The sequence below is a fragment of the Anomaloglossus baeobatrachus genome, chromosome 4 (assembly GCF_048569485.1).
Source record: "Anomaloglossus baeobatrachus isolate aAnoBae1 chromosome 4, aAnoBae1.hap1, whole genome shotgun sequence".
NCBI classification, from domain to species: domain Eukaryota; kingdom Metazoa; phylum Chordata; class Amphibia; order Anura; family Aromobatidae; genus Anomaloglossus; species Anomaloglossus baeobatrachus.
The window spans coordinates 532,614,413-532,864,791 of record NC_134356.1 but is presented as its reverse complement, the minus strand read 5'-3'; the positions used below and the strand labels follow the sequence as shown (position 1 = coordinate 532,864,791).

At 48.3% G+C, this 250,379-nt stretch overlaps 1 protein-coding gene across 1 annotated transcript; it reads right to left on the bottom strand.

Moving 5' to 3' along the window:
- Window positions 1-55,564: 55,564 nt before the first annotated feature.
- On the bottom strand, window positions 55,565-236,590 carry TICRR (TOPBP1 interacting checkpoint and replication regulator). Its single transcript, XM_075345941.1, has 22 exons — window positions 235,886-236,590; window positions 225,391-225,613; window positions 198,797-199,026; window positions 190,292-190,526; window positions 163,377-163,506; window positions 153,374-153,507; window positions 151,800-151,985; window positions 145,330-145,481; window positions 145,157-145,254; window positions 144,984-145,077; window positions 130,077-130,156; window positions 126,030-126,263; window positions 125,850-125,934; window positions 123,939-124,020; window positions 123,606-123,746; window positions 103,417-103,507; window positions 91,101-91,153; window positions 78,562-78,699; window positions 78,350-78,480; window positions 76,060-78,115; window positions 75,831-75,950; window positions 55,565-56,171 (listed from the first exon to the last, which is right to left on the bottom strand). Exons 1-22 carry the CDS (start codon window positions 236,519-236,521, stop codon window positions 56,032-56,034), a joined length of 5,469 nt encoding a protein of 1,822 aa, XP_075202056.1. The 5' UTR covers window positions 236,522-236,590; the 3' UTR covers window positions 55,565-56,031.
- Between the last annotated feature and the right edge of the window lie 13,789 nt (window positions 236,591-250,379).

The window sequence follows — 250,379 nt, the reverse complement described above, 5'->3', positions numbered from 1 at the left end:
CTTGCTACTGCTTTTTGTCACATTGACTTGCTGTTTATTTCCATTGGACAATCTTCTGAAAAACATGGGAAGGAATAAAAGGGATCTGGCAGATACTGTGGGATTCATCCACTACTGGAGGCCGAACAACAGGAGATGGACAAGGACAGCCCCGTGCAGTTGGGATTGACTGCTGTTGCTGTTTGGACTGGAGACTTGTTAAAGTTACATCCACATTTGAAACCATTTTTGACAGTGATATCTTAAAAAAAAAATAATCAACTTTGCCAAAATTCTTTATTCAAAATTCCATACCATTTGTATATGATAGCTTCTATATACAGTAGATGTATGTCTCCATAGTAAAAGCCATGTGTAGCCTGATCCCTTGGTATGTTAGTGAGTGGTGAACCAAATAGAATATTTTTAATGAACACTATTCACAGTGTTGTTTCATTTATCACTATTACAACAAGAAACATTTTGTGACGGAGCACAAAGCCTTAAACATTTAGTTGTAATTAAACTAAATTTTCTATTTAAAGGGAATCTGTCAGTTAGCTTTTGCTCTGTAATCTGAGGGCAGCATGAGGTAGAGACTGAAACACTGATTTCAGGGATATGTCACTTATTATGCTGTGCACTGTTGTTTCTATGCAATGAGTGTTTTATCAGCAGGAGATCAGCACTGCTGGACTAGCTGCCCACGTGCATCCTAGTCCTGCCTCGCCCCCAGCAGTAATTAGCACCATACTGTCAATATACAGGGTTCACAGAAAGCTGCTAATCAGGGGTGTGGGTGGGGTTAGGTTTCTGCGCTCTGCTACATGTTACATATAAAAATACTGATTGTGTCACAACTGTTGCACCCAGTAAACAAAGTGATCCATTGTTGGAATCAAAGTCTCTTTTCCTACATTATGCTGCTTTCAAATAGTAAAATCCTGGTGACAGATTCCTTTTAATGTCTCCACGCCTGTTCATTTACCAAGAAAATAACTAAGTGTATCAACTACTCTGTAAATCACAAGCCACTATCCAAAATTGATGTCTAGCCCAGATTAAATGGTATCTGTCACCATTTTTTCTATCTAAACTAAGAGAAAAACCAAAGAAATCAGCTAGACCATGAGTTGGTATACATACAACATATAGAAGCGTGTTTAATCCCTTCACCGTTTTTTGGTCTTTTTCCGTGACTCGTAGTGTTTTCATTTTTTGGGATCTATGACTCAGTGATAGTTTATTTTTTTGTGTTTCAAGCTGATGTTTTTAATGATACTATTTTTGTGCATATGCTACATTTTAATCACCTGTTATTGCATTTTGCACAAAATTTATTGCGACCAAACAATGTAATTTTGGCATTTGGAATTTTTTTGCCGCTATGCTGTTTACGGCTCAGATTAATTGATTTTATATTTTGATAGATCGGGCATTTCTGCGATACCAAATGTGTGTATATTTTTTAACCCTTTAATTTTCAATGAGGTGAATGGGGGGATGATTTGAACTTAAGTTTTTTTTACATTTCTTAAAACTTTTTTTTTTTTAATTTCACTACTAGTCCCCCTAGGGGATTATAAGAATCAGCAGTCTGATCGCTTGTGCATTTTTGTTGATCACAGCTGTGATCACCAGAAATACTTATCTCTTGTAACTGGCTGCCATGGCAACCATCGGCTCACAGTGATCACATCACAGCACCGCTGATGAGGCTGGGTAAGTGAAGATTTACTGCAATGGAGATTTAAATTGCAATATCACATTTTGAGAGACACACGTCAGCTGTTCAAATCAGATGACATGTGCGCTGCTTGCTGCAGCTGCAGGTGATTACAGTATGACCTCTTAGGATGTACCAGTATGGCCTGCGGTCGTTAAGGGGTTAACCTGTGGAGATTTAACAGACAAAACCTAAGATAGAAACAAAATGAGCATATAGAAGAGAGCAATCACTGGAGAGGGACATAATGGTCAAAAAATAGAAGGAACAAGGTGACGAGGAAGACAAGCAATCTGATGGATTAATAATACTATCAAGAAAATGGCGAAAAAAACCCTGACTTATCAAGGGTGCAGAAGATCAAACTTCCTACAGAGCATTCATACATAAAGGCGCCATGGCTTGAGATCATTCTGTAGTACAATAATAATACTATCCTGCAGTAAGAAAATAGTAATAGTACATATAAATTACATAGGGTACATTGTAGACACTGTTTTTGATTACAAACAAAAACATAAAAGCCATCCCACTGTTAAAAGGTGTTCCCCAATCAGGACGGTCCTGTTGTCAATATCATCAGAGATGGTGCTGTTGGCAGGAGTGTTTCTGGGCTCCCTCTGGTGGCTAGTGCTGGTAGTGAGTCTGATTCTGTATCTGTCCCTCAGACAGGTGTTGGAGATGATTGCTGTTTCAGGAAGCCTATGGAGTCCAGCCTGGGGGAATTTAGGAAGGCAGTCTCTGTTTAATCTTTGCCGGTGATAATTATTTCTGCTCCATGTGAAGATGTCCTGAATTTTGTTCTCCAGCCTTTAGGCTTTTGCCTTTCCCTTTAGGTTTTTGTTTTGCCTTTTTTTGTGCCTTTTTGGACTCTCCAGGGATAATTTCTATAGCATTTTTTGTTCCTTTGCATCGGTTTTGTTTTCATGTCATCCTGAGTCTGCAGTTATGCCTGATAAGTATTTTGTTTTCTTAGTCTGGGCTTGGTTAAAGGCTGAATTTGCACTGGAGGGCATTTCTGCTTAATCTATGTCTTTTTCTAAATCAGTGTTTGAGAATATTCCCTTTTTGTTTCTTGCTAGTGAATTAATGCTCTTCCTGCACTTCTTTTGGAAGATGATTTATTCCCAGCAAGAAAGGTTGTTTTTACTCCCTGTTAGATCAGTAGTTTTGTATTTTTGTATCTCATATGCTTTTTTTTAGTTAAGATCTTTTCTATTTTATTTGCATTTTCAATTTAATTTTATTTGCACAAGAGTTCCTGATATAGTGGGAGGAAAGATTTTGTGATCTTTAAGGGAATTTTTGATTATCAGTTGTTGGTATTATTCAGGGTTTTTACTGGCTGCAACCAGCAATCTATCCTATACTTTGTATCTAGCTAGCAGGACCTCACTTTGCTTAACTCTATATCTACCATCTCTGTGTTGTTTTTTTTTCTGACATCATCGTCATTATGTTTGGGGCTTTGACTTTCCTTTGGGGCTGATCAGAGGCAAGTCAGGATTCCTGATTCCATCTTTGAGGTTAGTTAGCTCTCCGGCGGTGACAATGCGTCTAGGTTTGTTAGGAATGCTCCACCACTACTTCTAGTTGTGTTTGTGTAAGCAGTGGATTGCAGCCAGCTACGTTTCCAACTACTCTTGTGTATTATCTTCAACCTTTTTTATATGATTTTTGCAAGATCTTTTGTGGTCTCCTGACCATAACACGGTCTTATCCTTTATTATTAAAACCTCACTTTGTGCCAACCGACCTCAATGTAGATGGGGCAGAGCAGGAACCGGTCCAGACTGTTCAGACATTTGCTCCTGGGAAGCTATATAAATGAAATGACTGGCTCAAAACGTTAGGTCATGCCTCTATTTGGTTTTGCTGCTGCTCCCTGTAATTTGCACAAAGAAATGACCCAGATTAAGGGGTACTTTACATGCTGCGACATCGCTGCCGATATATCGTTGGGGTCACATCGTTAATGACGCACATCCGGTGCCGGTAGCGAAATCGCAGCGTGTAACACTAATGAGTGACGATCAACGATCGCAAAATTGTTCCAAAACGGTGATCGTTGACACGTCGTTCCTTTCCTTAATATCGCTGCTGCCACCGGTACGATGTTGTTCCTGCGGCAGCACTCATCACTATGTGTGACACCGCGGTAGCGACGAACATCTCCTTACCTCCGTCCACCGGAAAAGGAGGAAGAAAGGAGGTGGGCGGCATGTTCCGGCCGCTCATCTCCTCCTCTCCTTTTCTATTGGGCGGCGGTTCAGTGACGCTGCTGTGACGCTGAACGAACCGCCCCCTTAGAAAGGAGGCGGTTCGCCGGTCACAGCAACGTTGCAGAGCAGGTATGTGCGTGTGACGCTGCCGTAGCGATAATGTTCTCTACGGCAGGGATCACCACATATCGGCCGTACGACGGGGGCGGGTGCTATCGCGCTCGACATCGCCAGCAAATGCTAGCGATGTTGCAGCGTGTAAAGTACCCCTAAAAGTTAACATACAACACTGTGTCCATTTAACAGACAAAACAGTCATATCCTCTAGTATTAAAACCTCATTGTGTCAACTGACTTCAATGTAGATGGGGCAGAACAGGACCGGGGCTCGATTAGTTGAGACACCTGTCCATGGGAAGCTATATAAATGAAATGCCAGCTCAAAAAGGGGCCCATGCCCCTGTTTGTACAAACTCGAAGAAATAGTAGAAGAATAGTAGAAAAAGTAGAAGAAACAGTAAGACCAAAGAAATAAGTACGTTGGTATACATGCAACACATAGGAACATGTTCACACTGTGGCCATTTTACAGAGAAAACCTGTGGCCCCCCATTTTTGACCCAGACATTGAATTTATATAGCTTCCCAAGGGCAGATGTCAGGCCCTGGTCTTGCACTGCACCCATCTTCATTGAGGTAGGTTGACACAATGTGAGGTTTTAATACTAGAGGATAGGATTGTCCCAATTGCAGTACACCTTGATCGGATGGCTTTTACGCTTTTTTAAGCAAAAACAGTGTTTGCTAAGTGTCCTATGTTATTTATATGTACTGTACTGTTTATGCACTATTACTACTGAAGGGTATATGCTCATTATGTTTCTATCTTAGGTTTTGTCACAGTGTGAACATGCCCAACTAATTGTTGTATACTCAATATTCTAACACACGCAATATAAATAGTTGGAAAGATGATCTATTACAGCATATGGCCTGGTGATGTCTCACGCCCTGGAGTGTCACGTAAGGAACTGGATTGTGAGCTCATCTCTTATTTTTGTCTTTGTGGTGATAAGAAAATAAAATCCATCTAGTTGTTAATTTATCCAAATACAATAAATAACTGTTTCATAGTCATTAGTCACCGTGTTTGTTGTATCACTATTAACAGTTCATTAGCAAAGCATGTAAAGAAACATTACCACATACTTTTATACATTGGGCCTAAGGACCACTTTCTCTGGCCTTGTTTTCCCAAAAAGAAATTCTCTTCTATTCATTTTCTGTAAATAACCCTGTTTCATTAGAAGCTTCATTCAAGGGGAACAAAAGATACTTCTATATGATGAATTCCAGACTCCTCACTTGTATCTGTTCTCTTATTACGAAGATCCGGGAGACTTCAACTAATTGGCACCGAGGTAATGCTTCTCTTTATATTCCAAAGAAAAACAGAACAATGCTTTTGCATAATAAAACCATCAAAAATCTAAAAAAAATTTAAACATGAGTTTTCTAGTATTATAGTATCTATATATCCATCCGTCCTTCTATCTATCTATGAGAGGCAAATGTAACAACCTTAAAAATATAGTTACACTAATATGACCCCCATATTCTCACCCCTCTGGATACTTCCTAGTTACTCATTAAACGAGATGTGCAGCTTAATAAAAAAATAGAGCAATGTTGCTTATACTTTGTCTCCATCGGTCCTTGTTTACAGACCTACAGCTGTGACATCCAGCCTGTAACATGACTGCTGCGGGCAGTCACTGGGGTAATAAGCCTTGTGCTGTCTACCTCACCACTGTGGCAGAGCTGAGTCATTGGCTGCAGCAGTTGCATTTATAAAAATGGACAAACTACTTTAAATGGGAAAGATATAAAGGATTTTTGTTTTAACACTACAAGTAAATCAGAATTTCACAATAAACTGTACGTAGTGGACTACCTTCAAAAGGGTTCCATCATCAATGCAAGGTATTACATTGAACATTTGGACCAATTGAAGGCAGCTCTGAGGGCCAAAAGGCACGGCAAGCTGTCCAAAGGAATCTTGTTCCTGCAAGACAACGCCTCCGCTCACACTGCACAAGTGACCATGGCAAAACTGGCATTGGAGTTGGGCTTCCAGCTGGTTGACCATCCATCTTCTTTACGAGATCTAGTTCCCTCCGACTATCATCTGTTTACAAACCTGAAGAAACACCTGAAGGGTACCTAATGTCACACCATTTTTGATTAGAATTTTGTTCCTCTCACTGAGAACATTCAATAATTTTTCAACTGGCTAACACGGTACCAAAACCTTTTCACTTGTAACCATTTTTGATGCCATGGCTGTTACGGATGCTTGGTTTGAGGCACAACCGAAATCCTTCTATTTGCTAGGCTAACAAAACTTGGAATACCGATGTAAGAAGTGTGTTGACATCAGTGGAGAGTATGTAGAATTAATGTAAAGGTTCATCATCCTTTCTCGTTTCTTTCTGGGTAAAGCCAAAGACTTATCATCAGCCCTCGTATTACTGATGTACATATTTGTCTTCTACTTGACCACATTAGTATAAATGGACGTGACTTTTTGCGTCATTCTTAGTAATAAACAAGTGTCATTACATAAAATATAATATCCGCTCCCAGAATCCGCTCCACCCCCTAGCTATCTCTGCCATGTTTCCTGTCTTCTGACGAGGAACAGAGCTTGCATTGTGCCCGCTGTGTGGAAAGTAGGGTAGTCCCAGCCTGACTGGCTCTTTTGTTTTTGAGCTTACTAGTGTGATTCATTTACAAAGAAGACTTGGAATTCTGATGTATCAGAAATCCATTGTTCTAACTCATTTGCTGGTATAATTATGAGATTGACAGGATGAGTTCAGATCTCACCTCTGAGAAATGGAGTAATTGGTCCATTATTTCCATGTGTCCTGGAGAAAAAAATAATCAGGATGTAACATAGGTCTGTTTTGTTAATGTTATTGTGGGCAAGTCATGGGAAATAAATGATACAGTAAATAGTTCTAACAGAGCAGCTCTGGACAGAAGATGTGGTGGAGACGCATAAGGCTGGAATCTCATATACACTTTTCAATTACAGTAAAGGAATAAAATTAAGATACATAATGAAAAGACTTTTCCTCTCCTACCTTCTGGATACAAATCTGCGTTTGGCTTAAAAAATTACCTGTGGATGTCCATCCATAGGGTATGTTCACATAGGGCAGGCTTGCTGTGCAATGTCCATCTGGATTCTGGGACAGTATGTAGCTGTAGGCTATAGCTTCCCAAATATATCAGGATGAATTAAATAAAGGTAGAGCTATATAACGATTAGACTAATGGTGTAATAATGCAAAAAAATCAGTACTACTACACTTGCATGAGTGAGGGTTAAAGTAGTGGATATTAAAGGGGTAGTCCCATCTCCAAGATCCTATCCCAATATGTAGTAGGTGTAATGATAATAATATTAGCAAATACCTCCAATTAGAAATGTAATATAGTTCTCCTGATATAACATGTCTCTTACCTCATGTGAGGGGCAATAAAGAAGCTTAAATATCAACGGTTAGGAAGACTAGCAACTAATTGTCACTATACATTGCTCACAAAAAGTTAGGGATATTTGGTTTTTGGGTCAAATTTATGGAAAACAAAGTTCACGCCACAGTGACATTTTATCCTGAAAGTAGGGCAGTTAAGTAGAAGCATGCAATGGTGATTTCTTCATTTCAAACATATTTATTGAATCAAAAGCCAACAACAGTGGTGGATATACCCCCAAAATGTAAATGTTTCAATAGCTTATCATGTGGCCTTGAGCATCAATTACAGCTTGACAACGACGCCTTGTGCTGTTCACAAGTGGAGTTACTGTCTGCTGAGGCATGGCATCCCACTCTTCTTGAAGGGTGGTCCTCAGATCATTCTAGGGTACAGAGATACGAACCTCTACAGGGCGACTCAGCTGATCTCATAGGTTTTCTATGGGATTCAGGTCTGGAGAAAGTGCAGGCCGCTCCATTTGAGGTACCCCAGTCTCCAGCAGCTATTCCCTAATGATGCAAACTCAATGAGCTGGCAAATTGTCATCCATGAAGATGAAATTATCCCTGTTTTGTTCATGCAGAGGCACAATAACTGGATTGATTATGCTAATCAAGTAGTAGGTGCTTATCATTGTATCATTCACAAACTGTAGGGGAGTTCTGTATTGACTAGTAGCACTCAACCACACTGTAACAACACCAAAGGCTCATCTGGTGACAACAGTTACTGATTCATAGTGCTCTACTTGACTTCCCCAACATCGTTGGCAGCCTTCATTTTTCCCCAGCGTGAATCGACTTTCATCAGTGAACGACACTGAGACTCACTGGTTCCTCATCCAGTGTAGATGCTCCCTGGCCCATGCAAGATGATGACACCTGTTCCTGCAGGTCATCTAGCTTGCAGGCCACGCTGATGTTAATGATTTTGAATAGTCTGACAAGACACTTTGGTGCCTTTCATCTCCCTTAAATGTGCCTGTAGTTGTATTGCATTCATCATCCAGTTCCTCAGGGCATTGTTCACAATGAAGCTGTCTTCAGTGTGGGATGTGGCCAAAGTATGTCTACTTGTATGCCTCTCTGTGACTCTTCCAGTCTCTTTGTATCTCTGTTGCAACCTGCTGATGACACTCTTAGCTCAGTGGCAACTTCCATCTGAGAACATGCTGCTTGAAGCCTCGCAATGCCGAGATACTGTTGATCAATTGTTAGGTGTCGTCTTGGTCTCATGATGTCTCCACAGGATCAGTGATAACTTACTTATTGTAAATCTGGGGTTCAAACCGGTGATCTCTGTTGGTTGGTCGGTTTCCTTCTTGGTTTGACCACAGCCTGTTTTGTGTTGGTCCAACTGCTGAAGGATCTCTTTCTGTCTTATGCTCTGTTTTTCTGTTTCACTTCTAGTCTTGTGTGCACTTTTTCGCTTGGTTTGCCAAACACATTTTGGGAGTGGCTATTTATACTCACTACTCTTGTGCCTCAATGCTGGCTATATTGCTAGATGGATGGTTGTCTGTAATCCTAGCTTCTCAGTTAAGGTTTTCTTACTGAGACAGTGCTATTCACTCCAGTATGTTTGTGTGAATCCTGTTATGATCCGGTAACCATGGAAGATTACAAAAAAAATCCCATTAGTAGAAAAACACCAAGAAAAACAAGAGTAGTTGGAACCTGAGCTGACTGCAATCCCCTGTCAAACCACACTAGAAGTAGCCATGGAGAGTTCCTAAACACCTAGACACCACGTCAATTTTCTGCACTCCAAAGAGACATTTTGATCCCTTAACGTACAATGAATTTTCCTTAAGTATCTGAAAAACTTTCCGAACCTGCTGAACATGAGCATCCCAATCATCAGAAAAAAATCTAAATATCATCCAAATAGACAATCAGAAATTTGCCAATTAGGTCATGAAAAATATAATTCATGAATGACTGAAAGACGGAGGGGGCATTAGTGAGCCCAAAAGGCATCACTAGGTACTCAAAATGCCCCTCAGGGGTATTAAAGGCCGTCTTCTATTCATCACCCTACTTAATTCGAATGAGATTGTACACTCCCCTAAGATGAAGTTTCGTAAACAACTTAGCTCCCTTTACTCTGGAAAACAGGTCTGACATCAAGGGTAATGGATACTCATATTTAACAGTGATTTTATTAAGGAGGCTATAGTCAATACAAGGTCTCAATGACCCATCCTTCTTGGACACAAAGAAAAAAACGGCACCAATAGGTGACGAGGATGGTCTAATATGACCTTTCTAAAATGACTCCTTAATATAGGTTCTCATAGCATCATGTTCGGGAACAGATAGATTGAAGATCCGTCCCTTAGGAAGTTTGCAACCTGGCACTAATTCAATGTGGCACGATCATACTCCCTGGGGGGGGGGGGCAATGAATCAGAACCAGTCTCATTAAACACGTCAAGAAAATCTGACAAATATTCAGGTACATCATGTGGCGGAGGGGAAATAGACAACACAGAGAGATTATTATAAACATATTGATAACCCCGAATAACCACAGACAGGGATCTCCAATCTAGAACTGGATTGGGGGTTTGCAACCAAGGGAATCCCAGTACCAAAATATCGTGCAAGTTGTGTAATACTAAAGTTGTATAATCCTCCTGATGAACTAGCGCAACCTTCATAGTTACTTGGGTCCAAAACTGGGGTTTATTTTCAACTAATGGAGTAGCATCAATGCCCCTTAAAGGAATAGGAGTTTGTAAAGGTACCATAGGAAAACCACAATTCTTAGCAAACCCAAAATCCATCAACTTCAGGGCGGTCCCTGAATCAAGAAAGGCCATAGCCGAAAACAAGGATAAAGAGCAAATCAAAGAGACAGACAAAAGCAATTTAGGTTGCACAATCCCCACAGCAAAAGAACAAAAAATCTTTTTTCCCTATCACACTGCATAGGCTCTGAAAACTGTTCTGCAAGCAATACATCAGCACGCATCGTTTTGCGCTCGCGTAAACGCCTATCAATTTGTATAGCTAAAGTCATAGAGGCATCGAGACCAGAAGAAATAGGAAATTCCACCATAACATCCTTCACTGCATCCACGAGACCCTTACGAAAAAGTGCATCATCATTCCATTTGAATAGGACCAAATAGAAAAAAGAAAAAAAAAAATTCCAGCGTCTTCCAGAAGATAAAATGACAATTCTTTATTCATATAAAAATCTTCTTACCATCAAATAAAATAGTACATGGAGACATGAGGACAGAGGAGCTCTTTCCTACGCGCAATCACAATTAATTTTCTTTTGATGGGAAATTTTTTTTACAAAAATGCAGCGTTAGCATGGGAGGGAAATTCTCTCCCTCCCTTGCTAACATTGTGGTTGCCATTTTTGAGGAGCTTTATATTTTTGATGATGACAATAATTTTTCTGACAATATTATTTTTTATACACGTTACATAGATGATTTATTGTTTATTTGGAAAGGAGATGTAAATACAGCACACTCCTTTATTAATCATCTCAATCAAAATTCCTTCAATCTTAAATTTACTTTTCACATACATCCGGTTTTTATTAATTATCTAGATGTAACGTTGATTGGCAACCATAATAAAATTGACATTCTCCCTTATCACAAGGAAACTGATTCCAATTCAATACTATTAGCCAGTTCTTGCCATCCTCCACATACAGTAAAAAAATATTCCTGTTGGGGAGTTGATAAGACTGAAGCGGAATTGCTCCAGATCTGATCTCCTCCCATATGAAACTAACAAAGCTTTAGCCAAGTTAAAAGATAGGGGATACCCTGACTGGAGTTTAAACAGAGCCCAAAAAATAGTAAATCAAATTGACAGATCTGATCTTTTTAAAAATCACCACAAAAATAAATACAAAACCAACAATCAGGTGACCTTCACTACTAGTTTCTCCCCACAATTTCGTGATATTGTAAAAATAATACAAAAACATCTTCCCATTCTTTCACAGGATGATTTACTGAATCATATCCTTGAAAAAAATAAAATTAATTTTGTGGCCAAGAGAGCGCCCAGTTTAGCCAACATTTTGTCACCTAGTCTTGTAATTAGTAACAATGGTTCAGGTGGTTATCTTGTACCGGGTTTTATAGATGTGGACACAATTTCTGCATTTCCTGCAAACATGTCAGGAGGTGCAGGTCTTTCACTTCCACACACACGGGTATATCTTACAGCATTAGGGATTATATTAATCGTAATACCCCTAATGTTGTATATTTAGCTGAATGTACCCTGTGTTTAATTCAATATGTGGGTTGCACGAGTTGTCCTTTAAAGCAACGGATACGCAGACATATGTCTGACACATTAAATCCTTCTGCAGTGAATGTTTCAGCAGTCTCCAGGCACTTTATTACGGCCCACAATAGGTGCCTGGATTCTCTCACATTCGCTGGCATTGAAAAGGTCTATAAACCTGTCAGGGGAGGGGACCACCGCAGAAAGATTCTCAACAGAGAGTCTTTTTGGATATATAAATTAGGTACTAGAATACCGCATGGTATGAACAAGAGGAGAGATTTGATCATGCAGTATTCATAGCGATCTCTCTCCCCATTACCAATCTTGAGTTTTTCCTGTTTCCTATGAATGGAGGGTTTCTGAAGCTATTAACTCTTTAGTGGGAGCCCTCCATTACTTTGCACAGAGAAAGTCTGCAGAATTTTTTTTTATATATATATATATATATATATATATATATATATATATATATAAATTAGGCACTAGAATACTGCATGGTATGAACAAGAGGAGAGATTGGAACATGCAGCATTCATAGCGATCTCTCTCCCCATTACCATGCTAATCTTAAGAGCTCCCCCTGACTCCAGGTGTTTGAAAGGATATTTTTTTATTTTTTTTTTCCTGCGTTAATTTTATATCGCAGATGCGATTTTCACTGTTTGTATATATTAATATAACAACATAAAATACTTTTTCATGTCTTGCGCTAATATATTATTGCCTTCTTTAGCACCAAGAGTTTGTTTTTAACTGTATTGCATGTTTTTTCTTATTCTTATTATTTGTTTTGATCTGTTTGTACTTACACACAGGGGGAGAGAACTATTTCTCTTCTTGTGTATTGGTCTCTGTATTTTCAAAAAAATCTTTTCCTTTTTTCCTTGTTTTCTTGTATTGTTTTAAATCCAATGCTGCTCATACCAAATGTGATGGGTGTGTTCTATGTAATTGAACCATCTGTTTTTCGATGTGCATTGCATTTAAATATTTGCTTAGAGACCTTTTTACGCATTCCATGATTAAGCCCTCTACAGGGTGAAACGCGTAGGTAAGAGCTCCTCTGTCCTCATGTCTCCATGTACTATTTTATTTGATGGTAAGAAGATTTTTATATGAATAAAGAATTGTCATTTTATCTTCTGGAAGACGCTGGAAATTTTTTTTTCTATTTGCCTCTGTGATCACACACCCAGGCCAGGGTGTTTCCGTGTGTCGGGGGTGAGATCTGGGAGTGAAGAGGGGTGAGCTGAAAATCCTTATTTTCTGCATTTGAATAGGACCGCCCACTTTTTGAATTTCTGACAAAAAATTTCAGCAGAATCCTGACCTTGGATCAAAGCCAGCAAGGCCTTCTCTGTTTGTTTAATAACATTGGGTTTATCATACAACAATGTCAGGGCCTGAAAAAAGGAATCCACATTAGCAAGTATCGGATCATCAGGAGCCAATAAAAAGGCCCAGTCCTGAGGGTCACCGCGCAACAAAGAGATGACAATCTTAACATGCTGCACGGGACTCCCTGAGGACTTAGGGTACCTTCACACTTAGCGATGCAGCAGCGATCCGACCAGCGATCTGACCTGGTCAGGATCGCTGCTGCATCGCTACATGGTCGCTGGTGAGCTGTCAAACAGGCAGATCTCACCAGCGACCAGTGAACAGCCCCCAGCCAGCAGCGACGTGCAAGCGACGCTGCGCTTGCACGGAGCCGCCGTCTGGAAGCTGCGGAGACTGGTAACTAAGGTAAACATCGGGTATGGTTACCCGATGTTTACATTAGTTACCAGTGTGAGCAGGGAGCAGGGAGCCGCGCACACTGAGCGCTGGCTCCTTGCTCTCCTAGCTACAGTACACATCGGGTTAATTAACCCGATGTGTAATGCAGCTACATGTGCAGAGAGCAGGGAGCCGCGCACACTGCTTAGCGCTGGCTCCTTGCTCTCCTAGCTGCTGTACACATCGGGTTAATTAACCCGATGTGTACAGCAGCTACATGTGCAGAGAGCCGGAGCCGGCAGCACAGGCAGCGTGAGAGCTGCAGAGGCTGGTAACTAAGGTAAATATCGGGTAACCACCTTGGTTACCCGATGTTTATCTTGGATACAGCTTACCTCAGCTGTCAGACGCCGGCTCCTGCTCCCTGCTTGCTTCATTTGTCGCTCTCTTGCTGTCACACACAGCGATCTGTGTGTCACAGCAGGAGAGCGGCTTTGAAGAAAACGAACCAGGGCTGTGTGTAACGAGCAGCGATCTCGCAGCAGGGGCCAGATCGCTGCTCATTGTCACACACAGCGAGATCGCTAATGAGGTCACTGCTGCGTCACAAAAAGCGTGACTCAGCAGCGATCTCGGCAGCGAGCTCGCTGTGTGTGAAGCACCCCTTAGGTTTTAAGGCAAAAAACAATTTACAATTATTTTTAGAGTTCAAGAATTTAGACCTATCCCCCGAGAACAATTCAGGAACAGGAATTTTAGGTTCTCAACAGGAGTCTGTCTAAGATAAGCTGATATTGCCTGAACCTCAGAGGAGAGATGCTCAACACCCTCAACCAACTGTTTAGTATCCATCTCACAGAAGATCTTCCACGGAACCCAAGGAATAAGAGGAAAAATATATAGCGATAAAAAAAATATTTTCCCTTCCTTTGAGCACCTTTTTTTTGTAGGCCGGTGATACTGTTATGATCTGGTAACCATGGAAGATTACAAAAAAATCCCATTAGTAGAAAAACACCAAGAAAAACAAGAATAGTTGGAACCTGAGCTGACCGCAATCCCCTAACTATCAGACCACACTAGAAGTAGCCGTCGAGTGTTCCTAAACACCTAGATGCCACGTCACAGCCGGAGAAACTAGCTACACCTCACAGATAGAAATGAGGAAATCTACCTTGCCTCAGAGATGTCCCCAAAGGAATAGCCAGCCCCCGACATATAGAGATTACGGTGATGTAGGAAAACACGATATACAGATAGGAAAAATAGATTTAGCAAAGGCAAGGTCACTGGGAAAAACAGACACAGAAAAAGACTTGGGTGTATGGGTGGATGGTAAACTTCACTTTAGTGGACAGTGTCAGGCAACTGCTGCCAGGGCTAATAAAATAATGGGATGTATTAAAAGAGGTATAAGTGTTCATGAAAAAAATATAGTTCTACCTCTGTACAAGTCACTAGTGCGACCGCACTTAGAATACTGTGTACAATTCTGGTCACCGATATATAAGAAGGACATAGCTGAACTGGAGAGGGTGCAGAGAAGAGCCACCAAGATTATTAGAGGAATGGGTAAGCTGCAATACCAAGACAGGTTATTAAACTTGGGGTTATTTAGTTTGGAAAAACGAAGGCTTAGGGGGGATCTAATCACAATGTATAAATATATGAGGGGACAGTACAGAGACCTTTCCAAAGATCTATTTAAACCTAGGCCTGCGACTGGAACACGGGGGCATCCGCTACGTCTTGAGGAAAGAAGGTTTAATCATAATCACAGACGAGGATTCTTTACTGTACGAGCAGTGAGACTATGGAACTCTCTGCCGCATGATGTTGTAATGCGTGATTCACTACTAACATTTAAGCAGAGCCTGGACGCCTTTCTTGAAAAATTTAATATTACCAGTTATGTATATTAGATTTTATGACAGGGTATTGATCCAGGAAACTAGTCTGATTGCCGGATGTGGAGTCAGGAAGGAAATTTTTTCCCCAGTTGAACTTGTTTGCCACATTGGGGTTTTTTTTGCCTTCCTCTGGATCAACATGTTAGGCTACGGGTTGAACTAGATGGACTTAGAGTCTCCCTTCAACCTTAAAAACTATGATACTATGAAGGTCCGACTACCTAGATACAAAGGAAAGAAAAGGAAACTGTTTGTGGTCAGTACAAACCCTGCAGAAAAGTACTAATCTCCTGATAGTAAAAATGGCCCTGGAGGTCACACGACCTCACCCTCACTATATCAGGTACTCTTGTAAATAATGGAAGGAACAAAATACCCAAAAAAAACACAAAAATACAAAAGTGCAAATAATCAAGTTTGACAGGGAGAATCTCCCTTTTCTTGCAGAAGAGCTAGCAAAGGGGGAACTCCCATGCTCACCAAATTAGAAAAGCAAATCTTCACCTGCAAAAAAACAGATTCCAAACAAAATGAAAAGAAAAACAAACACCCTTAGGTGTAAACCAGGAAGCAAAGCAAAAGCTTGCAAACTTATCTACAGAGCTTTTGCACAGGAAGACAGGGGAGACAGAACTCCAATCCAGGTTGAGAGATTGAGGAAATTTCAACTATCACTGGCACCAGCAAGGCAAAAAGTGCTCTCCTATATACAACAGGCTTGTCTGCAATAGGGCTTCCTTAATTTCCAATTAACGCCGACACCTGTCTGAGTCACAGACTCCGCTTCACTACCATTCCTGGCCACCAGAGGGAGCTCCAAAACAGCACCCACACAGATGACATTCACAACAGAATCCCTTCCCAGTTATCCCGTATTTTGTTTCATTTAAGTTTGGGAGGGTTTTCACATATTCTGTTATTCTTTCTTGTTTCTTGTATTCCATCAATCCTGTACAACTGTGTTTGCACATCCCTAGCCCTGTGTCTCATCCTCTGCTTGTGTGCTCTTCATTTATGTTTATTGTTGTTTTTGTGTTACACTTGGTTTACAGCTTACGTGCAGATAAGGATACTCAGGATCAGCCGTCAACAAGTGGGGGTGCTATTATGTGATCTTATAGTCTAAATCTCTACTGTCAGGCAGGGACAAATCAGGATCAGTTTAGGGCAAGTACTTGACCTGTGGATTTCTGGTTTTACATCTCCCCTTGAGCTGGGTTTACACACTGCAACATCGCAAAGGACATCGCTGTAACGTCACCGGTTTTGTGACGTAACAGCGACCTCCCTAAGTCTCTGCTAAGTCGCTGGTGAGCAGTCAAACAGGCAAACCTGGCCAACAACGCAACAGCGATCCGGACCTGCAGAACGACCTAGCTGGTTGTTGGGGACGTTGATAAGCAGCCTTTTGAAAGGGAAGTTGCTAACAAAGTCACTGCAAAGTCTTTCACACACTGAAACTTTCCAGCGATGCTTGCTGCACAGCGGGAAACAAAGGACCTAGGAATGGTCCTGAACGATTTGTAACGATTACAACTTCACAGCAGGGGCCGGGTCGCTGATAGGTTTCACACACTGCAACATCGCAAACAACATCGCTATTGCGTCACAAAACCGGTGACGTTACAGCGATGTCGTTTGAGATGTTGCAGTGTGTAAACCCAGCTTTGTTTGTCTATCTCAGTGAGAGTGTTAGTGTTCAGTCTTAATACTTATCAGTAGGTGTTCCAGGGGTGCATCTCTGTAATCTAGATCAATCCTACAAATGAGGCTCTGACGTGCCCCACTTAAATGGAGAAATAAACATGCATGTGTGCAACTACTTAATTTATTGCCTATGGGACCACTTTTACCAGTAGCACCATAAAAATATAACGAAATTATGCCACATTTCCTGTTTGAATGAATTGTTATACGACATTAAAGAAATGTCTGCTTTTATTTTTTTCCAGAAATAGCCATTCTTGTATCCAAGGGTTGTGTGTGGTATTTAAGCTCGGTTCTATTCAAATGAATAGGACTCAATCTCATACTGCCCCTTAACCTTGTCAAAATTAGGGTAACTCATTCCAGCAGAAGTTTCTACAATGCGTCGAAAAAGTATATTCCGTGAACTTTTCCACATTTTTTCACATTACATCCACAAAAGTAAAAGTATTTTATTGAGATTTTATGTGATATATCAACACAAACTTGCAACTATTTGTGAGGCCAACACTATGTAGAAAATATTTGTGAAGTGTAAAGGAAATTAGAGTTTTCTAAATTTAAAAAAAAAATGTAAATCTTAAAATTGTGATGTGCATTTGTACTCAGCCCTCTGTATTCTCGTACCTCTAAATAAAATCTTGAGTGACAAATTGCCTCCAAAAGTCACCAAATTAGTAAATTGAGTGCACCTGTATGTAACTAAGGGGTACTTTGCACGCTGCGACATCGCTACTGCGATATCGTCGGGTTCAAATCAAAAGTGACGCACATCCGGCGCCGGTAACAACGTCGCAATGTGTAAAGCCTAGATGCGCCGATAAACGATCGCAAAACCGTCGAAAATCGGTGATCTGTGTAGCGTCTGTCATTTTCATAATGTCGCACCAATAGGAGATACGATGTTGTTCCTCGTTCCTGCAGCAGCACACATCGCTGTGTGTGAAGCCGCAGGAGCGAGGAACATCTCCTTACCTGCCTCCACTGGCAATGCGGAAGGAAGGAGGTGGGCGGGATGTTTACGTCCCGCTCATTTCCGCCCCTCTGCTTCTATTGGCAGCCTGCCGTGTGACGTCGCTATGACGCCGCACGACCCGCCCCCTTAGGAAGGAGGCGGGTCGCCGGCCAGAGTGACATCGCAGGGCAGGTAAGTACGTGTGAAGCTGCCGTAGCGATAATGTTCACTACGGCAGCTATCACAAGATGTGCATGTGCGACGTGGGCGGGAGTGCAGGGAGCCAGCGCTAAGCGGTGTGCGCTGGTAACCAAGGTAAATATCGGGTTAGTTACCCAATATTTACCTTAGTTACCAGGTGCAGCATCGCTTCCACGCATGCTGCTGGCTGGGGGCTGGTCACTGGCTGCTGGTGAGATCTGCCTGTTTGACAGCTCACCAGCAACCCGTGTAGCGACGCTCCAGCGATACCTGCCAGGTCAGGTTGCTGGTGAGATCGCTGGAGCGTGACTGTGTGACATCTCACCAGCGACCTCCTAGCAACTTACCAGTGATCCCTATCAGGTTGTATAATTGTTGGGATCGCTGGTAAGTTGTTTAGTGTGCCGGTACCTTTAGTCTCAGTATGACTACAACTGTTTTATGAAGGCCACAGAAGTTTGTTTGAGAACAATAGGGATAATACAGCACAATGAAAACCAAGGAACACATTAGAAAGGTCACTGATAAAGTTGTGCAGAAGTTTAAAGCAGAGTTAGGTTATAAAAATAGCCAGAGCAATGAACACCTCATTGAGTATTGTTCAATTCATCACCCAAAAAGGAGTATGTCGCTACTGTAAACCTACCAAGACATAGCTGTCCACCTAAACTGACATCCCAAACAAAGAGAGTACTAACTGGAGAAACAGCCAAGAATAAAGAACTCTGGAGGAGCTGAAGATATCCACAGCTAAGGTGGGAGAATCTGTCCACAGGACAACTATTGGTTGTATACTCCACAAATCTGGCTTTTATGGAAGAGTGGTAAGAAGAAAGGTATTTTGAAAGCAAGCTTTAAGAAGTCCCATTTGCAGTTTGTAAAAAGCCATAGAGGATACAGCAACAACTGTGGAAGAAGGTTGCACATCACACATGCAGTCAGATGAGAGCAAAGTAGAACTTTTTGGGCTATATGCAAAACGCAATGTGGGGCGTAAACCTAACACTGCACAACATTGTCAAAACACCATCCCCACCGTCAAATATGGTGGTGGCAGCATCATGCTGTCTGGAGGCTTTTCTTCAGCTGGGACATAGTTACATAGTTACATAGTTACTTAGGTTGAAAAAAGACCTAGGTCCATCTAGTTCAACCTTCCTCCACCAGTTCTACATTTAGTCACTAAGTCATTTATAACCAACAATGTTTTGTGTACTGAGGAAATCATCCAGCCCTTTTTTAAAAGCTGTTATAGTATCTGCCATTACTACCTCTTGTGGTAGGGCAATCCACAGTCTGACTGCTCTAACTGTAAAGAACCCTTTCCTATTTAGGTGTCGGAATCGCTTTTCTTCCACTCGCAGTGAGTGCCCCCTGGTCCTTAGTATTGTTTTCGGAAGAAATAAGTTATGTGCCAGTCCTTTATATTGACCACACATGTATTTATACATATAAATGAGATCTCCTCTGAGACGTCTTTTTTCTAAGCTAAACATATCTAACTTTTTCAATCTGCCATCATATGGGAAGCCTTCCATTCCTTGTAATAGTCTAGTTGCCCGCCTTTGAACTGACTCTAACTTCTGAATGTCCTTTTTAAAATGTGGAGCCCAAAACTGGATCCCGTATTCCAGATGTGGCCTTACAAGTGATTTATAGAGGGGTAACAATACGTTGGGATCACGGGATCTAATCTCTCTTTTTATACACCCTAAAATCTTGTTTGCTTTAGCAGCTGCTGCTTGACATTGAGTGCTGCTGCTCAGCTTATTTGTAATGAGAATACCCAAGTCCTTCTCCTGTTCTGTAGTCCCGAGTTTACTTCCATTTAATGTATACGCAGCTATAGGATTACTCCGTCCTAGGTGCATTACTTTACATTTATCAACATTAAATCTCATTTGCCAAGTATCTGCCCATTCTGACATCTTATCCAGATCTTTTTGTAATATTGTACTATCCAGATCAGTTTTTAATATCCTACATAGTTTGGTGTCATCGGCAAAGACATGGAAGCAGGCCAGTGTTGATGGAAAGATGAATGGAGCTGTAGGTTCACCTTCCAGCGGGACAACGATCAAAAACATACTGCCCAAGATACAATACAATGGTTTAGAGCAAAGCATATTCATGTGTGTGTGAATGGCCCAGTCATCAAAAAATGTGGAAAAGTCTACGGGTATGAATTCTTTTTCAAAGCACTGTATATGTAAATATTTGTTTAGACTCCTAGTTACCTACTTTGGAGCTGTATAGTTGTACATACAGTATGTACTATAACTGCCAGTGTACAGGAGCCTGTGCCAATAGCCTATATTATTTTTTTTTTTAGAATTGTATTTCCATGTGTTTGAGCAGTGATGTATATTCTTTACTTCCAGAATGGAGTTAGATACACAATGTTATGCAGCGAGTCTATAGCTTAGCTTCCCACTGGTGGGAGTGTCACTTACTAGACGCCAATTTTTACAGACATTATCCCTCACTGTCCCCATTGGGGCTCACAATTTAAATTCCCTACAGTGAAGGAACTAATTATTTGATCCCTTACTGATTTTACAAGTTTTCCCATTGACAAAGACACAAACATTCTATAATTTTAAGGATAGGTTAATTTTAACAGTGAGAGGTAGAATATCCAAAATAAAATCCAGAAACACTTAATACTTGATGGCAAAGCCAGCAGTCAGACATTTTTTGTAGTTGATGATCAGGTTTGCACACGTCAGGAGGAATTTTGGTCCACTCCTCTTTGCAGATCATCTCTAAAGCATGGTGCCCCAGATCGATGTCGATTGTCAGTCATTTTGTATTTCGTCCATTTTCTTACTAAGAGACAGTTGTCTCCTTCTCACTCAGTATCTTACTCATGGTTTTGTAGCTCATTCTAGCCTTGTGCAGGTCTATGATCTTGTCCATGACACCCTTAGAAAGCGCTTTGGTCTTGCCCATGTTGTAGAGGTTAGAGTCTAAAGCGGGCTTTACAAGCTGCAATATCGGTACCGATATCGCTAGCGTGGGTACCCGCCCCCATCTGTTGTGCGACACGGGCAAATTGCTGCCCGTGGCGCACAACATCGCCCAGACCCATCACATGTACTTACCTGCCTAGCGACGTCGCTGTGGCCGGCGATCCGCCTCCTTTCTAAGGGGGTGGTTCGTTCAGCGTCACAGCAGCGTCACTGAACCGCCGCCCAATAGAAGCGGAGGGGCGGAGATGAGCGGGAAGTAACATCCCGCCCACCTCCTTCCTTCCGCATAGCGGCCGGGAGGCAGGTAAGGAGAGCTTCCTCGTTCCTGCGGCGTCACACGTAGCGATGTGTGCTGCCGCAGGAACGAGGAACAACTTCGTTACTTGTGCACTAACAATAATTTAGAATGGACCCCCATGTCACCGATGAGCGATTTTGTACGCTTTTGTGACGATGCAAAATTGCTCATCGGTGTCACACGCAAGAACATCGCTAATGCGGCCGGATGTGCGTCACAAATTCCGTGACCCCAACGACGCCGCATTAGCGATGTCGTAGCGAGTAAAGGCCCCGTTACACATAGGGATAAATCTTTGGCAGATCTGTGGTTGCAGTGAAATCATGGACATATTGTTGCATTTGTACACAGCAACAAACCTGGCACTGATTGTCCACAATTTCACTGCAACCACAGATCTGCCGCAGATTTATCTCTGTGTGTGACAGGGCCTTAAAGCCCCCTTAACTGATCAATTGAGTCTGTGGACAGGAGTCTTTTATACAGGTGATGATTTAAGACAGCTATCTTTAATGCAGGTAAGGAGTTGAGTAGAAGTGTCTAAGTGGTTTGTAGGAGCCAGAATTCTTAATGGTTGGCAAAGGATCAAATACTAATTTCTCTCTGCAAGATGCAAATAAATTTGTTTTCTGGATTTTATTTTTGATATTCTATCTCGCACTGTTAACATTAACCCACCCTTAATACTATAGACTGTTCATGTCTTTGTCAGTGAGCAAACTTACAAAATCAGCAAGGGATCAAATAATTATTTCCTTCACTGTATCAGTATGTCTTTGGAGAGTGGGGGAGGAAACTGGGGAACCCGGAGGAAACCCACAAACATGGGGAGCACAAACAAACTCCTTGCAGATGTTGTCCTTGAGGGGGGGATTGTTTGAACCCAGGACCCCAGGACTACAAGACTGCAGCGCTATTAAAAAGAAACCCCAAGCTCCTTAGACACTCTGTAAATCAGCTCTGTTAATAAAAGGTCCCTCTTGTTCACCAGAATTAACCTTTGTTTCTTTTCGTGTAAGTAGTTTATGGAAAACTGTTACCCAAGAAACATGTGAGCTTTAAATCAGAGGCAGGTGAATGCTGCGTAATGTACTTAACCCTGTACTGAGTGTGATGTTACATCACACCAAGCAGCATTTACCTCCGCAGGGGCCCTATTACATTATATTGTTGCAGTCTACTGACACCAAGGTCTATAGAAAACATCCTATAACAGATCTCAAGTATAATGTTACATGGCCACTGAAGTGTCAAATAACTTTGTATAAATCAATAGAATTAATAAATGTAAGAAAATGTTAAATCTCTTATTTAAAAATATTCTTCTTTCTTCCCTTATGAGCCACTTCTCCTCCTCCTCCCTGACACTACTCAGAAAAATCTTAAATTCTGTCATGCTCAAAACAACACAAAATACTAGAACACTGAGGTATCAGATTACAGCTGTCTACTGGAACCTAGGTAAAGGTAAATGTGGAAGAGGAGGAAGAAGGAGCCCAGTGAGAGGCAGAGAGACAGAGATTGTGTTGCTGCTTTCTAGTAAGCTGCACTGCTAGTACTACTACATAATATCTTCTATGCTGCTGGAATCTCTGAATATACTGTATAATGAATGCAGACAGACATGCAGGATCTTATGACTGTGGGTGCAGAGTATGGGAGACATCGTAGCAGTTGCTCTCCTCCTACTAGCTCAGAGACAACTGAAAATTAGATCTATAATCTACATAAATCAGGTCATTTAATAGCCAGAAATAGTGTTATTCCTCCTGTACATGTGAAGCCCCGCTAGTATGTGTCGGTGCAGTACCTTCAGGGACTCCACGTGGATGGGACAGTCTGGTCACAGGTAGGGAACCTTATTTTAGGATTGTCGTGACGCCACTCTCAGTATTGCGGTCAGCGGGGACCGCCACTGCAGATTAAGGGATGCCTGGGGCTGATGGTGGGTGCAGTCAGTATATTAGCCCCCTGAGAGTGAGGCAAGCCCCAGGCCCCGGTGTATGTGTGTGGGACCACAGGTCGCAGAATGACTCAAACACAGTCCAAGAAGTCTTTCAACGTGTTTACTCACTGTTTGGAGGTCACGGTGAGATGCCCGGGCGACACTGTGATAACCAGGTTGAACCAGGAATTCCAGGAGGCCGTTCTGAGGGTAGCTGTCCGCTCGCCCTCCTTGCACTCTTTCTGTTTTAGGAGGATCCTTTGCTTGAAGCGTGGTAGGACCCCTCCAGGGAAGCTGTTACCACCCTGCTCCCCTCTCTCTGGCTCGTCTGCCGGCAGCGTGGCCTTGGTGGGATGACTTCTGGCCCTGTCCCCTTATGGGCCTGGTGATTGCTGCTTGGCTCAAGCTCTGTGTAGTCGTGGTGAGGGCATGAAGTACCCCCTCCACCTGTAGGTTAAGCAGCTCTGGATGATCTGCTGCCTGTACTGGGGATCTAGTTCCCCTTGTGTGCTCGGATACCGGGATCTCCGTACTCAGCCACCCTTCTCTCTGGATGATTTTCAGGCCGACCCACGGTACTCCTTTCTCCCCCGCTTTCAGCTACTGCACTCCTCAGGACCTGTCTCACACTCTAGAGCTCCTCTGCCCTGCTTCCTCACACTTCAACTTCTTCCTCCAGACTCCCCTCTTCCTCTCTCTCTCTGCCCTGCTTCCTAGCAACCAGCCCCTGAACACACCCCCAGCTGGGAATTGAAAGTTAACTCCTTCTGGCTACCCAAGGGTCCCCTCTGGTAATGTGGGAGGCCTGGTCACTATATGTTTGTGTGTGCACCTCATCCTGGCCTTTGGAGATTACCTGGAAGCATTGCTCCCGCATGGGTGCAATACTCTGTGGTGCCTGACCGGGTCAGGGGCGCCACATTCCCCCTTAGTTATCATCAGCACGTCCTCGGGCTGCAAAGACAAGAGAACGAAAAAAAGGTAATTACAAACTTTTCCCACACAGGGGCAATTATTTACATTTAAACATGCCAGGTACCATTCCACTACCAACCACCCACATGTCCGAACCCCACCCAAAAACCTCCAGGAGGTAGGTCGCCGGTCCTTTTGGTGACCAGGGCTGGGCCATCACATTCCCCAGACCTTTCCTCCAATCTTCCTCTCCTGAGGAGAGTGGTGTAAGGTAGGCCCCATAAACAGGCGTACCCGCTTCCGAGTGTTGGAGGGCAGGCCCCATAAACAGGCGTGCCCCCTTGTTGGTGCAGAGCCATGCCCCTCAACAGGCAGACTCTGGGGTTGATACCAAGGAGGCAACTTTTTTACAATGCAAAGTTTGTGGTTAAAGCCAGTTCATAACCAGTGGTCTAACATTTTTTTTTAAAATGCACGTGAACTAGTGTAAAGAAAACATTTTAAAGAGGTCTCACAATAGTCCTTGTGGGCACATTTCACTTAAACGTTACTTAACTGTAAACAGGTGAAACATTACATTTTATACCGTCACTTTGAACTAAACTGTACTTTCTCTATAGCGTAATGGGAGCTGACCAAAGTTGCTGCGGGTTGATCTACGCAGTACTATACTGTCATCTGTCTGAGGTTGTGTCCTCCCACCCGATGTATGTGTCTCGATGTGAATAATAGGTGTACTGGGTATTGATACCAGTGCATGGTCTTCTGCTTCAGCTACATTTGGCTCTTCCAAGTTCTGAACAGGTTCTTCTGGGTCTCTTACTTCTCTAGATTGAGGGAATGTAATAACCGGAATAACTACTGCTCCATTGTATTGAGGCCAACTTGCTGGAAAATCTCCAAGTACAGTATGGATCATCTTTTCTTTTGGTTCTTGAACTGGCAAAGGGTTGGGAATTTCTTCAGGGATTCTTAGTTGTTCAGGACATTTCTTTAAGCGATCTCTAGAAACGACAGCTGTTGTTTTTCCTCCATCTTTGCTGATAAGGCATGTCTTTTCACTGCTAAGCGTCGATGGTAACACAGTATAGGGTTCTTCTTCCCAGTGATTGTCAAGTTTATGACGTCTTCTCTTTCTCTTGAGAACTATATCTCCTGGCATCAAAGGAACAGCAGGTGCTTTTCGATTGTAGGCCTTTTCTTGTTTCTCACGCTGCTGAGTCAGGCTTCGCTCCACACACTCTTGTACTTTCTTGTATTGGGCTTGGCGGTTGGAATCCCAATCAGCACCTTGTTGATGGTCTTCAGGGGTCTCAACTCCCATTTCCAGATCTACTGGCAATCTCCCTGGTCTGGCCCTCATCAGGTATGCCGGTGTGCAGTTCGTGGAACTCACAGGGATGTTGTTATACATGTCCACTAGATCGGGCAGTTTTTCCGGCCACTGATTTCGTTCTTCTAGTGGGAGCGTCTTCAGAAGGTCGAGAATGATGTGGTTCATCTTCTCACACATGCCATTGGTCTGAGGATGGTAAGGCGTAGTACGGATCTTCTGGCAGCCGTATAGGTTACAAAACTCCTTAAACACTTCAGCTTCAAAGGCTGGTCCTTGGTCAGTGAGCACTTGATCTGGATAGCCATGTGGTCGACAGAAGTGTGTCTGGAAAGCTTTGGCTGCAGTTTGACCTGTCAAGTCCTTGACTGGTACTACCACCAGGAATCTGGAGTAGTGGTCAACCATAGTGAGAGCGTAGTTGTAGCCTTGTCTGCTGGGTGCCAACTTTACATGGTCCAGGGCCACGATCTCCAGGGGCCGTTTAGTTTGGATTGGCTGGAGTGGTGCTCTCTGGCTGTGCTGGTCTTTTCTTCTAAGATTGCAGGGCCCGCAGTTTCGACACCACTTCTCTAGGGCAGATCTCATGCCCACCCAGTAGAATCTTACTTTAAGTAGGGCCTCCAGTTTCTTCCAACCAAAGTGGCCTGCACCATTGTGATAGGCTTCTAGCACCATCCTCGTATCCTTCTGTGGTACAATCACTTGCCACACCTTCTCATGCGTCCTCGGGTCAATGATGCTCCTGTAAAGTTTGTCTTGATAGATGAATAATCGACCCCTCTCCTTCCATAGGTACTGTGCCTCAGGTGGGGCTCCTTTGTCAAGGCTGGCGCCCGGCTGGCTGATCAGTTTCTTTACCAAGCCTACCGCTGGATCATTTTCCTGGGTCTCCTTCCAGTTGTAGTGAGGTAGTGGGTTCAGGGTCACCTCTTGGCGGTTGGCACGCGACTGCCGACACTGTTTTGCTCCATGGCGATGGAACGCTGGCAGCTCAATCTCTTCAAGATCATCTACATCTTCACCCTCGTCTGCTAGGTGAGGCATCCTGGACAGAGCATCTGCGTTGCCGTTCTTGCGGCCAGCTCGATACTTGACAGTAAAGTCATAATTCGCCAGTCGGGCTACCCAACGCTGCTCCATGGCACCCAATTTAGCAGTATCCAAGTGGGTCAGGGGGTTGTTGTCCGTGAAGACAGTGAATTTGGTGGCTGCCAGGTAGTGCTTGAACCGCTCTGTGATAGCCCATACCATGGCCAGGAACTCTAGCTTGAATGAGCTATAATTCTCCGGGTTTCTTTCAGTAGGCCTGAGCTTCCTGCTGGCGTAAGCAATCACACGCTCTTTGCCTCCCTGCACCTGTGAAAGCACTGCTCCCAGTCCCACATTACTGGCATCTGTGTACAGTACGAATGGCAGACCGTAGTCAGGGTAGGCTAGGATCTCTTCACCCGTCAAGGCCCCTTTCATTTGTCTGAAGGAGTGTTCTTCTGCTTCTCCCCAGTGAAATGGCGGGCCAGAGATCTTTCCTCTCTTCTTTGGGTGGCCTACCAGGAGCTCTTGCAAAGGCGCTGCCATTTTCGTGTAGCCCTTGATGAACCTTCTGTAGTAACCTACCAAGCCAAGGAACTGACGTACCTCCCGGACGGTAGTAGGTGTGGGCCATTCCTGGATGACTGTGACCTTCTCTGGGTCCGGTGCTACTCCTTCTGCACTGACCACGTGACCTAGGTACTGGACCTTTGGCTTCAGTAAATGGCACTTGGATGGTTTCAGCTTCATTCCATATCGGGATAGTGCTTCAAAGACTTCAGCCAGGTGTTTCAGGTGGTCCTCGTAGGTCTTGGAGTACACGATGACATCATCCAGGTAGAGCAGGACGGTTTCAAAGTTGAGGTGCCCTAGGCAGCATTCCATAAGCCTCTGGAAGGTCCCGGGGGCATTGCAGAGTCCAAATGGCATGCTGTTGAACTCACAGAGGCCCATTGGGGTGGTGAAGGCCGTCTTCTCCCGATCTTCTTCTGCTACAGATACTTGCCAGTAGCCACTAGTAAGATCTAGGGTAGAAAAGTAGTTAGAGGCTTTCAAGGCAGCGAGGGATTCCTCTATCCTTGGCAAAGGGTAGGCATCCTTGTGTGTTATCTGATTTATCCGTCTGTAATCCACACACATCCTCATCGTGCCATCCTTCTTTCTTACCAGGACCAGGGGAGCCGCCCAGGGGCTACAACTGTCCCTTATGACGCCTGCCTCCTTCATGTCTTTCAGCATGTCCTTTGTGCGCTGGTAATGGGCTGGTGGAATAGGCCTATGTCTTTCCTTAATGGGAGGATGACTGCCTGTGGGTATGTGATGTTGCACCCCTTTGATCCTACCAAAGTCTAGTGGGTTCTTACTAAAGACCTGCTCGTATTCCTGCACGACCCTGTAAACCCCATGTTTCTGGTAGACGGGTGTAGAGTCAGTCCCCACGTGTAGTTTCTGGCACCAGTCCTCTAACTGCTTTTGGGAGGTCTCATCCTCTGTTGAGTCAGCTTGTGTCAGGGGACCTACAGGTGTTATGGCGTCATCTGAGCATGTAAACAGTTTGGCTATGGTAGCGTACCTTGGTAGTCTGGCTTCCTCCTCCCCACAGTTCAACACTCGTACAGGCACTCGTCCCTTGTGTACATCAACTACCCCCCTGGCTGTCAGAATCGTGGGCCAGTGGTCTGAATGAGTGGGCTCTAGTACAGCCTGGTAATCTTGTCCTCTGAGACCTACCGCTGCTCTACACCACATCATCATTTCACTCCGTGGGGGTATCACAATGGGGTTTGCATCCATCACCCGTACACTACCAATCTCACCGCCAGCCTGTTTTACCTGTTGCTTCCTCAGAATGATTCGGATCTCCTTTTGCAAGGCTCTTTGCGACCTGCCCTCAGCACCTTCAACAATCTGGTGAAGCAACAACAACACTTCCTCTAGGCAATTTTCTATGACATTAGTGCCTAAAATCATTTGCGGGTTCCTTTCTCTAATATCAGTGTCCACAACAATCAGTCCTTGTCCCTTCATTTCCTGCCTTCCCACCTTTATGGTTACCTCTTTGACCCCGATCTGGTCTATAGGTTGTCCGTTGGCAGCATAGATGGTGAGGGAGGGGTCCGGTGGTCGGAGATCGTCGTCCGACCAAAACCTCCGATAAAGGACATACGGGATCGTGGTGACCTGAGAGCCGGTGTCCAATAACGCCGGGGTAGGGATCCCGTCCAGGACGATGGACAGGACAGGACGTCCACCCACGTACTGATCACAGCAGCGACTTGGGCCTGATCTTCTTAATCCTGAGGACTGGCCCCCGGCCCCAGGTTTGGCTCGTTTAAAGGACAGGCCCTTGCATAGTGTCCTGCCTCCTGGCAACGACGACAGATGGGTTGTCCAGATGAGTCATAGCGATCACTGCTCCTGCCTCGGGTTGGGGGACCTCTTCTCCTCCGCATCCAAGGGACGTCCTCTGGGTTGTCAGCTAGCAGGATCCGATGAGGGACTTTGGTCTCTGAGGGCAACTGCATTGCTTTCAGGATTTGTGCGACGTCCTTAGTGAGCTGTTGCACCTGGGAGGATAGTGTATTTATGGACTCTGCTGGCGTGTTGAGTCCTTTTGCAGTTACCAGGGCCTGCGAGGAGGATTCCGCTCCTGCAGCCGTGGAACTGGCAGGCCATGCTGGTGCGACGGGGCCTGTGTCCACAGGAGGTTGGAGTGCTTTCACTGCCCTGTCTTTCAGAATGGCAAAGTCCACGTCAGGGTGTTCCAGGGACCACAGCTTCATCTGCTTCCCATCCTCAGGAGAGCGCAGGCCCCGCAAGAATTGTTCCTTCATCATCCGGTTTCCTTCCTGATCACTGACAGGGTCCACCAGCTTGAGAGCCCGTAGTGCAGCCTGCAGCCTGAGGGCATAGTCTCTTATACTATCTTGGGGCTTCTGACGGCAGTTATAGAAGTCCGTCCTCAGCTCTCCCTCTGTGCGGTGTTCAAAAGCAGCTGCTAGTCTGGCAAAGATGGTCTCAACAGAGCCCCGGTCATCATTGGTCCAGGACTCAGCTTCCAATTCTGCTGCCTCAGTCAATTGTCCCAGCACCACAGCGGCCCTCTGCTTACCAGTCATCGCGTGCATGTCTAGCAGGGTGCTGATCTTCTTCTTAAACCCGGTCAGCGTGTCTATTTTACCGGCGTATTGGGGCAGCCATTGCGCTCCTGGGACATACAGCAAGGAAACTGGCATTATGGGGGAGATTTCAGCCGGCGCGGCTGCGACCGCGGCACCGGCACCAGGCGCTGCTGCGTCCAGCGCGACGGGGGCTGGCATCGCTTGGGCTGCGTCGCCCTGACCAGGGGCATTACCTCCTGCAGCGTCCATTTTTCTTCAAAAATCTCCGCGCCCCCTTTCCACTTCCTGGGTCAGAACGCTCTCCGAATTGTGGGGATTCTGGGGCGGCCACACCTCTTCGTGGGCGGTGCTCTTCTCCCTCGCGCGGGCTGCAGCGCGCGCTTTTGAAGATGGCAATATGGCGGCGGTTCAATTTTTGCGGTCGGACCTCTGAGGCACACGGTCACCTGTCTGAACAGGTCTAGTCCTTATCCTGTTCGTGACGCCAGAAGTTGTGAAGCCCCGCTAGTATGTGTCGGTGCAGTACCTTCAGGGACTCCACGTGGATGGGACAGTCTGGTCACAGGTAGGGAACCTTATTTTAGGATTGTCGTGACGCCACTCTCAGTATTGCGGTCAGCGGGGACCGCCACTGCAGATTAAGGGATGCCTGGGGCTGATGGTGGGTGCAGTCAGTATATTAGCCCCCTGAGAGTGAGGCAAGCCCCAGGCCCCGGTGTATGTGTGTGGGACCACAGGTCGCAGAATGACTCAAACACAGTCCAAGAAGTCTTTCAACGTGTTTACTCACTGTTTGGAGGTCACGGTGAGATGCCCGGGCGACACTGTGATAACCAGGTTGAACCAGGAATTCCAGGAGGCCGTTCTGAGGGTAGCTGTCCGCTCGCCCTCCTTGCACTCTTTCTGTTTTAGGAGGATCCTTTGCTTGAAGCGTGGTAGGACCCCTCCAGGGAAGCTGTTACCACCCTGCTCCCCTCTCTCTGGCTCGTCTGCCGGCAGCGTGGCCTTGGTGGGATGGCTTCTGGCCCTGTCCCCTTATGGGCCTGGTGATTGCTGCTTGGCTCAAGCTCTGTGTAGTCGTGGTGAGGGCATGAAGTACCCCCTCCACCTGTAGGTTAAGCAGCTCTGGATGATCTGCTGCCTGTACTGGGGATCTAGTTCCCCTTGTGTGCTCGGATACCGGGATCTCCGTACTCAGCCACCCTTCTCTCTGGATGATTTTCAGGCCGACCCACGGTACTCCTTTCTCCCCCGCTTTCAGCTACTGCACTCCTCAGGACCTGTCTCACACTCTAGAGCTCCTCTGCCCTGCTTCCTCACACTTCAACTTCTTCCTCCAGACTCCCCTCTTCCTCTCTCTCTCTGCCCTGCTTCCTAGCAACCAGCCCCTGAACACACCCCCAGCTGGGAATTGAAAGTTAACTCCTTCTGGCTACCCAAGGGTCCCCTCTGGTAATGTGGGAGGCCTGGTCACTATATGTTTGTGTGTGCACCTCATCCTGGCCTTTGGAGATTACCTGGAAGCATTGCTCCCGCATGGGTGCAATACTCTGTGGTGCCTGACCGGGTCAGGGGCGCCACATACACACGCCAACTTATTCTCACGAATGATGTGAAATGACAGGTATATTTTTTATTTTGGACTCTACAGAGCTAACAACTAAAATGAATAATTTTAGTAGTTACCTTCTATGGGGTAGAGGGACCCTTGTGCCTCCTCAAGCTCCAAGTTCAGGTATGACAACAAACCACTATCCTGCTATGGTTACTCTTAAAGGCATATTTGTAGAAAAGAACATACATTTTAGGCTTCATTCAGATGTCCGTGTTTCATATACATGTTCTATCGTGTTTCCCCGAGAATAAGAGCTCCCTCGAAAATAGGCCCTAGCAGGGTTTTTCAGCCTTTTTGGAGTATGCTTATAAAGTAAGCTCTACTCCAAATAAGCCCTAGTTGCATACCATAATATAATAGCATACTGAAATTGGGCCCGGACAGCCCTTTCAGGATATATAACTTTTATTGGTGTACATTGCCCTGTTGTGTTGCTGCAAGTCCTGGAAGTTTATAGTCACATGCCAGATACTTAATGAAAAATGGAAAAATGATATTCACCCCTTACCCCACCTCTCTGTGCTAACATCAGTGATTGGAACATGTGGTAATGGAAATGAGTCTTCACCCCCTTCCTCCGCCCATAATCCCACCCACTCCTATGTGATGACATGATGATTGGAAAGTGAATATTCACTCCCTTCCTCTGCCTATATTCATTTATTTTATTCACATATAGTGCCATTAATACCACAGTGCTCTACAGATGTGGTAATCACTGTACCCATTGGGGCTCATAATTTAAATTCCCTATCGCTATTTCTTTTGGAATTTGGGAGGAAACCAGAAATCCTGAGGAAACCTACACCTACACAAACACAGGGAGAACAAACTCCTTACAGATGTTGTCCTTGGTGGGATTTGAACCCAGGACCTACGCTGCTAACCACTGAGCCACCGTACTCCTGCCAACCCCTCTGTGTCGGCATCAGTGATTCAGCCACACTACTATTATTACTGCCTTAGGATCACATCGCAATACTTGGACTGGCCGGGTCTCTCCTGACTTAAGCGTGTCAGCGTTCAGTTGCACGCTCAGGTCAGGAGATCCGCCGGCCAGAATGAAGACTGCGATGTGCTCCTTGGGCAGTAATACAGCAGTCTGACTGAATCACTGACACCAGGAACAGAGGGCGGGATTATGGGCGGGGGAAAGAGGCAATTATTCATTTGTCATTAACAAACATTCAAATAACTGATTCTGGCACAGAGGGGTGGGTTGGATTATGAGTGGGGAAAAGGGGGGAATATGCCATTAACACACGTTCCAATCACTGACGCCAATAAAAAATATAAGACATCCCCTGAAAAAAAGCCCCAGCCAAAAATAATATAAGACTCTGCTTTATTTTCAGACAAACAAGGCATCTGTTTTTTATTTTTCACGGATACAACATATAGCCATTATAATATATTATAATATTCACATGTTTATGTTTTGCTACGGATGAAAAGGGCCAATAAAAGTCTATGGGTTCGGGAAAAACAAAGACAGCACACAGGTACCTTTCTTTGTGTACGTGAAATATACATGGTCTGATTGAGGCATTAATATTATTCAGCATAATAATTGCTCATGTCTCCCCAGTTCTCTGCAGTGTGTATAGTGTGATGTGTATTATTTATGTCATATATCGATATTTGTATATAGGGTATGTGGTTTTAAATACTACTTCTACCGCAACGCTATATAAAGTGATACTCATGTCAATAGTAGGATTAATGTAATGCTTCCTATCATGCAGCATGATCTGTACCTGAAAGAAAAAAAAAAAGATTAATCCGAAATAGCGCATTAGATACAATATGTTAAAAACTTGTCATGAATCAGATATAATGTTTACTTCAGCCCATGAAGCTGTGGACATTCAAATTAAATATGTAAATACTCCGTTCATGCAAACATTGTGGAACAGGCAGGCTTCCAACAAAATGATCTGCTTATTCAGGGACAACAGCCGGCAGCGTCAAGTAATTAAAGGGCAAAGTCAGGAATCTTATTCTGTAATTTCACAGAGATTTGAAAACAAAATGGACCATTGAGCAGCACAGAGCGGCTTTGTTTCTTGTCTGCTCCTCTGGGATTTGTCTGCTTTTGTTCAGGCCTCCCTCGTCTATTTGCTTAACCTCTGAAGGAGTGACACAGATCAGGGCCTCAGCAGGAATACATTGCAGAAATCAATGATTGGACAATGAAAATTTAGAGAAGCTTTCAAGATGCACTGAAGATTGGGTACACAACAGGAGATATCACAAATATGTCAACATATCCATACGAGTGCAGTATTGAGGAGGTATGGACAGGGGTGATTAAAGAGTGGCAAGGGCCGCACTGCCCATCCACCAGACTCTGCTCCTGCCTAGCCAGGCTGTCTTATTTACACAGTTCACCCATGCCAGTCCTCACAGACCAATCCTGCCTCTTTCACTCCTGGGCACCAGCATAATTTCTTGTGCCCAGCCTTAGTATCCAACCCTGCTTCTGTCTACCTCAGGATAATATTACTTTGCAGCTGACTATTCAAATTGTCTCTCCAGGACAGGAGACAAACTCTAGCGCAGCGCCACCTATTGGAAGTAGCTTCCTACTTCCAATAGGTGGCGCTGCGCTAGAGTTTGTCTCCTGTCCTGGAGAGAAAATTTGAATATTTTGCAGAGGGGCATGGCAGCGTCCCCTCACTGGCAGTCAGACTGGCTTGCAAAGTCTCCATAAGGAGAATAGTGTTCCCCCGTGGTTTGCAGCTGACAGAACACCAATATTGTTGGGAGTGTCAAAATTACAAGTTTAACGTGAACACACAAATCCCTATAAAGTCACTTTTATTAATCAGTAATTATTTAAAACGGCCCAGGTGATTCACCCACACACTTAGGGTACCTTCACACTTTAGCGATGCAGCAGCGATCCGACCAGCGATCTGACCTGGTCAGGATCGCTGCTGCATCGCTACATGGTCGCTGGTGAGCTTTCAAACAGGCAGATCTCACCAGCGACCAGTGACCAGCCCCCAGCCAGCAGCGACGTGCAAGCGACGCTGCGCTTGCACGGAGCTGGCGTCTGGAAGCTGCGGACACTGGTAGCTAAGGTAAACATCGGGTATGGTTACCCGATGTTTACCTTAGTTACCAGCTCACACCGCTTAACTTAGCGTGTGCAGGGAGCAGGAGCCGGCACTGGCAGCGTGAGAGCTGCGGAGGCTGGTAACGAAGGTAAATATCGGGTAACCACCTTGGTTACCCGATGTTTACCTTGGTTACAGCTTACCGCAGGCTGTCAGACGCCGGCTCCTGCTCCCTGCACATTCAGGATTGTTGCTCTCTCGCTGTCACACACAGCGATGTGTGCTTATCAGCGGGAGAGCAACAATAAAAAAATGAACCAGCACTGTGAGTAACGAGCAGCGATCTCACAGCAGGGGCCAGATCGCTGCTCAGTGTCACATACAGCGAGATCGCTAATGAGGTCACAAAAACCGTGACTCAGCAGCGATCTCGCTGTGTGTGAAGTACCCCTTAAACAGCAAAGGGAAGTTCCATATTAAACAGAGGGATCATCCAAAGAACAATATTTTGTTCTGGATGATTAGGCAGAGGTCAGATTACACTGGAGAAATCTCCTTTCAACAACAATATGGGTCAAATTGTGGAAAAATTATACTCAATACCTTCCTACAATGACCCTACTAAATACCTAATACTGACCCCTACCTGCCAACGGAGGGTATGACACCGTAACTTGTCTGGGCGCCCCCGTTCCTCGTCGGCTAACCCTCACTTACCCTTCACTTAACCTACCAATCTACCATAGGAGATCAAAGATATGCACCCAATGCACATATATTGATAATTATACAATTGATAGCTCATGGTCTATCGGCTCTGATTTCACATTAGTGTCAGATAATTGTACCCTAATTAAATAGTGCAAAGCTCCCAACCAATTGTATCAGTAAATCATCCACAAAATTTTTTTTTATAGAATTAATAAGGGATGCTAACTGGTGCCTAAACAATGCCCCTTAATTAGATTATGCCAGGCACCTTGCCCAATACATCAAACAATCACCCTCAATGTTATTACACTTATTTGGGGAAACAAACTGGTGCTGAATCAATGCACCTTAAATTGATAGTGCCAGGCAACTGACCAGATGTATCGGGGAAGTCACCGTTTTAAACTTATTGGGGGATACAGATACAAATCATAACCTTAATTACTAGCCGTGACCACTCTATTTCACATGTAAACATCACACATTAGGTGCATATAACATAGTGGTGCAATGCCAGTTCCACATCCTTGCCCCAATGGACAATTATAGATGCCATTAGAAAAATAAATTACTTCCCTTAAGTTGGTGCAGTCTGCACTGCCTCGACGCGTTTCCCCGCCCTAAATTTCGGATCATCAGGAGGCCTGGGAAAAAGGGAATGACAACCACTTCTGATGCTCAGATGTCTTCTATGGTAGTAGATCACAAAATATTGTTCTTTGGATGATCCCTCTGTTTAATATGGAACTTCCCTTTGCTATTTAAGTGTGTGGGTGAATCACCTGGGCAGTTTTAAATAATTATTGATTAATATTACCTTGACAAAGGCTCATAAATGAGCCGAAAAGTTGGCAACTGATGGTATTGACTTTTTGCAGAGACAAATTACAAAAAAATAAAAAAAAACGGGTATCAAACAGTTTTGTGGTGTCTGGCTGTAGAAGGTTGCAGCATTTGGCTACACAAACTGCTCCCTGACATTCTATTCTTTGTTGTGACGAGACCTGGAGGGGAGATGTTATAGGCTTAGAGAGCCACCTAATTTGCACTGTAAAATAATTGGAGAACATCATAATACTGTACTTACAGGTCATTCAGGTAGTGAAGCAACCTTGGACCTCCTTTTTCATCATTTTTGGTAGCCGGGGTTGCATAAAGATGTGGTTGACTCTGTATCTGCTTGCAGTATTTGAGAATATTCCAAGGTAATGCATACTCATCCATCTGGATCTCTTTTGACATTGGCTATTCCTAGTAGACCATGGACACATTTATCCATGGCTTTAATTTCTGACCTACCTTTGTCTGTAAGAAAGACTGTGGTTTTAGTGGTTGTGGATAGGTTCAGTAAGATGGTACATTTCATCAATTTACTGGCACTTCCAAATGCCAAGACTATAGCTCAGGTGTTCATCAATGAGATTGTGAAGCTTCATGGAGTTCCTTCCCATGTGGTCTCAGATTGGGCAATCCAGTTTGTTTCCAAACTGAGGGTGCAGTTGTTTTTTTCTTCTGCCTTCTATCCTCAGTCAAATGGTCATACCGAGCGCATAAATCAAAATTTGGAAACTTACCTTAGGTGTTTTGTCTTCGACAACCAGGAGACTGGAGATCTTACCTGAATTTGCTATAAATAATTCGTCACCAGGAGTCTTCTGTCAGGTCACCTTACTTTGGTGCATATGGGCTTCATTCGCAATTTGGTACCTTTAATAATACAGGGGCTTCAAGAGTTCCTGCAGAGGAGTGTTATGCTTCCTCACTCTTCTATATGGCAAGGGGTTCAGAGTAATTTGAAGCTGATAAGAAATGCCTGCCAGGTTTGGACCGAACTGTGAATAAGTATGTATCGTTGTCTAAGTTGTTAGTTCCTTCCTGGAAGCTGAAACTTCGGTATATTGGTCCCTATAAAGTAATCATCTTTATTAACCCAGGAACATTTTGTCTGAAGTCTCAGGCTCTTAGGTTCCACAATGTGTTCCAGAGATCTCTGCTCAAGAAGTATGGGGTACTCTTGGAATCGTTCTCCTTGCCGCTGGCCCCAATCATGGTTAATGGTAATTTAGAGTTTCAAATAGCAAAGAGTCTCATTTTCTGCTTCATTTCCAGCAATACTTGGTGCACTGGAGAGGTTAGGCTATGTGCCCACGTTGCGTTCTATTATGCAGCATGTAAGTTACTGCATGTGCGTCTCAGAACGCAGCCGAAAAGCTGCGTTCTGAGACGCATTGTAACTGCAGAATTCCTGATGAATTCATGCGTTCTGGATGCTTCCAGAAAGCACATCTTTGACAGTACGGTCCCACTCAGGTCTGCAGCATCCCCATAGACTTGCAGCAGAGCAGAGTAGGACCGCACTGTCAAAAAGAGCATGGCTGGCTGCGAGACACTGCCGCACGATCAGAATGAACTCAGATGAATTTCACCCAGCTTCATTGAAATTGCGTGGCTCTGTGCGTGTGCCGCGGCTTGATTTGCGATCACAGGTGAAGGACTCACCGGAGACCGCAAATCAGGTTACCCGCGGCCAGCTCGAGCCCTCCCCCTGAGACCTGTGGCCGCGGGTAACCTGAGTGACGTCTCCGCTGACCGTGCGACTCACTTCAGTTTCTGCGTGGAGCTGACAGGTGTGGCAGTGGTCTACGGCCACTCTTGTCAGCTTCATGTAGCAGAGCTGGATGCGTCATGGGACCTCGTGAGGATTACGCCGGACCTGGAGGGGGGTTTGGGGATTTTAATAAAGTGGTGAAAGAGGGTGTTTTTTTGTCTTTTATTTCAAATAAAGTTTTTTTTTGGGTGTATGCGTTTATTTACTTTCACTTACAGGTTAATCAGACGCCTGCAATGATTAACCTAGGACTTAGTGGCAGCTATGGGCTGCCATTAACTCCTTATTACCCAGATTTCCACTGCACCAGGGCAATTCTGGATGAGCCGGGTAGAGTCCCGGGACTATCGCATCTAATCGATGTGGCAATTCCACGTGGCTGCTGGCTGATATTTTTAGGCTGGGGGTCTCCCCATAACGTGGGGCTCCCCATCCTGAGAATACCAACCTTCAGCCGTGTGGCTTTATCTTGGCTTGTATCAAAATTGGGGGCACTGCACATCATTTTTTTTTTAATTTATTTATTTTACTGCACTACATAGACCCACCCACTGGCGGCTGTGATTGGTTGCATTGAGACAGCTGTCACTCAGCATGGGGGCGTGTCTGACTGCAACCAATTATAGGCGCCGGTGGGTGGGGAAAGCAGGGAATACCAGATTGAATAATGAGCGGCCGGCATTTTCAAAAGCAGGAGAAGCCGCTACAGTGTGACAGCCGTGCAGCACCGCGCCAGTGTTCGGTCAGTGATCGGTGAGTATGAGAGAGGGGGGAGAGGGATAGACAGACAGGGAGAGGGATAGACCGACAGGGAGACAGAGAGACCGACATTGCAACCACAACGCACAAAAGAAGTGACATGTTGCTTTTTAGAACGCGTCTTGACAGCAGCCAAAACGCTGCATTCTAAAACGCAACGTGCGCATGGTTTATGCACAATCTTCATAAATTGTGCTGGGGACGCAGGACCCATGCAGTTACGCTGCAGTGCAATACGCAGCGTAACTGCACGCAAATACGCAACGTGGGCAGATAGCCTTATAGTTCAGGGGAAAGGATGTAGGTCAGAGCATTGAATATGAATGCCACAAGGCTGGTTCCTTCATTTCATACTATCCATCCAGAAAAGCCTAGTCCGGAGACCACTTATAGAAGGGGGGGGGGGGGGGGGAGTGTCACGGTTAACAGAGTTTTGTGGTATCTGGCTGTAGAAGGTTGCAGCATTTGGCTTCAAAAACTGCTCCCTGATATTCTACTCTTCCTGCTGTGGTGTAAATAGCATCCTATGTATCTTCCCTGCTTGGGATTTATCCCCTTCCATTTAGGACTCTGTGGATATCCTCACTTTTCAGTTGCTACTCATCACTTCCCCTGATGTATTTACATACTCACAATTTTCCTGGGTGTTTGCTGGTGATAGGGTTATACTCCTATACAGGCGTTCGATGTAAGCAGTCGGCTTGCAATCATCTGAAGCAACATTGCTTTTGTTGCGGTTTCTCTCCATGAGTCTTCTTGTAGATGTTATTTGTTCACCACCCCCCATTTGTGCTGATTGACAGATCAGTTAACTTTTTCTGCAACCGTCAATACGCAGTACACCACAGAGCAATAAAAAGCAATTGGTGCAAAATTATTTTAGCCACAATTACATATATTTAAGAAACAACCAAAAGGGGGACAACCTCAAAGAAAATATGTCCCATTGGAAAAATGCTATTTACCTGCAGATATTGGGTTAATCTGCAATTATATTGCGATAACATGCTGTCCGATTGTCTTGCTGAATGTGCAGTGCCTGGGAGAAAATTAACTTATTTCCTACCAGGAGCTGTGGTGTGCATGTAGCGGCTACAGTCACTGCTCCTAAGCACGCTGCAGCACTTTTGTTTTTTTCCATCACTTCTTCCAAGAGCAATCATTTTTTTTTGCAATAGGCATAGCCATAAAAAGGCTTGTTATTTGTTAACGAGTTGACAGTTTAAATGACCCCGTTCATTTCACCATGTAAGGGAAAAATGGGGAAAAAAAAAATTAACTGGGCAGATAGGTGAAAAAACTAAATTTTATTATTTTTTAGCTTCTGTTTTTATGGCATTAATTGTGCAGTAAAAATTACCTGGTATCATGATTTTCCAGATCGGTACAATTACTGCAAAACTAAAGTTATACAGTTTGTATATTACTATTTTTATAAAATTTTGAACTTTGGGGAAAAAAGAAAAAAAAAGGTTGACTCGAGTTACCAATTTCTAAGTCTCATTTTTATTACTTCCAGTGTTGTAGTTCTCTGAAATTAATGGGAACTTTTTTTATGACAATTTTAGGCTATTCTTTTGTATCTTCATGGTCCATGTAGTGCCAACTTGACAATGGATGCAATTCAAAAATAGGTAATCAGATAAAGATAAAATAATCTTACACATTTAATTTTTATTAAAGAGATATAAAGATATATTGGATTTATCCTCTGAAGAGTATGGATCTTAGAATAACTTGTATACGTTAAGAGCAAAAATATCAAAATGTAAAAATGAATAAGCCATCCAACATATAGCCACACTGCCCCCTAGTGGCATACAGAATATCTGCAGTTTTAAAGTAACAAGACTGCAATTCATGGCACCTACAGTGGTTAATCTAGGAAAAATGTATGTAATATATCAAAAAAAAAAATGCATGGATTAAGAACAGAGCAATCTTTCAGAAGAGACTATAGAGGATTTTTCAGGACTGGCAGCCTGGCTCCAAAAGGAAACCCCAACTATGTTTCAAATTGCTTGGCATCTCTGACCTGGAACAGTCAATGCAAATTTTGGATACAGAATTTCTGAAATGGTCTTGGCTAAATAAGTGTGTATTTCTCCGCACAACGTACGTCTGTAACACTGGTTCTTAATGTATGCAAAGAGAAAAGTGTGATAGATGGAACCGTTCCAATCCACAAAGATGAATTCATACCTGAACTAGACCACAGAGCACTTCAAGCCTCCTATAAAATATTTGGCCAACGGACTTATGAAAGCGCTTTTACAAGGCCGGACTATTGCTCCCATTACCAGAGTTTCAGATGTGACCTGTACATTTATATCAAACCCAAAGATGATATTTGCTGGAATTAAACATCAGACAAATGTGTAAAACTTGCAATTAATGCAAACACTGCACACGATTACGTCTCTTGTGCTATTCGATAGGGCAAAGTGAAGACAAAATATACAGAATTCTAAGCACTTCAGTGCTAGACCGTTTCCTCCTATAGGCTCCAGCTGTACAAACAGCAGCATCGCTTTACAGCTCCATGGGGTGATGTAAAATCTATGGACACTTCCAGTTAAAGAGCTGTAAAAAAAAATAAATTACAAAATATTTTCTTTAATGAGGTATTAAATGGGTTATCCAGGATTAGAAAATAAGGTAAGTAACACTGTTATGAGGGGTATCCCAATATTTTAAAAAAAAAAATAAAAAAAATAAGAAAAGCTTCAGGATTTAATTAAAGATCAAAAACATAAAATGACGCAAGCACAAGACACATGGACAAACAAAGATACAAAAAAAAATCTTTACTAGTACATAGAACATTGGATAATTGCAGAGCATCCCATTATGGTAATAGGTAACCGGTCTGGAACAGCTGAGTGTGCAAAATACTACAACGGTCAAATAACACTGATCGTAGATACAGTATATACAGGGCAAATACCAAGCAGATTACAGTAATACCTTGACTTACGAGTTTAACTTGTTCTGTGCCCGAACTCTTAACTCAATTTGCTCCTATGTCAAATTAAATTTCCCCATTAAAATTAAATGCTATTAATCCATTCCAGCACCTACTTATGACTCCCAATCTGGTACATGGCCCCCATCCTGGTATATATTATCCCCATCCTGGTACATAGCCCGCATCCTGGTATTTATGATCCCCCATCACGCCGTACACTTAAAATTTTTTTTTTATTATACTTACTCTCCATCCGGTCCTCCGTGCAGTCAGGTGATCAGTGTGGCGCTCACACGAACAGCTGATGCGCTCACACATGCTGATCAGCTGCCTGCATAAGATGACGACGTGCTACAGGGGATCAGAGGAACGGTGCGTATAAGCTACTAGTACCTCACATTTCTGCTCGCATCATGAAGCAAAAAAGATACAGAGCGACGGATTGTATCCTGAATAATTCATAACTTGGTGCACTCTTAAATCAAGATATTTCTGTGTATTATATTAGGGTTGTTTGCAACTAGGCACTCTCTTAAAGAAGCAATCTAAGGTTTTTATTAATTAGTGATGGGTGGACCTGGACTGTAAAATTCCGGACCCGGCGGAATTCAAAGGTACCAGAATGCCGAGCCCAGAGTTCTCATGGAATTCCGAGTATTGATCCGGAACTCAGTAATACAAAAAAAAAAAAAAATGAAAAATAAAAAAAAAACAAATAATAAAGCAAGCTGGCTGTACTTACAGTCTCCATTGTGGCTGTAAATGCTTCCTGGCCGTTGATTCACTGCCAAGGCCGCTCATTACCCTCATTGAATATAATAATAATTTTATTCATTTATATAGTGCTATTAATTCCATAGTGCTTTACATACATTGGCAATGCACTACTTCCCCCGCCCACCGGCATCTGTGATCAGTTGCAGTCACACGCGCCCCCATATTGAGTGACAATGTGACTGCAACCAATCACAGATTGTCTACGGGTCACTATCCTACAGTAAAAATAAAAAAAAATTAGCGTAGGGACCCATCATATTATAATACCCAGCACAGGTAAAGCATACGGGTACAGGCTGCAGCCCCCCAGCACTTATCTTGGCTATGTATCAAAATAGGAGGAACCGCATGCAGCTTTTTAACCACTTAACGACCGCAGGCAGTAAAATTACGTCCTATGCTGTCATAGTGTAATCCCCACCGGCTGCGGATCCTCGCACGTCAGCTGATTTGTACAGCTGACATGTGTGCCTCGCAGGCTTGAGTGGATCCGCTATCCACCCGTGCCTGTTAACCCTTTAGATGGTGTTGACAAAATGTGACAGCACCATTTTAATGCCGATCGCGGTAAATCTTGATTCACCCAGCTCCATCGGCGGTGCAGTGACGTGATCACTGTGAGCCGATGGTTGTCATGGTAGTACAGGGACATGTGATGACTCCTGTAGCTTGCATGAGTCACTACTAACTTCTTGTTTTACTCAGCTGAGTGCAGCCAGTGACAGGAGGTATTTCTAATGATCACATCTGTGTAGAAATGCACAAGCTATTAAACTGCTGACTCTTATAGTCCCCTAGAGCAGGGGTGGGGAACCTCCGGCCCGCGGCCCGCCATAACCTTTTGTGCGGCCCCTAGGCAGATTCCCAGGGGTGGCAGTGCTCCGGCCACCGGCGTGGTCTTACCGGCCGCCGGCCCTTTAAATCTTCACATGCGCTGCTTGCGCGCACCAATGAGCTCTTTCGCTGGACTCAGTACTTTGTGGGCAGGTTTAGCGCTCTGCGCTTCCGTCCCACAGCAGCTTCACCGTTTCCAGCATTGTGTCCCCTGCTCTCCATCCCTTCTCCGGTGCAGCGTGCCCCAATCAGTGCGTTGTGCACCGCGCTCCCTGGCGCTGTGTGCTATCCGCTATCCGGTGCAGCTCCCAGTGCTGTGTGCCACCTGCTATCCGGTGCAGCGTGCCCCCATCAGTGCTGTTTGCCACCCGCTATCCGATGCAGCGTGCCCCCATCAGTGCTGTGTACAGCTCCCAGTGCAGTGTGCTGCCTGCTCCCTGGCGCTATGTGCAGCCCGCTCTCTGCCCCTTCTCCGGTGCAGCGTGCCCCCTGCAATGCTGTGTGCAGTGATGTGGATTACCCCCACTGTTGGATTGGTACGCAGCACTGGAGAGAACACAAGTGCTGTTTACCCCCTTAGTGACGACTGTGCTCTGCAAGTGCTGTCCGTGCCCCCCAGTCTCCTAGTGATGTCTGTGTGCTCCCCCTTAGTGATGTCTATGTGCTTCCCCCTTAGTGATGCCTCTGTGCTTCCCCCTTAGTGATGCCTCTGTGCTTCCCCCTTAGTGATGCCTCTGTGCTTCCCCCTTAGTGATGCCTCTGTGCTTCCCCCTTAGTGATGCCTCTGTGCTTCCCCCTTAGTGATGTCTGTGTGCCGCCTCCTTAGTGATGTCCGTTTGCCCCCCAAGTGATGCCTGTGCCCTTTTAATGATGTCCATGCCCCCCTAGTGTTCTGTACCGCCCTAGTGATGTGTTTGCCCCCCCAGTGCCGTCTGTGCCCCACAGCAATGCTTATGCCTCCCTGTGACCTAGAAATAACAGAGTGGTAGAGCAGGGTATTTCCAAGCCGCACCAATGACCACCAGATCATGAAGATTTGAAGATTAATGTAGCTTTATTTGTGCACTGGTCAACACGTTTCGGGAGACTCTGCCTGACTGTCCTGAGGAAGGGAGCAAAGAACATTAAAGAGATTTAATGTTCTTTGCCTGACTGTCCTGAGGAAGGGAGCAGAGTCTCCCGAAACGCGTTGACCAGTGCACAAATAAAGCTACATTAATCTTCAAATCTTCATGATCTGGTAGTCATTGGCGTGGCTTGGAAATACCCTGCTCTACCACTCTGTTATCTGCCGATATCTGCCGATTTGGGGACCGCTGCCGTGACTCGGAGTTACTTACATGCTGTCATAGGAGTTGTGACTTTCACAACCGAAATAGGTGAGTTTGACCACCCCTCTTCATCCCCCCCTTCCTACTGGGGTAAGACCCTATTGCGCTCTTTTTCCACAGTTTTTTTCTTGTGATCTAGTAATGTGTGTTCCCCAGCCCCTCTTGTCATGTATATGCCCCCAGCATCTCCTGTTATGTATATGCTCCCAGCCCCTCCTGTCATGGATATGCTCCAGCGTATCCTGTGATGTGTATGCCCCAACCCCTCCTTGGATATATACATCACACACTGGGGTATATACATCACATTGGAGATGCTGGGGCCGTACATATCACAGCAGGGGCTGGGCGCATATACATCAAAGGAGAGGCTGAAAGCATATACATCACAGGAGGGGGCTGGGGGCATATACATGTCCCCAGCCCCTCGTGTGATGTATGTGCGCCCAGTGTCTCCTGTGATGTAGGTGATGTATATACAGCAGTCCCAGCGTTTCCTATGTGATCTATATGCCAACAGCCCCTTCAGTGATGCATGTGTCTCCTGTGATTTATATACACCAGCCCCTGTGTCTGTTGTGTGATGTACATAGTCTACCAATCTTATCACAAAGAGTTGCCTGCGCTCCCAACCGTGAAAACCTGGAAAAGAGCGAAGCAACATAAGTATCACCGAACATCACAGCTGCACAAAAGTGAAGCAGCTCCGGCCACCACAATAAGGGTGAGTTAACTGACCAAATATAGTTGGTTCATTTTCACATTGATAATTTTGTGCGGCCCCCGAAGGTTGGCAGAAATTTCCAAATGTCCCTCTAGGGCAGGGGTGGGGAACCTTTTTACTGCTGGGGGCCAAGTAAAAATAATAATACAAGAAAAAACAAACCTAAAAGTTCTAATCACTCCCCATTCCCCCCATTGAAAATTAAAGGGTTAAAATTTTTTTACACATTTGGTATCGCTGCGTTCAGAATTGCCCTGTCAAAATATAAAAAAAAATGAATCAGATCGGTAAACTGTAGCGGCAAAAAAAAATTAAAACACCAAAATTGTTTTTTGGTCGCCACAAATTTTGTGCAAAATGCAATGACAGGTGACCAAACCGTAGCATCTACGCAAAAATTATACCATTAAAAATGTCAGCTCAAGACACAAAAAATAAGCAGTTACTAAGCCACAGATCCCGAATAATTAGAACGCTATGGGTCGCGGAAAATGGCGTAAAAAGTGCGTCACTTTTTTTGGACAAACTTCTGATTTTTTTTAACCCCTTAGATAAAAGTAAATCTATACATGTTTGGGGTCTGCGAACTCGTACCAACCTGGGGCATCACATGTACACAGTTTTACCATATAGTGAACACTGAATAAAATCTCAAAAATAATCATGCAATCGCACTTTTTTGGCAATTTTTCCGCACTGAACCTTTTTGCCATTTTACAGTACACTATATAGTAAAATGTATGGTTTAATTTAAAAGTATAACTCGCCCTGCGAAAAACATCCATAATATGGCAAGATTGACGGGCAAATAAAATTATGGCTCTCTGAAGAAGTGGAGCAAAAAAGAAACCCCCGAAAATCTGAAAAATAGTCTGGGGTGAAGGTTAAAAATTATTTAAATACAAAAACAAAACAACAGTGTGCGGTCCCCCCTCACAATTTTGATACCTAGCCCGACAGCTGGTATTCTCAGGCTGAGGAAACCTATGGTTATTGGGCCCCCCCAACCTAAAAATAGCAGCCTGCAGCCACCCAAAATTGCTGCATCCATTAGATGCGACAATCCCAGCACTTTACCTGGCTCTTCACGATTTCCCTGATGCCATAGCAATCGGGGTAATAAGGGGTTAATCGCAGCCCATAGCTGCCACTAAGCCCTAGATTACTAATGGAGGCCTCTATATGTCTAGAGCTACAGAATATGAAAAATTTGGTGGAAGGTCCACTAAAGGAAATTGTCACCAGGCTTTTGTTGTATAACATCTTTCTGTAGATCTCTATAAAGGTTTCTATAGCCGGTACAGTATTTACTGTACAAACCACAAACTGGAACACTCAGCTGAAATTCATATTCTTGTATCTTTTAATGTGGTTTCTCTTTATACCTCCCCATTCAATTAAAATCAATTAGCTCATTATCTGACTTTTGGGTGCTGACCCCATGTTTGGTGTTTTAACATACAAGAAGTGATAGCCTTTCAAAATTTGCACTAATTTTCCAGACAAGACAAAGATTCTATATACATATGAGTTTAAACCTTCATGTCCGAAAAAGCCTGAAAATTGTCTTCATTTGAACTAGTTAATGTTGTAGCTTAAAGGGGTATTCCCATCTCCAAGATCCTATCCCCATATGTAGTAGATGTAATAATAATAATAAAATAATAATAAGTCATAAATATTATATTAGCCAATACCACCAATTAGAAATGTAGTATAGTTCTGATTCACTCTGTCACTTACCTCATATTCAGGGCTTTACAGTAGCTTAGATATCAAGGATTACGATGACTAGCAACTAATTGTCACTATACACTGCTCCAAAAAGTTAGAGACATTTGGCTTTCAAGTGTAATTTATGGAAACTATATATTGGGATAGGATCTTTGAGATAAGAATAACCCTTTAACTCCTTGTTCTTTATATTAAGGCCCCGTCACACTAAGCAACATCGCTAGCAACATCGCTGCTAACGAACAACTTTTGTGACGTTGCTAGCGATGTTGCTGTGACATCCAGCAACAACCTGGCCCCTGCTGTGAGGTCGTTGGTTGTTGCTGAATGTCCTGGGCCATTTTTTAGTTGTTGCTGTCCCGCTGTGAAGCACAGATCGCTGTGTGTGACAGCGAGACAGCAACAACTAAATGTGCAGGCAGCAGGAGCCGACTTCTGCAGAGGCTGGTAACCAATGTAAACATCGGGTAACCAAGAAGCCCTGTCCTTGGTTACCCGATATTTACCTTTGATACCAGCCTCCCCCGCTCTCACTGCCTGTGCTGCCGGCTCCTGCTCTGTGCACATGTAGCTAGCTGCAGGACACATCGGGTTAATTAACCTGATGTGTGCTGTAAGTAGGAGAGCAGGGAGCCAGCGCTAAGCATTGTGCGCTGCTCCCTGCTCTGTGCACATTTAGCTGCAGCACACATCAGGTAATTAACCCCATGTGTGCTGTAGCTAGGAGAGCAAGGAGCCAGCGCTCAGTGTGCGCTGCTCCCTGCTCTCTGCACGTGTAGCTGGTCACTGGTTGCTGGTGAGCTCACCAGCAACTCGTGTAGCCACGCTCCAGCGATCCCTGCCAGGTCAGGTTGCTGGTGGGATCGCTGGAGCGTCGCAGTGTGACAGCTCACCAGCAACCTCCTAGCAACTTACCAGCGATCCCTATCGTTGTTGGGATCGCTGGTAAGTTGCTTAGTGTGACGGTACCTTTACAGTTTAACCCCCTTCATGACCTAGGACATATATATACATCCTATGTTGACGGTAATCCCTGCACGTCTGCTATTCTGAAAAGCAGACATGTGCAGCTAACTGGCGCGAGTGGATCAGAGATCCACCTGCACCCTTTAACCCCGTAGATCACACTGTCAGAGTCTGACAACACTATCTAATGCACTCCAGCGAGGATCTCGCTGTTCCGCACTGCTATAGGAAGCTCCGTGATGTGATCATGGGGCGCCAATGGTTTGCCCTAACAGCGCAGGGTCAGATTATGATCGCTGTTATGACCCAGTTCCTGTGAATGCTGGCACTCATAGGAACAAAGCAATTCGATCAACCCGTGCAATCATAAAGTCCCTTAACCCCTTCAGCCCCCGGGCACTTTCCGTTTTTGTTTTTTGCTCCCCTTCTTCTGAGAGGCGTAATATTTTTATTTTTCCATCAATCTTGCCATATGAGGGCTTGTTTTTTGCGGGACGAGTTGTACTTTTAAATGAAACCATAAGTTTTACCATATAGTGTACTGGAAAACGGCAAAAAAATACAAAGTGCGGAAAAATTGCAAAAAAAGTGTGATCGTACAATAGTTTTTGGGATATTTTATTCACTGTGTTCACTATATGGTAAAACTGAGGTATCTATGTGATGCCTCAGGTCGGTGCGAGTTTGTAGACACCAAACATGTATAGGTTTACTTGTATCTAAGGGGTTAAAAAAAATTCACAAGTTTGTCCAATAAAAGTGGCGCACGTTTTGCGCCATTTTCCGAAACACGTAGCATTCTTATTTTTAAGGATCTATGGCTCAGTGATGGCTTATTTTTTGCGTCTCGAGCTGACGTTTATAATGGTACCATTTTTGCGCAGATGCTACGTTTTGATCGCCTGTTATTGCATTTTGCGTAAAACTTGCGGCGACCAAAAAACGTAATTTTGGCGTTTGGAATTTTTTTGCGACTACGCCGTTTACCAATCAGATTAATTGATTTTATATTTTGATAGATCGGGCATTTCTGAACGCGGCGATACCAAATGTGTATATTTATTTATTTTTTAACCCTTTAATTTTTAATGGGGGGAAAGGGGGGTGATTTGAACATTTAGGTTTTTTGTTTTTTTTTTATTTTTTAAAACTTTTTTTTTTACTTTTTTTTTATTTTACTAGTCCCCCTAGGGGGCTATAGCGATCAGCAATCCGATTGCTGATCGCTATCTGCTGATCACAGCTATACCGCTGTAATCAGCAGATTCAGTCACTTTGGTTTTCCCTCTGCTCTCGGCCGAGGGAAAATGAAAGTGAAACATCGTAGCAGCAGGCGTCATCACATGACCCTGTGCTACGATGGCAACCACCGATAGTCACGTGATAACACACGTGACTTCCGGTGGGGGCGGCGGTGAGTAACAAACATGGCCGCGCGCATTTAAATCTTGCTGCCAGACTTTGGCAGCAATATTTAAGGGGTTAATGGCCGCGGGTGGAAGCGATTCCACCCGCGGCTAGCAGGCACACATGTCAGCTGTTGAAAACAGCTGATATGTGTGCCGATCCACGCCGCCTGCCCGCGGCAGGGGGCAGGGCTTAACGGGACACGATCCTGGACGGATACATCCGTCCAGGGTCGTGAAGGGGTTAAGGGTACTAGTTTAAAAAAAATAAAAAAAAAAAAGTAAAAGAAAGGGTTTTCAAAAAAGTATAAAAAAAAATACACCCTTAGAGAACAGTAAAACTAAAAATGACCTGGGGAATCAAAATGGCAGGTTAGTGAAATTGTACAATTACGCTTTTTTTTTGGCAGTTTTACCGCACTTGGATATTCCCCCCCGTTATTCAGTACAATACAGGGCAGATTAAATGGGGTTTTTCAAAAGTACACCCCTTCCTTCAAAAAACAAGCCCTCAGGGAAAAATAAAAAAAGTTATGCCTCTTGAAAGAGGAGAAAGAAAAAAGTCACGGGGGGTGAAGGAGTTACCGTATTTTTCGCTTTATAAGACGCACCTGATAAGATGCACCCTTAAATTTGGTGAAGGAATAGAGATTTTTTTTAATAAATGGGGTCAGTCTTATAATGCCAGTGTCCGTCAAACAAGTCATATAGGGTATATGTCCCTCATAGCCCCCCCATCCTAAAATTAGCCCCCTTAATCTGGATATGGCCACCTTATATTGAATATACCCCCTTGTGCTGGCACACGTCCCCCAGTGATGCCACATGTCCCCTATGGCTGGCACACGGCCCCCTATTGCTGCACATGGCCCACTGTGGCTGGCACACGGCCCACTGTGGCTGGCACACGGCCCACTGTGGCTGGCACACGACCCCCTATTGCTGCACACTGCCCCCTGTGGCTGGCACACGGCCCCCTGTGGCTGGCACACGGCCCCCTGTGGCTGGCACACGGCCCCCTGTGGCTGGCACACGGCCCCCTGTGGCTGGCACACATCATATACATACACACACACCCCCCGTATATTCGGATTATAAGACGCACCCCCTACTTTCCCCCAAAATTTGGGGGAACAAAAGTGAGTCTTATAAAGCGAAAAATATGGTAATTGGATTCCTATTATTGGTCTTCTGTCATGTATAGTTTATTCTACCACAATTCAGCATCTTGTCTGATGCTGCCATTTTGAGCCACTTTGTTTCTGTACCATTTTCATGCTGGTGTAACCTGTGCCAATTGCCTCAGCCCTCAATATTCACCCCAATAGGTGTTCATAAGTAGAACCATAAATTGATCTATACTATAGCTGTGTGACCAGAAGTGGTCTGCTCTTTGTTAATAAAATGCTAACTCCTAATTGTGACGACATGGACACTCACTGCCTAGCATGGGTTAACTTTCCTAAAATTCAGCCAGACATGAAGACAGTTTATAGATGGTGGATAATCCCTCATTGTTCTACAAGACTCTTGTTGACTCATGTAATTGCCTTGGCTAATGAAGGCCAGACACCCAGATAAATCAATTATGCAAACTTCCCATTGTATTACTAAGTGAATTGCTAGATGTGACGTAACTTACCTGTCTCACCCTTGTCTCTGGATATTTGAATATGGCTTGAAATCTAGCCAAAAAGAGCCCAGTCTTTTCCACCAATCATTAAGACCCCAATGGTCTGAATGGAGAGCTCAGGGGTATAAGAAGGAGGACTGTCCATTGCCCAGGTAGACTCTTGCTACATGCTACCAATCTAGGACCTGCGGATCCGATTGGCAAGCCATAACCAAACCTGGATTCTAATACTATATGGACTTCAACATCGAATGCAAGGATTCGGCTTTGATATCAAGGACTACATAAGGAAGGAATCCAGCTTGGGACAACCCAGTCATCTGACTACAGACTTTGCGGACCTCAGCCAGCTTCCTAAATCTGGCGTTATTCGATTCTCAATGGGTGCCCGCCGAAAGCGGGGTGCTGCTGGATTGGAGTAAGTAGCCCTGGAAACTGAGGCACGGACATTCTAATCCCTGGTGAGCCAGTGGAAGGGCGAGACTCTGTTGCCTGTTACATTTGTGTTTTGCTGGTTATGTGCTATGTGCCGTTAATTGTTTGGAGATCCAATAAAGTCTTAGGCTATGTGCCCACGCGGAAAATGCGCTGATTTTGCCGCGGATTTCTCGCGGAAAAGCAGCGGATTTCCCGAAAATCTGCAGCTCAGGCACTTCCCAGCCATTTCTATGGCATTTTGAAAATGCTGTGCCCACGCTGCGAATTTTTCAGCAGCGGATTTCGTGCGGATTTTGATCCGGAAAAATCTGCAACATGTCAATTATTGTTGCGGATTTTATTCCGGATTTTTGCTTTAAAATGGGGGAAAAAAAAAAAAATCCGCACCTAAATCCGCGGCAATTCCGCACCTTTGAAAAGGTGCGGATTTTGAGGGAAAGCTGCGGATTTTTGTGCAGAAAAATCCGCAGCTACATTCTCCCGTGGACACATAGCTTAAATATTGTTATTCCCTCACCCTGTGTTGTCTGAGCAGTGTTCCGCCCACTGTTAGAGGTCGGGCGTTCAGTTGGGATGAGCCCTGGACCATGCTGTCTTTCTAAAGGCAGCCGGCCCAGTGGACGAGAGCACCCACTGACCCGTGTCTCTACACTAATTTTCTTTTCCTCTTTCCATTCTTGTGGTATTTATAACCAAGTCATTATTGAATTTCATAACAATGAATTTTCATTTATTTTAAGTCATCTCAATTTGTTTTCTCGCTCACATTTTTAGTGCTATCCACTTTCAGATGTTCTTAGTTATGAGAATTTTTTTAAAGTTTATTAGGATCATTAAAATTTCTTCTTTTCCCTTACTTTGATAGTTTTTTTCCCTCCACATTCTGTTAAAAATTTTCAGATATCATGGTTTTTTGTTCTTTCAAGAAATAAATTCAATCCTTCAATCACGGGTTCTATCCCTCTTTCGTTTCTCAGAACTCATTCTTGTCTCTGTTTTTCCCCTTTCACTCACGTCTTCCTCAGTAGCTTAATGGTATAATGGCGTGAGTTTGTTCAGAGCAAATTCTAATCTATTTTCTTTTCTCTTCCTTTATAGTAGTTTATACAAAAAAAAAAAAAAGTTTTTTTTAATTTCGTTGACAGACTTTTCCGACAACACTGATTTACATGGGTTATATTCATTTAATGTAGGGCGCTCTATATAGGCAATCAGCAGGTACCATCAGCGTGGCGTCATGGCCTTTTTTTGATCCTTTGCTCAGTATTGAGTAGAAGCACCCTTTTGAGCTAGTAGAGCCATGCCTCTTCTTGGGAATGATGCAACAAGTTTTTCACACTGGGATTTGGGGATCCTCTGCTATTCTTCCTTGCAGATCCTCTCCAGTTCTGTCAGGATGGATGGTGAATGTTGGTGGACAGACATTTTCAGGTCTCTCCAGAGATGCTCAATTGGGTTTAGGTCAGGACTGGGCCAGTTAAGAATGGTCACAGTTGTTCTGAAGCCAATCCTTTGTTATTTTAGCTGTTTGCTTAGAGCAGGGTTCCCCAACTCCAGTCCTCGAGGGCCGCCAACAGTGCATGTTTTCAGGATTTCCTTAGCATTGCATGGGTGTTGGAATCATCAACTGTGCAGGTGGTTAAATTATCACATGGGCAATACTAAGGAAATCCTGAAAACATGCACTGTTGGCGGCCCTTGAGGACTGGAATTGGGGACCCATGGCTTAGAGTCATTGTCTTGTATTGTCTTGTTGGAAGGTGAGCTTTTGGCCAAGTCTGAGGAGCATTGCAGTCTGGAAGAGGTTTTCTTTCAGGATATCTCTGTACTTGGCCGCATTCATCTTTCCTTCAATTTCAACCAGTCATCTTGTCCCTGCAGCTGAAAAACACCCTCATAGCAGATTGCTGCCACGTTTCATTGTTGGGATTGTACTGTGCAGGTGATGAGCAGTGCCCGATTTTCTCCACACATACTGCTTAGAATTATCACCAAAAAGTCCTATTTTCGTCTCGTTATCCCAGAGAATCTTATTTCTCATAGTCTGGGAGTCCTTCATGTGTTTTTTTTTTTGCAAACTCTATGCAGGCTTTCATGTCTTGCACTGAGGAGAGGCTTCCGTCGGGCCACTCTGCCATAAAGGCTCGATTGGTGAAGGGCTGCAGTGATAGTTGACACTGTGGAACTTTTTCCCCATCTCCCTACTGTATCTCTGGAGCTCAGCCACAGTGATCTTGGGGTTCTTCTTTATGTCTCTTAAGGCCCCGTCACACTAAGCAACATCGCTAGCAACATCGCTGGTAACGAACAACTTTTGTGACGTTGCTAGCGATGTTGCTGTGTGTGACATCCAGCAACAACCTGGCCCCTGCTGTGAGGTCGTTGGTTGTTGCTGAATGTCCTGGGCCATTTTTTAGTTGTTGCTGTCCTGCTGTGAAGCACAGATCGCTGTGTGTGACAGCGAGACAGCAACAACTAATGTGCAGTGAGCAGGGAGCCAGCTTCTGCTGAGGCTGGTAACTAATGTAAACATCGGGTAACCAAGAAGCCCTGTCCTTGGTTACCCGATATTTACCTTTGATACCAGCCTCCTCCGCTCTCACTGCCTGTGCTGCCGGCTCCTGCTCTGTGCACAGATAGCTGCAGCACACATCAGGCAATTAACCCGATGTGTGCTGTAACTAGGAGACTGGGGGCTGGTCACTGGTTGCTGGTGAGCTCACCAGCAACTCGTGTAGCCACGCTCCAGCGATCCCTGCCAGGTCAGGTTGCTGGTGGGATCGCTGGAGCGTCGCAGTGTGACAGCTCACCAGCAACCTCCTAGCAACTTACCAGCGATCCCTATCGTTGTTGGGATCGCTGGTAAGTTGCTTAGTGTGACTGGACCTTTACTAAGGCTCTTCTCCCACAAATGCTCAGTTTGGCTGGGCGGCCAGGTTTAGGTGGAGTTCTGGTGGTCCCAAACTTCTTCCATTTAAGGATCATGGAGGCCACTGTGCTCTTAGGAACCTTGAATACAGCAGAAATTCTTTTGTAACCTTAGCCAGATCTGTGCCTTGCCACAATTATGTCTCTGAGCTCCTTTGGTAGTTCCTTTGACCTCATGATTCTCATTTGGTTTGACATGAACTGTGAGGTCTTATACAGACAGGTGTGTGCCTTTGCAAATCAAGTCCTATCAGTTTAAACACAGCTGAACTCCAATTAAGGAGTAGAACCATCTCAAAGAGGATCACAAGGAAATGGACAGCATGTGACTTAAATATGAGTGAGCAAAGTGTCTGAATACTTATGACCATGTGATATTTCAGTTTTTTTAATAAAATTTGCAAAAATTTCTACTTTTGTTTTTTTTTTCTGACAAGATGGGGTGCAGAGTGTAACTTAATGGGAAATTTTTTTTTCAGTTGCACTGCAGTCATTCAATAAATTCAAAAAAGCTAAAGGGGTTTGATTACTTTCCTAACCCACGCTGTATATAATATACACAAACACATATATAATATACACACACATATATCTATATATATCTATATATATCTATATATATCTATATATATCTATATATATCTATATATATATCTATCTCTTGCTTTGTGATCTGTGTAAACTAAACATGGTGGCCCCGACGAAACGTGAATTTCCAGGATTTGTGGTCATTCAATCACAGTGCGGATTTTAATAATTTTTTTTAATTTCAGGGGGTGCAGCAGCCTTTTTCACGCTCTGCAAATGGTTGCGTTTTAGCCAGGTGAGCAAGCCTTTTCTTTCGATTCACCACACAGTTAAGACCCTATTGCGCTATTGTCTCTGCTGCATTTAGAGAAAAGTGCCTGCAGCTCTAGTTATTTCATTGTTCATCCACTTAACAGGCATCATTGTCCCCATTGGGGCTCAATCTATATTCGCTATCAGTATGTCTTTGGAGTGTGGAAAGAAATCTCATTATCTAGAGGAAACCCTCACAATCTCAGGGAAATATACAAACTTTTTGCAGATGTTGACCTTCGTGGGATTTGCACCCAGTGCAGCAAAGCAACACTAGTAACCATTGAGCTGCTCAGCTTTAGAAAATCACTATTTTTCCATATTTATTCATGACACAAGGATAATTGAAATGATAGTTTATTGCAAAAGTACCTTATTAAAAATATTTCCATCCCAAAGGGTATTGTTACCATATTAATACTGCTTTATACAAAATCGACAGATTTGACAAAACACGCACAACAAAAAAATCCACATATATACATAAATACAGTTCACATATGTACAAAAGCTCATATCCTCTGTAGTTTAAAAACAAAATAAAAAAATAAGTGTTATACAGAAGACAAAGAAACCTCTGCAAAAAGGAGGGTGTTATTCCTGAGCATTAAAGTGTATTCTGTATGATGACCGGCCACGTGCCATTAACTTCCAGTGAGTTTGAGCTTCATATACGTGGTCCTATGAGTGATCATCTGGTCAGCAGCCATTTCATATTCAAGGCCAACCCAATTTTCTCTTCCAACCTTTGAAGTCCCCCAGTTTAACATTTGATTCCCACTAAAACGATTTACTATAAAGATTTAGTGGTAAAACAAACAAACATGCAAATGAACGCATGTCAAGTTATGAGCTTTTTCCGTATATACGTTCGGCTTATGGGACGCTTTGCAGATACTTGGCTGAAAGGAAAGTTTTCTATGTTGACAGCGTGAGGGTCTGGTGTTTTAACTTCTGGGGTACTATTTTGGGATTCACAATCTGCAAAAATAAAACAAAATGCGATAAAGAATTGTAATTAGATAAGCAGGAAAGACAAAACAAAGTGTGATAAAATGCAGAGAAAAAAAAAGAAGAGGTATTCCCATAGTGTTTGAAGGTTCCCCAAACCCTAATCCTAAATCCTGGTACTCCTGAGAAGCCAAGCCACTCACAGGTCATAAGTGACCCATATTAACACCATATACTGCAATACAGGGAGATTGCATTTACAGAACAAGCGATCAAATGATCAGAGGTTCAAGCCCCTTGAATGGTCTAAAGAGTAAAAGTAAAGAAAATAAAAATGGTTTTAAAAATTTGAAATCATCCCATTTTCCCCAATATAAATAAAAAAAAATTGCACATCTGGTATTGTTGAATCTGTAAAAGCCCAACCAAGAGCTTAACGTAATTAACGGAAAGTTAACGCTAAAAAATGAAAATTCACAAGGAAGCCAATATTGATGTTTTTCAGTCATTGCATCTTTCTCAAAAAATGCATTGAAAACATTCTCTAAAATATCAGTAAAATAGTCAGCTCACCACAAAAAAAGGACCCCTCATAGCCCCATTGAGTCAAAATTTGTATTAAAAAAAAAAAAAAAAAAATTAAAATTTTCATAACTGGTTAAAGAAAAATCACTAAAGTAAAGAAAAAAAATATATACCGTATTTTTTGGACTAAATGTTGTGGGAAAGTGGAGGGTGCATCTTATAATCTGTATGTAGGGCTGCGGGGAAATGAGGGTGCTGCGGTGGAGCGGGTCATCGGCGGCACAAGCAGGCTGTAGCAGCGCCTGCCGTGACCACGTGGGCCCGCTCATTTCATATGCATGCATCCTCCCGCCCATCACCTCTCAGCGCTGAAGCCGGCGCTGACAGGTGGGCGGGATGATGGGCGGGGGTGCACACATAGTAAACAGCCGGCCCGCGTGATCACCCCTGGTAACTACAGCCAGGAGTGATCATGTACAGCTGTCTTCACTGCCCCCTGCGCATAATCATCAGCGCGGGGGGCAGTGAATAAGTACAGTATACTCACCGGTCGTTCCCTGCAGCATCGCGATGTCCTCCTGCCTGTCGGCCCGCTGATCTGTGTAGAGAGCGGTAAGCACACTGATGATGTCATCCCTGTGCACATCGCTCTCCACACACCGCAGCGGCCGCAGACAGGACATCGCGATGCTGCAGGGGAACTGCTCCACACAGGTCAGCGGCACTGCTGCTGACACAGAGGAAGATGATTGATGCTGCATGGAGTGAGGAAAGGGGAGTATAAAAGTTTATTTTTTTCTGTGCCATAGGATACAGGCCATATACCAGGATGGGGGTATATGAGCAGGATGGGGGCTATACCAGGATGAGGGACATATATACAAGGATGGGATCATATACAAGGCAGGAGGATCATTACCAGGATGGGGTACCTTAGTAGAGAATTTGGGGACAGACCACCATAACAGTGTCAGCAGCAGATCCTCGCCCCATAACAGTGTCATGACCACATTTTTTGCTTAAAATTTAATTTCCTATTTTCCTCCTCTAAAACCAGGGTGCGTCTTATAGCAGGGCTGTGGAGTCGGTAAACCAAACCTTCGACTCAGACTCCTCAATTTCTCTTGCACCGACTCAGACTCCTACATATATTGCTTATAGTTAGGTGAAAAATTTATTGTAATACATGAACATGTGTATGTGAACATCAGACATTTAATAATTTTTATGATACAATAATCAAGATATTTGGATAGAACATGAAATATATTTATTGGAATACAACTTTAGAACACAAACTGTAATAAATTGTAAATATGTAATACACTATGTAATATACAGTAGATTACATATTGTATCGTGTGTGTGTATATATATATATATATTGTATTACATATTTACAATTTATTAATTTGTGTTCTAAAGTTGTATTCCAATAAATATATTTTATGTTCTATCTAAATATCTTTATTATTGTATCATAAAAATAATTAAATGTCTACTGTTCACATTGTACTACAATACATACACCGAAAAATCACTAGGGATTGAAGAAGTTAAATGTGAGGGTCCCGAAGCAAAGGCCATGCTAGAAATTGGGAAGAGGTGGGCAAAGCGCCAGAATTGGAGCCATTGACTCTAATGGACATGTTGCGGGTTGCCATTTTCAGGCTGGGAAGGGCCAAATTATCATGGCCCCTGCCACTCTGATAATACCAGCCTCCAGCTTTCTGCTTTACTTTGGCTGGTTATTAAAAGTAGGGCAGAGCCCACATTGTTTTTTTAAAAAAAATTATTTAAATGGAAAAAAAAAGGCATTAGATCCCCTCTATTTTGATAACCAGCCAAAGTAATACTGACAGCTGAGGATTACAGTCCATAGCTGCTGCTTTACCCGTGCTGATTATCAAAAATAAGCACTTTTTTTTATTCATATATTTCCTTCCTGTGTTTGTAGGGCAATCACCCCCCCATATTCCTTCCTTTTGCAGCCCCCTGGTGTGGCGCCCCTGACCTGGTCAGGCACCACTGAGTACTGCACCCATGCTGGGACAGTGCTTCCAGGTAATTCCAAAGGCCAGAAAGGGGTGTGTGCGCACAGACACATAGCAACCAGGTCTCCAACACCATTAGATGGGACCCTTGGGTAGCCTCTGAAAGAGGCTAGCCTTCAATTCTTGTCAAGGGGTGTAGTGGAGGGGCTGGAAGCCTTGGTTGCAGAGGCTGTCAAGAAAGTAGGAGGAGCGAGCCAGTCTGGGAGCAGTGAGTGTGGTTGCTAGGAGAGGCAGACACTGTCACTCTAGTCAGACCCTGCACGTGAAGTAGCCGTTAGCGGGGGAGAACGGTCGCCAGAGAGTCAGTCAGAAAGACACCTGAAGAGAGGCAGTCGAGTACGGGGACTGCTGGTGACTAGGAACGCACAGGGAACAGGTCCCCAAAGTAGACGTCCATTTATTGATCTGCTAAACCTGTCGGTGAGGGGACTGGAGGTACCTCACCAACGAACTAGAGTCCGAGCCTCAGCAGCAACAGGGGGACCCATAAGGAGACAGAGCCAGAAGCCATCTCACCTGGTCCACGCTGCCGGCAAACGGGCCAAAAAGGGGAGAAAAGGCAGTAGCGACTTCCCTGGATGAATCCCACCGTACTTCAAGTCAGGCGTTATCCGAAACAAGAAGTGCTAGGAAGGAGAGTTAACGGTTACCCTTAGACCGGTCTAAAGGATACCTGGTTTCTCCTGGTTTAATCTCAGCATCGCCCGGGTACCAATCAAAACATCTAACAGTGAGTAAAGAAGGGAATTTTGTTTACTTACCGTAAATTCCTTTTCTTCTAGCTCCTATTGGGAGACCCAGACAATTGGGTGTATAGCTTCTGCCTCCGGAGGCCACACAAAGTATTACACTTTAAAAAGTGTAACCCCTCCCCTCTGCCTATACACCCTCCCGTGCATCACGGGCTCCTCAGTTTTGGTGCAAAAGCAGGAAGGAGGAAACTTATAAATTGGTCTAAGGTAAATTCAATCCGAAGGATGTTCGGAGAACTGAAAACCATGAACCAAAAGAACAATTCAACATGAACAACATGTGTAAACAAAAGAACAAACAGCCCGAAGGGAACAGGGGCGGGTGCTGGGTCTCCCAATAGGAGCTAGAAGAAAAGGAATTTACAGTAAGTAAACAAAATTCCCTTCTTCTTTGTCGCTCCATTGGGAGACCCAGACAATTGGGACGTCCAAAAGCAGTCCCTGGGTGGGTAAAAGAATACCCCGATAAAAAGAGCCGACAACGGCCCCCTCTTACAGGTGGGCAACTGCCGCCTGAAGGACTCGCCTACCTAGACTGGCATCTGCCGAAGCATAGGTATGCACCTGATAGTGTTTCGTGAAAGTGTGCAGACTAGACCAGGTAGCCGCCTGACACACCTGCTGAGCCGTAGCCCGGTGCCGCAATGCCCAGGACGCACCTACGGCTCTGGTAGAATGAGCTTTCAGCCCTGAAGGAATCGGAAGCCCAGAAGAACGGTAGGCTTCAAAAATCGGTTCCTTGATCCACCGAGCCAAGGTTGACTTGGAAGCCTGCGACCCCTTACGCTGGCCAGCGACAAGGACAAAGAGCGCATCAGAACGGCGCAGTGGTGCCGTGCGAGACACGTAGAGCCGGAGTGCTCTCACTAGATCTAACAAGTGCAAATCCTTTTCACATTGGTGAACTGGATGAGGGCACAATGATGGTAAGGAGATATCCTGATTGAGATGAAAAGGGGATACCACCTTAGGGAGAAATTCCGGGACCGGACGCAGAACCACCTTATCCTGGTGAAAAACCAGGAAGGGGGCTTTGCATGACAGCGCTGCAAGCTCTGACACTCTTCGGAGTGATGTAACTGCCACTAGAAATGCCACCTTCTGCGAAAGACGTGATAGAGAGACATCCCGCAGCGGCTCGAAAGGTGGTTTCTGAAGAGCCCTTAGAACCCTGTTAAGATCCCAGGGTTCCAGTGGCCGCTTGTAAGGTGGGACTATGTGGCAAACTCCCTGCAGGAACGTGCGAACCTGCGGAAGCCTGGTTAGACGCTTTTGAAAAAACACGGAAAGCGCCGATACTTGTCCCTTGAGAGAGCCGAGAGACAAACCCTTGTCCATTCCGGATTGAAGGAAGGAAAGAAAAGTGGGTAAGGCAAACGGCCAGGGGGTAAAACCCCGATCAGAGCACCAGGATAAGAAAATCCTCCAAGCCCTGTGATAGATCTTGGCGGACGTTGGTTTCCTGGCCTGTCTCATAGTGGCGATGACATCTTGAGATAACCCTGAAGACGCTAGGAGCCAGGACTCAATGGCCACACAGTCAGGTTGAGGGCCGCAGAATTCAGATGGAAAAATGGCCCTTGAGACAGCAAGTCTGGTCGGTCTGGGAGTGCCCACGGTTGACCCACCGTGAGGTGCCACAGATCCGGGTACCACGACCTCCTCGGCCAGTCTGGAGCGACGAGGATGGCGCGGCGGCAGTCGGACCTGATCTTGCGTAACACTCTGGGCAGCATTGCCAGAGGAGGAAATACATAAGGCAGTCGAAACTGCGACCAATCCTGAACTAATGCGTCCGCTGCCAGAGCTCTGTGATCCTGAGACCGTGCCATGAATGCCGGGACTTTGTTGTTGTGCCGAGACGCCATGAGATCGACGTCCGGCGTTCCCCAGCGGCAACAGATCTCTTGAAACACGTCCGGGTGAAGAGACCATTCCCCTGCGTCCATGCCCTGGCGACTGAGAAAGTCTGCTTCCCAGTTTTCTACGCCCGGGATGTGAACTACGGAGATGGTGGAGGCCGTGGCCTCCGCCCACAGCAGAATCCGCCGAACTTCTTGGAAGGCTTGACGACTGCGAGTGCCGCCCTGGTGGTTGATGTACGCGACCGCAGTGGCGTTGTCCGACTGTATGCGGATCTGCCTGCCCTCCAGCCACCGATGAAACGCCTTTAGGGCTAGATACACTGCCCTTATCTCCAGAACATTGATCTGAAGGGAGGACTCTGTCGGAGTCCAGGTTCCCTGAGCCCTGTGGTGGAGAAAAACCGCTCCCCACCCTGACAGACTCGCGTCCGTCGTGACCACAGCCCAGGATGGGGGCAGGAAGGATTTTCCCTTCGACAGAGAAGTGGGAAGAAGCCACCACTGAAGAGAGGTTTTGGCTGCCAGAGAAAGAGAGACGTTCCTGTCCCATTTGTGGAGAATGTCCCATTGGAGTGGACGCAGATGAAACTGCGCAAAGGGGACTGCCTCCATTGCTGCCACCATCTTCCCTAGGAAGTGCATGAGGCGCCTCAAGGGGTGTGACTGGGCCCGAAGGAGAGAGTGCACCCCTGTTTGCAGCGAACGCTGTTTGTCCAGCGGTAGCTTGACTATCGCTGAGAGAGTATGAAACTCCATCCCGAGGTAAGTCAGTGATTGGGTTGGAGTCAATTTTGACTTTGGGAAATTGATGATCCACCCGAACCTCTGGAGAGTCTCCAGAGCCACGGTCAGGCTGTGTTGACATGCCACCCGGGAGGGTGCCTTGACTAGGAGATCGTCTAAGTAAGGAATCACCGAGTGGCCCTGAGAGTGTAGGACCGCCACAACGGATGCCATGACCTTGGTGAAGACCCGTGGGGCTGTCGCCAGGCCGAAAGGCAGTGCCACAAACTGAAGGTGTTCGTCCCCAATGGCGAAACGCAGGAAGCGTTGATGCTCTGGTGCGATCGGCACATGGAGATAAGCATCCTTGATGTCGATTGATGCTAGGAAGTCTCCTTGGGACATCGAAGCGATGAGAGCGGAGGGATTCCATGCGAAACAGTCTGGTTCTCACATGTCTGTTGAGCAATTTGAGGTCCAAAACGGGACGGAATGATCCGTCCTTTATTGGCACCACGAACAAGTTGGGAGTAAAAACCGCGACCACGTTCCTGAAGGGGAACGGGGATCACAACTCCTTCTGTCTTCAGAGTGTCCACCGCCTGAGCAAGTGCATCGGCTCGCTCGGGGGGCGGAGATGTCCTGAAGAAACGAGTCGGAGGAGGAGAGCTGAACTCTATCCTGTAACCGTGAGACAGAATGTCTCTCACCCATCGGTCTTGGACATGTGGCCACCAGGCGTCGCCAAAGCGGGAGAGCCTGCCACCGACCGAGGATGCGGTTTGGTGAGGCCGAAAGTCATGAGGACGTGACTTAGACCGCCATGTAGAAGAGTTCCTCTGGCTCTTCTGTGGCCTGTTGGATGAGGAGGATTGGGATCTGGCTGAGGGCCGAAAGGACCGAAACCTCGCTTGGATTTTCCGTTGCTGAGGTCTGTTCGGTTTGGACTGGGGCAAGGACGAGTCCTTTCCCTTGGATTGCTTAATAATTTCATCCAATTGCTCGCCAAACAATCGGTCACCAGAAAAAGGCAAACCGGTCAAGAACTTCTTGGAAGCAGAGTCTGCCTTCCATTCGCGTAGCCACATGGCCCTGCGGACTGCCACCGAATTGGCGGATGCTACTGCTGTACGGCTAGCAGAGTCCAGGACGGCATTCATGGCGTAGGATGAAAATACCGACGCCTGAGAAGTCAAAGACGCTACTTGCGGAGCAGAGGTACGTGTGACCGCATTAATCTCAGCCAGACAAGCTGAGATAGCTTGGAGTGCCCACACGGCTGCAAAGGCCGGAGCAAAAGACGCGCCTGTGGCTTCATAGATGGATTTCATTAGGAGCTCTATCTGCCTGTCAGTGGCATCCTTGAGCGATGAAGCGTCAGCCACTGATACTACGGATCTAGCCGCCAGTCTAGAGACTGGAGGATCCACCTTGGGACATTGAGCCCAACCCTTAACTACGTCAGGGGGGAAGGGGTAACGTGTGTCATTAAGGCGCTTAGTAAAGCGCTTGTCCGGAAAAGCTCTGTGCTTCTGGACAGCATCTCTGAAGTTAGAGTGATCGAAAAAAGCACTCCGTGTACGTTTGGGAAACCTAAACTGGTGTTTCTCCTGCTGTGAAGCAGACTCCTCTACAGGTGGAGTTGGGGGGAGAAAGATCCAGCACCTGGTTGATGGACGCTATAAGGTCATTTACTATGGCGTCCCCTTCAGGTGTATCAAGATTGAGAGCAACATCAGGGTCAGAGCCCTGAGCTGCGACCTCCGCTTCATCCTCCAGAGATTCCTCAAGCTGAGACCCCGAGCAGCGTAAAGAAGTCGGGGAAGATTCCCAGCGAGCCCGCTTAGCCGGTCTGGGACTGCGGTCTGTGCCGGAGTCCTCCACGTGATACCTGGAGGCCACCCCGGGAGCACGCTGCGGCGCAGACCGAGAGGGGCCTGGGGGCGATGATCCCGCAGTGCCCGGGGCCTGTGTAAGGGCCGGTCTGGACTGCAAGGCTTCTAGTATCTTAGCAGACCATTTGTCCATAGACTGAGCCATGGATTGTGAAAGTGACTCAGAGTTTCTCAGCTAAAACTGCAAACTCTGTCCCTGCCACCTGGACAGGGGAAGCCGGCGGTTCTACCTGGGCCGAGGGTCCCAGCAGTGCCCGAGGCTCCGGCTGAGCGAGTGCCACAGGGCCCGAGCATTGCTCACAGTGAGGGTAGGTGGAACCTGCAGGTAGCATAGCCGCACAAGAGGTACAGGTTGCAAAATAACCCTGTGTCTTGGCACACTTGCTCCTTGTGAACGACATGCTGTGGTCTCCAAAGAGAGTGATCACTGAGGGTATATAGCCAAAAGCTAAACAATGCGGCTGAACCGAGAAAATGTATACAAATATAATATATATATATATATATATATATATATATATATATATATATATATATATATATATATATATATATATATATATATATATATATATATATATATATATATATATATATATATATATATATACACACTTCGGCACCCTAGGGGGACCAGCACCGGGTGACCGGTGTGGCTTACCGACCGCTCAAGCGGTGTGTGTCCACCAGATTCCCTGCCTTGGGTCTCCCAGAGCTGCAGCCAGAAGTCCTCCACCGGCAGAATGTGTTTAAAACATGGCTGCCGGCTTAGGGGAGGAGGGAGCCGTGGGCGTGACTAACAAAGTGCGGGAATCTGGTGCCCCAGAGTGATTAGTGAGGGGGGAGGAGGACACCTAAAGTGTGCTCCAGCCCTCACTGTCGACGTCAGGCCGACCGTCCCGCCCTTACCCCTGACTGGCAGGCCCGGGGGCGGGAGTTTAAGGCACTAGGCCGCAAAAGCCGGGGACTAAATTTAATACCGCGGCCAGCAAACAGGCACGTTCGGCGCGATAGTCCCGGTCGTCATACAAATACAGCAGCCACTGCAGCGTCTGAGACCAAAGTGCTCCATGCACCGTCCCCAAGGGGACACAGAGTACCTTTAGATGCAGGGCCTGTCCCTGACGATACCAAGTCTCCTGTCCGTCAGAATCCCACAGGGGCTGCGGAGGGAGCCCGGTCCCAGTGCATGGATGACCGGTTAAGATCCCACTTCTCCCAGAGCCTCTAAGGGATGGGGAAGGAAAACGGCATGTGGCTCCAGCCTTTGTACCCGCAATGGGTACCTCAACCTTAACAGCACCGCCGACTCAGTGGGGTGAGAAGGGAGCATGCCGGGAGCCCTGTTAGGGGCCCTCTTTTCTTCCATCCGATACAATCAGCAGCTGCTGCTGACTAAAATGGGAGCTCGAGTGAATGTGTGCCTCCTTCAACACAAAGCATAAAACTGAGGAGCCCGTGATGCACGGGAGGGTGTATAGGCAGAGGGGAGGGGTTACACTTTTTAAAGTGTAATACTTTGTGTGGCCTCCGGAGGCAGAAGCTATACACCCAATCGTCTGGGTCTCCCAATGGAGCGACAAAGAAAACAAGTTGAAAGACTTTTCGGACTGAGACTGAGTTATTCTGGGACTACTTGTTCTACACAGCCGAGCCCCTGGGGCCAGCCTCACTCACGGGAGGCCACACCAGCCGACTGCAGACTCCATCAGCCCCAGACGCTTGTTAAACCTGCAGTGGCGATCACCCATAACCCTGACCGCAAACCGTGAGTGGCGTCATGACTCCTATATAAATAAACCTGACATACCTGTAGCCAGATATACCCAAAGTGAAGACCCTGTGGTGTCCCTGGGGCGACCGCTGCAGGTGGGTGACACACTAGCCCTTACAACGACTATTTTGCAGCTATTTTATAGCACACAAGTTTGTGTCCCTATTGACTTATATGGGGGTTCGGCGTCCGGGATCAAGTTCGGATCCTGAACTGAATTTTTATTAAAATCCAGCAGAACCCAACAGACCCAAACTTCCATGGGCCACTCCTCTACTACTGAATATGCAGATACCCCATATATGCTGGAAAACTATTGTTTGATTTTACGACAGGGCTTGGAAGGGAAGGAGCACCATTTGACTTTTAGAGTGCAAAATTGTCTGGAGTCATGGACGCCATGTTGCGCTCACTCTAAACAAGTAATACGATTTAGGAAACAAGACTCCTCAAGGAAATCATACACATGTTTGGTGAGCACCTTAAACCCCCAGGTGCTTTACAGACTTTGATAACATTTTTCCATGAATATGGGGGAAAAAAAAAAAATAAAAATCACAAAAATGTTTCCTTAACCCCAAAGCATCTTTTATTTTTTACAAGGGTAACAGGAGAAAATGCACCATATAAATTGTTTTGCAATTTCTCGAGCACGCCAATACCCCATATGTGGTAGAAAACTTCTTTTGAGGCACAGTGCAAAGTGATTAAGTGAAGGAGCACCATATTTGAATTCATTTAGTTGGAATGGTTTGAGTGTGCCATGTCACAAAGTCCCTGAGGTGCCAGAAGTGCAGAAATGTCCCAAAAAGGTGAATTCAACAAGGGATGCAGTGATCATATTTGACATCACAGGTGTCTCACAAAATGTTATACTATTGGACGGTGAAGAAAAATACCCCACATCTATACAGTACTGTTTGGCTGCACCATAGCGCTCGAGAAGGAAGGAGCGCCATTTGACTTGGAACACAGATTTTCCTAGAATAGTTTGCAGACTCCATTTGCAGAGCCCCCCAGGTGCCAGAAAAGCAGAAACCTCTAGTGACCAAATTTTGGAAATTACAGCCCTCTGGGAGTTTATCTACTTGTGTAGTGAGAATTTAGTGTCTGGAAAACACAATTAACAATGGCAAATAAGCCCTTATAGTGCTTGTACATTGTGCCCTACTCGTGCTTCTAAGACAAATCCAGTAAATTAAGTAGGCTTCCTCACTAAAACAATGACAAAAATGTGGATGTTAACAGTGGTTTAGGCACAATATGGGGCTCAGAAGGGAGGTGGGGCATTTAAATTTGGGAGCGCAGATTTTTCTGGATTTCTTTTTGGGGGAGCCATAGCACTTCAGAGCCTTTGTGCTACCAGTAAAGTGGAAACCCCTATATTTCCGTTAACAGGTGACAGACCCAAGTGTGGACTTGTGTTTTAGAGTGTGTTAAGTTGAATGGTATTTGGTGGCAATTTGGGGTACAGAACATTTTGGTTCAGTTCACCTTTATCCTCCTTTAGGGCTCATTCAGGCAAGAGTTAAGTTTGTCCTGGTCAGTTCCTCTTTTTGAGGACCTACTGACAAGCCCAATGTGTTTTTTATAGGATCGGATGGCACACGGAAGCACTTCCGTGTGCCATCAGTTCCTACAAAAAATACATCATAGCTCATATGTCCGTTCCGTTATGGATTCTATTCTGTTATATTGACCGTGACTCAATATAAGTCAAGGGGCCCACAAAAGCCCCGGAAGCACATCCATGTGGCGCCCCTGCAGTCTGTGTCCCCACTCCCGCGTCAGCCCCGCAACTGCTCGTACTCCAGTGTGTCAGCATCTGCTTGCACTGCAATGTGAGCAGCAGTGAGTATGACGACTGGAGGTTAGCGCAGATCACTACCTGCTGTGATGATCTCCGCTGAACTCTTGTCGTCAGTGCTAGTCACTGAGTTCCATGGCCGTAGCGATCTCCCCTTAAGTCTCGCGGGAGCCCATGACGTCACCGCTAATCACAGTCTCGGGCCACCCATGAGACTTGCGGTGAGATCGCAGTGGTCATTGAACTCTGTGATGAGCGCTGATGTCATGAGATAATCTGAGTTCAATACCAAAAGGTAATGATCTGAGCTAACCTCATGATGTCTGTGCTCGTTCTGCCCTGCGATGACCTGGCCTGACCTAATGTTAGCTCAGGTCACTGCACTACTCTCCCAGCCAATGATTCTGTTCTTCATTGACTGGAACAGTGACTACGGTATGGATTGTTGTGGGACCCCCTTATTGGATTACAGCGGACGCAGATTTGTGTTTTCTTTCCAATAAATTGGTGAAAGAGGGAATGTGTTGGGAAGTGTTTTTTCAAATAAAAATTTGTCGTCTTTTTTTAATTTTATTATTGACTGGGTTAGTGATGTCGGGTATCTGATAGGATTGTGATGTCACGGCATCTAAGGCTTGATGTCAGGTGACATTACACAGCAGGTATCTACCCCATATTTTACCCAGTTTGCCACTGCACCAGGGACACAGGATGAGCTGGGACTAAGCGCCAGTATTGGCGCATCTAATGGATGTGCCACTTCTGGGGTCTGCTATTTTTAGGCTGGTGAGGGTCCAATAACTGTGGACCTCCCTAGTCTGAGAATAGCAGACCACAGCTGTCTGCTTTACCTTGGCTGGTGATCCAATTTGGGGGGACCCCACATTTTTTGTTTTAAATTATTTCGTTTAATATAACAGCATAGGGAAACCTCTGTTTTGGATTACCAGTCAAGGTGAAGCTGCCAGCTGCAGTCTGCTTCACCCTAGCTGGCTACAAAAAATAGGGGAAGACTCCACTTTTATTTATTTTTTGGCTAAGTACAAGGCTAAACATCCTTTAGTGCCATATGAAAGGCACTAAATAGTGCAATGTTACTAAATGCAAGGGAGTGGGACATTATACATGTCTTTTTCATCTCTCACTCTATCTTTCTAGATTTTGACTATGTAATCCTTTTTTTTCCGATCTGCAAAAAAAAAAAACAAAAACCTGGAAGGCACATTGATAACAAACGGACCATATACGGAACGGATACGGAGGTGACAGATGAATCCGTGGAAAAACAGGACCGCCTATAGAAAAAGAGAATTTTGTTACTTACCGTAAATTCTTTTTCTTATAGTTCCGACATGGGAGACCCAGACCATGGGTGTATAGCTTCTGCCTCCGGAGGACACACAAAGTACTACACTCAAACGTGTAGCTCCTCCCTCCTAGCATATACACCCCCTGGTAGCCAGTCCTAGCCAGTTTAGTGCAAAAGCTGAAGGAGGACATCCACCCACAAGTAGAGACAGAGAAAAACCCGGAACAACCGGCACCTCTGTCTACAACAACAGCCGGTGATAACACACGGAACAAGAAACCTGCCGACAGGCAACAGGGAGGGTGCTGGGTCTCCCATGTCGGAACTATAAGAAAAAGAATTTACGGTAAGTAACAAAATTCTCTTTTTCTTCATCGTTCCTTATGGGAGACCCAGACCATGGGACGTTCTAAAGCAGTCCATGGGTGGGCATAAACAGAAAACTGACAAGTAGGTGAAACCTAACTTCACAAATGGGCGACAGCCGCCTGAAGGATGCGTCTGCCCAAGCTCGCATCTGCCGAAGCAAGAGCATGCACTTCGAAAAGGTATGCAGACTAGTCCAAGTGGCAGTCTGACAGACCTGCTGAGCCGTAGCCTGGGCCTGAAAGCCTAAGAGGGACCGACAGCTCTGATCAAATGTGCCTTGATCCCCGGCGGGAGAGGCACTTGAGTACACTGGTAGGTATCGGAAAAAGGCCGACCTAAACCAACGAGCCAGGGTCGGCTTAAATGCCGAGAGGCCCTTACGCTGACCAGCGGTCAGCACAAAGGAGAGGTGCACCGCCTAAGAACCGCGGTGCGAGTCACATAGATCCGGAGCGCCCGCACCAGATCCAGAGTATGCAACGCCCTTTCAAAGCGACGAACAGGAGCCGGACAAAAGGAAGGCAGGAAAAATGCCCCGGTTAAGGTGGAAGCAGCAACCGCCTTAGGGAGAAAGTCCGGAGTCGGACGGAGAACCACCTTGTCTAGGTGAAGGAGGACTCCGAAGAGAGTGCGGCCACAACAGAGACTCCCTTGAGGGAAGTTATGGCCACTAGAAAGACCACTTTCTGTGAAAGACTAAACAAAGAAACCTCCCTAAGAGGCTCAAAGGGGGGTTTCCGGAAACCGTGAGGACCGAATTAAGGTCCCAGGGCTCCAAAGGCCGCCGGTAAGGTGGAATAATGTGAGATGCGCCCTGCATGAAGGAGCGCACCTGGACCAGCCAGGCGATACGCCGCTGGCACAACGCTGACAGAGCCGAGACCTGTCCCTTAAGGGAATTGAGGGATAGTCCTAGCTGCAGACCGGACTGTAGAAGGGACAGGAGGGTCGGCAAGGCCAAAAAGGCCAAAGGATACTTCCGAGCTCGAGTCATAGTGGAGATGACTTCAGGAGGGATACCAGAAGTCGTCAAGATCCAGGACTCAAACGCCACGCCGTCAATCTGAGAGCCGCAGGTTCTCGCGGAAAGACGGTCCTCGTGAGAGAAGGTCTGGACAGTCCGGGAGATGCTATGGCATCTCTACGGACAGAGGGAGCAGGTCAGGGTACCAAGCTTGCCTGGGTCAGTCTGGAGTAATGAGAATGACCCGACGGCCCTCCTTTCTGATCTTGCGCAGGACTCTGGGCAAGAACTAGAGAGTGAAACACGTAAGACAGACGAAGCTGGGACCAAACTTGAACCAGTGCGTCTGCCGCAAAAAAACCTGAGGATCGTGGAGCCACGGTTTGACGGCTGAGACAATCTGCCTCCCAGTTTCCCACGTCTGAGATGTGGGCTGCGGATATGGTGGACTAGGAGTCCCCCGTCCACTGAAGAATGCGATGAACCTCCAACATTGTCAGGCGGCTGAGTGTCCCGCCCTGGAGGTTGATGTAGGCAAACGCTGTAGCGTTGTCTGACTGGACTCGAATGTGCCTGGCCGCCAACAGATGGCGAAAGGCTTAGAGAGCTAGAAACACAGCTCTGATTTCCAGCACGTTGATCCAGAGGGCTAATTCGGACAGAGTCCAAGTGCCCTGCGCTCCATGGTGGAGATGTACTGCTCCCCAGCCGGATAGACTAGCATCTTGGTGAGGATCACCCGGGACGGAGCCAGGAAGGAGCGTCTCAGACAGAGGGGGCGAATCCACCACTGAAACGAGCCCCTCCACCCCGTGGAAGGAGGAAGTCCGCTTGTTCCAACAGCGGAAAATATCCAGCCGCAGAGGACGCAGATGGAACTAGGCAAGGGAATCGCTTCCATTGACACCACCATCTGATCCAGCACCTGTATTAGGTGCCTGATGGAACGACGTCGACCGCCAGCGGGGGGACTGCTGTTTGACTAAAGGCAGCTTCACAAGTGCCGACAGAGTCTCGAATTGCGACCCTGGGAATATGAACTTCCGGGTCGAAGTCAGAGTGGACTTGGACAGAATGACAAACCACCCGAATTGGTTAGAGTGGCGAAAGTGAGCGAGGCACTCCGCTAACATTTTGCACTGGATGAAGCCCAAACTAGAAGGCTGTCCAGGACAAAAGGATCACTGCCAACCCCTAGAGGTGCAGGACCGCAATCACAGCTGCCCCGCCCTTGAGAATACTCGAGGGGCCGTGGCTAACCCCAAGGGAAGAGCCACGAATTGGACCACTCTGAATGCAAAACGTAGCCAAGGCTGGTGTGAAACTGCGATTGGCACATGCAGATAGGCATCTCTGATGTCGATGGATGCTAGGGAATCTCCTTGGGTCATTGATTGACCGCAGAGACTCCATGCGACAATGCCGCACCTGAACATGCTTGAGATCCAGGACGGAAGGCATCGGTACTAGGAATAGATTTAAGCAGAAATCTCAGAACCGTTCCCAGTCGGGAACCGGTACAATTACTCCAGTGGCCTGCAAGAATGCCACAGCCTGTGAGAAGGCGCGGCCTTGGAGCAGGGGGGAGTTGCAGAAAAAATCTGTTTGGCGGGCTGGATAGAATTCTATCCTGTAGCCGTGGGAGATGGTATCTCGCACCCAATGATCGGAGACATGTTAAAAACATACGTCGCTAAAGTGGGAATGCCTGCCACCGACCAAGGACGTTGCTGGCGTGGCCAGATAGCCAGGAGGAGGCTGACTTAGTGGCAGCATGTCCTGCGGTCTTCTCGTGCGCCATTTGGATTTACGATCCTTGGCTGAGCCAGTGGACGAGGCCGATGGCTTAGAGAACGATCAGATGGAGGAACGAAAAGAACGAAACCTCGACTGATTCGTGTCCTGGACAGGTTTCCCGGTTTAGGTTTGTGGCATGGAAGAACTCTTCCCGCCAAGAGCTTTCTTAATAATTTCATCCAGTTGTTCCCGAATAGTCTGGTCCCAGCAAAAGGGAGCCCAGCAAGGAACTTCTTTAGAAGCATCCGCCCTCCAGTTCCAAAGCCACAGGAGCTTGCGGATAGCGAGGAAATTAGCCGAGGCCACCGCAGTGCGGTGAGAGTCTCCAGCATGGCAGACATGGCATAGGATGAAAAGACTGAAGTCTGGAAGTTAAGGCAACCATTTCGGGCAAAGAGTCCCTGTGAGGGAATGCATCTCCTCCAGAGAAGCAGAGATGGCTTTGAGAACCGCACTGCTGCTGCAAGAGCTGGGGAGAACGAGGCCCTTGCCGCCATACAGATTTGGCCAGAAGGACAACCTGGCGGACAGCAAAGCTGTAAGTGAGGAGCCATCAGCCACTGATACAACGGTCCGGGCTGAGTGTCTAAACACCAGAGGGACCACCTTTGGTGAATGAGCCCGCTCCTTGACCACCTCTGGTGGAAAGGGAAAACTGCCATCAGAACCACGCTTTGGGAAGCGTTTGCCAGAGCAGACCCTGGGCTTGGACACAGTGGCCTGAAAACTGGAGTGGTTAAGGAACACACTCATTGTTCTCTTAGGCAAGGTAAACTGGTGCCTTTTTGCCAGAGAGGGTTGTTCCTCTGATACTGGCGGATTGAGGTCCAGTACAGAATTAATGTACAGTGGGATAGGGGGGTGCGGTGGGCACACTTGGTGTGTAGAGAGGAGCATATATGTGTTGTGCTTCTCTGGTCCCCCAGTTCAGTGGGTTTTTTATTGAGAATGGGGGCCTGCTGTCAGCCACTGATACAACTATCCGGGCTGAAATACTAGACACCGGAGGGACCACCCTTGGTGAATGAGCCCACTCCTTGACCACCTGTGGTGGAAGGGAGAAACAGTCATCAGAACCACGCTTTGGGAGCGTCTGTCAGGACAGGCTCTGGGCTTGGTCTAATGGGCGGAAAACTGGAGTGGTTAAGGAACACACTCCTTGTTCTCTGTAAGGTATACTGATGCCTTTCTGCCAGAGGGGGATACTCCCCTGATACAGGCGGATTGAGGTCCAGTACAAATATAATGGACGCAATCAAATCATTAGCATCTGCATCACCCTTGGACAGATCAATGGCACATTAAGTAGCGTCCGAGCCCCCAGAAAAGACATCCTCCTTGTCCCGTGAGTCAGCTCGTGAATCAGAGCTGCGGGACGGGGAGGACAGGGGACCCTGCGTCTCCATTTTAGGAGGACGGGGACTAAGACCAGAGGAAGAGTCCTCTGAGAGCTTGCTGAGCAAGCCGGAGCAGCAGAAGCGCCCTGAAGGGGGCTAATGCATGCTCAGCACCACCAGAGCAGCTGGAGGGACCACTGATGAGCCTCCAGGCTGGGGGATCACTATGTTTATGTGCTCAGTACAAGTCTACATGCAGTGCATATTAAGAACAGTCTTGCAGCCTTGCTCTGATGTGAGACATGCTGCAGAAGTGGGGGCTCTGTGAGGGAATGCATCTCCAGAATGACCCCCAACAGAGAATATAAATAGAGAAAATAAGCAGCTGCACAACTGGAGGTTGTGGCTTGCCAGACCGTTTAATAAACATTTCTGTGCTCTCCAGTCCCCCAGCCCAGGCCCCCATTTGTCACAATGTGGGATCTCTGTGCCTATGTAGACATTGAGAACGCTGAGAAAATGGCGACCGGAGCGAGGAGAGGGGGCAGGGCCTCCTCTGAGAGCGGGCAAATGATGTAGACAGGGGAGGGAATCTCTCCTCAGTGAGGAGTATCCGTTCCCTGTGCTGCACAGCCGCTGGGCGGAGCCACACTGTCCCTCTGCATAACTAATATGCAGGGGCAGTGAAACCGAAACTAGGCCTCAGGCGAAGCCGGGGCCTAGATTTAAACATGCGGCCAGCGTGCAGGCACCATCGGCGCGGTTCTCCAGTGAAAACTGGAGAACCGGCCGGAAATGTTACCACAGACATATAACACACTCCCCCCAATAAATGAAGTACAAGGGACCCCTGGAAAGACCACTTTCAGTGGTAAAGACGTCTCAATACTTAGCTTTAGAGACGCAGGGCCATGTCCCTGGGGGGGGGGTTAAACGCTCCATCCGGCAGGATCCTGAACAGGGCTGCGGATGGAGACCGATCTCCTGCAAAGCAGTGAGAACCGTGTCGGCTCCCACTTCAAGCCAGAGCCCCAGGGGGTGGTGAAGGAGCGCGGCATGTGAAGGCTCCAGCCTTGTAAAATCAACCTTAACAGCACCGCCGACACAGTGGGGTGAGAAGGGACATGCCAGGAGTCCAGACTGGACCCGCTTTTCTTCCAAATCTTTGAAATCCAAAAAATCAAAATCAAAAATCAGAGAATGCGTGTGTGTGTGTGATCCTCCTGAACACAAAGCATTGAAACTGGCTAGGACTGGCTACCAGGGGGTGTATATGCTAGGAGGGAGGAGCTACACGTTTGAGTGTAGTACTTTGTGTGTCCTCCGGAGGCAGAAGCTATACACCCATGGTCTGGGTCTCCCATAAGGAACGATGAAGAAACACCTGATTCAAGCGAAACCTTAGATGGATCCATTCACTAATGAGGCAGCAGAGTTAATCCAGACTCCATTTGGCCACTGTTCAGTAGTGTCACTATTCAAAAGGGGCACAAAACAGTTGACCACTTTTTGGACGCCTAAAAAGAAATGCAAAAATATATACCCTGCCAAGCCACAGGCCAGATGGGAGTTCAAAGTGACTGTCACTGCCTCATTACAATGAATTTTACGTTGGGAATTTTGTCTGAATCACGGTTTTCAGATATTTACACGTAAGCATGCAGCATATAGTGCAGGATAAATGTGAGCCGCACCTGTGATCTTTGGGAGGCAGGATGAACAAAACAACAGCAGTTGAAGAATTGGATAAATTACGGTGAGAGCCGGGACTCTGCTGTCATGCAAGCCGAGCTACCGGCAGTGATTGCGTGGGCACAGCTCCTGTACCTGCACGATTGTCAGGATGTACCAGAACGTCCAAGCTCAGGAAGTTCCCACCAAAAAGGACGTCCCGGGGCATCCAGGATCGTAACGGGTTTAAGCAACTTTAATGTATCCATAAAGTGCCGATTACAGACTAATCTGGCAAAAAAGAAAAATCCAAAAATCAAATTTTTTTCTGCTGAAGTAAAAAAAAAAAAAAAAAAAAAAAGAAAAAACAAAAACAAAAAGTGGATCTTAAAACACCTCAAAACGTCAGTCATAATATTAAGCCTCAGACGCGTCAATTCTCTTGCACGTGAAAAAAAAAAAAAAAAGGTCTGTTGTCCCCAAGTGTTTTGAATTGAGTTTTCATAAATGATTTACCACTGATTAATATGTATGTTAAAAAATTAACTGCACAAGTTCTCCTATTCTTTGCATTGTTAAATGGTGGACCCATAGATTTGTATGAGATAGTTTGATCTGTGACACGGATCAGAGATGGACAGGACAATCCACAAAAAAAACAAAACAAAACACTGACCGCTTCATAGACTATAATGGGTATATGGTATGGTATAATGGGTGATCTACCTGCGAAAAACACCTACAAAGAACCAATGGGTTTCACAGATGCTCGACTGAGGCTTAAATGAGATCTGATACACCAGGCTCATCTCAGAGTGCACCAGCCATGTATATGGGAATCGCTCACCTAGCTTCTTTCTCTTGGATGAAGGCGTTTTGCCCTTAAACAGCATTGGCGACTGTGTTAGGGCCAAGAGACCACTTGAAGACAATGAATTCCGCACTACCTGTTTAGGTGATGTGAAAGCTGAAAAATAGAAACAAAATGAAATTAACTGTAATTTTGTGCATATATATATTATATATATATTTATTTTTATTAGTTGAGAGTGCATGGCGATAGAGTGATACTGTACCCGAAATACTGAAGACATCATCTTCACAAGAACTTTGCTGTGACAGGCTCATATCGGATGATGGCACATACTCTTCGGTGTCTTCACAGGCAGCACCCACTGTACAGGATCGCTTAAAATTGTGTTTGTCTTTTGTGGGCGACATGACATCAAATCTCCGTTTTCTGGATTTGAATGACATGGCCTCAGTATCTGTTCTACCTTTCCATTCTAAAACCGGGGACTGCTCGAGAAGTCTGGAAACCCCATCCACTAGGAGATCTCCCAAGGGGGAGGCCTTGTTAACTTCATGTTCCTGACTGCTTTCCTCTCCGGATGGAGCACTGCATACATAATCCTGATTCTTCTCTTGCCTGAGTGGATGCAACTTGACAGCAAATGCTTTTTTCTTCCTGGGCCAATTATTAATGACATCACTGCCATTTTTATCCTTGTACTTTGGTGATGGAGTCCATGGGCTTACAGCTTCAGTCTGTGAAGGAGAAGCAGTACTGGAGGAGCTCCTTTTTGGTGTATAAGTGTGGCAGATTAATGTCTGCAGTCCACTTTTTCCAGGCGTATTGTGGGAAGATCTTAGGCAAGGGGAGGAACATGCAGATTCCAACTTCATAGCATGCTTGTTACACCACATCTCCCCAAAAGGGCTTTCATTTCCTTTTTTACTTTGAAGTCTATTTGGAGTTTTTGGTAAAGTACTCATATCAACAGTAGGATTGGAGTCTGTCCTTTTAAATCGCAGCTTGGGTAATCCAGATGCTTGCATCTCAAGTTCAACTTCATAAATTGGAGGAGGGTTGAGTTTCTTCTGACTTTTTGGAGTAGAGAATTTTGCAGGAATTTGTGGGGTCCCAAGACGTGCTGCTGCCTCCCTCTGTCTTCTATCCACAGTACATCGCAGTCCATACGGTGACGTACAAGTTACATCTTCCTCACCCTTCGGAGTCGTTGGCAAGTGTTTCATTAAAACCGCATCAGACGATTTTCTCTTGATTAAAACTTTCATCTTCAAGTCACCGCTTTCCGTTGGCACAATCTTTGCTTCAGTTATATCAATACTTTCATCTGTTTGAGAGGTATTGTTATAAGACTCTGTGCTCTCGGAGGTCTCCAAAGAGGACATATCTAGCCTTTCACACAAAACAATGGCTTCACCTTTGCAATTCGGCGACAGCATTTTGTGTATAGAAGAGCTGCTTATATTTGGAGACAAGACCGTGGCAGTATCATACACTTTTTCAAAAATGGCTGTAGAAAGTGATTCTGGTTTCTCTTGACCTCCATTTGCTTCCTTAAGGGGTTTACTGGGTTTTGAGTCCAAACTCTCCGGAGCACAACTAGGTTTCACATCATTAAGGATAGATTTCCTGGGAGTTTTTAGTGTTGGTTCACAAGGGGTCATAGACTGAATGCCTGCAGTTTTTCTGGGGGAGAACGTTACCTTTTTAGGAGTACGTTCCACTGCAAAAGCTAACATGTCTGCACTATTTTTTACTTGTTTTTTTGGTGTGGGTGTTTCAGACACCTTTTGTGGGGTTTTAAGTAAGTACCTCGATGGTGTAACACACTGCATGCTTGTCATCAGTGACCTGGGAGATTTCCTGGGTGTGCAAGACGAGTGTGTTACCTTTGCCGGTGTGTTAGTGCTTCCGCTCGGAGGAGTTTTCTGTGGACTTCTGAAAACTTGATCCTGAGATACATCTGCTCCCTCCTTCTGAGGTGTAAACGACTGCTTTACAGATTTTAACGGTGAAATCATTCTAATCGTTGGTGAGCCACTACAGCAAGGTGTAGTCTGGGCTAAACGTTCGCTTCTTCTTTCAGCAGATTTAGAAGGGGTCTTTTCCTCTATTTTAGATGGTGAGAAAAACACTCCCAAGTTTTTAGCAGCACTTCTTTTTTCCACTGACATTTTGGAAGGAGTTTTAGGTGTGCACACTGGTGTGCGTGGTGTTCGGGGAGATCTTCGTAGCAATCTGCTAGTTTCATTCGGATGCTCACAACTTGGAAGGGATTTCTGTCTTTTGCTTGGAGTAAACATCTGAGTCTTTTCTAATATCTATAAAAACAATAAAATGTAAGTAGTTGTTTGCAGCAACATTACAAATTGTGAAACGTAAAAACTTGAATATTTTGGCTAATAACTAGGTCAGCTCTTGAAATCTAATCTTGACCACTCATGACCTGGTGTTCTGATGAATTTGACAATGGTGTATATCTCGCTCTGCCTACTATGCTTTATATTTTAGCAAACCATCATAAATCAGTTGTTTATATTTATAGAAAATTCTACCTCATTGCTACTAGGAACGGTTTCATCTAACAGTTTTCTTCTTGCTCGGCGTGTTGGCGGACTAGCGAGCCCATAAACTTCTCCAAACAGCAAACGTTTAGGAGTTTTAGCCTCCGGCTGAGCTGTGCTGTCTTAAAATAAAATATTGCATCCATAAACTATGCATTTAATCAAAAGCACCCTCTTCCCCCCCAAGTTTCCAAGATACTGACTTCCACTGTGCGTTGGCTGAGTGGCAGAGTCGACTCTCTCCAGATTACGGGATTTTGGCTGCGACGCATAAAAAGAAGAAGAGTTTCTCCTTGTAAATGTCAATTGCTTAATACGAGGGCTTCTCCGTACTTCGAGACCTGACGGAAAAAAAAAATTAAACAAAAAACGGATTTTTGTGTACTCACCGTAAAATAGTTTTCTCTTAGCCATCATTGGGGGACACAGGACCATGGGTGTTATGCTGCCTATCCATAGGAGGACACTAAGTAGATGCAAAATGCATAAGCTCCTACTCTGCAGTATACACCCCCTGGCCGGGCCAGGCAACCTCAGTTTTAGTACACAAGAAGTAGGAGAAAAAAAAATAGTAGAAACTTATCTCAACGGAGGAACATGAGAAAAGAAGAGTCATAACCAAATAAGGTACTGAGAGAACCAAGGCCCAACAGGGCAACAGGGTGGGTGCTGTGTCCCCCAATGATGGCTAAGAGAAAACGATTTTACGGTGAGTACACAAAAATCCGTTTTTCTCTGACGCCTCATTGGGGGACACAGGACCATGGGACGTCCTAAGCAGTCCATGGGTAGGAAAAAATAGAAGACAACACAACCCAAGGACTAGGAACCAGTCCCAGACAGCCTGGAGCGCCTACTGAGAGAGGTGCTCTACTGCCGTTTGCAGAATTTACCTACCCAGATTTGGCTCAGCTGAAACCTGGGTATGGACTCTCTAATGCTTTGAAAACGTATGTAGGCTAGACCAGGTCGCAACCTTACACACCTGTTCCACTGAAGCCTGATATAAGCTGCTTTGCTGCGGGTGCCCCCCTGCCGATTGATATAGGCTACAGCTGTCGCATTGTCCGATTGGACTCAAATCTGACGACCCGCTAGCAGAGGGCAGAACGCCCTGAGCTCTAGGATGATCGCGCAGATTTCCAGGATGTTTATGGGTAGGGGAGACTCCTGGGGCGTCCAACGTCCTTGAGCAGTGTGGTGCCGGTACACTGCACCCCAGCCTAGGAGGCTAGCGTCCGTGGTCAGGACCAGCCAGTTCACTGGGAGAAAAGATCTCCCCTTCGATAGGGATGAGGGCCAAAGCCACCAGCGGAGTGTATACCTGACTGAAGGCGTCAGGTGAAGATGTTTGTCCAGGGAGAAGGGGCTCTTGTCCCTGGCAGCTAGAAGGGCTAGCTGCAGTGGGCGGAGGTGCAGTTGAGCAAAAGGTACTGCCTCCATAGCCGCCACCGTCCTGCCGAGCACCTTCATGCTGAATCGAATGGAGCGAGACGGAGGACGTAGAAGGCAGCGTACCGCTCGTTGAAGAGCGAACGCATTGTCCTGAGGGAGAAGGATCAAGCCCAGACGGGTGTCCAGGGACATGCCCACGAAGGTGATGGATCGTGCTGGGACCGTGGATGATTTGTCTAGATTCAGTAACCACCCCATACGGGAGATGGTGTCCACGGTGATCTGTACGCTGGTTGAGCAGTCGCGGAAGGAGGGGGCCTTGATGAGGAGGTCGTCCATGTAAGGGAGAACGACTACTCCTCTGGCGTGAAGGACGCTCATGGCGGCCGCCATGACTTTGGTGAAGACCCTTGGTGCGGTGGAAAGGCCGAAGGGTAGAGCTACGAATTGAAAATGGTAGTCCTGAACTGCGAAGCGGAGGAACTTTTGGTGATCTGGAGCGATGGGTATGTGCAGGTACGCGTCCTTGATATCTATGGAAGCGAGGAATTCCCCTCAGACTATGGATGCAATAATGGACCTTAGGGACTCCATTCTGAATCTCCGTACGTGCACATGTTTGTTCAGGTGTTTGAGGTCCAGGATGGGTCGAACTGACCCATCCTTTTTGGGGACCACAAAGAGGTTGGAAAAACCCCCCCCTGAACTTCTCGTCGTCCGGGACGGGTATTATCACTCCTGCTGTTTGGAGCGAGTGGATTGCTGAGAAAAAGGGCCTTGCGTCGTTTGAGTCTTTGGGGGGTTTGAGAGAAGGAACCGACTCGGGGGTCTGGTCCGAAATTCTATGTGGTAACCGGAAGACACAAGGTCTTGCACCCATTTGTCGTCTGAGGCGGCAGCCCAGATGTGTTGAAAGAGCCGCAGTCGACCTCCTACAATGAGTGTCTTCAGGGGCGCCAAAGGAGTCATGAGGGGGGAGAACGTCGTGGACGAGTCTCCCTAGTCCTGGACTGTTTCAGTCTAGGCTGCCATGAAGAAGTGGGTTTCGGGGAGAGCTGAGAAGGTCGGTCCCTGCGTAGTCAGCAGTTAGTGGCGGGGGCAGAGCGGGATGTCGACCACCCAAATGAGTTCCGAAAGGAGCGGAACGAGGACCGTGGACGTCTGGCGAAGGTCGTCCTGAACTTCAGCTGGGGAAGGGAGGTACTTTTTCCTCTCGTGGCGTCAGAAGAAGGGAATTTTGTATACTTACCGTAAATTCCTTTTCTTCTAGCTCCAATTGGGAGACCCAGACAATTGGGTGTATAGCTACTGCCTCCGGAGGCCACACAAAGTATTACACTCAAAAGTGTAAGGCCCCTCCCCTTCTGGCTATACACCCCCAGTGGGATCACTGGCTCACCAGTTTAGTGCAAAAGCAAGAAGGAGGAAAGCCAATAACTGGTTTAAAGACCAATTCAATCCGAAGAAACATCGGAGAACTGCAACCATTCACATGAACAACATGTGTACCGAAAAAAAACCCTAAGAAAACAGGGCGGGCGCTGGGTCTCCCAATTGGAGCTAGAAGAAAAGGAATTTACGGTAAGTATACAAAATTCCCTTCTTCTTTGTCGCTCCATTGGGAGACCCAGACAATTGGGATGTCCAAAAGCAGTCCCTGGGTGGGTAAAAGAATACCTCGTGTTAGGGCTGTCAAATAGCCCTTTCGTACAGGTGGGCAACCGCCGCCTGAAGGACTTGTCTACCTAGGCTGGCGTCTGCCAAAGCGTAGGTATGCACCTGATAATGCTTGGTAAAAGTGTGCAGACTCGACCAGGTAGGTGCCTGGCACACCTGCTGAGCCGTAGCCTGGTGCCGTAATGCCCAGGACTCACCCACGGCTCTGGTAGAATGGGCATTCAGCCCTGAGGGAACCGGGAGCCTAGCAGAACGGTAGGTTTCAAGAATTGGTTCCTTGATCCACCGAGTCAGGGTGGATTTGGAAGCTTGCGACCCATTACGCTGACCAGCGACAAGGACAAAGAGTGCATCCGAGCGGCACAGGAGCGCCGTGCGGGAATGTAGATCCTGAGTGCTCTCACCAGATCCAACAGATGCAAATTCTTTTCAAATTGATGGACTGGATGAGGACACAAAGAAGGTAAGGTGATATCTTGATTGAGATGAAAGTGGGATACCACCTTAGGGAGAAAGTCCGGAATCGGACGCCGAACCCCCTTGTCCTGGTGAAGACCAGGAATGGAGATTTGCATGACAGCGCTGCTAGCTCGGACACTCTCTGAAGAGACGTGACCGCTACTAGAAGGCCACTTTCTGTGAAATACGGAAAGGGAAACAACTTTCAAAAACTCGAAAGGCGGCTTCAAGAGAGTCATTAGAACCTTGTTCAGACTCCAGAGCCCTAATGGCCGCTTGTACGGAGTGATGAGAAGACAAACTCCCTGCAGGAACGGGCATACCTGCGGAAGTCGGCTAGGCGTTTCTGAAAAAATACAGATAGCGCTGAGGCTTGTCCTTTAAGGGAGCTGAGCGACCAACTATTTTCCAACCAAGATTGTAGGAAGGAAGGAAAAATAGGCGACGCAAATGGCCAGGGAGAAAACTCCTTGAGCAGAGCACCAAGATAAGAATATCTTCCACGATCTGTGGTAGATCTTGGCGGACGTTGGCTTCTTGGCCTGCGTCATGGTGACAACCACTCCTGAGATAATCCTGAAGACGCTAGGATCCAGGACTCAATGGCTACACCGTCATGTTCAGGGCCGCAGAGTTCAGATGGAAAAAAGGGCCCTTGAAACAGCAAGTCTGGTCGGTCTGGTAGTGGCCACGGTTGGCCTACCGTGAGGTACCACAGATCCGGGAACCCCGACCTCCTCGGCCAATCTGCGACCAATGTTGAACTGAGGCGTCCGCCGCCAGAGCTCGATGATCGTGAGACTGTGCTATGAAGCCGGAACAAAGTTGTTGTGCCGTGACGCCATTATGTCGACGTCCGGCATCCCGCAGCGGCGACAGATCTCCTGAAACCCGTCCGGGTGAAGAAACCAGTCCCCTGCGTCCATACCCTGGCGACTGAGGAAGTCTGCTTCCTAGTTTACCACGCCTGGGATGTGAACTGCGGATATGGTGGATGCCGTGTCTTCTACCCACGTTAGAATCCGCCGGACTTCCTGGAAGGCTTGCCGGCTGCGTGTTCTTCCGTGGAGGTTGATGTATGCCACCGCTGTGGAGATATCCGACTGAATTCGGATGTGCTTGCTTTTCAGCCACTGCTGGAAGGCTTGTAGGACAAGATACACTGCTCTGATTTCCAGAACATTGAGCTGAAGGGTGGACTCTTGCTGAATCCACGTACCTTGAGCCCTGTGGCGGAGAAAAAACTGCTCCCCACTGATAGACTCGTGCCTGTCGTAACTACCGCCCCGGATGGGGGTAGGAAGGACCTTTTTTCTGACCATGAGGTGGGAAGAAGCCACCACCGTAGAGATTCTTTGGCCGCCTGAGAGGGGGAGACGTCTCTGTCGATGGGCGTCGACTTCCCGTCTCATTGGCGGGGAATGTCCCATTGTAGTGGACGCAGATGAAACTGCGCGAAAGGGACTGCCGCCATTGCTATCATCTTACGTGAGAAGTGCATGAGGCGTCTCAATGTGTGCGACTGATCCTAAGGAGAGATTGCAGCCTTGTCTGTAGTGAACGCTGTTTGTCTAGCGGAAGCTTCACTATCGCTGAGAGAGTATGAAACTCCATGCCTAGATATGTTAGTGATTGGCCCGGGGTCGGATCTGACTTTGAAAAGTTGATGATCCACCCGAAAACTCTGGAGAGTCTCCAGCGCAACGTTCGGCTGTGTTGGCATGTTCCTTAAGAGGGTGCCTTGACAAGTAGATCTCCCAAACACGGGATCACAGAGTGACCTTGAGATTGCAGGACTGGTACTACTGCTGGCATGACCTTAGCGAAGACCCGTGGGGCTATCGCCAGCCAGAAGGCAGGGTTACGAACTGAAGGTGTTCGCGTCTTATAACAAAGCGTAGAAACGCTGGAGCTCTGGATCAATCGGCACGTGGGGATAAGCATCCTTGACGTCTATCGATGTTAGGAAATTTCCTTGAAACATTGAGGCGCTGACGGAGCGGGGGATTACATCCGGAACCGCCTGGTGTTCACGAGCTGGTGGAGCCGTGTTAGATCCAGAACGGGACGGAAATACTCGTCCTTTCTTGGCATCGCAAATAATTCGGAGTAAAAACCGTGACCTTGTTCCTGAAGAGGAACGGGGGTCACCACTCGTTGTGCCTTTAGAGTGCCCACCGCCTGCAGAAGAGCGTCGGCTCAATCGGGAGGTGGAGAAGTTCTGAAGAATTGAGTTGGAGGACGAGAACTGAACTCTATCCTGTACCCGTGAGACAGAATGTCTCTCACCCAACGGTCTTTGACCTGTGACAGCGAAATATCGCCAAGGCGGGAGAGCCTGCTACCGACCGAGGATGCGGAGAGAGGAGGCCGCAAGTCATGAGGAAGCCTCTTGGAAGTGGGTTTTCAGGCTGTCTTTTTTGGGCGTGACTGATCCCGCCAAGAAACTGAGCACCTCTGATCCTTTTGAGTCCTCTTTGGACGAGGAGAAATGGGACCTGCCCGAGCCTTGAAAAACCGAAAACCCCGACTGTCCCTTGGTATGTTGGGGTTTGTTTTGTCTGGGCTGAGGTAAGGAAGAATCCTTACTCTTGAACTGTTGAATGATTACATCTCCCGCACACTAAACAGTCGGTCAGCAGAACAAGGCAAACTGGTTAAGCCCTTTTTTGGAAGCAGAATCTGCCTTCCATTCAGTTAACACCCAGGCCCTGCGTAAAACCACGGAGTGAGCGGACGCCACTGCCGTACGGGTCGTAGAGTCCAGGACAGCATTAATCGCATAAGACGCAAATGCAGACATTTGAGCGGTTAAGGATGACACTTGCGGAACAGATGTACGTGTGACCGTGTCCATCTGTGTAAGACAAGCTGAAGTAGCTTGGGGTGCCTCTACGGCTGCGAATGCTGGAGCTAACAGCGCTCCGATAGCCTCATAGATGGATTTCGACCAGAGATCCCTCTGTCAGTCAGTGGCATCTTTAAGTGCAGCCCCATCTTCCACTGCAACTATGGATCTAGCTGCAAGCTGGAGATTGGAGGATGCCCCTTGGGACACTGGATCCAGCCATTGCCCACGTCAGGGGGTAGGGATAACGTGTATCCTCAGCCGTTTGGGGAAGCGCTTAACTGGATAAGCGTGGTGTTCCTGGACTGCCTGTGTAAAGTCAGGGTGGTCAAGGAAAGTATTATTATTATTATTATTATTATTTATTATTATAGCGCCATTTATTCCATGGCGCTTTACAAGTGAAAGAGGGTATACGTACAACAATCATTAACAGTACAAGACAGACTGGTATAGGAGGAGAGAGGACCCTGCCCGCGAGGGCTCACAGTCTACAGGGAATGGGTGATGGTACAATAGGTGAGGACAGAGCTGGTTGCGCAGTGGTCTACTGGGCTGAGGGCTATTGTAGGTTGTAGGCTTGTTGGAAGAGGTGGGTCTTGAGGTTCCTCTTGAAGCTTGGGATACGTGAATGGAATTTCTCCTGCTATGAAGCTGACTCTTCCACTGGAGGAGCTGGGGGAGAAATAACTAACATTCTATTGATGGACGCTATGAGATTATTGACTATGGCGTCACCATCAGGTGTATCCAGATTGAGAGCGGTCTCAGGATTAGATCTTGAGCAGCTATCTCCGCCACATCACACAGAGAGTCCGCTTGCTGGGACCCTGACTAGTGTGATGAAGTCGATGGCCGCTCATAGTGAGCCTCTCAGACTATCTGGGACTGTCGTCCGTGTCAGAGCCGTCACTCTGGGAAGCACATGACCCCTCGGAGCTCAAAGTTGTTCCCACTGAGGAGGACCATGGATAATGTGAACAGTGGCCATGGATTTGAGAGACATGTCTGGACTGCAAGGCTTCTAGTATCATAGCCATAGTCTCAAAATCTGTCAGTAAATACTGCAGGCACCGTCCCCATGTCCTGGACGGTTAGCAGAGACTCCGTAGTATACAATGGGGGTCTATGTACACTGCCGGCCATATAGCCATACATGCTGTACCGGCTGCATAGAAAACATGTGCTTCTGCACCTCTGTTTTACACAGACAATATGCTGTTATGTCCTCCGCACAATCAAGGAGGGTATATACAAAAATGCAGCTAAACAGTGCAATGCATAGTGAATAAACATATATGTATATGTGCACTGCGGCACTAGTGGAGTCAGCCCCACAGGTGCTGCTTAACGCCTGGTCACAGCGGTTGTGTGACTATCCGAATCCCTGCCAGGGATTCCTAAACTTGTCTCTTCTGTCGCTACAGAAAACACTGACAAGAATGGCTGCCGGCGTCCTGTGCAGAGGAAGAAGCCGTGGGCGTGCCTGAGAAAGTGCGGGAATCCGGCTTCACAGTGTACACAGTGAGAGGGGTGGAGTATGCAAAGCATACTCCAGCTCTCAGCGCTGCCGGTTTCACCGTGCATCCAGTGAGAGGGGTGAGTATGCAAAGCATACTCCAGCTCTCAGCGCTGCCGTGCTGTGCAGCGTTACGCCCCTACCCTGACTGGCAGGTCTGTGGGCGGAAACGAAGTGCGACTAGGCCGCGCAAGCCGGGGACTCGAGTTGATAAGCGCGGCCGGCATATAAGCCTTGGTCGGCGCGGAAGTCCCCGGCGCACCACAAGTCCCAGCCGCGCCCGAAATAAAAATGGCAACGGCGGTTAGCGCGGTAGTCCCCTAATACACTAACACACCCAGCAAGCTGTAGTGTGCGATGGCACTAGTGCGGGCAGCGCCGCCGTCCCTGGCGCACTAACACACCCAGCAATGCTGCCGTGTGTCTGCGCGGTCCCCACAGGGACACAGAGTACCTTAACGTAGCAGGGCCATGTCCCTGAGGATACTCCGCTCCATGTCCAGCAGGATCTCCGGGTCTGTGGATGGAGCCCGGTCTCAGTGCCTGGAGACCGGTAAGATCCCACTTCACCAGAGCCCTTCAGGGGGATGGGGAAGGAAAACAGCATGTGGGCTCCAGCCTCCGTACCCGCAATGGGTACCTCAACCTTAACAAACACCCGACAAGAGTGGGGTGAGAAGGGAGCATGCTGGGGGCCCTTTAGTATGGGCTCTCTTTTCTTCCATCCGATATAGTCAGCAGCTACTGCTGACTAAACAGTGGAGCTATGCGTGGATGTCTGACCTCCTTCGCACAAAGCACAAAACTGGTGAGCCAGTGATCCCACTGGGGGTGTATAGCCAGAAGGGGAGGGGCCTTACACTTTTGAGTGTAATACTTTGTGTGGCCTCCGGAGGCAGTAGCTATACACCCAATTGTCTGGGTCTCCCAATGGAGCGACAAAGAAATGAGCTTGTCCAGACGTTCGCCAAAAAAAATCGGTCTGGAAAAAAGGGAAGGCCCGTGAGAGACTTCTTGGAAGCAGAGTCCGCTCGCCATTGTCTGAGCCAGAGAGCTCTACGGATGGCTATGGTATATTTGAGGTGGCAAAAGCTGCGCAGGTAGCAGCATCAATGGAGGCCTGCATGAGGTACTCCGCCGCAGCGGCAATTTGAGCTGTTACCTCTGACGGTATGAGGGAACTGGGATTCCTCAAGCGAAGTGTTAAGGGATTCTGCCCAGACAGAGATCACCTTTGGGACCCACACAGAGGCAAAGGAGGGCGAGAGGGAAAAACCCGCAGCCTCAAAAGGCAGAGCGGGTGAGGTGCTCCACCTGTCTGTCTGGTCCTTGATGGAGGAACCATCGGGTAAAGACAGGAGCGTTTTTGTGGCAAGGCGGGAGACCGGTGGGGGTCGACCGAGGGTGGATCGGCCCAGCCCTTAGGGGCAGGTGAGGCAAAAGGGTACCGGGACTCCATGAGTTTACGGTTACCGAAGCGAATGTCAGGCTTCTCCCTTTTCTTTGTGAGGATATCCTGAAACTCTGGGTGATCAGCGAAAACCTTTTGGGGTTTCCTTGCCCTCTTAAAGGAGACCGCATGGTCAGTGGTAGTGGATGGGGGATCCTCCACATGCAGAGTTTGGTTGATTGCTGCTATAAGGGAGTCTATTGCAGTTTGATCATTTGGGGAGGATGAAACCAAGGAATCATCATGGTACAAACAGCATTCTCCCACCTCCAGCTCTTCAGAAGCCGTGGAGCGTGCGGGAGAGCCTGCCCTGTGTGCTCCCGAGGGAGAGCCATGGGGGCCATGAGAGAGTGCTGGAGACACCCGGCCGTGTGCTCTTTTCCTTATCCCTGCAACCGGTGAAGCATGGGCCCGGATTACCTCAGAAGAATTCTCCATAGGGGTATCCTCAGGCTGCGTTCCGTCCAGGGACCCAGAAGGGTGTGGAGGACGACATTGCATAGCCAGCACCAGGTTCTGTGACAGTTTTTCCATGGATTGGGACAGAAACTGTGCCCATTCCGGTGAGCTGAGAGCCCTAGGCTCTGGGCTGACGGTTGCGGCGGGGGGGGGGTCTTGGGCTATAGGGGCACAGGAGTCATGGAGAGAAGAGGTGTGCTTACGTGGTAGCTCAGCGTGGCAGGCAGTGCAGGCTGAATAATAGACTATGTGAGCCTTAGCACTCTTAGTACCCTTAGAATTCTGCATGTTCCTAATAGGAGTATGCCCGGAAGGGGAGCAATGACATGCAGAGCTACAAGTGAAGCAGTGGGAAGCAAGGAATTGTATTTGCATCCCTCACCAGAATCAGCCGATGGCCCTGCGTCCTCAGGAAAAAGTCTCTGTGGAGATCTTCGCGCGTTTTCGGGGTGCGGGGGGGAGGGGCTTAGCGCTAAAAGAGCGCCAAGAAGAAGTCAGTGTGCCCCCCTGCTGTCAGCAGTAAAAAACGCCGGGAAGGGAGCCTCTGAGACAGTTTTTCTCCCCCTCCAGTCAGCACACAGCTGCCAGTAGATTATCTCTGCAGGATTCCCTGCAATCAGCAAGGGACTTTCCCCTCCTCCAGCCAGCACGCAGCTATGGTGGGAATAAAGACTGTAAAATCAGCAGTCCTGGGAGCCTTCCCTGCACCGTCTTTCTCGATTTGTCTGGGAAACCAGTCAGGGAGGGGGGGATCTCACCTTAACACTGCCTCAGTCCAGGCAGTGGAAATAGCAGAGTCAGCCTACTGTGTCCGGCCACACAGGTGCAATGTATCAACTCAGAGACTGCAAAGAGGGGCTGAGGAATTGTGCCTCTGCCCTGGGCTCTGGAAAATCGGTGTCTGTGGGACCCGTCGTCCAGTAAAAGGCAGCCCAGGATCCAGTGTCGCAGGAGGGGGTACGTGGAGGCAACACTCAGTGTTCCCGCCCGTTGATGGTATTGGGAGATCGGTCACTAAGGGAAACAGTCGCCCTCAAAAAATAACAAAACCTTGAAAGGATGTGCCTACTACAGACACTAAGCTAAAACTGAGGTTGCCTGGCCCGGCCAGGGGGTGTATACTGCAGAGGAGGAGCTAATGCTTTTTGCATCTACTTAGTGTCCTCCTATGGATAGGCAGCATAACACCCATGGTCCTGTGTCCCCCAATGAGGCGTCAGAGGAAAATTAACTATTTAAAATTATATTTATAGTAAAATATATATAGTGGAACCTTGGCTAACGAGCATAGTCCATTCTGGGAGTGTGCTTGTAAACAAAGTAGCTCGTCTAGCAAAGCAAGATTTCCCATAGGAAATAATGCAAGCTCAGACAATTCGTTCCACTACTTGTTCATTGTCCCATCCTGGTCCCCTATTGTGCCATGCCATTCCACAGACACACACACACACACAGACGGACACACAGACAGACGGACACACAGACAGACGGACACACAGACAGACGGACACACAGACAGACGGACACACAGACAGACGGACACACAGACAGACGGACACGCAGACAGACGGACACACAGACAGACGGACACACAGACAGACGGACACACAGACAGACGGACACACAGACAGACGGACACACAGACAGACGGACACACAGACAGACGGACACACAGACAGACGGACACACAGACAGACGGACACACAGACAGACGGACACACAGACAGACGGACACACAGACAGACGGACACACAGACAGACGGACACACAGACAGACGGACACAGACAGACGGACACACAGACAGACGGACACACAGACAGACGGACACACAGACAGACGGACACACAGACAGACGGACACACAGACAGACGGACACACAGACAGACGGACACACAGACAGACGGACACACAGACAGACGGACACACAGACAGACGGACACACAGACAGACGGACACACAGACAGACGGACACACAGACAGACACACACAGACAGACGGACACACAGACAGACGGACACACAGACAGACGGACACAGACAGACAGATGGACACACACTATGCTCACCTTACCTTCCTTTGCCAGCCTCCTGGTTCTTATAGTTCGCTGGTACAGGATGTGTATCGGGTAACCATCACGACCAATGCCCCGATGCTTCCGCTGCCAGAGCGCTGATGTCAAAGGAAGAAGACACTTGCCTCTGATTGGCCAGCGCGCTGCCTTTTAGTAGCGACCGACAGCGGAAGTTCCTCCAACGTCGCGATGGTTACCCGATACACATCCCGTATCGGCGAACTACAAGAATCATGAGGCCAACGATGGAACGGAAGGCAAGGTGAGCATAATGTGTGTGTGTTTGTGCGGCGTGCAAGAGCGGGTCAGAGCGTGGTTAAAGTACGGAACCGGAAGTGTGTGCGGTGAGTATTTTGCTCATACGGCAAAGCATTGCTCGTAAACTGAGTTACAAATTTACAGCAAGCTTTGCTCGTATAGCGTAAAGCTCTCAAACCGGGTTACTCGTAAACCGAGGTTCCACTGTGTATATATGTGTGTTTGTGTAATATAATTTTATATATATATAATTATAATACATTATATATATATATATATATATATATATATACACATATATATATATATATATACACATATATATATATATTAAGCTTAACCTCTCCATTATACATATTTTGTTAACATACTGTATTTTCCATATTCTCAATTTCTTATTTGATATTTAAATAAACAAACGAAACATATAAGTGACAAATCACACAAGTGTGCTGATGGGGTTCACTAGCTTACATAAATGGATTTTAGTATTACGGCTCCAGATAAGTGCTGAAAGTAAAGGAAGCAATAGCTAAGTATTCATTGTAATGGACGTGCAGATGTCAACAATGGTATTGCAATACTGCAGATGGAAGAAGTGTTACCTCTTTCTGGAGATTCCTCAACAATACTTATGTTTGAGGGAGATTCGCTGCATCTGAAAAAGCAAGGAGTAATAATCATAATCAAGTATAAAATGGAAGTCTGCTTAGATGCAAAGTAGAAACTAAATAGCTTATATCACTCTTCTGAGAAGGCTTTCTACAAGAGTTTGGAGTGAGACTGTTGGAGTTTTCACCTATTCATCCAGAAGAGAATTTGTGGGAGGACCTGGCAAACAAACGCTGTTCTAGCTCATCTCAAAAGTGTTTGATGGGGTTGAGGTCAGGGCTTAGAATTTGGTGAGGAAGAAATTGTCTGAACAACAAGTCATGTCGTTATGGACCTTGCTTTGTGCCCTGGGGGCACAGTTAAGCTGCACAGAAAAGGCTCTTCCCCAAACTGTTCCCACAAAGTAGAAAGTGGAAACAGACATTGTCTAAAATGTCTTGGTATGCTTAAGCATTAAAGTGATATTCTCACAATCACATTCATTTTCACAAAGTACAATAAATGCACACTTCTCATTAATGGATGTTGTCCTGGCATAAGTATTTGTTAACCTATCAATAGAAGAGGTTCGACAGCAAAAGATAAGTGGATTTTTTGTTCTGGGGCAGCCAACTATAAACATCTCCTATGGAGCTAGTCCACGTCAGCTACTGCATTAAACTTGTATTTAAGAGAAGAGGTGCTGTACAGCAATAGCGGACAGTGGCAGGCAGATATTGAATGGAGATACGCGCAGCTCCTGTACTTTTGCACAGAAGCTGCACTACAGTAGTATGCATCATCTATCATGTTATCTACATGGCACACATTTTGATCGGCCTCCTGATGTACCTTAGGGGAAACGCGTCGAGGCAGGGCCTCCTACGCATGGCATCAGAACGATGATTTTCTTTAATAAACGACTACCTTGAATTTATCTACCCATCTAGTAGCATTTCTTGCACTTTGTTAGGCACAAGCACTTTTTCTCACTTAATTTTGTTATGGTGAGTTAGGGCAGATAAAGAACAGTCAATGGAGAGTGGGGGCGCCAATTCGCACTTATTGGGGTGCAGGCTTTCGCAGATAGGTAGTGCACAAGAGGGAGGTTTTATTGTAGGGTGTCATCTTTAATTCCCTCCTTGCACTAGCGTTTTAAGTGTATGGTGTATATTTTGTGTCCTGTTTAATTCACCCCTCCTTGCATTAGCGCTTTATATGTATGGTGTATATTTTTTGTGTCTTGCTTTAATCTAAATAATAAAATTTTATAGTTTTAAAAGGGTAGTTTATGTTTAAAGTACTGCACTACAGTAGCCAGAAGCGAATGATACACTTTAAATTAAGCTGCAGTTAGAAACATCATTCAAAGGGGAAACATCCGGCCAGAGGTCGGCAGATCGGTGAGGGCACCGGGAGTGGGATTGCCACCAATCTGCTACTGATGACCTAACCTATAGATATAGTCCTGACCTCCTCTTTAACCCTTTCACGACCGGCCGATTTTTCGCTTTCCGTTTTTTTTCGCCATTCTTCTTTTGAGACGTAACTTTTTTATTTTTCAGTCAATATGGTCATGTGAGGGCTTATTTTTTGCGGAATGAGTTGTACTTTAAAATGAAACCATGAGATTTAACATAATAGTGTACTGGAAAAGGGCAAAATAATTCCAAATGCGGAAAAATTGGAAAAGAAGGGAATTTTGTTTACTTACCGTAAATTCCTTTTCTTCTAGCTCCTATTGGGAGACCCAGACAATTGGGTGTATAGCTTCTGCCTCCGGAGGCCACACAAAGTATTACACTTTAAAAAGTGTAACCCCTCCCCTCTGCCTATACACCCTCCCGTGGATCACGGGCTCCTCAGTTTTGGTGCAAAAGCAGGAAGGAGAAGACTTATGAATTGGTCTAGGGTAAATTCAATCCGAAGGATGTTCGGAGAACTGAACCATGAACCAAAAGAACAATTCAACATGAACAACATGTGTACACAAAAGAACAACCAGCCCGAAGGGAAACAGGGGCGGGTGCTGGGTCTCCCAATAGGAGCTAGAAGAAAAGGAATTTACGGTAAGTAAACAAAATTCCCTTCTTCTTTGTCGCTCCATTGGGAGACCCAGACAATTGGGACGTCCAAAATCAGTCCCTGGGTGGGTAAAAGAATACCTCAATAAAAAGAGCCGAAACGGCCCTCCTCTTACAGGTGGGCAACCGCCGCCTGAAGGACTCGCCTACCTAGACTGGCGTCTGCCGAAGCATAGGTATGCACTTGATAGTGTTTCGTGAAAGTGTGCAGACTACACCACGTCGCTGCCTGACACACCTGCTGAGCCGTAGCCCGATGCCGCAATGCCCAGGACGCACCCACGGCTCTGGTAGAATGGGCTTTCAGCCCTGAAGGAAGCGGAAGCCCAGAAGAGCGGTAGGCTTCGAGAATCGGTTCCTTGATCCACCGAGCCAAGGTTGACTTGGAAGCCTGCGAACCCTTACGCTGGCCAGCGACAAGGACAAAGAGCGCATCTGAACGACGCAGGGGCGCCGTGCGAGACACGTAGAACCGGAGTGCTCTCACCAGATCCAAAGAGTGCAAATCCTTTTCACATTGGTGAATTTGATTAGGGCAAAATGAAGGTAAGGAGATATCCTGATTGAGATGAAAAGGAGATACCACCTTAGGGAGAAATTCCGGAACCGGACGCAGAACCACCTTATCCTGGTGAAACACCAGGAAGGGGGCTTTGAATGATAGCGCTGCAAGCTCAGACACTCTCCGGAGTGATGTAACTGCCACTAGAAAGGCCACCTTCTGCGAAAGACGTGATAAAGAGACATCCCGCAGCGGCTCGAAAGGTGGTTTCTGAAGAGCCGTCAGGACCCTGTTAAGATCCCAGGGTTCCAGCGGACGCTTGTAAGGTGGGACTATGTGGCAAACTCCCTGCAGGAACGTGCGGACCTGCGGAAGCCTGGCTAGACGCTTTTGAAAAAATACGGAGAGCGCCGATACTTGGCCCTTGAGAGAGCCGAGTGACAAACCCTTGACCATTCCGGATTGGAGGAATGAAAGAAGAGTGGGCAAGGCAAACGGCCATGGAGAGAAACCGTTATCAGAGCACCAGGATAAGATTTGCCAAGACCTGTAATAGATCTTGGCGGACGTTGGCTTCCTGGCTTGTCATGGTGGCAATGACATCCTGAGATAACCCTGAAGACGCTAGGAGCCAGGACTCAATGGCCACACAGTCAGGTTGAGGGCAACAGAATTCAGATGGAAAACTGAGGAGCCCGTGATCCACGGGAGGGTGTATAGGCAGAGGGGAGGGGTTACACTTTTTAAAGTGTAATACTTTGTGTGGCCTCCGGAGGCAGAAGCTATACACCCAATTGTCTGGGTCTCCCAATGGAGCGACAAAGAAAAGTATGATAGCACTATTGTTTTTGAGATATTTTATTCACTATGTTCACTATATGGTAAAACTGATAAGTGGGTGTGATGCCTGAGGTCAGTGCAAGTTCGTAGACAACAAACATGTATAGATTTACATTTATATAAGGGGTAAAAAAAAAAAAAAAAAAATTCACAAGTTTGTCCAAAAAAAGTGGCCCACGTTTTACGCCTTATTCCGTGACCCGTAGCGTTCTTATTTTTCGGTATCTATGGATCAGTGACTGCTTATTTTTTGCGTCTCAGGCTGCCGTTTTTAACTTTACCATTTTTGAGAAGATGCTACGTTTTGATCGCCTGTTACTGCATTTTGCGCAAAGAAGGGAATTTTGTTTACTTACCGTAAATTCCTTTTCTTCTAGCTCCAATTGGGAGACCCAGACAATTGGGTGTATAGCTACTGCCTCCGGAGGCCGCACAAAGTACTACACTTAAAAGTGTAAGGCCCCTCCCCTTCTGGCTATACACCCCCCCGTGGGAGCACGGGTCCCTCAGTTTTAGTGCAAAAGCAAGAAGGAGGAAAGCCAATAACTGTTTCAAAAACAAATTCAATCCGATAAACAATATCGGAGAACGTAACTTATCAACATGAACAACATGTGCACCCGAAAAACAAATACCCTAAGAAAAAACAGGGCGGGTGCTGGGTCTCCCAATTGGAGCTAGAAGAAAAGGAATTTACGGTAAGTAAACAAAATTCCCTTCTTTTTCGCTCCTAATTGGGAGACCCAGACAATTGGGACGTCCAAAAGCAGTCCCTGGGTGGGTAAAAGAATACCTCGTGATCGGGCTGTCAGGCAGCCCTTTCTTACAGGTGGGCCACCGCCGCCTGCAGGACTTGTCTACCTAGGCTGGCATCCGCCGAAGCGTAGGTATGCACCTGATAATGCTTGGTAAAAGTGTGCAGACTCGACCAGGTAGCCGCCTGGCACACCTGCTGAGCCGTAGCCTGATGCCGTAATGCCCAGGACGCACCCACGGCTCTGGTAGAATGGGCCTTCAGTCCAGAAGGAGTCGGGAGCCCAGCAGAACGGTAGGCGTGAAGAATTGGTTCCTTGATCCACCGCGCAAGGGTGGATTTGGAAGCTTGCGACCCTTTATGCTGACCAGCGACCAGGATAAAGAGTGCATCCGAACGGCGCAGAGGCGCCGTGCGGGAGATGTAGATCCTGAGTGCTCTCACCAGGTCCAACAGATGCAAACCCTTTTCAAATTGGTGAACTGGATGCGGACACAAAGATGGTAAAGTGATATCCTGATTGAGATGAAAGGAAGATACCACCTTGGGAAGAAACTCTGGAATTGGACGCAGTACTACCTTGTCTTGGTGAAACACCAGGAAGGGAGATTTGCAAGATAACGCCGCCAGCTCTGACACTCTCCGAAGAGACGTGACCGCCACCAGAAAAGCCACTTTCTGTGAAAGCCGAGAAAAGGAAATCTCCTTCATAGGCTCGAAAGGTGGCTTCTGGAGAGCAATCAGAACCTTGTTCAGATCCCAGGGTTCCAATGGCCGCTTGTAAGGGGGAACGATATGACAAACCCCTTGCAGGAACGTGCGTACCTTAGGAAGTCGCGCCAGGCGCTTCTGAAAGAATACGGATAGCGCAGAGACTTGTCCTTTAAGGGAGCTAAGCGACAAACCTTTTTCCAACCCAGACTGCAGGAAGGAAAGAAAAATAGGCAATGCAAATGGCCAGGGAGAAACTCCCTGAGCAGAGCACCAAGATAAGAATATCTTCCACGTTCTGTGGTAGATCTTGGCGGAGGATGGTTTCCTAGCCTGTCTCATGGTGGCAACAACATCATGAGATAAACCTGAGGTCCCTAGGATCCAGGACTCAATGGCCACACAGTCAGGTTCAGGGCCGCAGAATTCAGATGGAAAAACGGCCCTTGAGACAGCAAGTCTGGACGGCCTGGTAGCGCCCACGGTTGTCCTACCGTGAGATGCCACAGATCCGGGTACCACGACCTCCTTGGCCAGTCTGGAGCGACGAGAATGGCGCAACGGCAGTCGGACCTGATTTTGCGGAGCACTCTGGGCAACAATGCCAGAGGTGGGAACACATAAGGTAGTCGGAACTGCGACCAATCCTGAACTAAGGCGTCTGCCGCCAGAGCTCGGTGATCGTGAGACCGTGCCATGAAAACCGGGACCTTGTTGTTGTGCCGTGACGCCATCAGGTCGACGTCCGGCATCCCCCAGCGGCGACAGATCACCTGAAACACGTCCGGGTGAAGGGACCATTCCCCTGCGTCCATGCCCTGGCGACTGAGAAAGTCTGCTTCCCAGTTTTCCACGCCTGGGATGTGAACTGCGGATATGGTGGATGCTGTGTTTTCCACCCACGTCAGAATCCGCCGGACTTCTTGAAAGGCTTGCCGACTGCGTGTTCCCCCTTGGTGGTTGATGTACGCCACCGCTGTGGAATTGTCCGACTGAATCCGGATCTGCTTGCCCTCCAGCCACTGTTGGAAGGCTCGCAGAGCAAGATAGACTGCTCTGATTTCCAGAACATTGATCTGAAGGGTGGACTCTCTCTGAGTCCACGTACCCTGAGCCCTGTGGTGAAGAAACACTGCTCCCCACCCTGATAGGCTCGCATCTGTCGTGACCACCGCCCAGGATGGGGGTAGGAACGACTTTCCTTTTGACAATGAGGTGGGAAGAAGCCACCATCGGAGAGAGTTCTTGGCTGCCTGAGAGAGGGAGACATCCCTGTCGAGGGACGTCGACTTCCCGTCCCATTGGCGGAGAATGTCCCATTGTAGAGGGCGCAGATGAAACTGCGCGAAAAGGACTGCTTCCATTGCTGCCACCATCTTCCCTAGGAAATGCATGAGGCGCCTCAAGGAGTGGGACTGGTTCTGCAGGAGAGATTGCACCCGTCTGCAGAGAGCACTGCTTGTCCAGTGGAAGCTTCACTATCGCTGAGAGAGTATGAAACTCCATGCCAAGATATGTTAGTGATTGGGTCGGGGTTAGATTTGACTTTGAAAAGTTGATAATCCACCCGAAACTCTGGAGAGTCTTCAGTGCCACGTCCAGACTGTGTTGGCATGCCTCTTGAGAGGGTGCCTTTATAAGTAGATCGTCCAAATACGGGATCACGGAGTGACCCTGCGAGTGCAGGACAGCTACTACTGCTGCCATGACCTTGGTGAAGACCCGAGGGGCTGTTGCCAGCCCGAAAGGTAACGCTACGAACTGCAGGTGTTCGCTTTCTATAACGAAGCGTAGAAAACGCTGATGCTCTGGCGCAATCGGCACGTGAAGATAAGCATCTTTGATGTCTATTGATGCTAAGAAATCTCCTTGAGACATTGAGGCTATGACGGAGCGTAGAGATTCCATCCGGAACCTCCTGGTTTTTACGTGTTTGTTGAGCAACTTTAGATCCAGGACGGGCCGAAAGGACCCGTCCTTCTTTGGCACCACAAACAGATTGGAGTAAAAACCGTGACCTTGTTCCTGAAGAGGAACGGAAGTCACCACTCCTTCCGCCTTTAGAGCGGCCACCGCCTGCAGCAGAGCATCGGCTCGGTCGGGCGGTGGGGAAGTTCTGAAGAAACGAGTTGGAGGACGAGAGCTGAACTCTATCCTGTACCCGTGAGACAGAATGTCCTTCACCCAACGGTCTTTGACCTGTGACAGCCAAATGTCGCCAAAGCGGGAGAGCCTGCCACCGACCGAGGATGCGGAGAGAGGAGGCTGAAAGTCATGAGGAAGCCGTCTTGGTAACGGTTCTTCCTGCTGTCTTTTTTGGGCGTGACTGAGTCCGCCAAGAATCTGAGCCTCTCTGATCCTTTTGAGTCCTTTTGGACGAGGAGAATTGGGACCTGCCTGAGCCTCGAAAGGACCGAAAACCAGACTGACCCCTCCTTTGTTGGGGCTTGTTTTGTCTGTGTTGAGGTAAAGATGAATCTTTACCCTTGGAGTGTTTAATGATTTCATCCAAACGCTCCCCAAACAATCGGTCGCGAGAAAAAGGCAAACTGGTTAAGCACTTCTTGGAAGCAGAATCTGCCTTCCATTCTCTCAACCACAGGGCTCTGCGCAAAACCACGGAGTTGGCTGACGCCACCGCCGTACGGCTCGTAGAGTCCAGGACAGCATTAATCGCGTAAGACGCGAATGCAGACATTTGAGAGGTCAATGGTGCCACCTGCGGGGCAGATGTACATGTGACCGAGTCGACTTGTATAAGCCCAGCTGAAATGGCTTGGAGTGCCCATACGGCTGCAAAAGCTGGCGCCAACGACGCTCCAATAGCTTCATAGATGGATTTCAGCCAGAGCTCCATCTGCCTGTCAGTGGCATCTTTAAGTGCCGCTCCATCTTCTACTGCAACTAAAGATCTAGCTGCAAGCCTGGAGATTGGAGGGTCCACCTTGGGACACTGGGTCCAACCCTTGACCACGTCAGGGGGAAAAGGATAGCGTGTATCTTTAAGCCGTTTAGAAAACCGCTTCTCAGGATAAGCGTGGTGTTTCTGGATTGCATCTCTAAAGTCAGAGTGGTCCAGAAAAGTGCTTAATTTACGCTTGGGATATCTGAAATGGAATTTCTCCTGCTGTGAAGCTGCCTCCTCCGCAGGAAGAGCTGGCGGGGAAATATCTAACATCCTATTGATGGACGCTATAAGATCATTCACTATGGCGTCACCATCCGGTGTATCCAGATTGAGAGCGGTCCCAGGATCAGAATCTTGATCAGTTACATCCGCCTCATCACCCATAGATTCGTCCCGCTGGGATCCTGACCAGTGAGACGAAGTTGAGGGCCCCTCATAACGGGCCCGCTTAGGTTGTCTGGGACTGTTGTCTGAGTCAGAATCGTCACCCTGGGGTGCATGTGACACCCCCGGAGCTTGGAAGTGTTCCAGCTGAGGGGGACCAGGGAGCAATGATGCCACAGTGTCCATGATCTGAGATACTGGTCTAGACTGCAATGTTTCAAGAATCTTTGACATGGTCATAGACAATCTGTCAGCAAAAGCTGCAAACTCCGTTCCTGTCACCTGGACAGCATTCACAGGTGGTACACTCTGGGTCACGTCCAGCAGAGGCCCCGGCTGTGCAAGTTGCACAGGGGCCGAGCACTGCACACAATGGGGGTCAGTGGAACCTGCCGGTAGAGCAGCCCCACATGCGGTACAGGCAGCATATAATGTCTGTGCCTTGGCACCCTTGCGTTTTGCGGACGACATGCTGTTGCCTCCTTGTAATCTAGGAGGGTATATAGCCGAGAATCACCAGCGACCGTACAGTACAAAGTATTTGCAAACACAAAATACTCAGTATACAAACGGCACAAGTGGGGGTGAGCCCTTGAGGGCTGCTTACCGCCCGCTGAACAGCGGGTATGAGGCCGTAGAATCCCGTGTCTGGGTCTCCCCGTCTCCCCTCTGCAGCTCAGCGTGCAGGCAGGAATGGCTGCCGGCGTTCAGTGAAGAGGGGCGGACCGTGGGCGTGCCACAAACAAAGTGCGGGAAACTGCGTCCTACTGTGCCTGGTGTGAGGGCTGGAGTATGTAAAAAAAGACTCCAGCCCTCAGCGCTGATGCTCTGTACAGCGTCCCGCCCTCCTCCTGACTGGCAGGTGCGGAGGCGGGAACGAACGAACTAGGCCGCAAAAGCCGGGGACTGTAGTAATAAGCGCGGCCGTGATATATGCACGGTCAGCGCGGAAGTCCCCGGCGCACCACAAGTCCCAGCCGCGTCGCAGTCCCAGCGGCCGGCGCGACAGTTCTCCCTGAGTCTACCCACTCAGCTAAGCTGAAGTGAGGAAATGGCACAAGCGCAGCAGCGCTGTTGTCCCCGGCGCACTAACACACCCAGCAATGCTGCGGCGTGCGCGCGTATGCACGGGGACACAGAGTACCTTGACGGAGCAGGGCCATGTCCCTGACGATACTCAGCTCCATATCCAGCGGCTTCTCCAGGGGCTGTGGATGGAGCACGGTCTCAGTGCCTGGAGACCGGTAAAATCCCACTTCGCCCAGAGCCCTAATGGGGATGGGGAAGGAATCAGCATGTGGGCTCCAGCCTCCGTACCCGCAATGGGTACCTCAACCTTAACAAGCACCACCGACAGAAAGTGGGGTGAGAAGGGAGCATGCTGGGGGCCCTGTATGGGCCCTCTTTTCTTCCATCCGACATAGTCAGCAGCTGCTGCTGACTAAATAGTGGAGCTATGCGTGCGTGTCTGACCTCCTTCGCACAAAGCAAAAAACTGGGGGACCCGTGCTCCCACGGGGGGGTGTATAGCCAGAAGGGGAGGGGCCTTACACTTTTAAGTGCAGTACTTTGTGCGGCCTCCGGAGGCAGTAGCTATACACCCAATTGTCTGGGTCTCCCAATTAGGAGCGAAAAAGAAATTTGTGGTAACCAAAAACGTAATTTTGGCGTTTGGATTTTTTTTTACCGCTATGCAGTTTACTGATCAGATTAATTGAATCTATATTTTGATAGATCGGGCGTTTCTGAAGGCGGCGATACCAAATGTGTGTATATTTTTTATTTTTTTAACCCTTTGATTTGAAATGGGGCGAAAAGGGGATGATTTGAACTTTTAGGTTTATTTTTTTTTTTATTTTTTAAAACTTTTTTTATGTTGCTAATCCCCTTAAGGGGCTATATGGCTCAACAATCCAATCGCTCTGCCATATCTCCTGATCACAGCTAAACAGCTGTAAAGAGCAGATATGCTCGTTGTCTACCTTACCCAGCTCTGGGTTGGGTGAAACCGAAAGTAATTCATGTGAGCTACAGGAGTCATCACATGACCCTGTGCTAACATGACAACCACCGGAAGTCATGTGATCACGACACGTGATTTCCGGTATTGTCCGGTGAGTAAATGTTCACCGCCAATGCAGTTATAATGGCACTGTCACATATTGACAGCGCCATTTAAGGGGTTAAACGGCACGAGCAGATAACGAGTCTGCTCGTGTCTAGCAGGCACACATCTCAGCTGTGAAAATCAGCTGAGATGTGCGCCGATCGCGGCATGCTGCTGGAAGGAGACCGTGGGCTGTAACACTGACCGCTAGGACGTAATATTACTGCCCACGGTCGTTAAGGGATTAATATAGATACTAAGTCCAACAATGTTTCTTTCTTGTACCTTTGTCTATTTTTTTCATCTTTATGTGCACAAAGCTGAGTTAAATGATCCTTTTCTTATCAACTAAAACTACCTTTTCTGAGTAGTACTTGCTTCTCAGTGGTGCAGATTCCGCCTTTTCCTGTGTGGTCGTGACTAGACCCACATCTGTGTTATCATTAAATAGGCCAATCTACTACTCCTGATGCCGCCAGCCGGAGCTACTCAGTTATGTAGCCACGCAGTACAGCACCGTTGACAGAATAATGGCCATGGCCAGGTGTTCTACATGTGCCCCCTATTGATTCAAATAGATGGTAGATGTGCAGTACCCATCTGTGGCTACTATACAGTTGACAGAGATATGCACCATAGCAAGTGAGTAGTTCACTGGGATCAGCTGATTGACGGGGGTGCTGATATCAATATTAAAGTCAATGTCAAAGTGCCAGACAACACCTTTAAGCTAATCTAAATGCAGGGTTCACGGTATGCTTCTGTGCACGGTTTGCTCCTATACACTACCCTTTGACGGATTTAATCCTCTGCCATATACATCAATATAACTGTGGTGAGGTTTTACATCATCTTTAGCTGGTTTATAGAGGAGCTCAACTCTCCACAGTGCTTAATAACAGAGCTTGCAATTCCAAAACAGTGAAGTATATTTTCTGCCTGCTGCTAAAAGGTCAGCAATGTAAAACTGCACATCCTTTTCCATTGATGCATACGGCAGATGATAATCTTCTGTCAGCTGCACCAACAAAGCAGCATTTGGAGTTTCATACATCACTGGTGTCTCAACAGCAGTAAAACCATGTAACTACTTTCAGCCTCTATCTTCTATACACAATACCATCCTACAGTAGCTGTCTCCTCTTAGTTTCTTTTATATACAGCCCAACCCTGCAGTCTTTTAGCCCTGTTATATACAGCCCTAGCCAGCAGCACATCACACATTCAAACCCCACATCCTGCAGTATATCATACCTTTCAGCTCTATATACAGCCTGCAGAACATCATTCTTAGTTACCAATCAACATACAACACGGATTCCTGGTATGAGCTCTGCAGTGTAAAAGGAGGCTTAGTCCCTTTTCATGACATCACCCCTCACATGAGCTGCTCAGTTCTTGAGACAACCCAGAAAAGAGCTATGCTGGAAGACGATCGACCAAGGGCAGTGGAAATATAGCAAGAGGATTCCAATAGCAACTATAAGTTAGAGGGGCATGCTTTGGTGGGCTTAAGGAGGGGAGGGTGAGGGTTATATGTGCAAACTGGGGCCATTTGAAATTGTATTATTGTGCACATTATTATAAAACCACACTTATTTTGAAAATAGGAAATTTTAAAGGGTTTTCACTGGAATTGAGGAAACTATTATTCCTCCTGTACTAAACTTTACAGTTGGCACAATGCAGTCAACCAGGTAACATTTTACTGGAATTCACTAAACCAAGACATGTAAATCAGATTGCCACAGGCATGCGAGGATCATAACGCCACACACATTTCTACTAACGCAAAGTCCAGTGACTGCATGGTTTACACCACTCACATCCCCAAATGCAATGCAAGAGTCGGTTAAATGTTGTATGCAGCGGCTATGCCGATCCATAAACTGAAGGTTCTATCAACTCCAGATAATATTTAGTGTATACAGATCTATTTTGTGCTATATATAGTATGGGGAGAAGGAACTGGCTAAATACCAATTGATGAAAACAACAAAGGAGGGTTTGAGAAGCAAACAAGTAACATCCAACACTCACCGGCCTTTAATCTGCTTGTAAAGTAGTCTGTTGGACATTTGCTTGTGTGCAGGGGTTTCTGTCACCTTCTTTGTCAGTAGCTTATAATGATCTAATAAATGGGAAAACAGGAATCTCATGGTTATGCAATTTTCTTGTTGTTGAATGGGAGACTCCCTCCACAAAACTAAGTTTGAAAAGGTTGCCAAGGATTAGGCTACTTTCACACATCAGTTTTCTGCATTCAGGCAAAAGGGAATTTTGTTTACTTACCGTAAATTCCTTTTCTTCTAGCTCCTATTGGGAGACCCAGCACCCACCCCTGTTCCCTTTGGGCTGGTTGTTCTTTTGTGTACACATGTTGTTGATGTTGAATTGTTCTTTTGGTTCATGGTCTTCAGTTCTCCGAACATCCTTCGGATTGAATTTACCCTAGACCAATTTATAAGTTTTCTCCTTCCTGCTTTTGCACCAAAACTGAGGAGCCCGTGGTCCACGGGAGGGTGTATAGGCAGAGGGGAGGGGTTACACTTTTTAAAGTGTAATGCTTTGTGTGGCCTCCAGAGGCAGAAGCTATACACCCAATTGTCTGGGTCTCCCAATAGGAGCTAGAAGAAAAAAAATTTACGGTAAGTAAACAAAATTCCCTTTTTTTTTGCCGGATCCTTTGGATCAGGAAAAAAAAAGATTTTTCTTTGTCGCTCCATTAGGAGACCCAGACAATTGGGACGTCCAAGAGCAGTCCCTGGGTGGGTAAAAGAATACCTCAATCAAAAGAGCCGAAAACGGCCCCCTCTTACAGGTGGACAACCGCCGCCTGAAGGACTCGCCTACCTAGACTGGCGTCTGCCGAAGCATAGGTATGCACTTGATAGTGCTTCGTGAAAGTGTGCAGACTAGACCACGTAGCTGCCTGACAACTGCTGAGCCGTCGCCCGGTGCCGCAATGCCCAGGACGCACCTACGGCTCTAGTAGAATGGGCTTTCAGCCCTGAAGGGAGCGGAAGCCCAGAAGAACGGTAGGCCTCGAGAATCGGTTCCTTGATCCACCGAGCCAAGGTTGACTTGGAGGCCTGAGAGCCCTTACGCTGGCCAGCGACAAGGACAACGAGCGCGTCTGAACGGCGCAGGGGCGCCGTGTGAGACACGTAGAACCGGAGTGCTCTCACTAGATCCAAAGAGTGCAAATCCTTTTCACACTGGTGAATTGGATTAGGGCAAAAGGAAGGCAAGGAGATATCCTGATTTAGATGAAAAGGGGATACCACCTTAGGGAGAAATTCCGGGACAGGACGCAGAACCACCTTATCCTGGTGAAAAACCAGGAAGGGGGCTTTGCATGACAGCGCTGCAAGCTCAGACACTCTCCGAAGTGATGTGACCGCCACCAGGAAGGCCACCTTCTGCGAAAGACGGGAGAGAGAGACATCCCGCAGCGGCTCAAAAGACGGCTTTTGAAGAGCCGTCAGGACCCTGTTAAGATCCCAAGGTTCCAACGGACGTTTGTAAGGTGGGACCATGTGGCAGACCCCCTGCAGGAACGTGCGGACCTGCGGAAGCCTGGCTAGACTCTTTTGAAAAAACACGGATAGCGCCGATACTTGGCCCTTGAGAGAGCCGAGGGACAAACCCTTGTCCATTCCAGATTGTAGGAATGAAAGGAATGTGGGTAAGGCAAACGGCCATGGCGGAAAGCCGTTATCAGCGCACCAGGATAGGAAGATTTGCCAAGACCTGTAATAGATCTTGGCGGACGTAAGCTTCCTGGCTTGTCTCATGGTGGCAATGACATCCTGAGATAACCCTGAAGACGCTAGGAGCCAGGACTCAATGGCCACACAGTCAGGTTGAGGGCCACAGAATTCAGATGGAAAAACGGGCCTTGTGACAGCAAGTCTGGGCGGTCTGGAAGCGCCCACGGTTGACCCACCGTGAGATGCCACAGATCCGGATACCACAACCACCTCGGCCAGTCTGGAGCGACGAGAATGGCGCGACGGCAGTCGGACCTGATCTTGCGTAGTACCCTGGGCAGCATCGCCAGAGGGGGAAACACATAAGGCAGTCGAAACTGCGACCAATCCTGGACTAAAGCGTCCGCTGCCAGAGCTCTGTGATCCTGAGACCGTGCCATGAAGGCCGGGACCTTATTTTTGTGTCGTGACGCCATGAGATCGATGTCCGGCGTTCCCCAGCGGCGACAGATCTCTCGAAACACGTCTGGATGCAGAGACCATTCCCCGCGTCCATGCCCTGACGACTGAGAAAATCTGCTTCCCAGTTTTCTACGCCCGGGATGTGAACTGCGGAGATGGTGGAGCCTGTGGCTTCCACCCACTGCAGAATCCGCCGGACTTCCTGGAAGGCTTGACGACTGCGAGTGCCGCCTTGGTGGTTGATGTAGGCGACGGCAATGGCGTTGTCCGACTGGATTCGGATCTGTCTGCCCTCCAGCCACCGATGGAAAGCAAATAGGGCTAGATATACTGCCCTTATCTCCAGGATATTGATCTGAAGGGACGATTCTATTGGACTCCAGGTTCCTTGAGCCCTGTGGTGGAGAAAAAAAACGCTCCCCAACCTGACAGGCTCGTGTCCGTGGTGAGCACGGCCCAGATTGGGGGTAGGAAGGATTTTCCCCGAGACAGAGATGTGGGTAGGAGCCACCACTGAAGTGATGTTTTGGTTGCAAGGGAAAGAGATGTTCTTGTCGAGGGAAGCCGAACTCTTGTCCCATTTGCGAAGAATGTCCCATTGGAGTGGCCGTAGATGGAATTGAGCGAACGGCACTGCCTCCATAGCTGCAACCATCTTCCCCAGGAAGTGCATGAGGCGCCTTAAGGGGTGTGACTGACTCCGAAGAAGTGACTGCATCCCCCGCCTGCAGAGAAAGCTGTTTGTCCCGCGGTAGCTTGACCAACGCTGGCTGGGTATGAAACTCCATCACGAGGTAAGTCAGTGATTTGGTCGGTGTCAACTTGGATTTCGGGAAATTGATGATCCACCCGAACTGCTGGAGAGTCGCCAGAGCGATGGTAAGGCTTTGTTGACACGCCACCCGAGAAGGGGCCCTGACTAGGAGATCGTCTAAGTAGGGGATCACCGAGTGGCCCTGAGAGTGCAGGACCGCCACGACGGATGCCATGACTTTGGTGAAAACCCGTGGGGCTGTCGCCAGGCCGAAAGGCAATGCCACGAACTGGAGATGTTCGTCCCCGATGGCGAAACGCAGGAAACGTTGATGTTCGGGTGCGATCGGCACATGGAGATAAGCATCCTTGATGTCGATCGATGCTAGGAAGTCTCCTTGTGACATCGAGGCGATGACCGAGCGGAGAGATTCCATCCGAAACCGTCTGGTTCTCACATGTCTGTTGAGTAGCTTGAGGTCCAGAACGGGACGGAATGACCCGTCCTTTTTTGGCACCACGAACAAGTTGGAGTAAAATCCGCGACCACGTTCCTGAAGGGGAACGGGAATCCCAACTCCTTCGATCTTTAAAGCGTCCACTGCCTGAAAAAGTGCTTCGGCCTGTGCGGGGGGTGGAGAGGTTCTAAAGAAACGAGCCGTAGGTCGGGAGCTGAACTCTATCCTGTAACCGTGAGACAGAATGTCTCTCACCCACCGGTCTTGAACATGTGGCCACCAGGCGTCGCCAAAGCGGGAGAGCCTGCCACCGACCAAGGATGTGGCTAGGTGAGGCCGAGAGTCATGAGGAGGCCGTCTTGGAGGCAGTGCCTCCTGCGGCCTTTGGGGGCGTGACTTGGACCGCCATGCATAGGAGTTCCTCTGGCCTTTCTCCGGCTGGTTGGACGAAGAGGATTGGGGCTTGGCGGAGGGACGAAAGGACCGAAACCTCTATTGGATTTTTCTCTGCTGAGGTCTCTTAGGTTTGGACTGGGGTAAGGAGGAGTCCTTTCCCGAGGATTCCTTAATAATCTCATCCAATCGTTCGCCAAATAAACGTTCGCCAGAAAAAGGCAAACCAGTTAAGAACCTTTTGGAAGCAGAGTCTGCTTTTCATTCGCGCAGCCACATGGCCCTGCGGACTGCCACGGAGTTAGCAGATGCTACAGCCGTATGGCTAGCAGAGTCCAGGACGGCGTTCATGGCGTAGGACGAAAAAGCTGATGCCTGAGAGGTCAAGGAAGAAACATGCGGAGCAGAATTCCGTGTGACAGCATTAATCTCAGTCAGACAAGCCGAGATTGCTTGGAGAGCCCACACAGCCGCAAAGGCCGGGGCGAAAGATGCGCCCGTGGCCTCATAGATAGAGCTCTTGGTGAAGTCTGTCTGTCAGTGGCATCCTTCAGGGATGAGCCATTGGCAACAGACAACGGACCTAGCAGCCAATCTAGAGACTGGAGGATCCACCTTGGGAGAGTGTGCCCAGCCCTTAACGACTTCAGGTGGAAAGGGATAACGCGTGTCAGAGTGCCTTTTAGCAAAACGCTTGTCCGGGACCGCTCTGGGCTTCTGGACAGCGTCCCTGAAGTTAGAGTGATCAAAAAACGTATTGCGCGTACGTTTGGGGAATCGAAATTGGTGTTTCTCCTGCTGAGAAGCCGACTCCTCTACAGGTGGAGGCGGGGGAGAGAGATCCAACACCTGGTTGATGGACGAAATAAGATCATTTACTAAGGCGTCCCCCTCAGGGGTATCAAGGTTGAGGGCGAAGTCAGGGTCAGAGCCCTGAGCTCCCACGTCCGCCTCGTCTTCCTGAGAGTCCTCAAGCTGAGATCCAGAGCAGCGTGAGGAGGCCGGGGAAGAGTCCCAGCGAGGCCGCTTAGCCGGTCTGGGACTGCGATCCGGGCAGGAGTCCTCCGCCTGGGACCTAGGGGCTATCCTGGGAGCGCGCTGCGGCGCGGACCGAGAAGGCCCTGGAGGAGACAAACTAACAGGGGCCGGTGCCTGTGAAGAGCCCGGTCTTGACTGCAATGCCTCAAGGAGCTTAGATGACCACTTGTCCATAGACTGTGCAATGGATTGAGAAAGTGACAGAGTTTCTCAGCGAAAGAGGCCAATGACGGTGACTCTGTCCCTGCAGCCTGCTCAGGAGGAGCAGGGGGATCTACATGAGCCGAGGGGCCCACAAGTGCCCGAGGCTCCGGCTGAGCAAGCGTGGCAGGAGTTGAGCATTGATCAGTGAGGGTAGGTGGATCCCGCAGGCAACATAGCCCCACAAGAGGTACAGGCTGCGAAAAAAAACCTGTGCCTTAGGGGCTTTGCTCCTTGTGGACGACATGCTGTAAGCAATAAGTGTCCCTTAGGAGAGCGACCACTGAGGGTATATGGGAAAGGGTTATACAGCCGTTCCGAATACATATTATTATTATTATTATTATTATTATTATTATTATTATTATTATTATTTATATATATATATATATATATATATATATATATATATATATATATATATATATATATAAATATAATGGCACCCTAGGGGAACCAGCACCGGCTTACCAACCGCTGGTGTCCTCCAGATTCCCTGTCGTGGGTCCCCCGGAGCTGTAGAGCTGTGCAGCTGCAGCATACACCGGCAGAATGCCAAACATGGCCGCCGGAGCTCTCAAGGGGGGAGTGGAGCCATGGGCGGCGCCGGCCAAAGGCAGGAATCTGGAGGCCCCATAGTGGTCCATTAGAGGGGAGGGGAGACATGCAAAGATGCTCCAGCCCTCTGTCGGTAATCCCGCCCTTACCCCTGACAGGCAGGCCCGGGGGCGGGATTTTTCGCGACTAGGCCGCGATGAAGCCGGGGACTAAATTTAAGGCCGTGCCCGACAAGCAGGCACGGTCGGCGCGGAAGTCCGATGAAAAAACAACGGACGGCGCTACTGGGGAGAAAGGCGACCTCTCTCCCCGTACCGTCCCCACATGGGGACACAGAGTACCTTCAAGGTGCAGGGCCCGGTCCCTGGGGATGAAAACGCTCCGGTCCAGCAGGTTCCACCAGGGGCTGCGGATGGAGCACGGTCTCAGCAGGTGAATGACCGGTGAGGCTCCCACTTCTCCCAGAGCCGCATAAGGGATGGCGAAGGAGACGGCATGTGGCTCCAGCCTTTGTACCCGCAATGGGTACCTCAACCTTAACAACACCGCCGACATAGTGGGGTGAGAAGGGAGCATGCTGGGGACCCCATAGGGGACCTCTTTTCTTCCATCCGTCATACTATGTATGAGAAATCTTTTTTTTTTTTCTATGAGTGGATGTGTGCCTCCTTCCACACAAAGCATAAAACTGAGGAGCCCGTGGTCCACGGGAGGGTGTATAGGCAGAGGGGAGGGGTTACACTTTTTAAAGTGTAATACTTTGTGTGGCCTCCAGAGGCAGAAGCTATACACCCAATTGTCTGGGTCTCCCAATGGCGCGACAAAGAAAATGTAAAACCGTATCCACCGGATCCGGTTTTTAACGGATCAGTTACGCCGGATGCGTAAAAAACCGGATCCGGTGGATACAGTTTGCATCCGTTTTTGCATCCGGTTTGTTTGTTTTTTTGAAGGATCAGCTTTAATTAATTTGGTGCATGCGCAGTTTACAAAAACGGATCCGGTAGCCGCATCCATTTTTTACCGCATTGCGCCGGATCCGGCGTCCATAGGCTTTCATTGTAAAACACCCCGTATCGCGCCGGATCTGGCGCAATGCGTTTTTTTTGCCAGACAAAAAAACGTTGCAAGACACGTTGCCTCCGGCCGGCGCTTTGATTAATTTTGACGCATCCGGAAAAAAACCAGACGCGACGCAAAGCCATCAGGTACAATCCGGTAACAATGTAAATCTATGGGGATAAAACGGATGCGGTACCGGATCCGTTTAACCCGTTTTTTTCCGGATTGTACCTGATGGAAAGAAGGGAATTTTGTTTACTTACCGTAAATTCCTTTTCTTCTAGCTCTAATTGGGAGACCCAGACAATTGGGTGTATAGGCTATGCCTCCGGAGGCCGCACAAAGTATTACACTTAAAAGTGTTAAGCCCCTCCCCTTCTGCCTATACACCCCCCGTGCTCCCACGGGCTCCTCAGTTTTGGTGCAAAAGCAAGAAGGAGGAAAAGATTATAAACTGGTGTAAAGTAGATTCAATCCGAAGGAATATCGGAGAACTGAAACCAAACAACATGAACAACATGTGTACACAAAAAAACAGGGGCGGGTGCTGGGTCTCCCAATTAGAGCTAGAAGAAAAGGAATTTACGGTAAGTAAACAAAATTCCCTTCTTCTTTGTCGCTCTATTGGGAGACCCAGACAATTGGGATGTCCAAAAGCAATCCCTGGGTGGGTAAAATAATACCTCGTAATAGAGCCGTAAAACGGCCTCTTCCTACAGGTGGGCAACCGCCGCCTGAAGGACTCGTCTACCTAGGCTGGCATCCGCCGAAGCATAGGTATGCACCTGATAGTGTTTCGTGAAAGTGTGCAGGCTCGACCAGGTAGCCGCCTGACACACCTGCTGACCCGTAGCCTGGTGCCTCAAAGCCCAGGACGCGCCCCCGGCTCTGGTAGAATGGGCCTAGAGCCCTGAGGGAACCGGCAGCCCGGTAAGCTTCGAGAATTGGTTCCTTGATCCACCGGGCCAGAGTTGATTTGGAAGCCTGTGACCCTTTACGCTGGCCAGCGACAAGGACAAAGAGTGCATCCGAGCGGCGCAGGGGCGCCGTACGAGAAATGTAGAGCCTGAGTGCTCTCACCAGATCTAACCAGTGCAAATCCTTTTCACATTGGTGAACTGGATGATGACAAAAAGAGGGTAAGGAGATATCCTGATTGAGATGAAAGGGGGGTACCACCCTTGGGAGAAATTCCAGAACCGGACGCAGAACCACCTTGTCCTGGTGAACACCAGGAAAGGGGCTTTGCACGACAACATTGCTAGCTCAGACACTCTCCGAAGTGAAGTGACTGCTACTAGGAAAATCACTTTCTGCGAAAGGCGTGAGAAAGAAATATCCCTTATTGGATCGAATGGTGGTTTCTGAAGAACCATCAGCACCCCGTTCAGATCCCAGGGTTCTAACGGCCGCTTGTAAGGATGAACGATGTGACAACCCCCTGCAGGAACGTGCATACCTGTGGAAGTCTGGCTAGGCGCTACTGGAAAAAACACAGAGAGCGCTGAGACTTGTCCCTTAAGGGAGCCGAGCGACAAACCCTTTTCCAGTCCAGATTGAAGGAAGGACAGAAAAATGGGCAAGGCAAAAGGCCAGGGAGAAAAACCCCGAGCAGAGCACCACGACAGGAAATTTTTCCACGTCCTGTGGTAGATCTTGGCAGACGTTGGTTTCCTAACCTGTCTCATAGTGGCAATGACCTCTTGAGATAATCCTGAAGACGCTAGATCTAGGACTCAATGGCCACAGTGTCAGGTTGAGGGCCGCAGAATTCAAATGGAAAGAAGGGAATTTTGTTACTTACCGTAAATTCCTTTTCTTCTAGCTCTTATTGGGAGACCCAGACGATTGGGGTATAGCTACTGCCCTCCGGAGGCCACACAAAGCACTACACCAAAAAGTGCAAGGCCCCTCCCCTTCTGGCTATACCCCCCCGTGGTATCACGGGTTCTCCAGTTTTAGTGCCAAAGCAAGAAGGAGGAAGCCAATAACTGGTTTAAACAAATTAACTCCGAATAAGGTCGGAGAACTGAAAAACCGTTCAACATGAACAACATGTGTACCCGCAAACAACAAAAAAATCCCGAAGGACAACAGGGCGGGTGCTGGGTCTCCCAATAAGAGCTAGAAGAAAAGGAATTTACGGTAAGTAACAAAATTCCCTTCTTCTTCAGCGCTCTATTGGGAGACCCAGACGATTGGGACGTCCAAAAGCTGTCCCTGGGTGGGTAAAGAGATACCTCATGTTAGAGCTGCAAAACAGCCCTCCCCTACGGGGATGTCACTGCCGCCTGCAGGACTCTTCTACCTAAGCTGGCATCCGCCGAAGCATAGGTATGCACCTGATAATGTTTGGTGAAAGTGTGCAGACTCGACCAGGTAGCTGCCTGGCACACCTGTTGAGCCGAAGCCTGGTGTCGCAAAGCCCAGGACGCACCCACAGCTCTGGTTGAGTGGGCTTTCAGCCCTGAAGGAACCGGAAGCCCAGCAGAACGGTAGGCTTCCAGAATTGGTTCTTTGATCCATCGAGCCAGGGTGGCTTTAGAAGCCTGCGACCCCTTGCGCTGGCCAGCGACAAGGACAAAAAGTGCATCTGAACGGCGGATAGGCGCCGTGCGAGAAATATAGATTCTGAGTGCTCTCACCAGATCTAGCAAACGTAAGTCTTTCTCATACCGGTGAACCGGCTGAGGACAAAAGGAAGGCAAGGATATATCCTGATTAAGATGAAACGAGGATACGACCTTAGGGAGAAACTCCGGAATGGGGCGCAGCACTACCTTGTCCTGGTGGAACACCAGGAAGGGAGCCTTGGATGACAGAGCTGCCAGCTCAGACACTCGCCTAAGCGATGTTATCGCAACAAGAAACGCCACTTTCTGTGACAGGCGAGAAAAGGAAACCTCCTTTAGAGGCTCGAAGGGCGGCTTTTGCAGAGCAACTAGTACTCTGTTCAGATCCCATGGATCTAACGGCCGCTTGTACGGGGTCACAATATGACAGACCCCCTGTAGGAACGTGCGCACCTTAGGAAGACGTGCTAGACGCTTCTGAAAAAACACAGATAGTGCCGAGACTTGCCCTTTAAGGGAGCTGAGCGACAAGCCCTTTTCCAACCCCGATTGCAGGAAGGAAAGAAAGGTGGGCAATGCAAATGGCCAAGGGGATACTCTCTGTGCAGAGCACCAGGATAAGAAAATCTTCCACGTTCTGTGGTAGATCTTAGCAGACGTTGACTTCCTAGCTTGTCTCATTGTGGCTACGACTCCTTGAGATAATCCTGCGGACGCTAGGATCCAGGACTCAATGGCCACACAGTCAGGTTCAGGGCCGCAGAATTCTGATGGAAAAACGGCCCTTGGGACAGTAAGTCTGGTCGGTCTGGCAGTGACCACGGTCGACCGACCGTGAGATGCCACAGATCCGGATACCACGATCTCCTCGGCCAGTCTGGGGCGACGAGTATGACGCGGCTGCAATCGGATCTGATCTTGCGTAACACTCTGGGCAAGAGTGCCAGAGGTGGGAAGACGTATGGGAGCCGGAACTGCGACCAATCTTGAACTAATGCGTCTGCCGCCAGAGCTCTTTGATCGCGCGACCTCGCCATGAATGCCGGGACCTTGTTGTTGTGCCGGGACGCCATTAGGTCGACGTCCGGCACTCCCCATCGGCGACAGATTTCCTGAAACACGTCCGGGTGAAGGGACCACTCCCCTGCGTCCATGCCCTGGCGACTGAGGAAGTCTGCTTCCCAATTTTCTACGCCTGGGATGTGAACCGCGGATATGGTGGATGCTGTGTCCTCCACCCACATTAGAATGCGCCGGACTTCTTGGAATGCTTGCCGACTGCGCGTCCCTCCTTGGTGGTTGATGTATGCCACCGCTGTGGAGTTGTCCGACTGGATTCGGATCTGCTTTCCTTCCAGCCACTGTTGGAAGGCCAGTAGGGCAAGATACACTGCCCTGATTTCCAGAACATTGATCTGAAGGGTGGACTCCTGCGGAGTCCACGTCCCCTGGGCCCTGTGGTGGAGAAACACTGCTCCCCACCCTGACAGACTCGCATCTGTCGTGACCACTGCCCAGGATGGGGGCAGGAAGGATCTTCCCTGAGACAATGAGGTGGGAAGGAGCCACCATTGTAGAGAGTCCTTGGCCGTCTGGGAAAGAGAGACTTTCCTGTCCAGGGACGTTGACTTCCCGTCCCATTGGCGGAGAATGTCCCATTGAAGTGGGCGCAGATGAAACTGCGCAAAGGGAACTGCTTCCATGGCTGCCACCATCTTCCCGAGGAAGTGCATGAGGCGCCGTAAGGGGTGCGACTGGCCTTGAAGGAGGGATTGCACCCCTGTCTGTAGGGACCGCTGCTTGTTCAGCGGAAGCTTCACTCTCGCTGCTCGAGTATGAAACTCCATGCCAAGATACGTTAGCGACTGTGACGGTGACAGATTCGACTTTGGAAAGTTGATGATCCATCCGAACGTCTGTAGAGTCTCCAGCGTAGCATGTAGACTGAGTTGGCATGCCTCTTGAGAGGGTGCCTTGACAAGTAGATCGTCTAGGTAAGGGATCACCGAGTGTCCCTGAGAGTGCAAGACTGCTACCACCGCCGCCATGACCTTGGTGAAGACCCGGGGGGCTGTCGCCAGACCGAATGGCAGAGCTACGAACTGAAGATGGTCGTTTCCTATCACAAAACGTAGAAAACGTTGATGTTCTGTAGCAATTGGCACGTGGAGATAAGCATCTTTGATGTCTATTGAGGCAAGGAAGTCTCCTTGAGACATTGAGGCAACGACAGAGCGGAGGGTTTCCATCCGGAACCGTCTGGCGTGCACATGTTTGTTGAGCAGCTTTAGATCCAGAACAGGACGGAACGAGCCGTCCTTTTTTGGAACCACAAAGAGATTGGAGTAAAACCCTCGCCCTTGTTCCTGAGGCGGTACAGGAACCACTACTCCTTCCGCTCTTAGGGAGTCCACCGCCTGCAGCAGGGCATCTGCTCGGTCTGGATGTGGGGAGGTTCTGAAGAACCGAGCTGGAGGACGAGAACTGAACTCGATTCTGTACCCGCGAGACAAAATGTTTGTCACCCACCGGTCTTTGACCTGTGACATCCAAATGTCGGAAAAGCGGGAGAGCCTGCCCCCGACCGGAGATGCGGAGGGGGGGGGCTGGAAGTCATGAGGTAGCCGCTTTGGAAGCGGTTCCTCCATTTGCTTTCTTGGGGCGTGCGTGAGCCCGCCAGGAATCTGAGACTCTTTGCGTCCTCTGAGTCCCTTTGGACGAGGAGAATTGTGTCTTGCCCGAACCTCGAAAGGACTGAAACCTCTGCTGCCATTTTTTCTGCTGAGGTTTGCTTGATCTGGGCTGGGGTAAGGAAGAGTCTTTACCCTTGGACTGTTTAATGATGTCAGCCAATGGCTCGCCAAACAGTCTATCTCTAGATAAAGGCAAGCTGGTTAAACATTTTTTGGAACCAGCATCTGCTTTCCAGTCCTTTAACCACAAGGCTCTGCGCAAAACTACCGAATTGGCGGACGCCATTGAGGTGCGGCTGGTAGATTCTAGGACCGCATTGATAGCGTAAGACGCAAACGCAGACATCTGCGAGGTAAGGGACGCCACTTGCGGCACCGCTGGATGTATGATAGCATCCACTTTTGCTAAACCAGCTGAAATAGCTTGGAGTGCCCATACGGCTGCGAATGCTGGAGCAAACGACGCGCCGATAGCTTCATAGACAGATTTTAACCAAAGGTCCATCTGTCTGTCATTGGCATCCTTAAGTGAAGCGCCATCCTCCACTGCAACTATGGATCTAGCTGCAAGTTTGGAAATCGGGGGGTCTACTTTTGGACACTGGGTCCAGCGCTTGACCACATCAGGGGGGAAAGGAAAACGTGTATCCTTAGAACGTTTAGAGAAACGCCTTTCTGGATGAGCGTCGTGTTTCTGGATTGACTCTCTGAAGTCAGAGTGATCCAAGAAAGCACTCAATTTACGCTTGGGATAGAGGAAACGAAACTTCTCCTGCTCTGCAGCTGCCTCCTCTGCAGAAGGAGCTGGGGGAGAAATATCCAACAGTCTATTGATGGCTGAGATAAGCTCGTTTACCATGGCGTCCCCATCCGGGGTATCCAGATTGAGAGGGGTTCCAGGATAAGATTCCTGATCACTCTCTTCAGACGCATCACAGGGCGACTGATTGCGCTGAGACCCTGAGCAGTGTGATGACGTTGAGGGTCTTTCCCAGCGAGCTCGCTTAGGGTGGCTGGGGCTATCATCTGAGTCATAATACTCAGCCTGGGAAGCCTGGGACCCCCTTGCAGTCTGGATTAATTCCAACTGAGGGGGATTAGAGGACAGAGACCTCGCCGTGTCCATAGACTGAGCCCCAGTCATGGATTGCAAAGTTTCAAGGATTTTTGCCATAGTCACAGACATTCCATCAGCAAAAACTGCAAAGTCTGTCCCTGACACCGGGGCAGGACTTACAAGCGTCTCAGCCTGGGTCACTACCCCTCCGGACTCCGGCTGGCGAAGCAGCACCGGATCTGAGCATTGCACACAATGGGGGTCTTTGGAACCTGCTGGTAGAGCAGCCCCACATGCAGCACACGCAGTGTACACAGCCCTAGCCTTGGCAGCCTTGCGTTTTGTGGATGACATGTTGCTGCTTCCTCAGAGCGATCTGGGTATCCAGCCAGGAAGCGACCTCACAGTGCAAGAAATAAATAAATATATATATCTGGTGACACAGTACACCAATACACACTGAGGCACTAGAGGGGCCAGCTGAAATGCCGCTTACCGCCCGCTTAAGAGCGGGTGTGTGGTCGCCAAAAGCCCCCTAGTCCAGGTCTCCCAGAGCCTTGCGTCCTTCCTCCAGCCAGACTGCATGTAATGGCTGCCGGCGTCCTGGGAGAGGAGGGGGGGCGGGCCCTGGGCGTTCCTGGCTAAGAGCGGGAAGCCTGCTTCCCTCTGTGCCTAGTGAGAGGGCTGGAGCATGTAAATCAGGCTCCAGCCCTCGTCGCTGCTGCGAAACAGCGTCTCTCCCCTACCCTGATTGACAGGGTGGGGGCGGGAACGAAGAGGAGCTAGGCCGCAAAAGCCGGGGACTGGATTTATAAACGCCGCCGCCGTAAAAGCGCGGTCGGCGTGTCCCCGGCGCACTACAAGTCACAGCAGCGCCGCCGGTCCAGTGGGGGTCGGCGCTGCGTTCCCACAACACAAAAGTCCCCCAGTAAACTGCAGGAACACCAACTCAATCGTTACGGTCCCCGGCGCACTACAACACCCAGCCAGCCCGGAGTGTGTCTGTGCCTGCCGGGGACACAGAGTACCTGTATGATGCAGGGCCATGTCCCTGATTGTACTCCTGCTCCATATCCATCAGGTTCAACTGGGTCTGTGGATGGAGCCCGGCGTCAGAGCTTAGAGGCCGGCAGGATCCCACTTCCACAGAGCCCTACAAGGGGATGTGGAAGGAAAACAGCATGTGGGGCTCCAGCCCCTGTACCAGCAATAGGTACCTCAACCTTACAACACCATCCACGGGTGAGAAGGGAGCATGCTGGGGGCCCTATATGGGCCCTCTTTTCTTCCATCCGAAATAGTCAGCAGCTACTGCTGACTAAAATCTGTGGAGCTATGCGTGGATGTCTGACCTCCTTCGCACAAAGCTTGAAAACTGGAGAACCCGTGATACCACGGGGGGGTATAGCCAGAAGGGGAGGGGCCTTGCACTTTTTGGTGTAGTGCTTTGTGTGGCCTCCGGAGGGCAGTAGCTATACCCCAATCGTCTGGGTCTCCCAATAGAGCGCTGAAGAAAACGGCCCTTGAGACAGCAAGTCTGGTCGGACTGGTAGTGCCCACGTTTGGCCTACCGTGAGATGCCACAGATCCGGGTACCACGACCTCCTCGGCCAGTCTGGAGTGACGAGGATGGCGCGGCGGCAGTCGGCCCTGATCGTGCGTAACACTCTGGGCAACAGTGCCAGCGGAGGAAACACATAAGGGAGTTGAAACTGCGACCAATTCCGAACTAAGGCGTCTGCCGCCATAGCTCTGTGATCGTGAGAGCGTGCCATGAATGCCATGACCTTGTTGTTGTGCCGGGACGCCATTAGGTCGACGTCCGGCCTCCCTCAGCGGCAACAGATCTCCTGAAACACGCCCGGGTGAAGAGACCATTCCCCTGCGTCCATGCCCTGGCGACTGAGAAAGTCTGCTTCCCAGTTTTCGACGCCCGGGATGTGAACTGCGGAGATGGTGGAGGCCGTGGCTTCCACCCACATCAAAATCCGCCGGACTTCCTGGAAGGCTTGCCGACTGCGTGTTCCGCCTTGGTGGTTGATGTAAGCCACCACTGTGGAGTTGTCCGACTGAATTCGGATCTGCTTGCCTTCCAGCCACTGCTGGAACACTTTTTAGGGCAAGATACACTGCCCTGATCTTCAGAACATTGATCTGAAGCGAGGACTCTTGCTGAGTCCACGTACCCTGAGCCCTGTGGTGGAGAAAGACTGCTCCCCACCCTGACAGACTCGCGTCCGTCGTGACCACCTCCCAGGATGGGGGTAGGAAGGATTTCCCATGCGATAATGAAGTGGGAAGAAAGCCACCCCCTAAGGGAAGCTTTGGTTGCCTGAGAGAGGGAGACGTTCCTGTCGAGGGACGTCGGTTTCCTGTCCTATTTGCGTAGGATGTCCCAATGAAGAGGACGCAGGTGAAACTGCGCGAAAGGAACTGCCTCCATTGCTGCCACCATCTTCCCCAGGAAGTGCATGAGGCCCTTCAAGGGGTGTGCTTGACCTTGAAGGAGAGATTGCACCCCTTTCTGTAGTGAACGCTTGTTGATCAGCGGAAGCTTCACTATCGCTATATAAATGAATAAAATTATTATTATTATTATTATTATCGCCGATAGGGTATGAAACTCCATGCCAAGATATGTCAGCGATTGGGCTGGTGTCAGATTTGACTTTGGAAAATTGATGATCCACCCGAAACTCTGGAGAGCCCCCAGAGAAGCGTCGGGGCTGTGTTGGCATGCCTCTTGAGAGGGTGCCTTGATCAGCAGATCGTCCAAGTAAGGGATCACCGAGTGACCCTGAGAGTGGAGGACCGCAACTACTGTAGCCCTGACCTTGGTGAAAACCCGTGGGGCTGTAGCCAGGCCGAACTGCAGTGCCACGAACTGCAGGTGTTCGTCTCCTATGGTGAAGCGCAAGAAGCGTTGGTGCTCTGGAGCCACCGGTACGTGGAGAAAAGCATCTTTGATATCGATCGATGCAAGGAAATCTTCTGGGGACATTGAGTCGATGACGGAGCGGAGGGTTTCCATCCGGAACCGTCTGGTCTATACGTGTTTGTTGAGCAGTTACGGGTCCAGGACAGGACGGAAAGACCCGTCCTTCTTTGTAACCACAAACAGGTTGGAGAAAAACCCGTGACCCTGTTGCTGAAGAGGAACAGGGACCACCACTCCTTCTGCCCACAGGGTGCCCAGCGCCTGCAGAAGAGCCTCGGCTCGCTCGGGAGGCAGGGATAACCTGAAGAATCGAGTCGGGGGACGAGAGGCGAACTCTAACTTGTAACCGTGAGACAGAATGTCTCTCGCCCAACGGTCTTTTACCCTTGGCAGCCAGGAGTCGCAAAGGCGGGAAAGCCTGCCACCAACCGAGGATGCGGATTGAGGAGACCGAAAGCCATCAAGAAGCTGCTTTGGTAGCGGCACCTCCGGTGGTCTTTTTGACTTAGACCGCCATGAATCGGAGAGCCCTTGATCTATTCAGAGGCCTTTTGGACGAGGAGAATTGGGACCTGCCCGCGCCCCGAAAGAACCGAAACCTCGACTGCCCCATCCTCTGTTGGGGTATGTTCGGTTTGGGCTGGGGTAAAGATGTATCCTTTCCCTTGTATTGTTTGATGATTTCATCCAAACGTTCGCCAAACAGTCGGTCGCCAGAAATTGGCAAACTGGTTAAACGCTTTTTTGGAAGCAGAATCTGCCTTCCAGTTCCGTAGCCACAAGGCCCTGCAGAGTACCACCGAATTGGCGGAAGCAACCGCCATACGGCTCGCAGAGTCCAGGACAGCATTAATAGCGTAAGACGCAAATGCCGACGTCTGTGTGGCTGCGTCAATTTGCGCTTGACCTGCTGAGATAGCTTGTAGCACCCATACGGCTGCAAATGCTGGTGTAAAAGAAGCGCTGATAGCTTCATAGATGGATTTCAACCAGAGCTCCATCTGCCTGTGAGTGGCATCTTTGATTGATAGACGCTATAAGATCGTTCACTATGGCGTCCCCGTCAGGCGTATCAAGATTGAGAGCGGCCTCAGGATCAGAATCCTGATCAGCTGTCTCCGCTTCATCATCCAGGGATTCCCCCCGCTGAGACCCTGACCAATATGAAGATGTCGAGGGAATTTCCCAGCGAGCTCGCTTAGACGGTCAGGGGCTGGGGTCTGTATCAGAGACCTCACTCTGGGATCTATGAGACACCCCGGGGAGACCTCTGGTCCAACTGAGGTGGGCCAGGGAGCAATGATTCAACAGTGCCCCTGTGCTGAGATACCGGTCTGGATTGCTCAGTGGATCCTGCCGGCAGAGGGGTCGTACATGCGGCGCAGGCAGCATAGTAAGCCTGTGGTTTGGCGCTCCTGCCTTTTATGGGCGCCATGCTGTTGACTTCCCTGAGCAACACAATATATATACAGAATCAACTGTGCACCATACAGTGTAAAGCATATCTTATAAACATATGATTTAAAATTACACTCCTGCACAAATGTGGCTAGCACCACAGATGCTGCATACCCCCCGCATAAAGCGGTTGTGAGGCCACCAGGGTCCCTGCCTGGGTCTGTCAGAATTTGTCCCCCTCTGCAGCATTCAAGGAGCTGACAGGAATGGCTGCCGGCTTCTGAGGAGAGGACAGTGAGGGGGGTGGAGTATGCAAAGCATGCTCCAGCCCTCAGTGCTGCTCATCCTGTGCAGCGTCCCGCCCTTCCCCTGCTTGTCAGGGCTGTGGGCGGGAGGAAGAAAGACTACAAAAGCCGGGGACTCGAGTAATAAACGCGGCCGCCGTAAAAGCGCGGCCGCGCGGAAGTCCCCGGCGCACTACAAGTCCCAGCCGCGCCTCAGTGTCAAAACATGGCGGCGGCGGTCAGCGCGGTAGTCTCCCTACATAAACACACTCAGCGATGCTGAGTGTGTAATGGCACGGCTGCCGGCGTCCTGAGAGAGGAGGAAGCCGTGGGCGTGACCCTTAGAAAGTGCGGGAACTGGTGCCTCACAGTGCAGTGAGGGGAGTGGAGTATGCAAAGCATGCTCCAGCCCTCACTGCAGCTCGTCTGTAAAGCGTCCCGCCCTTCCCCTGCCTGTCAGGGCTGTGGGCGGGAGGAGGAAACACTAGGCCGTACAAGCCGGGGACTCAAGTAATGAGCGCGGCTGCCATAAAAGCGCGGCCGCGCGGAAGTCCCCGGCGCACTACAAGTCCCAGCAGCGCCTCAGTGTTAAAAACATGGCGGCGGCGGTAGTACGGTAGTCCCCCTACATAAACACACTCAGCGACGCTAAGTGTGTAATGGCACATTAACCCGGTCAGCGCCGCGGTCCCCGGTGCACTAGCACACCCAGCAATGCTGGAGTGTTGCTGTGCGCGGTCCCCACAGGGACACAGAGTACCTTCAAGTAGCAGGGCCATGTCCCTGAACGATACCCGGCTCCTATCCAGCAGAGTCTTAGGAGCTGTGGATGGAGCACGGTCTCAGTGCCTGGAGACCGGTAAGATCCCACTTCACCCAGAGCCCTGAGGGGGATGGGGAAGGAAAACAGCATGTGGGCTCCAGCCTCCGTACCCGCAATGGATACCTCAACCTTAACAACACCGCCGACAAGAGTGGGTTGAGAAGGGAGCATGCTGGGGGCCCTATATGGGCCCACTTTTCTTCCATCCGACATGGTCAGCAGCTGCTGCTGACCAATCTGTGGAGCTGTGCTGTGCGTGTCTGACCTCCTTCGCACAAAGCAAAAAACTGAGGAGCCCGTGGGGTGTATAGGCAGAAGGGGAGGGGCTTAACACTTTTAAGTGTAATACTTTGTGCGGCCTCCGGAGGCATAGCCTATACACCCAATTGTCTGGGTCTCCCAATAGAGCGACAAAGAAAAAACTGATGTGTGAAAGTAGCCTTAGAGAAACAAAGCCACTTTTTTATAGAGACAGAACCGCATCTGTCAATGAGTTGTTTGGGGTATTATTGCTCAGCACCACTCGTGTGAACAAAACTGGGCTGTAATACTACCACAAACGTTTGGGGTGCTGTTTTGTGAAGAAAGTAGTCATGTTTATCCAACCCTGGACAACTGCTTTACCTAGGTGACCCCATAAAAGAAAAAGGCTCTGTCCACATTTGCTTGATGGCTTTAATTACTAACAAAAGTCACAAAGTGGTCAAGGACCAGACTGGTAGGCTGCACTTGTTTGTTTTGATGGCAAGAAAACTGATGTATGCTGCACGAGTCTTGCCACTAAATATCATAGAATTGCTGTTAAGCGCTTTAAACAGCCTCTGATGGCAGTGTGAAGCGAGCCAGCGCGCACAGAGCCAGCGCTTTGCCACTACTAGATTATAAATTATATTTCAATATTTTAACTTTTACTTAAATGGGTGATCCACTACTCTGGCAATCCCATCTCTATAATCATACATGCGAGAATAAAGAAATAGCATATATTCACCTCCAGTGGTAGCACGGTTCAAATGAGGTTAATACCTGGGCTCTTGTGTGCCACAAGAGACCTGAAACCAATAAGTTGCTTCTTCACCCTCATGTCCATTAGTCAACGGACATTGAGAAGCCAGCAGCAAATTCACTTCTTCCTGATGTTTGTTGAGTCCAAAGGACGTGCGACTAAAGTATCTGCTGATTGGCTGCATGAGTCATGTGACGAAGGAAAGTCACAAGAGCCACGAATGTGCAGGCACCGACATTATTGGAATGGTGTCTGCACCGGAGAAGAGTATAAGCTGTAACTTTACACAGGAGAACACAGCAATTGATAAGTATTTAACGGAATAGTTGGCAACCCCTTTAACTAGCATCAGTAATTTTTAATCTATGATTCTTCAGGATGTAGAGTGCAATGTTCACATCACATAAGCGGTTATAGGCTAGATTGAGAGAAGGATAAAAGATTAGGCATACCATTGGACAAGGATTGGACAGCATGTACTCCTATCACCAGCCCAGTAAAGCCATGTACATAAGAAAATTGTCCAAGACTTCGGTATCTAATTTGGTCAATGCATGTATGTACTTGATAATCTGATTATGTACAATGTCCACAGCAGTTTTACAATGTAAACATACCCTTATAGAATTCTCCAATAGGCTTAAATAGAAATGCCCAAAAAAGGGCCATTAATAACCAGTGGCATAGGAAGTTCTCATGATAATCCTAATGCTTGCAAAAGGAGGATAACCATTATTTTAATAGACGATTTCCCTACTCAAAATGTATTTACTAGGTGTTTAAAAACAGTCAAGACCGGAAGATCTTTTAAAACGTTACCTTTGGTGCTTTCTTGACTCTTGCTACGTTTCGGCTTCAGACCCTCCACTGCAGATACTGACTGACTTCGTGGCATCTTAGCCCCTCTCCTTGTGGAAGAACGATTCTCTTGAACAAATAAATTTCTTCTTGCTTTTGTGGCTGAAACCGTTAAAAAGTAACGACATATATACGTTTGTCTATATTATACATATGTCTGTCCATCTCATTCTTTGGAGCTTGCCGACTAGTATTTTATGAAAGCTGGGAAAGTGTAATTACATTTTAAAGATTTCAACTACAGACCCATTTGTTACTAGATAAGTGGATGACATGTAAAGTGTGACTGCTTACCTTCACCATCTTTCTGGATTTGCATTGGTAAAGGCAACTTCAATTTTTCCACCAGTACCACGGGATAAATGCTTGAGCTCGCCTAAAACAAAAGGCAGCATGCATATTTTAACTTAGAAAACACAACACATAACCGGACTATAGACATCACACTGACATACAGACAGAACCTAAAATGAGCAACTGTGAACCCAAACAAAAAGGATTTATTTCACTCCAAAAAACACACGTTTCATACAGCTCTGATGTGAAATGTTTGCTTCTTTCTAACATGTTATAAAAGGACTCTTTCCTATTCTCAGCATTTACCAGCAGCAGAAGTTGCAATTTTCAATGTACCGTATTTTTCGCTTTATAAGACGCACTTTTTTTTACCCCAAAATTGTGGGGAAAATAGGGGTGCGTCTTACAAAGTGAATGTAACTTACCGGGCAGTGATGCAGCGGTGGAGTGAGTCACAGGAGGCTGGTGCTGGTGCTGCTGCTGGAGCGGAGACGGCCGCCATGGATCCCGCGGCAATCGGCTGCGGTGGCGGCCGCCATGGATCCCCCGGCAATCGGCTGCGGTGGCGGCCACCATGGATCCCCCGGCAATCGGCTGCGGTGGCGGCCGCCATGGATCCCCCGGCAATCGGCTGCGGTGGCGGCCGCCATGGATCCCCCGGCAATCGGCTGCGGTGGCGGCCGCCATGGATCCCCCGGCAATCGGCTGCGGTGGCGGCCGCCATGGATCCCCCGGCAATCGCTGCGGTGGCGGCCGCCATAGATCCCCCGGCAATCGGCTGCGGTGGCGGTCACCATGGATCCCCCGGCAATCGGCTGCGGTGGTGGCTGCCATGGATCCCCCAGCAATCGCTGCGGTGGCGGCCGCCATAGCTGAAATCTTTATCTGCGCCTGCGCTGCCTCCAACGCGACTTCCGGAAAATGGCGGAGGTGACGCAGATGGAGATCTCAGAGAAGCGAGATCTCCATCTGCGCATGCGCTGCCTTCCGTAGCCATTTTCCTGAAGTTCATCGCGTCGGAGGCTACGCAGGCGCAGATAGAGATCGCGGCTCTCGAAGATCGCGATCTGCGCATGCGCGGGCTCCATTTTAGATCTCCGCAGCAGACGGAGACTATCATAAGAAAGAGGAGAGAGAAGAACGATTCTCCCTCTCCTCGCTAGGGCTGGATGCTGATTGGTGGAGACAACTTCTGCAGAGCTGCCTCCACCAATCAGTGATCTGAGCCTGACAAAGTGTTGTCAGTTGAACGAAGGGTCCTAATAGGTGAGCAAAAAACACTGAAGGGGAACACAACCCCATCATCAGCCTTCAGAATATACTGTATCAATCGGTGTATTCTGAAGGATGATGGGGGCTGTAGTCCTTTATTGTAAACACTCCAGGGAGGGACTAATGTAGTGGCCAAAGTGTAAATGTAACTACAACCCCCCTCATCTTTCAGAATACAGCCATGTATGGTATACAGTACATGGGTGTATTCCTGAGGATGAGGGGGGTGGTAGTCCCAGATCCCCATAAAAGTGCATCATGCAGGTCCCCCATAGCCGTGTCATCCACGGATCCCACATAACAGTGCATCATCCACAGGTCCCCATAATAGTGCGTCATCCACAGGTCCCCCATAGCAGTGCGTCATCCACAGGTCCCCCATAGCAGTGCGTCATCCACAGGTCCCCCATAGCAGTGCGTCATCCACAGGTCCCCCATAATAGTAAGTCATCATTTTATTAAAATGTTCTAGCACACTATTTGGCTCAATTTTTTTTTAAAATTTTCCTCCTCCAAAACCTAGGTGCGTCTTATAATCAGGTGCGTCTTATAAAGCGAAAAATACGGTAAGTCATGAAAACTTTATATCAAATGTAGAGAATTTTGTTGAGAAAAGCTCCTTAATGTCATTCTTACCTTAAGTGGCTTCTTTGGAAGTTTAATTTGCAGTAAACTCTGTGAGGACTCTGCTAAACTCCTGTGTCTTGACATTGTGCTTGTTCTTTAGGAAAAAGTATAAATCATGCAGGTTGATATTAAGAACTACACTATAATTCTATATATATTGCTACCAAAGTGGATTCAATAAAAACCTACCTTCTTTTTTTAGCAGATCTTGTTCGCAGTTCTTCAAGCTGATCTTCCTCATTTATTGCCTGAGGAACACTTGGCACCCTGGCGATAGATGGCTGGGAAAACATGGGCGTTTGGCCATCTAGTAAGAAAGAATCCTCCCCATCTGCAGGAAGAACCAATTTCAACTCTTCTGGAATCTGTGTCCCAAGACAAAAGTGGATGTCTGCCAAGATTTTGGGTATACTTCCTAGGTACCTGCAAGTAAAATACAAATGTGAAAGGCGCTATGAATTTGGTCTTACAATTTAGTATTAAGTAAGTAATTGCAATATTAAAGGGAACCTGTCATCAGAAATTTAGCTTGAAACCTAAAAGTTTCCCCCTCTGTAGCTCCTGGGCTGCATTCTAGCAATGTTCCTGTTTATGTGCCCTCTTTCTGACCAAAATAAAGACTTTGTAAAGGGGTACCTTTTTGTATTGAAATCTTGATAATGGTACACGGGGGCAGGCTCTCTGGTGTCTGTTATTCTGCCTCCTGTCGCTTTAGGCCGTCCCCCATCGCTCCATTCCATACTTCAGGACGCCGCCCACTGCGCCCGAGGTGCCGCGCACGCGAGGACCGCTGGTCACATGTGTCGCAGGCACGAGATTATGGGCGGCGCTGTGATTGCATCGCAAGTGCCCGCCCATCATCTCGTGCCCGCCCTTTCCCCTCTGCCTCCAGTGTTCTGCGCAAGCGCTGGCCAGATGACCCGATGTCACCTCTCGTAACCTGTGGTGGCCTGCTCCGGTCCTCCCATCTATTTCCTGCTGCAGGGTAAGATGGGAAAGAGGTGACGTCGGGTCATCTGGCCAGCGCTTGCACAGAACGCTGGTGGCAGAGGGGAGAGCGTGGCCACGAGATAATGGGCGGGCACTTGCGATGCAATCTCAGCAGCGCCCATAACCTCGTGCCTGCGACACACGTGACCAGCGGTCCTCACGTGCATAGCACATCGGGTGCAGTGGGCAGCGTCCTGAGATATGAAATGGAGTGATGGGGACGGCCTAAAGCGACAGGAAGCAGACTAACGGACACCAGAGAGCCCGCCCCCGTGTACCACTATCAAGATTTGAATACAAAAAAGGTACCACTCTATAAAGTCTTTATTTTGGTCAGAAAGGGGGCACAAACAACAGGAACATTGCTAGAATGCAGCCCAGGAGCTGCAGAGGGGGAAACATTTAGGTTTCAAGCTAAATTTCTGATGACAGGTTCCCTTTAATTCGGTAACCATTGGACACATGTAGAGTGAATTTATGTAACAAGGTAAGAACCTGTAGTCTTTAATACAGACATTGCGCAGTAATCCAACGTACTTACTTTTAAGTTGCAAAGCAACTGGAACTAATTCCAAAAAGTACATATGGAAGAAAGCAGGCACTGACGTAGGGAGCATCTTGACTAAATGCTTTATTTCCCACCAATTATACAGGTTAAACGCTGCAATATGAACACTTAACCCCTTTACTCCTAGACCTGGTCTTCACCTTCATGACCAGGCCAATTTTTTTCCAATTCTGACCAGTGTCACTTTGACAGGTTATAACTCTGGAACGCTTTAACAGATCCTAGTGATTCTGACTGTTTTTTTTGAGACATCTTGTACTTTGATAGTTGTAAATTTAACCCCTTTATCCCCGGCCGATTTTTTCTTTTTTGCTACCATTCTTCAGAGAGCCATAACTTTTTATTTTTCCATTAATCTTGCCATATGAGGGCTTCTTTTTGCAGAATGAGTTGCACTTTTAAATGAAACCATAAGTTTTACCATAACGTGTACTGGAAAACTGCGAAGAAAATCCGAGTGCAGAAAAATTGCAAAAAAAAAAAAAAGTACGATTGCACAATTGTTTTGGGAATATTTTATTCAGTGTTCACTATATGGTGCAACTGATGTGTGTGAGATGCCTCAGGTCAGTGCGAGTTTGTAGACACCAAACAAGTAAAACCTAAGAATTATAAAAAAAAAAAAAAATATTAGACATTTGTCCTAAAAAAGCGGCACACTTTTTGCGCCATTTTACGCGACCTGTAGTTTTCCTTTTTTGGGATCTATGTTTCAGTGATGGCTTATTTTTTGCGTCTCGAGCTGACTTTAATGATACCATTTTTACGCAGATGGTATGTTTTGATCGCCTGTTATTGCATTTTGTGGCGACCAAAAAAATGTACTTTTGATCGGAACCGCAGGAGCCTTCTAAGCATGCGCGTCTGAAGCAGAGAAGCAAGCACACGGAAAACAAGGCTGCGGGAATTGTAAGCTCACACATGTGGGATATCAAGGAGCGACGGGGACGTCACTCATGTAAATCCATGGTATCATATTCACAGGGGCGTGATACCACAGAAACCATGCAAATGCCCACAGGGTGATGAGACACCCAGGGGACTATATGCTCTGATCATTTACATAGGGAACATGTAAGTAATAAAACATTTTTATACATTCATATTACACACCATTACAACACAGGGATGGGTAGGAAGGGGTTCTAGGCCACACATCACCCTGCTTCTAGGTTAGAACGCATAAGGGACCTGACAGGTTCCCTTTAATTTTCAATGTCGCGAAAAGGGGATGATTTGAACTTAGTTTTTTTTTTTTTAAATTTTACTAGTCCCCCTATGGAACTATAAGAATCAGCAGTCTGGTCACTGGTTCATTTCTCATGACCAGAGCTGCACAGCTCAGAACAGGAGAAATGCTCGTCTTCTGTACAGCGGCTGCTCTGCTGAGTGTTACAGGAAGTGAGTCATGTGAGCTACAGGAGTCATTACATGACCCTGTGCTACCATGGCAACCTTTGGCTCACAGTGATCACGTCACAGTGCCGCCGAAGGAGCCGGGTGAGTGAAGATTTACCGCGGCCGGTATTTACATCGAGCCGTCACATTTTGACAGCGCCATTTAAGAAGTCAACATGCGCGGGTGAATCATGGATCCACCCACGCCTGCGAGGCACACATCTCAGTTGTTCAAATTAGCTGACACGTGCAGGAATCACCACCAGCTCGCTGCAGCAGCCGCAGGTGATTACACCTATATGGCTTAGGATGTATCAGTATGGCATGCGGTCATTAAGGGGTTAAGATCATTTTTGCATTTGTGAAAATATCGGAAATGTAGCGAAAATTTTGCAACTTCCAAACTTTGAATTTTTATGCCCTTAAATCTGAGAGTATATCAAAAAGACTGACCTATACATCCAACAGGTGCCAGCTGAAAACACAACTACAACATACTGACATTAGGCTCTGGAATGCTAATAGTGAATAAGGGAACGCAGATAACGCATTACTGCTATAGGAATATTAAATAAATAAAAAAAAAAAAAAAAAAAAAAAAAAAAAAAAGAATACTCACCTAACCTTATGTATTGACCAATGTCAGTCGGCCAAGTAACCAACAGCAAGTTGATTTCAATCTACTGGGAACCTAACTTAAATGCCTTTGTCTGGGTTAGGCTCCTTTCACACTGCATTTTGCCTTACGTTCACAGGTGGCATCCTCGTGGCATCCGCCCGAACTGCCCCTCCTCCACCCCGCAAAGCGTGTTTCGGGCGCATGCACCGGCAGGGCCATTGACTACTGTAATGGAGCATACGTTAGCGTGTGCTCTGTTTTGTACCGTTTATTCTTTATCTGGGGCCTAATAGGGTCTACATCATGGGTACGCGCAAGATTTTAATATGCATGTGATTTTTGAATAAAGGAGTAACAAATATTTTATGGAATTTACTGGGTTTTTTTTTTTTTAATTGTTTTGTGATTGCCAGCCACCTCCATGCACCTGTGGGTCCGCAGAAACAGTGGTGAGCTTTAACCTAACCCCTTCCTTTGTTATCAATGACAGTAAAATCTGTGTTGAAGGGAATTCCCATCTAGTAAAATTCCATCATATTACCAGGATATGCTATAAAACATGCAGGCCCCTTTATGGCATATCCTGTAAATATGCCATAAATTGAACTATTCCTTTAATAACATACAAAAAAATGATATACATTTTAAGTGAAGCACATACTCTGTCAAGACTCCTGCCAAAAATTTGGTCATATATGAGGGATCTTCTGTCAGTGAAATAATTCGAAGCATATCCGTAATCTACAAACAAAAGAATGAAAATAAATGAACTTGCAAAACAACTGAATACAAAAGTACAACTATTTTGTTAATGAATCACAATTTAAAAACCTCTACCTCCAACAACATACGGAAATAATAAATTTATATAGCTTCAACATATTCAGCAGTACGTCATATTTAAGCTGAGATAAGGTGTAGCAGGAAAAAGAGAATTTTGTTTACTTACCGTAAATTCTTTTTCTTATAGTTCCGTAATGGGAGACCCAGACCATGGGTGTATAGCTTCTGCCTCCGGAGGACACACAAAGTACTACACTAAAAAGTGTAGCTCCTCCCTCCGAGCATATACACCCCCTGGATAACCAATTATAGCCAGTTTAGTGCAAAAGCTGAAGGAGGACAGCCACCCACAAGTAGGAATAGAGCAAGAACCGGAACAACCGGAGACTGTCTACAACAACAGCCGGTGAAAACACACGGAACAAGAAAACTGCCAACAGGCAACAGGGAGGGTGCTGGGTCTCCCATTACGGAACTATAAGAAAAAGAATTTACGGTACGTAAACAAAATTCTCTTTTTCTTCATCGTTCCTTATGGGAGACCCAGACCATGGGACGTCTCAAAGCAGTCCATGGGTGGGAATAAACAGAAAACTGAGAAGTAGGCGAAACCTAACTTCACAAATGGGCGACAGCCGCCTGAAGGATGCGTCTGCCCAAGCTCGCATCTGCCGAAGCATGAGCATGCACTTGGTAGTGCTTTGAAAAGGTATGCAGACTAGTCCAAGTGGCAGCCTGACAGACCTGCTGAGCCGTAGCCTGGTGCCTGAAAGCCTAAGAGGCACCGACAGCTCTGGTCGAGTGTGCCTTGATCCCCGGCGGGGGAGGCACCTGAGTACTCTAGTAGGCATCGGAAATGGCCGACCTAATCCAACGAGCTAGGGTCGGCTTAGAAGCCGAGAGGCCCTTACGCCGACCTGAGGTCAGCACAAAAAGAGAGGTGCACCGCCTAAGAGCAGCGGTGCGAGACACATAGATCCGGAGCGCCCGCACCAGATCCAGAGTATGCAACGCTTTCTCAAAGCGATGAACAGAAGCCGGACAAAAGGAAGGCAGGGAAATATCCTGGTTAAGGTGGAAAGGAGAGACCACCTTAGGAAGAAAGTCCGGAGTCGGACGGAGAACCACCTTGTCTTGATGAAAAACCAAAAAAGGTGACTCCGAAGAGAGAGCAGCCAAATCAGAGACTCTCCTGAGGGAAGTTATGGCCACTAGAAAGACCACTTTGTGAAAAACGGGACAAAGAAACCTCCCTAAGTGGCTCAAAAGGGGGTTTCTGCAAGGCCGTGAGGACCAGATTAAGGTCCCAGGGATCCAAAGGCCGCCGGTAAGGCGGAATGATATGAGATGCGCCCTGCATGAAGGTGCGCGCCTGAGCCAGCCGGGCGATACGCCGCTGGAACAATACTGACAGAGCCGAGACCTGTCCCTTGAGGGAATTGAGGGATAGTCCTAGCTGCAGACCGGACTGTAGAAAGGACAGGAGGGTCGGCAGAGAAAAAGGCCAAGGAGCATGGCCTGAAGAGCGACACCAGGACAGGAAAATCTTCCAAGTCCTGTGATAGATTTTGGCGGAGGAAGACTTACGGGCCCGAGTCATAGTGGAAATGACTTCAGGAGGGATACCAGAAGTCGTCAAGATCCAGGACTCAAGAGCCACGCCGTCAATCTGAGAGCCGCAGAATTCTGGCGGAAAAACGGACCTCGTGAGAGAAGGTCTGGACGGTCCGGAAGATGCCACGGCACCTCTACGGACAGATGGAGCAGGTCTGGGTACCAAGCTCGCCTGGGCCAGTCTGGAGCAATGAGGATGACCCGACGGCCCTCCATTCTGATCTTGCGCAGGACTCTGGGCAAGAGAGCTAGAGGGGGAAACACGCAAGACAGACGAAACTGGGACCAATCCTGAACCAGCGCGTCCGCTGCAATGGCCTGGGGATCGTGGGAGCGAGCCACGTAAACCGGAACCTTGTTGTTGTGCCGGGATGCCATTAGATCCACTTCCGGAGTGCCCCACTTGCGGCAGATTGTCCGAAACACTGCCGGATGCAGAGCCCACTCGCCGCTGTCCACGGTTTGGCGGCTGAGATAATCTGCCTCCCAGTTTTCCACGCCTGGGATGTGGACTGCGGATATGGAGGACTTTGAGTCCTCCGTCCACTGAAGGATGCGTTGAACCTCCAACATTGCCAGGCGGCTGCGTGTCCCGCCCTGGTGATTGATGTAAGCAACCGCAGTCGCGTTGTCTGACTGGACTCGAATGTGCTTGCCCGCCAACAGATGGTGAAAGGCTAAGAGAGCTAGAAGCACAGCTCTGATTTCCAGCACATTGATCGAGAGGGCTGATTCGGACTGAGTCCAAGTGCCCTGCGCTCTGTGGTGGAGATATACTGCTCCCCAGCCGGTTAGACTGGCGTCCGTGGTGAGGATCACCCAGGACGGAGCCAGGAAGGAGCGTCCCTGAGACAGAGAGAGGGGCCGAAGCCACCACTGAAGGGAGCCCCTGGTCTGTGGCGACAGAGCCACCAACCTGTGCAAGGAGTAAGTCCGCTTGTCCCAACAGCGGAGAATGTCCAGCTGCAGAGGACGCAGATGGAACTGGGCAAAGGGAACCGCTTCCATTGACGCCACCATCTGACCCAGCACCTGCATTAGGTGCCTGATGGAGTGACGGCGAGACCTGAGCAAAGAGCGCACCGCCAGATGAAGGGACTGCTGTTTGACTAAGGGCAGCTTTACAAGTGCCGGCAAAGTCTCGAACTGCATCCCCAGGTACGTAAGACTCTGGGTCGGAGTCAGAGTGGACTTGGGTAGATTGACAAGCCACCCGAACTGGACTAGAGTGGCGAGAGTGAGCGAGACACTCCGCTGACAGTCTGCACTGGATGAAGCCTTGACCAGAAGGTCGTCCAGGTAAGGAATCACTGCCAACCCCTGGAGGTGCAGAACCGCAACCACTGCTGCCATGACTTTGGTGAATACTCGAGGGGCCGTGGCTAACCTGAAGGGGAGAGCCACGAATTGGAAATGTTCCTCTCCGATTGCAAAACGTAGCCAACGCTGGTGTGAAACTGCAATTGGCACATGCAAATAAGCATCTCTGATGTCGATGGATGCTAGAAAATCTCCTTGGGTCATTGAGGCAATGACTGATCGCAGAGATTCTATGCGAAAGTGCCGCACCTGAACATGCTTGTTGAGAAGCTTGAGATCCAGGATGGGCCGGAAGGAACTTGGGGACTAGGAAGAGATTTGAGTAGAAACCTCTGAACCGTTCGCGGGCGGGAACCGGTACAATTACTCCGTTGGCCTGCAAGGATGCCACGGCCTGAGAGATGGTGGCGGCCTTGGAGCAGGGGGGAGTGGACAGAAAAGAAATCTGTTTGGCGGGCTGGAAGAGAATTCTATCCTGTAGCCGTGGGAGATGATATCCCGCACCCACTGATCGGAGACGTGTTGAAACCACACATCGCCAAAGTGGGAGAGCCTGCCACCGACCAAGGACGTTGCTGGCACGGCCAGATAGTCAAGAGGAGGCTGCCTTAGTGGCAGTGGCTCCTGCGGCCTTCTGAGGACGCGGCCTCGTGCGCCAGCTGGGTTTTCGGTTCTTGGCTGAGTTAGTGGACGAGGCTGAGGGCTTAGAGGATGACCAGTTAGAGGAACGAAAGGAACGAAACCTCGACTGGTTCCTGCCCTGGACAGGTTTCCTGGTTTTAGTTTGTGGCAAGGAAGTACTCTTCCCGCCAGTAGCTTCCTTAATAATTTCATCCAGTTGTTCGCCGAACAGCCGGGGCCCAGCAAATGGGAGCCCAGCAAGGTACTTCTTGGAAGAAGCGTCTGCTTTCCACTCTCGAAGCCACAAGATCCTGCGGATAGCGAGGGAATTAGCCGAAGCCACCGCCGTGTGGCGAGAAGCCTCCAGAATGGCAGACATGGCATAGGATGAAAAGGCTGAAGCCTGGGAAGTTAAGGCAACCATTTCGGGCATAGAGACCCTGGTGAGGGAATGCATCTCCTCCAGAGAAGCAGAGACGGCTTTAAGGCTACTTTCACACATCCGGCTTGAGCCCTGCGGCTCAATCCGGCTGTGCAAGCTATGCAACGGATGCGGTGAAAACACCGCATCCTTTGCATAAGTTTTTCCCATGCGGCCCGCCCGGTTTTTGCCGCTTGCGGCATGCTACTGTGCATGCGCAGTGGCAAAAACCGCATGCGGCGGCCGAATGCGGTATTTGCCGCATCGCGCCGCATCCGGCCGCCATAGGCATGCATTGAGAGATGCGCCGCATCGGCCGAATGCGGCGCGATGCAGTTTTTTTTGCCGCACGAAAAAACGTGTCAGGCAACGTTCCATCCGGCCGCCGCATCGGCTAAATCTGCCGCATGCGGCAAAAAACCGGGTGGAACGCAAGGCCATGCGGCACTAATTAAAGTCTATGCAGGAAAATCGCAACCGGCAGCAAAAAAAAACGGTTGCGATTTTCCTGCAAAGTGCCGGATTGTGCCGCAGAAGAAAAACCGGAGGTGTGAAAGTACCCTAAGAGCCCACACTGCTGCAAAAGATGGGGAGAACGAGGCCCCTGCCGCTTCATATACAGATTTGGCCAGAAGGTCAACCTGGCGGTCAGTGGAATCCTTAAGTGAGGTGCCATCATCCACAGATACAACTGTCTGGGCTGAGATTCTAGACACTGGAGGGTCTACCTTTGGTGAATGAGCCCACTCCTTGATCACCTCTGGTGGAAAGGGAAAACGGTCATCAGAACTACGCTTTGGGAAGCGTTTGTCAGGACAGGCCCTGGGATTGGTCACAGTGGCCTGAAAACTGGAGTGGTTAAAGAACACACTCCTTGCTCTCTTAGGTGAGGTAAACTGGTGTTTTTCTACCAGAGAGGGTTGTTCCTCTGATACTGGTGGATTGAGGTCCAGTACAGAATTAATGGACGCAATCAAATCACTAACATCTGCATCACCCTCGGTGAGATCAATGGGGCACATGGAGGTAGCGTCCGAGCCCACAGTAAAAGCATCCTCCTCGTCCTGCGATTCAGCTCGTGAATCAGAGCCGCGGGACGAGGAAGGAGAGGAGCCCCTGCGTCTCCTTTTAGGAGGACGAGGTCTGGGACCAGATGAAGAATCCCCTGCGAGCTCTGCTGAGCGAGCCGTAGCAGCAGGGGCACCCTGTGAGGGGGGCTGATGCATGCTCAGCAGAGTCCGGGACAGCTGTCCCATGGAATCAGCAAAGGACTGGGAGATAGACTTGGAGAAGGATTCTACCCAAGCCGGGGGTTCAGCCACCGGAGCCGGAGCAGCTGGAGGGACCACTGGGGATGAGACCTCAGGCTGAGGCACCACCATGTTAGAGCAGGCATCACAATGTGGATATGTGCTCGGTTCAGGCAGTACGAGCTTACATGCAGTGCATATAGAGTACAGCCTTGCTCCTTGTGAGACATGCTGCTGAAGTGGGGGCTCTGAGCCAGAATGACCCCCAGAGAGTATATAATAAAGGTCCACAACCAGAGGTTGTGGCTTACCAGACCGTTTTGTGAGCCCTCCAGATCCCACAGACCGGACCCCCAAAGAGATGCTGCAGCCAGCTCCGATCAGTGTGAGAACGCTGATAAAATGGCGCCGGAGCAAGGAGAGGGGGCGGGGCCAACTCTAAGAGCGGGAACTGGAGGGCAAAGGAGGTATACAGGGGAGGGAATCTTTCCTCAGAGAGGAGTGTCCCTTCCCTGTGCTGAACAGCCGCTGGGCGGAGCCGCACTGTCCCTCTGCATGATTGGCATGCAGGGGCAGTGAAAACGAAAGTAGGCCTCAGGCGAAGCCGGGGCCTAAATTTAACAATGCGGCCGGCTAGCAGGCACCATCGGCGCGGTTCTCCGGTGAAAACCAGAGAACCGGCCGGAAATGTCAGCATAGTTACACAGCACACTTTCCCCAACAATAAAGTACAAGGGACCCCTCAATAACCACGTCTCATATACTTAGCTTGTGAGACGCAGGGCCAGGTCCCTGAGGGATGAGTGCTCCGTCCGGCAGGATCCAAAAGGGGCTGCGGATGGAGACCGGTCTCCTGCAAGGCAGGAAGAACCGTGCTGGCTCCCACTTCAAGCCAGAGCCCTAGGGGATGGTGAAGGAGCACGGCATGAAGGGCTCCAGCCCTGAAATCAATCTTAACAACACCGCCGACACTGGGGTGAGAAGGGACATGCCGGGAGTCCAGGATTGGACCCGCTTTTCTTCAAACTCTTTTCCAAAAAATCAAAATCAGATGAGAATGCATGTGTGGATGTGTGCCTCCTGAACACAAAGCATTGAACTGGCTATAATTGGTTATCCAGGGCGTGTATATGCTCGGAGGGAAGAGCTACACTTTTTAGTGTAGTACTTTGTGTGTCCTCCGGAGTCAGAAGCTATACACCCATGGTCTGGGTCTCCCATAAGGAACGATGAAGAAACCCCCTTTTAAATATATACAGTGCCTTGTGAAAGTATTCGGCTCCCTTGAATTTTTCAACCTTTTCCCACATTTCAGGCTTCAAACAATGATAAAAAAAATGAAAATTTTATGGTGAATCAACAAGTGGGACACTTGCTTATTTTAAATTTTTGTAAAAAAAAACAAAAACTGAAAATTGGGGCGTGCAATATTATTCGGCCCCTTTACTTTCACTGCAGCAAACTCACTCCAGAAGTTCATTGAGGATCTCTGAATGATCCAATGTTGTCCTAAATGACCGATGATGATAAATATAAGCCACCTGTGTGTAATCAAGTCTCCGTATAAATGCACCAGCTCTGTGATGTTCTCTGTGTTTTAAAGAGAACACTGAGACTATCATGAAGACCAAGGAACACAACAGGCTGGACTGTGATACTGTTGTGGAGACGTTTAAAGCCAAATTTGGTTGCAAAAAGATTTCGAAAACTTTAAACATCCCAAGGATCACTGTGCAAGCGATCATATCGAAATGGAAGGAGTATCATACCACTGCAAATCTACCAAGACCCGGCCGTCCATCCAAACAAGGAGAAGACTGATCAGAGATGCAGCCAAGAGGCCCATGATCACTCTGGATGAACTTCAGAGATCTACAGCGGAGGTGGGAGAGTCTGTCCATAGGACAACAATCAGTCGTACACTGCACAAATCTGGCCTTTATGGAAGAGTGGCAAGGAGAAAGCCATTTCTCAAAGATATCCATAAAGAAGGGAATTTTGTTTACTTACCGTAAATTCCTTTTCTTCTAGCTCCAATTGGGAGACCCAGACAATTGGGTGTATAGGCTATGCCTCCGGAGGCCGCACAAAGTATTACACTTAAAAGTGTTAAGCCCCTCCCCTTCTGCCTATACACCCCCCGTGCTCCCACGGGCTCCTCAGTTTTGGTGCAAAAGCAAGAAGGAGGAAAAAGAATTATAAACTGGTTTAAAGTAACTTCAATCCGAAGGAATATCGGAGAACTGAAACCATTCAACATGAACAACATGTGTACGCAAAAAAACAGGGGCGGGCGCTGGGTCTCCCAATTGGAGCTAGAAGAAAAGGAATTTACGGTAAGTAAACAAAATTCCCTTCTTCTTTGTCGCTCCATTGGGAGACCCAGACAATTGGGACGTCCAAAAGCAGTCCCTGGGTGGGTAAAATAATACCTCGTAAGAGAGCCGTAAAACGGCCTCTTCCTACAGGTGGGCAACCGCCGCCTGAAGGACTCGTCTACCTAGGCTGGCATCCGCCGAAGCATAGGTATGCACCTGATAGTGTTTCGTGAAAGTGTGCAGGCTCGACCAGGTAGCCGCCTGACACACCTGCTGAGCCGTAGCCTGGTGCCTCAAAGCCCAGGACGCGCCCACGGCTCTGGTAGAATGGGCTTTCAGCCCTGAGGGAACCGGAAGCCCAGCCGAACGGTAGGCTTCGAGAATTGGCTCCTTGATCCACCGAGCCAAGGTTGATTTGGAAGCCTGTGACCCTTTACGCTGGCCAGCGACAAGGACAAAGAGTGCATCCGAGCGGCGCAGGGGCGCCGTACGAGAAATGTAGAGTCTGAGTGCTCTCACCAGATCTAACAAGTGCAAATCCTTTTCACATTGGTGAACTGGATGAGGACAAAAAGAAGGTAAGGAGATATCCTGATTGAGATGAAAGGGGGATACCACCTTAGGGAGAAATTCCGGAACCGGACGCAGAACCACCTTGTCCTGGTGAAAAACCAGGAAAGGGGCTTTGCATGACAGCGCTGCTAGCTCAGACACTCTCCGAAGTGAAGTGACTGCTACTAGAAAAACCACTTTCTGCGAAAGGCGTGAGAGAGAAATATCTCTCATTGGCTCGAATGGTGGTTTCTGAAGAACCAGCAGCACCCTGTTCAGATCCCAGGGTTCTAACGGCCGCTTGTAAAGAGGAACGATGTGACAAACCCCCTGCAGGAACGTGCGTACCTGTGGAAGTCTGGCTAGGCGCTTCTGGAAAAACACAGAGAGCGCTGAGACTTGTCCCTTAAGGGAGCCGAGCGACAAACCCTTTTCCAGACCAGATTGAAGGAAGGACAGAAAAGTGGGCAAGGCAAAAGGCCAGGGAGAAAAACCCTGAGCAGAGCACCACGACAGGAAAATTTTCCACGTCCTGTGGTAGATCTTGGCGGACGTTGGTTTCCTAGCCTGTCTCATAGTGGCAATGACGTCTTGAGATAACCCTGAAGACGCTAGGATCCAGGACTCAATGGCCACACAGTCAGGTTGAGGGCCGCAGAATTCAGATGGAAAAACGGCCCTTGAGATAGCAAGTCTGGTCGGTCTGGTAGTGCCCACGGTTGGCCGACCGTGAGATGCCACAGATCCGGGTACCACGACCGCCTCGGCCAGTCTGGAGCGACGAGGATGACGCGGCGGCAGTCGGCCCTGATCTTGCGTAACACTCTGGGCAACAGTGCCAGCGGAGGAAACACATAAGGGAGCTGAAACTGCGACCAATCCTGAACTAAGGCGTCTGCCGCCAGAGCTCTGGGATCTTGAGACCGTGCCATGAACGTCGGTACCTTGTTGTTGTGCCGGGACGCCATGAGGTCGACGTCCGGCACACCCCAGCGGCAACAGATCTCCTGAAACACGTCCGGGTGAAGGGACCATTCCCCTGCGTCCATGCCCTGGCGACTGAGATAATCTGCTTCCCAGTTTTCCACGCCTGGAATGTGAACTGCAGAGATGGTGGAGGCCGTGGCTTCCACCCACATCAAAATCCGCCGGACTTCCTGGAAGGCTTGCCGACTGCGTGTGCCGCCTTGGTGGTTGATGTATGCCACCGCTGTGGAATTGTCCGACTGAATTCTGATCTGCTTGCCTTCCAGCCACTGCTGGAACGCTTTCAGGGCAAGATACACTGCCCGTATTTCCAGAACATTGATCTGAAGCGAGGACTCTTGCTGGGTCCACGTACCCTGAGCCCTGTGGTGGAGAAAAACCGCTCCCCACCCTGACAGACTCGCGTCCGTCGTGACCACCTCCCAGGATGGGGGTAGGAAGGATTTCCCCTTCGATAATGAAGTGGGAAGAAGCCACCACCGAAGGGAAGCTTTGGTCGCCTGAGAGAGGGAGACGTTCCTGTCGAGGGACGTCGGCTTCCTGTCCCATTTGCGTAGGATGTCCCATTGAAGAGGACGCAGGTGAAACTGCGCGAAAGGAACTGCCTCCATTGCTGCCACCATCTTCCCCAGGAAGTGCATGAGGCGCCTCAAGGGGTGTGACTGGCCTTGAAGGAGAGATTGTACCCCTGTCTGTAGTGACCGCTGCTTGATCAGCGGAAGCTTCACTATCGCTGAGAGGGTATGAAACTCCATGCCAAGGTATGTGAGCGATTGGGCCGGTGTCAGATTTGACTTTGGAAAATTGATGATCCACCCGAAACTCTGGAGAGTCTCCAGGGTAGCGTCGAGGCTGTGTTGGCATGCCTCTTGAGAGGGTGCCTTGATCAGGAGATCGTCCAAGTAAGGGATCACCGAGTGACCCTGAGAGTGGAGGACCGCTACTACAGTAGCCATAACCTTGGTGAAAACCCGTGGGGCTGTTGCCAGGCCGAACGGCAGTGCCACGAACTGCAGGTGTTCGTTTTCTATGGCGAAGCGCAAGAAGCGCTGGTGCTCTGGAGCAATCGGTACGTGGAGATAAGCATCTTTGATATCGATCGATGCAAGGAAATCTCCTTGGGACATTGAGGCGATGACGGAGCGGAGGGATTCCATCCGGAACCGCCTGGTCGTTACGTGTTTGTTGAGAAGTTTCAGGTCCAGGACAGGACGGAAAGACCCGTCCTCCTTTGGGACCACAAACAAGTTGGAGTAAAAACCGTGGCCCTGTTGCTGAAGAGGAACAGGGACCACCACTCCTTCTGCCTTCAGAGTGCCCAGCGCCTGCAGAAGAGCCTCGGCTCGCTCGGGAGGCGGGGATGACCTGAAGAATCGAGTCGGGGGACGAGAGGTGAACTCTATCTTGTAACCGTGAGACAGAATGTCTCTCACCCAACGGTCTTTTACCCGTGGCAGCCAGGCGTCGCAAAAGCGGGAGAGCCTGCCACCGACCGAAGATGCGGAGTGAGGAGGCCAAAAGTCATGAGGAAGCCGCTTTGGTAGCGGCACCTCCGGTGGCCTTTTTAGGACGTGACTTAGACCGCCATGCGTCAGCGTTCCTTTGATCTTTCTGAGGCCTTTTGGACGAGGAGAACTGGGACCTGCCCGCGCCCCGAAAGGACCGAAACCTCGACTGCCCCTTCCTCTGTTGGGGTATGTTCGGTTTGGGCTGGGGTAAGGATGTATCCTTTCCCTTGGATTGTTTGATGATTTCATCCAAACGCTCGCCAAACAATCGGTCGCCAGAAATTGGCAAACTGGTTAAGCGCTTTTTGGAAACAGAATCTGCCTTCCATTCCCGTAGCCACAAGGCCCTGCGGAGTACCACCGAATTGGCGGCTGCAACCGCCGTACGGCTCGCAGAGTCCAGGACAGCATTAATAGCGTAAGACGCAAATGCCGACGTCTGAGTGGTTATGGACGCCACCTGTGGCGCGGACGTGCGTGTGGCTGCGTCAATTTGCGCTTGACCTGCTGAGATAGCTTGTAGCGCCCATACGGCTGCGAACGCTGGGGCAAAAGAAGCGCCGATAGCTTCATAGATGGATTTCAACCAGAGTTCCATCTGCCTGTCAGTGGCATCTTTGAGTGAAGCCCCATCTTCCACTGCAAGTATGGATCTAGCTGCCAGTCTGGAGATTGGAGGATCCACTTTGGGACACTGAGCCCAACTTTTGACCACGTCAGGGGGAAAAGGATAACGTGTATCCTTAAGGCGCTTAGAAAAACGCTTATCTGGACAAGCATGGTGATTCTGGACTGCCTCTCTGAAATCAGAGTGGTCCAGAAACATACTCGGTGTACGCTTGGGAAACCTGAAACGGAATTTCTCCTGCTGAGAAGCTGACTCCTCCACCGGAGGAGCTGAAGGAGAAATATCCAACATACGATTGATGGACGCAATAAGGTCGTTCACTATGGCGTCCCCGTCCGGATTATCAAGATTGAGAGCGGCCTCAGGATCAGAATCCTGATCAGCTGTCTCCGCATCATCAACCAGAGATTCCCCCCTCTGAGACCCTGCACAATATGATGATGTCGAGGGAAAATCTAAGCGAGCTCGCTTAGTCGGTCTGGGGCTGGGGTCTGTGACAGAACCCTCAGCCTGGGATCCATGAGATACCCCGGGAGGACATTGTTGGTCCAGCTGAGGTGGGCCAGGGAACAAAGATTCAACAGAGTCCCTGTGCTGAGATACCGGCCTGGACTGCAAGGCTTCTAGTATCTTAGCCATAGTCTCAGAGAGTTTTGCAAACTCCGTCCCCGTCACCTGAACAGTGTTAGCAGGTGGCTCCCCCTGGGCCCCTCTTAGCAGAGGCTCCGGCTGAGTAAGTGCCACAGGGGCCGAACAGTGCACACAATGAGGGTCAGTGGAACCTGCCGGTAGCGGGGTCGTACATGCGGCGCAGGCAACATAATAAGCCTGTGTTTTGGCACCCCTGCCTTTCGTGGGCGCCATGCTATTATCTTCCCTGAGTAACACAATAGGGTATATAGCCAGAAATCAACTGTGCACCATACAGTGTAAAACATATATACCATAAACATATAATGTTACACTACTGCACAATGGGGCTAGCACCACAGGTTTTGCTTACCACCCGCCTAAAGCGGTTGTGAGGCCACCAGAGTCCCTGCCTGGGTCTCCCAGACTTTGTCCCCCTCTGCAGCGTCCGAGGAGCTGACAGGAATGGCTGCCGGCGTCCTGAGGAGAGGAGGGAGCCGTGGGCGTGACCCAGAAAGAGCGGGAACTGGTGCCCGCACTGTGCAGTGAGAGGGGTGGAGTATGCAAAGCATGCTCCAGCCCTCAGTGCTGCTCGTTCTGTGCAGCGTCCCGCCCTTCCCCTGCCTGTCAGGGCTGTGGGCGGGAGGAAAGGAAACCAGGCCGCAAAAAGCCGGGGACTCTAGTAATAAACGCGGCCGCCGTAAAAGCGCGGCCGGCGTGAAAGTCTCCGGCGCACTACAAGTCCCAGCCGCGCCGCAGTGTTTCCATGGCCGCGGCGGTCAGTGCGGCAGTCCCTATACATAAACACACTCAGCAACGCTGAGTGTGTAATGGCACATATTAACCCGGTCAGCGCCGTGGTCCCCGGTGCACTAGCACACCCAGCAAAGCTGGAGTGTTGCTGTGCGCTGTCCCTACAGGGATACAGAGTACCTCCAAGTAGCAGGGCCATGTCCCTGAACGATACCCGGCTCCTATCCAGCAGGCTCCACAGGAGTTGTGGATGAAGCACGGTCTCAGTGCCTGGAGACCGATAGGATCCCACTTCACCCAGAGCCCTGAGGGGGATGGGGAAGGAAAACAGCATGTGGGCTCCAGCCTCCGTACCCGCAATGGATACCTCAACCTTACAACACCACCGACAAGAGTGGGGTGAGAAGGGAGCATGCTGGGGGCTCTATATGGGCCCACTTTTCTACCATCCGACATGGTCAGCAGCTGCTGCTGACCAATCTGTGGAGCTGTGCGTGCGTGTCTGACCTCCTTCGCACAAAGCAAAAAACTGGGGAGCCCGTGGGAGCACGGGGGGTGTATAGGCAGAAAGGGAGGGGCTTAACACTTTTAAGTGTAATACTTTGTGTGGCCTCCGGAGGCATAGCCTATACACCCAATTGTCTGGGTCTCCCAATGGAGCGACAAAGAAAAGTGTTTTAAGTTTGCCAAAAGCCACCTGAGAGACACACCAAACATGTGGAAGAAGTTGCTCTGGTCAGATGAAACAAAAAAATAAAATAAAAAATTTCGAACTTTTTGGGCACAATGCCAAACGATATGTTTGGTGTAAAAGCAACACCGCTCATCACCCTGAACACACCATCCCCACTGTCAAACATGATGGTGGCAGCATCATGGTTTGGGCTTACTTTTCTTCAGCAGGGACCGGGAGGATGGTTAAAATTGATGGAAGATGGATGGAGCCAAATACAGGACCATTCTTAAAAGAAAACCTGTTGGAGTCTGCAAAAGACCTGAGACTGGGACAGAGATTGGTCTTCCAACAAGACGATCCAAAACATAAAACAAAATCTGCAATGGAATGGTTCACAAATAAACATATCCAGGTGTTAGAATGGCCAAGTCAAAGTCCAAACCTGAATCCAATCGAGAATCTGTGGAAAGAGCTGAAAACTGCTGTTCACAAACGCTCTCCATCCAACCTCACTCAGCTCCAGCTATTTGCAAAGGAAGAATAGGCAAGAATTTCAGTCTCTCGATGTGCAAAACTGAGACACATACCCCTAGCGACTTGCAGCTGTAATTGCAGCAAAAGGTGACGCTACAAAGTATTAACTTGAAGGGGACGAATAATATTGCACGCCCCAATTTTCAGTTTATTATTTTTTTATAAAAGTTTAAAATAAGCAATACATTTCATTCACCTTCACAATTGTGTCCCACTTGTTGTTGAATCTTCACCATAACATTAAAAAAATTTTATCTTTATGTTTGAAGCCTGATAGGCGGCTTCAGCCAGACTTTAAAGTTTGGTTTGGGACCCGAACTTGAACTGAAACCCAATGGAAGTCACCAATTGGGCAGTTTGGCTCTCCGCCCACATGCAGCCAGCCATAAACAGCACACTTCCAGGAGAAGGTGGGCAGGGTTTTTCCATATATTTTATTTTTTTTGGTGCACATTTTTTTTTTTTGGTTAAGTCTGTTTGGTAAGAACACCAAACCATAGGTTCGCTCATCTCTACTCAGTACTCCTCCGCAAATACTTTTATTGGATCCAAATACACAAACATAACCAGTTCAAACTACTAAAAATGACCTACAAAGCAGTCCATAATCTGTGTCCTCCATCTATCTCAGAACTAGTCTTGTGGTATTTTTCCATCCTTGACCTCTGGTCCTCCCAAGACCTCCCCCTCTCCTCCACACTTGTAGGTTCTTCACTTAATTGCCTTCAAGACTTCTCCTGAGTATCCTCCATCGTCTGGAATTCTGTGCCCCAACACTTGTGACTCTCCACCACACTTAATCTTCAGACGGAATTGAAAATACATCTCTTCAAGAAAGCTTACAGCCTGCAATGAGCCCACTGCAATATTCTCCTTCAGGTCAAATGGATCATAAGGAAAGGATTGGTCAAATTGGGCCAGATTTTCAGTTCAAGGCCAAGTAATGTACAGGACAAACATATTTCATCATTACCTCTTCCACAAGTTGTTCCAGTTCATCTTCATTAGCTTGTACAGAAGGACACTGTACACAGAGCTCCAGTCTTAGTAACGCTTGAATCTGACATCTAGAATAAAGCCACATGAATAATAACAGAAAAACACTTTGCCAATAGCTGAATGATGGAGAACAGAGCAGATACTTACTCTCTAAGCTTTGCAATTTTATTTTGATTTTGCCCATAAAGCTGTCTTATCATTTTACTGGTCTTCAGAAGAAGTTTGACTTTATCCAGGCAGTCAGTCTATAAAATATAAGAAACATGCTGCAAACTAAAACAAATCCAGCCGCAGAAGTAAAACCATAATCTTATAGTCACCTCTATCTGTTTACTGCTGGTCGATTTCAAGAATGACTTAAGCGTGGTTATAGAATTCCTGACACATGACAACAAGGAATCCTCTTCGCTGGATATCATTTTATCGTAGTCTTCAATGAGGTAGGAATTGAGCTCCTCTTCTGACTTAAAAACTGTCAAAAAATAAAAGAGTCTTGTTATACAAAAACCCCTGAACACAATGTAGATTTTTACACATACAAGACACTAAAGCTAAGAAATCTACTGAACGGACCACACCTATACCATTACAGATGTACGAGCAATGGCATGGAGATGGAGGGGCCACTACTTATACTGTAGAACAGCCACATGTCATTAGCAGGAAATATGGCAATATTTATATTGATTTTAGGCTTGCTTAAAAGAAGGGAATTTTGTTACTTACCGTAAATTCCTTTTCTTCTAGCTCCTATTGGGAGACCCAGACGATTGGGTGTATAGCACTGCCTCCGGAGGCCACACAAAGCAATTACACTAAAAAGTGTAAGGCCCCTCCCCTTCTGGCTATACACCCCCAGTGGGATCACTGGCTCACCAGTTTTAGTGCAAAAGCAAGAAGGAGGAAAGCCAATAACTGGTTTAAACAAATTCCCTCCGAAGTAACGTCGGAGAACTGAAAAACCATTCAACATGAACAACATGTGTACCCGAAAAACCACCAAAAATCCCGAAGGACAACAGGGCGGGTGCTGGGTCTCCCAATAGGAGCTAGAAGAAAAGGAATTTACGGTAAGTAACAAAATTCCCTTCTTCTTCGGCGCTCCATTGGGAGACCCAGACGATTGGGACGTCCAAAAGCTGTCCCTGGGTGGGTAAAGAAATACCTCATGTTAGAGCTGCAAAGACAGCCCTCCCCTACGGGGAGGCAACTGCCGCCTGCAGGACTCTTCTACCTAGGCTGGCGTCCGCCGAAGCATAGGTATGCACCTGATAATGTTTGGTGAAAGTGTGCAGACTCGACCAGGTAGCTGCCTGGCACACCTGTTGAGCCGTAGCCTGGTGTCGTAATGCCCAGGACGCACCCACGGCTCTGGTAGAATGGGCCTTCAGCCCTGATGGAACCGGAAGCCCAGCAGAACGGTAGGCTTCAAGAATTGGTTCTTTGATCCATCGAGCCAGGGTGGCTTTGTAAGCCTGCGACCCCTTGCGCTGGCCAGCGACAAGGACAAAGAGTGCATCAGAGCGGCGCAGGGGCGCCGTGCGGGAAATGTAGATTCTGAGTGCTCTCACCAGATCTAACAAATGTAAATCCTTTTCATACCGGTGAACCGGATGAGGACAAAAAGAAGGTAAGGAGATATCCTGATTAATATGAAACGAGGATACTACCTTAGGGAGAAACTCCTGAATGGGGCGCAGCACTACCTTGTCCTGGTGGACCACCAGGAAGGGAGCCTTGGATGACAGCGCCGCTAGCTCAGACACTCTCCGAAGAGACGTGATTGCTACCAGAAAGGCCACTTTCCGTGATAGTCGAGAGAGTGAAACATCCGTCAGAGACTCGAAAGGCGGCTTCTGGAGAGCAACTAGTACCCTGTTCAGATCCCATGGATCTAACGGCCGCTCGTACGGGGGGACGATATGACCAAACCCCCTGCAGGAACGTGCGTACCTGCGGACGACGTGCTAGACGCTTCTGAAAAAAACACCAATAGCGCCGAGACTTGCCCTTTAAGGGAGCCGAGCGACAAGCCCTTTTCCAACCCAGATTGCAGGAAGGAAAGAAAAGTAGGCAATGCCAATGGCCAGGGGGACACTCCTTGTACAGAGCACCAGTAAAAGAAAATCTTCCACTTCCGTGGTAGATCTTAGCAGACGTGGGCTTCATAGCCTGTCTCATGGTGGCAACGACCCCGTGGGATAATCCTGAGGACACTAGGATCTAGGACGCAATGGCCACACAGTAGGTTCAGGGCCGTAGAATTCAGATGGAAAAACGGCCCTTGGGACAGTAAGTCTGGCCGGTCTGGTAGTGCCCACGGTTGACCGACCGTGAGATGCCTGTCGCCAGAGCTCTTTGATCGTCATGAAAACCGGGACCTTGCTGTTGTGCCGATTCGTGAAACCCGTCCGGGTGCAGAGACCATTCTCCTGCGTCCACGCCCTGGTGACTGAGGAAGTCTGCTTCCCAGTTTTCTACGCCCGGGATGTGAACTGCGGATATGGTGTATGCTCTGTCTTCCACCCCTAGCAGAATCCGGCGGACTTCCTGGGAGGCTCGCCGACTGCGTAGTCCGCCTTGGTGGTTGATGTATGCCACCGCTGTGGATTGTCCGACTGAATTCGGATCTGTTTGCCTTCCAGCCACTGCAGGAAGTCTTGCAGGGCCATATGCACTGCCCAGAGCTCCAGACAATTGATCTGAAGAGTGGACTCCTCTGAAGAGAGTCCTTGATCGTCTGAGAAAGGGGGACGTTCCTGTGTAGGGACATCGACTTCCCCTCCCATTAGCGAAGAATGTTCTATTGAAGTGGACGCAGATGAAACTGCGTGAAAGGGACTGCCTCTGGATGAGGTGTCTCCTTGAAGGAGAGACTGCACCCCCGACTGTAGTGACCGCTGTTTGTCCAGTGGAAGCTTCACCATCGCTGAGAGAGTGTGAAACCCCAAGCTAAGATATGCCAGCGATTGGGTTTAACTTTGAAAAGTTGAGGACCCACCCGAAACTCTGGGAAGTCTCCAGCGCCATGTTCAGGCTGTGTTGGCATGCCTCTTAAAAGAGTGCCTTGACAAGTAGATGGTCTAAGTAAGGGATCACAGGGTGACCCTGAGAGTGCGGGAGTGGTCCCACTGCTGCCATGAACTTGGTGAAAACCCGTGGGGCTGTCGCCAGACCGAAGGGTAGGGCTACGAACCGAAGATGCTCGTCTTCAATAACGAATCGTAGCAAACGCCGGTGCTCTGGAGCAATCGGCACGTGGAGATAAGCATCCTGATGTCTATTGATGCTAGGAAATCTCCTTGAGACATTGAGGCAATGACGGAGCGGAGGGATTCCATCCGGAACCGCCTGGTTTTCACGTGCTTGTTGAGCAGTTTAAGGTCCAGAACGGAACGGAAGGAGTCGTCCTATTTTGTCACCCCGACCAGATCGGAGTAAAAAGTGTCTCTTGTTCCTGAGGAGGAACCGGGATTACGACTCCTACTGCCTGCAGAAGAGCCTCGGCTCGGCCGGTGAGGAAGTTTTTGCGACAAACTGTCTCTCACCCACCGGCCATTGACCTGTGGCAGTTAAATGTCGCTAAAGCGGGGGAGTCTGCCACCGACCGCGGACGCGGAGAGAGAGGGCTGAAAGACATGAGGAAACCGCCTTGGTAGCGGTTCCTCCGGCTGCCTTCTCCGGGCGTGATTGAGCCCGCCAGGAACCTGCGCCCCTCTGAGCCTTTTGAGTCCTGTTGGACGAGGGCAATTGGGACGTGCCCGAGCCTGGGAAGGACCGCAACCTCGACTGTCCCTTCTCCTGATGGGTCTTGTTTGATAGCTGGGGTAAGGAAGAATCCGTACCCTTGGACAGTTGAATGATTTAATCCAACCGCTCACGAAACAGTCTGTCACCAGATAAAGGCAATCTGGTTAAGCACTTTTGTGGAAGCAGCATCTGCTCCAATCCCTTAACACTAGGAGCGTAACAACACGGAGTTGGCGGACGCCACTGACGTACGGCTCATAGAGTCCAGGACAGCATAAACAGCTTGAGTCGCAATGCCGACATTGCGAGGTGAAGGACGCTACTGCGGCCAAGATGTACATGTGACCGCGTCCCTCTGCGCAATACTAGCTGAAATAGCTTGGAGTGCCTCTATGGCTGCGAATGCCGGGGCAACCGACCCGCCGATAGGGCTATCTGTCTGTCAATGGCATCTTTAAGTGAAGTCCCATCTTCCACTGCAACTATAGATCTAGCCGCAAGCCTGGAGATTGGGGGATCCACCCTTGGAGCGCCTGAGCACGTCAGGGGGGAAGAGACAACGCGTATCTTCAATACGGTTGGAGAAACGCTTATCGGGATAAGCGTGGTGTTCCTGGACTGCTTCTCTGGAGTCAGAGTGACCAGAAAAGTACTCAATATACGCTTGAGATACCGAAATAGGGATTTCTTCTGCTGTGAAGCTGACCCCTCCACTGGAGGAGTTGAGGGAGAAATACCCAACCTTCCATTGATGGACGCTATAAGATTATTCACTATAGCGTCACCATCCGGTGTATCCGGATTGAGAGCGGTCTCAGGATCAGAGTCCTGAACAGCTACGTCTGCCTCATCATACAGAGAGTACTGTGATGAAGTCGAGGGCCGTTCTTAGGGAGCTCGCTTAGGCCGTCTGGGACTGTCGTCCGTGTCAGAGCCTGCACCCTGGGATGCATGGGACCCTCCTGGAGCCATGATTTGTTTCGAAATCAGGGTGGCCAGGGGCATTGAATCAACATTGCCCAAGGTCTGTCTGGACTGCAAAGTCTGTAAGATGTTAGTCATAGCCACAGACAATATATCAGCGGAAACTGCAACTCCGTCCCTGTCCCTGGACAGGGATCACAGGTGGTTCTTTTGGCCACCTGTAGCAGAGACCCCGTTGAGTAATTGCACACACTGGGGGTCCTGGAACAGTCGCATGCAGTACAAGCAGCATAGAAAGCCTGTGCCTTGGCACCCATGCTTTTTTTTTGCTGTTGCTGTCTAGCCATCTAGGAGCATTAGCCAAGAATAGCGACCGTACAGTGCAATGTATAGCATACAAGCATGAAGTACAATAAACACTTCAGCACATGCAGTACAAGGAGCATAGAAAGCCTGTGCCTTGGCACCTTTGCTTTTCTGCTGCCGTTGTCTAGTTATTCAGGAGCATTAGCCAGGAAAAGCGACATACAGTGAATGTATAGCATACAAGCATGAAAATAACCACTGCAGCACATGCAATCCAAGCAGCATTGAAAGCTTGTGCCTTAGCACCCTTGCTTTTCTGCTGCTGTTGTCTAGTCATCAAGGAGCATTAGCCAAGAATAGCGACATGCAGTGAATGTACAAACATGAAAATAAACTCTGCAGTACATGCAATCCAAGCAGCATTGAAAGCTTGTGCCTTAGCACCATTGCTGTTTGCTGCCGCTGTCTAGCCATCTAGGCGGGTAGACAGCCAAGAATAGCCCTTACAGTGCAATGTAAAGCATACAAGCATAAAGGACACATGACACTGCAGCACATGCAAGACAAGCAGCATATAGAGTCTGTGCTTTAGCACCCCTGATCTTTTGCTGCTGTTTCTAGGTCTGCATCCTGAATAGCGACCGTACAAAAGTACAACAGGACACTTCGGCATTAGTGGGTCAGCACTTTAGTTGCCGCTTACCGCCCGCACAAAAGCGGGTGTGTGGCGCCGGAATCCTGTGCTGGTAGCTAAGTGTCTCCGTTTTCCCGCTCTGCGTGCCGGAATGGCTGCCGGCGTCCAGAGGAGAGGGGCGGGCCGAGGGCGTGCCCGAGACAAGAGCGGGAACCCGGCGCCCACTGTGTCTAGTAAAGGGGGCTGGAGAATGCAAATAAGGCTCCAGCCCTCGGCGCTGCTATAGAACAGCGTCTCTCCCTGTCCCTGAGTGACAGGGTGGGGGCGGGAACGAAGCGGCGCTAGGCCGCAAAAGCCGGGGACTAAAGTTAGAAGCGCCGCCGCCGTAAAAGCGCGGTCGGCGCGTCCCCGGCGCACTACAAGTCGCAGCTGCGCCGCCGCTCCAGGGGCGGTCGGCGCGGCGGTCCCCACACGTAAAGTCCCCCAGTAATCTGCAGGGACTATAAGCCCAGCGCACAGCGCTACAGTCCCCCGGCGCACTAGCACACCCAGCAAGCCTGGAGTGTGCGTGGCCTGCCATACGGGGACACAGAGTACCTGAAAGTTGCAGGGCCTTGTCCCTGAACGGCACTCCCGCTCCACATCCAGCAGGTTCTATGGGTCTGTGGATGGAGCCCGGCCTCGGGGCTTGGTGGCCGGAAAGATCCCACTTCCTCAGAGCCCCTCAGGGGGATGGGGAAGGAAAACAGCATGTGGGCTCCAGCCTCCGTACCAGCAATAGGTACCTCAACCTTACAAACCGCAAGTGGGGTGAGAAGGGAGCATGCTGGGGGCCCTAGTATGGGCCCTCTTTTCTTCCATCCGATATAGTCAGCAGCTACTGCTGACTAAACAGTGGAGCTTATGCATGGATGTCTGACCTCCTTCGCACAAAGCAGAAAACTGGTGAGCCAGTGATCCCACTGGGGGTGTATAGCCAGAAGGGGAGGGGCCTTACACTTTTTAGTGTAATTGCTTTGTGTGGCCTCCGGAGGCAGTGCTATACACCCAATCGTCTGGGTCTCCCAATGGAGCGCCGAAGAAATAAATAAATATATAGCCATAACAATGAACTACCCAAAGTAACATTACAAAGTGTACAGCAATTGAATATGGCCTCCAAGAAGAGTTGCTCACCTGCCGGCTTCCCCACCTTCCCTTCAGGCTTGTCTGATGACCTTCTCTTTGCCTGTGAGTTTTTTTCAGCAGGGGCACTTTCTGGAGGCAACTTCTGAGCTTTAGAATTTAATCTGGCAGCATTTAACATTTGCAGCGCACGAGGCATGGACTTCATCTTCTGTCTCACAGGAGTACAAGGAAGACCTGAAAAAGTAAAAAGAAATCAACTCCTGCTCCTACAATGGTCAGGATCCTGGATGAATTCTAACAGGTGGTGGGAATCCAGATCTGCAAGATTACAGAGGTATCTGCCCAAGAATTAAAACTGTATTCCTATGTTGCACATTTAGGACATCCTCACAGAATGCCAAACATGTGACAGATGCCGGCCCCGCAGCCTTACTGTAGAGGTGGGACTTTCACCTATTGGACAATAACGGCACAGACTTTGAATTTACCATAAGGCTATGTGCCTACGGGGAAAGGGACCTGCGGATATATCCACAGGACTTTCCACAGGAGCTCCCAGAAAACAGCAGCACAACTTTGTTTTAATGCTGCGGTTGTATTGCGGAATGTCCTGCGGATGTGCTGCGGGCATTCTGCATTGAGGATACAGTACCAAGGCTTCAGCACTGCATCCTCAATGCAGAACAAGTGCTGGAGTGATCGGTGAGTTTACCTCACTTTCCGGCCGTGTCTATCTGCACTATGCAGGGGAAGGTGGGTGGGCCTGAACTAGCTCCGGCTGTCACATGACCGGAGCTCATGCAGGCCACGCCCACCTCCTGCTTCCTGCTCCTGGCTCCACCGTGCTCCCCTGCACTGGAGGATGTGACTCCTGTGTCTATCAAGGCAGGTAAGTATAGGATCGTGCGGAAAAATCCGCAGGAATAATTGACATGCTGCAGATTTTTCCGCAGGGAAATCTGCATTACTTCCACTGCGGAAAAAAAACGCAGCATGGGCACAGCAGTTCCAAAATGCCATAGAAATGGCTGGGAACTCGCTGTACTGCGGATTGAGAAATCCGCGGAATTTATACAAATAAATTGTGGAAAATTCAACTAATTTTCCGCAGCGTGGGCCCATAGCCTAATGGTATGTGAACAAATTCAGTATTTGCTATAGTAATTCCTGTACCATTTTTTTCATCTTTAGGCAAGAGAAAAGCTGTGTAAAATAGGCACATTTGATGTGTTTTTTTTTTGGTTGCAGATTTTTTTTTCCCCACTCATTAGTACAGATCAAATATGCAGCAAAACTACAGAGAATGGACGGGCTGCAGATTTAATATGCAAGGAAAAGATAAGCAACATGTGTGAGACTTCAGGAATCTCATTCACTTTGCAGGCACTAGGAAATCTTTTGTAACAAATCTGCGCAGCAAAAAACACACAAAGCAGCTACAATGTGGGCACAGACCCCTAATGTAGAAGATGGGAGAACCCCTCCTTATCAAGATAACATTTAGCACAAACATGTAAAATAAGCTCAGCATATTGCCATAGGTCTGACTCCACCAAGCCCCATCTGCTGGGTGAAATCATGCATCAAGTGCCAGCAGTCCAAAGAAGTGTGGCCAAGCTTACGCTTCTTTTGGTGATCCCCCTGTAGTGTAGTGATGGACTCATCAGTTTTCTTCTGGTAGAGCTCAGATAGGTAATGGGTCATTTCTTGATCACTTTTCTGATCATCTTCATCGAAAGATGCTGCATTTATCAATCTGCAAGTAAAAAAAAATGTTTTGTGTTTCCCAAAAATTGTAAACATTTAGGGACAAATTTACCAAAGTTATCCAACTTTTAGACAGTGCAAGCAGACTAGACAAGTATGATGCCAGATGATAACATGGCACAGTGAGTGGCGAGCGTTTCAGTACACACAGTAGCGGAATAGTTAGGCTGATTAGGACACCACCACCGCTCACCATCCTGATGGAGTCCTCAAAATTTTGGAGAACCTCACAGATGTCAGACATCCATGCCCACTCAGCAGTTAGGTGCGGAGGCTGATTGGAAGTCCAACGGACATGTTGGAACTGGTAATCAACTACTGCCCTCTGCTGCTCACTAAGCTTTGCCAACATGTGTAATGTGGAGTTCCAGCATGTGGCCAGGTCGCAATTAAAAGCGCAGCTGCAGCACTGCCAGACCGGCAGCAGTGGTAGGTGACTTTCTGAAATGGGCTCAGAAGCACCCATAAGCCCTTATAGTCAGCATTCTAGAATACTGTATACAAGTGCCACCACTCTGTACAGCATGAAATACATCTTTTATAATACTCACCTGCGGAGCAGTCGGGTCTGAAAGGAGTCACGGGCATGGCGCTTATCTTCCTTCCATCGCCAACCTCCTTCCCAGCTCTGTGTTGATGACGCGCCCTACGTCATCCACACAGACCTCCATTGCACTTTTCTCTGCTCTACCCTGTAATGCACAGGAGTGGGGAAAGGTCAAAGATCGCCAGTGCACTAAAATACTTTGATCTGCCGTCAGCAGGGCAAATAAAAGTACACATGTGGAGGAGTGGAGGGCCTCTGTGTGGATGACGTAAGATGTGTCATCCACACAGAGTTGGTAAGAAGGATGGAGAAGGGAAAGAAAAGAGGAGGAACCTGACCGACACCAGTGATGCCCATTGGACCCGACCGCCATGCAGGTGAGTATCATGAAAGTTGTTTATTACGTTATACAGAACGGCCTGGGCACTTTTACAGCATTCTAGAATTATGTATATAAGAGCTTACTGGTGGTGGCTGCAGCTTATAAGGGACGAAATCTGGTGACAGGTTCCCTTTAAACTGACCTAATGGCAACTGTATCTCATCATCCACCTCTGGAAACATTATTTGCAGTTCCACCGTTTACGGATCAGATTAATTGATTTCATATTTTGATAGATTGGGCTTTTCTGAATGCAGCGATACCAAGGTGTGTATGATTTTTTTTAACCCCTTTAATTTTCAATGTGGTGAGATGGGGGGTGATTTTGATCTTATGTTTTTTTGTTTTAAAACCTTTTTTTTTAATTTTACTAGTCACCCTGGGAGACTATAAGGATCAGCAGTCTGATCGCTCATTCATTTCTGTTGATCACAGCTACACAGCTGTGATCACCAGAAATACTCACCTTGTTACAAGCAGCACTAGGCTGGGTGAAACAGGAAGCGAGTCATGTGAGCTACAGGAGTCCATCACATGAGCCTGTGCTACCATTGGCTCACAGTGATCACATCACAGCGCCGCCGATTAGGTGAGTGAAGATTTATCCTTCAGGAATTAATTCGCTGTCACATTTTGAAGAGCAATTTAAGGGTTTAACAGGCATAAGTGGATCACGCTTCCACCTGTGCCTGTGAGGCACACATGTCAGCTGTTCAAATCAGCAGACATGTACGCGGATCACCGGCTAACAACTATATGGGCTTAGGACGTACAGTTATCGCCCTATGGTCGTTAAGGGGTTAATCTTGCAGCAGGTATTGAAATGCACTAACACACGGGTCCTTTCTCCAAAAGTAGCACTCCCTACGCTTTCTCTGGATCAAGTGCATCTAAGATCTCGGCAGTGGGTCTTCTATAGACCCGATGATGCAATATGGCCAGCTAATCACAGTTATGCCAGTAGCAAAGATGGCTACGGCATTACCATGATTGGGGAAGCAATCACAGCATGTTTAGTGGTTGAAAATCAGGCAACAAACACGCGTGGCTGGGGACTTGAATCCCGCGAGGGCGAGGACTAAAATTCTCATTTAGTAACGAATATCTCGAATCCCGTACTATTCGTGCGAGTAACGACTAGTGCCGAGTATATTCACTCATCAGTAATTGTAGTGTTGACAGTTTGTTCTTACACCACACTGAACTATAGTGTGTTAATATATTAACTATAGTGTATTATTGTGTTTAAGGTTAAATCCATCGAGTTCAACCCATGACGCTAACCTAACATGTTTATCTAGAGGAGGGCAAAAAAACCCCCAAAAAACCAATGAGGCAGATCATAAGCTCCACTATGGAGGGGAAGAAAAAAAAAAAAAAAAAAAAAAAAAAAAAAAGTGTTCCCAACTCCACAAATAATCACACAAGTTCCCTGGATCAACCGCCCCATGACAATCTATTGTACTAACCAGTAATATATTTTTCAGGAAAGGTATCCAGGTTTCTCAAATTTGAAATGTAACAACCATTACAGCATTATGTGGCAGAGAGTGGTATAGTCTCACTGCTCTTACAGTAAAGAATCTGCATCAGTGATTAGGATTAAACTTCCTTTCTTCTAACCACAGTGGATGCCTCCTTATCCCTGTTGCAGGCCTAGGTGTAAAAAGATTAGAGAGCTCTGTACTGTCCCCTCATACAATTTGTACATTGTGATTAGATGCCCCCTAAGCCTTCTTTTTTCCAAACCGAATAACCCTAAGTTTAATAACCTGTCTTGGTACTGCATGCCAGTATTCCTTTAATAACCTTTGTTGCCCTTCTCTGCACCCGCTCTAGCTCAGCTATGTCCTTCTTATACACGGAGACCACAATTGTACACAGTATTCTACCTAGTGAATTGTTATAGGGGTAAAACAATGTTCTTCTCATGATCATCTATGCCTTTTATAATGCATCCCATTATTTTATTACTCTTTTGCAGCAGCTGCCAGACAAGTCAGTAGAATAGTTTTCCATCCACCCAAGTCTTTAGCATTGACGCATAAATTCATCAGTTTTAAAAAATGGATCATTTAGACTCTGAGGCAAATACTATTCTCATTAAATTTACAGATCACACTGAACCCATATAAGTCAGTGGCTAATGTTTTATCAGGATGAATAAATGATATATATACTTTAAACATTGGTTTTCTAGGTATCATTCCCATTACTATATTATGATGGTTATTCTTGTTCTACAGATCTTAAATAAAGTTAATGTTTGAATACAAAAAAGGTTAAAGAAGTTGTCCAGTTACCAAAACTGATTTTTTTCTGATAAATCTTGCTAATATGTGCCCGCTCAACACATCTATTATGTTTTTTCAGCAAAATTACCTTTTATTGTGCACTAGCAGCACATGCTCATTGCTGGCTCCAGCTCTGATGGGGTTAATCTCTCCTCTGACTTCCTGTGTTCAGTTCCTACAAGTCCCAGAATTCTTTGTGGCTCTAGGGCGGTGTCTGGCTTATCTAACACACACCCACTGTGTCTAATACACCCAGTCTGCTCCCCACCCCAAACCCTCCCTCCCTGCCTCTTCCCTGTGGATGCACTGAGATCAATCATAGAGACAGCAGCAGCTCTACACAGCCAGGGGAAGAACACAGCCAGGGGAAGAAAGTGTGTGTGCGCGTATATACAGTGTATGTGTGTATATACAGTGTGTGTGCGTATATACAGTGTGTGTGTGTATATACAGTGTGTGTGTGTGTATATACAGTGTGTGTGTGTATATATAAAGTGTGTATGTGTATATATAAAGTGTGTATGTGTATATATAAAGTGTGTATGTGTGTGTGTGTGTGTGTGTGTGTGTGTATGTCATACTCACCTGTCTGCAGGGTCCCGGTGCCATGCCTGCTTCCAGCCCCTGTCTCGGTAACGCCGCTCTGGCTGTGTGCAGTCTCCCCGGGGCATGTACGAAGCTTGCAGGACCTGGCGGTGGATCACCTGATGCATCAGCTGATCGATTCTCGTGGTGTCGCCGGCTTTTTCGCGCCCGGCCGGCTATCAGCTGATCCTGCCGTCAGGGGACTTCATCCCTGATTACCGGCAGCTCCTGCAGTGATGGGCCAGGATCAGACTCCGCTGCAGGAGCTGCCGGTAATCAGCACAGACGTGAGTATTTATTTTTTTTGCACCGATGCATCAGCTGATTGTATAATCGGCTTTTATACAATCAGCTGATGTGTCATGTGATTCACGTAGTTTAACCTGACACATCATCTGATCGCTTTGCCTTCCAGCAAACCGATCAGATGATATTGGATTCTGATTGGACGGCGCGGGACCCTAACCCAGGATTACTGCGGAGGGGGGTTTATTTCAATAAAGATGGAGTCACTAATTGTGTTGTGTTTTATTTCTAATAAAAATATTTTTCTGTGTGTTGTGTTTTTTTTTTTATCATTACTAGAAATTCATGGTGGCCATGTCTAATATTGGCGTGACACCATGAATTTCGGGCTTAGGACTAGCTGATAATATACAGCTAGCCCTAACTCCATTATTACCCAGCTAGCCACCCGGCATCAGGGCAGCTGGAAGAGTTGGATACAGCGCCAGAAGATGGCGCTTCTATGAAAGCGCCATTTTCTGGGGTGGCTGCGGACTGCAATTCGCAGTGGGGGTGCCCAGAAAGCTTGGGCACCCTTCACTGTGGATTCCAATCCCCAGCTGCCTAGTTGTACCCGGCTGGACACTAAAATTAGGCTAAGCTCACGTCATTTTTTTTTAAAATTATTTCATGAAATTCATGAAATTCTTGGAAAAGAGAGCGAGGGAGGGGGGGGGGGGGAGAAGAGCGAGGGAGGGGGGGGGGGGAGAAGAGCGAGGGAGGGGGGGGAGAAGAGCGAGCGAGGGGGGGGGGGGAGAAGAGCGAGGGAGGGGGGGGAGAAGAGCGAGCGAGGGGGGGGGAGAAGAGCGAGCGAGGGGGGGGGAGAAGAGCGAGCGAGGGGGGGGAGAAGAGCGAGCGAGGGGGGGAGAAGAGCGAGCGAGGGGGGGAGAAGAGAGAGAGAGGGGGGGAGAAGAGAGAGAGAGGGGGGGGAGAAGAGAGAGAGAGAGAGAGGGGGGGAGAAGAGAGAGAGAGGGGGGAGAAGAGAGAGAGAGAGGGGGGGAGAAGAGAGAGAGAGAGAGGGGGGGAGAAGAGAGAGAGAGGGGGGGGGGGAGAAGAGAGAGAGAGGAGGGGGGAGAAGAGAGAGAGAGAGAGAGGGGGGGAGAAGAGAGAGAGAGGGGGGAGAAGAGAGAGAGAGAGGGGGGGAGAAGAGAGAGAGAGAGAGGGGGGGAGAAGAGAGAGAGAGGAGGGGGGAGAAGAGAGAGAGAGGAGGGGGGAGAAGAGAGAGAGGGGGGAGAAGAGAGAGAGGGGGGAGAAGAGAGAGAGGGGGGAGAAGAGAGAGAGGGGGGGGAGAAGAGAGAGAGGGGGGGGGAGAAGAGAGAGGGGGGGGGAAGAGAGAGAGAGGGGGGGGAGAAGAGCGAGCGAGGGGGGGAGAAGAGAGAGAGAGGGGGGGAGAAGAGAGAGAGAGGGGGGGGAGAAGAGAGAGAGAGAGAGAGGGGGGGGGAAGAGAGAGAGAGAGAGAGGGGGGAGAAGAGAGAGAGAGGGGGGAGAAGAGAGAGAGAGGGGGGAGAAGAGAGAGAGAGGGGGGAGAAGAGAGAGAGAGGGGGGAGAAGAGAGAGAGAGGGGGGAGAAGAGAGAGAGAGGGGGGAGAAGAGAGAGAGAGGGGGGAGAAGAGAGAGAGAGGGGGGAGAAGAGAGAGAGAGGGGGGAGAAGAGAGAGAGAGGGGGGGAGAAGAGAGAGAGAGGGGGGAGAAGAGAGAGAGAGGGGGGAGAAGAGAGAGAGGGTGGAGAAGAGAGAGAGAGGGGGAGAAGAGAGAGAGGGTGGAGAAGAGAGAGAGAGGGGGGAGAAGAGAGAGAGAGGGTGGAGAAGAGAGAGAGAGGGGGGAGAAGAGAGAGAGATGGGGGAGAAGAGAGAGAGGGGGGGAGAAGAGAGAGAGAGGGGGGAGAAGAGAGAGAGAGGGGGGAGAAGAGAGAGAGAGGGGGGAGAAGAGAGAGAGAGGGGGGAGAAGAGAGAGAGAGGGGGGAGAAGAGAGAGAGAGGGGGGAGAAGAGAGAGAGAGGGGGGAGAAGAGAGAGAGAGGGGGGAGAAGAGAGAGAGAGGGGGGAGAAGAGAGAGAGAGGGGGGAGAAGAGAGAGAGGGTGGAGAAGAGAGAGAGAGGGGGAGAAGAGAGAGAGGGTGGAGAAGAGAGAGAGAGGGGGGAGAAGAGAGAGAGAGGGTGGAGAAGAGAGAGAGAGGGGGGAGAAGAGAGAGAGATGGGGGAGAAGAGAGAGAGAGGGGGGAGAAGAGAGAGAGGGGGGGAGAAGAGAGAGGGGGAGAAGAGAGAGGGGGGAGAAGAGAGAGAGAGGGGGGAGAAGAGAGAGAGAGGGGGGAGAAGAGAGAGAGGGGGGGAGAAGAGAGAGAGGGGGGGAGAAGAGAGAGGGGGAGAAGAGAGAGGGGGGAGAAGAGAGAGAGAGGGGGGAGAAGAGAGAGAGAGGGGGGAGAAGAGAGAGAGAGGGGGGAGAAGAGAGAGAGGGGGAGAAGAGAGAGGGGGGAGAAGAGAGAGAGAGGGGGAGAAGAGAGAGAGGGGGAGAAGAGAGAGGGGGGAGAAGAGAGAGAGAGGGGGGAGAAGAGAGAGGGGGAGAAGAGAGAGAGGGGGGGAGAAGAGAGAGGGGGGGAGAAGAGAGAGGGGGGAGAAGAGAGAGGGGGGAGAAGAGAGAGGGGGAGAAGAGAGAGAGGGGGGAGAAGAGAGAGGGGGGGAGAGAGAGGGGGGGAAGAGAGAGGGGGGGGAAGAGAGAGAGGGGGGGAAGAGAGAGAGGGGGGGAGAAGAGAGAGGGGGGGGGAGAAGAGAGTGGGGAAAGAAGAGGGGGGGGGCAGAGGTGCTCTGTCACCAACTGTCTCCACTCTGTGACTTGTGGTGCAGGTGACAGAGTGCAGACAGTTGGTCCCATGCAGCAGGACAGATGGCAGAGCACAGCGGTGACATGCCTGTCAGTGTCTTGCTGCTGGGAGGAGCAGATGATCACACTGCCCGACACCGGCCGCTCTCCTGACATCGCAACAGAGCGGGCGGGTGGGACAGTGTGATCACATACTTACATGCAGGGGGGGATTCAGCTGAAGAAACCCCCCCCCCCCTGTACTGCACACTGGCGCCCCGTGCCTCACCATCTGCAGGACGCTTAGCCGGCTCCACACTGACGTCCTCCGGATCCTCCCCTCGATACTGGGCTGTGCCGTGCGGTAGTCACCGCCCACAGCCCTGTCGCTCAATCTGAGTGGCGCCGGCATCCTGTGACGTACCAGTCTTGTTTGAGAGCCCGGAAATGCCGGGACGTCAGAGGATGCCGGCGGCCACAGCTCCAGGGGGTCATGTGACAGGCACTGAGCGTGCAGCATAGCGCCGCTCAGTGCCAGAAATGGAAATACAAGCCAATGGAGAAAATACCTAGAATTGTAAGTAGAACTTCGACAGAAAATAAAAAAAATGGGTGAACCACCCCTTTAATGATAACACAGATTTGTGAATGTAGCCTTAGGCATGGGAAGGAAGCGAGAGTTGGGGGACCCATGCCCATGACTAGTCTGCTTAGATTCCTCGCAATGCCATGCATTTCGTAATACAATACAGATATTTGTAAAAATGGAGCAGTGTTAGTTATACTGCCCACAGTTCAGGAAGCCAACAAAACAAAAAAAAACAAACCAAAAAAAACAAACACCTGGCTTAATTTTCATTGTAACAGATGTAAAGCTTTAATTAAGTCCTCTGCCCCCGTCTAAGGCTAAGTTCACACATCCTGTGTTTTGCATCAGTCACAATCCGTCGCCTTGGGGAATTACGGTATCCTGCAAAATATTTTGCAGGAATCCTGTATTTCCCCATAGACTTCTATTAGCGACGGATTGCGACTGATGACCCTGCGTTGCATCCGCTGCGTCGCGGTCCGTCGTTTTTGACTGACCGCCGAGCGGGGAGCAACGCAGAATGTAACGTTTTTCGGGCCGTCAAAATTAACGCGCCGCGCAGGAATCCGTCGCCATCCGTCAAGCTTGTAATGCATGTCTATGGTGCTGGATTCCGTCGTAATCCGTCTTACAACGGAATCCAGCGCAGGATTCCGTCATGCTCTACTGAGCATGCCCAGCATGCTTGGCACGCCCACTGGGCTGTCCCAAACACAGACGGATCATGACTGATCCGTCAAAAAACGGACGCACAGCGGATGTAACGGACGCAACTGATCCGTTTTTTCACAGGATTCCTGTGAAAGGAATCCTGTGAAAAACACATCAGTTGCATCAGTTGACATCTTGAAAATGACTGATCCGTTGCTGACGGACCTGACGGATTGAAAACACAGGATGTGTGAACTTAGCCTTATACTCACCTTCAGGTGGCTTCACTTTCCATCACCGCCGCTCCTATCCGCTCCTGTGATTTGTGACCTGTCAGCAGCTCCAATATTTCATAGAGCGACACTGAGATCACAACTCCGTGCAAGTCTATGGGAGCCTCATTCTGGACCTCAGAGATGCATTAGGAGTTTTTAACGCAAGGTCTGACTTTTGGCCAGTCAGTAGTTACAGTCCTAAGATGACGCTAAAAAAGGCGAAGCCACCGGAGGTTGAGTATAAGACTTGGGTCAATAGACTTAGATTTAAAGTGCCTTCCAATGCTGAAAAAAAAAAAAAACAAACCCTCGAGTGGCGCTTTAATAGAAAGTAATATATAGTATTTAAGACCACCACCAAAACTCCAGTAACCAATGGCATGCTCTTTTCTAAAAGACCAATTAATGCAGGAAATGTCTTCTCAAAGGTTTCACTGTGAAAAGGAATTTCCATATCTTAATAGTTCTGGTGTGTCGATTTATCCAATGGCCATTTCCAGCAATAACACTCTGAACTTCAGTTGTCCTGTGGACAAGGCATGATCAGATGAGAACATTTTGGCAAGCTCAAGGCTCTCCTACTAGACTGGTATGAGTCAGCTTATGGTCAGTCCTGCAATCTGGAAACTGTGCTTACACCAGTTACCTGTTAGTTCCCCATTATGCTATGCGTTGCCTAAAGCGGGCTTTACACGCAACGACATCGCTAATGAGATGTCGTTGGGGGTCACAGAATTCGTGACGCACATCCGACCTAGTTAGCAACGTCGTTGAGTGTGAAACGCAGGAATGACCGTTAACGATCAAAATTACTCACCTAATCGTTGATCGTTGACACGTCGTTCCTTTCCCGATTATCGTTGCTGTTGCAGGACGCAGGTTGTTCGTCGTTCCTGCGGCAGCACACATCGCTACGTGTGACACACCAGGAACGAGGAACAACATCGTACCTGCGGCCGCCCGCAATGAGGAAGGAAGGAGGTGGGCGGGATGTTCAGCCCGCTCATCTCCGCTTTTATTGGGCGGCCGCTTAGTGACGTCGCTGTGACGCTAAATGAACCTCCCCCTTAGAAATGAGGCGGTTCGCCGGCCACAGCAATGTCGCTAGGCAGGTATGTGTGAAGGGTGTTAGTGAATTTGTACGCCATGGGCAGCGATTTGCCCATGACGCACAAACGACGGGGGCGGGTGCTTTCACCAGCGACATCGGTAGCGATGTCGCTGCGTGTAAAGCAGCCTTAAGAGTACTCTCTTGTATAGTAAAACTGAACGCTGAACTGACTGGTAAGCAGATGCTAAAATAACTTACTAAAATAAACATAACAGAGAAATCTAGAAAGCAATCCTACATAAGTAGCACGGGCTATAGGGATGATTAAGCACAGATTACTAATAGTCACATTGTCAGAGGGTACACAGGGATGGGAAAAAAATAGACTGAGTGTGGTAGTTTTCTTACCTGAAAGATTCCATGAGATTACTGCTGGCACCAGACATCCCACATAGCGGGTACCATCTTTCAAAAACACAGGATCCCCAGTGCCTACTTTGGGACAGTTCCTGATTAATCCAGTCTGGCATTAAGACTTCTGAAGAACAGTGAGAATTGCATGAATGTTAGATCTGATAACGAGATACAGATACAATTGTCTCACTCTTTTAAACATGGGATCTTCTGTGTGTTGATGATTTTGTGTGAAGTTCATATCCACACAGGCATATGCTCATCATACATGAACTCTGCACATCTTAAATTCTTCAGAAGGTAGTGTGCTTTATGTACTTTTTTTATTTAAATAAAAACTTGTGCTTTTGTGCAAATGAATGAATTTGCTTAAGAGAATATAGTGCTGTCTGGCATTTTCACAATGTGCCTGGTGTCTGCTTTCAGGAAACATTTAATGTTGCTATACTGGAGTATCTCAAGAAAAATAACCTTATGATAGAGTATCAACATGGGTTTATGAGGGATCGATCCTGTCAAACTAATTTGATCAGCTTCTATGAAGAGGTAAGTTCAAGCCTGGACCAGGGAAATGCAGTGGATGTTGTGTATATGGACTTTTCAAAAGCTTTTGATACGGTGCCACACAAAAGGTTGGTACATAAAATGAGAATAATGGGGATAGGGGAAAATATGTGTAACTGGGTTAAAAACTGGCTCAGTGATAGGAAACAAAGGGTGGTTATTAATGGTACGTACTCGGACTGGGTCTCAGTTCATAGTGGGGTACCACAGGGGTCAGTATTGGGCCCGCTTCTTTTCAACATATTTATAAATGACCTTGTTGGGGGCATGCGGAGTAGAATTTCAATATTTGCAGATGATACTAAACTCTGCAGGGTAATCAATACAGAGGAGGATAATTTTATATTACAGGGAGATTTATGTAAATTGGAGGATTGGGCTGAGAAGTGGCAATTGAAGTTTAATGTAGATAAATGTAAGGTCATGCACTTGGGTAGAGGAAATAACATTTATGATTATGTACTTAATTGTAGAACACTGGGTAAAACAGACACAGAAAAAGACTTGGGTGTATGGGTGGATGGTAAACTTCACTTTAGTGGACAGTGTCAGGCAGCTGCTGCCAGGGCTAATAAAATAATGGGATGTATTAAAAGAGGTATAAGTGTTCATGAAAAAAATATAGTTCTACCTCTGTACAAGTCACTAGTGCGACCACACTTAGAATACTGTGTACAATTCTGGTCACCGATATATAAGAAGGACATAGCTGAACTGGAGAGGGTGCAAAGAAGAGCGACCAAGATTATTAGAGGAATGGGGGGGCTGCAATACGAAGACAGATTATTAAACTTGGGGTTATTTAGTCTGGAAAAACGAAGGCTTAGGGGAGATCTAATCACAATGTATAAATATATGAGGGGACAGTACAGAGACCTTTCCAAAGATCTATTTACACCTAGGCCTGCGACTGGAACACGGGGGCATCCGCTACGTCTTGAGAAAAGAAGGTTTAATCATAATCACAGACGAGGATTCTTTACTGTACGAGCAGTGAGACTATGGAACTCTCTGCCGCATGATGTTGTAATGAGTGATTCACTACTAACATTTAAGCAGAGCCTGGATGCCTTTCTTGAAAAATTTAATATAACCAGTTATGTATATTAGATTTTATGACAGGGTATTGATCCAGGGAACTAGTCTGATTGCCGGATGTGGAGTCAGGAAGGAAATTTTTTCCCCATTGGAACTTGTTTGCCACATTGGGGTTTTTTGCCTTCCTCTGGATCAACATGTAAGGCTACGGGTTGAACTAGATGGACTTAGAGTCTCCCTTCAACCTTAAAAACTATGATACTATGATACTATGATACTATGAATGTAATAATTCAAGTTTCATTTGTCCCAAAATCCATTGTGGAAAAAGGTTACTTTGTCTCCAAAATACTACAGAATTCGAGAATATTCACAAGGAGTTTGAGGAGTCTTTTGGAGTGTGTCTGCTCTCAAACCCTTAAAGTTTTCCACTACTAATGTGACTTCCTTACATTTGTCCTAACTATTCCCAACTAATATTTTCCTAATATACTCCTGCTACCTACTTTTCGGCACATATATATCTTTATTGATGTTTTGCTTTAATCCTTCTGGTCTGGAGACCGGAATCGGACCAACTATACAGGGCACGTCAGTGGTGGGAGCGCATATCCAGACTTCACTCTCCTCACAGCCTGCTTTACAGTGTGCTGCTTCCAGGCGATAAGCGCTGTGATGTGATGATCATTAGATCAAATATCACAGGGGCACGGTGATATACAAAAGGTATAAGCACTGCAAAGATATAAGCTGACAGGAGCAGGGTAGGTAGCAGAAGTATATTGGGAAAATGTTAGTTAAGAATAGTTAGGACCAATGAAAGGGGAAGGTCACATTAGCAGTGGAAAATCTTTAACTCTTTCTAGTCATTTCCACTCAAAACATAATTTTGATATTAATACGTTCAGACTTTTTAATTGTTTTAAATTATTTTTTAATTACCTTCAGGTTTTCAAAAACGACATGTATGTAAAAGACCATTCTTCAAGCATTTTCTGCTATGAAACTGCTCCATACTTAACAGAAGTCAATGGGAAGGCTACAAAATCACCACAAAGATGGATGGGTGTCTTTTTTGAACGTATTAGCAATTGCCTCAAAAACAAACTAGTTTTTTTATTTAGGATTTAATAAACTTCAATAAAAAAAAAAAAAGTTAGAAAATTGGCTACAAAAAAATGAAATGCTAACAAAATGTTTATATAGGAAGGAGCTGTGGAAAAGCAGTGCAATAAGGTCTTAACCGATCAACAAAATATTGAGAATTAGGTGCACTCACCTAAAGGGGTTGAGTCAGTCACAACTCCTGTAATCGCGTGTTAGCTGAAATGGAAGAGACGCAGCCCCGAAAGGTCAAGTAGAAAACAGTCGGAGCAGGAACCGGATATCTTGCTGAGCTATTCAACATTCAAACGAAGGGATGTAATTCATTCTATGTCTTTGACCCCTTAACGACCGCGGGCAGCAAAATTACGTCCTAGCGGTCATAACGTTACTGCCCGCGGTCTGCCGGCAGCAGCATGCTGAGATCGGTGCACATCTCAGCTGATTTTCACAGCTGAGATGTGTGCCTGCTCGGCACAAGCAGAATCGTTATCTGCTCGTGCCGTTTAAGCCCTTAAATGGCGCTGTCAAAATGTGACAGCGCCATTATAAGCGCGATCGCGGTAAACGTTTACTTACCGCTCGATACCGGAAATCACGTGACGTGATCACGTGACTTCCGGTAGTTGTCATGGTAGCACAGGGTCATGTGATGACTCCTGTACTACACATGAATTGCTTTCACTTTCACTGTGCCCGCGACCCAGTGAAAAAGAAAGTGAGTTTATCTGCTTTTTACAGCTGTGTAGCTGTGATCAGCAGATAGTGCAGAACGATCGGATTGCTTACGCTATAGCCCCCTAGGGGGGACTAGTAAAATAAAAAAAAAAGTTTTAAAAAATTAAAAAAAAACAAAAAACCTAAAAGTTCAAATACCCCCCCCTTCCGCCCCATTGAAAATTAACCCCTTCAGCCCCCAGCCTGTTTTCACCTTAAAGACCCGGCCAGTTTTTGCAATTTTGACCAGTGTCACTTTGACAGGTTATAACTCTGGAACACTTCAACGGATTCTGGCGATTCTGACATTGTTTTTTCGTGACATATTGTACTTCATGTCAGTGGTAAATTTAGGCCGATATGTTTTGCGTTTGTGAAAATTTCGGAAATTTGGCGAAAATTCTGCAATTTTCAAAATTTGAAATTTTATGCCCATAAATCTGAGAGATATGTCACACAAAATAGTTACTAAATAACATTTCCCACTTGTCTGCTTTACACCAGCGCAATTTTTGAAAGAAAAAAAAAAAAATTCCATTAGGAAGTTAGAAGGGTTTAAAGTTCATCAGCAATTTCTCATTTTTCCAACAAAATTTACAAAAAAATATTTTTTTTAGGTACATCACATCACATTTGGAGTGATTTGAGAAACCTAGGCGACAGAAAATACCCAAAAGTGACCCCATTCTAAAATCTGCACCCCTCACTCTGCTCAAAACCACATTCAAGAAGTTTATTAACCCTTTAGGAGGTTCACAGCAACCAAAGCAATGTAGAAGAAAAAAATGAAAATTTTACTTTAACACAAAAATGTTACTTTAGCCATAAAAATTAGTATTTTCACAAGGGTATCAGGAAAAATGCATCATAAAATGTATTGTGCATTTTCTCCTGAGTACGCAGATACCTCATATGTGGTGGAAATCAAATGTTTGGGCACACGGCAGGACTCGGAAGGCAAGGAGCGCCATTTGAATTTTTGAGTGCAAAATTAGCTGCACTCATTAGCGGACGCCATGTCGGGTTTGAAGACTCCCTGAGGTGCCTAAACAATGGAGCTCCCCCATAAGTGACCCCATTATGGAAACTAGAGCCCTCAAATATTTTTTCTAGATGTTTGATGCGCACTTTGAACCCCTGGGGGCTTCACAGAAGTTTATAACATTGAGCCGTGAAAAGAAAACATTTTTTTTTACTACAAAACTGTTGCTTCAACCAGGTAGCTTTTTTTATCACAAGGGTATCAGGAAAAAATGCACCATAAAATGTATTGTGCATTTTCTCCTGAGTACGCAGATACCCCATATGTGGTGGAAATCAAATGTTTGGGCACACAGCAGGACTCGGCAGGCAAGGAGCGCCATTTCACAGCAAAATTGGTTGGAATTATTAGCGGACCCCATGTTGCATTTGGAGACCCCCCTGAGGTGCCTAAACAATGGAGCTCCCCCACAATTGACCCCATTTTGGAAGCTAGACCCCTCATGGAATTGATCTAGCTGCTTAGTGAGCACTTTGAACCCCTGGAGGCTTCACAAACGTTTGTAATGTTCAGCCGTGAAAATATTTTATTCTTTTTTTTACCACAAAATTGTTTTTTCAAACAGGTAGCTTTTTGTCACAAGGGTATCAGGAAAAAAATGCACCATAAAATGTATTGTGCAATTTCTCCTGAGTACACAGGTACCTCATATGTGGTGGAAATCAATTTTTTGGGCGTATGGCGGAGCTCAGAAGAGAAGGCGCCCCATTTCACAGTAAAATTGATTGGAATTATTAGCAGACGCCATGTTGCATTTGGAGACCCCCTGAGGTGCCTAAACAATGGAGCTCCCCCACATGTGATCCCATTTTGGAAACTAGACCCCCCCATACAAAAAAATTAGTTTGGCGAAATAAAAAATACAGACATCAGTTAAAAATAAAAAAAAAAAAAAAAAATATGAGTGCCTGCCACTAAGACCAGTGCCAAACGTGAGAGCAATGCACGAGCCTCGCATCGCATCATCCACTCCAGTCTGGAAGCGAGCAACTGTGCTGGATAATGGCGATGCGAGAGGGCGGGGCGGCAGATGAGAAAGGGCGCAGCGGATGGAGGAGCGGCAGAGTATGGGAAAGGGCGCAGCGGATGGATGATGGAAAATGGCGCAGCGGATGGAGGAGCGGCAGAGGATGGGAAAGGGCGCAGCGGATGGATGTTGGGAAATGTCGCAGCGGGTGGAGGAGCGGCGGAGGATGGGGGGGAGGGAGGTGAGATGGGGATACCTACCTTACAGGATGGATCTAGGCAGAAGGATCACAGCACAAAACCAATTGAATGAATAGGTCCATAGTATCACAAGCCATGCATATGAACGGTCACCAAAAAAGACCACAAAAACAGCAAAAAGACCTTCATATTAAATAGTCATTGCACCTCTATCTATTAAATACTCAAAACCATGTTTCATTTTATAATGAAGTGCAAATTTATTCATGAATGTACAAAATTGATAAAAGGATAACAATCAAAACAGCACAAAGTGCACAGTAGTGTTTGTAGAGACATATTAAAAACAGGAAGGTGCGCCCGGAGGGTCCAGCCCAGAAAACATGATAATATAGAAAATTATTGACATGGTACAATGATCAACGACCAATGAATCAGATCACTTGGTTATACAAAGATCTCACAGCATGCTATAGATGTTCAGGGGACATGTAGTGTCAGTTATTTAAATGGATTGCCTGCAGTTTGTATTGTAGCAAGATTAACCATATATGGGCAGCAACCCACAAATAACATAAAGACAATCAGATCTTGATCATATGTCCACAGAAGTATTAGACAATATAACGCAGCCCTTGGCCTGACATGTATAAAAAACAACCCTCTTTGTACAATCAGAATTGCTTAATAATGGTGCCATATATGGCAAGGGAAATTTGCATGATTAGATGTATGCATGAAAATTTTAAACCTGCCAAGCCGGGATCCTGAATGGGATCACAGACTGTGTTGCTGGATCTAGTATCTTACCAAAGGGCTGGGGAGACCCTCAACATGCACACCTCCCTGCACCTCGACGCGTTTCGCTGCCGCTTCGTCGGGAGGTGCAGGGGTGATGTGGGTGGCTGATTATATACAGGCCAGTGTGTCCTACCGTCCTATAGTGGCGCGCCGCGGACGCCCGATGTCCATCACCCACGCTGCCCGGCGTCCCGGAAGTCAGACCGCGCATGCGCGCAAGCCGGACTCCCGATAGGACGCCGGGCAGAGGGGAGGAGGGAGGATCAGGGGGCCGTGCGCGCGCAGGACGGAGGCTATCAACCACATCTCAGAGTGGTGACACCCGATGTCCGTCATCCACGCCGGCCAGCGTCACCGAGGCCAGACCGCGCGTGCGCTCAGGTCAGACCTCAATTGTGGCTGTTCAGCTTTATTGTGCTGCCCTCTTTCTTTCCCCTTTCCAATATGGTGCTAATAACCTCCGTCCTTTGTGCGCATGATCCCCTGATTCTCCCTCCTCCTCTCTGCCCAGCGCCACAATTGAGGTCTGACCTGAGCGCACGCGCGGTCTGGCCTCGGTGACGCTGGCCGGTGTGGATGACGGACATCGGGTGTCACCACTCTGAGATGTGGTTGATAGCCTCCGTCCTGCGCGCGCACGGCCCCCTGATCCTCCCTCCTCCCCTCTGCCCGGCGTCCTATCGGGAGTCCGGCTTGCGCGGTCTGACTTCCGGGACGCCGGGCAGCGTGGGTGATGGACATCGGGCGTCCGCGGCGCGCCACTATAGGACGGTAGGACACACTGGCCTGTATATAATCAGCCACCCACATCACCCCTGCACCTCCCGACGAAGCGGCAGCGAAACGCGTCGAGGTGCAGGGAGGTGTGCATGTTGAGGGTCTCCCCAGCCCTTTGGTAAGATACTAGATCCAGCAACACAGTCTGTGATCCCATTCAGGATCCCGGCTTGGCAGGTTTAAAATTTTCATGCATACATCTAATCATGCAAATTTCCCTTGCCATATATGGCACCATTATTAAGCAATTCTGATTGTACAAAGAGGGTTGTTTTTTATACATGTCAGGCCAAGGGCTGCGTTATATTGTCTAATACTTCTGTGGACATATGATCAAGATCTGATTGTCTTTATGTTATTTGTGGGTTGCTGCCCATATATGGTTAATCTTGCTACAATACAAACTGCAGGCAATCCATTTAAATAACTGACACTACATGTCCCCTGAACATCTATAGCATGCTGTGAGATCTTTGTATAACCAATTGATCTGATTCATTGGTCGTTGATCATTGTACCATGTCAATAATTTTCTATCTTATCATGTTTTCTGGGCTGGACCCTCCGGGCGCACCTTCCTGTTTTTAATATGTCTCTACAAACACTACTGTGCACTTTGTGCTGTTTTGATTGTTATCCTTTTATCAATTTTGTACATTCATGAATAAATTTGCACTTCATTATAAAATGAAACATGGTTTTGAGTATTTAATAGATAGAGGTGCAATGACTATTTAATATGAAGGTCTTTTTGCTGTTTTTGTGGTCTTTTTTGGTGACCGTTCATATGCATGGCTTGTGATACTATGGACCTATTCATTCAATTGGTTTTGTTTTGTGTTCTTCTTGGGAATATAGGTCTAATTATGGATTACCGTGGTCGGGATACCAGCTGGGCAGCGCAGGTCTCAGACGTGTTTGGAGATGGCGGCGGCCAGTCTGGCTCTTCGCCCCCGGTTCAGCACCGTGAGTTGCAGGTCAAATTGAAAAATTTTCTCTTTAAGCGGACCAAATCCTGGTGGAATAGGGCATCACTGGAGCAGTACCTCTCTAAGGATATCATACCTAGGGGTCTGCGCATTCAGACATTTCCTGCCTTTGTCGTTGAAGATGATATATTTAAAAATAGGTGGGAGGAGGCCTGCAAGTTATGCTCCCGTACAATGTTGGAGCTCTTGATTGGCTTTGATAAAAAGAGAATTCAAGAATTAGAGAGCGAAATTGAAAAAATCAACAAAGAACTTAAGGAGAACATGTCTGAGGCTGCTTTGGCAGAATTTGATAGGGAACTCATTAAGGAATGTGAGGAATGGGAGACGGACATCAAACAGAAGAAGGCTCAAAAATTCAAACGTGACGTTGCTGACTATCAGAGTGGAAATGTCTTCAGATGGCATCATAACAAAATTTTGAGATCAGGATCCAACAGCCGCTCGAAGTCACAATCTAATACGGAGTCACTTTCCTCTGGGGAAGGATCATCACGACCCCGGCCCCCGTTTATTGGTCAAGGAGGACATGGTTTCTTCACACATAGGATGGAAACCAGATATTCCACCAAGAAAAAGCAACGCCAACATGCCAAAAAATCTTCTAACCCCACTGATACACTTAAGGTAATTAACCTTACTGATAAAATTCTTACAGATGATCAGATCAATGTTTTGCAGCTTGGTCTATCTTTTTCGCCGGTGGCTGACTTCGACGTCTTCACTGCCATTAAAGATTTAAATCTTTTTGGTCGAAAGCTTCTCTTCAAAAAATATTTTTTGAAAAAAGAGAGGAGTTTACATTCTGATCTGTCAATGGAAGAATTGGCGGCAGTGAGGACTTTGGAGTCGCTATTGGCGGAACAAGAGGATCAAAATATGGCTAATTTTCCATCGTTTATCAAAAAAAGATCCACTGCATTTCCTCCTTTGTCGACCTGTCCTGTGATTGATGCATTTACTAAGGTGGTAACACAGGAGCTTAGATGCTTACCTTGTAGACGCACACATGATAATCTCACGCACAATCAACGCCTGGCTCTTAAAGAACTGAAGAATATGGATGACGTGGTGATTAAACAATCGGACAAAGGCGGAAATGTAGTGGTTTGGGGCAAAGATAAATATGAAGTGGAAGCTTTTAGACAGCTGAATGACATCAATTGCTATACCAAATTAACAACAAACCCATTGAGGAGGTATCAAAGTGAACTTCATGATTTACTGTTTTTGGCATTTGAAAGAGGGGTTATACCCAAGTCTATCTTTGAGGGCCTGATTGTTGACCATCCGATCATACCTACCATAAATTTCTTGCCAAAAGTTCACAAAAATATAGTGTGTCCACCAGGAAGACCAATCGTTTCTGGCAATAATAGTCTATGTGAGCCTGCTTGCAGGTTCCTAGATTATTATTTGAAGCCATTGGTCAGCACCCTTCCCTCATACATTCAGGATTCAACTGAATTTTTGAATAGATTGGCGGGTATTATCTTTGAAACGGATGTAGTCATGGTAACTGCAGACGTTGAGTCGCTATATACATCCATATCTCATGATGATGGGGTTGAGGCGGTTGAGTTTTTCTTAAGAACTACGGCTCTGGATGTCCAACTGATTGATCTCCTCCTGCTTTTATTGAGATTTATTCTTTCTCATAATTTCTTTTTATTTAAGGACCGCTTCTATCTCCAAGAGAGAGGAGTTGCGATGGGGGCGTCTTGTGCGCCCTCATACGCAAACCTCTTTCTTGGACATTGGGAGCGGTCCATTTTATATCCAGATTCGGAGATGGGCGCAGTCCATATGTGGCTGCGCTACATCGACGATATTTTTTTGATTTGGCACGGGGAGATCAAACACTTGGACATCTTTATGCAACGACTCAACGGTAATACTAATAACATCAATCTTACTTATATCTGCAGTAATGATGAAATTGATTTCCTGGATGTGCGAGTTTTTAAAGGGAACGATGGACTTTTGTGCACAGATATTTTTCGCAAGAAAACAGCGGTGAACTCTCTTCTGAGTGCGAAATCTTCACACCCAAGTCAGGTGATTAACTCCATACCTGTTGGTCAATTTTTACGTGTGAAACGTGTCTGCTCCAGTGATGCATTGTTTGAACGACAGTCGGATGATTTGAAAAAAGGATTTGGTGCTCGTCACTATCACCACAAAGCCATACAGGATGGCTATACCAGGGCGAGGGATACCCCACGTAGTGAGTTGCTTAAAACTCGCACTAAGAAGGATGATGGTGATGTGGTTCGCTTCATTACCCCTTATCATGCGCAGTGGAGGGAAATGTCGGATATTATTAAAAAACATTGGTCAATCCTTCATACTGACAATGATCTATCTCAAATTTTGACTTCATCACCTGCGATTACACCTAAAAAGTCAAAAACCCTTAAAGATCAAATTGTGAGAAGTCATTATATTCCCGCTGTTGCAAAACCATTTGGGGCTAGTAAGGGCATAAGATGGGGTTCTCGACCATGTGGAGACTGTGGCGCCTGCCCGCAGATGGACCGTGCTTTGGAATTTTGGGACTCATCACAAAAAAACACATATAAAATCACTGACTTTATCAACTGCCGGACATCAGGGATCATCTATTGGGCAATATGCCCATGTGGTCTTGTGTATGTGGGGCTCACATCCCGTGAGTTCAGGGTGCGCATTCTTGAGCACCTTCGTGACATCCGGAATGCGGCCAAACTGCACAGACCAGAAGACATCTGCATCCTTAAGAATATCCCCAAGCATTTTAAAGAATGTCATAATTCTAACTGGCGACTGTTGAAGTTTAGGGGTATTGAGCAGGTCCATCTTGGGGCTAGGGGTGGTGACCTAAAAAATGCACTATTAAAAAGAGAAGCTCGTTGGATAACACTACTTGATACTACCAAACCTAAGGGTCTTAACGACTTGGTCAGTTACAGACCCTTTTTGACCTGATTTGACCTGTTGCTCTGCGGTGCTGCGCCATATGGGGTTGTAATTGCTGCTGGTTGTTCTGCCATCTGTTTTATATTTTTGTTTTTAATTATTTTTTAATTTTTTCCTTATCATATGATCTTTTAGATGTGGTGGGCTGTGTAGGCCGGACACTCAGGATGGATGAGATGGAAAAGAAGGAATAGAAGGGAAGCGGAATTGTTGTTTACACTTATGGACTTACAGCCATGTATGTGAACAGTACACCAAAACAAGAAATCTCATATCTTGAACTCATTATAATGTTGATGTGATGTTTATATATCTTTGCATGTATGTGGCTGTTCAGCTTTATTGTGCTGCCCTCTTTCTTTCCCCTTTCCAATATGGTGCTAATAACCTCCGTCCTTTGTGCGCATGATCCCCTGATTCTCCCTCCTCCTCTCTGCCCAGCGCCACAATTGAGGTCTGACCTGAGCGCACGCGCGGTCTGGCCTCGGTGACGCTGGCCGGCGTGGATGACGGACATCGGGTGTCACCACTCTGAGATGTGGTTGATAGCCTCCGTCCTGCGCGCGCACGGCCCCCTGATCCTCCCTCCTCCCCTCTGCCCGGCGTCCTATCGGGAGTCCGGCTTGCGCGCATGCGCGGTCTGACTTCCGGGACGCCGGGCAGCGTGGGTGATGGACATCGGGCGTCCGCGGCGCGCCACTATATATACACTGGCCTGTATATAATCAGCCACCCACATCACCCCTGCACCTCCCGACGAAGCGGCAGCGAAACGCGTCGAGGTGCAGGGAGGTGTGCATGTTGAGGGTCTCCCCAGCCCTTTGGTAAGATACTAGATCCAGCAACACAGTCTGTGATCCCATTCAGGATCCCGGCTTGGCAGGTTTAAAATTTTCATGCATACATCTAATCATGCAAATTTCCCTTGCCATATATGGCACCATTATTAAGCAATTCTGATTGTACAAAGAGGGTTGTTTTTTATACATGTCAGGCCAAGGGCTGCGTTATATTGTCTAATACTTCTGTGGACATATGATCAAGATCTGATTGTCTTTATGTTATTTGTGGGTTGCTGCCCATATATGGTTAATCTTGCTACAATACAAACTGCAGGCAATCCATTTAAATAACTGACACTACATGTCCCCTGAACATCTATAGCATGCTGTGAGATCTTTGTATAACCAAGTGATCTGATTCATTGGTCGTTGATCATTGTACCATGTCAATAATTTTCTATATTATCATGTTTTCTGGGCTGGACCCTCCGGGCGCACCTTCCTGTTTTTAATATGTCTCTACAAACACTACTGTGCACTTTGTGCTGTTTTGATTGTTATCCTTTTATCAATTTTGTACATTCATGAATAAATTTGCACTTCATTATAAAATGAAACATGGTTTTGAGTATTTAATAGATAGAGGTGCAATGACTATTTAATAAGAAGGATCACAGCAGACAGAAGAGGCAGCAGATGAAGGAGGCAACAGATTGAGGAGTGTGAGAGGGGGCAGTAGATGGAGGATGGGAGAGAGCAGGCATCAGATCGGGGAGGGGGGCAGAGTCTGATGGGAGAGAGAGATGGCACATGGAGTAGGGGGGGCCCCGGGGGGAGGGGGGCCCCCAGAACATGGAGGGGGGAGGGTGGCTTGCAGCACATGTGGGGGGAGGGTGGCTTGCAGCACATGTGGGGGGAGGGTGGCTTGCAGCACATGTGGGGGGAGGAGGTGTAGTGGCGATGGAGAAGGGGCAGCCGATGAAGGAGGCGGCGGCGGCCAATCGGGAACAGTGGGGGCCGAATCGGGGGCAGCAGCGGCTGAAAAAGGTAGGTGCGACGGCAGCGGGGACAGTGGCGAACGTGGCGATCGGGGACAGCGGCGGTGCTGGGGCTAGCGGGTGGGGCGATCGGAGACAGCGGCGTGGCTGGCGCTGGCGGGGCGATCGGAGACAGTGGCGGGGCTGGCAGGGCAATTTGAGACAGGGGCGGGCGGCGGGGGCAGCAACTTACCGATGGACACCCGCAGAAACCATTCTCCTCGGCTTTCAGGGACGGACACAGGTCACCGGCACCAGATCCACGGTGATTGGAGAGATCGGTCACAAGACCGGTCTCTCCAATCAGAGCTGGGGGCGGGTGAAGCACCGATCACCTAGCTCCAGCCAATGGCCAGTGCTACAGCAGCACTGATCAGGGCTGGATTTCAATGTTTCAGCCATTTTCAATGGCTGGAACATTACAGTGACTGTAATTGGCTGAGTGGCGTTCGTCAGCCAATCACAGCCTCTGTAGGTTCGGGGAGGAGGCACCACCCCTCCTGAGGTCAGGCAGAGGTCCCCTCCTTCCCGAATCTACTGTTTAATTAAACAAATTGCACTCCCCGGGGCTCCGGGACCACGATTTCGCTGGGTACGTCATGGGTCGTTTAGCACCATGTCACCATGACGTACCCAGTACGTCAAGGGTCGTTAAGGGGTTAAAGGGTTAAAAAAATAAAAAAAAAAAACCCACACATTTGGTATCGCCGCATTCAGAAACGCCCGATCAAAATATAAAATCAATTAATCTGATCAGTATACAGCGTAGCAGCAAAAAAAATTCCAAACGCCAAAACGACTTTTGTGCAAAATACAATAAGAGGCGATCAAAACGTAGCATCTGCGCAAAAATGGTACCGTTAAAAACGTCAGCTCCAGACGCAAAGAAGGGAATTTTGTTTACTTACCGTAAATTCCTTTTCTTCTAGCTCCTATTGGGAGACCCAGACAATTGGGGTGTATAGCTTCTGCCTCCGGAGGCCACACAAAGTATTACACTTTAAAAAGTGTAACCCCTCCCCTCTGCCTATACACCCTCCCGTGCATCACGGGCTCCTCAGTTTTGGTGCAAAAGCAGGAAGGAGGAAACTTATAAATTGGTCTAAGGTAAATTCAATCCGAAGGATGTTCGGAGAACTGAAACCATGAACCAAAAGAACAATTCAACATGAACAACATGTGTACACAAAAGAACAAACAGCGCGAAGGGAACAGGGGCGGGTGCTGGGTCTCCCAATAGGAGCTAGAAGAAAAGGAATTTACGGTAAGTAAACAAAATTCCCTTCTTTGTCGCTCCATTGGGAAACCCAGACAATTGGGACGTCCAAAAGCAGTCCCTGGGTGGGTAAAAGAATACCTCGATAAAAAGAGCCGAAAACGACCCCCTCTTACAGGTGGGCAACCGCCGCCTGAAGGACTCGCCTACCTAGACTGGCGTCTGCCGAAGCATAGGTATGCACCTGATAGTGTTTTGTGAAAGTGTGCAGACTAGACCAGGTAGCTGCCTGACACACCTGCTGAGCCGTAGCCCGGTGCCGCAATGCCCAAGACGCACCCACGGCTCTGGTAGAATGGGCTTTCAACCCCAAAGAAGCGGAAGCCCAGAAGAACGGTAGGCTTCAAGAATTGGTTCCTTGATCCACCGAGCCAAGGTTGACTTGGAAGCCTGCGAACCCTTACGCTGGCCAGCGACAAGGACAAGGAGCGCATCTGAACGGCGCAGGGGCGCCGTGCGAGACACGTAGAGCCGGAGTGCTCTCACCAGATCTAACGAGTGCAAATCCTTTTCACATTGGTGAACTGGATGAGGGCAAAATGAAGGTAAGGAGATATCCTGATTGAGATGAAAAGGGGATACCACCTTAGGGAGAAATTCCGGGACCGGACGCAGAACCACCTTATCCTGGTGAAAAACCAGGAAGGGGGCTTTGCATGACAGCGCTGCCAGCTCCGACACTCTACGGAGCGATGTAACTGCCACTAGAAATGCCACCTTCTGCGAAAGACGTGATAAAGAGACATCCCGCAGCGGCTCGAAAGGTGGTTTCTGAAGAGCAGTTAGCACCCTGTTCAGATCCCAGGGTTCCAGCGGACGCTTGTAAGGTGGGACTATGTGGCAAACTCCTTGCAGGAACGTGCGGACCTGCGGAAGCCTAGCTAGACGCTTTTGAAAAAATACGGATAGCGCCGATACTTGTCCCTTGAGAGAGCCGAGAGACAAACCCTTGTCCATTCCGGATTGAAGGAATGAAAGAAACGTGGGTAAGGCAAAGGGCCAAGGGGTAAAACCCTTATCAGAGCACCAGGATAAGAAGATCCTCCAAGATCTGTGATAGATCTTGGCGGACGTTGGTTTCCTGGCCTGTCTCATAGTGGCAATGACATCTTGAGATAACCCTGAAGACGCTAGGAGCCAGGACTCAATGGCCACACAGTCAGGTTGAGGGCCGCAGAATTCAGATGGAAAAACGGCCCTTGAGACAGCAAGTCTGGGCGGTCTGGGAGCGCCCACGGTTGACCCACCGTGAGGTGCCAAAGATCCGGGTACCACGACCGCCTCGGCCAATCTGGGGCGACGAGAATGGCGCGACGACAGTCGGACCTGATTTTGCGCAGCACTCTGTGCAGCAGCGCCAGAGGAGGAAATACATAGGGCAGTCGAAACTGCAACCAATCCTGAACTAATGCGTCCGCCGCCAGAGCTCTGTGATCTTGAGACCGGGCCATGAATGCCGGGACCTTGTTGTTGTGCCGTGACGCCATGAGATCGACGTCCGGCGTTCCCCAGCGGCGACAGATCTCTGGAAACACGTCTGGGTGCAGAGACCATTCCCCCGCGTCCATGCCCTGTCGGCTGAGAAAATCTGCTTCCCAGTTTTCTACGCCCGGGATGTGAACTGCGGAGATGGTGGAAGCTGTGGCTTCCACCCACTGCAGAATTCGTCGGAATTCCTGGAAGGCTTGACGACTGCGAGTGCCTCCTTGGTGGTTGATGTATGCGACGGCAGTGGCGTTGTCCGACTGGATCCGGATCTGCCTGCCCTCCAGCCACCGATGAAAGGCCAATAGGGCTAGATACACTGCCCTTATCTCCAGAATATTGATCTGAAGGGATGACTCTCTCGGAGTCCAGGTTCCCTGAGCCCTGTGGTGGAGAAAAACCGCCCCCCACCCTGACAGGCTCGCGTCCGTCGTGACCACAGCCCAGGTGGGGGGTAGGAAGGATTTTCCCTTCGACAGAGAAGTGGGAAGGAGCCACCACTGAAGTGACGTCTTGGTTGCAAGGGAAAGAGAGACGTTCCTGTCGAGTGACGTCGACCTCCTGTCCCATTTGCGGAGAATGTCCCACTGGAGTGGCCGCAGATGGAATTGTGCGAATGGCACTGCCTCCATCGCTGCCACCATCTTCCCCAGGAAGTGCATGAGGCTCCTCAAGGGGTGTGACTGACCCCGAAGAAGAGATTGCACCCCTGCCTGCAGCGAAAGCTGTTTGTCCAGCGGTAGCATGACTACCGCTGACTGAGTATGAAACTCCATCCCGAGGTAAGTCAGTGATTGGGTCGGTGTCAACTTGGATTTTGGGAAGTTGATGATCCACCCGAACTGCTGAAGAGTCGCCAGAGCGACTGTAAGGCTGTTTTGACACGCCATCTGAGAGGGTGCCCTGACCAGAAGATCGTCTAAGTAGGGAATCACCGAGTGGCCCTGAGAGTGTAGGACCGCCATAACAGATGCCATGACCTTGGTGAACACCCGTGGGGCTGTCGCCAGGCCGAAAGGCAATGCCACGAACTGAAGGTGTTCGTCCCCGATGACGAAACGCAAAAAGCGTTGCTGTTCGGGTGCGATCGGCACATGGAGATAAGCATCCTTGATGTCGATCGATGCTAGGAAGTCTCCTTGTGACATCGAAGCGATGACAGAGCGGAGAGATTCCATCCGAAACCGTCTGGTGCTCACATGTCTGTTGAGCAGTTTGAGGTCCAGAACGGGACGGAATGAACCGTCCTTCTTTGGCACCACGAACAAGTTGGAGTAAAAGCCGCGACCATGTTCCTGGAGGGGAACAGGGATCACAACTCCTTCTGTCTTCAGAGTGTTCACCGCCTGAAAAAGTGCATTGGCTCGCTCGGGGGGCGGAGATGTTCTGAAGAAACGAGTCGGGGGACGAGAGCTGAACTCTATCCTGTAACCGTGAGACAGAATGTCTCTCACCCATCGGTCTTGAACATGTGGCCACCAGGCGTCGCAAAAGCGGGAGAGCCTGCCACCGACCGAGGATGCGGTTCGGGGATGCCGAGAGTCATGAGGAGGCCGCCTTGGAAGCAGTGCCTCCTGCGGCCTTTTGGGGGCGTGACTTGGACCGCCACGCATAGGAGTTCCTCTGGCCTTTCTCCGGTCTGCTGGACGAAGAGGATTGGGGCTTGGCGGAGGGACGAAAGGACCGAAACCTCGATTGTATTTTCCGTTGCTGAGGTCTCTTTGGTTTGGACTGGGGTAAGGAGGAGTCCTTTCCCTTGGATTCCTTAATAATCTCATCCAATCGTTCACCAAACAAGCGGTCGCCAGCAAACGGCAAACCGGTTAAGAACCTCTTGGAAGCAGAGTCTGCCTTCCATTCGCGCAGCCACATGGCCCTGCGGACTGCCACAGAGTTAGCGGATGCCACCGCTGTACGGCTAGCAGAGTCTAAAACTGCGTTCATGGCGTAGGGAGAAAAAGCTGACGCCTGAGAAGTCAAAGACGCAACCTGCGGAGCAGAATTACGTGTGACCTCATTAATCTCAGCCAGACAAGCTGAGATCGCTTGCAGTGCCCACACGGCTGCAAAGGCCGGGGCAAAAGACGCGCCCGTGGCTTCATAGATGGATTTCACCAGGAGCTCTATCTGCCTGTCAGTGGCATCCTTTAGCGATGATCCATCTGCAACCGATACCACAGATCTAGCCGCCAATCTAGAGACTGGGGGATCGACCTTGGGACATTGAGCCCAGCCCTTGACAACGTCAGAGGGGAAGGGGTAACGTGTGTCAGTGAGGCGCTTAGTAAAGCGCTTGTCCGGAACCACTCTAGGCTTCTGGACAGCATCTCTGAAGTTAGAGTGATCGAAAAACGCACACCGTGTACGTTTAGGGAACCGAAACTGGTGTTTCTCCTGCTGAGAAGTCGACTCCTCTACAGGTGGCGGCGGGGGAGAGATATCTAACACCTGGTTGATGGACGAGATAAGGTCATTTACTATGGCGTCCCCTTCAGGTGTATCAAGATTGAGAGCAACGTCAGTGTCAGAGCACTGAGCTGCGACGTCCGCCTCGTCCTCCAGAGAGTCCTCACGCTGGGAACCTGAGCAGCGTGAAGAGGTCGGGGAAGATTCCCAGCGGGCCCGCTTAGCCGGTCTGGGACTGTGGTCCGGGCCGGAGTCTTCCACGTGAGACCTAGGGCCCCCCCTGGGAACGTGCTGCAGCGCGGACAGAGAGGGGCCTGGGGGTGAAGATCCAACAGGGCCCGGGGCCTGTGTAGGGACCGGTCTGGACTGCAAAGCTTCCAGCAGCTTGGCAGACCATTTGTCCATGGACTGAGCCACGGATTGTGAGAGTGACTCAGAGTTTTTCAGCAAAGACTGCAAACTCTGTCCCTGCCGCCTGGACAGGTAGAGCAACGGATTCTACCTGAGCCGAGGGGCCCACAAGTGACCGAGGCTCCGGTTGTGGAAGTAAAACAGGGGTTGAGCATTGCTCACAGTGAGGGTAGGTGGAACCCGCAGGTAACTTAGCCGCACAAGAGGTACAGGTCGCAAAATAACCCTGTGTTTTGGCCCCCTTGCTCCTTGTGGACGACATGCTGTTGTCTCCTAGGAGAGTGATCACTGAGGGTATATGGGAAGGGTATACAGCCCGACCGAACAGAAGTATATAAATATATATAGTATCTATTCCGGCACCCTAAGGGGACCAGCACCGGGTGACCGGTGTGGCTTACCGACCGCTAAAAAGCGGAGTGTGTGTCCTCCAGATTCCCTGCCTTAGGTCTCCCAGCGTTGTAGAGCTCTTTCCAGGAAACTTCCACAGGCAGAATGCCAAAAAAATGGCTGCCGGAGCTCTCAGGGGAGGAGAGAAGCCGTGGGCGGCGTTAGAAAAGTGCGGGAATCTGGAGTCCCCACAGTGATCAGTGAGGGGGGGGGAGGAACATTCAGGATGCCCTGGCCCTCACAGCCGACGTCAGGTCGGCAGTCCCGCCCTTACCCCTGATAGACAGGTCCGGGGGCGGGAGTTTACTACTAGGCTGCAATTGAAGGCGGGGCCTAAATTTAACACCGCGGCCGACAAACAGGCGCGGTCGGCGCGGAAGTCCGCCGGCCGTCACAAATAAGCAGCTGCTGCAGCGTCCGGGATGTAGGCGCTCCATGCACATCCCCCATGGGGGTACAGAGTACCTTAGTGATTCAGGGCCCGGTCCCTGAGGATTAACCAACTCCTGTCCGACAGATTCCCTCAGGGGCTGCGGAGGGAGCACGGTCCCAGTGACTGGATGACCGCTCAGGATCCCACTTCTCCCAGAGCCGCAAAGGGATGGTGAAGGAGACGGCATGAGGCTCCTGCCTTTGTACCCGCAATGGGTACCTCAACCTTAACAGCACCGCCGACTTAGTGGGGTGAGAAGGGAACATGCCGGGGGCCCCGTGGGAGCCCACTTTTCTTCCAACCGATATAACTAATCTGAGAGTCATGAGTGGATGTGTGCCTCCTTCCACACAAAGCATAAAACTGAGGAGCCCGTGATGCACGGGAGGGTGTATAGGCAGAGGGGAGGGGTTACACTTTTTAAAGTGTAATACTTTGTGTGGCCTCCGGAGGCAGAAGCTATACACCCCAATTGTCTGGGTCTCCCAATGGAGCGACAAAGAAAAATGGATTTGTGTGTACTCACCGTAAAATCGTTTTCTCTTAGCCATCATTGGAGGACACAGGACCATGGGTGTTATGCTGCCTATCCATAGGAGGACACTAAGTAGATGCAAAAGCATAGCTCCTCCTCTGCAGTATACACCCCCTGGCTGGGCCAGGCAACCTCAGTTTTAGTACACAAGCAGGAGAAAAAAAGCAGTAAAAAACTTCTCAACAGAGGAACATGAGAAAAGAAGAGTCAAAACCAAATAAGGTACTGAGAGAACCAAGGCCCAACAGGGCAACAGGGTGGGTGCTGTGTCCCCCAATGATGGCTAAGAGAAAACGATTTTACGGTGAGTACACAAAAATCCGTTTTTCTCTGACGCCTCATTGGGGGACACAGGACCATAGGACGTCCTAAAGCAGTCCATGGGTGGGAAAAATAAAAAGACAACGCAACCCAAGGACTAGGAACCAGTCCCAGACAGCCTGGAGCACCTACTGCGAGAGGTGCTCTACTGCCGTTTGCAGAATTTTCCTACTCAGATTTGCCTCATCTGAAACCTGGGTATGGACTCTAATGCTTTGAAAACGTATGTAGGCTAGACCAGGTCGCAGCCTTACACACCTGTTCCACTGAAGCCTGATGATGAATGGCCCACAAAGCGCCAACTGCTCGCGTGGAATGAGCCCCCAGCCCACTAGGAATGGGCTTGAGTTGCAAGCGGTAGACTTCCTGGATCGCAGAGCGAATCCAGCGAGCCAGAAACGCCTTTGAAGCTGCCTGTCCCTTCTTAGGCCCCTCAGGAATGACGAGCAAAGAGTCCGTTTTCCTAAAGGGGGCTGTCCTGGATATGTAATATCTGAGAGCTCTGACTAGGTCTAACAAATGCAGAGACCTATCCACCCTATGAACTGGGTGTGGACAAAAAGGAAGGCAGAACAATGTCCTCGTTCAAATGAAACGGGGTAGGAACCTTTGGAAGAAAATCCGGAAGGGGGCAGAGAACCACCTTGTCCTGGTGAAAGATCAGAAAAGGCTCGCGGCAAGAGTGCTGCCAGCTCCGAAACCAGTCTGATGGACGTAATTGCCACCAGGAATGTTACCTTCCAGGACAGAAGAGCAAGGGAGGATTCCTTGAGAGGTTTAAAGGGAGGCCTCTGGAGACCGTCCAGAGCGAGATTGAGGTCCCATGGGTCCAGCGGCAGTTTGTACGGGGGAACTAGATGGGAAACGCCCTGGAGGAAGGTCTTGACTTGCGGTTTTTGAGCCAGGCGGCATTGGTAGAAGATTGAGAGCGCTGAGATCTGCCCTTTAAGGGAACTGAGAGCCAACCCCGCTTGCAAGTCAGACTGTAGAAAGTCGAGAATTCTGGGGATGGCCAGAGGCATAGGCTGCACGTTAGTTTCCCTGCACCATGAAAGGAAGATTTTCCACGTACTGTGGTAAATGTGGGATGAAGCAGGCTTTCGGGCGCTGATCATGGTGGAGATAACCGCGGGGGAGAACCCCGCTCTTGTTAATACCCAGGTCTCAATGGCCATGCCGTCAGCTTCAGGGCTCTGGAGTTCTGATGGGAAATGGGCCCTTGGGTCAGCAAGTCTGGGATGTCTGGAAGGCGCCACGGTACGTCTGCGAGCATTTGTGCTAATTCGGCGTACCAGGCGCGCCTGGGCCAGTCCGGTGCTATCAGTATCACCGGGACTCCCTCTGCCTTGATCTTCCTGCTTACCCGCGGCAGCAGGGGTAGAGGTGGAAATATGTAAGGCAGGCGGAAGTGGTGCCAGGAGCAGACTAGAGCATCCGCGCCGATGGACTGCGGGTCGCGTGACCTCGCTATGAACTCGGGTACTTTTGCGTTCAACCTTGAGGCCTTTAGATCCACGTCTGGTGTACTCCAGCGAGTGCAGATGTGTAGGAACACTTCTGGGTGATGAGAGCATTTTCTGGAGGCCAGGCCTTGGCGACTTAGAAAGTCTGCTACCCAGTTCTCTACCCCCGGTATGTGTACCGCTGATATCACTGACCCCGTCAATTCGGCCCAGCTGAGGATTTTGTGGGCCTCGAGATAAGCCGCTTTGCTGCGGGAGCCCCCCTGCCGATTGATATAGGCTACAGCTGTCGCATTGTCCGATTGGACTCGAATCGGACGACCCGCTAGCAGAGGGCACAACGCCCTGAGCGCGAGGAAGATTGCGCGGATTTCCAGGATGTTTATGGGTAGGGAAAACTCTTGGGGCGTCCAATGTCCTTGAGCAGTGTGGTGCCGGTACACTGCTCCCCAGCCTAGGAGGCTGGCGTCCGTGGTCAGGACCAGTCAGTTCATTGGGAGAAAAGAACTCCCCTTTGATAGGGATGAGGACCGAAGCCACCAGCGGAGTGCGTACCTGACTGAAGGCGTTAGGTGAAGATGTCTGTCCAGGGAGAAGGGGCTCTTGTCCCAGGCCGCTAGAAGGGCTAGCTGCAGTGGGCGGAGGTGCAGTTGAGCAAAGGGTTCTGCTTCCATAGCCGCCACCATCCTGCCGAGTACCTTCATGCTGAATCGAATTGAGCGAGACGGAGGACGTAGAAGGCAGCGTACCGCTCGTTGAAGAGCGATCACCTTGTCCAGGGGGAGGTAGATCAAGCCCCGACGGGTGTCCAGGGACATGCCCAGGAAGGTGAAGGATCATGATGGGATCGGGGATGATGTGTCTAGATTCACTAGCCACCCTAAGCGGGATAGGGTGTCCACAGTGATCTGTACGCTGGTTGAGCAGTCGCGGAAGGAGGGGGCCTTGATGAGGAGGTCGTCCAAGTAAGGGAAAACGAATACTTCCCTGGCGTGAAGGACGCATGACTTTGGTGAAGACCCTTGGTGCAGTGGCAAGGCCGAAGGGTAGAGCTACGAATTGAAAGTGGGAGTCCTGAACTGCAAAGCGGAGGAACTTTTGGTGATCTGGGGCGATGGGTATGTGCAGGTACGCGTCCTTGATATCTATGGAGGCGAGGAATTCCCCTCAGACCATGGATGCAATAATGGACCTTAGGGACTCCATTCTGAATCTCCGTACGTGCACGTTTGTTCAGGTGTTTGAGGTCCTTAATGGGTCGAACTGACCCATCCTTTTTGGGGACCACAAAGAGGTTGGAATAAAAACCCCTGAACTTCTCGTCGTCCGGGACAGGTATTATCACTCCTGCTGTTTGGAGCGAGTGGATTGCTGAGAAAAAAAAGCTTTGCGTCGTCTGAGTCTTTGGGGGGTTTAAGAGAAAGAACCGACTCGGGGGTGGGGTCCGAAATTCTATGTGGTAACCGGAAGACACAAGGTCTCGCACCCATTTGTCGTCTGTGGTGGCAACCCAAATGTGTTGAAAGAGCCGCAGTCGACCTCTTACAATGAGTGTATCTTCCGGGGAGCCGAAGGAGTCATGAGGGGGGGGAAAACGTTTCAGTCTAGGCTGCCATTACGAAGTGGGTTTCGGAAAGAGCTGAGGTCGGTCGGTCCCTGCGTAGTCCGCGGCTGGTGGCGGGGACAGTACGGGATGTCGACCACCCAAATGAGTTCCGAAAGGAGCGGAACGAGAACTGTGGACGTCTGGTGAAGGTCGTCCTGGACTTCAGCTGGGGGAGGGAGGTACTCTTTCCTCCCGTGGCGTCAGAAATGAGCTTGTCCAGTCGTTCGCCAAACAATCGGTCTGGAAAAAAGGGAAGGCCCGTGACAGACTTCTTGGAGGCAGAGTCCGCTCGCCATTGTTGGAGCCAGAGAACTCTACGGATGGCTATGGTATTTGAGGCGACAAACGTTGCGCAGGTAGCAGCGTTAATGGAGGCCTGCATGAGGTACTCCGCCGCAGCGGCAATTTGAGCTGTTACCTCTGTGAAGCTATGAGTGAACTGGGATTCCTCAAGCGAAGTGTTAAGGGATTCTGCCCAAACCAAGATCGCCTTTGCGACCCACACAGAGGCAAAGGAGGGCGAGAGGGAGGAACCCGCAGCCTCAAAAGGCAGAGCGGGCAGGGTGCTCCACCTGTCTGTCTGGTCCTTGATGGAGGAACCATCGGGTAAAGACAGGAGCGTCTTTGTGGCAAGGCGGGAGACCTGGTGGGTCGACCGAGGGCGGATCGGCCCAGCCCTTAGGGGGGCAGGTGAGGCAAAAGGGTACCGGGCCTCCATGAGTTTTCGGTTACCGAAGCGCCTGTCAGGCTTCTCCCTTTGCTTTGTGAGGATATCCTGAAACTCTGGGTGATCAGCGAAAACCTTTTGGAGTTTTCTTGCCCTCTTAAAGGAGACCGCATGGTCAGTGGTAGTGGATGGGGGATCTTCCACATGCAGAGTTTGGTTGATTGCTGCTATAAGGGAGTCTATTGCAGTTTGATCATCTGGGGAGGATGAAACCAAGGAATCCTCTTGGTACAAACAGCATTCTCCCTCCTCCAGCTCTTCAGAAGCTGTGGAGCGTGTGGGAGAGCCTGCCCTGTGTGCTCCCGAGAGAGAGCCCTAGGGGCCAGCCATGAGAGAGTGCTGGAGACACCCGGCCGTGTGCTCTTTTCCTGATCCCTGCAACCGGTGAAGCATGTGCCCGGATTACCTCAGAAGGATCCTCCATAGGGGTATCCTCAGACTGAATTCCGTCCAGGGGCCCAGAAGGTTGTGGAGGACGACATAGCATATCCAGAACCAGGTTCTGTGACAGTTTTTCCATGGATTGAGACAAACTGTGTCCATTCCAGTGGGCTGGGAGCCCTAGGCTCTGGGCTGACGGTTGCGGCGGTGGTGGCGGGGGGTCTTGGGGGGCTATAGGGGGCACAGGAACCACAGAGAGAAGAGGTGTGCTTACGTGGTAGCTCAGCGTGGCAGGCAGTGCAGGCTGAATAGTAGACTATGTGAGCCTTAGCGCTCTTAGTGCCCTTAGAATTCTGCATGTTCCTAATAGGAGTATGCCAGGAAGGGGAGCAATGGTCAGCAGAGCTACAAGTGAAGCAAGTACCTCTCCAGAGTCAGGCGATGGCCCTGCATCCTCAGGAAGGAGTCAGCTCTGTGGAGATCTTCGCACGCTTTCCTGGGTGGGGGAGGGGGGCGGGGCTTAGCGCTAAAAGAGCGCCAAGAATAAGTCAGTGTGCCCCCCCTGCTGTCGGCAAAAAACGGCGGGAAGGGAGCTTCTGTGACATCTCCCTCCAGTCAATACACAGCTTGTCACCGGAGGATAATCTCTGCGGCTTTCCTGCAATCAGAGCACGCAGCTAAAGCAAATAAACAGAGCAAATAAACAGTGTGAGTTCCTGAGCTCTGGCCCCCGCCCCCCCCTCCCCCTGCCACCAGTAAATTATCTGTGCAGGATTGTCTGCAAACAGCGAGGGACTTCCCTCCCCCCCCCCCCCCCCAGCCAGCAAGCTAGAGAAAAAATTAACACTGTGTTCAGGATCCCTGGGGCTCTCCTCCTTGCAATCAGCAAGGGACTTCACCATCTTTTCTCTCTTTGTCTGGGAAACCAGTCAGGGGGGATCTCACCTTAACACTACCTCAGTCCAGGCAGATGGGAATAGCAGAGTCAGTCTGCTGTCCGGTCACACAGTGCAATGTTAAACTCAGAGCCTGCAAAGAGGGGCTGAGGAATTGTGCTTCTGCCCTGGGCTCTGGAAAAATCGGTGTCTGTGGGACCCGTCGTCCAGTGAGATGCAGCTCAGGATCCAGCGTCGCAGGAGGGGGTACGTTGAGGCAGCACTCCACGTTCCCGCCCTTTGATGGTATTGGGAGATCGGTCCCAAAAGGAAACAGTCGCCCTCAAAAAATAAGAAAACCTTGAAAGGATGTGCCTCCTACAGACACTAAGCTAAAACTGAGGTTGCCTGGCCCGGCCAGGGGGTGTATACTGCAGAGGAGGAGCTATGCTTTTGCATCTACTTAGTGTCCCCCTATGGATAGGCAGCATAACACCCATGGTCCTGTGTCCCCCCAATGAGGCGTCAGAGAAAAATAAGCCGTCACTGAGCCATAGATCCCGAAAAATGAGAACGCTACAGGTCACGGAATATGGCGTAAAACGTGCGCCACTTTTTACGGAAGAACTTCCGATTTTTTTTAACCCCTTATATAAAAGTAAACCTATACATGTTTGGGGTCTACAAACTCGCACTGACCTGAGGCTTCACACCCACACCAGTTTTACCATATAGTGAACACAGTGAATAAAATCTCAAAAACAATAGTGCTATCGCACTTTTTTTGCAATTTTTCTGCATTTGTAATTTTTTTGCCGTTTTCCAGTACACCATATGGTAAAACTTATGGTTTCATTTAAAAGTACAGCTCGTTCTGCAAAAAAATGAGCCCTCAAATGACCATATTGACTGAAAAATAAAAAAGTTACATCTCAGAAAAAGAATGGCGAAAAAAAACGGAAAGCGAAAAATAAAAATCGACCGGTCGTGAAGGGGTTAATGAAAATTGACAACTTACAGGTAGACTCTTTTCGGAGGACTCAGCCCCATTGTCGAGAACCTTATCTACTACTGTTACCATTTTTTCTATACTGATAAGGTTACCAATAATGTTTTTTTCAGGGCGGTCTGATGAAGTTTACACCTATGGGTATATAGACCGGCTTATCACTCTGTGGTTTTATTATCCTGGTCATTGTTTATGTCGAGGAAGGAGGCTGAGTCCTCCGAAACACATCGACCTGTAATTTGGCAATATTCATTAAAGACATGGAATGAATTACATCCCTTCGTTTGAACGTTGAGTCGCGCGGCAAGATACCTGGTTCCTTCTCGGTTTTCAACAAAATCTTTAGAGAAAGAGCTCCAGGAAAGACTAAAAAAAAAAAAATCTAGAAAAAACCACAGATTAGGTTCCTGAAGTGGTTTTTGATTGAAAACCTTGCAGTGTTTAATGGCTGGAAAACTACACAATCATCATGGGAAACATTCCAAAACGTTAGGAGCCAAGGGCTGCTTGCTAGGTATATTGGCCAACCGGATTCTTGTATATGCCAGCCTCAAGTTGTATGATTGATATGAGCATTGGATAAATATAAAAAATGTAAAAAAAAAAAATGATTACCGGGTGATGTAGTGTTTTCCTGAGCACTAAACACATGACTAAGAACAGAGTTTACAATTTCAGGGAGACCAGAAGCGACATCTTCATCAGTTTCTTTCATAGGTTTATGTTGTAGTCTGTTGAGCTCAAATGACTGATAATTACAAATTACATTAAGACAAGCAGCAGTGTCAGAAATAGGGGAGAGGATGCCTGTTCTGGGAACGGAATCTTCACCAAAAGATACATCGCCAACCTAATGGGGAAAGAAAAGTATTGGTTGAAACAGAACATATTGACCTTGTAAACAATAAAACAAACTGTCCAGATTCTTTGAGAAATTACCAAGTTAAAATGTAGAACTAAAGAAAAGAGGCTATAAAGAATCAAGAAGAGACAGGTGAAGGTAAACTTGGTCCTAGAGATCATGTGCTTACCGGGAAGCATTGCATATACTGAGCGCTTACATAGGGATTTGAGTGTAAATCTCTGAAATACGTGATTTAGACAGAACACCTGACGGACGGTTCCATATAATGAGGCAGATGGAGTTATCTTGGAGTCTAGTCTGTCCTATGATCGAGGAGTGTTAGGCTGCTTTCACACCTCCGGTTTTTGCTATGCGGCACAATCCGGCACTTTGCAGGAAAAACGCAACCGTTTTTTTTTTGCTGCCGGTTGCGTTTTTCCTGCATAGACTTTAATTAGTGCCGCATGGCCTTGCGTTCGGTCCGGTTTTTGCCGCATGCGGCAGATTTAGCCGATGTGGCGGCCGGATGGAACGTTGCCTGGCACGTTTTTTTATGCGGCAAAAAAAAAAAACAACGCATCGTGCCGCATCCGGCCAATGCGGCGCTTTTCTCAATGCATCCCTATAAATGCCGGATGCGGCAAAAACCGCATCCGGCCGCCGCATGCGGTTTTTGCCACTGCGCATGCTCAGTAGCATGCCGCAAGCGGCAAAAAAAAGTTCGAGCCGCATGTAAAAAACTTATGCAAAGGATGCGGTGTTTTCACCGCATCCGTTGCATAGGTTTCACAGCCGAATTGAGCCGCACGGCTCAAACCGGATGTGTGAAAGCAGCCTTAGCCTTTTCAGTGGTACATAAAAGCACCATTTTACCATAATTTTGTACACTTCTTAAAAGGACAATGTTGAACAGAGGCCAGATTGAGCCCAGAAAAACATAGCTGCCTCATTATAGTGAATGGATCTCTTGGGGGTGTCACCTGAATCACATTGAGATTTAGATGGAAACCTCTATTTAAGTGCTTAGCGTTGAGCATAGAATAAATGTGATCCAAGATTTTATGTAAAACATGCCCAATAAAAACCTCAACTCAATCCACCCAAAAAAACAAAGAAGTCCCCACTCGTATGTAAACAAAGGGGGCTTCCATGGTAGCACAAATGATCTGCAAAAGCGCTATTGACCCCCAACCCTTCCCCCTCCCTCATCCCCCCCAAAAAAAAAAAAAAAAAGTCACAGTGACTGTGGCTAAACCACATTTAGCATCCACCATTTGCCATTGCCGTAGCGAGTGTCATAGTTTTCCAGGTTCATGTCTCTACAAGCATAGGCAGGGCATAATCTATGGGCACTACAATGGCAGGTTAGTATTTTTCACTGAGCAATATCCATTGGTGCATGTTTCTGGAAAACATCAATGGAGTCAAAATCATCACTACACTTGTGTAGATTACGTTGGACCTGTAGGGGTGTTTTAGGGATAATAAAGTGGGGAAAGAGGGTGTTTTTTTGTATTTTATTGCAAATAAAGGATTTTTTTGGCGTGTGTGTTTATTTACTTACATATAAGTGATGGGGGGGTCTCAGACGCCTGCCATTACTAAACTAGGACTTAGTGGCTGTTGTGGGCTGTCATTAACTTCCTCTTTACCACAATTGCCACAGCATCAGGGCAATTGGGAGGAGCCGGGTAAAGCGCCTGGCTTGTTGCATCTAATAGATGTGACAATCTTGCGTGGCTGCAGTTTGCTGTTTTTAGGCTGCGTGCAGTCCAATAAGCATGGACCTCCCCAGTCTGAGAATACCAGCCACCAGCTATCGGGCTTTATCTTGGCTGGGTATTAAAAAAATTGTGAAGCACCGCAGTGTTTTTTTTAAAAATATGTATTTAAATAATTAAAAAAAAAAATTAAATAGCCGCATGTGGTTTATTTTGATACACAGCCAAGATGAGCACAGGGCTGGAGGCTGCAGCCTGTAGCTGTATGCTTTATCTGTGATGGTTATAATACGGAGGGACCCTACGCCAATGGTTTTATTTATTTATTTCTTTTTATACTACGATACTGATTCACAGACCGGGTTGTGAGTGGTTGCAGTTAGGCTATGTGCCCACGGGGAAAGTGTCCTGCGGATATATCCGCCGGACATTTTGCAGGAGCTCCGAGAAAACCGCAGCACAACTTTGTTTCAATGCTGCGGTTTTATTGCGAAATGTCCTTCGTATATGCTGCGGTCATTCTGCACTGAGGATACAGTAGCATGGCTTCGGTACTGCATCCTCAATGCAGAGCAAGTGCTGGAGTGATCGGGAGTTCATACTTGACTCCATCACACAGCACTTCACATTCCGGCTGTGTATCTGCACTCTGCAGGAGAAGGTGGGCAGGCCTGAACTAGGTCCGGCTGTCACATGACCGGAGGTCGCACAGGCCCCGCCCACTTCCTACTCCACTGCGCTCCGCCCGGTGTCTTCTATCAAGACAGGTAAGTATGGAATCATGCGGAAAAATCCGTAGGAAAAATTGACATGCTGCAGATTTTTCCACAGGGAAATCCGCATTATTTCCGCTGCGGAAAAAAAGGTAGCATTGGCACTGCAGTTCCAAAATGCCATAGAAATGGCTGGGGAATCACTGTACTGCGGATTTTTGAAGAAAAAAAAAAAAAAAGCGGAATTTCTGTGGAAGAATCGCGGCAAATACCGCAAATTTTCCGCAGCGTGGACACATAGCCTTAGATGCTGTCACGCAGGCTGGAGACGCGTCTGACTGCAACCACTCACAGACAACAGGACGGCTGGTGGGAGGGGAAAGCAGTGCATATGCGCTGAGCCTAATGCGCGGCACTTGAAGTGAAGGTGTGACCTGAAAGCAGCGTGCCGCCATGACGGAGTTTCAGTAAGTATGAAGCACTCACTTCATTCTTTTTATTTATTTTTCCTTTTTTACCCCATTTTGAGTGCCAGATCTGGATCAAACACCCAAAATCTCAGGCCCGGCACCCAGGTACCTTTGACAGCACGAGAATTCGGACTTTTACAGTCCGGGTCCGCTCATCACTACTCATTAGCACCAATGTTAATGTAGACTTGGGAAGTAATATTTACTGTTCGTGTTACTCCACAGTGTGTATTATCCACGCACAGCTCCGCTACATGCACATTTACACTTACATGCATAGACAATTCTTGCAGTTCTTTACTGGGAACTGAATAGAGGCTACATGAGTTGAGCAGTTAAAGTATCTCTTCCAGATTATGTGGTCACATGACCTGAAAAAAAACGGATTTTTGTGTACTCACCGTAAAATAGTTTTCTCTTAGCCATCATTGGGGGACACAGGACCATGGGTGTTATGCTGCTTATCCATAGGAGGACACTAAGTAGATGCAAAGATGTTAGCTCCTCCCCTGCAGTATACACCCCCTGGTGAATACTGCAGGGGAGGAGCTAAGATCTTAGCTACAGGCCAGCCAGGCTACTTCAGTTTTAGTACACAAGCAGTAGGAGAACAAGTAACTAAAAAACATGAATGAACACTCATAACAAAAAAGTACTGAGACAGAAAAAAAGCTAAGGCCCAACAGGGCAAAAGGGAGACATTGCTGTGTCCCCCAATGATGGCTAAGAGAAAACTATTTTACGGTGAGTAGACAAAAATCCATTTTTCTCTGACGCCTCATTGGGGGGACACAGGACCATGGGACGTCCTAAAGCAGTCCATGGGTGGGTAAACAAACAAAGAAACCCAAGGACTAGGAACCAGTCCCAGATAGCCAGGAGCGCCTACTGAGATAGGTACTCCACTATCGTTTGCAGAATTTTCCTACCTAGGTTCGCCTCAGCCGAAGCCTGGGTATGAACTCAGTAATGCTTTGAAACAGTATGTAGGCAAGACCAGGTTGCAGCCTTACACCTCTGTTCCACTGAAGCCTGATGCCTAATGGCCCAAGAGGCGCCAACTGCTCGCGTGGAATGAGTCCGCAGCCCACTAGGAATGGGCTTGAGTTGCAAGCGGTAGACATCCTGGATCGCAGAGCGAATCCAGCGAGCCAGCGTTGCCTATGAAGCTGCCTCTCCTTTCTTAGGCCTTTCAAGAATGACGAACAAGGAGTCTATGCTCCTAAAGGGGCTGTTCTAGGTACGTAATATCTGAGAGCCCTCACAAGGTCTAGCGAATATAACACCCTTTCCACCCTATGAACTGGGTGTGGACAAAAAGGCAGAACAATGTCCTCGTTCATATGAAAACAGGGAAGTAACCTTCAGAAGAAAAAACGGAAGGGGGCGTAGAACCACCTCGTCCTGATGAAAGATCAGAAAGGGTTCGCGGCAAGAGAGTGCTGCCAGTTCCGAAACTTGTCTGATGGACGTAATCGCCACTAAGAATGTTACCTTCCAGGATAGAAGAGCAAGAGAAGATTCCTTAAGAGGTTCAAAGGGGGACCTCTGGATACCGTCCAAAACGAGATTGAGGTCCCATGGGTCCATCGACCGTTTATACAGGGAAACTAGATGGGAAACACCCTTGAGGAAAGTTTTGACTTGCGGATTGCAAGCTAGGCGGTATTGATAGAATACTGAGAGAGATGAAACCTGCCCCTTATGGGAGCTGAGGGCCAACCCCTTTTGCAACCTGACTGCAAAAAAAAAAAACAAAAAAAAACCAAACCAAGAATTCTGGGGATCGCCAGAAGCATAGGTTGGACATTAGATTCCCTGCACTGGGAAAGTAAAGTTTTCCACGTATGGTGATAAATACGGGATGAAGGCCGGCTTTCGGGCACTGTACATGGTGAAGATGACCGCAGGAGAGAATCTCGCTCTTGTTAAAGTCCAGTTCTCAATGGCCAGGCCGTCAGCTTCAGGGCTCTGGAGTTCGGATGGGAAATGGGCCCTTGGGTCAGCAGGTCTGGGATGCTTACGAGGCGCCATGAGCAATTGTATTAATTTAGCATACCAGGCGCACCTGGGCTAGTCCGGTGCTATTATATCACCGGGACTCCTTCTGCCTCGATCTTCCTGATTACTCGCAGCAGCAGGGGCAGAGGCGATAAACATGTAAGGCAGACGGAAACGACTTCAGGAGACTAGAGTGTGGAGACACGGGGCTCAGTGGGTGCTCTCGTCCGCTAAAACCCGCTGCCTTTAGAAAGACAGCGTGGCTCAGGGCTCATCCCAACTGAACGCCGGCCTCCTTAACCGTGGGCGTAACACTACTCAGACAACACAGAGTGAGGGAACCACAATAATTAGACTTTATTGGATTCCCAAACAATTAACGGCACATAACACAACCAGCAAAACACACATGTAACAGGCAACAGAGTCTCACCCTTCCGCTGGCTCACCAGGGATTTAGAATGTCCATGCCTCAGAGGTTCCAGGGTCGCTTACTCCAATCCGCAGCACCCCGCTTTTGGCGGGCACCCACCGAGAAAGGAATAGCGCCAGATTTAGGAAGCTGGCTGAGGTCTGCAAAGTCTGTAGCCAGGTGACCAAATTGTCCCAACCTGGGTTTCTTCCTTAAATAGTCCTTGGTTTGATGATATAATCCTGGCAGCCGGAGTCGAAATCCCTAGACTGTGGATATGGCCTCCAATCGGAACCGGAGTCCCTAGATTGAAGCCACAAGATATCTTGGTTATGATCCCCCTAGTCAGCTCCTAAGAGCTTAGACTGAGTCCATCAGCATCCATCAACAACCTGGTGGCTTAAAGAAGTCCTTTTTATAGTCACAGCCTTCCACTTGGATACACTGCGTCCTCATCGGATTGGTGGGCCAAGATTGCTTTTCCCATTGGAGCTGCATGGATAATGTTCATTTAAATGGTGTGCATAGAAAGACTGAGGATATCTACATGAAGTCTGTAAGTCACAGACTCGACAATGGCTACTAAGGTAAATCACATTAGCAATACACAACTACAAGACAATGATCACTGGAAGAGTCTGGAGAAACAATACGTCTGGCTTTCAGTGGCCAACACAATTACATGAGTCAACAAGAGTCTTGTAAAAACAATAAGGGACTTATTCCCCGTCTATAAACAATCTATCATCCTGTCTGGCTGAATTTTAAGAAACGTTAACCCATGAGAGTCCATGTCGTCATATAGAGCATCCGCGCCAATGGACTGTGGATCACGTGACCTGGCTAAGAACGCGATTACCTTTGCGTTCAACCTTGAGGCCATTAGATCCACGTCTGGTGTACTCCAGTAAGTGCAGATGTGTGGGAACACTTCTGGGTGGAGAAACAACTCTCCGGCGGCCAGGCCTTGGCGACTTAGAAGGTCCGCCGCCCAGTTATCTACTCCCGGTATGTGTAACGCTGAAAAACACGGACCCCCGTCGATTAGGCCCAGGTGAGGATCCTGAGGATCTCGAGATAAGCTGTCTTGCTGCTGGTACCTCCCTGCCGATTGACATAGGCCACAGCTGTTTCATTGTCCAATTGGACCCGAATCAAACGACCTGCCAGCAGAAGGGGGGGAATGACCTGAGCGCGAGAAAGATCGCGCTCATTTTCAGGATGATTTCTGGGAAGGGATGACTCCTGGGGCATCCAACGTCCCCAAGCAGTGTGGAGCCAGTACGCTGCTCCCCAGACTAAGAGGCTGGCGTCCGTGGTCAGGAGTAGCCAGTTCACTTGGGGGAGAAAACTCCTTCTCGATATGGAAAAGGACTGAAAGTGTGTAAGCTACAGGGGCACCGGACTTACAGAAGGAAGAGGTGCTATCATCCCCTAGTAGCTCAGCGACTTATAGCTGTAGATGTGCAGGGCATAAAACATGTGACTGTAGCCCCTGGCTGATGAGCCACAAACTCTGATTGTAATGGGGGAGCAATGCTCTGCACAGATAATGTGCAAGTGAGGCTATAACTCACCCAGAACCCTGATGGCCCCTCCCCCCCCCTGCGTCCCAGTTCTGGGAAGGAGTAAGCCAGCTCTGAGAGACGCCCACAGGCTCTGATCACAACAAGAGGGAGCAATGCTCCGCAGATCCTGTGTGAGGAGGGTTACGCGCGCTTTCTTACAGAGTTTCGGAGGGAACGGGGCTTAGCTCTGATAAGAAGGCATGAGACAATATAAAAAAAATGGTGGGAATGGACTCCCCCCTTCCCCAACAATGGTGGACAGAAAAAAAACTCTAAGTGTACCGCAGCTGCGGGAGCACTGAGTCCTGGGGGGCTCTCCCCCTCCCCCCACCACAGGTGGAATGCTATGCAGGAGTCTGCAATCACAGCTCATGTGCATCCAGTGTGACCTTTGCTCCAATTCAGTGTGGAGAGTCTGACGCCTGCTGGCAGAACTTGTATCAACTCAGAGCCTGCCAGAGGGGCTGAGGAAGTTTTCCATCTGCTCTGGAAAAATCGGAATGATCTCACCTCAGCTCCTATGGAGATGGCAGTCTGGTCACACTTGGTGCAGAACGTGTATCAACTCAGAGCCTGCAAGAGGGCCTGAGGAAGTTTTTCATCTGCTCTGGGCTCTGGAAAAATCAGTGCCATGAGACCTGTCGTCCAGTGAGTAACAGCCCAGGATCCAGCGTCGCAGGAGGGGTACGGGGAGGTGACACGCCGCGTTCCCGCCTGTTGATAGTTTTGGGAAATCGGTCTCCGAAGGAAACCGTCGCTCTCTAAAACAAAAAATTCTTGCTGCAGTAGTCTGCAGAAATGTGCCTCCTATAGACACTAAGCTAAAACTGAAGTAGCCTGGCTGGGCCAGGGGGTGTATACTGCAGGGGAGGAGCTAACATCTTTGCATCTACTTAGTGTCCTCCTATGGATAAGCAGCATAACACCCATGGTCCTGTATCCCCCAGTGAGGAATCAGAGAAATCCTGGAATTACTCCTGTGAAAGGTCCTTTAGCTGCTTAGATAGTGCTGCCTCTGTCCAGCTCCTGGTAGGTTCCTCTCCTGCTCTGCACAGATCACAGTGTAGAGCAGGAGAGAGGCCTGTTGCGTTCACGTTCTCCATCACAAGAAGCTGCCTCCGGATGAGACTCAATTTTTATGAAGAGTTTTTCTTGTTTAAAAGTGCATTTTATAGTAAAAAAAAAAATAAAATGCAGTGCATACAAAAAGACTCAGTGGTGAACTTATTGTTGACATGTCATTACTTTCAGCATTAATTGAGTGGAACGACCAACACAACTAGGAATGCGAGCAGCAGTGAGTGTTTTATTTTACAGCATTTTAAGTTTTTTTTTTTATAATTAGGTAACTGGACAATGCCTTTAAAAACAAATGGAAAATTTTACTTTACCAATAACAATCCATTGGACAATGTTGTATCCAGAAGCTGTTTAAAGTGCAGGCATGAAGAATGGCAACTGTTGGGGTGGAGTAGCCAGCTTTCCACGGATAGTGGCCCAATGTGATTTTGATTCCAGTTTTGCACGGTGCCTTTTAAATGGATGGTCATTAAATTATTCAGAATCTTTTGAGTACATGAAATTGGTTCCAAGGTGACTGCACATTCCCATTGTTTATCATCTGAAACCAAGCAAAAGGCATCACAGGTTATTAACCCTTCTTAAGGAAGTTACCAGAAAATCACCTACTTCAACCAAATTTGTGTGTTAAATGTTTTCTTGGTAACGTTACCTTTACATATCACAATCTGTTTTAAAAGGGAATCTGTGACTGGAAATTTTCTATGTAATCTGAAAGCAGTATGATGTAGGGGCTGAGGCCCCGTTCCTAGCGAGATGTTCCTGGTCTGCATGCTGTCATTTTGATTGCAGCTTTATCTACCAGATATCTCAGTACTCTGAAAGCTGACTAGTGATGGGCGAACCTGAATCTAACGTCTGTTTACTGACCCCCGAACAAGGAAGTCTGTATTGCTGTTCAGGTTCAGCCACCCGGATAAAAATAAAAAAAAATAGAGATTTAAAACATGACAGTTATACTTCCCAAGTCTCCCGCGCGTCTGTCACTACTTCTGAGTCAGCTCATTAACCCTCCTGCATATTCACCGATTCCTCCGCCCACCGTCTATTACAGCATCTGTGATTGTTTGCAGTCCGACTGCCGGCGTCTGTGATTGCTCATGGAGAGTAAAAATAAATAATTGGAAAAAAAATGTTGGAGGGTCACCCGTATATAGATACCCAGCGCATATAATAATCAGGGCTGTGAAATCGGTAAGCCAAACCTCCAACTCCTCAAGTTCCCTGATTCCGACTCAAATACTCAGACTCTCTTTTACAGTTGAAACCAGAAGTTTCCATTCAGTATCTATAAAGACACATCTGCATGCTTTTCTCACTATCTGACATGAAATCAGAATAAATCTTTCCTGCTTTAGGTCAATTAGGAACCAAAATTATTTATATTTACCAAATGCCAGAATAATGAGAGAGAATGATTTAAGGCATTTTATTACTTTCTGCAAAGTGAAAAGTTTCCCTCCATTTCATTAGACTGTATGACTTGTATAAAATGTTTTGGATCTCCTTCAACAAGCTTCTCACAATAGTTGGTAGGCATTTGGGCCCATTCGTCCTGACAGAACTGGTGTAACTGAGCCATTTTTGTAGGTCACATCGCGCAGCTTTGACCATAAATTTTCAACAGGACTGAGGTAATATCTATTTATTCACTTACATAGCGCTATTAATTCCATAGCGCTTTACATACATCAGCAATCAGGGATTTGTGATGGCTGCTCCAAAACATTGACTGTTATCCTTAAGCCACTTTGTAATCAGTTTGGCAATATGCTTCGGGTCATTGTTCATTTGGAAGACCCATTTCCATCCAAGCTTTAAGTTCCTGAATAATGTCTTGAGATGTTTCTTCAGTATTGCCACATTATCTTCTTTCCTCATGATGCCATTATTTTGTGAAGTGCACTAGTCCCTCCTGCAGCAAAACATGATACCGCCAACGAATGTTTCACAGTTAGGGTATGTGCGCACGTTGCGTACTAGCCCAGCACCGTAAAAGGTGCGCTTCAGAGCGCAGCTGAAAAGCTCCGTTCTGAAGCGCATGGTGCCGGCGAGAACGTGCCCTCTGCCTGCAGCTCCTGCCATAGACAGAGCAGGAGCTGCCGGCAAAGCGCACGGAAGAAGTGACATGTCACTTCTTTTTGCGCAGCGCTTCGGCAGTAGCCGAAGCGCTGCGCTCTAAAACGCCACGTGCGCACGGCCCCTGCACAATCTCCATAGACTCTGCAGGGGACGCAGGACGCATGCAGTTACGCTGCGCTACAAAGCGCAGCGTAACTGCATGAATTTACGCAACGTGCGCACATAGCCCAAGGACGGTGTTCCTAAGCTTCAAAGCTTCTCCCCTTTTCCTCCAAATGTAACAATGGTCATTATAACCAAACACTTCAATTTTAGTTTTATCAAACCACAAGGGGTCTCCAAAGAAGGGAATTTTGTTTACTTACCGTAAATTCCTTTTCTTCTAGCTCCTATTGGGAGACCCAGACAATTGGGTGTATAGCTTCTGCCTCCGGAGGCCACACAAAGTATTACACTTTAAAAAGTGTAACCCCTCCCCTCTGCCTATACACCCTCCCGTGGATCACAGGCTCCTCAGTTTTGGTGCAAAAGCAGGAAGGAGAAGACTTATGAATTGGTCTAGGGTAAATTCAATCCGAAGGATGTTCGGAGAACTGAACCATGAACCAAAAGAACAATTCAACATGAACAACATGTGTACACAAAAGAACAACCAGCCCGAAGGGCACAGGGGCAGGTGCTGGGTCTCCCAATAGGAGCTAGAAGAAAAGGAATTTACGGTAAGTAAACAAAATTCCCTTCTTCTTTGTCGCTCCATTGGGAGACCCAGACAATTGGGACGTCCAAAAGCAGTCCCTGGGTGGGTAAAAGAATACCTCAATAAAAAAAGCCGAAACGGCCCTCCTCTTACAGGTGGGCAACCGCCGCCTGAAGGACTCGCCTACCTAGACTGGCGTCTGCCGAAGCATAGGTATGCACTTGATAGTGTTTCGTGAAAGTGTGCAGACTAGACCACGTAGCTGCCTGACACACCTGCTGAGCCGTAGCCCGATGCCGCAATGCCCAAGACGCACCCACGGCTCTGGTAGAATGGGCTTTCAGCCCTGAAGGAAGCGGAAGCCCAGAAGAGCGGTAGGCTTCGAGAATCGGTTCCTTGATCCACCGACCCAAGGTTGACTTGGAAGCCTGCGAACCCTTACGCTGGCCAGCGACAAGGACAAAGAGCGCATCTGAACGACGCAGGGGCGCCGTGTGAGACACGTAGAGCCGGAGTGCTCTCACCAGATCCAAAGAGTGCAAATCCTTTTCACATTGGTGAATTGGATTAGGGCAAAATGAAGGTAAGGAGATATCCTGATTGAGATGAAAAGGAGATACCACCTTAGGGAGAAATTCCGGAACCGGACGCAGAACCACCTTATCCTGGTGAAACACCAGGAAGGGGGCTTTGCATGATAGCGCTGCAAGCTCAGACACTCTCCGGAGAGATGTAACTGCCACTAGAAAGGCCACCTTTTGCGAAAGACGTGATAAAGAGACATCCCGCAGCGGCTCGAAAGGTGGTTTCTGAAGAGCCGTTAGCACCCTGTTAAGATCCCAGGGTTCCAGCGGACGCTTATAAGGTGGGACTATGTGGCAAACTCCCTGCAGGAACGTGCGGACCTGCGGAAGCCTGGCTAGACGCTTTTGAAAAAATACGGAGAGCGCCGACACTTGACCCTTGAGAGAGCCGAGTGACAAACCCTTGACCATTCCGGATTGAAGGAATGAAAGAAAAGTGGGTAAGGCAAACGGCCATGGAGAGAAACCGTTATCAGAGCACCAGGATAAGAAGATTTGCCAAGACCTGTGATAGATCTTGGCGGACGTTGGCTTCCTGGCCTGTCTCATGGTGGCAATGACATCCTGAGATAACCCTGAAGACGCTAGGAGCCAAAACTCAATGGCCACACAGTCAGGTTGAGGGCCACAGAATTCAGATGGAAAAATGGCCCTTGTGACAGCAAGTCTGGGCGGTCTGGAAGCGCCAACGGCTGACCCACCGTGAGATGCCACAGATCCGGGTACCACGACCGCCTCGGCCAGTCTGGAGCGACGAGAATGGCGTGACGGCAGTCGGACCTGATCTTGCGTAACACTCTGGGCAGCATCGCCAGAGGAGGAAACACATAAGGCAGTCGGAACTGCGACCAGTCCTGAACTAACGCGTCCGCCGCCAGAGCTCTGTGATCCTGAGACCGTGCCTGAATGCCGGGACTTTGTTGTTGTGCCGTGACGCCATGAGATCGACGTCCGGCGTTCCCCAGCGGCGACAGATCTCTCGAAACACTTCTGGGTGCAGAGACCATTCCCCCGCATCCATGCCCTGACGACTGAGAAAATCTGCTTCCCAGTTTTCTACGCCCGGGATGTGAACTGCGGAGATGGTGGAGGCTGTGGCTTCCACCCACTGCAGAATCCGCCGGACTTCCTGGAAGGCTTGACGACTGCGAGTGCCGCCTTGGTGGTTGATGTATGCAACAGCAGTGGCGTTGTCCGACTGGATACGGATCTGCCTGCCCTCCAGCCACCACTGGAAAGCCAATAGCGCTAGATACACTGCCCTTATTTCCAGAACATTGATCTGAAGGGAAGACTATCGGAGTCCAGGTTCCCTGAGCCCTGTGGTGGAGAAAAAAACGCTCCCCACCCTGACGGGCTCGCGTCCGTGGTGACCACAGCCCAGGTTGGGGGTAGGAAGGATTTTCCCTGCGAAAGAGAATTGGGAAGGAGCCACCACTGAAGTGATGTCTTGGTTGCAAGGGAAAGAGAGACGGTCCTGTCGATGGAAGCCGACCTCCTGTCCCATTTGCGGAGAATGTCCCATTGGAGCTGCCGTAGATGGAATTGCGCGAACGGCACTGCCTCCATCGCTGCCACCATCTTCCCCAGGAAGTGCATGAGGCGCCTTAAGGGGTGTGACTGATTCCGAAGAAGTGATTGCACCCCTGCCTGCAGCGAAAGCTGTTTGTCTCGCGGTAGCTTGACTACCGCTGACTGAGTATGAAACTCCATCCCGAGGTAAGTCAGTGATTGGGTCGGTGTCAACTTGGATTTCGGGAAGTTGATGATCCACCCGAACTGCTGAAGAGTCGCCAGAGCGACTGTAAGGCTGTTTTGACACGCCATCTGAGAGGGTGCCCTGACTAGGAGATCGTCCAGGTAGGGAATCACCGAGTGGCCCTGAGAGTGTAGGACCGCCACGACGGATGCCAGGACTTTGGTGAAAACCCGTGGGGCTGTCGCCAGGCCGAAAGGCAATGCCACGAACTGAAGGTGTTCGTCCCTGATGGCGAAACGCAAGAAGCGTTGATGTTCGGGTGCGATCGGCACGTGGAGATAAGCATCTTTGATGTCGATTGATGCTAGGAAGTCTCCTTGTGACATCGAGGCGATGACCGAGCGGAGAGATTCCATCCGAAACCGTCTGGTCCTCACGTGTCTGTTGAGCAGTTTGAGGTCCAGAACGGGACGGAATGAACCGTCCTTCTTTGGCACCACGAACAAGTTGGAGTAAAAGCCGCGACCATGTTCCTGGAGGGGAACAGGGATCACAACTCCTTCTGTCTTCAGAGTGTTCACCGCCTGAAAAAGTGCATTGGCTCGCTCGGGGGGGGCGGAGATGTTCTGAAGAAACGAGTCGGGGGACGAGAGCTGAACTCTATCCTGTAACCGTGAGACAGAATGTCTCTCACCCATCGGTCTTGAACATGTGGCCACCAGGCGTCGCAAAAGCGGGAGAGCCTGCCACCGACCGAGGATGCGGTTAGTGGATGCCGAGAGTCATGAGGAGGCCGCCTTGGAGGCAGTGCCTCCTGCGGCCTTTTGGGGGCGTGACTTGGACCGCCAGGCATAGGAGTTCCTCTGGCCTTTCTCCTGCCTGCTGGATGAAGAGGATTGGGGCTTGGCGGAGGGACGAAAGGACCGAAACCTCGATTGTATTTTCCGTTGTTGAGGTCTCTTAGGTCTGGACTGGGGTAAGGAGGAGTCCTTTCCCTTGGATTCCTTAATAATCTCATCCAATCGTTCGCCAAACAAGCGTTGGCCAGAAAACGGCAAACCGGTTAAGAACCTCTTGGAGGCCGAGTCTGCCTTCCATTCGCGCAGCCACATGGCCCTGCGGACTGCCACAGAGTTAGCGGATGCCATAGCTGTACGGCTAGCCGAGTCTAGGACTGCGTTCATGGCGTAGGAAGAAAAAGCTGACGCTTGAGAAGTCAGACGCAACTTGCGGAGCAGACGTGTGACAGCATTAATCTCGGTCAGACAAGCCGAGATAGCTTGGAGTGCCCACAAGGCTGCAAAGGCCGGGGCAAAAGACGCGCCCGTGTCATCATAGATGGACTTCACCAGGAGCTCTGCCTGTCAGTGGCATCCTTTAACGATGAGCCATCTGCCACCGATACCACAGATCTAGCCGCCAATCTAGAGACTGGAGGATCCACCTTGGGACATTGAGCCCACCCCTTAACGACTTCAGCGGGGAAGGGGTAACGCGTGTCAGTGAGGCGCTTAGTAAAGCGCTTGTCCGGAACTGCTCTGGGCTTCTGGACAGCGTCTCTGAAGTTAGAGTGATCGAAGAACGCACTCCTTGTACGTTTGGGGAACCGAAACTGGTGTTTCTCCTGCTGAGACGCCGACTCCTCCACAGTAGGAGGTGGGGGAGAGAGATCCAACACCTGGTTGATGGACGAGATAAGATCATTTACTAATGCGTCCCCCTCAGGTGTATCGAGGTTAAGGGCGACGTCAGGGTCAGAGCCCTGAGCTGCGACGTCCGCCTCGTCCTCCAGAGAGTCCTCAAGCTGGGAACCCGAGCAGCGTGAAGAAGTCGGGGATGATTCCCAGCGAGCCCGCTTAGCCTGTCTAGGACTGTGGTCCTGGCAGGAGTCTTCCGCGTGGGACCTAGGGCCCAACCTGGGAGCGCGCTGCGGCTCGGACTGAGAGGGGCCTGGAGGTGACGATCCAACAGGGGCCGGGGCCTGTGTAAGGACCGGTCTGGACTGCAAAGCTTCTAGCAGCTTGGCAGACCATTTGTCCATAGACTGAGCCATGGATTGTGAAAGTGACTCAGAGTTTCTCAGCAAAAAAGGAGAACTCTGTCCCTGCCGCCTGGACAGGGGGAGCAGGGGGGTCTACATGAGCCGAGGGGTCCACTAGTGACCGAGGCTCCGGCTGAGCAAGTGAAACAGGGGTCGAGCATTGCTCACAGTGAGGGTAGGTGGAACCCGCAGGTAACATAGCCCCACAAGAGGTACAGGTTGCAAAAAACCCCTGTGCCTTAACAGCTTTGCTCCTTGTGGACGACATGCTGTTGTCTCCTAGGAGAATGATCACTAAGGGTATATGGGCAAAAAAAGGGTATACAGCCCGACCGAACAGAAATATATATATAAATACGTATCTATTCCGGCACCCTAGGGGGGACCAGCACCGGGTGACCGGTGTGGCTTACCGACCGCTAACAAGCGGAGTGTGTGCCTCCAGATTCCCAGCCTTAGGTCCCCCGGAGCTGCAGAGCTGTTCCTGAGAATCCTCCACCGGCAGAATGCCCAAAAAATGGCTGCCGGAGATCTCAGGGGAGGAGTGGAGCCGTGGGCGGCGCCAGGAAAGTGCAGGAATCTGGGGTCCCCACAGTGATCAGTGAGGGGGGAGGAAACATGCAGGATGCTCCAGCCCTCACATCAGACGTCAGGTCGGCAGTCCCGGGGGCGGGATTTTTGCGACTAGGCCGCGATGAAGCCGGGGACTAAATTTGAGACCGCACCCGACAAGCAGGCACGGTCGGCGCGGAAGTCCGCCGGTCTTCTCAGTTCAGCAGCTGCCGCAGCGTCCGGGAAGGTGGTGCGCTCCTGCACAGTCCCCAATGGGGACACAGAGTACCTTAGAGTTGCAGGGCCCGGTCCCTGAGGTTGAATAGACTCCGGTCCGGCAGATTCCCACAGGGGCTGCGGAGGGAGCACGGTCCCAGCAACTGGATGACCGTTCAGGATCCCACTTCTCCCAGAGCCGCTAAGGGATGGTGAAGGAGACGGCATGAGGCTCCGGCCTTTGTACCCGCAATGGGTACCTCAACCTTAACAACACCGCCGACGTAGTGGGGTGAGAAGGGAACATGCCGGGGGCCCCGTGGGGGCCCTCTTTACTTCCAACCGACATAACTAATATGAGAATGCATGAGTGGATGTGTGCCTGCTTCCACACAAAGCATAAAACTGAGGAGCCCGTGATCCACGGGAGGGTGTATAGGCAGAGGGGAGGGGTTACACTTTTTAAAGTGTAATACTTTGTGTGGCCTCCGGAGGCAGAAGCTATACACCCAATTGTCTGGGTCTCCCAATGGAGCGACAAAGAAATGTAAGTTCTGTACTCCTGTGTGCATTTGCTAACTTTAATCTGGCTTTATGTTTATTTTGGAGTAATGTCTTCTTCCTGGCAGAGTGGCCTTTCACAGCCCATGATGATACAGTACTCTGTGTCATTATCCACAGTGACACAATCTTACCAGCTTCTGCAGGATCGTCACAAAGTCTTTTGCCTTTGTTCTTGGGTTGATATGCACATGTCTGACCAAAGCACGTTCATCTCTGGTGCACAGAAACCAAGCCCTTCAAGAGCGGTATGATGGCTGGACATTCCCATATTGTTTGTACTTGCATATAATTGTTTGTACAGATTAACAAGGCACCTTCAGGTATATGCAAATTGCACCCAAGGATGACCCAAACTTGTGCAAGTCCACAATTCTCTTCCTGAGATCTTGGCTGATTTCCTTTGACTTTCCCATGATGCTACACAGAGAAGCAGTGTGTTTCAGGTGTGCATTGAAATACATCCACGTGTGTCTAATTAACTCAGATGTTGCCAATAAACCCATCAGAAGCGTCCGAAGACATGACATCATATGGGCTGTCCCATATTGTTTAAAGGCATCGTACTCTTCATGCATGTAAACTTCTAACTTTGCAGAAAGTAATAAAAATGCCATAAAACATTTTCTCTCTCATTATTCTGGCACTTGGCAAAGTAAAATCATTTTGTTCCTAATTGACCTAAAAAAGGGAAAGGTTTATTTTGATTTCATGTCAGATAGTGAGAAAAGCATGCAGATGTGTCTTTATAGATACTGAATGGAAACTTCTGGTTTCAACTGTAAAAGAGAGTCTGAGTATTTGAGTCGGAATCAGGGAACTTGAGGAGTTCGAGATGTGTCTTTTTAGATAGTGTATGTAAACTTCTGGTTTCAACTGTCCAATAATGGGGAGGACATCGCAATGCTGCAGGAAAACAGGGACGGCTCCACTTAGCAGCCGCCAGCAGCCAGGAGGAGATCGTGGTGCTGCAGGGGAACGGTGACAGGTGAGTACTGATTCACTGCACCCCGAGCTGATGATTATGCACGGGGGGCAGTGAATACAGCCGCACATGATCACTCCAGGCTGTAGTTGCCAGGGGTGATCATACGGGCCGCCTGTTTATCCCTCGCCCATCACCCCGCCCACCTGTCAGCGCCAGCTTCAGCGCTGAGAGAAGGGCGGGAGGATGGGCGTGCATATTAAATGAGCGGGCCCACGTGGTCACGGCAGGTGCTGCTGCAGCCTGCTCGTGCCCCCGATGACCCGCGCCACCACAGCACCCTCATTCCCGGCCCTATATTCAGACCATAAAACGCACCCCCCACTTTCCCCCAACATTTGGGGGGAAAAAAAGTGCGTCTTATAGTCCGAAAAATACGGTATATATAGGACATTTCATCACTTTCTCAAATTCTTCTGAAAAAATATTTATCACATACTGCATTGCACCGCTGTACCCAATTTAATATATATATTATAGGAGACGGACCAAAGTGCGCTTGCGCAGGAGTGCAATGCAGTAGGACGCGTCTTCAACAAGAAGGTGGGAAAGAAAACAGCGATTGCACAAAATGGAGGAGGCACCGGACCAAGAGCAGTGATGCATATTGGACCCAATCGCCCCCTAGGCAAGTATAACAGGTCTTTTTTTACGTTCTACAGAGCGATTTGGGCACTTATAAAGAGTATTATAGAATATAAAAGCGCTCACTGGTGGTGGCCGCCGCTTATAAGGGGAAAAACCTAGTGACAGGTTCCCTTTAAAGAGAACTACCCACCAGGATTTTTTTATGAGGTAAAGGCAGTGCCATACTGGCACTAAGATGCTGAGTTCAATCATACCTGTTGCAGAAAGATCGAAATATCTTTACAGTTGCAGATGTTAAAAAAAAAAAAAATAAAAAATAAATAAATAAATAAATCTGCGCACGCGCCAATGCATCTGAGTCTTCAGCGCAGTATCTTCAATGAAATGGCACCGGAGTTCGCTGTACACGCATGTGCAGACTCCAATGCCATTTTAATAAAGGTTTAATGCCTGTGGCAATGCGAATGTGCCGCCAACAGCAATGGCAGCCCGATCTTGAAATAAAGAAAAGAGCAGGCCAGGAGGACGAACCCGACACACAAGGACCCGCATCCGATGCACATGCCAAAGTGCAGTGATTTCTGCATCTTTGATTAAAGATAATTCATCAACCAAGCATCACTTCTTTCTGTAACAGGTGTGCCAGGATTCAGCATCTTACTGCTTGTGAGGCACGGCCTTTACTGCATATATAGAAAAACCCTGGTGGTTGGTTTTTTAACTCTTACAGCATGCTGTCTTCAGATTATATAGCAAAAACCTGCTGACAGAATCCCTTTAAAGTGCACCAATCACCAAGATTTTCCTAAATATATAACCTAAAGCCAGTGCTATACTGGCACTATCAGGCTGATTCTATACATACCATTAGTTGTCAGCTCGGATGTAGTTTTTGAAACACAAGCAAGTAAATTTTGTGAAATGAGCAGCTTTTTGAATGACAGCAGCTGCCTATCAGCTGATAGCTGGGGTGGGCTTTTATATGTGATTCCCGCCCCTTTGTCTGTTATTCCTCCCCCTTTTATTTAAGATATTTTCATTATAGAAGCGTTTTACTAATGGTTGTGGCTAGAAGGACCTGTGCTGACGTCATACACGTGACCAGAAGGGACGGGGCCTCAGCCACCAGAAAAATAATGTTGCTTCCCAGCACCAGCTATGTTGGCTGAGGCCCTGCCCCTTCTAGTCACAAGGGTATGACATCAGCAAGGTCCTTCTAGCTACATTAGTAAAATGCTTCTATAAGAGAAATAACCTAAAGGAAATATAGGGGAAGGAACAACAGGCAGGGGGGCGGGAATTATCAAATCCCACCCCTGCTCTTAGCTGATCGTCAGCTGCTGCCAATCAAAAAGTTGTACATTTTACAAACTTTCTATGCTTGTTTCAAAAACTATACATTTGAGCTGACAACTAAAAGATATGTATAGAGAATCAGCAGCTTACCACCAGTATAGCACTGGCTTTAGGTTATATAGGAAAATATTGTTGAGCTTTAAAGTACAATGTGTTGGGGGTGGAGAATCTGGACGGGGACCACATTAGATCCATCTCATTTACCAAAGGTTCCTGGGTGAATACTATGTTTTCTCTAAAATGCTGAAGAACGATTGCAGCTAGGTCATGGTTCATACTGCCCATTGTTTCAGCAGAATGAAACGCAAACGGACTGACAGATTACCCTTAGGATCTATGAAGTAGTTGGTACATAGGGCCACATAGAACATGAAATTTTTTTTTTAAAAAAGGAGAACATGGTTAAAATATCCTATGACAATGGATGCAGTTCGGTTGTAATCACTTTGGGCACTAAAAAACTGAGTCTAATGCAGCTGATGTGTGAACCCTGACTATAGTCACTGTGGTTCAGATAATGGAGGTGGTGGGTGTGGGAAATAACAATTCTGACCTAATTGTAGACTACATAAAATTAGCTCAGCTAGGCAGAATCTGCCCCATATATGCAGCTAGGAATTTAGTGTAGGGACCCTAATTTTGTAAAGGGACCCTTGATGCTCTCATGTAGTGTTGGATTGCCTGCCTGATTTAACCCCTTCATGACCTTTGACTGATCTAGCCGCCATGGTGCCCTGGTACTTAAAGACCCATGACGGATACATCCGTCATGGCGAAGTCACGGCCCCGGAGCCCGGGCACCGCGATCGGTTTTCAAAAACTGTAGATTCGGGAAGGAGAGGACTTGTACCTGACCTCAGGAGGGGTGATGTCTCCTTCCCGGACCTACGGAGGCTGTGATTGGCTGACGAACGCCGCTCAGCCAATCACAGCCAGTGTAATGTTTCGGCCATTGAAAATGGCTGAAGCATTGAAATCCAGCTATGTCAGTTCAGGTGCAGCACTGGCCATTGGCTGGAGCTCGGTAAGCTTTACTGCACCCGCCCCCAGCTCCGATTGGAGAGATCGGCCTTGTGACCAATCTCTCCAAGCACCGTGCATCTAGGACCGGGTGAGCTCGCTGTAGGAGATCGCTCTCCTTAGCTTCTCCCTCCGTGTAATCTGAGGAGAGCGATCCCTGCGGGTGCCCATCTGTGAGTCCCAGCCCCCGATCCACCGCTGCCCTCCTCCATCTGCTTCGCCCCTGCTCTCCCGCTGCTCCCCTGCATGTGAAGCCGCTACTCTCCCGCCGCGCCCCTACATGTGACGCCGCCACATTCCCGCTGCGCCCCTGCATGTTACGCCGCTACTCAGCAGAAAGAGAGCAGCGGCGTCAGATGCAGGGGGTGGCGCAGTGGGAGGAGAGCAGCGGCGTCAGATGCATGGGGGCATCTGACGCCGCTGCTCTCCTCACGCTGCGCCCCCCCTGCATCTGACGTCACTGCTTTCTTTCTGCTGCCTCCTTGTAGCCGCCGCACTCTCCCCCCTGCATCAGCCGCCGCACTCTCCCCCCTGCATCAGCCGCCGCACTCTCCCCCCTGCATCAGCCGCCGCACTCTCCCCCCTGCATCAGCCGCCGCACTCTCCCCCCTGCATCAGCCGCCGCACTCTCCCCCCTGCATCAGCCGCCGCACTCTCCCCCCTGCATCAGCCGCCGCACTCTCCCCCCTGCATCAGCCGCCGCACTCTCCCCCCTGCATCAGCCGCCGCACTCTCCCCCTGCATCAGCCGCCGCACTCTCCCCCTGCATCAGCCGCCGCACTCTCCCCCTGCATCAGCCGCCGCACTCTCCCCCTGCATCAGCCGCCGCACTCTCCCCCTGCATCAGCCGCCGCACTCTCCCCCTGCATCAGCCGCCGCACTCCCCCCTGCATCAGCCGCCGCACTCCCCCCTGCATCAGCCTCTGCCCCCTCCCTGATCTGCTGCCTGCTCTCTCCCATCCCCTTAATCCTCTGCCCCCTCTCGGATCTGCTGCAATCCTGCTGCCTAGATCCATCTGTAAGGTAGCTATCCCCAATCTCACCTCCCACTACCCTTCCACCCTTCCCCTCTCCCCCCTTCCTCCGCCGCTCCCGCATCCGTTGTGCCCTCCTCCATCCGCCACGCCATCTCCCATCCTCCGCCGCGCCCTCTCCCATCCTCCATCCATCTTCTTTTCCATCCCACCTAGTCCCCTCCTTATTGCAGCACATCTGTGCGTTCGTCCTGATTTTTTTTCTGTAAACTAAGAAAGAAATACAAATAAACTTCGTTTAGGGCCAGTAAAATTATACTGTAGTGATCGTCAACTACAGTATTTTTTAGTGAATATTGTAAGGGTCAGCCCAGTGCCACACGTGAGAGCGATGCACAAGTCTCACACCGCATCATCCGGCACGGTCACTCTCTTCTAGACAGGAGTGTGCGGCTGTGTCGGGTGATGTGATGCGAGATTTGTGCATCGCTCTCACGTGTGGCACTTGCCTTAGTGTCAGTTGCAGGCACATACATACATTTTTTTTTTTTTTACTGACTTCTGTATTTTTTATTTTGCCAGACTAATATTTCTTTGTATGGGGGGGGGGGTCTAGTTTCCAACGTGGGGTCACATGTGGGGGAGCTCCACTGTTCGGGCACATCAGGGGGATCTCCAAACAACATGGTGCGGCTAACGATTCCACCTAATTTTCCATTTAAAAAGTCAAATGACGCTCCTTCCCTCTGGAGCTCTGCCGTGCGCCCAAACAGTGGTTTTCTGCCACATATGAGGTATCAGCGTATTCAGAACAAATTGCCCAACAAATTTTGCGGTCCATTTTATCCTGTTACCCCTGTACAAATTAAAAAATTGAGCCTAAAATAACATTTTTGTGGAGAAAACAAAGTACTTTAATGTTATTATGCCTCAATGTATGAAGCACGTGAGGGTTCAAAGTGCTCATTACCCATCTAGATTTATGCCATGGGGGGGTCTAGTTTCCAAAATGAGGTCACTTGTGGGGGAGCTGCATTGTTTAGGCAGCTCAGTGGGTCTCCAAACGCAACATGGCGTACGCTAATAATTCCAACCAATTTTGCTGTGAAATGGCTCTCCTCCTCTTCTGAGCCCCGTGTGCCCAAACAATTACTTTCCACCACATATGAGGTATCTGTGTACTCAGGAGAAATTGCACAATACATTTTGTGGTGCATTTTTTCCTGATACCCTTGTGGAAAAAAAAGCTACCTGGTTGAAATAATTTCATGGTTAAAAAAAAAAAAAAAAAACAAACATATTTTCACGGCTGAACATTCTAAACTTTTGTGAAGCCTCCAGGGGTTCAAAGTGTTCAGTAAACATCTAGATAAATTCCATGAGGGGTCTAGTTTCCAAAATGGGGTCACTTGTGGGGGAGTTCCATTGTTTAGGCACCTCAGGGGGTCTCCAAACAGAACATGGCATCCACTAACGATTCCAGACAATTTTGCGTTTGAAAAGTCAAATGTCGCTCCTTGCCTTCCGAGCCCTGCTGTGCGCACAAACATTTGATTTGCACCACATATGAGGTATCTGTGTACTCAGGAGAAAATGCACAATACATTTTATGTTGCAATTTTTCCTGATACCCTTGTGAAAAAAAAGCTACCTGTTTGAAGTAACAATTTCGTGGTAATTTTTTTTTATTTATTATTTTCACGGCTCAAAGTTATTAATATGTGTGAAGCCCCCAGAGGTTCAAAGTGCTCAATAAACATCTAGATAAATTCCATGAGGGGTCTAGTTTCCAAAATGGGTTCACTTGTGGGGGAGCTCCATTGTTTAGGCACCTCAGGGGGTCTCCAAACACAATATGGCATCCACTAACTATTCCAGACAATTTTGCTTTCGAAAATTCAAATGATGCTCCTTCTCTTCTGAGCCTTGCCGTGCGCCCAAACAATTGATTTCCCCAACATATGAGATATCGGTGTACTCAGGAGAAATTGCACAATTAATTTTATGGTGCATTTTTCCCTGATACCCTTGTGAAAATACTAAATTTTATGGCTGAATGAACATTTTTGTGTAAAAAAAAAAAGTAAAATACTCATTTTTTCCTTCAACATTGCTTTGGTGGCTGTAAAACTCCTAAAGGGTTAATAAACTTCTTGGATGTAGTTTTGAGCAGTGTGAGGGGTGCAGGTTTTAGAATGGGGTCACTTTTGGGTATTTTCTGTCAGCTAGGCCTCTCAAAGTCACTGCAAATGTGATGTGGTACCTAAAAAAAAAATCTTTGTAAATTTTGTTGGAAAAATGAGAAATTGCTCATGAACTTTGAACCCTTCTAACTTCCTAACGGAAAAAAAATTTGTTTCGAAAATTGCGCTGGTATAAAGTAGACAAGTGGGAAATGTTATATAGTAACTATTTTGTGTGACATCTCACAGATTTATGGGCATAAAATGTCAAATTTTGAAAATTGCCAAATTTCCAAAATTTTCACAAATAAACGCAAAACATATCGTCCTAAATTTACCACTGACATGAAGCACAATATGTCACGAAAAAACAATGTCAGAATCGCCAGGATCCGTTGAAGCGTTCCAGAGTTATAACCTGTCAAAGTGACACTGGTGAGAAATGTAAAAAATGGCCCGGTCTTTAAGGTGAAAAAAGGCTGGGGGCTGAAGGGGTTAAAGGAGTTGTCCGGCAAACTCCAAAAAAAAAAAAAATAATTCAGCTAATCTGTGCTGTATGGTCATATAAATCACCCCTACATTGTTATTTTTTGTTTTCTAACTTTTGTTTCTCTTGATTTTTCACTTTATTCTCTGCAGCTCTTTGTTTACATTCAGCACAACCTAACATGACATGTTTGACTGCCGAACCTCACAGAGCTGGCACCGCCCAGCCTCAGTGTCCAGCCACACCCTCTGCCCGCCCCCTGCACACACATTCCCTGTTAGTATACTGCCCCAGCACCTGATAGATAAATACTATGTAATGAAAACTAAATATAGCCCCGCCCCCTAATGTGAGTCTATAGGATGGATATACACACACACACACACACACACACACCTAGAATTGTATAATATATTATACATAATCCCCTCTCATGCACCCTCTTCTCTCCCACTGCACTGTCTCCTCTGCAACCCAAGCACTCTCCTGTCTCACACCCCCATGAACTCTCGTCTCTGGCCCCCTGCTGTGTCACCCATGAACTCTCTTCTATGCCCCCCCAATCTGTCAGCCGTCCACGCTCTTCTCTGCCACCCCCCCCCTCGATGTCTCTCCCTTCTCACCCATGCAGCATGCTGTCTCTTCTCCTCGGGAGCTGTGATAATTGCAGTGTCCTTACAGCTCAGCGATACGAAGTTCAGTGCTGTTGATCGCTGGTGTCAGGTGACATTCCTGCTTCTGACTGTATTCAGAAGCGAGGAGCACGGGAGGCTGCATTCATCACAGACAGGGCACGGGGGTCCCAGTTGCCCGGGCACCATACAACATAATGAGCTGAGGACACTGTTGGGCAAACAGCGCTGGTGTCCTAGACAGAGAGGGCAACCCTGTGTTTGTCCAGCACATACAAGTCAGGACACAGATAGCAGCGCACAGGGAGGGGGGGGCGGGGCTCATCGCACTGTACTTGCCCAGCAGGGCGGCAACATGCAGTGGCAGATTTGCATGTCAACATGGGTCTGCCCATGTTATGAAATTGAATAGGATAACTGAAGTGAGCACTAATATATATATATGAGTGCAAGCCAAAAATACATACTATATATAAGAATAAGGCTGCACATCAAACTTAGATAATGGTATAATGCCTCAAGCATATGGAAAAATATTGGAATATACAATGAAAAATGCTACTTGCTAATTTGAACATGTGAATAATGAATTGCATACCTGCTATGAATATTAGGAAAAAGGAGATATTTAGCAATCGCATTTTTCCTAATATTCATAGCAGGTATGCAATTCATTATTCACATGTTCAAATTAGCAAGTAGCATTTTTCATTGTATATTCCAATATTTTTCCATATGCTTGAGGCATTATACCATTATCTAAGTTTGATGTGCAGCCTTATTCTTATATATAGTATGTATTTTTGGCTTGCACTCATATATATATATATTAGTGCTCACTTCAGTTATCCTATTCAGTTATATGTAGTTTTTTTTCTGAATGTGAACACAGCTCCGCCCCTTTCGGCCATGTTTTTTCCATCTCCTATATAAGAAAGTCCTTAGTTACCCCTCTCCACCCATAGCAGTTTTTAATTGCAATGAGATGACACACAGTTAGGGTCACAGAGCTAGGGACCCCAATATAGAGATATACCTTGACGAGGTTTTGGGGCTCAGTTACATTGATCAATGCGATTGCTAAATATCTCCTTTTTCCTAATATTCATAGCAGGTATGCAATTCATTATTCACATGTTCAAATTAGCAAGTAGCATTTTTCATTGTATATTCCAATATTTTTCCATATGCTTGAGGCATTATACCATTATCTAAGTTTGATGTGCAGCCTTATTCTTATATATAGTATGTATTTTTGGCTTGCACTCATATATATATATTAGTGCTCACTTCAGTTATCCTATTCAGTTATATGTAGTTTTTTTTCTGAATGTGAACACAGCTCCGCCCCTTTCGGCCATGTTTTTTCCATCTCCTATATAAGAAAGTCCTTAGTTACCCCTCTCCACCCATAGCAGTTTTTAATTGCAATGAGATGACACACAGTTAGGGTCACAGAGCTAGGGACCCCAATATAGAGATATACCTTGACGAGGTTTTGGGGCTCAGTTACATTGATCAATGCGATTGCTAAATATCTCCTTTTTCCTAATATTCATAGCAGGTATGCAATTCATTATTCACATGTTCAAATTAGCAAGTAGCATTTTTCATTGTATATTCCAATATTTTTCCATATGCTTGAGGCATTATACCATTATCGAAGTTTGATGTGCAGCCTTATTCTTATATATAGTATGTATTTTTGGCTTGCACTCATATATATATTAGTGCTCACTTCAGTTATCCTATTCAGTTATATGTAGTTTTTTTTTCTGAATGTGAACACAGCTCCGCCCCTTTCGGCCATGTTTTTTCCATCTCCTATATAAGAAAGTCCTTAGTTACCCCTCTCCACCCATAGCAGTTTTTAATTGCAATGAGATGACACACAGTTAGGGTCACAGAGCTAGGGACCCCAATATAGAGATATACCTTGACGAGGTTTTGGGGCTCAGTTACATTGATCAATGCGATTGCTAAATATCTCCTTTTTCCTAATATTCATAGCAGGTATGCAATTCATTATTCACATGTTCAAATTAGCAAGTAGCATTTTTCATTGTATATTCCAATATTTTTCCATATGCTTGAGGCATTATACCATTATCGAAGTTTGATGTGCAGCCTTATTCTTATATATAGTATGTATTTTTGGCTTGCACTCATATATATATATTAGTGCTCACTTCAGTTATCCTATTCAGTTATATGTAGTTTTTTTTCTGAATGTGAACACAGCTCCGCCCCTTTCGGCCATGTTTTTTCCATCTCCTATATAAGAAAGTCCTTAGTTACCCCTCTCCACCCATAGCAGTTTTTAATTGCAATGAGATGACACACAGTTAGGGTCACAGAGCTAGGGACCCCAATATAGAGATATACCTTGACGAGGTTTTGGGGCTCAGTTACATTGATCAATGCGATTGCTAAATATCTCCTTTTTCCTAATATTCATAGCAGGTATGCAATTCATTATTCACATGTTCAAATTAGCAAGTAGCATTTTTCATTGTATATTCCAATATTTTTCCATATGCTTGAGGCATTATACCATTATCGAAGTTTGATGTGCAGCCTTATTCTTATATATAGTATGTATTTTTGGCTTGCACTCATATATATATTAGTGCTCACTTCAGTTATCCTATTCAGTTATATGTAGTTTTTTTTTCTGAATGTGAACACAGCTCCGCCCCTTTCGGCCATGTTTTTTCCATCTCCTATATAAGAAAGTCCTTAGTTACCCCTCTCCACCCATAGCAGTTTTTAATTGCAATGAGATGACACACAGTTAGGGTCACAGAGCTAGGGACCCCAATATAGAGATATACCTTGACGAGGTTTTGGGGCTCAGTTACATTGATCAATGCGATTGCTAAATATCTCCTTTTTCCTAATATTCATAGCAGGTATGCAATTCATTATTCACATGTTCAAATTAGCAAGTAGCATTTTTCATTGTATATTCCAATATTTTTCCATATGCTTGAGGCATTATACCATTATCGAAGTTTGATGTGCAGCCTTATTCTTATATATAGTATGTATTTTTGGCTTGCACTCATATATATATATTAGTGCTCACTTCAGTTATCCTATTCAGTTATATGTAGTTTTTTTTCTGAATGTGAACACAGCTCCGCCCCTTTCGGCCATGTTTTTTCCATCTCCTATATAAGAAAGTCCTTAGTTACCCCTCTCCACCCATAGCAGTTTTTAATTGCAATGAGATGACACACAGTTAGGGTCACAGAGCTAGGGACCCCAATATAGAGATATACCTTGACGAGGTTTTGGGGCTCAGTTACATTGATCAATGCGATTGCTAAATATCTCCTTTTTCCTAATATTCATAGCAGGTATGCAATTCATTATTCACATGTTCAAATTAGCAAGTAGCATTTTTCATTGTATATTCCAATATTTTTCCATATGCTTGAGGCATTATACCATTATCTAAGTTTGATGTGCAGCCTTATTCTTATATATAGTATGTATTTTTGGCTTGCACTCATATATATATATATATTAGTGCTCACTTCAGTTATCCTATTCAGTTATATGTAGTTTTTTTTCTGAATGTGAACACAGCTCCGCCCCTTTCGGCCATGTTTTTTCCATCTCCTATATAAGAAAGTCCTTAGTTACCCCTCTCCACCCATAGCAGTTTTTAATTGCAATGAGATGACACACAGTTAGGGTCACAGAGCTAGGGACCCCAATATAGAGATATACCTTGACGAGGTTTTGGGGCTCAGTTACATTGATCAATGCGATTGCTAAATATCTCCTTTTTCCTAATATTCATAGCAGGTATGCAATTCATTATTCACATGTTCAAATTAGCAAGTAGCATTTTTCATTGTATATTCCAATATTTTTCCATGTTATGAAATGACCGGAAGTAGCAAAATCACAGCAGGAGCAGTCACATGACCCCTCTGAGCCTGGGGAGAGAGACTTACAGAAGGGCAAGTGGTCACTATCTACTTACCTGTCCCAATGTAGCCCAATATGGAAATAATAAAAAAAAAAGAGAATTTTGTTACTTACCGTAAATTCTTTTTCTTATAGTTCCGACATGGGAGACCCAGACCATGGGTGTATAGCTTCTGCCTCCGGAGGACACACAAAGTACTACACTCAAACGTGTAGCTCCTCCCTCCTAGCATATACACCCCCTGGTAGCCAGTCCTAGCCAGTTTAGTGCAAAAGCTGAAGGAGGACATCCACCCACAAGTAGAGACAGAGCAAAACCCGGAACAACCGGAACCTCTGTCTACAACAACAACAGCCGGTGAAACCACACGGAACAAGAAACCTGCCAACAGGCAACAGGGAAAGTGCTGGGTCTCCCATGTCGGAACTATAAGAAAAAGAATTTACGGTAAGTAACAAAATTCTCTTTTTCTTCATCGTTCCTTATGGGAGACCCAGACCATGGGACGTTCCAAAGCAGTCCATGGGTGGGAATAAACAGAAAATTGAGAAGTAGGCGAAACCTAACTTCACAAATGGGCGACAGCCGCCTGAAGGATGCGTCTGCCCAAGCTCGCATCTGCCGAAGCATGAGCATGCACTTGGTAGTGCTTCGAAAAGGTACGCAGACTAATCCAAGTGGCAGTCTGACAGACCTGCTGAGCCGTAGCCTGGGCCTGAAAGCCTAAGAGGCACCGACAGCTCTGGTCAAGTGTGCCTTGATCCCCGGCAGGAGAGGCACTTGAGTACACTGGTAGGTATCGGAAATGGCCGACCTATAATCCAACGAGCCAGGGTCGGCTTAGATGCCGAGAGGCCCTTAGGCTGACCAGTGGTCAGCACAAAAGAGAGGTGCACCGCCGAAGAACAGCGGTGCGAGACACATAGATCCGGAGCGCCCGCACCAGATCCAGAGTATGCAACGCCTTTTCAAAGCGATGAACAGGAGCCAGACAAAAGGAAGGCAGGGAAATGCCCCGGTTAAGGTGGAAGCAGCAACCACCTTAGGGAGAAAGTCCGGAGTCGGACGGAGAACCACCTTGTCTTGATGAAAAACCAAAAAAGGGGTGACTCCGAAGAGAGTGCAGCCAAAACAAAGACTCTCTTAAGGGAAGTTATGGCCACTAGAAAGACCACTTTCTGTGAAAGACGAAACAAAGAAACCTCCCTAAGAGGTTCAAAGGGGGGTTTCCGGAAGCCGTGAGGACCGGATTAAGGTCCCAGGGCTCCAAAGGCCGACGGTAAGGCGGAATGATGTGAGATGCGCCCTGCATGAAGGAGCGCACCTGAGCCAGCTGGGCGATACGCCGCTGGCACAACACTGACAGAGCCGAGACCTGTCCCTTGAGGGAATTGAGGGATAGTCCTAGCTGCAGACCGGACTGTAGAAGGGACAGGAGGGTCGGCAAGGCAAAAAGGCCAAAGGATACTTCCAAGCCCGAGTCATAGTGGAGATGACTTCAGGAGGGATACCAGAAGTCGTCAAGATCCAGGACTCAAAAGCCACGCAGTCAATCTGAGCCGCAGGATTCTGGCGGAAAGACGGACCTCGTGAGAGAAGGTCTGGACAGTCCGGGAGATGCGATGGCACCTCTACGGACAGATTGAGCAGGTCAGGGTACCAAGCTCGCCTGGGTCAGTCTGGAGCAATGAGAATGACCCGACGGCCCTCCATTCTGATCTTGCGCAGGACTCTGGGCAAGAGCTAGAGGGTGAAACACGTAAGACAGACGAAGCTGGGACCAATCTTGAACCAGTGCGTCTGCTGCAAAAGCCTGAGGATCGTGGAGCGAAGATCCACGTCCGGAGAGCCCTACTTGCGGCAGATTGACCGAAACACTGCCGGATGCAGAGCCCACTCGCCGCTGTCCACGGTTTGACGGCTGAGATAATCTGCCTCCCAGAATTCCACGTCTGGGATGTGGACTGCGGATATGGTGGACTAGGAGTCCTCCGTCCACTGAAGAATGCGTTGAACCTCCAACATTGCCAGGCGGCTGAGTGTCCCGCCCTGGAGGTTGATGTAGGCAAACGCTGTCGCGTTGTCTGACTGGATTCGAATGTGCCTGGCCGCCAACAGATGGTGAAAGGCTAAGAGAGCTAGAAACACAGCTCTGATTTCCAGCACATTGATCCAGAGGGCTGATTCGGACAGAGTCCAAGTGCCCTGCGCTCCATGGTGGAGATATACTGCTCCCCAGCCGGATAGACTAGCATCCTGGTAAGGATCACCCGGGACGGGGTCAGGAAGGAGCGTCCCTGAGACAGAGGGACCGAAGCCACCACTGAAACGAGCCTCTGGTCTGTGGCGAAGCCACCACCCCGTGGACGTGGAAGTCCGCTTGTTCCAACAGCGGAAAATGTCCAGCTGCAGAGGACGCAGATGGAACTGGGCAAGGGAATCGCTTCCATTGACGCCACCATCTGATCCAGCACCTGTATTAGATCCCTGATGGAACGACGTCGACCGCCAGAGGAGGGACTGCTGTTTGACTAAGGGCAGCTTCACAAGTGCCGACAGTCTCGAATCCCTGGGTACGTGAACTTCTGGGTCGAAGTCAGAGTGGACTTGGACATAATGACAAGCCACCCGAATTGGCTAGAGTGGCGAGAGTGAGCGAGGCACTCCGCTAACAGTCTGCACTGGATGAAGCCCTGACTAGAAGGCCGTCCAGGACAAAAGGATCACTGCCAACCCCTAGAGGTGCAGGACGCAATCACAGCTGCCCCGACCTTGAGAATACTCGAGGGGCCGTGGCTAACCCAAAGGGAAGAGCCACGAATTGGACCACTCCGATTGCAAAACGTAGCCAACGCTGGTGTGAAACTGCGATTGGCACACGCAGATAGGCATCTCTGATGTCGATGGATGCTAGGGAATCTCCTTGGGTCATAGATTGATCGCAGAGACTCCATGCGAAAATGCCGCACCTGAACATGCTTGATGAGAAGCTTGAGATCCAGGTTGGAAGGCACCGCCCTTTTCGGGGACTAGGAATAGATTTAAGTAGAAATCTCAGAACCGTTCCCAGTCGGGAACCGGTACAATTACTCCATTGGCCTGCAAGAATGCCACGGCCTGTGAGAAGGCGGCGGCCTTGGAGCAGGGGGGAGTTGACAGAAAAAATCTGTTTGGCGGGCTGGATAGAATTCTATCCTGTAGCCGTGGGAGATGGTATCCCGCACCCACTGATCGGAGACGTGTTAAAACCATACGTCGCCAAAGTGGGAGAGCCTGCCACCGACCAAGGACGTTGCTGGCGTGGCCCGATAGCCAGGAGGAGGCTGACTTAGTGGCAGCAGCTCCTGCGGTCTTCTGAGGACGCGGCTTTGTGCGCCAGTTGGGTTTACGATCCTTGGCTGAGCTAGTGGACGAGGCCGAGGGCTTAGAGAACGATCAGATGGAGGAACGAAAGGAACGAAACCTCGACTGATTCCTGCCCTGGACAGGTTTCTGGTTTAGGTTTGTGGCATGGAAGAACTCTTCCCGCCAAGAGCTTCCTTAATAATTTCATCCAGTTGTTCCCGAATAGTCTGGTCCCAGCAAAATGGAGCCCAGCAAGGAAATGCTTTTGAAGCATCTGCCTTCCACTCTCGAAGCCACAGGAGCCTGCGGATAGCGAGGAAATTAGCCGAGGCCACCGCAGTGCGGTGACAGTCTCCAGCATGGCAGACATGGCATAGGATGAAAAGACTGAAGTCTGGAGTTAAGGCAACCATTTCGGGCATAGAGTCCCTGTGAGGGAATGCATCTCCTCTAGAGAAGCAGAGATGGCTTTGAAAGCCCGCACTGCTGAAAAAGATGGGGAGAACGAGGCCCCTGCCGCCTCCATACAGATTTGGCCAGAAGGACAACCTGGCGGACAGCAAAAACTTAAGTGAGGTGCCATCAGCCACTGATACAACGGTCCGGAGTCTAAACACCGGAGGGTCCACCTTTGGTGAATGAGCCTACTCCTTGACCACCTCTGGTGGAAAGGGAAAACTGTCATCAGAACCACGCTTTGGGAAGCGTTTGTCAGAACAGACCCTGGGCTTGGTCACAGTGGCCTGAAAACTGGAGTGGTTAAGGAACACACTCCTTGTTCACTTAGGCAAGGTAACCTGGTGCCTTTTTGCCAGAGAGGGTTGCTCCTCTGATACTGGCGGATTGAGGTCCAGTACAGAATTAATGTACGCAAACGAAACACTAATATCTGCGTCACCCTCGGACCGATCAATGGGGGACATGGAAAGCGTCCGAGCCCCCAGTAAAGGGATCCTCTTCGTCCTGCGAGTCAGCTCGTTGAATCAGAGCCGTGGGACGAGGAAGGAGAGGGGACCCTGCTTCTCCTGTGAGGAGGACGGGGTCTGAGACCAGAAGAAGAATCCTCTGTGGGCCTCGCTGAGCGAGGACGGGGTCTGTCCGTAGCAGCAGAGGCGCCCTGAGAAGGGGGCTAATGCATGCTCAGCAGAGTCCGGGACAGCTGTCCCATGGAGGGAAGGATTCTACCCAAGCCGGGGGTCCAGCCACCGGAGCCGGAGCAGCCGGAGGGACCACTGGGGATGAGACTCCAGGGTGAGGCACCACCATGTTAGAGCAGGAATCACAATGTGGTTATGTGCTCGGTACAGCCAGTACGAGCCTACATGCAGTGCATATTGAGTGCAGCCTTGCAGCCTTACTTCTCGTGTGAGACATGCTGCTGAAGTGGGGGCTCTGAGCCAGAATGACCTCCAGCAGAGTATTGCAGTATATAAGCAGTATATAAGCAGTATATAAGCGGTATATAAGCGGTATATAAGCAGGTCCACAACCGGAGGTTGTGGCTTGCCAGACTCTTTTTAACATTGTCTCTGTGCCCTCCAGATCCCACAGCCCGGAGCCCCAGAGAGATGCTGCAGTCAGCGCCGATCGCTGTGCAGACATGGCATAAGGACGCCGAAAAAATGGCGCCGGAGCGAGGAGAGGGGGCGGGGCCTACTCTAAGAGCGGGATCCGGAGGGCCAAGGAGATATACAGGGGAGGGAATCTTTCCTCAGAGAGGAGTGTCTCTCCCCTGTGCCGAACAGCCGCTGGGCGGAGCCGCACTGTTCCTCTGCATGAGGGGCAGTGAAATCGAAACTAGGCCTCAGGCGAAGCCGGGGCCTAGATTTAACAATGCGGCCGGCAAACAGGCACCATCGGCGCGGTTCTCGGGTAAAAACCAGAGAACCGGCCGGAAATCACAACAAAGTGAAATAACACAACTCCCCACAATAAATGTACAAGGGACCCCTGAATAACGTCTCAATACTTAGCTTATGAGACGCAGGGCCAAGTCCCTGAGGAGTGAGCGCTCCGTCCGGCAGGATCCTGACAGGGCTGCGGATGGAGACCGGTCTCCTGCAAAGCAGTGAGAACCGTGATGGCTCCCACTTCAAGCCAGAGCCTCAGAGGATGGTGAAGGAGCGCGGCATGTAAGGCTCCAGCCTTGTAAAGTCAACCTTAACAGCACCGCCGACACAGTGGGGTGAGAAGGGACATGCCGGGAGTTCAGACTGGACCCGCTTTTCTTCCAAATCTTTGAAATCAAAAAATCAAAAATCAGAATGCATGTGTGTGTGTGACCTCCTGAACACAAAGCATTGAAACTGGCTAGGACTGGCTACCAGGGGGTGTATATGCTAGGAGGGAGGAGCTACACGTTTGAGTGTAGTACTTTGTGTGTCCTCCGGAGGCAGAAGCTATACACCCATGGTCTGGGTCTCCCATAAGGAACGATGAAGAAAAAGTCAACATAAGCCGGATAACCCTTTAATAGTATGGGCGTCATCAATAGGCTGTAAGACACTATGCATCACGCATACCTGTGTTGACTGACGCTCTAAGTCTCATCTGTGTAAGTGTTGTATGTCTAATACTGGCAGCCACCATCTCCCTGAATTTGAGAGATTGTGAATGGTGGTTTCATCAGCATTTTGCACCTTTATCATGGTGGTCTCTGCTGCATACTGCTAATGCATTCGTAATCTGACCTTATATTAGTAATGGCTGTTTTTTTTATGATGATTTTTTCTGAATCCATGTATGTACTATGTAACCCATATATGCAGTTATAAAGATCTACATTTCCAATATCTGGATATTCAAGCATTAATTCGCCAGTGCCAACTTTGGGTCAAGGTTTGCTGGCTTGCACTGCCAAAAAGAACTTTTGGCAAAACATGTACAGGATACACAGACATTGTGAATGTTTGAACATTTTTTTGCTTGGCTGAAAAATATGAAACTTTGGTCTCTCTTACCAGGTGTCATGAAAGTGACCACTGCATCCTGCGGTGGGAACCAGGATCTGTACTCCAGCTCACTGCCGAGAAGTGAACACAGCACAGAATCAGAGGGAATATTCAGAGGTGCTTCTGAGGAGGAAGACTCCAGTAAACACTCAGATGGTATTATCCTGCCACCGACATGCTGCATCACTTCAACCATTGTCCAGTAGCCAAAATGATCACAGCTTTGCCACACCTAGAGACAGTGAAAATATCATTTTAATTAAGACATGCACATTTTAGTAGCACAAACAAGATGTGGAAGAAAACAGTAATTAGAGAGGTTGTGGATGATGTTGCATCAGCTGATCATGCATGCACATCCTCACAGGCACCCGGGGCAACATCATCCACACCACTCATCTACCAATGTAGAAGTGATGGAAAACCAGGTTAAGCAAGAGATATTACCCAATTGTCTATCAAAAAAACTTATTGTTAATTGGTTACTGATATATGCTCCAATATCAAACAAGATAATACATCCACATATACAGGATGACTGATGTGTGATGTGCAACTTTGTAGTGGGGGAAGAATTCATCCTATGATGCTGCGTATTTATTAGCATGTTAGTACACCCACAGGGGCATACTAACAGGCTAATGGGGCCGACCAGCAAAGGGAACTAGCGCCCAGGGTACTGGTCACCTCACTCATTAGCATACCATATAAAATCTTCAGAAATTATTTTCTAAAGATCCCATTATTTATGCTATATCTATATAATTGCGTCTGTCTGTCTCTTGCTTTAAAATTGTGTCCTTACGGTGACAAACAGCGGATTGGCCGCTCGCCTCGGCTCCGCCCCCCCGCACGGATTGGCCATTTGACTCGCCTCGGCTCTGCTCCCCCCACCCCCCCCGCACAGATTGACCACTCGCCCCGGCCCCCTGCACGCATTGGCAACTCGGCCACGCCCCGCCCCCCTCACGCATTGCACGTTCGCTCTGGTCCCGCCCCCTGCACGCATTCCCCGAACCGATACGGTGAGCGCATAAGGACAGACACACACACACACACACACACACACACACACACATCAGATCGCATCCACACACTCACATCATCCCATGATATCGCTTGCTTCTCGGCGGCGATCCTGTGCGTGCAGTGACCTTCCAGGACCTGCCGGAGGATCACATTGCCGGAAGCATGTGGTATCTCCGGATGTTGTGATTGTGTGAGCGCGTATGTGCGATATAGTCAGTGTGTGTGTGTGTGAGTGTATGTGATCGGATCTGTGAGTGTTGGCAGAGGAGCACGACGCGCAGCACAGCTGCTGGGACCGCCCACCCGTGGGCACAGGGAGAAGTGGGGCGCGCAGCATGGGGGATGGAGCACGATGGGGGAGCGCGCAGCATGGGGGATGGAGCACGATGGGGGAGCGCGCAGCATGGGGGATGGAGCACGATGGGGGAGCGCGCAGCATGGGGGATGGAGCACGATGGGGGAGCGCGCAGCATGGGGGATGGAGCACGATGGGGGAGCGCGCAGCATGGGGGATGGAGCACGATGGGGGAGCGCGCAGCATGGGGGATGGAGCACGATGGGGGAGCGCGCAGCATGGGGGATGGAGCACGATGGGGGAGCGCGCAGCATGGGGGATGGAGCACGATGGGGGAGCGCGCAGCATGGGGGATGGAGCACGATGGGGGAGCGCGCAGCATGGGGGATGGAGCACGATGGGGGAGCGCGCAGCATGGGGGATGGAGCACGATGGGGGAGCGCGCAGCATGGGGGATGGAGCACGATGGGGAGCGCGCAGCATGGGGGATGGAGCACGATGGGGAGCGCGCAGCATGGGGGATGGAGCGCGATGGGGAGCGCGCAGCATGGGGGATGGAGCGCGATGGGGAGCGCGCAGCATGGGGGATGGAGCGCGATGGGGAGCGCGCAGCATGGGGGATGGAGCGCGATGGGGAGCGCGCAGCATGGGGGATGGAGCGCGCAGCATGGGGGATGGAGCGCGATGGGGAGCGCGCAGCATGGGGGATGGAGCACGATGGGGGGTGCACACCTCCCCTCAACACACACACTGGGAACCACAAACACTGCCCTACACAGACAACGCCGCTCTCACACAACACCCAACACACAAACACCGCGGCACACACAAATATACGCACATACCGCACAAAACATACCTCCCCCAAAACACACACACACACACCCCCCCCACACCCACACAAACCGCGCAACACACACACACGCACAACGTACAGACACAGCGCTCCACAAATAACGCAACACACAAACAACACCGCTCTCACCCCCCGCCACACCCAGAACATTTACAGTGCCCTACACAAACACTTGGTAACTACAGACAACAACATCTATATATCTATATCTATCTATATCTATCTATATCTATCTATATCTATCTATATCTATCTATATCTATCTATATCTATATCTATATCTATATCTATATCTATATATCTATCTATATATAACAAAAATCATACATTAACTACACAATACGTAAATTCTAGAATACCCGATGCGTAGAATCGGGCCACCTTCTAGTATTAAAATAAAAGGGAAGGTTTTGAAAAACAATATATTAACCCTTAAAAACATCAATTTTAAAACATCCAAAAAGACACAAAAATTAACCTAATGTGCACAGGTAGAAGGGATAAAGATAAAGCCCTAAAAATAAACATCCTCCTGTCCACCAGGGCTGTGGAGTCGGAGTTCATTTTGGTGGAGTCGGAATAAAATGCACCGACTCCTAAAATATATAATAAATTGGGGACAGTAGTGCAATGCAGAATGTGCTGAATATTTTACTAAATAACATTTAGTATAATGCTTATATTTAAGTGAAAAATAAATTGTAGTACAATGTGAACATCAGACATTTAATCATTTTTATGATACAATAATCAAGATATTTAGATAGAACATAAAACATTTATTGGAATACAACTTTAGAACACAAAACTAATAAATTGTAAATATATACACATATATATATACATATATATATATACATACATATACACACACACACACACATTGTATTTATACACATATATACACACACACACAAAGATATATATGTATATATGTAATCTATATATTACATCGTGTATTACATATTTACAATTTATTACAGTTTGTGATCTAAAGTTGTATTCCAATAAATATATTTTATGTTCTACCCAAATATCTTGATTATTGTATCATAAAAAATATTAAATGTCTGATGTTCACATACACATGTTCATGTATAACAATAAATTTTTCACCTAACTATAAGCAATATATGTAGGAGCCGGAGTCGGTGCAAGAGAAATTGAGGAGTCGGAGTCAAAGGTTTGGTTTACCGACTCCACAGCCCTGCTGTCCACTACCTCACGCGGGGGTTGGCACCCTAAAGGAAACTATATGGCGCCCCCACTCATCGACGGCTATCCTTAGCCTACCCTAGAGTACCCTAACGGCAGGTATGAAAGGTGCTCAAATCTAATAATAAAGTGCAAAAAGTGCTCAGTAAGGATAGCCAGTGAGATATGCTTAAAAGAGGATCATGTATACCTCAATTGCCTCACAATCATTTAGTGGGGTCAGGGGCAGGTCGTTAACAGAGGTTGGGTGGGATATGGGTTTGTCTAGTCAAAACATAAACCCTAATATCAATCTCCTAGCTCAGGGTTCCCCAACTCCAGTCCTCAAGGCCCACCAACAGTGCATGTTTTCAGGATTTCCTTAGCATTGTACTGTAGTTGGAACCAGCACCTGGGCAGGTAATTACATTAACATCTGTGCAATACTAAGGAAATCCCAAAAACCTGCACTGTTGGTGGGCCTTGAGGACTGGAGCTCTGTCCTAGCTAACCCCTACCTCACGCGGGGGTCGGCACCCTGGTAATACACGATACAGTATGGTGCCCCCACTCCACGAGGGCTGTCCCTGGAGAGGAGGGAGGTCTATTTTTAGGACTTTATCTTTAACCCTCCTCACTTCTTGACCTGTGCACATTAGGTTAATTATTGTGTCTTTTTGGATGTTTTAAGAGATTCTAATAAAATTGATGTTTTTAGGGGTTAATATATATTAGTTCCTTTATCTATGCTAGTGTATACAGGGACAGTTAGAGGTACTTCTCACATAGCGAGATCGCTGCTGAGTCACGGTTTTTGTGACGCACCAGTGACCTCATTAGTGATCTCGCTGTGTGTGACACTGAGCAGCGATCTGGCCCCTGCTGTGAAATCGCTGCTCGTTACACACTGCTCTGGTTCATTTTTTGGACGTTGTTCTCCTGCTGTGAAGCACACATCGCTGTGTTTGACAGCAAGAGAGCAACGATCTGAATGTGCAGTGAGCAGGGAGCTGGCTTCTGGCATCCTGCGCTAAGCTGTAACCAAGGTAAATATCGGGTAACCAAGCGAAGCCCTTTACTTGGTTACCCGATATTTACCTCGGTTACTAGCGTCTGCCGCTCTCAGGCTGCCAGTGCCGGCTCCCTGCACACGTAGCCGGAGTACACATCAGGTAAATAAGCAAAGCAGTTTGTTTATTAACCCGATGTGTACTCTGGCTATGAGTGCAGGGAGCAAGCGCTAAGCGATGTCCGCTGGTAACCAAGGTAAATATCCGTTAACCAAGTGCTTGGTTACCCGATATTTACCTTAGTTACCAAGCGCAGCATCGCTTCCACGCGTCGCTGGGGGCTGGTCACTGGTGAGATCTGCCTGATTGACAGCTCACCAGTGACCATGTAGCGACTCACCAGCGATCCTGACCAGGTCAGATCGCTGGAGCGTTGCTAAAGTGTGACGGTACCCTTAGGCAGGGATTAACAATATGCACCCAGAACTGCTCGTGGTTCTGAGTGCATATTGCACCTGACAGGTTCACTTTATGCTTTTGGATTTTGACCGAGCGCTGTAAGATTGCTTGTTTTTCTTGCAGATCGAATTATAGTTCAGAACTACCCCATTCATTTTGTCAAAGTCCTTAAAAATGAAGAAAGTACTGTGAAATGATGAAATTGGAAAAAAAAAAAAAAAGACCCCGGCAACCCGGTTCTTCAGCAGTGATACCAAACTGATCGAGGGTTTTTTTATTTTACTGTGGTAATATATGTTTTAGAAATTAGAAAATAAAAAATTGAGACCCATAACTAATTTTATTTTTCCATGATTGACCTATGACAGTGTTTTGAAATTGAAATTTTTTGAGGGGGGGGGACTAATACAGTAAAAAGGGTTAAAAAAATAAAAAATATGATATAAAACAAAAAGGTTTGAATCATCCGACTTTCCCTTATTAAGAATAAACGTGTGTAGTACAGAAAAGTCCAATCTATCCAAGTTTCCAAATAACTCATTTGGTTAACAACTAAATTTTAAATGCCAAAAGTGTGTTTTTTTTTGTTGCTGAATTACTGAAAAAAAATGCTGCAAGAAGCTATTAAAATGTCATATCTAACCCACACTTATCAATAAAGGTTGTCTCGCTCCGCAAAAAACAAGCACTCGTACACCTAAATGAAGCAAACAATGTACCGTATTTTTCGCTTTATAAGACGCACTTTTGTTCCCCCAAATTTTGGGGGAAAGTAGGGGTGCGTCTTATAATCCTAATATTTGGATTATATACTGCAGGGCCCAGGGGAGGTTGGAGCAGCTCTGGAGCGGTGCTGGAGGCTGGTGAAGGCTGCAGATCTGCTCTCACTCATATAATATGCAGGGAGACACGAGGGAGGACAGCATGGGGGAAGGTAAGGAAAGAGTTTTTTAATTTTACTATGGGCAGCAGCATGGGGGTCATATCAAACACAGGGGGACGTGTGCCATCCATAGGGGGCCACGGGCAGCACAGGGGGACGTGTGCCATCCATAGGGGGCCACGGGCAGCACAGGGGGACGTGTGCCATCCATAGGGGGCCACGGGCAGCACAGGGGGACGCCTGCCATCCATACGAGACCTGTGCCAGCTGTAGATGTGTGCCATCTATACTCTTGTTGAACTACATGTTAGGCTATGTGCGCACATTGCATAATTACATGCAGTTATGCTTTGTAGCGCAGCGTAACTGCATGCGTCCTGCGTCCCCTGCATAATCTATGAAGATTATGCAGGAGCCGTGCGCAGGTGGCGTCTTAGAGCGCAGTGCTTCAGCTGCTGCCCGAAGCGCGCGTTCTGAGAAGTGACATGTCACTTATTCCGTGCGCTTTGCCGGCAGCTCCCGCTCTGTCTATGGGAGGAGCTGCAGTCAGAGCGCATGGAATCTGCTTTTTTTTTTTTCGCTACGGACATTTTCTGCAGTGATTTGAAGCGCACGTGTGCTCTTCAGATCGCTGCAGAAATTTCTGCAGTGACTGTACGCAACGTGCGCACATAGCCTTAGTCTGTATTGTCTGTACATGTCACAGCCAAAAGAGAACCTGTCAGATCCCCTCTGCCCTCCAACCCAGCAGCATTCTTTCCTGTATGGCCATGGCCAAATTCCCTCCCTAACCAGCCCTGTATACTGCTATTCACTAATATGAATTGTTTTTTTTTTTTTTAAAGACAAAAAAACAAACAAAAAAACAACCCACTTATAGCCCTTGCTGTTCCTATGGTTGTGGCTAAATCCAAGTGGGTAGAAGGACCTGGGGGCGTGACGAGCTTCCTTAGAGGGCATGGTAAAGTTTCTTCCCGTCCACTATACTCATGCAGACCCCCGCTTCTATTATAATCAACTATAATGCCGACATGGACTTAAAAGAATAATGTATCTATCTTCTTGGTATGAGCAATGTCGGTGGAGGCCCCGCCCCTTTCTGGTCACATGGGCATGACGTCAGCAGAGGTCCCTCTGGCCACTGGATTTAGACGTTACCCTGTCCCTATGCTATTAGGCCTATGACTAGTTTTAGGAGCGTTAGCTCCCCTGACTAGTTGGCCATTTTTCTGTGTTGTCATGCCCCTGTGGGCATGATAATTTCCATGAGGCGGTGTCGCCGCCAGCTCCTGGAAATCTGAAGCATGCGCGCGGCTCATTTCTGCCCTGTCTGTATACCTTTGAGGCAGGGTGTAAGCTTCCTGGCTTCATTTGGCCCACTGCACATGAACAGAAGTGGTGCATGGGAGCCATCTTCTCAACTTCTGGTCATGCGCAGTCCACCTATGCATGCACCCTGCTGCTGAGGCACACTGGCACAGCCGAACTGCATGCATGCGCGAGATTTCCAGGAGCTGTGGTGACCAGGACTTGTGGAAATCATGTTCTCACACCCATAGGGGCAAGGTAACATGGAAAAAAGGGATGACTAGTCAGGGGAACTAGTGCCCTTATGACTAGTCACGGGTCTAATTAGCATACAGAGAACGAGCACTATAAGGCTGTGTGTGCACGTTGCATCTTTATGGTGACCACAAAGATGCACGTTTTTGGCCCCCCAAAAAACACACCATCTGAAGCTGACTGCTCCACACACGACCGAGGTGAGCTGCGCGATCAGCGATGACGTCACTCAGGTGATTTCTGGTCACAGGTGGAGGACTCCTGTTGTGGCCGCGGCTAACCTGAGTGACGTCCCCGCTATTCGCGCAGCTCATTTCAGTTGCTGCATGAAGCTAACAGCAGGCAGTCATGTTGTCTGGTGCTCGCTGTGAGCTTCAGGTGTAGCAGTGGTGGAAGCGTCATGGGACCTCGTGTGGATTACATCGGACCTGGGTGCCTTTCTGGTTAATAAAGGGGTGAAAGAGGGTTTTTTTTGTCTTTTATTGCAAATAAAGGATTTTTTTCGGTGTTTGTGTTTATTTACGTTCACATACAGATTAATGATGGGGGGTGTCTCAGACGCCTGCTATCACTAATCTAGGACTTAGTGGCTGTCATTAACTCACTTATTACCCCGACTGCCACCGCACCAGCGCAATTGGGAAAAGCTGGGTAAAGTGTCGAGGTTGTAACATCTAATGGATGTGACAATCCTGGGTGGCTGCTGGCTGATATTTTTAGGCTGGGTGGGCGCCCATTAACAATGGGTATTTCCAGCCTGAGAATACCAGCCCCCAGCAGTCGGGCTTTATCTGTGTTGGTATCATAATACGGGGGGATCATACGCCAATTTATTTATTAAAGGGAACCTGTCAGCAGAAATTTCACCCAAAACCTAAAAGATTGCCCCTCTGCAGCTCCTGTGCTGCATTCTAGCAAGGTTCCTGTTGCTATTGTGCCCCCTGTGAGACCAAAATAAAGACTTTATAAAGTCTTACCTTTTCCTATGCAATCTTTTTTTATACTCACTGTGGCGGGCTCTCTTGCGTCCGTTATTCTCCCTCCTGGTCCTTTATGCCGTCCCCCATCGCTCCATTCCATAGCTGATGACACCGCCCAGTGCTCCTGCGGTCCCCGCGCCAGTCTTACGGGACTGAGCACTTAGCACAGTGTGACCGCTGGTGATGTGTGCGCAGGCACGAGATAGTGGGCGGCGCAGTGATTGTCATCAGCAAGTGCCCGCCCATAATCTCGTGCTCGCGCTCTCCCTTCTGCCTCCACCGTTCTGCGCAAGCGCTGGCCAGATGACCCCACGTCACCTCTTACCCATCTTTCCCTGGAGCATTAAATGGAAGGTGAAGTGGGGTCATATGGCCAGCACTTGTGCAGAAGGGTGGAGGCAGAGAAGAAAGCGCGAGCACGAGATTATGGGCGGGTACTTGCTGAGGACAATCACAGCGCCGCCCACCATCTCGTGCCGGCGCACACATCACCAGCGGTCACACTGTGCTAAGTCCCGTGAGACTGGCATTGGGCATGCGCGGGGACCGCAGGAGCACTGGGCGGTGTCATCAGCTATGGAATGGAGCAATGGCGGAGGGCATAGAGGACCAGGCGGGAGAATAACGGACGCAAAAGAGCCCGCCCTCGTGACTATAAAAAAAAAGATTGCATAGGAAAAGGTAAGACTTTATAAAGTCTTTATTTTGGTCTCACAGGGGGTACAATACCTTGCTAGAATGCAGCACAGGAGCTGCAGAGGGGGAATCTTTTAGGTTTTGGGCGAAATTTCTGCTGATCGGTTCCCTTTAATTTTACTGTACGATATAGACCCGCCCCCCAGGGTCTGTGATAGGAAGCCACAGAAACGCTGTCACTCAGCATGGGAGCGCGTCTGATTGCAACCAATCACAGACGCTGGGGGAAGCAATGAATATGTATGACCTTAATGAGTGGCCTGGGAAAAAGAATGTGTGGCTGCGGGAACAGTGTGACAGCCACATCGGTGAGTATGAAGCACTCGCTCCTACCCCCTCAGCCAGATAACAGGGACAAAATGCATTTCTGTGGTCACCACAAAGATGCAGCCAAAATAAACTGCAATGTGCGCACGGCAAAAATGAAATCTCAGAGTTTGCTGGGGAAGGAAATTCATGAAGTTTTGGGAGCAAAATTGCACCCGAAAAACACACGTGTGCACAAGGCCTTAGTTTTTTTTTTTACTTTTTTTCATTCATATTAGTAAATGGCATTATACAGGGCCAGTTAGGGAGGGAATTTGGGTATACAGCCTTGAATGCTGCTGGGCTGGAGGGAAGAGGGGACCCGACAGGCTCTCTTTAATGGTAAAGTGCTGTGGACTATGTTGGCGCTATATACAGATTTTTCTGCTGGCTGGCCCCAGCACACCTATAGAGAGGGCTCCATGGCAGCTCACAGCCTACAATGGGGGTAACCTGAAATTCTGTCCTCCGGGTATGACGCACCACACCCAGAAAAGATTAAGGACCTACAAGCCCCCCCCAACCTCGAAAAAGGTAAAGGACCTAAAAGCCCCACCCAACGCCAAAAAAGGTAAAGGACCTAAAAGCCCCACCCCGAAAAAGGTAAAGGACCTACAAGCCCCCCCCACCCCAGAAAAATGGGTAAAGGACCTACAAGCCCCCCCCCCCACCCCAGAAAAGGTATGGAACCGACCTGAATCATATTCTAACTATCCTTCCATCAGGATGTGCATTTGCACTTATGACAATCACGCACTCCCATTATCTATATATGACTCCTAAGTGCCTTACCCTCCCTATTATTCCTTGATCCCCAAACCATGACATATGCCCTTGGTTCTATATTGTTTTCACTCCATGTACCCATTGTACTCGACTAGGTGTCTCTTGTATCTCCACATGCTTTGTTACTCATATTGATGGATATCCTTTTTTTTCCTGTTTTGTATTCTTTCCAAATCTGTAAATATTTAGTTTGTCCAACCTGAGGAAGGCCGGTTGGCCGAAACGTTACCTGGCGGACCTTGTACAGCACTTTCCTCACATTTTTTGCACTGACAAAATAAAGAAAAGGATTTTGACATCAATTTTGTGTCTTTTTGATCTTTATGGGAAATAGTTAGTGTGCCGGAGTTACCACGTACTGTTATTCTATTTTTCTCCTGAGCACCTACGTGAGGTGATGCGAGGTCTTTTTCTTATACAATACAGCCCCCAGCACACCCCGCTCACCTGCGCCCAGTCCGCCGTGTCCAGCCAGTACAGGGTGAGCCTCCGCTGGGTGACGATGTGGTGCAGCCCCCGGGACAGCAGCTTGTCGGTCACGTCCTGGCGGCCGGTGTCGCCCCCGGTGAAGTGTGAGAGCTGTTCCCGGGAGTGCGGGCAGGGAGACAGCACGAATACCGCGTTCCTGCAGCCTGGCCCGGCCGCCATCTCTGAGGGGGAGTCCTGGGGCTCGTCCAGCAGCCGTCCTCCCCTCCGGGCCCGCAGCACGCCCGGCTTGGCTGGAGACGTGATGTCCGGCCGGTCCCACTGCACGTCAGACACGGTGTCCATGAGCGCGGTGTGTGTGAGCGCGGCCCGGGAGGCCCCGGAGCTCCGGCTGTGCCGTGCCCGCTGCCAGCACGCCTCCAGCTCCTCCTCATACTCTGCCCAGCTGCGGGGCCCCAGCTCCCGGAGGTCGGAGCGGCGCGGAGGTCTGCAGCGCCCCCCCATAGAGTTCAGGAAGCGGTAACTCCAGCGGACCCGGCCGAGGCCCGCCCGGCACGTCAGGAAGTTCAGCAGCCGCAGGGACAGCAGCGTCACCCGCTCCTTCAGCTCCTGCTCCGCCGCGTCCACCAGCAACACCACATTGTAAGACGCCGCCATCCTGACGGGCCGGGTCAGCGCGCCGCAGCCACCGACTCCGCCATTTTTCTGTATCTCAATCACAGCGATCAAACCGGCCGCGCGTTAGGCAACGTACGCGCTGATTGGACAGGAGCACGTCAAGCGCACTCAGAGATTGGTCAATCCATCGACAGGGAAAAGTACGTCAACAGGAAAAATCACTCATGACTGAAGTTTCTTTTGACTCTTGCTGATTGGTCAGAGTGAAGACTATCTTCACTTTACTGCTCTTTGATTGGCTAATGCTCATATTTAAACTTTTAAAGGGTTGAACGTGTTGGCTACGTAACCGGAAAGGGCGGAGACTGTAGCTCATTAATACAGTGATGCGCGGCGGTGAGGGCTCAGTGTTGCTGAGCCGCCATGCTGTGTGTACGGTGTTACAGAGAGCCGCAGCTGTGCTGGTCATACATGTGTCCGGATATTAGAGCTGAAGCAGACATTGCAGGCCGCACGGCTGTGTGCCATTCTATATGAGCTGCTATCAGTGCCGGAGGCCGTTACTTGGGGTGCGGCTCATGTAGGGAGACTCCAAATGTCAGGGGGCAGATCATACGTCACCGCTCATACTGGTCTGCGGAGCTCACACTCTAACCTCTCAATGTGCGGACAGGCCCATTATGATACACATACTTTGATGGTCTCTGAGTCCATTTATCCCTCCATGTGATAGTTATGAGGGTGCACAATGTCCTGCAGCAGAAATAGCAGAAAATAATTGGCTTTCTGTGTTAAATGCACCCTAGAGCAGTCCTCTGGTAATTTTTTTTTTGCACTGTTTATTACCAATCTGTGTATGGACAGTGCATTCACGTACTTATAAGTACTACTCCAGGTCTTTTTGTCATCTGGACCTGCCGTTTCACTCTGCGTCTTCTGTATGGAAATTCACTTTTTCCATCTGAGTCTATGAGCTGCTCTGAGTGTCATAGACTTTGATAGGGACAATGTCCTCCTCTACACATCCAAGCTGTGTGACACGGTCAGTCACAAATGTGCTCACGTGATACCAAATGAGACTGGAGCTGCTTTGGAAACAGCAGGAGACTGAGACCGTTACAAACTAGAAAGCACACGCATCACCCACACTAATTGCTAACGGGAAAAGGACAAATATCCCTAAAACAAGATTAGAGCAATAGAAACATCTAAACTACGTATTAAACACCTGATAAATAATACTAAAGGCTGCGTCACACACGAGATCGCGAACAAGATCGTTGCTGCGTCACCTTTTCCGTGACGTAGCAGCGATCTCATGTGTGACACCTACCAGCGATCAGGCCCCTGCTGTGAGATCTCTAGTCGTTGCTGAATGGTCAGGCCATTTTCTTCAAAGGTGATGTCCTGCTGGGCAGGACGCATCGCTGTGTTTGACGCCTACCAACGGCCTCCTAACAGTCCCAACACCCGCCGAGATCGTTATACAGGTCACTGATCGTTACTGCGTCGTTGGTAAGATCTGACTGTGTGACATCTCACCAGCGACCTAGCGGCTTACCAGCGATCCCTATCAGGTCACATCGTTTTCGGGATCGCTGGTAAGTCGTTAAATGTGACGGGGGCTTTAGGTCTTCTCCATGTACAAAACAAGAGTTAAACTTTCTGTCCCAGATCTAAGATGTCAAGATTGTAACGTTCTTATGGCTACGATTACAATCTACCAGAACTCTGGAGTAATTGCAAATAATTACTTGCGAGATTAAATTTTACAGAAGCAGAAAAAAAAGGAAGATAATACCTAAATTGTATAACACTGTTTTGGATAAACAGGAAATATACATAGGAAAGGGAAAATACAATGCTTTTCTAAAGAATACAAAGTCTCACTCCACAACCACAAAATATCAGTAACTCAGGATCAGACATCAGTCACAACATTGATAAAAGTTTCTCCATTATTAATGATGCAATCAGAAGACAAACTGCAACTCGTACCTGGTTTAGAAGCTCAAAAATTCTCCGATTATGGGGGACCCCCCCATAAAATATATTGATAAGACTGAAAATTAAGATAAGACTCAAATGCAAATTAGTTTTAGTCATTCTGGATTTTTCCCCTCAAATTTACATAGTTACTTAGGTTTCAAAAAGACCTAGGTCCATCTAGTTCCATCCTTCCTTCACCAGTTATATATTTTGTCACTAAGTCACTTATACCCAACCATGTTGTGTGTACTGAGGAAATCATCCAGCCCTTTTTTAAAAGCTGTTATAGTATCTGCCATTACTACCTCTTGTGGTCGGCATTCCACAGTCTGACTGCTCTAACTGTAAAGAACTGTGAGGTAAATCCGGAGATATGACGATAAATCATGATATTCAAGTATGTCAGGAAGCCCTCTCCTGGTGTCACCCCCCCTTTCCTTCACACAACTGGTTTAGCAACAAATTCCATGGCCATGTCCTGTGATATGGAAATTAGGTGGCTTTAGGACAATGGACACAGGATGACTCCCTGCCGTGACCCTGTAGTGGGGGCTGCTAGCTCATTAGCAAGGCTATGGAAATAGCCAGACAGAACGACTCCAGTAAAAAATGGTTCATATCTCGCAAGCCATATTTCCGATAAATATGGCAACCATAAAAATGGTGTCTCCGCATGTGGACGATGCCGGCACCCCCTTTTTATGGGAGCAGGACATTGGGAAATGCCCCAGGCGTGATATCAGCCAATGGGGAACTGGCAGACAGGTCATGAGTCCCCTCGTTCTGTAGCTAAATTCATAACTGTCACAATGAGAGCATTGGCGTCTGCCTACGACGCTCCCAGGCAAAGTTATGGCCAATATCCCCTTTGCTGGATAATTCTGATCCATGCAGGGGGAGTGGCAGTGCTTCCCTGTGAGGTCACTAAGGTAGGAGGGGACCTGGATTGCCCAGGTTGATAACCCTACTTCGGCCATTTTCCAGGGTTCTTCTGCTCGGGGGCCTGGTTGGGAAAGACCTGTGAGGAAGAATCCTAGAAACCTGGTCTACAGCGCCCCCCTGTGGCCAGACACACAAGGTAACTGATGTAATTGTATACCTGTTTGTAACCCATGCTTTATCTGTAACTGTACTCTGACATATGTATATTCTGTAGATTCCCTATTGTATATATTGTAGTTTCTAGTGTGCTTTAGGCGATTAAATTATATAATTAATCTTGGGCTGTTCTGTTATCTCGATCTTGAATCCCACGTCTGTGTGTTCGGCTAATAGTTACCGTAAATCGGTTGGTGGCAGCGAATTGTGCCAAGGATTATTGTGGGGAGGCCAGTGAGATTCGGGGAGATCTTATATATTCCGCCCGCGGAGGTCGGGGGAATATATACCTTACTCTCACCGGGGACCCTTCAATAATCGGCATAAGTAGTATAGCGGCCTCCTTGCTTATTGTCGGGCAATTCCATAATTGGCCTGACTATAAGAGGGGCGCTAGAGAGCGCGTCACGTGCTCTGTCTGTCGGTCGGGAGGTATAAAGGAGGGGTGACCCCCACTTGTTACCCCCCGATTGTGACGTACTGGTAGCCAGCGCGGGGGATTTCTGAGTGACCCCCCCGGTGGTTTGTGACATATTGGTGGCAAGCGGTGGGATCGAGATAATAGTGTGTGTGAGTGTGAGACCCATACTCCCAGACACTAAAGACTGCCTGCAGCAGCTGTGGCTGCTGGGGTCTTCAGACTAGCTCAACACTAGAGTGTCAGAGTGCAGATACTGTAAGGTGTGTGGAGGCATCAGGTGTCAGTTCTGTGTCAGTGACCAAAAGTCTGCAAGAATGGCTGATGGCACCAGGAGCAGAGCTATGCAACTGGCCAATGCTAAGGCAGGAGCCGAAGAGAGGGAGGACGGTGCTGTGGGCAGTAATGAGGAGGTTGCCCACGAGTCCTCCAGGAGCTCGACGCCAGAAAACCGTTCTGCAGAGGACAGCGCACAAGCTGGCAATTATGGACAAGATGAGGAGCAGCTCACCCAAGGGTCCTCAACGAGCCAGATGCCAGCCCTCCGCTCTGCAAGGGACAGTGAATCACCAGGCTCCGCAGCGGGCCGCAGATCACCACGTGCCATTCCACCGAGCCTGGGAGGCTCGGATAGCCTTCTTCAAATGGCTATGGCCCTTCTCCAGGCTGGAGACCAGAAGGGCTACAAGGAACTCCTGGCAGAGCGCAGGGCAGAGCGGCAGGCAGCGCGTGACGCTGAGGCTGCGGAGCGGCACGCAGAGCGTGAGGCTGCGGAGCGAGAGCGGCAGGCAGCGCGTGAAGAGCGAGAGCGACAGGCAGACCGTGACTACCAGCTGCAGCTAGCTCAGCTCCGGCCCTCATCAGCCACACGTGACCTTCGAGACACCAAACTTCCAAAGGTCCGTGTTGAGGACTTCCCAGTGCTGGAGAAGGATGGAGACTTGGACTCTTTCTTGACTGCTTTTGAACGGACTTGCTTGCAGCACCATCTGAACAAGGACCAGTGGGCCAAATACCTGACCCCCCGTTTAAGGGGTAAGGCCCTGGATATCCTTGGGGACTTGCCTGCTGAGGCAGATCAGGGCTACGACACCATCAAGCGGGCCCTGATCCAACAGTACAACCTCACTCCAGAGTCCTACCGCAAGAAGTTCCGGAGCCTACAGAAGGGACCAAAGGACTCCTGGGCTGACCACAGGCGGGCACTTGCCCGAGCTGCCGACCACTGGACCCAAGGCCTGCAGCTTTCCACCGGACCGGAGATCCTGGACTTGTTCATCACGGAGCAACTCTTGTGGAACTGCCCTGAGGATCTCCGCCAGTTCATCCGAGACCAGAAGCCAAAGGGGTCCACGGCTACAGCTGCCCTGGCCGATGACTACACCAACAATCGTGCTCCTGAGGCCAGGAGAGCAGCCACCAGCAGCACCTGGAGAGGGGGTAAGATGAATTCTACGACTGCCCCACCTGCCCCTAGACTGCAGGGGGTGTCCCCCTCAACTCCCCTCTCCAGGCCCGTGGCGGAACCAAGACGGTGCCACCAGTGCAACCTACCTGGACACTTCAAGGCCATGTGCCCTCAGCGTCCCAAGGCCCCGGCTCCGTCCCCGTCCCAAGGGCCGCCCAAGGTGTATTGTGTGGGTGGGGGTGGTGGTAGGTCCCTGGACAGCTTCCAACCTGTCACCGTCGGCCGGTCTGTGACCATAGGACTGCGAGACAGCGCCTCGGAGGTGACTCTGGTGCGGCCTGAGATGGTGTCCCCCCAAGACTTGATCCCTGGAAAAACCCTCGCTGTCTCCGGGATTGGAGGCACTGACCCGGCGCTGCCTGTTGCTGACATTTATGTGGACTGGGGCGCAGGGCGAGGGGTGAGGGAGGTGGGGGTAACTGATCGGATCCCTGCAAACGTGCTACTTGGGACAGATTTGGGGCAGATAACCTCCCAGTTTGGGCCCCAACCAAGGGCTGAACCTTCAGCCCGTACTGACATGCCTCCGGACAATGTTAATGTGTTATCTATGAATGATGTAAGGGAGGAGGGAGTGAACTCTGATATTTCTGCTTGCATAGACACCATAGACACACACTCAGCTGCAGCTGTGACAGGGGAGGGGGTCAGAGAAAGGTGTGACAATGCCTCTACAAGTAACCAGCCTGTGAGCTGGGATCTGTTGCCCTCTGCAGGGATAAGCAGGGAGCAGGGTGCTGCAGGGGGAGGACCAGTGTGTGGGGTGGGGGCTACCACAGCAAATGTGGGGTCCCCAGAGATTTCACAGCGGGGTTCTGTTGCTGCAGGAGGGGAACAGGCAGGTGAGATTGGGGCCGGTCCAGGAGCGGAAGTGCTCCCAGGTAAGATCTCGGTGCATGGTTCCCCCACAACCGGGGTGTCAGGAAGCCAGGTAGGTCTGCCTGAACCGGCGACTTGGTCAGGAACGGAGGAGGAGCAGGCACGACCCACGGTCGCAGCGGCTGTGGCCGCTGTCACCCGCAGTGGGAGTGCTGGAAGCCAAGGGGCCTCCCGGAGGTCCGATAGCTCTTCCCCTTCTGACCAAGTGGCAGCCGAGTCAGGTGGAGGCCAGGACACAGGTCCCGGGGTACTGACTGAAGATGTGACAGTCTCGTCGATTCTGGCCACATCTAGTCAGGGGTTTCAGGCAGCGTTAGAAGCTGACGACAGCCTGAAAGCTCTTAAGGAGCAGGCGGCCCAGCCTCCCTCGGACTCGGACCCGGAGCGAGTGGTCTGGGACCAAGGACGGCTGTACCGGGCCACGGTCCAGCAGGGTTCACCGGAGGCGTGGCCCAGGGACCGACAGTTGGTGGTACCCTATCCGTTCCGGACGGAGTTGTTGCGGATCGCACATGAGATTCCGATGGCCGGACACCTAGGGATCGCTAAGACCAAGGCCAGGTTAAACCAGCATTTCTACTGGCCAAAAATGGGGGCCGATGTGGCTGCCTACTGCCGTTCGTGTGAAACCTGTCAGAGAGTGGGGAAGGCGGGGCCACGCCCCAAAGCCCCACTGGTATCTCTGCCAATCATCGATGAGCCTTTCAGGAGGGTGGCTGTGGATCTGGTCGGCCCGCTGGCCATCCCCAGCAGCTCCGGGAAACGCTTCATACTGACGGTAGTGGACTATGCCACCCGGTACCCAGAAGCAGTGGCCTTGTCGTCCATTCGGGCTGACAAGGTGGCCACCGCATTGCTGGAGATTTTCTCCCGAGTGGGTTTTCCCCAGGAAATGCTCACTGACCGGGGGACCCAATTCATGTCCCAGCTGATGGAGGCCCTCTGTAAGCAAGTCCAGGTGCGACATCTGGTGGCCAGCCCGTACCATCCACAGACTAATGGCCTGTGCGAGCGGTTCAATGGCACCTTAAAGCAGATGCTTAAGATGTTGGTCGACTCCCATGGGCGTGACTGGGAGCGGTATCTCCCACACCTGTTATTTGCTTACCGGGAGGTTCCACAGGCCTCAACAGGATTCTCACCGTTTGAGCTCCTGTACGGGCGACGTGTGCGGGGCCCCCTGGCTCTGGTGAAAGAGGCTTGGGAAGGGGATTTGGCCACCCCTGGAGTGTCGGTTATCGAGTATGTCATGCGCTTCCGGGACAAAATGCAGGCCTTGACGCAACTGGTACACGACAATATGGCTCAAGCCCAGGCCGATCAGAAGCGTTGGTACGACCAGAACGCTTGTGAGAGGACCTACCAAGTGGGTCAAAAGGTGTGGGTACTGGTCCCCGTACCACAGGACAAGCTTCAGGCAGCCTGGGAAGGCCCATACCTCGTGTACCAGCAGCTCAACCCTGTAACGTACCTGGTCACCCTGGACCCTGCCCGTGGAAGGCGGAAGCCCTTCCATGTGAACATGATGAAGGCACATCATGAGCGGGAGGCATGTGCGCTCCCCGTGTGCAACCTGCCCGAGGAGGGAGAAGCGGAAACCCTCTTGGATATGCTAGCCCAGGTTAGGGCAGGCGGATCCATTGAGGATGTGGAGGTTGGCCACCAGCTCTTGGAAGACCAACGGTCCCAGCTGTGGGCCACCCTCCTCCCCTTCCGGGGGTTGTTTACCAACCAGCCCGGAAGGACTGACTTGGCTGTCCATCACGTGGACACTGGGGATCATCCCCCGATCCGGCGTTCAGCATATTGGGTCTCCCTGGAGGTGCAGCAACACATGCGCCAGGAGATTGACGAGATGCTGAAGCTGGGGGTGATCCAGGCATCCAACAGCGCTTGGGCCTCGCCTGTAGTCCTCGTCCCTAAGAAGGACCGAACCACTCGGTTCTGCGTGGACTACAGGGGGCTCAATGCGGTCACGGTCGCCGATGCGTACCCAATGCCACGCATCGATGACCTGCTCGATCAGTTGGCCGGGGCTCAGTACCTGACCATCATGGATCTGAGCCGGGGATATTGGCAGATCCCCCTGACTCGCAAGGCCAGGGAACGCTCTGCCTTTATTACCCCATTTGGACTGTACGAGTCCACGGTGATGCCATTCGGGATGAGGAATGCCCCTGCCACTTTCCAGCGGATGGTCAACACCCTGCTCAAGGGACTTGAAGGGTACGCGGCCGCGTACCTGGATGACATTGCCGTCTTCAGTCCCACCTGGGAGGACCACCTAGAGCATCTAGCACAGGTGCTCAGGCGGATCCACCGGGCAGGTTTGACCATCAAGCCGGGAAAGTGTCAGCTGGCCATGAGCGAGGTCCAGTACCTCGGTCACCGGGTAGGTGGGAGAACACTGAAGCCCGAGCCTGAGAAAGTGGAAGCCATCGCATCCTGGCCCACCCCCAGGACCAAGAAGCAGGTGATGTCCTTCTTGGGGACCGCTGGGTACTATAGGAGGTTTGTTCCATGCTATAGTAGCCTGGCAAAGCCCTTGACGGACCTCACCAAGAAGAAGCTGCCCTCTGCAGTCGATTGGACAATGGACTGCGAGACAGCCTTCCGGGCCCTAAAGGACGCCCTGTCCAGCCCGCCCGTGCTACAGGCAGCCGACTTCACGCGGCCGTTTGTAGTACAGACCGACGCCAGTGACTTCGGCCTCGGTGCGGTGCTCAGCCAGGTGGACTCTGCGAGCCAAGAGCACCCAGTCTTGTACCTGAGCAGGAAGCTGTTACCAAGGGAAGTGGCCTATTCTACAATGGAGAAGGAGTGCCTGGCCATAGTGTGGGCCCTGCAGCGTCTGCAACCCTATCTATACGGGCGCCACTTCATCGTGGAGACGGGCCACAATCCCCTCAGCTGGTTGCACACCGTCTCTGGGACGAATGGGCGATTGTTGCGATGGAGCCTTGCGCTCCAGCAATACAACTTCACCATTCGCCACAAAAGGGGCCGTGACCACGGTAACGCAGACGGGCTGTCCCGACAAGGAGAGGTCGCGGACGGGCGCACGGGGGAACACCGGAGTGTGCTGCCCCCTAGCGCCCTCAAAAGGGGGGAGGTGTGAGGTAAATCCGGAGATATGACGATAAATCATGATATTCAAGTATGTCAGGAAGCCCTCTCCTGGTGTCACCCCCCCTTTCCTTCACACAACTGGTTTAGCAACAAATTCCATGGCCATGTCCTGTGATATGGAAATTAGGTGGCTTTAGGACAATGGACACAGGATGACTCCCTGCCGTGACCCTGTAGTGGGGGCTGCTAGCTCATTAGCAAGGCTATGGAAATAGCCAGACAGAACGACTCCAGTAAAAAATGGTTCATATCTCGCAAGCCATATTTCCGATAAATATGGCAACCATAAAAATGGTGTCTCCGCATGTGGACGATGCCGGCACCCCCTTTTTATGGGAGCAGGACATTGGGAAATGCCCCAGGCGTGATATCAGCCAATGGGGAACTGGCAGACAGGTCATGAGTCCCCTCGTTCTGTAGCTAAATTCATAACTGTCACAATGAGAGCATTGGCGTCTGCCTACGACGCTCCCAGGCAAAGTTATGGCCAATATCCCCTTTGCTGGATAATTCTGATCCATGCAGGGGGAGTGGCAGTGCTTCCCTGTGAGGTCACTAAGGTAGGAGGGGACCTGGATTGCCCAGGTTGATAACCCTACTTCGGCCATTTTCCAGGGTTCTTCTGCTCGGGGGCCTGGTTGGGAAAGACCTGTGAGGAAGAATCCTAGAAACCTGGTCTACAGCGCCCCCCTGTGGCCAGACACACAAGGTAACTGATGTAATTGTATACCTGTTTGTAACCCATGCTTTATCTGTAACTGTACTCTGACATATGTATATTCTGTAGATTCCCTATTGTATATATTGTAGTTTCTAGTGTGCTTTAGGCGATTAAATTATATAATTAATCTTGGGCTGTTCTGTTATCTCGATCTTGAATCCCACGTCTGTGTGTTCGGCTAATAGTTACCGTAAATCGGTTGGTGGCAGCGAATTGTGCCAAGGATTATTGTGGGGAGGCCAGTGAGATTCGGGGAGATCTTATATATTCCGCCCGCGGAGGTCGGGGGAATATATACCTTACTCTCACCGGGGACCCTTCAATAATCGGCATAAGTAGTATAGCGGCCTCCTTGCTTATTGTCGGGCAATTCCATAATTGGCCTGACTATAAGAGGGGCGCTAGAGAGCGCGTCACGTGCTCTGTCTGTCGGTCGGGAGGTATAAAGGAGGGGTGACCCCCACTTGTTACCCCCCGATTGTGACGTACTGGTAGCCAGCGCGGGGGATTTCTGAGTGACCCCCCCGGTGGTTTGTGACAAGAACCCTTTCCTATTTTGCTGCCGGAATCTCTTCCACTTGCAGTGAATGCCCCCTGGTCCTTAGTATTGTCTGTGGAAGGAATATGTCATGTGCAAATCCTTTATATTGACCACACTTGTATTTATACATATAAATAAGATCTCTTCTTAGACGTCTCTGTTCTAGGCTTAACATATCTAACTTTTTCAACCTCTCATCATATGGGAGGATTTCCATTCCTTGTAGTCTAGTTGCCTGCCTTTGAACTGACTCTAACTTCTGAATATCCTTTTTAAAATGTGGAGCCCAAAACTGGATCCCATATTCTAGATGTGGCCTCTGATTAATAGAGGCGTAACAATACTTTGGGATCACAGGATCTAATCTCTCTTATTCTACACCCTAACATCTTGTTTGCTTTAGCAGCTGCTGCCTGACATTGAGTGCTGTTGCTTAGATTACTTGTAACTTGAATACCCAAGTTCTTCTGTTCTGTAATCCCGAGTTTACTTCTGTTTCTAAACCAAATTAATCAATCATACCCTATTTCATTAATGCCACAAGAAGTATTATAGTGAGATACTGGTAAGACATAGACGTCAAATTTAAATTAGAGTGGAGCTCAATACTATTTCTATCTTAGAAAAACTTAGAATATCTCGAAACCAGGATGTTAAACTCCTTGAACAATGGAACAAAATGGACCAAACAGCAAATTCTATCACGTCTAAATCAATGTTATAAAATAGACGACAATAATTCTATAATTGTCTTTTTTCTAATCACCTTAAACATTGTCCTCATTATTAGTAGAAGCATTTATCCCTTATGCATGCTTAAACCTATTACTTGAAAATGTACCGTACTTCTTTAGTTTTATTTGCTTATAAAGTGCCATTAACATCATCAACCTCAGAGCCGTTTTTCACCTAAATAACAGGGACATTTTTTTTCCAATTCTGACCAGTGTCATTTTATGAGGTTATAACTAGAACACTTCAACGAATCCCGGTGATTCAGAGATAGTTTTTTCGTGACATATTGTATGAGATAGCAGTTAATTTAGGACGATATTTTTTGCGTTTATTTGAGAAAATATCGGAAATGTTGCTAAAATTTAGCAATTTTCAAGCTTTTACTTTTTTATGCCCTTAAACCAGTTATGTCACAGAAAATAGTAAACATCTCCCACTTGTTGCTTTACATCAGTACCATTTTTTTTTTACACGTAATTTTTGTTTTGCTAGGATGTTAGAAGGGTTAAACGTATTTCTGCAATTTCTAATTTTTCCAACAAATTTTTAGAAAACACATCACAATTAAAGTGACTATGAAAGGCCTATGTGACAGAAAATATCCAAAAATAACACCATTCTAAAAACTGTAGCTCTTATAACCCTTCAGGTGTTTCACAAGAACTAAAGCAATGTGAAAGGAAAAATTAACATTTCAAATTTTTACACAAAAAAATACTACTTTAGACCCATATTTTGAATTTTCACAAGGATAAAAAGAGACAATGAACAATACAGTTTGTTGTGCAATTTCTCCTGAGTACACAGATATTCCATATGTGGTGGAAATCTACTGTTTGAGCGCTCGGCCCAGGAGGAGCACCATTTGAATTTTAGGCTATGTGTCCACGGTAGAATGTACCTACGGATTTTTCTGCATGAAAATCCGCGACTTTCGCGGCAAATCCGCACCTTATTTTTGCCGCGGATTTACCGCGGATTTTGATGCGGATTTTTTTTTTCCCATTCTATACCCAAAATCCGCAACAATAATTGACATGCTGCAGATTTTTCCGGATCAAAATCCGCGGCAAATCCGCGGCAAAATCCGCGGTAAATCCGCAGCGTGGGCACATAGCCTTAGAATGCAAAGTTCTCAGGAATCGTTAGCAGATGACATGTTGCATTTACAGAGCCCCTGAGAAGCCTAAACAGTGGAAACCCCCCAGATCGGATCTCATTTTTTAAACTAGACCCTTCACGAAATTTATCTGGATGTTTGGTGAGAACCTTGAACCCCCAGGGGCTATACAGAATTTTAAAACATTGACCCGTAAATATAAAAAAAAGACATTTTTAACCACAAAATGTGTTAACTCCCCAATCTTTCATTTTCTCAAGGGTAACAGGAGAAAATGCACCTTACAATATTGTGCGATTTCTCCTGATTACGCCAGTACCCCATATGTGATGGAAAACTAGTTATTGTACTCAGGGCTCAGAAGGGAAGGAGTGCTATTAGACCTTTTGAACAAAAAATTGTCTGGAATCGCTAGTGGATGTCTTCTCGTAATTGGATGCCCCCTGAGATGCCTAAATAGTGGAAACCCCCCACTAGTGACCCCATTTTGGAAACTAGACTCCTGAAGGAATTTATCTACATGTGTGGTGAGCACCTTGAAACTGTCAGGTGCGTCACAGAATTTTATAACTTTGAGCAGTGAAAATTAAAAAATACATTTTTTACCAAAAAAAAGTTTCTTTAACTCCAAATTTTTCATTTTCACTAGGGCAACAGGACATAAGGCACAGTACAAATATACATTCCTTAAAAAAACAAGATTAGAGCAGTAGAAGAAACATCTAAACTACATATTAAACACCTGATAAATAATTCTAAGGTCTTCTCCATGGACAAAACAATAGATAAACTTGCTGTCCCAAATCTAAAAGGCCAGGATTTTAAAGTTATTATGGATACAATTACAATTTAGTGAAACTCTGGAGTAATTGCAAATAATGCCCGTCGAAATTATTTTTTTTTTACAAAGAAGCTGAAAAAAGAGGATATCTAAACTGTATAAGACTGTTTTTGGATAAACAGGAATTACCATCAATATATATATGAGATAGGGTAAAAGTAAACAGCTTTGTAGACAAATGCAATGCTATTCTAAAAAATACAGATTCACACCCAACCACGAAATACTGTATCAGGAGCTAAGTTACAAGATGAAACATCAGACATCAGTCAAAACATTGATGTTTCTCCATTATTAACAATGCAATCAGAAGGCATAAACAGCAACTCGTACCTGGTTCACAAGCTCAAAAATTCTACCACTATGAGGGACCCTAACATAAAATATATTGAAAAGACTGAAAATTAAGATAAGATTCAAATGCAAATTAGTTTTATTCATTCTAAAGTTTTCCCTCAAATTTATAAACCAAAAGAATCAATCATATCCTATTTTATTAATGCCTCATGAATTCTCATAGTGAGACACTGGAAAGACATAAATGTTCCATTTTCCTTACAATAGATCACCGAGCTCAATACTATTTCTAAATTAGAGAACCCTAGAATATCTCAAAACCAGGATGTTAAACTCCTTGAACAATGGAACAAATGGACTATAAAATCGCATATTTTTACTTTTTACACCTTGTGACGGAGTGTGCAACGGAGCAGTAAGGGACACTAGGCTGAGGAACAATCTAACGAGATTTATTGAGGCAGGGAGCATAGAACATCCAATATCAAAATGGTTCTTTAGAGTCCACAATGAGTCCACACAAAGGAAATAGATCCGCGGGCGCCACCCGGTAATCCGATGCCAAGGAAAATGCAACAACAGTCCTTAGATAATTTCCTTAAATCAAGCAGCGTGGCCGAGACAACCCAATCCCACGTGGTAGCTAATCTTCAATTCCCAA

Coding starts and splice junctions, on each gene's coding strand:
- TICRR (XM_075345941.1), bottom strand. CDS start 236,521: ATGGCGGCGTCTTACAATGTGGTGTTGCTGGTGGACGCGGCGGAGCAG. Junction 163,507..190,291: donor GGAAAACACTACATCACCCG/GTAATCATTTTT, acceptor ACTGTTCTTCAG/AAGTCTTAATGCCAGACTGG. Junction 126,264..130,076: donor TTGGCAGGAGTCTTGACAGA/GTATGTGCTTCA, acceptor TTTTACTTGCAG/GTACCTAGGAAGTATACCCA.